The sequence below is a fragment of the Oncorhynchus mykiss genome, chromosome 16 (genome assembly GCF_057628025.1).
Source record: "Oncorhynchus mykiss isolate SJ-2025 chromosome 16, ASM5762802v1, whole genome shotgun sequence".
NCBI lineage: Eukaryota > Metazoa > Chordata > Actinopteri > Salmoniformes > Salmonidae > Oncorhynchus > Oncorhynchus mykiss.
In genome coordinates this window covers 54,378,488-54,622,280 of record NC_143037.1, presented here as the reverse complement: position 1 = coordinate 54,622,280, position 243,793 = coordinate 54,378,488, and the positions used below count along the sequence as shown (strand labels likewise).

General features: G+C 42.1%; 5 protein-coding genes and 1 long non-coding RNA gene across 36 annotated transcripts; 2 read left to right on the top strand and 4 right to left on the bottom strand.

Annotated features, from left to right (window-relative positions):
- Positions 1 to 1,603: 1,603 nt before the first annotated feature.
- Positions 1,604 to 6,349, bottom strand: LOC110492224 (uncharacterized). Of its 2 annotated transcripts, none has more exons than XR_016487368.1 (4): positions 6,184 to 6,349; positions 5,760 to 5,827; positions 4,075 to 4,502; positions 1,604 to 3,627 (listed from the first exon to the last, which is right to left on the bottom strand). It is a non-coding gene; the product is annotated as an uncharacterized LOC110492224 (long non-coding RNA). The 2 variants fall into 2 exon arrangements; XR_016487369.1 differs by having other exon boundaries at positions 4,075 to 4,594; positions 6,184 to 6,347.
- A 199-nt stretch (positions 6,350 to 6,548) lies between these two features.
- On the bottom strand, positions 6,549 to 48,461 carry nadka (NAD kinase a). Of its 16 annotated transcripts, none has more exons than XM_090203268.1 (12): positions 47,472 to 48,461; positions 36,417 to 36,578; positions 29,808 to 29,891; positions 15,353 to 15,482; positions 14,943 to 15,051; positions 14,307 to 14,392; positions 14,036 to 14,138; positions 13,775 to 13,884; positions 13,055 to 13,154; positions 12,398 to 12,555; positions 9,697 to 9,779; positions 6,549 to 9,307 (listed from the first exon to the last, which is right to left on the bottom strand). In XM_090203268.1, exons 2-12 carry the CDS (start codon positions 36,563 to 36,565, stop codon positions 9,160 to 9,162), a joined length of 1,260 nt encoding a protein of 419 aa, XP_090059394.1. In that variant the 5' UTR covers positions 36,566 to 36,578; positions 47,472 to 48,461; the 3' UTR covers positions 6,549 to 9,159. The 16 variants fall into 16 exon arrangements, with proteins under 16 accessions (XP_090059394.1, XP_090059396.1, XP_021422007.1 ...); XM_090203270.1 differs by having other exon boundaries at positions 14,943 to 15,048; XM_021566332.3 differs by having other exon boundaries at positions 47,041 to 48,411.
- Positions 48,462 to 60,245: 11,784 nt separating this feature from the next.
- Positions 60,246 to 120,029, bottom strand: LOC110492222 (guanine nucleotide-binding protein G(I)/G(S)/G(T) subunit beta-1). 13 transcript variants are annotated; one of them, XM_090203260.1, is made up of 12 exons: positions 118,795 to 119,190; positions 112,184 to 112,477; positions 87,679 to 87,785; positions 82,449 to 82,487; positions 81,873 to 81,979; positions 77,853 to 77,916; positions 76,888 to 77,050; positions 73,613 to 73,679; positions 73,214 to 73,415; positions 72,516 to 72,732; positions 71,092 to 71,207; positions 60,246 to 62,121 (listed from the first exon to the last, which is right to left on the bottom strand). In XM_090203260.1, exons 3-11 carry the CDS (start codon positions 87,733 to 87,735, stop codon positions 71,101 to 71,103), a joined length of 1,023 nt encoding a protein of 340 aa, XP_090059386.1. In that variant the 5' UTR covers positions 87,736 to 87,785; positions 112,184 to 112,477; positions 118,795 to 119,190; the 3' UTR covers positions 60,246 to 62,121; positions 71,092 to 71,100. The 13 variants fall into 13 exon arrangements, with proteins under 13 accessions (XP_090059386.1, XP_036803081.1, XP_090059390.1 ...); XM_036947186.2 differs by lacking the exons at positions 112,184 to 112,477; positions 118,795 to 119,190 and adding exons at positions 88,652 to 88,966; positions 89,771 to 89,830; XM_090203264.1 differs by lacking the exons at positions 112,184 to 112,477; positions 118,795 to 119,190 and adding exons at positions 88,652 to 88,966; positions 89,771 to 89,821 and having other exon boundaries at positions 60,246 to 62,706.
- Positions 120,030 to 135,309: 15,280 nt separating this feature from the next.
- On the bottom strand, positions 135,310 to 184,604 carry cfap74 (cilia and flagella associated protein 74). Of its 2 annotated transcripts, none has more exons than XM_036947181.2 (39): positions 184,468 to 184,604; positions 184,147 to 184,254; positions 183,754 to 183,844; positions 183,306 to 183,455; positions 182,787 to 182,885; positions 182,341 to 182,445; positions 181,690 to 181,863; positions 180,985 to 181,095; positions 180,665 to 180,767; positions 179,980 to 180,137; positions 179,626 to 179,848; positions 179,183 to 179,332; positions 177,881 to 178,045; positions 177,640 to 177,758; positions 172,147 to 172,213; positions 171,961 to 172,050; positions 171,515 to 171,712; positions 169,193 to 169,328; positions 168,777 to 168,931; positions 166,311 to 166,433; positions 165,615 to 165,736; positions 158,078 to 158,206; positions 152,985 to 153,072; positions 149,186 to 149,359; positions 148,630 to 148,763; positions 148,247 to 148,523; positions 147,851 to 148,012; positions 147,380 to 147,540; positions 146,262 to 146,396; positions 145,960 to 146,069; positions 145,605 to 145,660; positions 144,597 to 144,716; positions 144,356 to 144,511; positions 143,989 to 144,130; positions 143,634 to 143,788; positions 142,349 to 142,481; positions 137,374 to 137,504; positions 136,678 to 136,812; positions 135,310 to 135,761 (listed from the first exon to the last, which is right to left on the bottom strand). In XM_036947181.2, exons 2-39 carry the CDS (start codon positions 184,247 to 184,249, stop codon positions 135,639 to 135,641), a joined length of 5,163 nt encoding a protein of 1,720 aa, XP_036803076.1. In that variant the 5' UTR covers positions 184,250 to 184,254; positions 184,468 to 184,604; the 3' UTR covers positions 135,310 to 135,638. The 2 variants fall into 2 exon arrangements, with proteins under 2 accessions (XP_036803076.1, XP_090059381.1); XM_090203255.1 differs by having other exon boundaries at positions 179,183 to 179,329; positions 184,468 to 184,581.
- Positions 184,605 to 186,844: 2,240 nt separating this feature from the next.
- Positions 186,845 to 200,422, top strand: LOC110492221 (gamma-aminobutyric acid receptor subunit delta). 2 transcript variants are annotated; one of them, XM_021566323.3, is made up of 9 exons: positions 186,845 to 187,242; positions 192,568 to 192,683; positions 194,107 to 194,174; positions 194,694 to 194,914; positions 195,251 to 195,333; positions 197,081 to 197,218; positions 197,710 to 197,865; positions 198,750 to 198,961; positions 199,261 to 200,422. In XM_021566323.3, exons 1-9 carry the CDS (start codon positions 187,175 to 187,177, stop codon positions 199,585 to 199,587), a joined length of 1,389 nt encoding a protein of 462 aa, XP_021421998.2. In that variant the 5' UTR covers positions 186,845 to 187,174; the 3' UTR covers positions 199,588 to 200,422. The 2 variants fall into 2 exon arrangements, with proteins under 2 accessions (XP_021421998.2, XP_090059382.1); XM_090203256.1 differs by lacking the exon at positions 192,568 to 192,683 and having other exon boundaries at positions 186,878 to 187,242.
- A 4,201-nt stretch (positions 200,423 to 204,623) lies between these two features.
- LOC110491091 (transmembrane protein 26) lies at positions 204,624 to 231,538 on the top strand. The gene is made up of 5 exons (XM_090201612.1): positions 204,624 to 204,817; positions 206,346 to 206,493; positions 206,965 to 207,301; positions 207,350 to 207,633; positions 231,467 to 231,538. Exons 1-5 carry the CDS (start codon positions 204,624 to 204,626, stop codon positions 231,536 to 231,538), a joined length of 1,035 nt encoding a protein of 344 aa, XP_090057738.1.
- Positions 231,539 to 243,793: the final 12,255 nt, after the last annotated feature.

Sequence of the window (243,793 nt, the reverse complement as noted above, 5' to 3'; positions counted from 1 at the left end):
ATAGCTGTGCAACAACACTCCCCATCCAACCTGACAGAGCTTGAGGCTCTGCAGAGAAGAATGTGAATGTGATATCAATACATTTGCTAATATTTCTAAACCTGTTTTTGCTTTGTCATTATGGGTTATAGTGTGTAGATTGAGAAGCAACAACAATTTAATCAATTGTAGAATAAGGCGGTAACGTAACAGAATGTGGAAAAAGTCAAGTGGTCTGAATACTTTCTGAATGCACTGTATATTTTCAATTTGTATGATGTGGGTATTTTTTAAAATTTGTATGACATGTTATTAATTCCAATTCGTAGAGTATGTTACAAGTTCAATTGTCTTTAAGTGGTTGTGCTAAAAAAAATGTTTTATTGTACTGTCGGCCGACCCCCATTTTGTAGGTCCATTGATCCATGTAAGAAGGGGTGTGTTATGATGAGCATCTGTTGGCTGTCATGGACAAAGTTGAGTTTTTATTGAGAGTTAGAATAGAAGAATACACAATATGTAATTTCAACATTTGGTTGTGCTTCAGCAGTTTTTTTTTCTTGTCAGTCACTTAGTCACACAATTAGTCCATGTCAGCTAACATTTTTTAGATTGTAAATTAATCTTGTAGCCAGCTATCTAAACTTGCTGTAATCATGGTCGAGTTACCAACCAGGATGCCCTCATTGATTTTGTTAGTCACTCTCAGTCAGATATCATAATAAAAACTGCAAACCTTTCTTTCCACCCTATGACAAAATATGTAGAATTGCAGGAAATTTACTGTAAAATTGAACATTTTTCTCTCTGCACCATGGCAAAATTCGTAGAACTGCATGAAATTAGTTATAACATTGCTGCATTTTTCTCTGCCTCATGGCAAAATATATGTTTGGGTATAGTTGTGGGTATGCAGACCTGCGAACCAATGCAGCCTCCATGATGAGTTCAAATGTTGTTGTGGTCCCCACCCATAGCCAAGGGTGCTGAGGGTGCTGCAGCACCCCCCAAAAAATGTATTTTTATTCAGAAGAAAATGTGGGCCTGAGTGCTTGCAGACATAGAAACATCAAGAACAAGACAAGATTTTCTAGCTGCTGTTTCACTTAAAAATGGACGAGATACTCATCTTATCAACATAAAACTAAATTGTGTCCAGCGTCCTCAAGTCACAACATCGTTTTTTTTTACACCTCCATACAGGACTGCAGTCATGTGCACACAGGTGTGCTATATTTACAAGGTGCGTACCCCTATGTAAACTGCGGAGTTAGCCTTGATCATCGGAGGTACATTCATTTCCAAAGGACCGCTGCGTTTGCCTTGCAGCATTGCGTTGCAGAGACAGTTGTTGCGCGCTCTGTGTGGGGCATATGTTGGATTTATCGAACCTATGCGTCAAACTGTATGCGTAGACGGCTTGACATAAATGGTGGAAGAAGGTGAATGTTGAACTTTTGTTGCACAAATATCCAGATGATGCTGAGTACTATTTTGCACAAACACACTAACGGTGTAATTAAGGCGTTGAAGGTGTATTCCGCAACACATTATGCTCTAGGGGTGCTAATTAGTAAAATTACCCAAAATTGGGCAAATCAGTGCACATTTCTCCAAACCAGAATAAAAGCATACAGTCATATGTTTATTTAAGTAATATCGTGGTTCAATTAGCATATTTTTATACATCAGCTATACAATACACATATGGACTTGTTACCATCTTGTACTGTAACTAATATCCACATACTGTATATTCCTATTTCAGTCCATTGTTTAGCAATGGGAGGGCTCAGATCTTCCATCCCCAAACCTGAGACCAAGGCACCAGGAACTGATCCCTCCACTTTGTTGCCTGGTCAGTATACGTTCCAACTGTTCTCCTTATACATGGAGTAGAGAGACCTTTTTGTCACATTTAACCATTTATTCATTTCAACATTCTTCCTGAACTGCAAGAAAAGCTTTGGATAAGTTCTTTAGTGCCACATTTTTATATTATCACATGAATCAGAATGCAACGTACATTTTCACAGCACAAGAAGAATGACTGTCTTACTCAGGAATTTTCCCAGTTTTGATTGAGTAGGGCCTAAGTGTCACCGATGTGAAATGGCTAGCTAGTTAGGGGTGGTGCGCGCTAATAGTGTTTCAATCGGTGACTTCACTCACTCTGAGACCTTGAAGTAGTTGTTCCCCTTGCTCTGCAAGGGCCACAGATTTTGTGGAGCGATGGGTAACGATGCTTCGTGGGTGTCAATTGTCTATGTTTGCAGAGGGTCCCTGGTTCGAGCCCGGGTAGGGGCGAGGGGACCAAAGCCAATATGCTTTGCTTTCTCTTGACCCTAGAGATAAAGCCTTGGTCAGAGCTCTCATGCTTGAAGTTTTACTTCTGCTTCCTCATCGCCTCTTTGATGGCACTCCGGCCCTCACACTGACAAACATCTACAGGCAAAGTACAGCTATGAGGACGACTTCACTGTATCCCTCATCCAACTGGTTGGAATTTGTAAGTGGCGTGACTTACATTAGTGGCAATAACAACAGATTGGAAACTTATGACCTAATCAACAGCCACCTACGCCCCTCCTGAAAGCAGAAGTGTGCAGACATGAACACATGATGAAAAGTCCAGAGAAAATAAATGCAACCTCCGACTCAGATCATCCCCCATGTCAACATTGTGTGCTATGGTGAAATCCTGATTATGCCACCAACACCAAAGACTGTGTAATACGTCACAAGGGGCATCCTGTAGGAGAACAGGCAGTAGCTGATAGTGTTTGTCCTCAGTGTGTTGATGGTCATGATGCGCACTGTGGTCAACTTCATGGTGCTTCCAGTCCAGGATAGAAATAACTTGCTTGTGGTATGTTGCATATGGACGTACAAAATTAAACCAACCTCTTTTTAAAGGGTCATGTTCAGTACGGTACACCATAGCAAAACGTTTTGCAACGGAAAATAACAATCTGAGCTCTCATTGGACAAGTTCAGGTAGTAACTTCTTGTTTCAAAACGTTTCTCCCTACTGAACATGGCTCAATTATGACCAGATATATGACTGTGGTGTCTTTATGCCACAGATACTGTTTTGGTAGCGACAGTTGTGACTCGATGGCCTCTCATCTCCTTCTGAAAACCCATTGGATGAGAAAGCCAGAGGTACCGCCCCTCTTACCTTCTCCTCCAATAGGTTTTGAGGAGACGAGGAGTGATGACTCAAGGAGTATGCAATTAAGAAAAGGCCTGTGTGTGCGCTTTTGTGGAAGGTGCGGTTTGTATGCATCTTGTGTGTGGTCGTGGTGGCCCATGTCCTGTGCGCCACGCTGCTCCTCCAGAGGCCCAACATGATGGTCTGCCGGGTGGGCGGAGCTCTGGAGACCATCCAGGAGCAGTACTTCCTGCTCAATCTGTGCTCCTCCATGGTTACATTTGAACTACTGCCGCATTCCACATGAATCATAACACATCTGGCACCCGATAGCCATTGTCTTCCAACAGATGGTGTCATTCTAACGCGGTGTGGACTTGATCTGTGGTGCAGATGTATATGATTGACTTCAGGGTACCTGGGTATTTGGGATGGAGGTGTACTGGATAGGTAGTTGGTTTAACCTTGGGCTGGTTTTGAGATTTGTCTGTCAGCTGTGAGTAACAAGTATCAAGAGAATAAAAAATAAAAACAATGAATCATTGGTGTGCGTGCACTGAACATAATATTATGAGCAGCTACAAGTGCATAAACAGTGAGTATGTAAAGAACAGTACAGAAATAACTCACAATACAAGATTACACAATACTATGCATAAAGCATGTGAACTCAATAGAAGGTAGGGTGGTGGAAAGAATGTTAACCTTTAAAGATTCCAAGTATATACACAGTAAAGTACACCCACTAAAGACTTAAAAAAAAACAACATTTTGAGCAAAAGTGTTTAGGCAACTTCAAGGAGTAGGGCATTCAAGGAGTTGGTCTGATGGGAATCCATGATGTTATCGGCCTCCCCCCTTGCTTGAGGAACAATAGAAGCACTATAGAGAACAAAAGAGGAAAGCCCCACCCCCCACACTTGTGCAATGTCATGACTTACCTGGACCACCTATTAAGATGTGCCTTTTGTTAAGTAAATCAGGTGTTAAGAGGTGAAAAGGAGACTGGAGTTTCACTTATGAGGCGCATACTTCATGTAAAACAGGTTTGGCGCAATAACAGGTTTATCCATCCTTTGTTCCAGGTTTTAGAATGTGCCAGAGGTAGCCTACTTCCTGTACCTGATGTACATGGTGAGTAAAGCCAATGGTTGACCTGATCCCGAATCAGGTCTTTGGAGGAAATGTGGTTGGTTCAGAGATCCACTTCAAATGACCAGTCTTCTGACTTCAGATCAGTACACATTGGGGGCAGGACAAGGCGTACACACTGGAGACCGCTGCTGTGACAGGAGCAGTGATCTCAGTGCTGATCAAGGGCGTGCTCTTCTGGGCTCTCTTCTGATTGGCGCGCAGCTCTGGCCAGGGCCTGGACAGGAGTGAGTAGAGTATAGCTTATTTTTCCTTCACCTGTTCCATTGCTTGTTTACGAGGAGTCACTGGAAGTCCAGGATATTCAGGCTAGACAAGAACAAGGCTCATAGATGACACACAAACATGACTTCAAACAATATTTTGACACATTTAAGGATCATTTGTAGAAACACATTTTTGTTATGGGCACAGTAAAACAGTCATTCCGAGAACCTCTGACTGAAATCGAAAAATAGACCAACTACTTGTTTTTGTTGGAAGGTTTCCATCTAATTTGCGACATAATTTTTTGGTTTATTTCCATCAAACTGACTTGTTGCGGATAAAAGGCTGTGCATGATGACATAGTGCACATAAACACTTCTGGCTTAGAGCGACTGCCCCTAAAAAGCAACTTCCTTTTGAAAACGGTCTATATGGCATCAATTTGAGTCATTAACATTTAATAATGTGAAAATTGACCACAAAGTGTAAATAAGATCATTTGGATCATAAAGTCAGTCTTGTTCAAAACAGAGCTAGGAAAAACAATGGTCACGGAATGAAGGGTAAAGTAAGTTTTCCTTGGGTTGAGTTTCTTTCAGCCCCTTTCCACATGTCCACAGCACCCAAGTAATAATCAAATCGGCGTGCAGCTGCAAGCAATGCGATTGTAATGCCCATGGTCAATTTGGTTTGACATTCGATATCCCTTTGGGACAAGTTACCATCAGTAAATTACACAATGTTCATGGGACAACAAATTCTGTCAACATTTAGAAAATTGTACCGACACTTCCTGTTTCCTTCACAGCGGTGGTGATTGTTTTTATTTGGGGTATGAAAACTGTATTGAAAAATAGTTTGTGTGACTAACTAATCAGGGTACTTATGTTTCTCTCTCTCGTGTTAACAGACAAGCAGTAAATTGCTTTTGTGAGAAGGAAATGGCTACGGTTACACAGGACGGATTAGCTGTTTGTAACAATTTCCCAATCATTTTGTAACAACTCTGGTTCTAACTAATGTTTGAAGTTAGGAACTGGAGAGAAATGCACTCAAATGGCCATCTGACTGGTCTGTTTTTACTGGAGGCTTCCACTGCCTGTGTCAGACATAAGAATGTCATGCAAAACATTGTAAACTGATTATTTTATAATAGCTGTTGAGCATCACCACCGGTTATAATTTATTACACGAGTCTAGTGTACTAAACAGGGTTACTTTTTCACCACATTTTGCCTACTTCTGGAGTATTGTGGCCGATGCTTACCCTTCAGTGTGCCTACAACACATAGTGAGATGCTTGGCCACAGCATGCACAATCCAACTTTTTGATCACTGAAAGAATTACAGAAATACTAAATCAATGCAGTTATTCAGCACAATTATTTTATTTTCAGGGTCTGCTGCTTTTACCATAAACCTTTTAGCAAATGATCACTTACCGTGGTAATGCTTGTAGTAATATAAATAACAAGTATTCAGTGGTATTGTAATACAGCCCCATCTATGTAATTGACTGATACGTTTTATACTGGCAACTTTTTATTAGCATTTGAGATGTATCCTTTGTAAATAAGACCTATTCTTTTATATACATTAATGTATTAACTATTTGACATTTCAATTTTCTACGCACTTAAAGGAAATATCTTGAAGTTGATTAATCCTTATATCAATTAAAAGTTGCTCACATTGTTGATAGCCCGTTGACGTGATCTAGGTTTTTTGCTGCACTATGATAATAATTTGGTTGACCACCCATTGTGTTTTTGTAAGCTACAGGTTCTAAAAATTACAAAACAAAATCGTTGCAGTAAACTCCTTTGTTGCTTCATTTTGAAAAGAAATACAGGAAGAGGAGTGCACTGTTGGGAAAGAGATTACTTCCTCAAATATTCAATGGGTAATAAATCATAGGTTGTGTTCTCTATTTCCTTGTTCCTGGACACCTACAAAAGGGTTCAAATTCATCAGATGAAACCAACATGCAGTAAATTAATGTCTCAACAAGGCACACCAATAATACCAAACAAATAAATTCACACTTGCCCGACAATTCATTGGCTCTCTGTTTATTAAAGTGCTCTGGAAAAATAGCAGAATTCATTTCAGAAACAATATTTACAAAACGTACCATTACAAAAGAGTTATAGGACCACAGAGATGTAGAAGTCTACAAAACAAAGTGAGAAGCACTTGAAGATTAGACTTGACATAGAAAGCATCATAGGAATAAGGTCCTTCATCCAAAAGGAACCATAAAGGTATCACATTGGGGAAGCTTAAATGATTTCAGTGTAAAAATCTTGGTTCTTTCGTTATCTATCGGCTGGTTTGTAAGGCAAAGTCCACGACTGCCATTACTTCAGTAGAGGATACACTGTACTAACTGAAAAACGAGAAGTATAGTAGCAAATAAAGACAAACACATTTCTTTCAAATGTTTGCTCTTATAAAACGATATCCCCTAACAACTGAAGGGACTGTCATTCAATCTTGATGAACAGACTCCACTCCAAACTCAATTGTTAGAGGAAATTAATATTTTTCTACTTTAAGAGAATAGATTGTGAAACTAACCTGCACTGAAGCCTTAAGACGATATCAATATAGAAAAAGTACCAAAGAGATTTATATTTCAGCAATGATACAGTGCAAACTGGTTAATAAACATATAGGCTATATAAAAAAACATCTTATTGAAGCATCATAAATGAGAAAATAAAGGAATGATTGATTGACTAGTTAAGAGTGAGCTGGTCCTCTTGCAGAGTGTGGTGCACTGGTATCCAGAGCTTAAACCACTTTTTCCATTGGGGAAAACGTCACTTGCCCATCGAACAAGTACATTTAACACGCAAATTCATAATGTATTAAATTCATATAAACTATAATTAGTTGTCTCTAAAATGAACATCTATCTGATAGTTAAATATTATATTATAACTCCTTGATAAAAATGTTATATGAAAAACATGTCAATTGTATCACATCGTATCTTTTACCACCCCCCGAAAAGCCAATTAGGAAAGAAGAAAAACCCTCAAACCATCATATCATATTTTATTATATTATCAAGTCGATATTTCAGAGCTGGTCCGTCAGAGGGGGTGAGAATTATTCTCATTTGGTACGGTAGGCCAACACCTACAACTGGTATAGGAATGCCTTCAATCTCTCATCATACTGCAATAAGTCTGACACCATAGGTCAGGGGCGGACAACCCTGGTCCTGGAGTGCCACAGGCACAGCAGGGTTTAGGTCCATCCAGGCACCACACCAGACTCATCACCTCGCCAACTGAGCCAATTATTCAATATCATTGATGGGCTAAATTCCATCTACCTGTCCTCTCAAGTCTAAAGCAAATATAAATACGTAAACTATAAAAACCTGAGGTATCCACGGCACTCCGGGACCAGGGTTGCCCTACCCCTGTCTTGGGTGGTAAAACCCTGTAGAATCACAACTCCCTTCGTTGTGAACAACGGAATTACCTTGAAATGAATGACATAGTAGATCTATGGCTTTACAGTGAAAGGCAATGAATACAATCAAGTTGTGGTCTCATCTCACCTGGAATGGACTTTAGTTCTTAACGTTTGTTCCATACTGTTCTGGCATTTTACATGGTCAGACACTACAACGTTGTTGTAGACAGAGTAGTTAACGTAAGATGAACATGTACTGAAGCTTCTCAAATGGCTTGCACTGCAGACAAACTGCAGAGAGAGGAATACTGAAGATATGATTATGCTACACTTGCACTAAGCTGTAAATACGATTAAGAAAATTAAAGTTATGTAAACCTTAATAAGCAATTATCTATGTAATAGTTATGAGTTGAAGGCACAATCTACACATTTAGTTCATTATTGCAGAGTAGACGCAATTATTCTGCTTTTCCTGAAGTAGTAATAATAATAATAATAATACCTAATTTTCTGTTAGGGATTGTATAAAAAACAAATACATTTAATTCCTTATCTCCATTATCTCCAAGAACATTGGTTCTTGATGAACAACCCCACTGACAATAGTCACGACATCTGTTTTCTATGTTGAGGATCTTGGCAGCCCCTTAGCATTCACGTCGCTCAAGCTAAACAAAACAACGTTCATGGTTTAAGAGGAGCCGAGGTTTGTCCCTGATAGCCTGTAAGACGCCACGAAACAATAGACAAAGTGCTAAAACAGACCACATTATATCTCATGGGCCAACTTTAACAATCATTATCAGGAGGATTGATATCATGGTTTTGATCCCTAGCTCAGTATTACTTTGTCTGACTGAAAACAATCCAGGTTTAAGTTAACCCGTGAGACTATCTGTTGGCATAAAAAGGCAATTTCGACAATCTTTTTCAAAGGGCGTGAAATTCTTAACAGTAAGGGATGATTCATTCTAGAACCAAAACAAAATAATGCAAACCATCTCTGGAGGATATTAGTTGCAAATTTACCCGATGGAATCCAACTGAAGTCAATGGGTGCATTCCAGATATAGGATATCAAAATATCATGTTGACGTCGTATCCTAGTATGTTAAAACACTTGTCCAGGTATTATAAAGATCGGATTTCATCAGTGAACTGTGCAGAATCTGTATATCTGGAACGCACCCAAAGGGTCAACATAGCGTCACCAGGAGGCGAGTTTGTTGGCCTCAGAATTCTTCCTCCTCTGAGCTGAGGTAGTTCTGCTTCTTCCTCACATTCCAGTGTAAACATTGGCTCAGGCTCTCAAACCAGTCGTTCACGGGGTCCCGGAAACAGATGGAGGGAACAGGGAAGCAGGAAGTAGTGATGGTAATGCTGGAGATGAGACAATAGGGAGATAAAGAGCAAAGACCGTCAAGTCTTGAGTGGGAGGCATGCCAGGTATTCACAATCATCCAAAAAATTACTTGAAAATGACAGACTGACGCTGTTACTAGTAAATCAATGAAATTGGCTGCGAGCATTTTAGCAACAAGGAATAATTCTCTCTGCCTACATAAAGGAAAACCTGTACTGAACATCGTGTGACATGACCTTCTTGGCTTGAGTCCATGAAACGGGTCAATATAATTACATAACTGTGTGTATTCAGGCGACTTGCGGAAGTGTGTCAGGCTATCTTCCATGTTCATCAGCATTTGATGTTCGGTGGTAATTTAATTAAGGGGAGGTTGCAGTGATTGAGGTGTCAAAAGGTTGCCCACCTGTCTCCATGGCAGATCTCTTGTCTCTTCCTCCCGTCAAATGACACCCAGGCCGTATTTCTGGCGTCACGTGACAGCATGATCTGAGCGTGACAAACGGAGCAGAAGAACGACCAGTCAAAGACAACAAAAAGTCTTCAGCAGAAAATGCTCTGTTAAAGTGTGTGTGTGTGTGTGTGTGTGTGCGTGTATTACAAGCAATTCCCATCACCTGTGACAACTGAAGGGTACGCATTGTGCTAGCTGTGTGTCAGACTGATCATTTCTTACCGGTCATTGCCTGTGTTGTCTTACGCAAATGTGTTCTGGAGAGGAGTAGTAAATGCTAAAGGATTGTGGAGAGGAGCGGTAAATAGATCATGTCTATGTTGAATGTGTCTGTGTATGAATTTGCGTGAATGTACAGTACCAGTCAAAAGTTTGGACACCTACTCATTCAAGGGTTTTTATTTTTACCATTTTCTACATTGTAGAATAATAGTGAAGACATCATAACTATCCTCGACGATGTCATCTACAAAATAGCTTCCAACAAACTGGATGCAGTCTATCACAGTGCCATCCGTTTTGTTACCAAATCACCTTATACCACACACCACTGCGACCTGTATGCTCTAGTCGGCTGGCCCTCGCTACATATTCGTCGCCAGACCCACTGGCTCCAGGTCATCTATAAGTCTATGCTAGGTAAAGCTCCGCCTTATCTCAGTTCACGATAACAACACCAACCCGTAGCACACGTTCCAGCAGGTATATCTCACTGATCATCCCCAAAGCCAACACCTCATTTGGCTGCCTTTCCAGTTCTCTGCTGCCAGTGACTGGAACGAATTGCAAAAAAACAAAAAAAACAAAAAAAGACTAAAAAAAAAAATCGCTAAAGTTGGAGACTTATTTCCCTCACCAACTTTAAACATCAACTATCTGAGCAGCTAACCGATCGCTGCAGCTGTACATAGTCCATCTGTAAATAGCCCACCCAATCTACCTTCCTCATCCCCATACTGTTTTTATTTGATTTACTTTTCTGCTCTTTTGCACACCATCATCTGCTCATTTATCACTCCAGTGTTAATCTGCTAAATTGTAATTATTCGCTCCTATGGCCTATTTATTGCCTACCTCCTCATGCCTTTTGCACACACTGTATATAGACTTTCTTTTTTCTACTGTGTCATTGATTTGTTTGTGTTATTGGCTTGTTTATTGTTTACTCCATGTGTAACTCTGTTGTTGTCTGTGTCACACTGCTTTGCTTTATCTTGGCCAGGTCGCAGTTGCAAATGAGAACTTGTTCTCAACTAGCCTACCTGGTTAAATAAAGGTGAAATAAAAAAATAAGATAAAATATGGAATTATGTAGTAATCAAAAAAGTATTAAACAAATGCTAATATATTTTATATTTGAGATTCTTCAAAGTAGCCACCCTTTGCCTTGATGACAGCGTCGCACACTTGGCATTCTCTCAACCAGCTTCATGAGCTAGTCACCTGGAATGCATTTCAATTAACGGGTGTGGCTTGTTAAAGTTCATTTGTGGAATTTCTTTCCTTCTGATTGGCTCAAATGCATTAAGTTGTGTTGTGACAAGGTAGGGGTTGTATACAGAAGATAGTCTTTTACCAAATAGGGCTAAGTTCATATTATGGCAAGAACAGCTCAAATAAGCAAAGAAAAACAACAGTCCAATGCTTTAAGACATGAAGGTCAGTCAATCCAGAAAATGTCAAGAACTTTAAAAGTTTAATCAAGTGCGGTCACAAAAAACATCAAGCGCCATGATGAAAACGGCTCTCATGAGGACCTCCACAGGAAAGGAAGCCCCAGAGTTACCTCTGCAGAGGATACGTTCATTGGAGTTATCAGCCTCAGAAATTGCAGGCCAAATAAATGCTTCAGAGTTCAAATAACAGACACATCTCAACATCCACTGCTCAGAAGAGACTGCATGAATCAGGCCTTCATGGTCGAATTGCTGCAAAGAAACCACTACTAAATGACACCAATAAGAAGGAGACTTGTTTCTTGGCCCAAGCACGAGCAACAGACATTAGACCGGTGGAAATCTGTCCTTTGGTCTGATGAGTCCAAATTTGAGATTTTTGGTTCTAAACGTGGTGTCTTTGTGAGACGCAGAGTAGGTGAACGGATGATCTCTGCATGTGTGGTTACCACTGTGAAGCATTGTGGTGGTGGTGTGATGATGCTTTGCTGGTGACAGTCTGATTTATTTAAAATTCAAGGCACACTTATCCAGCACGGCTACCACAGCATTCTGTAGCAATACGCCATGCCGACTATCATTTATTTTCAACAGGACAATGACCCAACACACCTCCAGGCTGTGTAAGGTCTATTTGATCAAGAAGGACAGTGATGAGTGCTGCATCAGATGACGTGGCCTCCAAAATCCCCCGACCTCAACCCAATTGAGATGGTTTGGGATGAGTTGGACCACAGAGTGAGGGAAAAGCAGCCAACAAATGCTCAGCATGTGGGAACTCCTTCAAGACTGTTGGAAAAGCATTCCAGGTGAAGCTGGTTGAGAGAATGCCAAGCGTGTGCAAAGCTGTCATCAAGACACTTGGTCACTACATGATTTCATAAGTGTTATTTAATAGTTGATGTCTTCACAATTATTTTACAATAAAGAAAACAGTAAAAATAAACTTTTGACTGGTTCTGTATGTGTGTGTTTACCTTGAGTTCCACCCCAGCAGGCACTACGATGGGTCTGAAGGACAATGAGTGGGGGCAGATGGGGGTGATCATGATGGCCGGCACGTTGGGGTGGATCATGGAGGCTCCGGCCGCCACCGCGTACGCCGTGCTGCCCGTGGGAGTGGACACTATCACACCTGAGACAACACAGACACTACTTTAAGCACAACCGCAAAAACACTCAAGTGACACACGCCTACAAACACCAACAAGCTGAAAGCATTTCCAAAACTCAGTAAACCATTACCGAAGACAAGGGAAATACATCAGACCCTGAGAGGCTTCCAGAGAGGGAATTACTAGGCAGTAGTGAAGGACAGATGGGATAGTTTGGTCTATGCTCTACTAACAAGGCGAGCTGCAGTCCAACAGTCTGCAGCACAAATAGACCATCAGTACCACTGGTGCTTGTTTGCACTCTTGGCTTGTACACAGGCAGTAAGCAGTAGCACAAACAGTATGACGACCAGTTACAGCATCTAAACTCTAATACAACTTAAAATCAGAGCTGCATTAACAATAAAAGTGTATTATATTAGTGAAACATCTAAGTGGGAAATAAAAGTGAAGCAGCCAAAACAGATGGGGTGTAATCCTTTAAACCAGTAGCAGCAGGTTGAGGAGTTTACTACTCACCGTCTCCCTGTACCGTGGTGATGAGGTGTCCGTCTAGGAAGAGGTCCACGTTGGAAAGGTAGGACGATGGGCCTCTGTCCACCACCACCTCATTTAGCACCTGTTGGACCAAAACACCCAGAGCCACGTTAACCAGAGATACTGCACTAGCCAAGTTGTTAGTCACTTTGGGAACCCTTTTTGAACACAGCCATATGTTATGACTTGTCAAAGTCCACTCAGTAGGAAGTATGATGACACAACTCAAACATCCCACGCAGCTCACGTACATCAACTCCATGATGTGATAGGCCAAAATGGAAGCAAATAGCGTGGATTGTTAGAACCTTCAGAAAAACAGGGAAACCACACCTTGTGAAGGATTACATCAAACAAATAAGGAAGAATTGAAACAAGACCTGAAGGATTGCTGCCACCCTACACACCCCAGAAAAGGTGGTACATTTCAAACTTCCTGGTGTTTTATCACCCCACTGGGATCTGTGGTCAGGCCTGTGGCAGTGGGAATATTACCAGAGGAAACGCCTCATGTCCGCTACATGCACCCGATGACTGCATGTTTGTTCAACACGTCGCAACAATAGGTGAACACCCAGTGACCACACAGTAAAGACAATAAGCATGAGATGTGCCAAGTCATCATGATGCTAGGAACCTATTGTGGTATGAACCATAATACTAGGATTACATAACCAGCCAGGTGTATGGTGTAGAGCTCACCTGGTACTGCATGGATTTGCGGCTGCCCTCACTGTCACCGTTCGTCATGATGATGCCCTTCTTCACCACTCTCACCCGCAGGCGACTGCGCAGGATGATGGCGGTGTTACCTGCTCAACAGAAACACACACCCCAAAAGAGAAACACACACACGTTAAACCAAAAGGAGCACAAAGAGGTTAACCTAGCTGCTAGAAATGAGAGCACGGCTCCTGTTATTGAAATTAGATAAGGCAGAGGCTAAAGGAAAACACAACGTACCCTCAATGATTTGGGTGACCTGAGACTGGTATGTGTCAAATTTGAAAGGTGTGAGGAAGCCCAGAGAACCCAGGTGGAAGGCCATAACAGGTGGAACGCTCTCCTGAAAACACAGGAGCATACGCACGCTATGGAATAAGCTAAATTGATACAAATCCATACACAACCAAGTTGCGGAATTATTTTAGTACAATTCACACAGAGTACACTCAAAAATGTATAAATGAATGTGTTTACTATACCACAAGATGTTAATATTGTAAATGTATACCTGGAAGAGTGACGATGCGTAAAGTAAGGTCCCATCTCCACCAAGACAGATGATGAAATCCACTCGATTGGAAATGTCATCGAGATCTGAACAGTGCATGCAAACACATTAGGATCATGTCCGTAAGAGAAAGCAATACTACTTAGAGTTCCATAGACAATCCTGACACTACATCACTAGCTAGAGAGTCGCGCAGATCAATCTATCATCAATAAGGATTGTATTCACTAGGCACCAAATGGAAGAAAACAAACTAAAATAGGGAGGAACTAGGGAAAGGGCATACCTAGTCAGTTGCACAGCTGAATGCATTCAACCGAAATGTGTCTTCCGCATTTAACCCAACCCCTCTGAATCAGAGGTGCGGTGGGGGGCTGCCTTAAATCAACATCCATGTCTTTGGCACCCAGGGAACAGTTGTTGGGGGTTAACAGCCTTGCAGATTTTTCCACCTTGCCAGCTCAGGGATTCGAACCATCAACCTTTTGGTTACTGGCCCACTCTTAACCGCTAGGCTACTTGTCGCCCCTAAACCTCTCCCATAAGATAATGCATACTCGTTTTCTGATGTAAAAAGTGCTACGGTGTGCACTAATCAATACAACCCAGTCCTCTGATGGCTAGTGGTCTCCTCACCTTCTCTGAAGGTACAGAACTTCTGGATGACGGCCCCAAAGCTCTCATCGCCCGCAATGGCTGTGTCCGCCAGAACCTTGCTCTCCACATAAACAATCATGTTTTTCTGCTAGAACAACGCACAAGTATAAACATATGCATTAGCAACATGCACATGTAATCACCCTTTAGAAGACGAACGGGTCGACAGGATATTCCGACTCTACAGTTTACAAGCAGCTTTCCTTTCTAATGAGGTAAAAAAATAAAAAAAAAAAGTGTACAAATTCTCAGTCGCTAAAACCTGTTTTCAGGGACTTCATTGCAGACTTTAATATACCTAATATAATATACCACACAGGCCGCTAAGGTGCAGGAAGCTATAATATGAGACTAGATGGACTCAGCAAAAAAAGGTGCAAATGTCCTACCTCTGTGAGAAAAACACACAGCTCTTTGAAAGGCTGCAGTAGACTGGCATCCTGGATCTTCTTGACGACAAGGACACTTTTGGGAGGCTTGTTCCACGTCAGCCTCTGACTGGCTGGGTCCTGAATGTGCCTGGATGGCAAGAACGACCAGATTTAAATCAATACCTTTTCAAAATGGTCATATTTGACTGGACAATTTGATCACTCATCGTTTGATCAAAGGGATTGCAGCAATAAAGAGAATCATTGAAATGTTGTTCCTTAATATAGAGACATGCATGACTCATTGACCCAATCGGGCTTTCCAAAATTATACCATTTTGGTGGAGCACCATTTGTAAACATACAGCTAAGAGCAATAGTTGACAAGTCATTGCTCACCTTGACATCTTGGAGGTACAGTATGTAAATAAATAGTTTACACATTTGTAATTATATCATGGTTGCTCACTACTGTAACCTGTAAGCTTTGTGGCTGTGGAACATTTCTGGCTTGGGCACGGTGAGCTCTCAATAGCCATGTTTTGAGCTCTTGTTGGCTCAGTGTTACTTCATACGGTTTGTGTTTGCCCAGTTGGATAAGAGGCAAGGCTGCTTAACACCTATCCTATTATTGGCCAGGGCTTAGTCTAGCAACATCAGAGTTCAAAAGGGTCAGGGGCCCAGTACATTTACATACTCATCACAGGGACCTCGCGTTCCAACCAAGGTGGAGGAATAACACCCTGATTAAGGGTACAGATTGTAAATGCTTTGGTGTCATAATTCTAGGGCTGTGAATTGCCAGGGCCCTCACGATACAATATTATCACAATACTAAGGTGCTGACACAATATATATTGCTATACGATGGTCCAAAACATATTGCGCACCATATGTCTGCTGCAGAGAAACAAGAGAGCCATGAAAACGAGTTTTGATCAGTCATGGAAATAAGTGCTGAAAACAAATTGGCTCCCTATTTAAAAATAAAATGGAGAACAAGCTATGAAGGAAAAATACTGGAGTTTGAGCAGGTACAGAGAACAAGCTAAAAAATAATATTGTGATAGTCAAAATGATTCCCCCATCACTACATAAAGGAAGTATTTTTCTTGTCAACTTCCACTGTTGTATTTGTTTCATATTTCCAACGTCATGTACATTTTTGAAGGTTTACAGATACACTTAAATACTTTATCAATTGTTACGCGGTAGAACTTGCACTTGCCATTTATTCAAAGTAAGGCTACTTGTAATTTATCATTACACTTGCCTGTGATTGGCTTTATCAGTCATTGTAGACCTTATGAGCTGGTTAGACATTACCTTAAGTGAAAACTCAAATGGCCAATTTAAACAAAAACCCAAACTAATCCACAAGTAGCCTAATTTAGGGAAAACCATAGTTAGGCCAAAGATGTTTTTATAACTAAGCCAAGATAGACCACAGCCTGTCGTTTCCAATGGGAACAAATTAGTCAGTGTGCAGAACAAACAAGGAGGTGGACGAGCTAGCGAGATCCTATTGGCCCGTTCTAGCATGCAATGGCATATTTCTGTTAGGGACTGACTACTCTGATGTACGTATGTGATACAACTCAATTCACCTTTGCACTCCTAAAGAACACCATTTTAATTTTTTTTTGGCAAAGGGTAAAGTCTACAAAAACTTAGTCCACTCTGCTCATAACAGATTCTAGCTTTGGGAACAGAAAACTGTATTAAGATAAAATGTTTAAGTTGATGAGAAAACGTGCAGAATGTCAGTCAAAATTCATCTCCTTCCATCTTCAACCACTGGGCTTCCTCTCACTACCATATTTGGTAGTGAGTGAAAACACCAAGCGGATGCTTCACATTTACACAGCCAGTGAAATATCATTTTTCTGTGGTTAGGCGGTCTGCTGACCTTGTGCAAGATCAAAGTGTTCTTTTGAGATAAATGTTTCACATAGAAAATGTGTTAAAACTTACTGCCAACAATAGAAGACAATACAGGTTAAAAATTCAGTCAAACATTACTGGCACCACCATGTTCCTGTTGAGAAACGCTGTCAGCAGACCGAGAGACAGAGAGGAACGAGAATATTCTTACCATTTCCACACTTTGTTGTTGCTGTTCTCCAGAGCTTGCTGTTGCACACACTGGTTGAATTTCATGTCTGCTTGCATGTGATGAGGCTTCTTCTAGCAGAGATGAGTGGAAGGCACTAACTGCCAGGTTTTGCCTTGCTACCTGCTCTTCAGTCTACCGATTCCACAATCTAAAGCAAAACAATTCATTCTGCTCTGTAGTCTTCCCATGAGCTGTCTTCAATCTCTCCCCCTCATCAAAACACCAGGAAAGCCAAACTAGTCACTAATTCTTGAATTGCTGTCCACACAACAACGTCTAAAAGTTAAATCTCTATTCTGCCAGTCATCCAAACCGCTCACTCATCTTAAGACTGACCTGAAAGATGACATCACCACAAGTAACACCCACAACCACTACAGACCTGCCCCTTTAAGGGAAGACTACCCTCTCATTGGCTAGCTGTGTTATGATATAGAACAATGTTCAAGTGGATTTTCCCCAGGTAGGTCAACCTAAATACAGTAAGAGCTAAATACCTTCAACTACCACATACTGCTATGTTGAAAAAAATAAAAATAAAATGTAAGCATTGTATTCAAATACACATTTTAGAAGAGTTAAATTGTAAACAAATATTTTGTTAAATAAAATAAAAAAAGAGCCATCCTACAACAAGTGCCTGTCAAAGACTGCTCTTTGTCATACCAGATATATTAAGGGTGTGGATTCTCTCTATAGTCCATCACTACACAGTCCCTAGTGTCTCTGTCGGTCTCTCTTACACACACAAAGAAAAATGCCCTTCCTATTAGGGTTGGGTAGTTTAAATGGACACACCCACCCAGACAAGGAAATGGCTTACCAGGGAAAAGTTATAAAGGTGTTATTGCTTATAGCATTGAGTCATGAACAGACTAATTCATCCTAGACCCACCAACGTCTTCTGAACTTCATGCCATTTTAAAAATGTAATTTCTCTGCCATTTTTTAAGTCATATCTCCCCCCAGTCCTGGACTTTTCCTAAATAAGTCTATTTAACACACTGACATTGTAAGAATTTCGATAACAAACAGAATGTGTTAGGCATTTTTAGGAGGACGTCAGTTGCCTGCCCAGCTGATAATGGCCCATCGAAACTAAACCTAAACAAATTTCACACATTTAATAACAGATGTTATCTATAGACAAGATTACCTTAATAATAGTCTGAGGGGTGACAATCAATTGTCAAATAGTGAATGAAGAGACCACACACACACACACACACACACGTGTTCACCTCTCCAAGAGAAATCCCCTCTTCATTCCCAGTCATGGCTAAAGAACCAATTAACACTAGAATAGCCAGGCCTAAACAAGTTCAATAGCCACACCCTTGGAGCATCTTATGATTCAATTTAAATATAGGCCTACACCATCATAAAGTAAGAAACATTATTATGCTAATAAAATGTATTTCAAAATAACAGAATAGCATATTTTGAGTTTAATCAACATGTAGAATCGCTGGGAAATGAATAGAAAATGCAGGCCGATGTTCTGTGGTCAGAGGAGAAAGGATGACCACCCGCGCACGGTTGATGTTCATGTTTGTATGTCTTCCCTCTAAAGCACACTATCAACCTACACTGCTACTCAGTTATGTATTTATCAAGGAGTACTGGTAGGCAGTGGTGTAAAGTACTTAAGTAAAACTACTACTTAAGTAGTTTTTTGGGGGGGGGTATCTGTACTTCATTTATATTTTTTACTACATTCCTAAAGAAAATATTGTACTTTTTACTCCATACATTCCCCATGACAACTCAAAGTACTAGTTACATCTTGAATGCTTAGCAAGACAAGAAACTGAAATTGATGCACTTATCAAGAGAACACGTGGTCATCCCTACTGCCTATGGTCTGGCGGACAAACTAAACACAAATGCATCTTTTGTAAATAATGGTCTGAGTGTTGGTGTGCCCCTGGCTATAAGTAAAAATAAGAAAATGATGAAGTCTGGTTCGCTTAATATATGGAATTTGAAATGTATACTTTTACTTTTGATACTTAAATGTAAAACCAAATCCTTTTAGACTTTTACTCAAGTAGTATTTTACTTGGTGACTCATCTTTTTAATAGAAAGTTACTCAAGTCAAATTATACTTTTACTCAAGTATGACAATTGAGTACTTTTCCCAACACTGCTGATAGGCAGGCTGTATCAGTTTTATAGGCTCTCTCTGCTACTTATAGCCAGCCCAGAGGCTTTGCACCTGAGGATGCTGATCCAATCTAATTCTATTTGTCACATGCGACAAATACAACAGGTGTAGACTATCTTGAAACGCTTACTTACGAGCCTTCTCCCAACAATGCAGTTAAGAACATTTAGACAAATTTGCTACAAAATAAGTAAATAGTAACAATAAAATAACAATAATGAGACAAAATACAAAGAGTACCGGTACCTAGTCAGGTAGTTGAGGTAATATGTAGATGTAGGTAGGGGTAAAAGTGACTAGGCAATCAGGATAGATAAACAGTGCAGCAGCATGGTACGTAAAGAGTGTGAAAGTGTATATATGTAAGTGTGTCAATATGCATATGTGTGTGAACGTACGTAGTCACCATTCATCCATTATTGCTGCTTAAAGCAGACAGTATAATAACCAAGTTACATGATGGCCCGAGTCAAGGGCCAAGGAAAGCTCTGGCCAATCTAAGGGGCAGCCAAACTGCTTTGGTAAGAGTCTTTCATGAGCTGTACGTAGACTATCCCATAATGTGTGATCTTGGCCTGTATCCACAAAGCACCTGAGAGTTGAAAACCAGCCGTAAGTGCTGAGAATAGAGATATTTTAATTATACTCTTATGGGTAAAAATAAAAACTAAGCCTGAAGCCTATTCGGCAGATATTGAGGAGCCCTCATGAGCTGTCCATTAAGAGTTACCAGCAGAATTTTTGAGGCAGTAAGTGAGCGTTTCACGCACCAAACAGGCAATTGATTTGGAATAATATCTGTATATTTCTGTATGATCAACCCATAAAAGGAAATATCTATGTGACCCCAAACTTTGTAACGGTAGTGTACATGCAACATAATATCCCGCACTTTTGACAATGATTTGAAGGCATATTTCACATGATATACCGTCACGTCACACTTGTGTTTCGATTTAATTAAACTACACCATGTATCACTATTCCATGTTGTCCCTTTGGAACGCAAAATCACAAAATCTACAGCCGGCGATGCCTCCTTGCGATTGTTGCAAATTATGGGGAATAACCAATGGCAGAGCGTAATAACATTTTCCACAATCTCAAATTGTCTTGTTCACCAGCTGAGAAACTTTAACGAATAGATTTTTACTCTGAGTGTCTGACCTGTGTCTTAAAGGCCCAGTGTAGTCAAAAAAGTAATTGTCCTGTTTTACACTACATGACCAAAAGTAAGTGGACACTTGCTCGTCAAACATCTCATTCCAAAATCACACACATTAATATGGAGTTGCACCCCCCTTTGTTGCTATAACAGCCTCCACTCTTCTGATAAGGCTTTCCCACTAGATGTTGGAATGGAGGCAAGTCCCCACAGCAGCCACAAGCGCATTAGTGAGGTCGGGGGCGATTCGGCCTGGCTTGCAGTCGACTTTCCAGTTCATCCCAAAGGTGTTCGATGTAGTTGAGGTCAGGGCTCTGTGCAGGCTAGTCAAGATCTTCTACACCGATCTTGACAAAATATTTCTGTATGAACCTTGCATGGAACTTGGTAGTGAGTGTTGCAACCGAGGACAAACTATTTTTAGCACTGCTTCAGCACAGTGGTCCCATTCTTCGAGCCTGTGTGGCCTACCACGTTGCAGCAGAGATGTCTAGGTGTAACAACATTTCCAATTCACAATAACAGCACTTACAGTTGAACAGGGAAGCTCTAAAAGGGCAGAAATTTGACGAACTGACTTGTTGGAAAGGTATAGGATGCCACGTTGAAAGTCACTGAACTCTTCAGTAAGGCCATTCTACTGCCAAAATGTTTGTCTATGGGGATTGTATGGCTGGGTGCTTAATTTTAGACATCGATCAGCAACGGGTGTGGCTGAAATAGCTGAATCCACTAATTTGAAGGGTTGTCCACATACTTCGGTATACAGTGCCTTCGGAAAAGTATTCCGACCCCTTGATTTTCCACATTGCTACGTTACAGCTTTATTCTAATATGAATTAAATAAAAAAAAATCCTCAGCAATCTACACACAACACCCAATAATGACAAAGCAAAAACATGTTTAGAAATCTTTGCAAATGTAAAAAAAAAAAAAAAATCTGACCCTGTGCTATGAGACTCGAAATTAAGCTCAAGTGCATCCTGTATCCATTGATCATACTTGAGATGTTATTACAACTTGATAGGAGTCCACTTGTGGTAAATTCAACTGATTGGACATAATTTGGAAAGGCACACTTGTTTATATAAGATCAGTTGACAGTGCATGTCAGAGCAAAAACCAAGCCATGAGGTCGAAGGAACTGTCCGTAGAGAGCCGAGACAGGATTGTGTCAAGGCATAGATCTAGGGAAGAGTATTCAAAACATTTCCGCAGCATTGAAGGTCCCCAAGAACACAGTGGCTTCCATCATTCTTAAATGGAATACGTTTAGAACCACCAAGACTCTTCCTAGAGCTGGCCGCCCGGCCAAACTGAGCAATAGGGGGAGAAAGTCCTTGGTCAGGGGGAGGTGACAAAGAACCCGATGGTCACACCGACACAGGTCCTCTGTGGAGATGGGTGAACCTTCCAGAATGACAGCCATCTCTGTAGCACTCCACCAATCAGGCCTTTATGGCAGTGGCTAGACGGAAGCCACTCCTCAGTAAAAAGGCACATGACAGCCAGCTTACAGTTTGACAAAAGGCATCTAAAGACTGACCATGAGAAACAAGATTCTCTGGTCTGATGAAACCAAGATTTAACTCTTTGGCCTGAATGCCACACGTCACATCTGGAGGGAACCTAGCACCATCCTTACGGTGAAGCATGGTGGTGGCAGAATCATGCGGTGGGGATGTTTTTCAGCGGCAGGGACTGGTAGACTAGTCAGGATCAAGGCAAAGATGAATGGAACAAAGTACAGAAAGATCCTTGTTGAAAACCTACTACAGAGCTCTCAGGACCTCAGACTGGGGCGAAGGTTCACCTTCCAACAAGACAACAACCCTAAGCACACAGCCAAGACAACGCAGGAGTGGCTTCGGGACAAGTCTCTGAATATCCTTGAGTGACCCAGCCAGGGGAGGGACTTGAACCCGATCGAACATCTTAGAGACCTGAAAATAGCTGAATAGCAACGCTCCCCATCCAACCTGATAGAGCTTGAGAGGATCTGCAGTGAAGAACGGGAGAAACTCCCCAAATACAGGAGTGCCAAGCTTGTGGTGTTATAACCAGGAAGAGTCGAGGGTGTAATCACTGCCAAAGGTGCTTCAACAAATTACTGAGTAAGGGGTCTGAATACCTATGTAAACGTAATTTCAGTTTACTATTTTGTATTACATTTGTAATTTTTTTTAAAAACATTGTTGCTTTGTCATTATGGGGTATTGTGTGTCGCTTGAGGGAAAAACAAGAAAAAGTCAAGGGGTCTGAATACTTTACGAAGGCACTGTGTGTGTGTGTGTGTGTGTGTGTGTGTGTGTGTGTGTGTGTGAGATATATATATATATATATATATATATATATATACACATACATAAATAAAAGTTGAAGTCAGAAGTTTACATACACCTTAGCCAAACACATTTAAACTCCGTTTCGCAATTCCTCACATTTAATCCTAGTAAAAATGTCATGTCTCAAGTCAGTTAGGATCACAACTTTATTTTAAGAACATGAAATGTTAGAATAATAGTAGAGAAAATTATTTATTTCAGCTTTTAATTATTTCATCACATTCCCAGTGGGTCAGAAGTTTACATACACTCAATTAGTATTTGGTAGCAATGCCTTTAAATTGTTTAACTTGGGTCAAATGTTTTGGGTAGCCTTCCACAAGCTTCCCACAATAAGTTGGGTGAATTTTGGCCCATTCCTCCTGACAGAGCTGGTGTAACTGAGTCAGGTTTGTAGGCCTCCTTGCTCAAACACGCTTTTTCAGTTCTGCCCACTTCTATAGGATTGAGGTCAGGGCTTTGTGATGGCCACTCCAATACCTTGACTCTGTTGTCCTTAAGCCTTTTTGCCACAACTTTGGAAGTATGCTTGGGGTCATTGTCCATTTGGAAGACCCATTTGCGACCAAGCTTTAACGTCCCCCTATTTCCTCCAAACAGAACGACGGTCATTATGGCCAAACAATTCTATTTTTGCTTCATCAGACGATTGTGCAAAAAGTACGATCTTTGTCCCCATGTGCAGTTTCAAACCGTAGACTGGCTTTATGGCGTTTTTTGAGCAGTGGCTTCTTCCTTGCTGAGCAGCCTTTCAGGTTGTCGATATATGACTTGTTTTACTGTGGATATAGATACTTTTGTACCCGTTTCCTCCAGCATCATCCCAAGGTCCTTTGCTGTTGTTCTGGGATTGATTTGCACTTTTCGCACCAGGAGACAGAACGCCTCTACTTCCTGAGCGGTATGACGGCTGCGTGGTCCCATGGTGTTTTACTTGCGTACTATTGTTTGTACAGATTAACGTGGTACCTTCAGGTGTTTGGAAATTTCTCCCAAGGATGAACCAGACTTGTGGAGGTCTCCAAAAAAACATTCTGACGTCTTGGCTGATTTTTGAATTTCCAATGATGTCAAGCAAAGAGGCACTGGGTTTGAAGGTAGGCCTTGAAATACATACACAGGTACACATCCACAGGTACACCTCCAATTGACTCAAATGATGTAAATTAGCCAATCAGAAGCTTCTAAATCCATAACATAATTTGCTGGAATTTTCCAAGCTGTTTAAAGGCTCAGTCAACTTAGTGTATGTGAACTTCTGACCGAATGGAATTGTGAAATAATCTGTCTGTAAACAATTGTTGGAAAAATTACTTGTGTCGTGCACAAAGTAGATGTCCTAACCGACTGGCCAAAACTACAGTTATTTAACAAGAATTTTGTGGAGTGGTTGAAAAATTAGTTTTAATGACTCCAACCTAAGTGTATGTAAACATCTGACTTCAACTGTACAAACACACCAAAAATAAACAGTTTAAAAGATTTTACAGAGTTAAAGTTCTTAACAGGAAATTAGTCAATTTAAATAAATTCATTGGGCCCTGATCTATGGATTTCACATGACTTGGAACAAACACATAAGTAACGTTTGGTCACAGATAACTAAATATAAAAAAAGGGTATCAGGTAGAGGTCGACCGATTAATCGGAATGGCTGACTAATTAAGGCAGATTTCAAGTTTTCATAACAATTGGAAATTGGTAACTTTGGATGCCGATTTTGCCTATATTTTTTTTTTTTACACCTTTATTTAATCTTTATTTAACTAGGCAAGTCAGTTAAGAACACATTCTTATTTTCAATGACGGCCTAGGAACGGTTGGTTAACTGCCTTGTTCAGGGGCAGAACGACAGATTTTTACCTTGTCAGCTCAGGGATTCAATCTTGCAACCTTACGGTTAACTAGTCCAACGCTCTAACCACATGCCTCACGCGAATGTAGTAAGAAGCCGAGGTAAGTTGCTAGCTAGCATTAAACTTAATCAATCATAATCACTAGTTATAACTACACATGGTTGATGATATTACTAGTTTATCTTGCGTTGCATATAATCGATGCAGTGCGCATTCGCAAAAAAGGACTGTCGTTGCTCCAACGTGTACCTAACCATAAAACACCAATGCCTTTCTTAAAATCAATACACAGAAGTATATTTTTAAACCTGCATATTTAGCTAAAAGAAATCCAGGTTAGCAGGCAATATTAACCAGGTGAAATTGTCACTTCTCTTGCGTTCATTGCACGCAGTCAGGGTATATGCAACAGTTTTGGCCGCCTGGCTCATTGCGATCTAATTTGCCAGAATTTTACGTAATTATGACATAACATTGAAGGTTGTGCAATGTCACAGGAATATTTCGATGGATGGATGGCCCCCGTTAGAGAAAATACCTAACGGTTCCGTATTTCACTGAAAGAATAAACGTCTCGTTTTCGAGATGATAGTTTCCGGATTCGACCATATTAATGACCGAAGGCTCGCATTTCTGTGTGTTATAATTAAGTCTATGATTTGATAGAGCAGTCTGACAGAGATGGTAGGCACCAGCAGGCTCATAAGCATTCATTTAAACAGCACTTTTGTGCGTTTTGCCAGCAGCTCTGCTGTTTATGACTTCAAGCCTATCAACTCCCGAGATTAGGCTCGTGTAACCGATGTGAAAGGGCTAGCTAGTTAGCGCTAATAGCGTTTTAAACGTCACTCGCTCTGAGAGTTGGAGTAGTTGTTCTCCTTGCTCTGCATGGGTAACGCTGCTTCAAGGGGTGGCTGTTGTCGTTGTGTTCCTGGTTGGAGCGAGGAGAGGTACGGAAGCTATACTGTTACACTGGCAATACTAAAGCGCCTATAAGAACATCCAATAGTCAAAGGTATATGAAATACAAAATGGTATAGAGAGAAATAGTCCTGTAATTCATATAATAACTACAACCTAAAACTTCTTACCTGGGAATATTGAAGACACGTGTTAAAAGGAACCACCAGCTTTCATATGTTCTCATGTTCTGAGCAAGGAACTAAAACGTTAGCTTTCTTACATGGCACATATTGCACTTTTACTTTCTTCTCCAACACTTTGTTTTTGCATTATTTAAACCAAATTGAACATGTTTCATTATTTACTTGAGGCTAAATTGATTTTATTGATGTATTAAATTAAGTTAAAATAAGTGCTCATTCAGTATTGTTGTAATTATTACAAATACATTTTAAAAATCGTCCAATTAATCGGCATCAGCTTTTTTTGTCCTTCAATAATCGGTATCGGCGTTGAAAAATCATAATTGGTCGACCTCTGGTATCAGGACCTCGTCACAGTATCTCTGTGGATTCAAATTGCCATCGATAAAATGCAATTGTGTCCGTAGCTTATGCCTGCCCATAACCCGACCGCCACCATGGGGCACTCTGTTCACAATGTTGACATGAGCAAACCATTGGCTCAGACGACACCATACACGTGGTCTGTGTTTGAGGCCTGTTGAAAATACTGCCAAATTCTTTAAAACATTGGTGGCAGCTAATGGTAGAGAAATTAACAATCAATCCGGCAACGATTCTGGTGGACAAACCAACAGTCAGTGCTCCCTCAAAGCTTGAGACATCTGTGGCATTGTGTTGTGTGAAAAAAAGTACATTTTAGTGGATATGTATTTTCCCCTGCGCAAGGTAAACCTGTGTAATGATCATGCTGTTTAATCAGCTTATTGATAAGCCACACCTGTCAGGTGGATGGAATCTCTTGGCAAAGGAGGAAAGATCACTAACAGGGATGTAAACAAATTTCTGCACAGAATTGTAGAGAAATAAGCTTTTTGTGCGCATGGAACATTTCTGGGATGTTTTATTTCAGATCATGAACCATGGGACCAACACTTTACATGTTGTGTTTATATTTTTTGTTCAGTGTATATTTCCACACTATGAGGTTGAAATAATACTGTGAAATTGTGAAAACAATAATAAATGCCCTTTGTTTAACTTCTTTGCGCTACCCAACCCGTTAGCGGGATCATTTGTCAGCAACCGCTGAATAGCATCGCGCAACAGTCAAATAATACTACTAAAAAAATATTCATATTCATGAAATCACAAGTGCAATATTGCAAAACGCAGCTTAGCCTTTTGTTAATCCACCTGTCGTCTCAGATTTTGAAATTATGCTTTACAGCGAAAGCAATCCAAGCGTTTGTGTAAGTTTATCGATAGCATAGCATCATGTACACTTAGCATCAGGAAGCTTGGTCAAGAAAATCAGAAAAGCAATCAAATTAATCGTTTACCTTTGATGATCTTCGGATGTTTTCACTCACGAGACTCCCAGTTACACAACAAATGTTCCTTTTGTTCCATAAAGATGATTTTTATAACCAAAATACCGACTTTTGTTTGTCGCGTTAAGAAATCCACAGGAAAGAGCAGTCACGACAACGCAGACGTATATTCCAAGTAATATCCATAATGTCCACAGAAACATGTCAAACGTTTTTTTATAATCAAGCCTCATGTTGTTTTTAAAATATATATTCGATAATATATCAACCGAGTGTGTAGGTTTTTCAATAACAGCGGGAGGAACAATGGCGGCTTTACTCGGTTGCGCAAAAACTCACTCTGAGAGCCCCCACCTATTTTAGCCAAAAACGAAAACACTGCCCCCTACACGCAAAAGGTTAAGAGCTGTTTGAATATACATCTGTCCCTTCTTTGGACACTGTTAACTAACCTCCAAACGAGCTTCAATGCCATACAACACTCCTTCTGTGGCCTCCAACTGCTCTTAAACGCTAGTAAAACCAAATGCATGCTTTTCAACCGTTCGCTGCCGGCACCCGACCGCCCGCACGACTAGCATCACTACCCTGGACGGTTCTGACCTAGAATATGTGGACAACCACAAATACCTAGGTGTTTGGCTAGACTGTAAACACTCCTTCCAGACTCATATTAAACATCACCAATCCAAAATGAAATCTAGAATCGGCTTTCTATTTCGCAACAAAGCCTCCTTCACTCACGCCGCCAAACTTAGTCAGTTTTACTAGGGTATCTTACCGATCCTCGACTTCGGCGATGTCATCTACAAAATAGCTTCCAATACTCTACTCAGCAAACTAGATGCAGTCTATCACAGTACCACAGTACTGTATGCTCTAGTCAGCTGGCCCTTGCTACATATTCGTCGCCAGACCCACTGGCTCCAGGTCATCTATAAGCTTTTTCTAGGTAAAGCTCCGCCTCATCTCAGCTCACAGATCACGATAACAACACACACACGTAGCACGCGCTCCAGCAGGTATATCTCACTGGTTATCCCCAAAGCCAACATCTCCTTTTGCCACCTTTCCTTTCAGTTCTCTGCTGCCAGTGACTGGAACAAATTGCAAAAATCGCTGGAGCTGGAGACTTATATTTAACTCACTAACTTTAAACATCAGCTATCTGAGCAGCTAACCGATCGCTGCAGCTGTACATAGTCCATCTGTAAATAGCCCACCCAATCTACCTACCACATCCCCATATTGTTTTTATTTACTTTTCTGCTCTTTTGCACACCAGTATTTCTACTTGCACATCATCTGCTCATTTATCACTCCAGTGTTAATCTGCTAAAATGTAATTAGTTCGCAACTATGGCCTATTTATTGCCTACCTCACGCCATTTGCACACACTGTATACAGTGAGAGCATACAGGTCGTGGTGGTTAATATATGGGGCTTTGGTCACAGAACGGATGGCACCGTGATAGACTGCATCCAATTTGCCGAGTGGAGTGTTGGAGGCAATTTTGTAAATGACATCGCCAAAGTCAAGGATCGGTAGGATAGTCTGTTTTACATGGGTATGTTTGGCAGCATGAGTGAAGGAGGCTTTGATGCGAAATAGGAAGCCGATTCTAGATTTAATTTTGGATTGGAGATGCTTAATGTGAGTCTGGAAGGAGAGTTTACAGTCTAGCCAGACACCTAGGTATTTATAGTTGTCCACATATTTTAAGTCAGAACCAGAGTAGTGATGCTAGTCGGGCAGGCAGGTGCGGGCAGCGATCGTTTGAAGAGCATGCATTTCATCCCAATGGAATGGAGAAGACTTTACTTATTGGATGCAGGTGAACAGTCCATGTTGTCTGACTGGTTCAGTGTAATTACAAATGAAAAAGGTTTCCACTCGAGTCCAAATACCATTTAGGAGTCATTCCCGACAATGGGGAGATTCAAACTATTTTGGCCCTCAGTGAAAGTGATCCAAGTTTCTTACATCAGGCAATTTATATTGAGTTATGGTTTGGATTCAATTATGTTATACATCATAAATCTTAAGCACAGGAACTTGCGCTAATCAATAGCAGCAGACAAAAGCATGGCATGGTTCTGACTTCCTTCTAAGGAGACGTTAACAAAATGAGTTTTTCAATAACTATTTAGCTGGAAGAGATTTTATCCAGAATATATAAAATATTGTTAATGAAATATCAAGTCAGGGTAGAGTGTAGTCAATTTTAGATTTTTATGGCTAATAATTGATTTAACTACTGCTTGAAAAAGCATGCACAAAACAATTACTCAATACATTCTAATTAACTGTGTGGAAAATAAGTGACTCTTCCCTCCCCAAAAGTTGGTAAGAATCACAAGCAGCATGTGTAATTTAAAAACAACCATTGTTAGGGACTTACATGACTGCGTGTGGATTCTGCAGCATACATGCTTTCGGTCCAAAAGTGGTCACAGGACTTGGTCCATGTAGAGACTGATTTCTCCTGAAACATTTGAATGACAAAGAGAAACAGGTGATTATTTTTATACTGATAACAACCTAAATGAAAATAATTCCAGTAGTCTGGTCTTTCTCAATTCAAACCCTTCTGGTTCCTCCCCTGTGTTTAGGTGAAAATAGCTACTTAAAAAAAAAGGTCAGAAAGTAATAGCTATACACTACCAGTCAAAAGTTTTAAAATACCTACTCATTCAAGGGTTTCTTTATTTTTGACATTGTAGAATAGTGAAGACATCGAAACTATGAATTAGCACATATGGAATCATGTAGTACCCAAAAAAGTGCTAAACAAAAAGAGATTCTTCAAAGTAGCCCCCCTTTGCCTTGACAGCTTTGCACACTCGTGGCATTCTCTAAACCAGCTTCACCTGGAATGCTTTTCCAACAGTCTTGGGAGTTTAAATTTTATATATTGATTATCCGAAACATACAATATACTTGCAGTGAAGCCGCTCAACAACTACAGCATACCAGTCATCCAACAGATTCCCATTCAGAGTGACACACAGAAGCATCCAGGGTCAATGCCCTGCTCAAGGGCACGTTGACAGATCTCCCACCAGGCCAAAAAACTTTAGCCCTAACCCCCCACAGTTCCCCAATAGTTGTCCCTCAACCATTCAAGACCCCTCCCCCCTCCCCCAAGAAGAAAAAATAAGAATATCCATTCCCCACCCCCAAATGCACCAACAACCAAGAGAATGAACTACAGAGAAAAAAGGAAAGCAAAGAAAATGTATATATAAAACATTTAAAACAAAGGACATCAAGGACAACTAAAATCATAATAGCAATGCCAACTGTATATGTTTGTGTGCATGTCTGGCACTATTACATGCATTGTGTTCTAATATGCGTTTATTTGAATGAGAGTGTGTGTATTTGCATGTGTACAAACACCTGCGCAGCATCAGCCTCCGGCAAACCGGCATTAGCTGTAAAAACACTGCCCCTCAGTGTCATTCAAACATATATATTTTTTTTTTGACGTAATTTTTTACTTTAAATATTTGATCATTCCATCTCCCGCACTGCAACTCCACTCCCACTTGTCTCCAAATCCACATCCCAACCCACCACTCTCTGCTGGCCACCTTAAGATTTATACGCAACACATAACTTTCAACTATGCTATGATGTTTAACGTACAATTCCAATCTAATCGAATCCACAGATTGCAAGTTGAAGATAAATACTTTTACTAAGAATATTTGCAATTGACTGACCCGATCTCTCCAGATCTCCTAACAGTACAATTTCTAGGGTCAATTTTTTTTAACCTGAGCCCAGAAACAGGCTACCTGAGGGCAATACCAAAATAAATGGTCTATTGATTCTGTATCCTCACAACAAAATCTGTATCCTCACAACAAAATCTGTAGAGCTTCGATGATTTTATGCCCCAAATATTCAACATTTTGTTGGCGGCAAGAATTCTATGTAATAATTTTAGCTGAAAAGCAAAGTCTTGAATCTTGCTTTGTTTAATATATCAACTCATACACCCTGTATCATGGACTACGTACATCAAATCTCTTCCCAACTATTTTGCAATCTGTATGGCACAGTTGTCAACCAGCACATTTGAGTTGAGCCATAATAAACTCGGCAAAAAAAGGAATGTCCTCTCACTGTCAACTGCGTTTATTTTCAACAAACTTAACATGTGTAAATATTTGTATGAATATAACAAGATTCAACACCTGAGACACAAACTGAACAAGTTCCACAGACATGTGACTAACAGAAATTGAATAATGTGTCCCTGAACAAAGGGGAGGGGGGGGGTCAAAATCAAGTCAGTCAGTATCTGGTGTGGCCACCAGCTGCATTAAGTACTGCAGTGCATCTCCTCCTCATGGACTGCACCTGATTTGCCATTTCTTGCTGTGAGATGTTACCCCACTCTTCTATCAAGGCACCTGCAAGTTCCCGGACATTTCTGGGGGGAATGGCCCTAGCCCTCACCCGCCGATCGAACAGGTCCCCGAGGTGCTCAATGGGATTGAGATCCAGGGTCTTCGCTGGCCATGGCAGAACACTGACATTCCTGTCTTGCAGGAAATCACACACATAATAAGCAGTATGGCTGGTGGCATTGTCATGCTGGAGGGTCATGTCAGGATGAGCCTGCAGGAAGGGTATCACGAGGGAGGAGGATGTTTTCCCTGTAACGCACAACGTTGAGATTGCCTGCAATGACAATAAGCTCAGTCCGACAGTCCGACAATTGCTGAGTTTTTGTTCTCTTTTCAGGGGGATGAAATTGAAAATTGGAGCCAGGTCTGCAAAGCTTGTTTGAAAAATATACTTTTTTCAAAGTATATTTATTTTCAATTAATCGAAAATGAGACATGGCAATCTGTACAAAGGCAAAATGGCAATTATTAAACAATGGATGAGCTTTTCTTAGTAATCTACTTGAGAACCATTTAGGGTTCAAGTAAAACGTTTGAATAAGTGAAGCTTTTATATTTCAACATTCTTGAAGGAGTTCCCACGTATGCTGAGCACTTCTTGGCTGCTTTTCCTTCACTCTGTGGTCCAACTCATCCCAGAACATCTCAATTGGGTTGAGGTCTGGTGATTGTGGAGGCCAGGTCCTCTGATGCAGCACTCCATCACTCTCCTTCTTGGTCAAATAGCCCTTACACAGCCTGGAGGTGTGTTGGGTAATTGTCCTGTTGAAAATAAATGATAGTCCCATTAAGCGCAAACCAGATGGGATGGCGTATTGCTGCAGAATGCTGTGGTAGCCATGCTGGTTATGTGTGCCTTGAATTCTAAATAAATCACAGATAAATCAGTGTCACCAGCAAAGCACCCCCACAACATAACAATTCGACCATGAAGGCCTGATTCATGCAGTCTCCTCTGAACAGTTGATGTTGAGATGTGTCCGTTACTTGAACTCTGAAGCCTTTATTTGGGCTGCAATTTCTGAGGTTGGTAACTAACTTATCCTCTGCAGCAGAGTTAATTCTGGGTCTTCCTTTCCTATGGGGGTCCTCATGATATCCAGTTTCATCCAGTGTCAAAGTTCTTGAAATGTTCTGTATAACTGACCTTCATCTCTTAAAGTAATGATGGGCGGTCGTTTCTCTTTGCTTATTTGAGCTGTTCTTGCCACAATATGGACTTGGTCTTTTACCAAATAGGGCTCTCCCTGTATAACCCCCCCCCCCCCTCCACCCTGTCACAACAACTGACTGGATCAAACGCATTAAGGCATTCCACAAATTAACTTAACAAGGCACACATATCAATTGAAATGCATTCCAGGTGACTACCCCATGAAGCTGGTTGGGAGAATTCCAAGAGTGAGCAAAGCTGTCATTTAGACAAAGGGTGGCTATTTTTTATTTCATCTTTATTTAACCAGGTAGGCAAGTTGAGAACAAGTTCTCATTTACAACTGCTACCTGGCCAAGATAAAGCAAAGCAGTTCGACACATAACAGAGTTACACATGGAGTGAAACAAACATACATACAGTCAATAATACAGTAGAAAAATAAGTCTATATACAATGTGAGCAAATGAGGTGAGATAAGGGAGGTAAAGGCAATAAATAGGCCATGGTGGTGAAGTAAATACAATATAGCAATTCAGACACGAATGGTAGATTTGAGTGTGCAAAGTAGAAATACTGGAGTGCAAAGGAGCAAAATAAATAAATACTGTGGGGGAAGAGGTAGTTGTTTGGGCTATGTACAGGTGCAGTGTATTTGAAGAACCTCAAATATTTTGATTTGTTGAACACTTTTTTGGTTACTACATGATTCCGTGTTACTTCATAGTTTTGATGTCCTCACTATTATTCTGCAATGTAGAAAAGAAAAACTCTTGAATAAGTAGGTGAGTATGTGTTAACTTTCGCACGGTAGTATAAATGTGTTGAGACACCTCAGGATGCCTTTTCAAAATAATTTATGAAACCTCAAACCATGAGAAGAATGAATACTAAGCCCTGGGTCTGTTAGTTTGTTATGAAACAATAAAGTACCCATCCTGCATAGGCTAGGCCTACATTTTCAACATCCCCTCATTTACAATTAGAGGTTGCAAAATAATTGCCGCTCTAATTATTATATTTTGACAATTCTACTGCAATTTTCAGGAGACGTTGGAAGCTATTAACATGTCTTCAGATATAGGTATGATTCATTTCTAGGGCTGGTAACACAAATTATTTTGCAAGGAAGTCAAATTAAATATGATATTATGCAACACCCTCATCACCCATCTGACATTTCTAAGCTTAACGAATTGAGAAATACTATTCATCTCAAACACTGATTAAAATTGAATGTCCAACCTCAGCTTTGGAAATACTGCAACAGCAAATAATGAAATAGGAACATAATAAATTAGGCTGCAACCAAAGAAACATTCAGTTTCACACACGTGAGTGACCTGTTACCTTCAAAGTTCTCAAATACAGATAGAAAGCCAGCTTCAAGAGTGCAGCAGTGTAAAAATCCTGAACTAATTTTCTATACTTCATTAAAATATCAGTACTTGTTTTAGAACTTAGATTGTATTAGGGGTGGAAGGCCATTTCCAATTGGGCTAAATGAGTTCACCTGCTCTGATGGCGCTGGATAAGAGGACTGCCTCTCCTCCCCTCTCAGAAGGCCCTCTGGTCAGTCAGGTCACGTGACTCAGGTTAGCAAATCCTATTAGCGGTCTGGTTCTAAAAGTTCACTATCTGTTACTACACTACAGGCTGCAGACAAACACAATGTGTTTGTGTGTGTGATGCTTAAGACGATGATAATTTATGGAGGGCTCAGCTGGTAGTTGCCATCACATACACTCCCTCCACTTCCTGCATCATCCACCGTGGGGAAACACACTTGATGTGTCATTTCCTGCTCTGGTTGTCTGAGGGACTGTACAGTATTTCACATTTGAGATGGTGGAATTTCAAACCACGGACATGTCGTAATGGGCTGCGTATATATACTCTCTGTCAACCTCAAACCACACTGCAACGGAGAGGCTAGCACATTTAGGCCTACCAAAACTGAATAAATTAAGTGTGAAAGTGGCAATTATGGGTCTGTGTGTTATCTGAAAAGCATTGCTCACCAGGAAATCTCTTATGTTCATTCAACTGTCATACTCTAACATACGACAGATGCCTCATTCTCAGTTGCTAAAACACAGTACCCTTTTGCCAACACCAGATTAGAGGTTGACCGATTAATCGGAATGGCCGATTAATTAGGGCAAATTTCAAGTTTTCATAACAATCGGAAATCGGCATTTTCACCTTATCAGCTCGGGGGATCCAATCTTGCAACCTTACAGTTAACTAGTCCAACGCAATAACGACCTGCCCCTCTCGTTGCACTCCACAAGGAGATTGCCTGTTACGTGAATGTAGTAAGCCAAGGTAAGTAGCTAGCTAGCATTAAACTTCTTATAAAAAACAATCAATCATAATCACTAGTTAACTACACATGGTTGATGATATTAATAGATATTATCTAGCGTGCCCTGCGTTGCATATAATCTGACTGAGCATACAAGTATCTAAGTATCTGACTGAGCGGTGGTAGGCAGAAGCAGGCGCATAAACATTCAGTCAAACAGCACTTTTGTGCGTTTTGCCGGCAGCTGGGCATAGGCCCACCCACTAGGGAGCCAGGACCAGCCATTCCGAATGAGTTTTTCCCCCACAAAAGGGCTTTACAACAGACAGAAACACTCCTTAGTTTCGTCAGCTGTCCGAGTGGCTGGTCTCAGACGATCCCGCATGTGAAGCAGCCGGATGTGGAGGTCCTGGGGTGGCGTAGTCTGCAGTTGTGAGGCCGGTTGGACGTACTGTCAAATTCTTTAAAACAATGTTGGAGGCAGCTTATGGTAGAGAAAGTAACATTCTCTGGCAACAGCTCTGGTGGACATTCCTGCTGTCAGAATGCCAATTACACGCTCCCTCAACTTGAGATATCTGTGGCATCGTGTTTTGTCACATAACTGCACATTTTAGAGTGGCCTTTTATTGTCCCCAGCACAAGGTGCACCTGTGTAATGAACATGCTGTTTAATCAGCTTCTTCACATGCCACACCTGTCAGGTGGAAGGATTACCTTGGCAAAGGAAACATTTTCACTAACAGGGATGTAAACAAAATAGGAGAGAAACAAACTGCAAATGGAACACTTCTGGGGTCATTAATTTCATCACATTAAACACGGGACCAACAATTTACATGTTGTGTTTTAATATATATATATATATTTATTTTTTTAATCACATAGTGGCGCAGCCAATCCACAGGGTGGTGCAGTGCCACAGTTACATTCTCTGGGGAGAAACCTGGTACTCCCAGAAGTGTGCATATACAATTTGCGCATACACATTGAAAATGAAAAAGTTAATGTGAATAACAAAAAAAAATAGGGTAGTGAGAAAATCAAGAGTGACTTTAAATTTGATTGTTCCATCGTTTATTTTAGTATTCCACACGGTGAAGTGAAAACGGGGTGATAATACGGTACCTGTAGTCGCAGGCAGTGGCAGATGAGGTGCTCAGACTGCGGGTCTTTCTGGTGCGGATGGCCAGGCCACGGGCGGGGGTCTCCCCACTATCAAAGTCAGAACAGCAGTAGGGGACAGCCTCCACTCCAACCTGCTCTCCAGTTTCCATCTCAGCTCACAGTCTGATAGGAAACACAGGCCACGAGGGGACAAAAATGGAGGCGTCAGGTCTACACAGTCAACAAGGCAGGGTAACAGGTTGCCTTCAAAAGTGTGTCTCTTTTACGGTTTACATAGCCCAGAGTTTAACCTTATATGATATGAGTCTATAAGCTTCAGCTTTGGGCTACTGTTGACAAACGCCAAATGATACAGCGGCTAGCTTAGAACGCAAGGTCAGCGTACCTAGTAAGATAAACTTAAGCATGTTGTCTTTTGGGTAACGTTATAGCATGTATGTGCAACATTTAGCATACAAAGTATCTAGCTAGTCAGTGGCATATGACAAACTTTGAAAAGACCTTGAACTTGTATCTGTATGTATGTATGCATGCATAGGAACACCGACTGTGCAAATTACATTACCCATGAAGTATTACTAGCTACATATCATATTGCGTTGATCATTCTTTCAGGATTACGTTAGCTAGATAGCTAGCTAGTTACATATAAAGACAAGTGTGATTGCAAGCCAGTCAATAACTACCTTGCTAGCTATCTGTTACAGCTAAGTTAGCTAGGTCACTTTTCCAAAATAGTCTAACCACTGCTGGTATGACAAGTAACTTGGCTAGTACTTCTCTTGTCATGGAGCCTACTACGGCAAGGTTATTAAACCCCGCTCGAATGGCAATTCATCTAGATGATTGATCACTGTCGACGGAGGAGCTGGTTTTTACATAGTGTATATTTATTTATTCTGAAAACATTTCTGTTGGTTGGCAATGTCAATTCTTCCAAATTTTTCCTAAATGTAGGTACATTTTATGTTAGCTAGCTGGACAGACAAACACTGCAGATTACTACACTGTAAACCAATCACAACACCTGTACTATCCATGGTACTATTGTTGCTAATCACGTCTGCCAATGACATGATCCATACCAAAGGCAGTAGACAGTTGGTGACAGCTCGAGAGATCTCCGTCCGACAAACTGCTCTATCAGGTAAAGTATTTTATTTAGTTGTAGTTACAGAATCATTATAACATCAATGCAAGCTGTAAAATGACTCCAAACAACCTTAGTAAAGTAGCTAACTTGCTAGTTAGCTAGCTAATTACAACAAGTAGATATGTTGCTAGCTAGCAGGAGAAGATAGCTTTATCACTAGCTAGCATGCCATTCCAGGACAAGGAGCATTTTAGCTATCAGTTTATTCCAAGTAATAATTTAAGACTACAAAAATCTATAGGACAAGTATTGTAAAGCTAATACAGTCATCAAGGCAGGACCTACTAATTAAATACATAATCATATACAACGTCTTGCTGTGTCCCGTGTATATATATATTTACATCTTTCTTCGCATATCTTTTAGATATTTTCTTTTCCAAAAACTCAACTTCAAAACACTCTCCTGCAACCCACCTCACCAATTAAAAAAAAAAGTATTATTTACCTCAAATCTGAAATCCACAATAGAAGCTAGCCAGAAGCTCAGAAGCTAGCCAGCTTACTGGCTAACGTTAGTATTCAGCTAACCACGGTTGATGGTCATCAGATATCCTTTAGCTCAAAAAGCGATCGGCAGTTTTATACAACATGACCAGAACATACGGGACCTATTTTTCTCTCCATATCCCCGGATTTCAACCGCAAGCTCTGGACATTTACACCTGGATCTCGCAGCTAGCTAGCTGCTATCCGTGTGACTATTGGCTTACGCCGATCCCGGAGCAAACATCAATTATTCCGGAGCTAGCCAGCTGAAGAGATCCATCAGCCACTCCTGGGCTACAATCACCTATTGTAGGTGGATTGATCCCACCTACAATAGGTGTATTGGATTGTATTGGATTGATCCCCCTTGATCTCCTCTACCACACGGAACCCCACTAATCTACCGACGGAAACGCACGAGGTGGCCAAAAACAGACCTCCATCCTATGCTAGCTTGCTACCAATGGCCCAACTAGCTGTCTGAATCACCGTTACCCCAACCAAACTCACTACTAACTGGACCCTTATGATCACTCGACTAAGCATGCCTCTCCTTAATGGCAATATGCCTTGTCCATTGCTTTTCTGGTTAGTGTTTATTGGCTTATTTCACTGTTGAGCCTCTAGCCCTGCTCATTATACCTTATCCAACCTCTCAGTTCCACCACCCACACATGCGATGACATCACCTGGTTTCAATGTTTCCAGAAACAATATCTCTCTCATCATCACTCAATACCTAGGTTTACCTCCACTGTATTCACATCCTATAATACCTATGTTGTACATTATATCTTGAAGCTATTTTATCGCCCCCAGAAACCTCCTTTTACTCTCTGTTCCAGACGTTCTAGACGACCAATCTCATTGCTTTTAGCCGTACCTTTATCCTACTCCTCCTCTGGTGATGTAGAGGTGAATCCAGGCCCTGCAGTGCCTAGCTCCACTCCTATTCCTCAGGCGCTCTCTTTTGTTGACTTCTGTAACCGTAATAGCCTTGGTTTCATGCATGTTAACATTAGAAGCCTCCTCCCCAAGTTTGTTTTATGCACTGCTTTAGCACACTCTGCCAACCCGGATGTCCTAGCCGTGTCTGAATCCTGGCTTAAGACCACCAAAAACTCTGAAATCTCCATCCCAAACTACAACATTTTCAGACAAGATAGAACAGCCAAAGGGGGCAGAGTTGCAATCTACTGCAGAGGTAGCCTGCAGAGTTCTGTCCTACTATCCAGGTCTGCACCCAAACAATTTGAACTTCTACTTTAAAAAATCCACCTCTCTAAAAAACTCTAAAAAGTCTCTCACCGTTGCCACCTGCTAAAGACCACCCTCTGCCCCCAGCTGTGCTCTGGACACCATATGTGAACTGATTGCCCCCCAACTAACTTCAGAGCTCGTGCTGCTAGGCGACTTAAACTGGAACATGCTTAACACCCCAGCCATCCTACAATCTAAACTTGATTCCCTCAATCTCACAGAAATTATCAATGAACCTACCAGGTACCACCCCAAAGCCGTAAACACGGGCACCCTCATAGGATATCATCCTAACCAACTTGCCCTCTAAATACACCTCTGCTGTTTTCAACCAAGATCTCAGCGATCACTGCCTCATTGCCTGCATCCGTAATGGGTCAGCGGGCAAACAACCTCAGCTCATCATTGTCAAAAGCTCCCTGAGACAATTCAGTGAGTAGGCCTTTCTAATCGACCTGGCCGGGGTATCCTGGAAGGATATTGACCTCATCCCGTCAGTAGAGGATGCCTGGTTATTTTTTTTAAATGCCTTCCTCACCATCTTAAAATAAGCATGCCCCATTCAAGAAATTTAGAACGAGGAACAGATATAGCCCTTGGTTCTCTCCAGACCCGACTGCCCTTAACCAACACAAAAACATCCTATGGCGTTCTGCATTAGCATCGAACAGCCCCCGTGATATGCAACTTTTCAGGGAAGCTAGAAACCAAGGGCTATATCTAACTACACAGGCAGCTAGAAAAGCTAGCTTTTTTTTACCCCCCTTTTCGTGGTATCCAATTGCTAGTAGCTACTATCTTGTCTCATCGCTACAACTCCCGTACGGGCTCGGGAGAGATGAAGGTTGAAAGTCATGCGTCCTCCGATACACAACCCAACCAAGCTGCACTGCTTCTTAACACAGCGCGCATCCAACCCGGAAGCCAGCTGCACCAATGTGTTGGAGGAAACCCCGTGCACCTGGCAACCTTGGTTAGCGTGCACTGCGCCCGGCCCGCCACAGGAGTCGCTGGTGCGCGATGAGATAAGGATATCCCTACCGGCCAAACCTTCCCTAACTCGGACGACGTTATGCCAATTGTGCGTCGCCCCACGGACCTCCCGGTCACGGCCGGTTACAACAGAGCCTGGGCGCGAACCCAGAGTCTCTGGTGCACAGCTGGCGCTGCAGTACAAAGGCTAGCTGTTTCAAGCAGAAATTTGCTTCCTGCAACACATACTCAAAAAAGTTCCGGGACGCTGTAAAGTCCATGGAGAATAAGAACACCTCCCAGCTGCCCACTGCACTGAGGATAGGAAACACTGTCACCGCTGATAAATCCACTATAATTAAGAATTTCAATAAGCATTTTTCTACGGCTGGCCATGCTTTCCACCTGGCTACCCCTTCCCCGGTCAACAGCATTGCACCCCTGTTGATGGAATTTATATGTTTAAATTAATGATTAGAATATTCCACCCTGAAACCATATAAAAGGCCAGTGAAATGTATCAGAATTGTAAAATTATAATAAATGATGTGTGTAGTTTTAGTCATGATGTGTGTAGTTTTAGTCAGAATTAGGGTAAAACAATAACTGTACAATATGTCTCCATGGTATCTTGAACACAGACTGTCCCTGGCTAGGGGCCTATGAAAGATTGAGGAAAGGACGGGAGGTACTTCCCACGGTCTCCCTATCTTGAGGGAGGACGGGGAGTGATTCTCACAGCCTCCCCTAATCTTCGTCGGCTGGGTGGTGGTACAGTATGTGCGTAGGATACCTAATGTTTGTGTGTGTAAGTATGTGCGTAAGGAATTGGTGTGGGAAAGTATGTGCGTAAGGAGTCTGTGTATGAAAGTATTTACGTAAGAAGCCAGTATAAAATGAATGGTCTTGTAAAACTAACCAGCGCTCTCGTCAATAAACCTTTGACTATTTCAGCTTCGTCTGTTTCATTCGACCAGTATCTTACAAATTCTGAGTTGCAGACTGAGCAGTATAATTGAATTGGGTTATGAACCTTTAGAACTTAATTCTCGTGACAACCCCCACAGCAACTTGCCCAAGCCTTCCCCATTTCTTCTTCTCCCAAATCCAGTCAGCTGATGTTCTGAAAGAGCTGCAAAATCTGGACCCCTACAAATCAGCTGGGATAGACAATCTGGACCCTCGCTTTCTAAAATGATCCGCTACAATTGTTGCAACCCCTATTACTAGCCTGTTCAACCTCTCGTGTCGTCTGAGACTCCCAAAGATTGGAAAGCAGCTGCGGTCATCCCCCTCTTCAAAGGGGGGGGGGGACACACTCTTGACCCAAACTGCTACAGACCTATATCTATCCTACCCTGCCTTTCTAAGGTCTTCGAAAGCCAAGTCAACAAACAGATTACCGACCATTTCAAATCCCACTATACCTTCTCCGCTATGCAATCTGGTTTCAGAGCTGGTCATGCGAGCACCTCAGCCACGCTCAAGGTCCTAAACGATATCTTAACCACCATCGATAAGAAACAATACTGTGCAGACGTATTCATTGACCTGGCCAAGGCTTTCGACTCTGTCAATCACCACATCCTCATCGGCAGACTCGATAGCCTTGGTTTCTCAAATGATTGCCTCGCCTGGTTCACCAACTACTTCTCAGACAGAGTTCATTGTGTCAAATCGGAGGGCCTGTTGTCCAGGTCTCTGGCAGTCTATGGGGGTGCCTCTGGGTTCAATTCTTGGACCGACTCTTCTCTGTATACATCAATGATGTCTCTCTTGCTGCTGGTGAGTCTCTGATCCACCTCTACGCAGACGACACCATTCTGTGTACTTCTAGCCCTTCTTTGGACACATAACAACCCTCCAGACGAGCTTCAATGCCACACAACTCTCCTTCCGTGGCCTCCAATTGCTCTTACATAAAAGTAAAACTAAATGCATGCTCTTCAAACGATCGCTGCCCGCACCTGCCCGCCCGTCCAACATCACTACTCTGGACGGTTCTGACTTAGAATATGTGGACAACTACAAATACCTAGGTGTCTGGTTAGACTATAATCTCTCCTTCCAGACTCACATCAAACATCTCCAATCCAAAGTTAAATCTAGAACTGGCTTCCTATTTCGCAACAAAGCATCCTTCACTCATGCTGCCAAACATACCCTCGTAAAACTGACCATCCTACCGATCCTCGACTTCGGCGATGTCATTTACAAAATAGCCTCCAATACCCTACTCAATAAATTGGATGCAGTCTATCACAGTGCCATCCGTTTTGTCACCAAAGCCCCATATACTACCCACCACTGCGACCTGTACACACTCGTTGGCTGGCCCTTGCTTCATACTCGTCGCCAAACCCACTGGCTCTAGGTCATCTACAAGACCCTGCTAGGTAAAGTCCCCCCTTATCTCAGCTCGCTGGTCACCCCCAAAACCAATTATTCCGTTGACCGCCTCTCCTTCCAGTTCTCTGCTGCCAATGACTGGAACGAACTATAAAAATCTCTGAAACACTTACCTCCCTCACTAGCTTTAAGCACCAGCGGTCAGAGCAGCTCACAGATTACTGCACCTGTACATAGCTCATCTATAATTTAGACCAAACAACTACCTCTCCCCCTACTGTATTTATTTTGCTCCTTTGCACCCCATTATTTCTATTTTGCACATTATTCCACTGCAAATCTACCTTTGCAGTGTTTTACTTGCTATATTGTATTTACTTTGCCACCATGGCCTTTTTTTTTGCCTTTACCTCCCGTATCTCACCTCATTTGCTCACATTGTATATAGACTTATTTTTCTACTGTATTATTTATTGACTGTATGTTTGTTTTACTTCATGTGTTACTCTGTTGTTGTATGTGTTGAACTGCTTTGCTTTATCTTGGCCAGGTCACAATTGTAAATGAGAACTTGTTCTCAACTTGCCTACCTGGTTAAATAAAGATTAAATAAAAATCCCAGTCAATAGATGGAGGATGATTGCAGAGCACCCTGCCTCAGACTGTCAGGATGTACATTTTCAAGCTCATGAACTACATTCCTTTGCTGTGGTGATTTATTTTAATTATTCTTATCTCACAACCAAGTGAGATCAAGTTCTATTCACCAAGCATGGGCTGATTCATTCCCCTGTGAGGAGAACCATCTTACTGCAGTTTGAACTAGCTCTGCCCTCCCTATTTAGCCATTGGGACCACATATGCATTTCCCCGTTGTCTTTCTTTATGGGTTTTCTCTTACACAGCATAGTGCACTTTAAAGCTGAAGAACACCAACTACAGATACACAAGCTTGTTTTTGAGCACCTTAAATTCAATATAGATTCAGTCTGACAAGTGACAAACATATTCTACTATTGTTACATGCAGTGGTGAGAATTCTAATGTCCCTCCAGGCTTTTGCCATAGATAGTAGACTTGTCGTCTTTGGACCATACAAGCTTTAGATTGCATTCTGCTAAGGCACTTGTCACTCTCTACATCGGTTACCAGGGTGGGATCATTTCGATATGCCTATGGGGCCTGGGTACACAAATTATCCTATTGAGAATTGGGAAATACTGAGGCACGAGTTGATGACAGTTCTACAGCCTCCAAAGACCCAGGCTTTTGACATAGATGGTAATGCTCTCATTTCTGGACTGCAACACTAAGATTGTGCCCTCCACCGCACTTGATATATATTGATTGGTATATTACACTATATTTAGATATTTCAAAATGCTGCCTGAGACACCTTTGATATTTGTATAAATATTAAATAAATGGTGAAACACTATTTGTGATTGTGTTCTTTGTTGGAATGTATATGCATAAAACGTACATTATGAAAAACAAGTATGTCAGGAGGAATGGGCCACAATTCACCCAACTTATTGTGGGAAGCTCGTGGAAGGCTACCTGAAACGCTTGACCCAAGTTAAGCAATGTAAAGGCAACGCTACCAAATACTAATTGAGTGTATGTAAACTTCTGATCCACTGGGAATGTGATGAAAGAAAACCTGAAATAAATCACTATTATTCTGACATTTCACATTCTTAAAATAAAGTGGTGATCCTAACTGACCTAAGACAGGGAATTTTTAGTAGGATTAAATGTCAGGAATTGTGAAAAACTGAGTAAATTAAATGTATTTGGCTAAGGTGTATGTAAACTTCCAACTTCAACTGTAAGTATCTTGATAACCTCAGGAAAAAAGAAAGACTATTTTCAGGACCCTGTCTTTCAAAGATATTTCGTAAAAATCCAAATAACTTCACAGATCTTTCTTGTAAAGGGTTTAAATACTTCTTCCCATGCTTGGTCAATGAACCATAAACAATTAATGAACATGCACCCTTGGAACGGTCGTTAAGACACTAACAGCCTTCAGACGGTAGGCAATTAAGGTTACAGTTATGAAAACTTAGGACACTAAAGAGGCCTTTCTACCGACTCTGAAAAACACCAAAAGAAAGATGCCCAGGGTCCCTGATTATCTGCGTGAATGTGCCTTAGGCATGCTGCTAGGAGGCATGAGGACTGCAGATGTGGCCAGGGCAATAAATTGCCATGTCCGTACTGTGAGACGCCTAAGACAGTGCTACAGGGAGACATGACGGACAGCTGATCGCAGTGGCAGACCACGTGTACCATCCCCTGCACAGGAACGGTACATCCAAATATCACACCAGCAGGACAGGTACAGGATGGCAACAACAACTGCCCGAGTTACACCAGGAAAGCACAATCCCTCCACCAGTGCTCAGACTGTCCGCAATAGGCTGAGAGAGGCTGGACTGAGGGCTTGTAGGCCTGTTGTAAGACAGGTCCTCATACATCACTGGCTACAACGTTGCCTATGGGCACAAACCCACCATCGCTGGACCAGACAGGACTGGCAAAAAGTGCTCTTCACTGACGAGTCACGGTTTTGTCTCACCAGGTGATGGTCGGATTTGCACTTATCGTTGAAGGAATGAGCATTACACAGAGGCCTGTACTCTAGAGCGGGATCAATTTGGAAGTGGAGGGTCCATCAAGGTTTGGAGCGGTGCGTCACAGCATAATCGGACTGAGCTTGTTGTTATTGCAGGCAATCTCAACGCTGTGTGTTACAGGGGAGACATCCTCCTCACTCACGTGCTACCTTTCCTGCAGGCTCATCCTGACATGACCCTCCAGCATGACAATGCCACCAGCCATACTGCTCGTTCTGTGCATGATTTCCTGCAAGACAGGAATGTCAGTGTTCTGCCATGGCCAACGACAAGCCCGGATCTCAATCCCATTGAGCATGTCTGGGACCTGTTTGATCGGAGGGTGAGGGCTAGGGCCATTCCCAACAGAAATGTCCAGGAACTTGCAGGTGCCTTGGTAGAAGATTGGGATAACATCTCACAGCAAGAACTGGCAAATCAGGTGCAGTCCGTCCACGAGGAGGAGATGCACTGCAGTACTTAATGCAGCTGGTGGCCACACCAGATTCTGACTTACTTTTGACCCCCGCTCCCCTTTGTTCAGGGACACATTATTCCATTTCTGTTAGTCACATGTCTGTGGAACTTGTTCAGTTTGTGTCTCAGTTGTTGAATCATGTTCATACAAATATTTACATGTTAAGCTTGCTGAAAATAAACACAGTTGACAGTGAGAGGACGTTTTTTTCTTTTTTTGCCGAGTTTATATCATGAGCTTCCTGGAAATTCCCAGCCCTAGTATTGGGCAGTTACTATGACAAATAATCTGGTTTAGAAATCAAACTCTGGTCATTTAATTGCAGAGCGCATTGTACAACTGTTTTTAGAGAAGTTCGCATTGCAAGGTACACTTATGTTATGCCATATGTATTGGCTAATATACATATGCAGCTGTCGTTTTTAAACCTCCATTCTAGCATACATGCCATCTTTCTATCTACATTATTTTGTTTGGACTAATTATATGATTGAATGTTTAAGCTTGCAACTAGTTAATTGAAATTAAACAATCATGCCAAAACATGATTCAAAATTGAATTCACTGAGAAATAGCTCATGAAACACTAGCTTCCTAAGCAGGCACATCAAGACCATTCGTATAGGATGCTGCATATTTCAAGTGCACTCAAAGTAATATTTATCTTACGTCATTCAGTCTTTGGGAGCTAAAGTTAGTTAGTCCCTCTGATTTAACACACAGACCGCAGACATTCGGATCACTATTTCATGTGAGGCTGTATTTACATTTTTGCTAGGTAGAAGCAGATCATTGGCTGCGTTCATCATGAGAGGTACGTACAGGAGTACTGATTGGTTCCAAGTTTAGACGTTTTTGCCTGAGCAGACAGTGTTGAAACAGTTACTTTTTCTGAGAAAATGTGCAAGAATTTAAGGTGCCAACAAATTCAACAGTAACCATAAGAATATTTCATTGTCGATGACAAAACAATACTCTCCTTCCTCGACGTAGGTCGAGCAACCAATGTTTTCGGCGTCGGCTTTCAACCTACTGTATTTACCTAAACGTTAGTTCAATTAACAGCAACACAACAGGTACCTAGCTAAGCATGCTACCTAACTAGTTATCAAGATAACTATCTAGTGAGCTATCTGATAGCAAATCTGTCAGGCTAAAAATGTAGCTAACTAACCAGCTTCAACAGAGAAACCCGGACTAGCTGTCCAAGCTAACTTTTAAGCGCTAGCTAGCGTGTCTGATGGCTAGCAAGCAAAATAGCCTAGCTAGCTACTTTACATCAACGCCTTCAAGGTAGCTCACCGTTTGAGGTAACACGTCGTTATGATTTGCCACGAAAATTGGGGCCGCACTACCGAAAAGGCTCTCTTAACCTGCTATGAAAATCACTTCGTATCGAAGTGGCGTGAAAAACGTTGGATCAAAGCTTCTCCATTACTGTTCCTCGAACATCTTCTTCACTTATACGGTCTATGACTTGCCTGGCAAAAATACGGTCTTCGGCGTTCAATAGTATCTAGCTGTATCCCCGCAGCAGCCTGTGACTTCTTCTTCGGGATAGTGTTGGCTGATCGCATCAAATTTAAGTTGCTTACACCGCCACCTACTGTACTGGAGTGTGAGGCCATTCACGGCCTACCTATATTTAACCTGGCAAGTCAGTTTAAGAACAAATTCTTATTTACAATGAAGGCCTAGGAACAGTGTTCAGGGGCAGAACGACATATTTTTACCTTGTCAGCTCGGGGATTCGATCTAGCAACCTTTCGGGTACTGGCCAAATGCTCGAACCATGAGGCTACCTGCTGTTAAGACCTTACATCAAACCTCAACACGACAGACAATGTCTTCTCCGTTTACCCACGCTCTTCACCGGATCAAACGGCGAGAGTCACAGACACCGGAAATCTTCACTTTCAGCTGATCTTCCTTAACATTTAATGCCACCCCAGTTATCACTCCTTTCAATGGTGCCCTGCTCTGGAGAGCAAAGCAAGTCACATTTATTGTCCCAAATCGTGTGATCCGGAGTGCCCACTCCCTCTGGACTGAAAAAACACAATAAATCGTCCCAATCCTCTTCTCCACTCAACCTACCACCACTTATGGATCAGCCAAAATGCAAGGGTCCATTCTCTCCACAAATCTTACTCCCACTGGGCCAGAATCATCCTTTACATCCTCGGACCGAGGCCCGAACTCAGCGGTCCTCACTGCAGGAACTTCATCCACACTCGTCAGGTTCCATAGCTGAGCTACTGGAACACGTATACCTCTTTTTGCACTAGACACCAACCTTCCTCACCATATTGCTTCCCTCTACACTTAACTTCTTCTCAACAGTCATCACTGCATCTGCCACCACATCTAATTCATCCTCACTCTCGTCACTCAATTTCCTCAAGTTCTTTCCAAGAGTTCTGTGAAATCCATCATTCCAAATTCCCTCATAACCATTTCCAATGTCCTCCTTTTTTCTTGTCCAGCATCTTCTCCTTCACCAGATCTTTCAGAAGGCCTGTGTAATCCGACACTCCATGATTACTCATAATATGCTCCACTTTCTTTCCTTATTTCCTTTTCCGCCACCTTCTCCAATCACTCATGTTCTCCAAACATTTCTCCCTATGCAACCTCTCCAACGCCATCTTTACAACAGCTGTCTGTTCTCCCAGCCTGTGACGAAAACTACCCTGTCATTAACAACAATCCTTTCGCCATCTACTGGCCGTAGTTCTTCTTCTTTGGGATTGGATTGGCAGATCGCATCCAACTTTTAAGGTGCATACACCGCCACCTACTGTACTGGAGTGTGAGGCCAGTCACGGCCAACCAACATGAAAATATTTTCATTAGTCCTGTTCCTCTAAGTGAGAGTCTAAGACACCACTTCCATTCCCCCACTACACCACCCAAACCAGCCTCTATAACCCTTTCTACATCATACAGTTCACAAAATATCAACACATACTCCACGGTTTCTTCCACCAACCACTCATCACACAGACATGTTTCATGTCTCATCATTCACAACGTGCCATTCAAACCTGTGTGCCCAACCCATAGTCTACTCCACACAACTTCCTCTCTCCTACATCCCAAACTCCTTATCTCTTCCTTTACTGACCTGTGCACCTGATAAAATTGCCTCCCCTCACAACTAACTTCCTAGTCTGTTTGTCAACGATCGAGCGCTTCTGCCTAGATCAAGGACTTGACTTCCATGCGGCCCAGCGGGACCTGAATATCTACCCTCTCTCTCCTCACAGCACTCTTATCCACCACATCAGCCTTCTCATTACCTCCACACCCACATGGGCGGGAACCCAACAAAAACTTCTCACCACTACCATCCTCTCCAGTCACATTAACAGCACCATCATCTCCACAAACAGTCTCCCCTATCGGACCTGCCCGTCTTCACACAACTCAACACTGCAGCCGAATCAGAGAACATCACCACTGAGTGGTTTCACCTCCTCCACCCAAGTCAGACCTATAATCACAACCAACAACTCAGCCGCATACACTGACATATAATCTAACATTGAAATCTGGGATATACACCCCTGCCTAATCAAAAGAGAACGATCGCGCTCTCCAAGAACCTTGGCTAGTACGTAAAACATGCAAATTCAGAGAAACAAAAAGGCGTACTGGGTTCGCACTCAAAAAGATGTCACAAAGCTTACTTCATTATTCAATGTTTGTAATTATTTTCACTGCATCGGGGATAGCATACACAGACGTTTCGGCTTTACAGCCTTCTTCAGTGTAGGTACAATTTTATTTGAATTCAAAACAGTATTTGTAGAGAACAGATGACCAGCAGGTGCTTTTAATCCATGTTGCCACTCATCTGCCAATCAGGGATGTGGCTTTTCTGGTCAACCTGTAGACAAATTAGTAACAACGAAATAAATAATTATAGGGTATGGGAGCGGGCACCAAGGGCAACTCACAAATCAACCGTCCCAGTTGTTCGCTCACCCAAATATATAATACCAATTGATGAGGTAGCCTACCACAAAGGACGTTAGGCACAACCGTTCATAGATATGTGGGGCCAACTCATAAACGATATGCAAAATCTGATATGGACAGTGTTCTTGTCTAACAGTCTAAATTTGGCTTATTGGAACGTGAAATATTCTCATTAATTTTAAACCATGTGGAGATACAGAATTACATTTGTATATCCACTTCTCTTTGGAGTAATCTTTTGTCATAGTCAACCCTACGTGGTGGATGAACTTTTTAAATTCTGATGCAACGCAATTCATTAATAGAAAGATTTTGTGTGTCTCGCAACTTGCGAGGTGGATTTATGTTCTCCAAGGTGTACTTTCAAGGCACGGGATGTTTTTCCAATATAAATATTATTACAAGAACACTAACATATAAATAACTCATTTCATAGTGAAATTTACACATTACTTTATCTCATAGGTCCTAGAAGTCTTGAGTGCATACCAAGTTAGAACATTTCCTTATGGTGCTACAAAAGGTACAAGATCTACAGGGGAAGCATCCTTTTCTGAATGCCTCTTTTCTCTCTCTGACCACATTGGATTTAACCAATATATTTGATAGATTTCTAGATACTTTATAAGTAAAGGTGGATTCTGGAAGGCAGAATTTAAAGAGGAGTCTGTTGATAATATGTGCCAATGTTTATTGATAATAGATAATGCCATGACGGCGATCATTGAAAGTAAGTATACAGTTTATAGAGAAAGGTGTATGTTTTTGTTGGGATTTATTAAGTAACTGGCTTCTGTTCACGCTTAAGTTGTTTTTGAGCTTTATCAAGCCAGGTATCAGGTATCCTCTCAAGCCAAAACGCTCAAGGAGAGAATTTGATTGTCTATCATATTCTTCCTCTGTGTCACAAATGCGACGCAGTCTATGAAATTGGTTTACTAGTAAACCTATTTTTAGGGGAGAGGGTGATAACTATCAGCTGTCAATATAGTATTTTTCATCTGTAGGTTTTCTGTAAACTCTAGTACTTAGATATTGTCCCTTTGTAACAAATCTAAGAAATGTATAGTTATTTTCCATAGTTAAGAAAATTGATTGTACTCTAGAGTTAATGTAATTAAGAAATTCATTTAATTTAGGAACCCGTCCAGATCATAAAGCAATCGTCTATATAGTGGGTCCAATATTCAACATGATCTTTAACATCGAATAATGAAGTAAGCTTTATGTGACATCTTTTTGAGTGTGAACCCATTACACCTTTTTGTTTGTGTATATACTTCCCTGCCCCCACCTTATCACCGCATGGATCCTTTGAACCATCTGTACATAAAAACAAATAAAACCGATTATCTATGCACAGTACCACTCGAAAGTTTGGACACACCTCATTCAAGGGTTTTCTTTATTTGATTATTTTCTACATTGTAGAATAATAGTGAAAACATCAAAACTATGAAATAACACATGGAATCATGTAGTAACCAAACAAGCATTAAACAAATCTAAATATATTTTAATGTTTCAAAGTAGCCACCCTTTGCCTTGATGACTGCTTTGCACACTCTTGCAATTCTCTCAACCAGCTTCATGAGCTAATCACCTGGAATGCATTTAAATTAACAGGTGCCTTGTTAAAAGTTCATTTGTGAAATCTCTATACTTCTTAATGCGTTTGAGCCAATCAGTTGTGTTGTGACAAGGTAGGGGTGGTATAGAGAAGATAGCCCTATTTGGCAAAAGACCAAGTCCATATTATGGCAAGAACAGCTCAAATAAGCAGAGAAACAACAGTCCATCATTACTTTAAGACATGAAGGTCAGTCATACGGAACATTTCAAGAACTTTGAAAGTTTCTTCAAGTGCAGTCGCAAAAACCATCAAGCACCAAAATTAAACTGGATCTCATGAGGACCACCACAGGAAAGGAAGACCCAGAGTTACCTCTGCTGCAGAGAATAAGTTCATTAGAGTTAAGAGCCTCAGAAATTGCAGTCCAAATAAATGCTTCACAGAGTTCAAGTAACAAACACATCTCAACATCAACTGTTTAGGGGAGACGTGAATAGCGTGAATCAGGACATCATGGTCGAATTGCTGCAAAGAAGCCACTACTAAAGGACACCAATAAGAAGAAACTTGCTTGGGCCAAGAAACATGAGCAGTGAACATTAGACCGGTGGAAATCTGTCCTTTGGTCTGATGTGTACAAATTTGAGATTTTTGGTTCCAACCGCCATGTCTTTGTGAGACGCAGAGTAAGTGAACGGATGATCTCCACATGTGTGGTTCCCACTGTGAAGCACGGAGGAGGTGGTGTGATGGTGCTTTGCTGGTGACATTGTCAGTGATTTATTTAGAATTCAAGAAACACTGAACAAGCATGGCTACCACAGCATTTTGCAGCGATACGCCATCCCATCTGTTTTGCGCTTAGTGAGACTAGAATTTGTTTTTCAATAGGACAATGACCCAACACACCTCTCGGCTGTGTAAGGGCTATTTGACCAAGAAGGAAAGTGATGGAGTGCTACATCAGATTACGTGGCCTCCACAATCACCCAATCTCAACCCAATTGAGATGGTTTGGGATGAGTTGGACCACAGAGTGAAGGAAAAGCAGCCAACAAGTGCTCAGCATATGTGGGAACTCCTTCAAGACTGTTGGAAAAGCATTCCAGGTGAAGCTGGTTGAGAGAATGCCAAGAGTGTGCAAAGGTTGACTACTTTGAAGAATCTAAAATATATTTAGATTTGTTTAACACTTGTTTGGTTACTAGATGATTCCATGTGTTATTTCATAGTTTTGATGTCTTAGTAATATTGTACATCATACCATACTGTGCTATGGTGTGGTGAAGAGTGCCGTCTATGGCTCACATAGCCTACCTCGTAATCTTGTAGCCTACATTTTCCACTCAGCTAAACATATCAGGAATTATCTTCATTGAACCGTTGCAATCGGTTTATCATAATACAATATAGCACAATAACACACTTACAGAATCCCATCACTACTGACATGGTGGCTTCCAATACGCCCATTCACATGAATGGCATTCGGGACAGGTACTACAAAGCCAGCCCGATTGCCGATAGTTCAAATCCTTATTTCAGCATACCCGGAATCTACAAAGACAGAGGAACAGATACAAACAAACAGCTCGCTCATCCATAACATTGATAAGTACAATAAACGGCACTTAAATTAAAAATTAAAGCTTGTCTGATTATTCCTTATACTATTCCAAAGTGTTACTGAAGGGAGGTAAGAATAATGTGTGTAATGTATGAACTAAGATCGCTAAGTTAACTTGTGTGTCGACCCACATTGCTAATGTAGCTGAAAACGGAGCAAGGACGGGGAGATGAGTGTGTGTGGCTGTGTTAGCTTACCAAATGCTGCTTTTCGTCACATTACCTTCCTCCACTCGCGAAGCGGCCAAGTTCGGGAGCCGGGATAGATAGTCCACCTTGACATTTTATTTTCCTCCCTTATGATGGACACAGCACTGGAAGGGACAGAGCTCCAGATACGACCTGGTCACGCGAGAATTCCGGTCCTTCATGGTCTGGATCCAGGTCAGAGCTCTGTGGTCCATGTGCAGGTAAACTGTTATCCCAAGAAGGTAGTACCGGAGGCTATCTGGTGCCCACTTTATAGCCAGGCACTCCTTCTTGATTTTCGAATACCTGGTTTGCCCACTGACACTTCAGGAGGTTAAGCTTGAGGCCCGCATCATGGATATTCTCCAGGAGTCTGCTAAGATGCTGTATGTGCCCCTCCCAGGAATGGCTGTAGATCACCACGTTGTCCAAGTGGCCAGCACAGCAATCGTCACAGTCCTGGAGGACCTTGTCCATCAGCCTCTGGAAAGTTGCAGGGGCCCCATGAAGGCCAAACGACATAACCTTAAACTGGAACAGGCCCATCGGCATCCGGAAGGCAGTGTTCGTCCAGGGGCACCTGCCAGTACCCTTTTCAGAGTTCCAAATGTGGTGATGTAATGAGCTCTACCTATTCTCTCCAGTAAGTTGTCAATGCGGGGCATGGGGTAGGCATCAAACTGGGAGATGGCATTCACCTTCCTGAAGTCCACGCAGAGCCATCCTTCTTTGAGACAATGACAATGGGGCTGCTCCATTCACTTGACGATGGCTCGACAACATCCATTTCTATCATGGTGTGGACCTATTCCTTGAGGGCTACCACCAGCCTCTCGGGCACAGGGTAAGGATGCTGGTGCACAGGGTTCTGGTCAGGCTTCAAACGGATGACGTGTTCCACGACCTTTGTTCTTCTTGGCCTCTAACTGAAGAGGGCCAGATACTTGCCAAACAGCTCCTTCAGCACATCTAGCTTTAAAGTGTATGATCTCTACTCGTCCCTTCCATGCCCCTGGGACCCCGTCCGACACGTCCTCTTCTTCTACTCTGTGGACCAGGAAGTACACCCCCTTGGACAGTTCCTCTCTCTCCTCCCAGGCCTTGAAGAGGTTCATATGGTAGGTTTGCTTCTCCTTACCCTTGTCCGGGTGCAGCACCTCGTCGGTCACCGGGCCCATCTTCCTCCCGATTAGGTTCGGCCCTTGCCACTGCGCGAGGAGCTTGCTGGTAGACGAGGGAATAAGATGATGAGTGAGCTCAAAGTCATGAGGGATCAGGCTACTTCCGCTGCTGCTAAGTAGAGCAGACCATCATCAGTAGTCAAGACTCCAGGCCACCCTCAAAGAGTGGCTACACCTTTGCCGTGTCCCAGAGAGTCAAGCTACCACCCAGATGTGGACTATAGCCAACCGCCTCATCAGGCCAGTACTGCACCCTCACAGCGTTACGTCGGTACAGTGACCCTTTTCCTCCAAGGGCTCACCCTCATGCAGCAGCCTATGAGCCATGAAGCGATGCCAGCCAAAGGCAACCAGAGCACCCACCAGGTCACTGAACAGGTCAAGTTCCATGGATACCTGGGCCATAACCTCAACTCCATCCGCAGCCCTCTAAAGGCTCCACTGCCGCAGCAGCAGTGCAGACCTACAGAGGGCCTAGGGCAACCAACTAACTTCAACAGCCGAGACCCAAGTCAGATCCTGCCAGCTGACGGGAACAAGCTCTTCACGTATCAGATCCTAGTGGATCACCTAAAGCTAGAAGAAGCCTGCCTAGTGGTAGATTCATATCTCAACTCCCCCATGCCTTACTCAAGACACCATGGCAGCCGTGAACGAGAAGTTTGGACAGCCACACCATGTCACTCTGAAGAAGATAGCCAGTGTCGTGGACTCTCCCGATGTATGCCTTGGAGATACAGCTGCCTTCAAGAAGTTTGAACTACAGGTCTAATCCTCAGTGGGCATGCTCCGGACACTGGGTCCAGATGGCGACATAGAGCTGATGTGTGAGTCTCATGTGGCATGCCTACTCAGCAAGCTACCATCCGAGATGAGGTCAGACTTCCACTGTCACATGTTTCATCAGCCAGGTACTACATACACCTTACTTGAGTTCTCAGAGTGGTTACAGTATGTCCTGGTGTCAAGAATATGATGGCCAGTCATCAAGAAAAGTGCATAAGGACAGACTTGGGCAGAAGTCAGAAGGGCGAAACGTGCAACATCCATCCTTCACGGAGCTAAAGACAACCCGGAGAATGGATCCGCTGCCTCAGCATTCAATAGTTTGGCTGCAATAAGAAATATACTGTCCTTATTGCAACAACCCTGAGCACTATCTCAACCAGTGCTCAGCCATCCAGACGCTCATCAAGTAGCAAGTAACAGAGTGGATGATCAAGACCAACAACAAGTGCTGGCATTGTGGAAGGGGCCATCAGGCGTCCTAGTGCACCCACAACAAGCCCTGTGGTCTCTGCAAGGAAACACATCTACAAGTCTTTCACAAGGTCACTGCCAGAACCCCCAAAGAGGCACCAAAAGAGGAGAGCTGCCTGGTAAGCACAGTCACAGAGGTGCTCTACTTGGACAGACCAGCTGATTGTAATCACGTCCTACTGAAGGTGATCGGGGTGCTCCACCATTCGCCTGGACATCCAAACCCTCTGTGGTGCATCAGTGACCCTTCGAAACTCTCCTGCCTCACAATCCAAGACCAGTTTCCAAATCAAAGGGCCTTCACTGCAACCCGCCTTGGACTAGCAGACCATTCCTATCCAGTGATCAAACTTCAGAAGAGGTACAAGCACTTGGTTGGTCTCCCCCTACAGTTGTTCATCAAAGCCAACCCTCTAGTCCTCATTGGTGCAGATCATCATCATTTGATCTTCCCATCAAACCAGTGAGGTTGGATCCTCCTGGTGTACACCACCTGAGCCAAAGTGTTGGTCCAGCACCTCTGGCATAAACATCGGGACTGGGATGACCCTCTTCTCATTCAAGATCTTCTCCAGGCTTGGAACAATTGGGAAGGAGAGCTACAGATCCTGCCACGCATCACTCTGCCTAGGTGCTAGATGTCTACCAGTCGAGTGTCACCAGAGAGGTCCATGTGTTCTGTGACATTTCAGAGAAAGCCTACAGGTTTGTTGCGTAACTGAGGACAGATGAGAGTCACAACAAGACCTACCTGTCATTCCTAATGGCCAGGTCCAGAGTTTCTCCTTAGCGACTACATTCCATGCCAAGACTGGAGCTCTGTGCAGCCGTCACTGGAACCCAGCTTACCAAGCTGCTAGAGAAAGAGCTTACCTTGAAGATAGACCAGACCACGCTGTGGACATATTCCACAACATTGCTGATGTGGTTGCAGTGGAAACTATACTTCAGTATTCCATAGTAACAGCTGACAAAAATATTGAATGACAGTGAAGCAACAAACTTTGTGGAAATTAATATTTGTGTCATTCTCAAAACTTTCGCTTTAACCTCCCTGCAGTCCACATTTCGGAGTAGTTTTGGAGAGAGATTGGCTCCCTTACCACTGCCCTCATAACTACAGTGGGTGCCTAGTCAGTGACCGAAGAAGTGCTCAGAACTGTCCTCATTGAAGTGAAGTGTATCCTGAATTCGAAGCCCTTGGGCTACGTGTACTGCAGTATCGCAGACCTGGACCCGTGACTCTTAACCTCCTGTTGATGGGGCAGCCAGACGAATCCCTACCGTAAGTGGTGTACCCGGAGACTGAGCTCCTCAGCAGACGTCAATGGAGACACTGCCAGATCCTGATGGATAACTTCTGGGCCAGCTACATCAGGTACTACCTAACCAGCCTGCAAGCCCGCCAGAAGTGGCATGCCATACCTGCCGACCTCAAAAGGGATGTGGTGGTTATGTTGTTGGACCCCCCTGGCCTATCGGACGGATCATTAAAGTTCACCCAAGCGCAGATGGTCATGTGAGTACTGCCGAGGTCAAGATCAAGGACAGAACATACACCCGTCCTGTTGTCCGGTTGGTAGACCTCCCAGCTCTCCCGGACAGAAAGGACGATGACAGTACGCCTGTAGTCTCAAAAGCCATTAGCCTTTCTCAGGAGCAAATTGACGTCGCAATTTGGGGGCGGCTGTACGAAAGACTATTGAGAGTAAATATTAGTTAAATCATAGGAGAGCTGTAGCTCCGCCCACCGGTAATGTGGAGTAGAGCATGCTGGGCGATCTCTAACTGAGAAAAGGAAGTAACTTGAGAAAGTACACAAGCCATGATAAGATCTAGCCATCTCTCCTGTGATTACCTTTAGTTAGCATTCGTTGTTTCTGTCAACTCATTTCAGATGTTTAGCATTTCAGTGTCTATTCTTATATTCCCTATGGTTATATGGGTGTATACTGTATAGATTATGTGGGTATTTGTTTTTAGCAATGAGCCTTGTGAATGCCTTATACATTCAAGTTCATGCAGTTGTGTGAGGATGATGGTGCTGCTCAGTAGTGCTGTGTAGTTGCACTCCTCTGATCATTCGTGAAGTCAAAGCCATGTTGTTAGGTTGTGTTGCCCTGTGCAGCAGATAAGCTATAAATAATATGGCTACAATAGGTTATGTAATTTGAGTTTGTATTAAGCCTATACCTGCCATTTACTATTGTATTTAATTTCCCCCTTTTCAAAACCACACCCCATTGGTTAACAAAATTGTCAAGCCATACACTGTGCTGCTCTATGTGAATCAGCATCATTAAACCACCTCAACTGGAATCCTACCGGTCTGTCATCTGTGCTCTGACAAGCACCTGGGAGAGAACACATAGTGCCAAGTAAGACGTAACCCAAATGAATATACAGTCCACCAAGTCCTCAACTACTCTAGTGGTTAAACAGGAATATGGTTCAAATAGTTTTTCCCATATGGGATTTTAGAAAAACTTTAAATCAGGGCTGTTTCGTGTAGGCTTACCCTGGCGTGACGTTTTGATAGGCATGTAAATCTCTCTCGGACATGGTGATTTTTATCAATATATTCTGCGCTTTTTAGTTAATTTGCCTTGTTAAAGGTTAAATAAAAAGTATATATATATTTTTAAATGTACTCTGACTGGAAAATGCTTAGCATCAAAGTAGACATCATGCAAAACTACAAAATCCCTGCACGCCATCTCTAGCTGACGCCTTTGCTAACATGTATTGTGTCAATTTAAAACTTGCACAAGACAGTTCACAGAATTGTCTACTAAAGAAATGTTGCCAATTTATTCAATACTACATTTAGCTAACATTAGATAGTTCATCCAGAGATTCTTAACTTTGCCTTGATTTGGCACGCTCGTCCAGATCATCATGGCATTTGTAGTTCTTTATGATAGCCACATTAGCAGGAAATCAGCATTTCATTTTTGGGAGGTGAATATACTGATAAAACTCACCTTGTCCTAGAGAAATTTACATGGTTATCAAAATATCACACCAGGGTAAGTATACATGAAACACAGCCCTTATTTTAATAGTTTTCAAAATCCCCTATGGGGAATGGTGGAAAAACAATTGGAACATTTCCGTTTGACCGCTAGGTTTTTAGTTATTACGACTCATACTGCGGCGCTGTCATAATTTGTATATACACTGACTAGACTGACAGGGGGACTGCTTTTTGGGGGGAGTGCCAAAATGGCCGACTAGTGGCTTCAAAGCGTTTCATTGGCCAATACATAAAGTCAGCAATCCAGGGTTTATATTCTTTGGTTAATCCTTACCACATACATGAATAGAGGGGTTGGTTGTTTAGCAGCAAAACACAGGGTTGGCATAGAGCACTTTTCTCTCAAATACATTGATACAGTTGTTGGTTAGCTAGCTAGTGAATTTTAGCCATATTGACATGAAATCAGTAAAAACACCTCAAAACAAGGCATGGTATCATGAACAAGATGAAATGGGCCACTTATGATAGCAACAATGACAAGAAGCTGTCATGTGGGTTATCTGGCCATCCAGAATCACAATACATATAAACTTACTTTGTTTTCATGACATTGTCAGCTAACCCATCTGCACGAAGGACTGCTTCTTCAGGGGAGTGCCAATATGTCTGGCTGGTTGTCTCAAAGCATCTCAGTAGCCCATACATAGCATCATCAAGTCAGGGTTTATATACATACATAGTGACTTCAGACCCCTAGACTTTTTCTACGTTGTTTTGTTACAGCCGGAATTTAAAATTGATTCATTTGCAATTGTGTCACTGATCTACACACAATATTCGATAATGTCTAAGTGGAGTTAATTTATAGGCATTTCTAAAAACAGAATAAAAAATGAATATTAATATTCACCGCGTTTGTTATGGCAAGCCTAAGTTAGTTATGAATAAAAATGTGCTTAAAGTCACAAATTGCATGGACTCACTGTGTACAATAAGTGTTTAACAATTCTGAAATGGCTACCTCATCACTACACCCCACACGGTCGAGCAGTGAATTTCAAGCACAGATTTAACCACAAAGACTAGAGACGCTTTCCATGGTTCACAAAGGGCACCTGTATTGGTAGATGGGTAAACAAAAGTTGATATTGAATTTACCTTTGAGCATGGTGTAGTTATGAATTACACTTTGGATGGTGTATTAATGCAGCCAGCCACAACAAGGATAGAGGCACCCTTCTGAAATCAGTTGCCATGTTCTAATATGTGAAATGCGCATCTCCTGAGTTAGGATCGTAGGTGGTTCAACAAATGTGTCCTTAGTTTAATGCACTTACTATAAATTATTCTGCATGTGTTTGCTATAGTAAATACATATTTTTAAATATGTTTTATTGCCACATACACCGGATAGGGTGCAGTGAAATGTGTTGTTTTACTGGGTCAGCCATAGTTGGATGCCACCACTTCAGCAAATTAGGGTTAAGTGCCTTGCACAAGGGCACAGAGAACAGATTTTTCACCTTGTCTGCTCAGGTATTCGAATCAGCAACCTTTCGGTTACTGGCCCAATGCTCTAACTGCTATGCCTCAATAACTATAATGACAGTGTATTTTAAAAGTAGAAATTACAAGACTTCAATGTAATTACAATAACTAACATTTTTACTTGCATAATCACACATTTGCAGAATTAAACTCAGAACACAACAGATCATCTCAAACTGCTTTTTATTTCATCTTAAATAACAGTACATTTTAATATAGTTTCTATCTTGCAGCCAGCTTTCGGTTGTACACTGACTGACTTTAAATTTAAATACAAAAGGTGAGAAGGGAACAGCTGGGTGCAGAGATCTACAGTTATTTCATGGCAAGAAAAGGAAAAGGAATTTTATTTAATATTTCTGTATTGATTTTCTTTGTTGCCAACTCCAGGCCTAACGCACAAATACAGCACATTTTTGTACAGAATTTTGCAAAGAAAAAACAGAATGGGGGGAAAAAAATGCCACTACTGCTAAAGAAAGTGTTTACACAAGGAGGGGAACAGAAAATTCTGTCATTCAAATGCTGCAAGTTTTTTATTTTTTATTATTAAAGGACAGAAAAAAACCTGTTACAAAATGTTTATTTTCTTTGTCACTGGAATTTGTTTGCTACAGAAGGAATGAAAATGTATTTGTTCCATTTGTGTGTGCATATGTTTTAAATGTTTACATTACTTTTATCAAGGAATCCATCCCAAGAATGAATATTGTAAGACCAGGTAACCATTTGTTATGCTGTGGTGTTTGCTTCTCTCAAGTGCATAGGATTGACATTTTAATTGAATTATGTATGCACAGTAGCCAAAAACAAGATAAATACCATTGTAATGATATATTTAACAGGTTATTTTCTTAAAGAAAAACATCAAAAGGACTTAGTTCTATATGCACCTCTTTTTAAGCAATTCTACAGCATGCGATTCTAAGAGTTAACCCACCCATGGCAGAAAGCCAAAATATTTTTTATTTTATTTTTTAACTTAAAAAGCTTCATTATCATTATTTTCAAACATTGATTTATACAACATGTCATTCACAGAGTAGTTACTGCATTTCCAAGCACGGAATGGGCACCTCTGTTGAATGAAACCGGGGTAATAAGTAGAGGCCTCCCTACCCAACGAAATCACTTCTCCGGTCGCAACCACGGTCATCAAAAGGGTAACAAAACAGAAATAAAACGAAGAAAGTGAACCAATGGGTTAATCTTCATTTAATTATTCTACATTGTCGCCCAACAAAAGGTGAAGAGAATGGTTAAAATGTTGTTTGTTTTCATTTTGAAAATGAGCATTCATTATCATAAACAGAATATGCTTGGTTAGTTAACTTTTCTTGAAACATTATTCTATACATGCAAAGTTTAAATTTGTGCAAACAAACATGTGACTAAACAGAAAAAAATAAACAAATAGTGAAGTATCTTGGGACTAAATATACAGAATGGCCAGATCCTCCTGTTGGTGGCTCATGGACTCGACTCCCTGCTGAAGCTCAATTCTCTTGCCTTTTTTTCTGATGTGATTAAGATGACGATAATTTGTCATTTTTATTTCCAACCTACAAAACTTGACTCTAAACTATATCAAGACTGATAAAACAAAGCTCTCAATCCTCATTTTACCAACAGGTCACTGATCTAGTTCCCTGAACCAAAAATAAAGGTGGGGGAAAAAATAAACATGACCAAAAAGCTATCAAGAGTTAAATCACCGTTGTGTAGATTACCTTCACTCAAACCTGTGTATTGAAGATGGATTACACATTTGCATGGGGGTGAATGTATTTTCTTATGACACAATATCAGAAAATGGTCCCAGGAGGAATGCACAATTCTCTCCCCCATTCTATTCCACTGAAATTCCTCATCTTTTTAGCTGAGTGAAACAATTGTGCTCTTCTTTTAAATAAGGAGAGAATTTTTCCCTTGGTAGTTTTTGGGGGTTGGAGTCAGTTTCATGGTTTTGAGAAGATTGGATATGCAATAAAATTGAACATTTTGGAATAGTCTTCCACTGAACTTCGGAGTCCAGATGCCATCTGAAAAAAGGCGGGACACAAAGAAGAAAATGTGCATTATTGTTATTTGCAACAAAAGTACCTCCTAAAAGTGCATAGTAATTGTAGACAATTAACCTCTTAAATTTCCAAACTTAGTCATCAATGGTGAGCTACAATTCATTGTTGGCCAACTCCCATGTTCACCTCCAGGATGCAGCAGACACATTCAGACTACAGTCATGGACAAAAGTTTTGGGAATTACACAAATATTAATTTTCACAAAGTCTGTAGCCTCAGGTTGTATGATGGCAATTTACATACTCCAGAATGTTATGAAGAGTGATCAGATGAATTGCAATTAATTGCAAAGTCCCGCTTTGCCATGCAAATTAACTGAATTCCCCCCCCCCCCCCCCAAAAAAAAAATCCACCGCATTTCAGCCCTGCCACAAAAAGACCAGCTGACATGTCAGTGATTCTCTCGTTAACACAGGGGTGAGTGTTGATGAGGACAAGGCTGGAGATCACTCTGTCATGCTGATTGAGTTTGAATATCAGACTGGAAGCTTCAAAAGGAGGATGGTGCTTGGAATCATTGTTCTTCCTCTGCCAACCATGGTTACCTGCAAAGAAACATGTGCCGTCATCATTGCTTTGCACAAAAAGGGCTTCACAGGCAAGGATATTGCTGCCAGTAAGATTGAACCTAAATCAACCATTTATTGGATCATTAAGAATTTCAAGGAGAGCGGTTCAATTGTTGTGAAGGCGGCTTCAGGGCGACCAAGAAAGTCCAGCAAGCGCCAGGACACTCTCCTAAAGTTGATTCAGCTGCTGGATCGGGGCACTACCAGTATAGAGCTTGCTCAGGAATGGCAGCAGGCAGATGTGAGTGCATCTGCACACACAGTGAGGAAAATACTTTTGGAGGATGGCCTGGTGTCAAGAAGGGCAGCAAAGAAGCCACTTCTCTCCAGGAAAAACATCAGGGACACTGATATTCTGCAAAGGTACAGGGATTGGACTGCTGAGGACTGGGGTAAAGTCATTTTCTCTGATGAATCCCTTTTCCGATTGTTTGGGGCATCCGGAAAAAAGCTTGTCCGGAGAAGACAAGGTGAACGCTACCATCAGTCCTGTGTCATGCCAACAGTAAAGCATCCTGAGACCATTCATGTGTGGGGTTGCTTCTCAGCCAAGGGAGTGGGCTCACTCACAATTTTGCCTAAGAACAGCCATGAATAAAGAATGGTATCAACACATCTTCTGAGAGCAACTTCCCCCAACCATCTAGGAACAGTTTGGTGGAGCCCCTTGCCATAAGGCAATAGTGATAACTAAGTGGCTCAGGGAACAAAACATTGATATTTTGGGTCCAGGGCCAGGAAACTCCCCAGACCTTAATCCCATTGAAAACTTGTGGTCAATCCACAAAAGGCAGGTGGACAAACAAAACCCCACAAATTCGGACAAACTCCAAGCATTGATTATGCAAGAATGGGCTGCCATCAGTCAGGATGTGGCCCAGAAGTTAATTGACAGAATGCCAGGGCGGATTGCAGAGGTCTTGAAAAAGAAGGGTCAACACTGCAAATATCGACTCTTTGCATCAACTTCATGTAATTGTCAATAAAAGCCTTTGACACTTATGAAATGCTTGTAATTATACTTCAGTATTCCATAGTAACATCTGACAAAAATATCTAAAGACACTGAAGCAGCCAACTTTGTGGAAATTAATATTTGTGTCATTCTCAAAACCTTTGGCCACGACTGTAGAGAACATAATATCCAGTACTACTAAATATATACACTCCACTCGGAAATACATTTGATCAATCTATATCCTAGCTGAGAAACGATCAACTCCGCTTCTTGTATCGAGGCGGAGTTGAGTTTTGATAACTGGTCGAGGGATTTGCTAGCAATAACATTGAGTCACCATCAGTCGATTCCTGTAAAAAAATGTCAATTCTGGAAACAGTGCCTTCAGAAAGTATACAACCTAAATTCAAAATGGATATCGATTTTTTTCCCTCTCACCCATCTACACACAATACCTTGACAGTGAAAATGTGTTTAGATATTTTAGCAAATGTACTAAAAATGTAATAAAGAAATCTCATTTATATAAGTATTCACACCCCTTTGCTATGACAGTCCAAATTGAGCACAGGTGCATCCAATTTCCTTTGATCATCCTTGAGATATTGCTACAACTTGGGAGTCCACCTGGGGCTAGGGCTGTTGCGGTGACCGTATTACTGCCACAACGGTGGTCACGAGTCATGAAGGCAGTCACGGTAATTAAGCTTCTCCAAGCTCTGGTGTTGCTCATGGTCATTAGTAATCTATTAATATATTATCACTGACATGAATGCAAAAGTATTTGGAAATCTAACATTTCAATAGGCTTTGCAATTGCATGAGAAAACAGAATGATGGCCTCTACTAAAAATAGGATCAGCTTTCTATAGGCTAGGCCTACCATATCTCATATTTTTTAAATTTAAATTAAGCACATTGCTTATTGCTCATTGCTGTCATGAAAATAAACTACGCGAAAAGCGTCCATTTGCTATTTAAGTGCACAGATGACATGTATTTTGTCCCTCTGTCCCTGTTTTGATACAGGTGCATGATAATGGTCAATTCTAAATTAAAACAAATTTCACACATTATTTAGTATATGTAAAGACAATACATTTAAAAAAATTGTCTGATGGGTGACAATATAAGCTTATCACTTGTGAATGATGACCAGCATAAGAAACAATGCCTTTTTTTGCAACTTTGGGTCCTAGTCGAAAAAATATGGAACTACCAAGACTCTGGCCATCTGACCAAACTGAGCAACCGGGCAAGAAGGACTTTGGTTAGGGATGTAGCCAAGAACCCAAGATGGGAGAGCGGCCAGACAGAAGCCACCCAGGAGAAAAAGGCAAATGACAGCACACCTGGAGTTTACAAAAAGGCCTGTGAAAGACTCATAAGCACAACGCAAAATATTATGTGGGTTGATAACAAAAAATAAAACTGTCCTTTTTGCAAAGCACTATGTCTAGAAAAAGAAATGGCACAGCGCATCACCCGTCTAACACCATCCCTACCGCATGGTGGCAGCATCATGCTATGGGGAAGCTTTTCAGCAGCAGGGACTGGGAGACTGGTAAGAACTGAGAGAACAATGAATGGAGACAAATATAGGCAAATCCTTGATGAGAACCTGCCTCAGAGTGCAACGGACCTTAGACTGAGGCAAAGATTTACATTCCAACAGGACATGCATACAGCCAAAGCAACGCGGAATGGCTTCAGAACAAAAATGTTGAAGTCCTTGACTTGAATCCCATTGAAGACTGCTTTTCACCGCCGCTCCCCATCTAACTTAAGAGTTTGATCAAATCAGCAAGGAAGAATGGGAGAAAATCCCCACATCCAGATGTGCAAAGCTGATACACTCAAAAAAAAAAAACTGTAATCACCAAAGGTGCTCTTACAAAGTCTTGAACACTTATGTAAATGAGATGTTTGTGTTTAATTTTCAAAATATTAGCAAACATTTATAAAAACATGTTTTCACTTTGTTATTATGGGGTATTATGTGTGTATGATCTTTTAATGGCGTCAGACCGAGGCTCTGCATCTGTCCTCGTGCTCCTGGACCTTAGTGCTGCTTTTGATACCATCGACCACCACATTCTTTTGGAGAGATTGGAAACCCAAATTGGTCTACACGGACAAGTTCTGGCCTGGTTTAGATCTTATCTGTCGGAAAGATATAAATTTGTCTCTGTGGATGGTTTGTCCTCTGACAAATCAACTGTACATTTCGGTGTTCCTCACGGTTCCGTTTTAGGACCACTACTGTTTTCACTATATATTGTACCTCTTGGTGATGTCAGTCGGAAACATAATGTTATCTTTCACTGCTAATGTTATCTGACACAGCTGTACATTGATGAAACACGGTGAAGGCCCAGAATTGCCCTCCCTGGAAGCCTGTGTTTCAGACATAAGGAAGTGGGTGGTGACAAATATTATACTTTTAAAGTCAGACAAAACAGAGATGCTTGTTCTAGGTGCCAAGAAACAAAGAGATATTCTGTTGAATCTGACAATTAATCTTGATTGGTGTGCAGTCTCAAATAAAACTATGAAGGACCTCGGCGTTACTCTGGACCCTGATCTCTCTTTTCAAACATATCAAGACTGTTTGAAGGACAGCTTTTTTCCAACTATGTAAAATTGCAAAAATCAGAAACTTTGTCCAAAAATGATGCAGAAAAATTAAGCCATGCTTTTGTCACTTCTAGGTTAGACTACTGCAATGCTCTACTTTCCGGCTAGCCGGATAAAGCACTAAATACACTTCAGTTAGTGCTAAACATGGCTGCTAGAATCTTGACTAGAACCAAAAAATGTATTATGTATGTATAAATGTATAGAACCAAAAAAATATTACTCCAGTGCTAGCCTCTCTACACTGGCTTTCTGTTTAGGCAAGGGCTGGTAAGGTTTTACTGCTAACCTACAAAGAATTACACGGGCTTGCTCCTACCCATCTTTACGATTTGGTCCTGCCGTACATTTGTACGCTACGGTCACAAGACGCAGGCCTCCTTACTGTCCCTAGAATTTCTAAGCAAACAGCTGGAGGCAGGGCTTTCTCCTATAGAGCTCCATTTTTATGGAATGGTCTGCCTACCCATGTGAGAGACGCAGACTCGGTCGCAACCTTTAAGTCTTTATTTACGACTCATCTCTTCAGTAGGTCATATGATTGAGTGTAGTCTGACCCAGGAGTGTGAAGGTGAACGGAAAGGCACTGGAGCAACGAACCGCCCTTGCTGTCTCTGCCTGGCCTGTTTCCCTCTCCACTGGGATTCTCTGCCTCTAACCCTATTACAGAGGCTAAGTCACTGGCTTACTGGTGCTCTTCCATGCTGTCCCTAGGAGGGGTGCGTCACTTGAGTGGGTTGAGTCACGTGATCTTCCTGTCCGGTTTGGCGCTGTGCCGTGGCAGAGATCTTTGTGGGCAATACTCTGCCTTGTCTCAGGATGGTAAGTTGGTGGTTGAAGATATCCCTCTAGCGGTGTGGGGGCTGTGCTTTGGCAAAGTAGGTGGGGTTATATCCTGCCTGTTTGGCCCTGTCCGGGGGTATTGTCGGGCTTGGCCACAGTGTCTCCCGACCCCTCCTTTCTCAGCCTCCAGTATATATGCTGCAGTAGTTTATGTGTCATGGGGCTAGGGTCAGTCTTATATCTGGAGTATTTATCCTGTCTTATCCGGTGTCCTGTGTGAATTTAAGTATGCTCTCTCTCTCTCTGAGGACCTGAACCCTAGGACCATGCCTCAGGACTACCTGGCATGATGACTCCTTGCTGTCCCCAGTCCACCTGGCCATGTTGCTGCTCCAGTTTCAACTGTTCTTCCTGCGGCTATGGAACCCTGACCTGTTCACCGGACGTGCTACCTGTCCCAGACCTGCTGTTTTCAATTATCTAGAGACAGCAGGAGCGGTAGAGATACTCTGAATGATAGGTGATGAAAAGCCAACTGACATTTACTTCTGGCCTTTCTAGGAAGTTTTTCCTAGCCATTGTGCTTCTACACCTGCACTGCTTGCTGTTTTAGGCTGGGTTTCTGTACAGCACGTTGTGACATCAGCTGATGTAAGAAGGGCTTTATAAATAAATTTGATTTGTATATGTGTAAAATACAAATCTATCCCATTTGAATTCAGATTGTAACAAAATTTGGAATAAGTCAATGGGTATGAATACTTTCTGAAAGCACTGTACCTATGTTTGTCCGGTACAACTGCTGCTCCTGTGTGGGTGCTGAAATCTATACTTATATATATTTTTTTATTGAATACAACCACCAACTCATCTCAGGGCAAATGTGCAGACTTAAATCGGTCCGTTCTATCTGGGGTCCTTGGGATGTCCCTACTAGAAGAGGTCGACCGATTAAATTAGCACGGCCAATTAATTAGGGCCAATTTCAAGTTCATATAACAAATCGGTAATCAGCCTTTTTGGACGCTGATTATGGACTATTTCGTTGCAATCCACGGGGAGACTGCGTGGCAGGCTGACCACCCATTAAGCGAGTGCAGCATCAAAAGGACCTTGTGTATGCAAGGAGCCATGGTAAGTTGCTAGCTAACAAACTTCTTATAAAAAAAAACGATCAATCTTCACATAATCACTAGTTAACTACACATGGTTGATGATATTACTAGGTTAACTAGCTTGTTTTGCGTTGTATATAATCAATCAATTATTTAAACCAAATTGAACATGTTTCATTAATTATTTGAGACTAAATTGATATGTTAAAATAAGTGTTCATTGTTCATTCAGTATTGCTGTAATTGTTGTTACAAAAATATATATAAAAAATTATTCAATCTTCCGATTAATCGGTATTGGCTTTTTTTGGTCCTCCAATAATCGGTATAGGCGTTGAAAAATCATAATTTGTCGGCCTCTAGTCCCTACCCTAAACCTTAACCCTTACCTTGACAACTTTAAATTTAAATTGAGTTGGGACGTCCCAAGGATCCGGGATGGCACGGACCCAATTGAATCTCAGCATACGTAGTACAAGCAACCCAAATGAGGAAGACGTTGGTGGATGTATTGGGCTCCCGAGTGGCTCAGCAGTCTAAGGCACTGCATCTCAGTGCTAGAGGCGTCACTACAGACCATGGTTCGATTCCAGGCTGTATCACAACCGGAGAATATCTTAACAGACTTGCCTGGTTAAATATATATCACACACACATACATACATTCACTAAAAGCTTTTATTAAAAGTATGAAGGACCACAGTTGTACAGGACAAACATAGGTACAGTAAGCGGTTATAGAATTGACATTTTTACAAGAGTCAACTGATTGTGACTCAATGTTGTTGCTAGCAAATCCCATGACCAGTTATCAAAACTCAACTTCGCCTCGATATAACAGAGCTGACATTTCCTCAGCTATCTTCATCCAAGTTAAACTGGTACATGGTTCCCTATAGAGAAACCCATTTTATCCATCAACTGACAGACTGCATTCTCAGACTGCATTCCCACTTTATGAAGTGCAACTACATGGCATCTTTACTTGTTGGTGTTACATGTGAATACACAGTAACTCATTTGAAACCACAGGCTACTTGTCCAGTTTACATTCAGTATAATTATAGTTTCATATAGCGTATCTGCATAGTGTTCAGCGAGTAATTATCTCATTCTGGTTACTGACATAGCTGTACAGGAACTAGATGGCATTTATAGAGGAACTATAGGACATAATGAAACAAATCAGGAGAAACAGAGCAAGTACAAATACATTAGTATTCAACTCAACCATGCATTCATGCCTTACTTTACGGTGTCTATGTTACTGTAAATCATATTGAGATGTTTATATGCACTGAAGTTAAAGTCCCCCTCCAGATATTTTGCAACCTTTCCAGTTGAAAAATTATATCCAGAGTAGAACCACAGCAATATACACATATTACATTTAAAGGGATACTTGGCAATGAAGCCCTTTATTTACTTCACCTGAGTCAGATTAACTTGTGGATACAGTTATGTCTTTGCATGCAGTTTGAAGGAAGTTCCTAACTAGCACCAGCTCAATTGTTAACGTTAGCGCAGACTGGAAGTCTATGGATATCTGCTAGCATGCTAGCATATACCCATTAACTTCCAGTCATTGAGCTAATGCTAGGTAGCATTGGCTAGCGAAACTACCTCTAACTTCCTTCATACTGGACACCGAGACATACACTACATTACCAAATGTATGTGGACACCTTCGAGGAGTTGATCCCCCCTTTGCTGCTATAACAGCCTCCACTCTTCTGGGAAGGGTTTCCACTAGATGTTGGAACATTGCTGCGGGGACTTGTATCTATTCAGCCACTAGAGCATTAGTGAGGCCGGGCACTGATTTTGGGCGATTAGGCCTGGCTCGCAGTCAGTGTTCCAATTCATCCCAAAGGTGTTCGATGGGGTTAAAGTCAGGGCTCTGTGCAGGCCAGTCAAGTTCTTCCACACCAAACTTGACAAATAATTTCTGTATGGACCTCACTTTGTGCACAGGGGGCATTGTCATGCTGAAACAAGAAAGGGTCTTCCCACAAAGTTGGAAGCACAGAAATTTCATAGAATGTCATTGTATGCTGTAGTGTTGATTTCTAGTCACTGGAACATAAGGGCCTAGCCCGAACCATAAAAAACAGCCCGAGAACATTATTCCTCCTCCACCACACTTTACAGTTGGCACTAGGCAGATGGTGACACGTGATTAATCACTCCAGAGAACGTGATGTCACTTCTCCAGAGTCCAATGGCGGTGAGCTTTACACCACTCCAGCCGACGCTTGGCATTGCGCATGGTGATCTTAGGCTTGTGGTGCGGCTGCTTGGCCATGGAAACCCATTTCATGAAGCTCCCGACAAACAGTTACAGTGCTGACGTTGCTTCCAGAGGCAGTTTGGAACTCGGTGGTGTGTTGCAACGGAGGACAGACGTTCTGTTAGCTTGTGTGGCCTACCACTTCGCGGCTGAGCCCTTGTTACTCCTAGTCATTTCCACTTCACAATAACAGCACCTACAGTTGACCAGGGAAGCTCTAGCAGGGCAGAAATTTGACATGCTGACTTGATGGAAAGGTGGCATCCTACAAAGATGCCACATTGAAAGTCACTGAGCTCTTCAGTATGGGCCATTCTGCCAATGTTTGTCTATGGAGATTGCATGGCTGTGTGCTTGATTTTATATACCTGTCAGCAATGGGTGTGGCTGAAAGAGCAAATTCCACTAATTTGAAGGGGTGTCCACATACTTTCGTATATAGAGTGTACATAAAAAAATACCGAAGTATCCCTTTAAGCATCAATAAATAAATGTGGAGCAAATCAGCAATATATCTTAGAGTGCCATGGCATGTCGGGCACACTTGTGGTGGAAGGGCGGCTACGCTGTGCAGTTACCTTCAGACTCTAGTTCCAGATCTTGAGGAAGCTGTCCCAGGACCCTGTTGACACGGCCATGCCGTCATCAGTTACACCCAAGCAGCTGACACGGTTGTCATGTCCAGCCAGCACACCTAGGGACAGAGCAGGGTCAGCGGTTAGAAGTCAGGCCATGATATATCACAACACACTTAGCCAACGCCACTCTATAAAAGATTCCATTAAAGACGTGGCTGTGTACCAGTTCTATTCTGTTGTATATCGGTAAACTCAGTTACTAGAAAATGTTGCTAGTACAAGTGTGTGTGTGTGTGTGTGTGTGTGTGTGTGTGTGTGTGTGGCAGACCCATCCCATCTCTTATCCAGACCACATATGTAATCAATAGAACTGAGCAATTCATGCCTCTGTGGGACCAGATCAACTGCTGGAGCAAGCAAAACAGCAGGGGCTTCATCCACAAACCCTGCTGCTGTACAAACTAGCCTTCACTTGTACAATGGCTGTCATGGATTTAACAATGAAAACTCCCTCTAGCCAATGCTTACATCAGTCCTATGCTTTTGAATCGATGACAGGAAGTCTAAGTGCTCAATTCTGGAAAAGGGTGGATAATTGGGAATTCTCCTGTTCAATCTGCTTTATATATTGTCTAGTAATGCTGCATGTATGAAGTATCCCTGCTGTGCTTGAGGAACTAGCCTGGCTACAAAACTGATCAATTGCGTGGCTGCAGACAGTACCACCGATGTGCTCAACTAAAGTAACCCTGCTGTCATCTGATACCTATTGAACCCCAGTAATTTCTGTACCACAGAGACCACTAGGTGCTCTAAATCAATGTCCCTCAGGGACTCCCCACATCTAGTCCATTTCAACCCACCCCCCCTCCACCAGCCCTGGCTCCACTAGCTACATTCCACCCTGTTCCACTACAGGGAGCTGTACGGGCCTACAGCATTTTGGCTGATGACGTCAAATATATGTGTACAGCCTTCGCAATAACATCAGGAACCTAGCTTGACCACTGTACTGTACTCCACTGTACTGTCGTCATCATGGTGGCCTCAAAGTATGATTTAACATTTTTTTAATAAAATGTATTTTACCTTTATTTAACTTGGCAAGTCAGTTAAGAACAAATTCTTATTTTCAATGACGGCCTAGGAACTGCCTTGTTCAGGGGCAGAACGACAGATTTGTACCTTGTCAGCTCGGGGATTTGAACTTGCAACCTTTCGGTTACTAGTCCAACGCTCTGTCCAACGCTCTAACCACTAGGCTTACGCTGCCGCCCCAATGATGAGGTGGCCCATAGATTTAGGGTCGGTTATTAAACATCCCCCCCCCCCCCCCCCATTAAGGTTTGGGAGTACTGTGCACTGATCCAAGATCTGTGATTTGGGTGTTTTTTAAAAACCCCTCACACCCGCCCGCTGGTCACCTGCACGGTCAGCCTTGAGGCTATCCCACACGTTGCAGTTGAAGTCGTCGTAGCCGGCAAGCAGCAGGCGGCCGCTCTTGGAGAACGCCACTGAGGTGATGCCACAGATGATGTTGTCATGGGAGTAGACCATCAGCTCCTGGTCGGCGCGCAGATCAAAGAGCCTGCAGGTTGCGTCGTCTGAGCCCGTGGCAAAGGCGTTACCATTGGGGAAGAACTGGAAGGGACGGGAAAGAGAGGGGGAGATGGTATGAGGTTAGGTCTGATATCTTCCTCATCGCTCTACGTACGGTGTATGTGTCTGTGTAATGAGCTAGTGCATAATGGTTGCCATGGCATTATCAAGGTGGGTGCTACACATTGGTATTGACTTCACCCTTTCATAATGTAAAGTGCTTGGTATTGACCAAGTGACCATCCATACAAAATACACAAGGGACAATAGATACAGATGCAGCATGTCCACATTCACGCTTCTACACGTATCAGAATCCACCCTTAAGCATGCTAGTGTATATACAATGTCCGTATTGAAGTCTATGTCTGAATGCAAAAGAAAACCCCTGACGTGGTAGGCCTTCTGACGGAAAGCTAGTGACAAAAGATACTGACGCCGTAGGTTAGAGTGTGCGGCTCCATTTTGAATGGAAGTGTAGCTACACAGGTTGACCGGTGGTCGGATCGTGTGATTGGCTTACGCAGATGGCATTAATGTCCGACTCGTGCCCGGTGAAGGTTTGTCGGCACATTCCTTCTCTGATGTCCCAGAGCTTGGCGGAAGCGTCACACGCCCCGGACACAAACAGCCGCGTGTCGGGCGCAAGCGACAGGCTCATGACATCGCCAGTGTGGCCGGCGAACGTGGTCGTCTGCATGCCCGTCTCAATGTCCCAGAGAGCACTGAGGGAAGGAGAGGCAGGGAGAAAAATAAAAAGTTTGAGGCGTTTGGAGTGACTGTTTTTCCACCATACTCTTGGGATGCATTCAGATATTCGCCGTTGCGTTTAACCTCAATTTTAACAAACAGTGTAGAGCTGGCATATCCACTCAATGAACATGGGAAGGGGGAGGCAGGCAGGCACAGTTCCCACACTCACCATGAGGTATCTCCAGAGCTGGTGACGATCTTGGTGTCATCCACGAAGCGACAGCAGGACAAGTAACCTGGAGGCCACAGCAGAATTAAGTCAGTCATCAGACATGATTTGATTTGAGACAGTCAGCACTGAGAAGCAGTCACAAAACAGGGGAAATGGTTTAAAGATACAAGGAGGAACTACATTACAGGCCTTGACCCAGTATGTACGTTATATAGGCCTTACCACCAAAAGGGTACAATATAAATGAAGACTATAGGAAATGAACGTGCGCAAGTACAACAGAACCCACTCAATAACACAAACATAACTTTTCACAGTGAGCTGACAGACATGGGTCCTGTCATGTGAGACTAAAATCACAGTGGTATTGAAAGCATTCAAGACTTCCAAGGCACTGGTTAATAAATAAAACATATTGTGCATAAACAATACCAGTCTTGTAAAGTGGTGGTTAACCATGGTCTATCATGTGTCACAGGTGAGCTAGCTGTGTGTGTTTGCATGTACAGCGCCTTTAGAAAATACTCGCACCCCTCGACTTTTACCACATTGTGTTGTTACAGCCCGAATTTAAAATGGATTATATTTAGATATGGGGTAGGCCAGGGACAACAAATAATGTCAAAGTGGAAAAGTGGAAGTTTGTCAACATTTTTACAAATCAATTAAAAATGAAAACACTGAAATGTTTTGAGTCAATAAGTATTCAACCCCGTTATCATGGCAAGTCTAAATACAGTGTATTCGGAAAGCATTCAGACCCCTTCACCTTTTCCACATTTTGTTACTTTACAGCCTTATTCTAAAATGGATTACATAAATGTTTTATGATAAACACACAACACCCGATAATGACAAAGCGAAAACAGGTTAAGAAAAAACCCTGAAATACCTTATTTACATAAGTATTCAGACCCTTTGCTATGAGACTCGAAATTGAGCTCCGGTGCAACCTGTTTCCATTGATCAACCTTGAGACGTTTAAACAACTTGGAGTCCACCTGTGGTAAATTCAATTGATTGGACATAATCTAGAAAGGCACACGTGTCTATTTAAGGCCCCACAGTTGACAGTGCACGTCAGAGGAAAAACCAAGCCATGAGGTCGAAGGAATTGTCCGTAGAGCTCCGAGACAGGATATTGTCGAGGCACAGATCTGAGGGAGGGTAGCAAAACATTTATGCAGTATTTAAGGTCCAAGAAAACAGTGGAATCGATCATTCTTAAATGGAAGAAGTTTGGAACAACCATGACTCTTCCTAGAGCTGCCTGCCCAGCAAAACTGGGCAATAGGGGGAGAAGGGCATTGGTCACAGAGGGGATCAAGAACCCAATGGTCACTCCGACAGAGCTCCAGAGTTCCTCTGTGGAGATGGGAGAACCTTCCAGAAGGACAACCATCCCCGCAGCACTTCACCAATCAGGCCATTATGGTAGAGTGGCAAGACAGAAGCCACTCCTCAGTAAAAAGGCAGGACAGCACGCTTGGAGTTTCCCAAAACGCACCTAAATACTCTGACAATGAGAAATAAGATTCTCAGGTCTGATGAAACCAAGCTTGAACCCTTTGGCCTGAATGCAAATCATCACATCTGGAGGAAATCTGGCACAATCCCTACGGCGAAGCATGGTGGTGGCAGCATCATGCTGTTGGAATGTTTTTCAGCAGCAGGGACTGCGAGACTAGTCAGGATCGAGGGAATGCGTAACGTAGCAAAGTACAGAGATCCTTGAAGTCCTGAGCTCTTTGGAGCAGGACCTCAGACTGGGGCGAAGGTTCACCTTCCAACAGGACAACAACCCTAAGCACACAGCCAAGACAAGGCAAGAGTGGCTTAGGGACATGTCTCTGAATGTCCTCGAATGGCCCAGCCAGAACCCGGACTTGAACTTGATCGAACATCTCTGGAGAGACCTAAAAATAGCTGTGCAGCGATTCTCCCCATCCAACCTGACAGAGCTTGAGAGGATCTGCAGAGAAGAATGGGAGAAACTCCCAAAATACAGGTGTGTCAAGTTCGAAGCATCATACCCAAGAGAACTCGAGGTTTTAATCACTGCCAAAAGTGCTTCAACAAAGTACTGAGTAAAGGGTCTGAATACTTATGTAAATCAGTTTTAGATTTTTTTTAATACATTTGCAAAAATGTCTAAAATAGTTGTTTGACTGGTCATTATGGGGTATTGTGTGTAGATTGATGAGGGAAAAAACTATTTAATCCGTTTTAGAATAAGGCTGTAACGTAACCAAATTGGGAAAAGGGGACTGAATACTTTCCAAATGCACTAAGTTTAGGAGTAAAAATGTGCTTAACAAGTCACATAAGTTTCATGGACTCACTGTGTGCAATAAGTGTTTAACATGATTTTTTAATGACTACCTCATGTCTGTACCTCACATATACAATTGTCTGTAAGGCCCCGCAGTCGAGCAGTGAATTTAAAACAGATTCACCAAAGACCAGGGAGGTTCTCCAATGCCTCGCAAAGGACATCTATTGGAAGATAGGTTAAATATATATATTTTTTAAAGCAGACATTGAATTTCCCTTTGAGCATTGTGTATCAATACACCCAGTCAAAGGCGTACTTCCTAACTCAGTTGCCAGAGAGGAAGGAACACCGCTCAGGGATTTCAACAAGAGGCCAATTGCAGTGCAATTGTGTCCGATTACAATTTTGACTTAAATCTACTTGAAATCCTATGGCAAGACCTGAAAATGATCAATGATCAACAACCAATTTAACAGATCTTGTAGAATTTTGAACATAATAATAGGCAAATACTGCACAATCCAGGTGTGGAAAAGGCAACGACTTACCCAGAAAGACTAACAGCTGTAAACATTGCCAAAAGGTGCTTCTACAAAAAGTGTGAATACTTTTGTAAAGTAGATTTTTTTTCATTTTTTTTTTCTTCAATAAATTAGAACATTTCTGTAAAAATATGTTTTCACTTTGTCACTATGGGTTATTGCGTGTAGATGGGTGAGGGAAAAATATATATACATTTGAACCATTTTGAACACAGGCTGTATCAACAATGTGGACTAAATCAAGGGGTATGAATACTTTGTAGGCTGTGTGTGTGTGTGTGTGTGTGTGTGTGTGTGTGTGTGTGTGTGTGTGTGTGTGTGTGTGTGTGTGTGTGTGTGTGTGTGTGTGTGTGTATATACATACACACACATTCACACATATACACACACATATTCACACATATACACACACCACACACAGGTAGCCTTGTGGAAACTAGGCGTGACTATCGTACCTGTGTGTCCGGCCAGCTCACGGCTGACACGCACGTTCCCCTCGCGGGTCTTGAGGTTGTAGATGGAGCAGACGTTGTCCAGGCCTCCGCAGGCCACGTAGTTCCCAGAGGGGGCGTAAGCGCAAGTCATCACCCAGGAGGAGCGCAGCGGGATGGCGTGGACCTGAGGGAGACCAGGCGGGCAGAGAGTTAGAGGGAGCATGGCTCTGGGACTGATTGACTCCTGCAAGGACCACATTTACTAGGTAGCCAAGCTTATATCATACACTACATGACCCAAAGTATGTGGACACCTGCTCGAACATCTCAATCCAAAATCATTGGCATTAATATGGAGCTGGTCCCCCCCTTTGCTGCTATAACAGCCTCCACTCTTCTGGGAAGGCTTTCCACTAGATGTTGGAACATTGCTGCGAGGACTTTATAGTGAGGTCAGGCACTGATGTTGAGCGATTAGGCCTGGCTCGCAGTGGGCGTTCTAATTGACCCCAAAGTTGTTTGATGGGATTGAGGTCAGGGTTCTATGCAGGCCAGTCAGGTTCTTCCACACCGATCACGACAAGCCATTTCTGTACGGACCTCACTTTGTACACGGGGGCATTGTCATACTGAATAACTAACATGTTGGAAACATGGCACCCTGGCAGCACTGAAAGTCACAGAGCTCTTCAGTAAGGCCATTCTACTGCCAATGTTTTTCTATGACGTTTGCATGGCTGTGCGCTCAATTTTTATACACCAGTCAGCAACGGGTGTAGCTGAAATAGCCGAATCCACTAATTTGGAGGTGTGTCCGCAAACTCTTGTGTATATATAGAGTATGTCACATATACTGGATATCATCCTATGTCACAGTCATGAAACAAATGGTGGAAAACTTACATTTTTTTGTCTTTAGGTTAAAAAGAAAATGCATTCAAATGTGATAGATTCCTTTTAATTCTTCAAGATGTGGCCAGCCTTACCTTGTTTGTGGTGTAGCTATCCCAAATAATGAGTTTACCATCCTGGGAGGCACTGACTAAAAGCCTATGGGGAAAAAGGAGAGCAATGATTAAACCAGTGAACATAGGGTGGAACCATGTGTTGCATTTTAGGGGCGGTGTGGTTTCCAGGCGCTTTCATGGCCGGGGAGCATCTTGCTGCTATCTGGGCGAATCAAAAACAGAGTCGCCACGGAAGCCAGCACCCGATGCAGAGGTTGGGGCACATTGGCTCCCTTTGGACCTGCTCAGCTTATGCAAATCCTACCTACCTGAGGCGCACAGTAATAAACACATGCTAACACACACACACACACACACTAACACACCCACCACTGTACTCTACAACATCCCCATCATCATAATAGGACATGGCAACTTTGTAAACAATTCATTTTGACCCGGCACTTATTTGAAACTGGAATTTATTTGCTGAAATCTGGGATGTTGCCTGGGTATTAAAAAAAGGGACCGGCGGCTATTTGAGAGAGTGCATTTAATTGAAGTTATACGGTGTAAGAATGTATTAACGCCTATATTATGGATGTGGTGGGTGTCAAAATGCAAGAGGGTTAAAAAAGAGAAAGCTGCTAGCTTTAGCTCTGGCAGTAATTAGAGTCATACACTTCCTGTCTATGTGGTTAGAAATCATGTGCTGTTAGTGGAGGCCGATGAAATCCATCTTACAGCTTATGTAACAGTGACAACACAGCCTTCGTGAACCTCCGGTACACTTGCCTTACAACTCTTGCACATTAAACTGTTGACTGTTGCTTGTCGAAGTAGCGCGTTTGGGGGGAGATTATGTTAATGTCTAAAATAATTAAGCTCGTGTGGATTTATTTTTTTGCTTTTGGGAGGGTTGTGAAAGAATGTTGACTTTGAACCAAGTTGTGTGTGTCAGTGTCCACTCTGTTTCTCCAGAGAGTGAGTAAAATGCTTAATGGAGATTGCAGCGCATTATCTAACCTTTTAAACACACCTGCAATAAAAGCAGGAGTGGAAAACATTAACTAGCTCTCTTCTGCTAGCTTAGCCCCGGTCCGTTCACTTGTATTTACTTATTACACATTGGCATTTGGATTACTTCTGCTTTTCCATTAGGCTACCGCATCTCGACGCAGATGGAGGCATTCCAAGTGACTGTTGAGGCTTTGTTGTGAATGAAAAACAAACAAATGGAATCAGAGATGTACCTTGTTGACGGCGTTTGACAAATACTAAATATTGTCTGCTGCGTTGCACAACCTGAAAGGCAGCAGTTAAAACTCACTGTCCAAGATAATCCTGGTAGTAGGTAACTGGACATGAGATGGTTTGGTGATTGACAGACTGTCTCGTTGAGGGTCATCATTGAGGGGGTTGGGTGAGAGACTGGGACTCTCGCTTTAGAAGGCGTTCCTCTTCACTAAGTCTATGGTTTATAAATCCATGGTGTAAACCTGAAGGAGTCCTGGGCTCATATTCATAAACCCTCACAGAGTAGGAGTGCTGACTTATGGTCAGGTTGGCCTTTTCAGACCAATGAAACGTACAATGAAAACAATAACGGACATGTTGACCTGATCCTAGATCAGCACTCCCACTCTGACAAACACATTGGGCACAATTCAGACTTAGGAAATGTACGCCTTTGCTACGTACTTCTCAGTAGTTCGTATTCAGACTTACCTTATACAGGTGTGTAACAGGTTTTACAGGCGTGGTTCCCTTGTGTGTGCTGAATAAATGTAATTAAAACTCTGAAAACCCTCCCACTTGCTGGCCAACAGATTTTCTCTTGGAGTTTGCATTAAATAGGGTTTTCAGTACATTTATCTTAAAGGAAAACTATATTTTGGTATTTGTTTCATTAGTCCGCTGTTGACATAAGCAAAACATTTTGGGACTGTCAGCACTCAAGTTTAAAGATACTATATGTAACTTTCAAAATACAGAAATCATCCCTGTATGATGCGTTTTGAAATCATCCCTATACGATTTCTGTATTTTGAAAGTTACACATTACTTCTGACTAGTAATACATTTCTTTTAGAAACATTACAAGGCTTGTGCATCTGTTTTTTCTGTGTTTTGTTGGTGTAATTTTAGAGGGGGATAAATATTTGGTCTGGTAAAAAAACATCCGAGTGGCTGGTAGATTTAAAAAAAACTACCTGACAAAGGGGAAAGTGTACAAAAAAAAAAAGTTATGCCCTGTCTAATATGATCCACTATTGTTAGCGACCCTCAGGAACAACTACACGGACATCACAGAGGAAAGGTAAAGACTATAAATTAAAGGAAACTAACACTAAAATGACAGTTATAAATGTATTGCTGACGGTGGCTTCGGATAGGCCTACATGTCATGTTACGATTTTCAGTTTGATTCCATATGACACATTCATCCATAGGGATCATAAAGGTAAAATCTAAAAGAATTGCTGTGTATATTTACAATTCCGTTCTAACAGAACTGAGTCAATTAAATGAGAGCCACAGGGCACGGGGCTATAAATAGCAGTGGGAGGAACACAGACCATGTGTATGAATAGCACCCAACTCCGGGTCAATACTTCTTTTCATTATGCCTTCTCTTTGGACAGTTGCACTTCGCTACAGGTAGACTAATTAGATTATTTAACCCACCAAAGTAAAGACAAACATTAGGGCTGGCACAATTACCGTATAACTGACGGTCATGAAAAATGTGTGTGTGGAACGAACAGCCAACTGGGCATTTGTAAGGTTGAGTCCGTTTCTGCCATAACATGGACTCTTAAACAACGTGAAACTTTCCCTTGTTACTCCTTGCTGAAATAAGCAAATTAGTCTTCTGTTGCCTGGGCAATGCCCCCGACAACGCAGCAGCAGCAGCAGCACAGAACGAGAATGAATAGAAGAACAGGTCTGGGTACCTCTAACCCTGGCAATTTCACTGGTAAACTCATGGGTACACTCGCAATGGCTGCCTGGTATTGTGATGCAATACTTTTCATGGTAATGTTGAATGTTAATTTCAATGATGTGAATCATGCAATGGATTATTATTATTTTTTTGCAATGTCAGTTGAGTCAACAAATCACAGCACATATTTTACTTTCTGCTTTGCTCCTATGGGTACACTTGCAATGACCACCAGTCCACCCATTATGCCATCATTGACTTGAATGAGAATCCCGTTCTACTCATTATATTTCTATGGCAGCACATGCAGGAGGAGAAACTGTGCGTACATTTGTATTTTTTGCTATTCTGTTATTACGCTGAATTACCATCATCCAAAATTACATGACAGTCACAGCCATAATACACATTAATATGAAATGGAGGGATGACTGTTGGGGACTAATTATTTTAATAATTTTTCTGTTGTATCATTGTGAGCTCACCGGTTAAGAATGGTCTATTCTTTTAATTAGGGTGGGGCGATAAAAATGAATCGGAGCAACAAAGCGAGATGACAAAGCAGTTTGGTGTGTGTGGGGTGTGGCATCTCTGCGGAGCGAAGCGGCACACCTGCGGTATTGTAATTAGTTGGCTGGTTACTGAGGTGAGGGGAAAGCTGTAGAACTGGGCTGGGGGCTCCTAGGACGCCCCCCTATGCTCAGGAACACGGGAGTCACCAGCACTGACTGGCACTCAGGGAAGAGTAGCCAGCAACACCACGTACAAAGGACGACTCCATTTTGAATGTTTTCCCTACCCACATATCCCACCCCTTACACACACAATGATACCGGCACAAACATGCGACACAAACATAGAAGCGCACACAAAAACACACCTGTGACCATATTCAGAGGTGACTGTAGAGTACGCACACAAAAACACATGTAAGTTAACTTTTTCCCACAAAAACACACCATTACAGATGGGTTTTTTTTGGGGGGGGGAGCCATCTTGGAATAGTTTTATACAGGAAAACTACACAAGACAACCTTTTATGGTCACTTCCTGGATTTGGGGGGGGGGGGGGGGTATTTAGTTAATGACAGAAAGTGGCTAAATAAGATTACCTCGAGTCAGTGCCCCAGTGCATGGCATAGATTTTTGCCAGATGCCCCCTCAGTGTCCGTCTAGTGCGCATCTGAATTCGGCCAATTGGGTCGATGTTTGCTGTGATCTGAAGGGAAAGGGGGGGGGGGGGAACAATCAATGACCATGACACAATAGGCTGTGTATCTCCATGGGAAATGGGGATGCCCTTTACTAGGTTCTCTACTGTGAAACCATTGCCTTTCCTTATCAGCTCCCATGATGTTGCATTTACAGAAATATAGAGTGGGTGCTGCTGCTTCCAGGATTTGTTGGCTGGATGACACATACGGAGCCAAGCGAGAGCAGTCTCTATTCTTGTGAGCTATCTCTGCTGCTAGTTACGCTCAGCCTTTGAGCTGTGGACTCATTGAACCCCAGTGCATCTCGCCTATCGCAATTTAACCATTACTCAGCTTTGACAAAACGTGTAACATGACACGTTACCTGTATCCTGAATAATGAAGTTGACTTCAGTGGTTCCCCATCCCCGTGTCTGAACTGCACTCTAAGGGATCTGTTTGTTTCAGAGTGGTGAAGGTGGAAATGGATCTTACCTGAGACAGGGTAGCATCCGCACACGCTTTCCTGGCATCCTGGAGGTTAAGAAAAAAAGTCACATTTAATTTTCAAAAAACGAAATAGCCAGGTCTTAATTTTATCCCATAAATGCTTTTGATACTGTAACAATATCTATAAAAAAATCTGCCTCAATAATCAAAGTGGTGAGCCAATAATTTCAGTGATCACGGAGACAATTACCATTCCCACTGACCGGATAAACATTACCACTTACTAACACTACACAACCAAAAGTATGTGGCCACCTGCTCGATGAACATCTCAATCCAAAATCATGTGGAGTTGGTCCCCCCCTTGACGGAATAACATTCTCCACTCTAATGGGAAGGCTTTCCACTAGATGTGGAAACATTGCTGCGAGGACAAGCTTCCATTCAGCCACAAGAGCATTAGTGAGGTCAGGCACTGATGTTGAGTGATTAGGCCTGGTTCGCATTGGGCGTTCTAATTCACCCCAAAGTTGTTTGATGGGTTGAGGTCAGGGCTCTGTGCAGGCCAGTCAGGTTCTTCCACACTGATCGACAAACCATTTCCGTATGCACCTCGCTTGGTGCACGGGGGCAATATCATGCTGAAACAGGAAAGGGCCTTCCCTAAACTGTTGCCACAAAGTTGGAAGCACAGAATCATCTAGAATGTAATTTTATGCTATAGTGTTAAGACTTCCGTTCACTGAAACTAAGGGGCCTAGCCCAAACCATGAAAAACAGCCCCAGACCATTATTCCTCCTCCATCAAACTTTACAGTTGGCATTATGCAGTCGGGCAGGTAGCGTTCTCCTGGCAGTTGCCAAACCCTGATGTGTCCGTTGGACTGCCAGATGGTGAAGTGTGATTCATCACGGCAGAAAACGTGTTTCCCCTGCTCAGAGTCCAATGGCAGCGAGCTTTATACCACTTCAGCCGACGCTTGGCATTGCGCATGGTGATCTCAGGATGGTGTGTGGCTGCTAAGCCATGAAAACTAATTTAATGAGACGCCCGACAAACAGTTATTGTGCTGACGTTGCTTCCAGAGGCAGTTTGGAACACCTGTAGTGAGTGTTCCAACCGAGGGAAGATTATTTTTTAGGTGCTACATGCTTCAGCACTCAACGGTCCCGTTCCGTGAGCTTGTGTGGACTACCACTTTGCGGCTGAGATGTTGCTCCTTGAGACTTTTCCACTTCACAATAACAGCACTTACAGTTGCCCGGGGAAGCTCTAGCAGGGCAGACATTTGACAAACTGACTTGTTGGAAAAGTGGAACCCTATGACGGTATCGCATTGAAAGTCACTGAGCTCTTCAGTAAGGCCATTCTACTGCCAATGTTTGTCTACGGAGATTGCATGGCTGTGTGCTCAAATTTATACACCTGTCAGCAACGGGTATGTCCACATACCTTTGAATATACAGTGTCTTCGGAAAGTACTCAGACTCCGACTTTTCCCACATTTAGGTTACCTCCTTATTCTTACATGGATTAAATATTTTTTTCCCAGTAATCTACACAGTACCACATAATAACAGAGAAAAAACAGGATTAGATTATTGAAACAAATATAAACTGTTTACTTAACTATTCAGACCCTTTGCTATGAGACTAGGTGCATCCTTTTTCCCACTGATCATCCTGGAGATTTTTCTACAACTTGGAAGTCCACCAGTGGTAAATTCAATTGATGGAACATGATTTGGAAAGGCACACACCTGTCTATAGAAGGTCCCACAGCTGACAGTGCATGTCAGAGAAAAACCCAAACCATGAGGTCGAAGAAACCTGGAACCATCCCTACAGTGAAGCATGGTGGTGGCAGCATCATGCTGTGGGGATGTTTCCAGCAGCAGGGACTGGGAGACTGGTCAGGATTGAGGCAAAGATGACCGTAGCAAAGTACAGAGAACTCCTTTATGAAAACCTGCTCCAAAGAGCTCAGGACCTCAGACTGGGGCGAAGGTTCACCTTCCAACAGGACAACAACCCTAAGCACACAGCCAAGACAATGCAGGAGTGGCTTTTGGACAAGCCTCTGAATGTCCTTGAGGGGCCCAGCCAGAGCCTTGAACCCGATCAAACATCTCTGGAGAGACCTGAAAATAGCTGCGCAGCGACGTTCCCCATCCAACCTGACAGAGCTTGAGAGGATCTGCAGAGAAGAATGGGAGACACTCCCCAAATACACATGTGCCAAGCTTGTAGCATCATACCAAAGAAGACTCGATGCTGTAATCACTGCCAAAGGTACTTCAACAAAGTACTGAGTAAAGGGTCTGAAAACTGATGTAAATGTGAAGTTTAATATAAATTTGCACAAATTTGTAAAAACCTGTTTATTTTTTGTCATTACGGGGTATTGTGTGTAAATTGATGAGGGGGAAAAAACTATTGAATCAATTTTAGAATAAGGTTGTCATCTAAAGAAAAAAGTGGAACAATGGGTCTGTAGTGTACCTCCAACTCCACCTACTTAGGTTCAGTTTTGACTAATCCCATTTAATATATATAATAATATATATAATATTAATATATATACCCGTATCAAACAAATCTAATCTGTTCCCTAAACCATTTCCTTTCAAGTCAAGATAAATGTGAATGGTCAGATTATTGTGCCAATGGATGTGCTAGTTGCTCAATCCATAGGACACAAAATTCGCACGCTAAACCTATATAGACAAACTGTTTTTTAATCATTGCAGTAGCACACTGACACTAAACAATCAAGCTATAGACATTGTACAAAACATTGAGATCACCATCCTAATATTGAGTTGCATGCATCCTTCCCCCTTCTGCCCTCCGAACAGCCTCAATCTGTCGGGGTATGGACTATACAAGGTGTCGAAAGCGTTCGTTCCACAGGGATGCTGGCCCATGTTGACTCCAAAGTTGTCCTTCTTGATACACACAAGAAATTGCTGAGTGTGCAAAACGCAGCAGCGTTGCAGTTCGACACAAGCCGGTGTGCCTGGCACCTACTACCATACCCCTTCAAAGGCACTTCAATCTTTTGTCTTGCCCATTCCCCCTCTGAATGGCACACAGACACAATCCATGTATCAATTGTATCCAGGCTTAAAAATCCTTCCATAACCTGTCTCCTCCCCTTTATCTACACAGACTTAAGTGGATTTAACAAGTGACATCAATAAGGGATCATAGCTTCCACCTGGATTCTCCTGGTCATTCTGTGTCATGGAAAGAGCAGGTGCTCATGTTTTGTACACTTAGTGTACAAAAGAACACTAGCTAGCTAAAGGCTACATATTTCAAGCTATTGTATGATTCACGAGACACACAAAACAGAAAAGCACCTCAAGGATACAAACATGCAACACTTGAACAGACCACGCTCAGCAAACATTTACATAAATCTCAGGAACATACTATACATTAGAGGTCGAACGATTAATCGGTATGGCCGATTAATTAGGGCCGATTTCAAGTTTTCATAACAATCAGAAATCGGCATTTTTGGGCGCCGATTTGCCGATTTGTAAAAAAAAAACACATTCTTATTTTCAATGACGGCCTAGTGGGTTAACTGCCTCGTTCAGGGGCAGAAAGACAGATTTTCACCTTGTCAGCTCGGGGGATCCAATCTTACAACCTTACAGTTAACTAGTCCAATGCAATAACGACATGCCTCTCTCTCGTTGCACTCCACAAGGAGACTGCCTGTTACGCAAATGCAGTAAGCCAAGGTAAGTTGCTAGCTAGCTTAAACTTATCTTATAAAAAAATATCAATCACTAGTTAACTACACATGGTTGATGATATTACTAGATATTATCTAGCGTGTCCTGCGTTGCATATAATCTGACTGAGCATACAAGTATCTGACTGAGCGGTGGTAGGCAGAAGCAGGCGCGTAAACATTCATTCAAACAGCACTTTCGTGCGTTTTGCCAGCAGTTCTTCGTTGTGCGTCAAGCATTGCGCTGTTTATGACTTCAAACCTATCAACTCCCGAGATGAGGCTGGGTTCTCAAGAAAGGGTTGCGATTCTGTGATTCACAGTGAGTTTGTGTCACACCAGCCTCATCTCGAGAGTTGATAGGTTTGAATAATGACAATTACAACAATACTGAATTAACACTTAGAGATCATACTACAATATATACACATATATATTTTAAATAAATCGGCCGATTAATCGGTACCGGCTTTTTTGGACCTCCAATAATCGGTATCGGCATTGAAAAATCATAATCGGTCGACCTCTACTATACATTCCTCCAACTTGTTCACAAACTCACTGTTAAATCTACCCACAGCACACTACCCAAATCTAGATATATACACACACACACACTGAATCTGTGTTTGCATTGTTGTATCTTTGAATCCTAGTGGGATAAGGAAAAAGGCAGGGAGGTTAGAGCTAAGCCAAACATACTACAGCCTCAAACACAGCTCTAACTAAATTAGTATTCTAATTCCTTATTCTTTGATCAAACATGCATAGTGCTGTCATCACTCAGTATGGAAGGTGGGGCCAATCGCATGAGAAAAGCAAGGAAGGTGGGGCACAAGGCCCTGTGAGTTTAACTTTATGTTTATTCGGCTGAATTAGGATACACTATGAAAACAATGTGAGTTTGACACGGTTTGACAATATTGCAATACTATTTTTGCACTAGTTGACTGTTCCTGCACCAAAACTCCAGACCTCTTCCTTCATAGGTTGTTCACCATCTGCATTTTAAATAGGAAGCCAATTTGTTTACGGCACTTTTATTTTCCATGAATGATCAATACGTATTTCCTCAAGGCTCTATTGCCCCTTTGCAGCAGACATAGTGAGCATTGGACCATGGAACTGCAATAAAACCACAGTACTGAATCGCAAAAATACATGTAGAATTGTAAGAGTCGCAATAGATATATATATCAAAACTGACAACTAATCACAAATTAAACCGTTCTCACTTTTGCCATCCAGCTTGCTACTAGTATCTTGCAGAGAGATTTCACAGCAGCTAGCGAGTTATGAGAGAATTGGCTGTGACTAAAATGGGTGCAGGAGTAGTTATAGTTTGAAGCATTTTAAAGTGCAGAAATTTTAAATCTTATTGTTCAACTGAGAACAATGTTTTTGTTAGACTTTCGGGACAGCTAGTGAATTGTAGTTCCCTCTAGTGCCATGTAAAATCACTGCACAGACATTCCCAATGCATTTATGAGAAGAAAGCAGGGAGAGGACGATTGTGGAGGACATACTCTGATCTGGTTCTTGAGCTGCTCGGCCTCCTGGCGTAGCTGGTCCAGTTCGCTCATTTTCCTCTGCTAATGGTGTGCCTCGCTCCGCCGCCGGGACTCCTGCTGATCTGAGGGGCAAGAAAGAGGGACAAACTCAACACCTTGGTCACACACCGTTTCTCCTATTAGCAATTAGATGTACTCACCAGACCAGGGTTCAAACTGTATTTGAAATCTGATAAAGTCCTAAAAAGTACAAACCCAGCCCAACTCCAGGCAAGCTCATGCTCTCTGAACCCAGGTCTGGTACACACAGGTAGCTCAATGAACAGCTGTTACAGGGGCCCTAACAAGGCCATCAGCTCAAAGTGACGGTCCAAATCCCTGAGACAGGCTCAATATGCTTGAGACGCAATTCCTGAAACAGCAAGGACAAGCTCAGAGAAAGTAGGGTTGAATGTTCCAGAGACAATGTTATGGTAAGCTGCTATTTCTAAATAGTAGCCTTTAGATGTTCAAGCTAATACCTTAGTGCTGTGAAAGATAGGAGAAACTGAAGCGGTGTTCATGTAACATCCAAGAAAATAACTGCAGAGAAGAAATTGTTCACCATTTGGACTCAGCAAACACGAGCTTCAGTAAAATACACAGCAAAGCATATTCCTGCTCAGAATCACACAACATCCCTCTGAAAGATCCATAAGGCACACACAAAGTCACTGTGAATCACAGAATCGCAACCCTTTCTAGAGAACCCAATATGTGTCCTTGCCAGCCTGAAACAGTTACCTAGCAACAGGATTCTGCAGCTAGTTTGTGCTAAAGATCACTTTTTTTTTTAAATTATGCAAAATCTCTCCCCCTCTCTATACACTGGCCAACCCAAGGCAAACATCTGGCACTTGGCGGCCGGTAGCCATTCCTGGACAACTGAGGCTAAATTAAAATCCATTGGCGGAAATCCATTCAGTCTGCGAAACCCTTGAGAACATACCCCTCCTTTGCCTTGCCGAACGGAGAGAGTGCTGGAGCGTGAAACGAGAGAAGCAGAGTGGGTTCTGTGAGTTAGTTCTAGCCCAGAGGTGCTCAGGTGAGAAGGGCAGGCACTAGTGCAGCGCTCAGATGCTCTGGCCCTGGTCAGTGGGCTCAGAACTCTCCTTCCAATGTCATCCCTGTAATCCTGGGACACAGTTGATTCAGCTCCTCCAGCTAAATCCGGTTAAGACAAAACCTGCTGATGATCCTAAAAGCAGTGGCTATCCCGCTGACCCCAATCCTTTGGTCAACGGGCTTATCCCTGACACATTCTCTGGAGAAAGAACAGGAAATACAAAAACAAACGTATAGGCTAATTAGTGTAGGTATAAATGCTGCAAGTTGAAAGTTCTGCATATTGACTGTCTGGGTTGAAGATCATTATTGGCTGATGGAGACTGCTAAGCACTAATGCTACCACGAGCACTATGCAACAATGCTCATCTTACATTTCTACCAAACGGTTCACAAAAATAAGAGCTCATTGTCAATATCAACCAGTTGCCATTGATTTTTACAAGACAAATTGTGGTCTTTTGTGTTCGTACATTGACAGGCTTCCTTCCGGCTTTACGAGTCACAGGTTTGACTTCGATATGGGTAAATGAATTCAGCCAATGGAGGAAATTGCTGACAATCTCCAATGTTCGTAGGTAATAGATATAAAGTAGAGCATTTCTTTAAACTTTTGTGCCAACCATTACAGCCACCTTTGTCATTAACAACTCACAGTTGAAGAAACACTTGGCTAAACACTACTAATATCCACATTTCTGAATTGTATGTAGACCACCGGTACTCAAATTCTAATTCAGAAGGTCCGGTCACACAAAAACTTCCTAGGTGGCAAAAGTCTGGATAGATATTATAATTCATCGGCATTGTAACAAACTCCCACCACGCGACCCAAGCAACACCAACCCCAATGTATTTATTTTTTTGGTGGGGGGGGGCGGCCCAGCCCGTATTGGCCCAATTCTAGGTTCTGATCTGGACTGCGGTCCACCTATTGAGTATTGCTGGTGTAGACTATCACAGTTGTACAAAACATTTACCATCCTGTCTGGATTTTCCTTACCTCCCTTTCGCTCTGTCTTTTCCGTACAGGTCGTGGGTCCTAAGAGCTTGGAGACCTTCTGAATGACAAGACCTTTTCCTTTAAACACCTGACATCTCATCAGCTACCTGCCACCTGATTGGCCCGTGGGGCTAACTACGTCTGATTCTAAGCAATGCGACTTAGCCCCCTAATCTTCTTGATAAAAATGTGTCATGGTAATATCTCTAATTCTTCTAGTCTTTTCCTTGACGAGAGCCTTGGTGTCAGAGCCAGTTAGCAGGACCTGCGTGTGGCCTATTCACAGAACCAATGCTATACAGACAAGGACCTTCCAACTCTACATAAAAACCTGTCTCTATTTGAACTAAATACACTTACAAGAAACAGTGGAGTGTGTAGTAGGGCCTACTGTGAGTATTCTAAACTACATGATGCCTTGAATAGGCTTAGGGATATCTAGGCTGTAGTAATTGGACCATATTGGATGCTGGTGGGCAAAATACATTTGTAAATCCTCTTACAATAGTCCAATAAATGCAAACAAAGTGCTGTTAATATTCAAATTGAGATGGAATAAGTACCAGCAAAATTAGTCAAACTGACAGCAATTAACCCAACCATGGTGGCAGAAATATGAGTGGGGCTCTATAAATGTCGGCAGAAGTGGAATTTGTTTGGCGCACCAAACAATTAAGGCAACAGGGATCTTGATCCAGAAGGGGATTGAATGTATCTGCTGTAACCAAGAATCTTATCCACTTAGCTAGCAAACCAAATGCATAGCTGGAGCCCTGAGCTAGATTTGACACATCTTAGATTTCTTATAGTTATACTTAACTTCTAGTTAGTTGTAAGCATAGCACATACCACCGCAGCCCCAGCAAGGCAGGGGTGCCACCAACCCCAAAATAATACATTATTTTTGGTATTGAAAAACTACGTAGGTATTTCAAAATACCCCGGTATATCGCCCAAGCCCAATTCAGGAGGGGATTTTTCTGTTCCGGTGGTGGGAGTGTGTTGAAACATCTGGCAGCCCCACTGATAGTGTGTCTCTACACTGCTGCCTTCACTCTCAGCCGGCTATTTTTAGAGAGGTGGAGGACGAGGGAAGCAGACTTCACATTTTCCAGCCAGTCCTATCAGTTCCATCATCTCAAGCACACGCAGTGACAAGGGGAGAGGGAAGTGAAATTAGACTCTGCACCAGAGCTTTAAAGACATTTCTTCCTATAAAGCAAAACAACATTTAGTTCTGTATCAAGCCCTGACTTCACATTGTACGGCCATTTGACATAGGGAAGCCTAAAAACATTAAACCGCTGAGGAATGCCTTCATTTTCAAAAGCATCTAGTAGCAATTGATTACTTCCATAGTATAACAGCTATAGATTTGATCAGAGTAAAAGTGAATAACAGACATTATTAGGCCTCCTTTTCAATCACATTATTGGCTTAGAGACAAAGCAGTCAAATGAATTGATCTTTCAGAACCCAATTCCTCCTACCCCCGATATGTATGTTAACGTTATTCATATTAACAATACCATTAAAACAGACCTGATTTATTCTAAATGGAAAAATGAATCAAAACCCATACACATGAAAAGGTGGCAGGAATTTGTGGGGCCAGTAACCAAAAGGCCGCTGGTTAGAATCCCGAGCGGACGAGGTGGGGGGAAAATCTGCCGGTGTGCCCCTGAGCAAGGCACTTAAACCGAAATGCCATTGTAAGTCGCTCTGGATAAGAGTGTCTGCTAAAATAACGTAAATGTAAAAACAAGGCTCGACTCAACATGAATTGATGTGGGAGGTTGGTGGGCTATTGTGGTGTAAACCGCAGAGGGGCGGGTAGAAGGGGGAAGCTCTTCCCCATGGCATGAGGTAGAGGACTGAGGCAGGCCAGGCGGGTAGGCAGGGAGATGTTCTAGTGCAACGGAAGATACAGGGAAGGGAGGTGAAGGACAGAGACAGATTAACCTAATGAGAGTGAACAAGCAGAGGACGATAGGGAGGAGAGCAGCTAATTAACCCCTTGGTGAAGGGGAACAGGGTGTGGTAACCTTCAAGGCATTAAGAGCCCGGTGGAGCAGACGCACACAGCCAGTCACCTTGCTGCTGCTGGGAGCCTCTTAAGTTCGCAGCCTAAGAGATCGGTGCTACTACAGATGAGCCACACACTGCGGCCATTCACTTAACCCAAAACCAACCATGACATAACTCCATTTGCCTCGCAGTCATTGACTCCAAAGTTTATCTTGGCATACATCGTTTATTACAGACTATAAACAGAGATTCAACCAAATGCTCATAAATAAGTTACGCGGACATAGCCAATGATTTCTATGGGCTTATTCTCAACTAGCCTACCTGGTTAAATAAAGGTGAAATAACATTTCAGTGAATTTCAATTTCAGGGTTTGAAAGCTTTGCGCTCACCTGATATGGATCAATTCAAGACATGGCTGTCCAAAAATATTTTCTCTTGTTGAGTTAATCGCATCGTTCTAAATAATTTCTATTAATTGCAATTCCATAAAAAATATTATACATTGGTTGTAGTCAATGTATTTTGATTGTAGGGGAACAAAAACTGTATTCTAAGAAAATAACAAAATTAGCTAGGTCTGATAAAATATCATAGCCACAACTATTAGATCTAGCCTACGCTACTTCTTATCCATGTTCTTCAACAAACTAGAATTGGTTCTGTTCTGGTTAAAATCACTGTAGGAAATGTTTGCTAAATCTAGACTGAAAGGTTGCAAGTTCAAATCCCCAAGCTGACAAGGTACATATCTGTAGTTCTGCCCCTGAACAGGCAGTTAACCCACTGTTCCTAGGCCATCATTGAAAATAAGAATTTGTTCTTAACTGACTTGCCTGGTTAAATAAAGGTTAATTAAAAAAAAAAAAGTATATATATTTTTTTATTCAGCCATGGCACTCTAAACATTTTTGTTTGGTTAGCTAGCCAACATTAGCTTACCCGGCTAGCTACTTCAGCGCAAATTGTATTACTGTTACCTAAAGAAAAGCATGAGCAAGTGTTTGTTTGAACTTTCTATAAGTTTCCCTTCAAAGTTGTTGCTCGTAACTGTGCGCATAGTGGATGATTTCAACACCAATAGAGACAGACTGCTCTACAGCTGGTGAGACCACAGAGAGTGCCCGGTGTTGCGCTCAAAAGGAAGGGTGTGGATGCACAGACACTTGGGTGAAAAGAATGTAAGTTGAAAAAATGAACTGTGTAAAAAAGGTAACTATAATCAACACTTTAACCTTTTTTATTTAACTATGCAAGTCAGTTAAGAACAAATTATTATTTACAATGACGACCTACACCGGCCAAACCCGGATCACGTCCGGTTGTGATAAAGCCTGGATTCGAACCAGGGTGCCTGTAGTGACACCTCTAAACACTGAGATAGATGCAGTGCCTTACGACTGCTGTGCCACTCAGGAGCCCCCAATTCCAGGGTAACACTGTGTTACCCAGATAATAAAACTAAGGTGTGTTCTCTAAATACAGGAAATGTCTCTGAAAACAGACAGAGCCTGCGCATGTTTCAGCACAAGTACGCCTGATACCATGGACACTTCGCATGAGGCTCTGACAACCAACCATTGATTTTTTCACATGCCTATTTCAGCCATGAGGACATTATAATGACTTCGCTGCCTCTGGGGTTAAAAAAAATAATAATCTCATGACTGAAAATCAATCTCAGAAGGATTATCTCAGGCCAAGTTAACCTCCCCTTTCATGTAAGAAAGTCATGACCATCATGCTTTTAGGGAAAGATGATAATTTTGTATTAAACTGAGTTTGACCAATTCCAGTCCCGTTTCTTTGGGAGTTCGGGGTCCTCCCCAGTATAATTTTTATGTAGAAGGACTGAGAAGCTCAGGTGTGGTGACTTTTAAAAGGACATTCTACAAAAAAATAAAATGCTGACACCATCTAAAACAATTTCCACCTCCGGAAATAAGCCCAATAACGTGGTGGTAAAAGTTTTAGAAATTATTTTTAAAATTTTAATGTATATTCTCCGTTTCCACAATCTGGTTTCCGAGCTGTCATGGGTGCACCTCAGCCACGCTAAAGGTCCTAAATGATGTCATAACCACCATCGATAAAAGACAATACTGTGCAGCTGTATTCATCGACCTGGCCAGGCTTTCGACTCTGTCAATCACCACATTCTTATCGGCAGACTCAACAGCCTTGGTTTCTCAAATGACTGCCTTGCCTGGTTCACCAACTACTTCTCAGACAGAGTTCAGTGTGTCAAATCGGAGGGCCTGTTGTCCGGACCTCTGGCAGTCTATGGGGGTGCCAAAGGGTTCAATTCTCTGGCCTACTCTATTCTCTCTGTGTGTGTGTGTGTGTGTGTGTGTGTGTGTGTGTGTGTGTGTACACACACACACACACACACAGAATGATGTCGCTCTTGCTGCTGGGGATTCTCTGATCCACCTCTACGCAGACAATATTCTGTATACTTCTGTCCCTTTGGGCACTGTTAACTAACCTCCAAATGAGCTTCAATGTCATACAACTCTCCTTCTGTGGCCTCCAACTGCTTTTAAATGCTAGTAAAATGAAATGCTTGCTCTTCAACTGATTGCTGCTAGCACCCGCCCGCCTAGCATCACTACTCTGGACGGTTCTGACTTAGAATATGTGGACAACTACAAATACCTAGGTGTCTGGTTAGACTGTAAACTCTCCTTCCAGACTCACATTAAGCATCCCCAATCCAAAATTAAATCTAGAATCGGCTTCCTATCTCACTACAAAGCATCCTTCACTCATGCTGCTAAACATACCTCCAACACTCTACTCAGCAAATTGGATGTAGTCCATCACGGTGCCATCCGTTTTGTCACCAAAGCCCCATATACTACCCACCACTGCGACCAGTATGCTCTCGTTGGCTGGCCCTCGCTTCATATTCGTCACCAAACACACTGGCTCCAGGTCATCTATAAAGTCTTTGCTAGGTAAAGCCCAGCCTCATCTCAGCTCACTGGTCACCATAGCAGCATTCACCCGTAGCACACACTCCATCAGGTATATTTCACTGGTCACCCCAAAGCCAATACCTCCTTTGGCCGCTTTTCCTTCCAGTTCTCTGCTGCCAATGACTGGGACAAATTGCAAAAATCACTGAAGCTGGAGACTCATATCTCCCTCACTAACTTTAAGCATCAGTTGTCAGAGCAGCTCACAGATCACTGCACCTGTACATAGCCCATCCGTAAATAGCCCATCCAACAACCTCATCCCCAAACTGTTATTTATTTATTTTTGCTCCTTTGCACCCCAGTATCTCTACTTGCACATTCATCTTCTGCACATCTATCACTCCAGTGTTTAGTTGCTAAACTGTAATTATTTTGACACTATGGCCTATTTATTGCCTTACCTCCCTTATCTTACCTAATTTGCACACACAATATACAGTCGATAACACAATAGAAAAAGTATGTTTGTTTATTCCATGTGTAACTCTGTTGTTTGTGTCGCATGCTTTGCATTATATTGGCCAGGTCGCAGTTGTAAATGAGAACTTGTTTCCAACTAGCCTACCTGGTTAAATAAAAGGTGAATAAAAATAAATAAAAATAATAATAATATTGGACCATGCAAGGCTGTAGACTAAGTTAATCCACTGGAGGCACAAACATCTTCAGTTGATGGCCCCAGCACATGATTTGGTCGCACCAATGTTTCGCTTCTGCCCGGCAATAATGACTTGACCCGTGTCCCATAATGTACTTGCATTCCATACAGAACCAAGCTAATAATGATTAGCCATCTTTTAAATGAGCATGCTCTTGCAGGGCTTGGCATTCAGGTAAATTTGGCAGTGGCATACGAATGAAAAGAATACTGGCCAGGGAAAGCAGATGGTGGGGGATTATTTAAATGTTCTTTTAATTTGTGGGCTGAGCAAATAGCCTTTAGACTATAATGGAGCTGGGCAATATGACAAATATCGTATCACAGCATTTAATTATTATTATTATTTTTATTTAAAAATTGGATGGTATGATGGTATTTTATGTTTTGAAATACAAAAGATCAAAAATGTGCTTTAGGAGTAGTGCGTGAACCTAGGGTGGCAACAAATTCTAAGTGATTTCAATGGGTCTTTGACTGTTTTATACTGTTCAATTAAAGCAAAAATACTTTTCACACGTTTATCAATTTCTGCAATCATTTGAGAATTTCCACGAATTTTTGCACGATATAGGAAAACAATCTAGGTTCATTTTTAACCAAAAGTTTAGAGCAAAACCCTCAGGTGAACTGTTGGAATCATGGAAACATGAGAGAGAGATGACTCAAGTAGTGAACTATAAAAATTGATGTTACACATGGCGTATCACATTTAACAAACCAAACATTCAAATACTGTTATAGAAGGTAAAGTAAAAACCGGTCCGTGTATCAATACCTGTCTATCATACATTACGGCATACCGCCCAGCACCACCCTATAATGACCTCTATACACAAATAATAATTACATTTTAACTTGACAATATCATATATGAATTGTTTAGAGGGGGGGAAACACACTACTTTAATGGAAACCCTACAAAAACATGATATACTAAGCCCACAACAATACTTAAACTACATCAGGAGACCACTTTTCAGGTCAGAGAATAAATAAATAATAATTTGGAGGGGGTAGTTGCTCTTTAAATTGTGCACCAAGCAATAGACGTGTTTGGCTAGCTGTGTTTTTTTAGGCTTTGGCGGTATACAGGGTTATATGGATAAAGCCACAGGATGGTTTTTCAATACCGTTGAACCTATTTATTTGAAGTCTAATACATTTGAATATTTGTAGACACTTGAAGCAAATACCTGAAGTCAACTTGTGCAATACGTTAGGAGATAAAAGAACATTGCGTTCTTCATTTCACCAGTCACAATATGTATCTTACGGTTGTCCCCAGTCACGCTGTGTTTGTTTACAAGCACACAACCACGAGAGACCATAGGCGTGTGAGTCACTCACTGTCGAGCAGCATGCACCAGGTTATCTAATTACAGTATGGAATTCACAACTAAATGTTTGCCAGCTAGTTATCTTATAACTACTAAGTTCACTGTCTAAAATGTGCTAAAAGCTCCACAGTTTGGTTTGCTAAATAAGTAGCTAGTTAGCTATCTAGCTAAGTGGTTAGCTTCTAACAAAATCAAGCATTTGCTTGGTAACAGCAGAAGATCACCCCCTGGATCAAGAGCTTTGCTGGCGAATATTCATGTGTGCCTGCAGCAAACTGAGTAGAATGAGTTACTTGTATAGTTTAGGTCAGAAACTGTACAAAATGTTCCCAATGCGCTCGTTAGCATTTCATTAGTATTCTGATGATTCATTAGAACTAGTTTGTTACATTCTGTTAAGTGACATTTTTGGGGCTTTGAATATTAGTACTTTGTAAATAAACACATGCATTAAATTTGTGCACTAGGCAATAAAGCAGATTGCGTCCATCATTTCACCCAGTAGACGTTTACCCAACCGTGGGATGGACTCTTCCCACACTCGGGACTCTGACTTTATTGGTTACACGGACTCTTGGCCTCCCTATCTAACCACCTTTCGCCGGCTTTGTATTCATGTTACCTGATGAAATTGCTCTATATGATCTTGCTGCCATCTAATGCACATTCAAATGTCATAAATCAACACTGCAGAGCTCTCCCTGTCCTATGCCGTGCATGAATTGTATTACGTTTGATGATATCTGGAAAAGTGCATGTACACCCTGGCCCATCTACTGTTGCTAGCCCCAATTCTGATTTGTGCTCTGATATTTGCTCTCATAAAAGCCTGGGTTTTCTGCACGTTAACTTCTTGGTGACAGGGGGCATTATTTTCACGTCCGGATGAAATGCATGCCCAAATTCAACTGCCTGCTACTCATCCCCAGAAGATATGCATAGTATTAGATTTGGATAGAAAACACTCTGAAGTTTCTAAAACGGTTTAGTATAACAGAACGTCTGAGTATAACAGAACTTATTTAGCAGGCGAAGAACAGAGGACAAACCATTGAGATTTGTATTTTTTTAGGTCACTATTTACAATGGGGTTTCATTGGGAATCCAGATTTCTAAGGGACCTTCTTGCAGTTCCTATCGCTTCCACAGGATGTCAGTCTTTCGAAATTGGCTGAGGTTTTTCCTTTGAGTAATGAAGTACGGCCATCTTGAACGAGGGTAACTTGAAGTGTACTGTAGAGGCGCGTGACCAGAAAGCATGCTACAGTTTGTTTTCCTCCTGTATTGAACACAGATCATCCAGTCTTCAATTTTTTTGATTATTTACATTTAAAAAAATGCCTAAAGTTGTATTACAAAAGTAGTTTGAAATGTTTTGGCAAAGTTTACAGGTAACTTTTGAGATATTTTGTAGTCACATTGCACAAGTTGGAACCAGTGTTTTTCTGGATCAAACACGCTAAATAAAATGGACATTTTGGATATATAATTGACGGAATTAATCGAACAAAAGAACAATTTGTGAAGTTTATAGGACATATTGGAGTGCCAACAAAAGAAGCTCAAAGGCATGAATTATATTTTTATTTCTGCGTTCTGTAGCCTGCAGGGTTGAAATATGCTTCTCTCTTTGTTTACTATGGTGCTATCCTCAGATAATATCATCGTTTGCTTTCGCCGAAAAGCCTTTTTAAAATCTGACATGTTGGCTGGATTCACAACAAGTGTAGCTTTAAATTTGCTATCTTGCATGTGTGATTTCATGAAAGTTTGATTTTTATAGTGATTTATTTGAATGTGGCGCTCTGCATTTTCTCTGGCTTTTGGCCAGGTGGGACGCTACCATTCCACATATCCCAGAGAGGTTTTTACACTAGAAGTTTATTACCTAAATGGATCAATTGAAAGTGTGGGTTCACAGCTCCAATCCAGATGTGTCGGTCATTACTGAGACGTGGTTAAGAAAGAGTGTTTTGAATACCGTTCTGGTTATAACCTTTTTCGGCAAGACAGATCTTCAAAAGGTGGGGGAGTGGCAATCTTTACCAAGGACCACCTTCAGTGCTTAGTTGTCTCCACCAAGTCTGTCCCCAAACAATTTGATTTGCTTGTTTTAAGCATTAAACTCTCAAACGGCTTTTTGTTGTTGACTGTTGCTGGGTGTTACCATCCTCCATCAGCACCGGCCTGTACCCTACCTGCCCTAAGCTCTCTCCTGGTCCCTGACACTAAGTCTGGATTCGTCCTGCTAGGTGACAAACTGGGACATGCTTAAATCACCCGACCAAGCCCTAAAGCAATACATTTTTCTCAGATTATTACCAATACCACAAGGTTTGACTCCAAACACCTAGAAAAGGCTAACTCCTCGATGTTATCCTCACAAATAATTCTGAAAGGTCTCAGTCTGGTGTTTTCTGTAATGACCTTAGTGATCACTGTTTTACAGCCTGTGTTTGTAATGGCTGCTCAGTGAAATGACCTGTCCTGATTTGTCAGACGCTTGCTAAAAAACTTTAATGAGAAAGCCTTCCTTCATGACCTGGCCTCTGTAAATTGGTATAGAATCAGCTTGATCCCCTCTGTCAAAGACGCTTGGACCTTATTTTTTAAAATGTTCGGTCATATTGTTAACAAACACACCCTGAAAGAAAACAAACAGGTTTAACCCCTGGTTTGACCGTGATCTTGCAGAGTTACTCCAGCTCAAGAGTTGCATTTGGCGAAAGGCTCGGCACACACCCAGGCTGACTGCCTCTAGTTCAGGCAAATGAGAAATAAGTGTACTCCGGCAATCCGGAAGGCCAAAGTTAGTTACTTTAAGGAGCAGTTCACTCTGTGGGTCTAACCCCAAGATTTTCTAGAAAACGGTTAAAGACGAGGAGAACAAACCCTCCTCACAGCTGCCCATGTCCCTTAATTTTGATGTGGTTGTTACTCATAAGCACATGGCTGCGCTTTATAAAATCACCACTTCATTAAGTCAGGATTCCTATTTGACTCAGCCATGCCTCCTAACCTGTCCAACATTTCCTTATCTCCCACCCCTTCTAATGCGACAAGCCCCAATGCTCCTCCCTCTTTTTACCCTGCCCCGCTACAAAGTTCCTCCCTGCAAGCGGTCACTGAGTCCAAGGTGCTATAGAAGCTCCTTTAATTTGACCAGAGTACCTTCTTCCATACGTTTGGGGAATCTTCCACATGCCTTTTGGCAAACACCAAACGTGTTTGCTTATTTTTTTCTTTAAGCAACGGCTTTTTTCCTGGCCACTCTTCCGTTAAGCCCAGCTCCGTGGAGTGTACGGCTTAAAGTGGTCCTATGGACAGATACTCCAATCTCCGCTGTGGAGCTTTGCACCTTCAGGATTATCTTTGGTCTTTTTGTTGCCTCTCCGATTAATGCCCTCCTTGCCTGGTGAGTTTTGGTAGGCGGCCCGCCCTCTCTTTGGCAGGTTTGTTGTGGTGCCATCTCTTTTCAATATTTTTAATAGTGGATTTTAAAATGGTGCTCCATTTGTTCAAATGTTCAAAGATTTTGATATTTATAACCCAACCCTGAGCTGTACTTCTCCACAACTTTGTCCCTGACCTGTTTGGAGAGCTCCTTGGTCTTCATGGTGCCGCTTGCTTGGTGGTGCCCCTTGCTTAGTGGTGTTGCAGACTCTGGGGACGTTCAGAACAGGTGTACAGCTGTGGCCAAAAGTTGAGAATGACACAAATATTATTTTTACTCCAGAATGTTATGAAGAGTGGAATTAATTGCATTTAATCTAATCAAAGTCCCTCTTTGCCATGCAAATGAACTGAATCGCCAAAAACATTTCCACTGCATTTCAGCCCTGCCACAAAAGGACCAGCTGACATGTCAGTGATTCTCTCGTTAACACAGGTGTGAGTGTTGACGAGGACAAGGCTGGAGATCACTGTCATGCTGATTGAGTTTGAATAACAAAATGGAAGCTTTAAAAGGAGGGTGGTGTTTGGAATCATTTTTCTTCCTCTCAACCATGGTTACCTGCAAAGAAACATGTGCCGTCATCATTGCTTTGCACAAAAAGGGGCTTCACAGGCAAGGATATTGTTGCCAGTAAGATTGCACCTAAATCAACCATTTATCAGATCATCAAGAACTTCAAGGAGAGCGGTTCAATTGTTGTGAAGAAGCCTTCAGGGCGACCAAGAAAGCCCAGCAAGCTCCAGGACCGTCTCCTAAAGTTGATTCAGCTGCGGGATCGGGGCACCACCAGTACAGAGCTTGCTCAGGAATGGCAGCAGGCAGGTGTGAGTGCATCTGCACGCACAGGGAGGCAAAGAATTTTGAAGGATGGCCTGGTGTCAAGAAGGACAGCAAAGAAGCCACTTCTCTCAGGTAGAGGCTAATATTTTGCAAAAGGTACAGGGATTAGACTGCTGAGGACTGGGGTAAAGTCATTTTCTCTGATGAATCCCTTTTCCCATTGTTTGGGGCATCCGGAAAAAAGCTTGTCCGGAGAAGACAAGGTGAGCGCTACCATCAGTCCTGTGTCATGCTAACAGTAAAGCATCCTGAGACCATTCATGTGTGGGGTTGCTTCTCAGCCAAGGGAGTGGGCTCACTCACAATTTTGCCTAACACAGCCATGAATAAAGAATGGCACCAACACATCCTCCGAGATAAATTTCTCCCAATCATCCAGGAACAGTTTGGTGATGAACAATGCCTTTTCCAGCATGATGTAGCACCTTGCCATAAGTGGCCCGGAGAACAAATCATCAATATTTTGGGTCCATGGCCAGGAAACTCCCCAGACAATCCCATTGAGAACTTGTTCAATCCTAAAGAGGCGGGTGGACAAACAAAAACCCACAAATGCTGACAAACACCAAGCATTGATTATGCAGCCACTGATTTGTTGCATGTCAGCACACTGCCTCTACCCCAGGAAGTGCAGTGTTGAGTTTCTAAAACAGGCGTTTCCTCTCAAAGGGTGTTTACTTTGCTGCACTTGGCTCTCCTTGTCGAAACATCCAGCGGAAGAGGCGACAGCGCATCCTCCCAAAAGAGTCTCACAGGTGACTAGATTACTATCTGACCAGTCTGAAAGCAAAACTCCAGTGTTTGACCATGGCTGGCTTGTGCAGGATGATCGGTCGCTGTTCTCTGTTATTTGGTGTTTTTCCAGAGTCAGTAGAAAGACTTCTTTAGTGTCCTAAGTTTTCATAACTGTGACCTTAATTGCCTACCGTCTGTAAGCTGTTAGTGTCTTAACCTGTTAGAGCTCTAGGGGCGCTATTTCATTTTTGGATAAAAAACGTTCCCGTTTTAAGCGCGATATTTTGTCACGAAAAGATGCTCGACTATGCATATTCTTGACAGTTTTGGAAAGAAAACACTCTGAAGTTTCAGAATCTGCAAAGATTTTGTCTGTAAGTGCCCCAGAACTCATTCTACAGGCGAAACCAAGATGATGCATCACCCAGGAATTAGCAGAATTTCTGAAGCTCTGTTTTCCATTCTCTCCTTATATGGCTGTGATTGCGCAACGAATGAGCCTACACTTTCTGTCGTTCGCCCAAGGTCTTAGCAGCATTGTGACGTATTTGTAGGCATATCATTGGAAGATTGACCATAAGAGACTACATTTTCCAAGTGTCCGCCTGGTGTCCTGCGTCGAATTCGGTGCGCAATTGCCAGCTGCTTCTACTTTACCATTTGATTCAGGGGAGAAAGCATGTGTCCAAGAACGATGTATCAATGAAGAGATATGTGAAAAACACCTTGATGATTGATTCTAAACAACGTTTGCCATGTTTTCAGTCGATATTATGGAGTTAATTTGGAAAAAAGTTCACGTTTTGAGGACTGAATTTTCGGATTTTTTTTGGTAGCCAAATGTGATGTATAAAACAGAGCTATTTCTAATACACAAGGAATCTTTTTGGAAAAACTGAGCATCTGCTATCTAACTGAGAGTATCCTCATTGAAAACATCAGAAGTTCTTCAAAGGTAAATGATTTTATTTGAAGGCTTTTATGTTTTTGTTAATGTTGCGTGCTGGATGCCAACGCTAATGCTAACGCTAAATGCTAACGCGAAATGCTAACGCTAGCTAGCTACTTTTACACAAATGATTGTTTTCCTATGGTTGAGAAGCATATTTTGAAAATCTGAGATGACAGTGTTGTTTACAAAAGGCTAAGCTTGAGAGATGGCATATTTATTTCATTTCATTTGCGATTTTCATAAATAGTTAACGTTGTGTTATGCTAATGAGCTTGCTGATAGATTTACACAATCCTGGATACAGGGTTTTTTTCATAGCTAAACGTGACGCAGAAAACGGAGCGATTTGTCCTAAACAAATAATCTTTCAGGAAAAACTGAACATTTGCTATCTGAGAGTCTCCTCATTGAAAACATCTGAAGTTCTTCAAAGGTAAATGATTTTATTTGAATGCTTTTCTGTTTTTTTGTGTAAATGTTGCCAGCTGAATGCTAATGCTAAATGCTACGTTAGCCATCAATACTGTTACACAAATGCTTGTTTTGCAATGGTTGAGAAGCATATTTTGAAAATCTGAGATGACAGTGTTGTTAACAAAAGGCTAAGCTTGAGAGCTAGCATATTTATTTCATTTCATTTGCGATTTTCATGAATAGTTAACGTTGCGTTATGGTAATGAGCTTGAGTCTGTATTCACGATCCCGGATCCGGGATGGGGAGATCAGAAAGGTTAACGACCGTTCCACAGGTGCATGTTCATTCATTGTTTATGGTTCATTGAACAAGCATGGGAAACATTGTTTAAACCCTTTACAATGAAGATCTGTGAAGTTATTTGGATTTTCACAAATTATCTTTGAAAGACAGGGTCCTGAAAAGGGATGTTTCTATTTTTGCTGAGTTTACTTAATTGTTTGAAACTTGAATGTTTTACTACATATTATGAGGCATGTCTTGGGCTACCTACATTCTAAGTACCCTAGCCAAAATCAAACAAACGTACAGGAAATTATTTTATAAAGACTTCCATATGCAATTGAAACCAGCAGCCTCTTTCTCTCATGTTCTATTTTTTTCCAAATCAACTTTCTTTCATTGGCTACCAGGTAAAGGCAATATCTTAGGCATAATCAATTGAAAAATGTGTTGCCGATTATTTTTTATCTTGGTCACATGAAACCGCTCAAGGGTGTTTTCCCGCTAATTGCATTATGGGTGAACATTTGGGTGTAGCCTACTGCCTTGTACGCATACAATGTGAAGAAATAATAGGTTATCAACATTTTATGCTAAACGTTCTGATGTATTGCATGAGCCTCATTGCTTTAGCCTTGGCCTACTGGTTGTATGAATTTGGGATTGATCATCCCTCAACTGTCCAACAGTCTGTTTGGAATAGGCTATTTCTCTCTCGCACAGAACGACAAGCTGACCAATAGAATAGGTCAACTTTTCTACTATGTGGGATAGTAGATTGACAGGCTAGTGATTTAGCTCTTCGTTACTTGGCTGAGGAAAAGTTAATGTGGGTATTTATTCTAACATAGGCGGCGTGTGGGTTTCAGGTTTGGGAAGCAAATTTTCCATGCACCCTCACATTTGCAAACCTATGCAAGATGGCCTACTATTCCAAATGCGATTATTGGATAGTCAATTTAGGCTAATATTAAATCACCCACTGTTAGCAAAAAACACTGGTTAGGCTATAGAGGCTACATTTCTTCTTTCTTTGCACAGGAAAATGTTGTCCTTTTTATAAACGCATTGCAATTCTACTACATGCTATGACTGGAGACATTAGCAGAAACTGACATGCATGATTGTTGCTGAAACTCACTCGGAAGACAGCACACACACACACACTACAGCCTGGACCTAAACTACATATAGTCATTGGCATGCTTACATGTGAGGCAACACATTTCACATATGGGACTGGGCTGGGAAGAAAACAATTAACTACAACATGTCAGAGGAAAGGGTGAACTCCAGATTCTATAGGAAAGAAATCACTATACTGAAATGAGTAGCCACTAAGTTTTCATAACAATTATTGATCCTTTATTTAACTAGGCAAGACAGTTAACACATTCTTATTTTCAATGACTGCCTAGGAACGGTGGGTTAACTGCCTTGTTCAGGGGCAGAATGACAGAATTTTACCTTGTCAGCTCCGGGATTCAATCTTGCAACCTTATAGTTAACTAGTCCAACGCTCTAACCACCTGATTACATTGCACTCCACGAGGAGACTGCCTGTTACGCAAATGCAGTAAGAAGCCAAGGTAAGTTGCTAGCTAGCATTAAACGTATCTTATAAAAAAAAATCATAATCACTAGTTAACTACACATGGTTGATGATATTACTAGTTTATCGAGCGTGTCCTGCGTTGCATATAAATCGATGTGGTGCGTATTCGCGAAAAATGACTGTCTTGCTCCAATGTGTACCTAACCATAAACATCAATGCCTTTCTTAAAATCAATACACAAGTATATATTTTTAAACCTGCATTTTTAGTTAAAATTGCCTGCGAACTCTGAAGACTATTTCTTCCTAACAAAGACAGCCAACTTCGCCAAATGGGGGATGATTTAACAAAAGCGCATTTGCGAAAAAGCACAATCTTTGCACGACTGTACTGGACCCAAGGTCTTAGCAGCATTGTGACGTATTTGTAGGCATATCATTGGAAGATTGACCATAAGAGACTACATTTTCCAAGTGTCCGCCTGGTGTCCTGCGTCGAATTCGGTGCGCAATTGCCAGCTGCTTCTACTTTACCATTTGATTCAGGGGAGAAAGCATGTGTCCAAGAACGATGTATCAATGAAGAGATATGTGAAAAACACCTTGATGATTGATTCTAAACAACGTTTGCCATGTTTTCAGTCGATATTATGGAGTTAATTTGGAAAAAAGTTCACGTTTTGAGGACTGAATTTTCGGATTTTTTTTGGTAGCCAAATGTGATGTATAAAACAGAGCTATTTCTAATACACAAGGAATCTTTTTGGAAAAACTGAGCATCTGCTATCTAACTGAGAGTATCCTCATTGAAAACATCAGAAGTTCTTCAAAGGTAAATGATTTTATTTGAAGGCTTTTATGTTTTTGTTAATGTTGCGTGCTGGATGCCAACGCTAATGCTAACGCTAAATGCTAACGCGAAATGCTAACGCTAGCTAGCTACTTTTACACAAATGATTGTTTTCCTATGGTTGAGAAGCATATTTTGAAAATCTGAGATGACAGTGTTGTTTACAAAAGGCTAAGCTTGAGAGATGGCATATTTATTTCATTTCATTTGCGATTTTCATAAATAGTTAACGTTGTGTTATGCTAATGAGCTTGCTGATAGATTTACACAATCCTGGATACAGGGTTTTTTTCATAGCTAAACGTGACGCAGAAAACGGAGCGATTTGTCCTAAACAAATAATCTTTCAGGAAAAACTGAACATTTGCTATCTGAGAGTCTCCTCATTGAAAACATCTGAAGTTCTTCAAAGGTAAATGATTTTATTTGAATGCTTTTCTGTTTTTTTGTGTAAATGTTGCCAGCTGAATGCTAATGCTAAATGCTACGTTAGCCATCAATACTGTTACACAAATGCTTGTTTTGCAATGGTTGAGAAGCATATTTTGAAAATCTGAGATGACAGTGTTGTTAACAAAAGGCTAAGCTTGAGAGCTAGCATATTTATTTCATTTCATTTGCGATTTTCATGAATAGTTAACGTTGCGTTATGGTAATGAGCTTGAGTCTGTATTCACGATCCCGGATCCGGGATGGGGAGATCAGAAAGGTTAACGACCGTTCCACAGGTGCATGTTCATTCATTGTTTATGGTTCATTGAACAAGCATGGGAAACATTGTTTAAACCCTTTACAATGAAGATCTGTGAAGTTATTTGGATTTTCACAAATTATCTTTGAAAGACAGGGTCCTGAAAAGGGATGTTTCTATTTTTGCTGAGTTTACTTAATTGTTTGAAACTTGAATGTTTTACTACATATTATGAGGCATGTCTTGGGCTACCTACATTCTAAGTACCCTAGCCAAAATCAAACAAACGTACAGGAAATTATTTTATAAAGACTTCCATATGCAATTGAAACCAGCAGCCTCTTTCTCTCATGTTCTATTTTTTTCCAAATCAACTTTCTTTCATTGGCTACCAGGTAAAGGCAATATCTTAGGCATAATCAATTGAAAAATGTGTTGCCGATTATTTTTTATCTTGGTCACATGAAACCGCTCAAGGGTGTTTTCCCGCTAATTGCATTATGGGTGAACATTTGGGTGTAGCCTACTGCCTTGTACGCATACAATGTGAAGAAATAATAGGTTATCAACATTTTATGCTAAACGTTCTGATGTATTGCATGAGCCTCATTGCTTTAGCCTTGGCCTACTGGTTGTATGAATTTGGGATTGATCATCCCTCAACTGTCCAACAGTCTGTTTGGAATAGGCTATTTCTCTCTCGCACAGAACGACAAGCTGACCAATAGAATAGGTCAACTTTTCTACTATGTGGGATAGTAGATTGACAGGCTAGTGATTTAGCTCTTCGTTACTTGGCTGAGGAAAAGTTAATGTGGGTATTTATTCTAACATAGGCGGCGTGTGGGTTTCAGGTTTGGGAAGCAAATTTTCCATGCACCCTCACATTTGCAAACCTATGCAAGATGGCCTACTATTCCAAATGCGATTATTGGATAGTCAATTTAGGCTAATATTAAATCACCCACTGTTAGCAAAAAACACTGGTTAGGCTATAGAGGCTACATTTCTTCTTTCTTTGCACAGGAAAATGTTGTCCTTTTTATAAACGCATTGCAATTCTACTACATGCTATGACTGGAGACATTAGCAGAAACTGACATGCATGATTGTTGCTGAAACTCACTCGGAAGACAGCACACACACACACACTACAGCCTGGACCTAAACTACATATAGTCATTGGCATGCTTACATGTGAGGCAACACATTTCACATATGGGACTGGGCTGGGAAGAAAACAATTAACTACAACATGTCAGAGGAAAGGGTGAACTCCAGATTCTATAGGAAATAAATCACTATACTGAAATGAGTAGCCACTAAGTTTTCATAACAATTATTGATCCTTTATTTAACTAGGCAAGACAGTTAACACATTCTTATTTTCAATGACTGCCTAGGAACGGTGGGTTAACTGCCTTGTTCAGGGGCAGAATGACAGAATTTTACCTTGTCAGCTCCGGGATTCAATCTTGCAACCTTATAGTTAACTAGTCCAACGCTCTAACCACCTGATTACATTGCACTCCACGAGGAGACTGCCTGTTACGCAAATGCAGTAAGAAGCCAAGGTAAGTTGCTAGCTAGCATTAAACGTATCTTATAAAAAAAAATCATAATCACTAGTTAACTACACATGGTTGATGATATTACTAGTTTATCGAGCGTGTCCTGCGTTGCATATAAATCGATGTGGTGCGTATTCGCGAAAAATGACTGTCTTGCTCCAATGTGTACCTAACCATAAACATCAATGCCTTTCTTAAAATCAATACACAAGTATATATTTTTAAACCTGCATTTTTAGTTAAAATTGCCTGCGAACTCTGAAGACTATTTCTTCCTAACAAAGACAGCCAACTTCGCCAAATGGGGGATGATTTAACAAAAGCGCATTTGCGAAAAAGCACAATCTTTGCACGACTGTACTTAACCATAAACATCAATGCCTTTCTTAAAATCAATACACAGAAGTATATATTTTTAAACCTGCATATTTTGCTAAAAGAAATCCAGGTTAGCAGGCAATATTAAACAGGTGAAATTGTGTTACTTCTCTTGCGTTCATTGCACTCAGAGTCATGGTATATGCAACAGTTTGGGCCGCCTAATTTGCCAGAATTTTACGTAATTATGACATAACATTGTAGGTTGTTCAATGTAACAGAAATATTTAGTCTTATGGATACCACCCGTTAGATTATACGGAACCGTTCCGTATTTCACTGAAAGAATAAACATCTCGTTTGAGATGGTTTCCAGATTCTACCATATTAATGACCTAAGGCTCATATTTCTGTGTGTTATGTTATAATTAAGTCTATGATTTGATAGAGCAGTGTGACTGAGCGGTGGTAGGCACCAGCAGGCTTGTAAGCATTCATTCAAACAGCACTTTCGTGCGTTTTGCCAGCAGCTCGTCGCTGTGCTTCAAGCATTGAGCTGTTTATGACTTCAAGTCTATCAACTCCCGAGATTAGGATGGTGTAACTGATGTGAAATGGCTAGCTAGTTAGCGGGGTGCGCGCTAATAGAACTCATATGGCAGGCAAAATCCTGAGGAGAAATCAAAACAGGAAGTGAGAAATCTGGACTTTGTATGTATTCACCAGTCCCCAATGAAATCCCCTTGAGATATTAATGTTGCACTGCCTAGGGGTTCCACTAGATGTCAACCATCGATAGAAATTTGAATGAGACTTCTATGGTGTTGTGGGAGTGAATGAGTGCAGAATCTGTCAGGTGTCTGGCAGTCAGCCATTTTCTGATCGCGCTTATTCCTCATGGTATCCACTTGCGTTCCATTGCTCATGAAGACACAAAGGAATACTCCGGTTGGAACTTTATTGAAGCTATATGTTAAAAACATCCTAATGATTGATTCTGTACTTAGTTTGAAATATTTATTCTGTAATATAACTTTTTAAAGTTTTTGTCCGATGTAACGCTGACCAGAATGAGCGTTTGGATATGTAATATTTGGACATAACAGACATTATCAAACAAATCAAACATTTGTGGGCCTGGGATTCCTGGAGTGCTTTCTGATGTAGATCAAAGGGAATATTTATCATGTAATTTCTTGTTTATGTTGACGCAATCATTGCGGCTAGTGATTTTTACTTCTGAGCGCCGTCTTAGATTATTGCATGCGTTTCTTTTTCCCTAAAGTTTATTTTAAATCTGACAGAGCGGTTGCATTAAGGAGAGGTATATCTATAATTCCATGTGTATTATCATCTACATTTATGATGAGTATTTCTGTTGAATGATGTGGCTATGCAAAATCACTGGATGTTTTTGGAACTAGTGAATGTAATGCACCAATGTAAACTCATATTTTGATAAATATGAACTTTATCAAACAAAACATACATGTATGTCCTATGAGTGTCATCTGATGAAGATGATCAAAGGTTAGTGATTCATTGTATCTCTATTTGTGGTTGAGACTGGTTGGAAAATCTTTGGCTGGAAAAATGGCTGTGTTTTTCTGTGGCTATGTGGTGACCTAACAATCGTTTGTGGTGCTTTTGCTGTAAAGCATATTTTTAAAAAATCGGACACTGTGGTGGGATTAACAAGATGAACTTTAAAATGGTATGAGATACATGTATGTTTGAGGAATTTTAATTATGAGATTTGATGTTTTGAAATTGGCGCCCTGCACTTTCACTGGCTGTTGTCATATCCTCCCGTTAACGGGATTGCAGTCATAAGTTAATTGATATGCATTCCAGGTGACTACCCCATGAAGCTTGTTGAGAGAATGCCAAGAGAGTGCAAAGCTGTCAAGGCAAAGGGTTGCTACATTGATTGCTACACTGGTTACTACATGATTCCATGTGTTATTTCATAGTGAAGACAAACTATTATTCTACAATGTATAAAATAGTAAAAATAAAGAAAAAACCCTTAAATGAGTAGGTGTCCAAACTTGTGACTAGTACATTTTTTTAACCAATACTTTGACTCAAAATATCGATATAGCATCCAAAATAATACAGCTGTATCTAAATGTATACATTTTTGTGACAGGGTTCCTCTTTTTTGGATGTTGATTGTATAAATCTATATATTCAGAGTTGCAGTGTGTTAGTGTTAATCAGTCTTGCGGCCTGCCTCTGCAATATATACTAGGCCTAGACTACAGTATCAGCACTTCTACCAATGCTGGTAGCCTCACTAATGGTGATTGAGTTTTGTTACTGTTTGCACCAAATATAACTTCTCATTCACTTAATAATTAATTGACTGAGAGTCTTGGTACAATTGAGAGCATAACATTAAAGATGGTCACACAATGCTTTTACTTGTGTACACGTTGATACAAGGGCCCAGAACAAGTATCCTTTCAACATATAATAATAATACATGTGAAATGAGTCCCATTGAAGTCAGTAAGTCAGGACCTCAGGGGTGATTGACTGATGGGGATAGAGGGGATGGGTTGGCCATCATATAAGGTCCCATTCACAGGGGACACTAGCATCAGGACTCCATACAGTCTACACAAAAGCATTTCCACCTCAGCAGCTACACGTGTACAGCAACTCATGCCCTTGCAAATTCCCTGACAACTGGGTCGAAGAACCCCACTACGGTTAGAATTGTGGCTTCGATAAACAAGCATCCTCTGCTGTTGAACCGTGGGGCTGACTTCAGAACAGATCTGGGGAGGATAACGCAATTCAATTGAAGCAATTCAATTAAAGCATTAGGAGGTCCAACATATGACAGCACACATACTGTATACTTAGGCACATGTTTGTTATATGATGCACGTGCATAGAAAAGCTGTCCATCCTCACTCAGTTAACAAGAAGGTTGGCATTATTTTCATTAGGCCTAAAAATACTAATGGCTTTTGAAATCGCCTAAATGCAGAAAAGCAATGGTATACAATTATGTTTTTAGCTATCAATGCAAACCTCTGCTTTCTGTGGAAAACGCCTAAAGGTATACACCACATTGATGGGAGTGTCAGTAAAGTTTAATTGATTGATTCGTGAAACATACCATGATGCCACAAGTTTCTAGGAAGGGAGGCTGGGGCAGGTGGAAATGGTAGGTGTGCTTTTGCCATTCAAGCAGGCAGATACAGTGCCTTGCAAAAGTACTCATCCCCCTTGCCGTTTTTCCTATTTTGTTGCATTACAATCTGTAACTTTCGGCTGAGCCGTTGTGGCTAGACATTTCCACTTCACAATAAAAGCACTTCCAGTTGACCGGGGCAGCTCTAGCAGTGCAGAAATTTGACAAACATACTTGTTGGAAAGGTGGAATCCTATGACGATGCCACGTTGAAAGTTACTGAGCTCTTCAGTAAGGCCATTCTACTGCCAATGTTTGTCAATGGAGATTGCATGGCGGTGTGCTCAATTTTCTACACCTGTCCTCAACGGATGTGGCTGAAATAGCCAAACCCACTATTTGAAGGGTTGTCCACATACTTTTGTATATACAGTGAACATCTAGTATGACAAGTTTCACACCGGTTGTATTTCTGCCTGCTTGAACAGCAAATAGTTAAAATACAAAATAATACATTAAATAACCCTGGGAATCAATATAACAACGCTCAGAGAAGCAAAGAAAAAAAAAACATACAAAATAAGTTACCTCTTCCTTTGCGAGAAATGGAGCTGTTGGGAGTGTACGTAATCCTTCACCTGCCATCTAGCACCTAAATTCTCAGGCACCCCTCACCTCTGCAGCCTGGCAGGCCCATCCTTGGCCTCCCGGCCCTCCCCCCACCTTGCAGCATCGTCCCTGAGCATGAGGCTGGAGTCAAACAGGTTCCACAGGATAGCGCCCGTGCTGGCAGACATACTCCAAATGCCACGGCGTGAAGGCAGTCATTAAGGGAGGATTAGGGGAAAACAGTCAAATGCTCATGGTAACAGCCAGACCGGTCTGATAAAGAAAAAAAAACACAACTCAACCACTTTTTACATCCAAACATACATAAACAAAAAGGTGTAGTTTGTGCTTGTGACATATGCCCAACTTGCTTTTCCATATCAGAAAAACAAAAAATCAGGTCAAGCTTGCCCAAAGCCAAAAGCATGACTGTTTAAAAAGAAAACTACACTCCTTTGATTGCATGAATACATTTACCCCTCCTCCCGCTCTCTCTCCCAGATTCTCCCCAAAAAGAGAGGAACAAGTGTATGTGTGAAGTGTCACATGACAGCCAGCCAGTCCTTTTTATTCCAGCGACTTACTGTGTCTCTTTGTCATATAAAAACTCACTCCCTGCCTTCCTATCAAAGGCTCAGAATTCTGGTTTGGTGACATTTCCCCCCGGCAGTCAAATCTATGGGGCTGAATGTAAATAGAAGGCAGGAGGCCTTTATTCAAAGAAGCAGAGTTCCCCATGCAAAGTGCTGTTTCAGGTTGACAGGACTCTATAGCAGTGGAACGACCAACGACATAGGAGTAGAGGGGTCAATAACAGTCCTGTCGCCACTCACTTTGACTATTCAAAACATAGTGGCCCTCAGCCGTGCAGTCATCCCTGATAAGCCAGGGCCATACAGCGTGGACCTTCAACCAAACTAGCTTGTGAGCGGAACAGTTACCACAACAGTTCTACTGGTGTACGGCTAACCGAAACTGCGTGGCTTGGATTTGCTAGAGGTTATCAGACACATTGGGAGCACTAGCAATACAAATAGAAGAGGAAACATATTGACAAAGGACATTTTTCTCCTCAGGTAAAACATAGGACAGAATTGCAGATTATGTTGCTGAGAGCTAAAATGATATAACACAAGGTAGTTGTCACACTAGTCAATCTAGTAAATCTGTCTGTTTTCAGTCACTGGACATTCCATAAATCAGCTGTAACAACAAGACACCTGGGTTGCCCAGAATAACCAGGGTGTCCTTTTCTCTGGGCACACCCCACAGAACCGGCCACGTCATACAGCAGAGAGAGGAGAGGCAGGAGAGAGAAAGAAAAGAGGAGAGCGAGAGCTTGGTTGAAGAGTACCTCCCGACAGTTTTTTCCCCTCTAGTCAGGAACAGGAAGAGAAATTAACTCTGCTCAGGCGTTTCTTTTACGCCTGCTACGTTAGGTTGGCCGTGTTGTGACCCTTCGGGGAAAGGAGGGAGTAGATGGATTTAGGGAGTGAGTGCAAAAGACTGGGTGGAACTTGAGATATTCGACTGCATAGAATCTCAGAATCATTAGCACCGGTGTAAATGGATCAGATTTGGTCAAACAGGACAAGGCAGCTCACCTTTGAACCCTAAAGTAAAGACGGGCTGTCAACCTGCACTGCAGGTGGGGTTGAGGAGGGGGTAAGGCCACAAGCAAGGAAAATGATTTGTCTGGGAAATCTATTGGAATTACATGGTTCTGGCAGTTTGGCCGCTGAAGTAAGTGAGCCCAATATTAGCAGTCAAACAGCTGCTGCCTGTCCTGGGTGATCTTGTTCGACTGTGCTAAAATGATGGAGTGAGGAACATGGAAGACAGAAAGACACAGCAGGAGAGAATAGTCTAGTCTGACAGGAAATCTCTGCTCATGAGCGGTGTCCCGCCTACCGAGGGATGTTAATGTCTGTTGGAGTTTCTCAACCCCAAGTACTGGGCTGCTAAGTTAAAGGTCCAATGGAGTCTTTATCTTAATATAAAATCAGTTCTGGGTAACAATTAAGTACTTTAATGTGATAGTTTTCAATTAAAATTGTGAAAAATAAACAAAAATAGCTTCTTAGCAAAGATACATTTCTCAAGCTAATTTTTGCTAGGACAGTGTGGGGGTGATCTGGGGAAAACAGAAAACTGGCTGTTATTGACAGAGGGGTTTGGAACTTTCTTATTGGTCTATTAACTAAATTACTGCCTGGTAATTTTTCCAACCTCAGTGTAGAAATATATATTTAAACACAGGAAGAAAAAAGGTACTGCACTGGGCCCTTAAATATTTCTCAGTAAGAACATATTCTTAAAGGTAGACTCAGCTAAATAACATTGCCATGAACAGCACCGCAGATATTGAGACGAGCGAGACGAGACTTCACTCTCACAAAGTCACACACAGTATCTGCGCATGTGCACGGGTTCGCTTCACGCCGTTACAGCGTGGCAACCACGGGACCAAAACAGTGGAGAAGTTGAGCCTTGCGCTTCAAAGCTTTTAGTTGTTGCGGAAATTGACCCACTATGCTGTTTACTTTCTGCATTAAAGTACGTCATATCGCCGAGTCTACCTTTAATGTAAACAAATCATACCAAGACTTGTATGTTTATCTTTTAATGTAATGATTGTCATCATTGTTATAAAGCACAAAGAACACAAATGCTATGACAACTCACAATATAGCTATGCAAAGCAGATATCCTAAATCAACAACTGTATGGTCAAATGAAGGGTGTAAGTAAGTAAGAAACCAACATTTCACCGAGAGATGATCCCAACTAGTCTGGCCGTGGCAGCCCCAGTCATAACATGGAAGGCATGTCATTGTAATAGTAAGAAATTCCATATGGCTAAAAGCAGGATCATAGGAAAAGAGGAAAATCAGCACTATCACTGACCAAGCCCCATAATCCCAAAAGCTGAAATCCAAAAACTAAGATTTTAATCCCATTCATACCATGCGCTCACAGAAATCCAGGGGGATGAAAATCTGTATAAAACAAAACTAAATATCCCTCCTGCTTCACAAAGGACAGATAATTCAGCTCATCCCCTGATAGTGATGATTCTAGTGTCATCTCTCAGGTGAACAAGTTTGGCCAGGGGGCCAAATGCCACATTCTGATTTTGCTTCTGGAACCTGATTGTAAAGGCGAATGTTAGTGAGTATGACCGTCATCTGAAGTGTCAACTCCGCTAGTCTGGGAGACACTGACTGAAGTCTCCATGAATGGCACTATATGTATAGACATACTCCCTGTTCACCCTCCTGGACATTGTGAGATGTCATGTGTTACAGAGTGGCCCAGTTCCTGCCAGATGTCAACACGAGGCAGTGGATCATATAAGGTTACAGCAGGGTCGCAGTCAAAATGAAATGTGCACATTGACACGAGCGAAAATATTTTTGGTAACAGCTTACTTGAGACTGACACTGAATAGGGGGCAGTAGTGTGTGGATGTGTGCAAAGCATCTTATGTTCTACTGCCGGTGTGTTGTGTGTAGTGTGGTGTTCTGACCTGTAAGCAAGTAATGGGATGAGAGCTATGCGATGAGAGAGCCTGCAGGCCTGAATACTGTAGTCACTGATTAGACTCAATCACACTTGCATGATGAGAGAAACCACAGTGGAGCTCAGATTCCTGTGAGTAAGACTGAGAAATTAGGTGACGACTATTCCAGGACTACAGTTAAATCACTTAATCTCCTGGCACAGCCATACAAGTGAATACATCCTTCAATCTGCTGGATGGCCAGTACTGTGTAAAGGTGTAGACATGTAGGGAGGATTCACGATTATATGTTCAAGTGCACCAAAACAAATGAAAAACGCATCCACGTTCAGCAAATAATATCCTACAACTTTGAGAGATAGGCACTCAGAACTGCTAAAAAAATGGTTAGTTATGGAGTGGGCAATTGGGCCAATCCCTCTATTGAAAGTAATATGATATTTTATAATCAGTGTCCACAAATCCTTACAATGCCCTTTTCATCCACGGCGAGTGCCAACAGCTTGTTTTGCTCCAAGTCACATTAAGGTCTTTAAGTAAAAAAGATACATGATGTAAGGTAGCCTATACTCAAAATGTGACAATGGTAAAGGACCAGCCCCAGTACACTGACTAAATAAAATAAAAAATACAAGATACAAAAAGGTTATTGAACTACAAGCTCGCTGATCAGTACAACATACATTAATCTTTATATCTTAAATTGTTACCTTGATACATACACTTGAATATAAGCTGCCATATACTCGTACTACCTTAATACTTAACATAAAAATGAAACGTACATTTGTATTGGAATAATATTGATTTAAAAATAATGTCCAACCTTGAAATAAATCTCACTTATATGAACAGCTAAAGCGCAAGTGCTTTTGTGTACCAAGCAAAATAAGATTTTAATACATATTTGTAGATTCCTGAATTTAGCTGCTCACTGGCTAATATTCGAGATGTACTAACCTTACAACCGTCCACCTAAATGTTGTCCCACATCCCACAGTTGAAAAACACCTCTCTTTTATATAATTTATACATGATTCAGAAACTAGTATATTTACTCAAATGTATGTTTATTAACTACAATTATCGATATATATTATGGTACCCCTGAATCCAGCGGAAGCTGGGCTGATGTCTTTCAGTCAGAAAAAAGCGGTGTGTAAATGGGCTTTGAACGCCATCTTGTACGTTGCAGCTGCTTGGGCCCTGAATACAGGAACCCATTCATTCAAGGAGGGAAGCGAACTAGCCAGATTAATTCATCTTTGTGAACCAGAAATTACAAATATCCCTTTTGAAAAACGGAAAATGTTTAACGTGACAAAGATATTATGGAACATCAAATAACTATATTGGAAAACTGAACCTGCTGGCGTCCTATATTGTCTCATAATGTAAGAAAAATGCGAGTTCTTTCAACCAGCGATTGACAATGGCAACATTGTTATTACTCGTTTTCAACATGACGACAATTTCTGGTTCGACAAAACTAAAAGCCCGGTTTAGAATGTTTGCCGCTTGTAATGTTGACATAAAAAAAATCCCCTCCCTACACTTTCTTTTCAGTTCTAGAAAGTAACAGGATTAGCTGCTTCCTCGTTACCCATTTCCTCTAGTCTACTCCATGAAAGACCATTCACACTGGAGCGGACAGAGGTATGGCTATTAGGTGTAACCACTTGTACAGTAAAACCTATGGCCAGGTTGAACAGATTGTAGAAATCCAATTAACGTTAATTTACTTCCTCTGTATATCAAATTAAGGCCAATCAAATGCTGCCAGCCCGTACACTAATAAAGTAGCAAGCTGGCTAAACATACTGCTTACTAGTTAGCAATATAACGTTAGGTGGCTGATTTATGCAATAGCTAGCTCGTCATACATTAATAGACAAGCTTGTTGCTGATTTTAGGTGTATTAAGGCCATAATCTTGTACCACCATAGTTATCACGCCAGATATGATAGCTAACTGTAACGCAAGATAATTTGGTGGCTGGCTGACATAATGGCTGTTCAGCGAATGACAACGTAAACAGAGAGCTAGCAAACTAGGCGATAGGTGTCGAATGTGTCCAGCCTAAACCCAACAGCAGCAGTTCCATCTTGGTTGGCTACTGTTGCAGGCTCACACGCACAATCGGAAACATGTCAAGTTTCTTGCTAATTGCAAACGTAGGCAGTAGTATGGCTTTCTATACCGTCTCCGTCTGTGTTATGGACTACGAAAAAGTGTGTGTGGGGGTGCACTGATAGCTAACTAGCTAGCTTTCGGCTCCAGTGATGTTGAAATAGCCATTTTTTGTCTCCTATTACCACCTAACGTTACTTGCTACAGTTGTATTATAACGCACAAATCCTCTATGCATTATATGACCCTTTAATCATTGGTAAAATGTCAGATGCATTAAAACATTATGCATCACCATCTATGACATTTGGTATAACTTAGTTAACTAAATTAGTATTTAAGATGGTTGGATATAGCTCATTTGCTAGCAAGCTCGTTATCTAGGAATGTCAGCAAACGTCTAACACAATAATCTTGATTTACAAAAGCCAATTAGACTGAATATTAGTTAACTAGCTACGTTTGCCATTTTGTTAGATGCGTGAAAAACAGTGCAACTCAAATTCAGACGTTGACAGTTTTGTTAACTAGCTTTAGCTAGTGATCTTACGAAAGAAGCTAAGTTCCACTAGCTTTGAGGGTTACATTTAGCTGCCAGCTAGCTAGCCCACTCATTGGTATTGCAAAACCTAAGCCATGGCAAATAGCTAAGCCACACCATAATAAAAAGTTTGCATAAAGTTAGTTATATTGTGACTACCTACAACCACAACTCAAATAAGTACAACATCGAATAATTTAAAGTGTGTTTTGTGCTTTTCCAACTACCTACCTACCCACACCCCGTTAGCTTCAACCAGCGAGTCACTCAACTCAATTTAACCCCTTCCGCCTAGCTTCCTAGCTAGGCACCCCAGACAATGTTAGCTACAGAAGTTAGCTACGTCTTTTGAAAAATAAGTTGCCATTAATGCGTCCCAACTCATAACTTACTTACCCGTTTTCAGTCGAGGGTATCCGTGGTTTATATCGCATTGATTGGAAACAGCGAAGATCTACTCCTCTCCACCTAGCTAATACACAGACTAGATCTAGCAAGCTATCGAGGAGTGGCACTCCCCGAACAGAGGTTTCGATCCGCCAAGAGGAGACACACCGGCACAAAGATGAGGAAATGTTCACCCTACTAAACCAACGCTTTGTGGAAAAACACTGCGTTTGAGAGTCTATGGGTGGTCTTGTATTTCACAACAGTCTCGTTCCAATCTTCTAACTATCCTTCTGGTCTTTCCCACCGTAGTTCCCCGTTCTCTCTTCACACCACCAGTATCTCAAACGCTTCCCCCGGCCATCAAACAGCAGAGATGGGCGCGGTAACCCTGCTCTCAGCTCTAGGAAACCCCACGTTACGGCTACGTCATAGCGCACGACAAAGGGTCGTCGTCGATTCAAAAATCTGATAATTTGGTACAAAATTGATGTAGTTTAATACTAGAAAACTATCCCGCTTCAAAATATTGTATTTTCATATTTTAGTTTGTACTCCCTTGAAATTCCATTCATGAACCTTTTTGTGATAAAACAAACAAGATAGACTACTACTTGACAACCACCAGTCTACTCTAACTAAAGTAACACGGTTCAGCTGGGCAATTTAGGGAAGTAGTCAATAAAGGCTCTGGCTGGTCAGGCAGGCTGGACAACAAATTGTGTTTTCTTGATTTGGTGGTATTCTAAATGTTCTAGTATTCTGATTTCAGCGATATAGTTGTGCATACAGAGCTTTCCATTTGGCAAATCTGCCCATAACTATCCTCCTGATTCCTGTTTACCCACAAAAAACTAAAACAGGAAGTACCAGTGGCAAGCTCAATAAGGAAGTGGTCTGATGAAGCGGATGCTAAAATACAGGACTGTTTCGCTAGCACAGACTGGAATATGTTCCGAGATTCATCTGATGGAATTGAGGAATTTACCACATCAGTCACAAGCTTCATTACCAAGTGCATCAACAACATCATCCCCACAGTGACCATATGTTTATATCCCAACCAGAAGCCATGGATTACAGGCAACATCCGCACTGAGCTGACGCTTTCAATGAGCGGGACACTAATCCAGACACTTATAAGAAATCCTGCTACGCCGCCCGACGAACCATCAAACAGGCAACGGGTCAATACAGGACCAAGATCGAATCCTACTGCACCAGCTCTGGTGCTTGTCCGATGTGGCACGTCTTGCAAACTATCATGGATTACAAAGGGAAATCCGGCCGTGAGCTGTCCAGTGATGTAAGCCTACCAGACAAGCTAAATACCTTCTATGCTCGCTTTGATGAACCATGCACGAGAGCACCAGCTGTTCCGGATGACTGTGGGATCTCGCTCTCCATAGCCGATGTGAGTATGACCTTTAAACAGGTTAACATTCACAAGGCTGCAGGGTCAGACGGATTATCAGGATGCGTAATCCGAGCATGCGCTGACGAGTGGGCAAGTCTCTTCACTGATATTTTCACTCTCTCCCCGACCCAGTCTGTATTACCTACATGTTTCAGGAAGACCACCATAGTCCCTTTTCCCAAGAATGCCAAGGTAACCTGTCTAAATGACTATCGCCCCATAGCACTCACATCTGTAGCCATGAAATGCTTGGAAAGGCTGGTCATGGCTCACATCAACACCATCATCCCAGACCCACCCCAATTCGCATAATGCCGCAACAGATTCACAGATGACGCAATCTCTGTCACACTGCAATTTCCCGCCTGGACAAAAGGAACACCTACGTGAGAATGCTGTTCATTGACTACAGGTCAGCTTTCAACACCGCCACATTGAATGAGAAAGTTAGAGGCATAAATATCATACCCCCTAAAAAATGCCAACCTCGCCTGTTATTGTAATGGTGAGAGGCTAGCATGTCTTGGGGGTATGATATTTCTGCTTGTGTAACTTTCTCACTCATCATTTACAATTCATTCAGGATTATCTGTAAAAATTGTAGCTTTCACATTAATGTAGAAGTGTTTAGAAACATTCTTATTTACAATAAAAGTGACTCCAAAATGACAATACATTATTTACCACTCATTTCTAGTGGACACAAAATAATCTGAAACACAACCAAAACAAACAGCAAATGCATCCCAAAAATGTTTAAATCACAAAAAAATCATCAATCTACACACAATAAATACCCCATAATAACAAAGCAAAACAGGGTTAGGCATTTTTGCAAATTTACAAAAATAAAAAAGGTGTACCTTATTTTTATAAGTATTCAAACCTTTTGCTATGAGACTCGAAATTAAGCTCAGGTTCTTCCTGTTATCCTTGGGATGTTAATACAACTTGAGTCCACCTGTGGTAAATGCAATTGATTGGACATGATTTGGAAAGGCACACACCTGTCTATAGAAGGTCCCACAGTTGACAGTGCATGTCAGAGCAAAAACCAAGCCATGAGGTCGAAGGAATTGTCCGTAGAGCTCCGAGACAGGATTCTGTTGAGGCACAGATCTGGGGAAGGGTACCAAAACATTTCTGCAGCATTGAAGGTCCCCAAGAACACAGTGGCCTAAATCATTCTTAAAAGGAAGAAGTTTGGAACCACCAAGACTCTTCCTAGAGCTGGTCGCCCGGCCAAACTTATCAATCGGGGGAGAAGGGCCTTGGTCAGCGAGGTGACCAAGAACCCGATGGTCAATCTGACAGAACTCCTCTGTGGAGATCGGAGAACGTTCCAGAAGGACAACCATCTCTGCAGAACTACACCTTCCAACAGGAAACAGACCCTAAGCACACAGCCAAGACAATGCAGGAGTGGCTTCGGGACAGGTTTCTGAATGTCCTTGAGAGGCCCAGCCAGAGTCCGGACATGAACTTGATCGAACATCTCTGTAGAGACCTGAAAATAGCTGTCTAGCGACGCTCCCCATCCAACCTGACAGAGCTTGAGAGGATCTGTAGAGAAGAATGGGAGAAACTCCCCAGATACAGGTGTGCCAAGCTTGAAGCGTCATACCCAATAATACTCAAGACTGTAATCGCTGCCAAAGGTCCTTCAACAAAGTACTGAGTAAAGGGTCTGAATACTTATGTAAAATGTGATATTTCAGTTAAAAAATATATATAAATTAGCAAAGAATTTGCTCTTTTTCATTATGTGTAGATAGATTAAAACGTTGTTTTCCTCATCACTTTCAGAATAAGGCTGTAACGTAACAAAATGTGGAAAAAGTCAAGGGGTCTGAATTCCAACCAAATGCACTGTAAGTGAATTTGTCCCAATGCTTTTGGTCCCCTAAAATGGGGAGACAATGTACATAAAGTGCTGTAATTTCTTAACAGTTCACCCGATATCGATGGAAATACCCTAAAATGAAAGCTGACAGTCTGCACTTTAACCACATAGTCATTGTATCATCCAAAGTGCTGTAGTACAGAGCCAAAACATCAAAGCATTTGTCACTGTCCAAATACGTTTGGAGCTCATTGTATTGCCTCAACCACCTCGTACCCCTGCACATTGACTCTGTACTAGTACTCCTTGTATATAGCATCATCATTGTTATTTTAATGTGTTACTATTTCATTTAGTTTTTTTCTTATTTGCTTATTTTCTCACTTTTTAACTCTACATTGTTGGGAAAGGGCTCGTAAGTTAGCATTTCACAGTAGAGTCTACACGTGGCGCATGTGACAAATAACATTTGATTTGTGTTGGGTTGGACTCGGATAGCTGTTATCTGATAGGGCCTAGATTAGTGGAGGCTCACCACCTCCACATTTGTTATCCAAAGTAGCTCTACAGGTGTTGGTCATCATGACCTAGGCAAATTCATATGTTCACGGTTCACGATAAACCCACAAAAGTCCTCTAAATTTACCTTGTGACCTTTAATAGAGAAAACAGAAGTACCAGTGAAAACAAAAATTGTCAGGGGACCTAGCTATCCCAGCTCTGTCTGTAGGGGAAAATATCCATCTACTCATTATCACCAGCAGGCAGAAGCTTGTGTGTGTGATAGCGCTCAGAGGAAGGGCTGATGCTCAGTGGGTTAAGACGTTACTTAGAGACCTGGAACACAATATCCCCTCGTCCATTACCCAGGGGAGAAAGAGAGAGAGCCTCTGCCCTCCCACAGTGTGACCCTCCGGCGGGGAGACAGGAGCATCAACATATCCCTCTCCAGGAGCTGAAGTTCATTAAGATCAACAATAATTCTGTATAACCAGGCATTGTCTACTACCCTACCCGGTCTCTGGGGTATGTCTGCTGTGCATTGCAGACAGGAGAATTTCATTTGCAAATGCTTCATTCTAGTAAATTCTAAAATAATTTTTTTGCTAGTAGCTCGAGACAGAGCAATTATAATCATGTAAAGCTATACTAACTCTGAGAATTTAAAATGTCATCCTACCCATGCATCAGAATTCTCTAGAGTCCTGTTACAGGTGAGGATTGTGTGTGTGTGTTACATTGGCAAGCACAGCCCTTCTACCAGGTCAAATCAAATGTTATTTGTCACATGCGCCGAATAAAACCGGTGTAGACTTTACCGTTAAATGCTTACTTATGAGCCCTTTCCCAACAATTCAGAGCTAAAAAGTAAAATAAATTTGAACAAAATAAAAAAAGTAAATAGTAACACAAAATAACGAGAATATACAGTATACAAGGAGTACCGGTACCGAGTCAATGTGCAGGGGTACGAGGTAATGTAGGTAATAGCCGCAGGCAGAACAGTTGAAGGAGCAAGGAACCCTGACCTGTTCACCGGACGTGCTACCTGTCCCAGACCTGCTGTTTTCAACTCTCTAGGGACAGCAGGAGCGGTAGAGATACTCTCAATGATCGGCTATGAAAAGCCAACTGACATTTACTCCTGAGGTACTAACTTGTTGCACCCTCAACAACTACTGTGATTATTATTATTTGACCATGCTGGTCATTTATGAACATTTGAACATCTTGGCCATCTTCTGTTATAATCTCCACCCGGCACAGCCAGAAGAGGCCACCCTGCTTCTACACCTGCATTTCTTGCTGTTTGGGTTTTTAGGCTGGGTTTCTGTACAGCACTTTGATATACAGTGCCTTGCGAAAGTATTCGGCCCCCTTGAACTTTGCAACCTTTTGCCACATTTCAGGCTTCAAACATAAAGATATAAAACTGTATTTTTTTGTGAAGAATCAACAACAAGTGGGACACAATCATGAAGTGGAACGACATTTATTGGATATTTCAAACTTTTTTAACAAATCAAAAACTGAAAAATTGGGCGTGCAAAATTATTCAGCCCCTTTACTTTCAGTGCAGCAAACTCTCTCCAGAAGTTCAGTGAGGATCTCTGAATGATCCAATGTTGACCTAAATGACTAATGATGATAAATACAATCCACCTGTGTGTAATCAAGTCTCCGTATAAATGCACCTGCACTGTCATAGTCTCAGAGGTCCGTTAAAAGCGCAGAGAGCATCATGAAGAACAAGGAACTCACCAGGCAGGTCCGAGATACTGTTGTGAAGAAGTTTAAAGCCGGATTTGGATACAAAAAGATTTCCCAAGCTTTAAACATCCCAAGGAGCACTGTGCAAGCGATAATATTGAAATGGAAGGAGTATCAGACCACTGCAAATCTACCAAGACCTGGCCGTCCCTCTAAACTTTCAGCTCATACAAGGAGAAGACTGATCAGAGATGCAGCCAAGAGGCCCATGATCACTCTGGATGAACTGCAGAGATCTACAGCTGAGGTGGGAGACTCTGTCCATAGGACAACAATCAGTCGTATATTGCACAAATCTGGCCTTTATGGAAGAGTGGCAAGAAGAAAGCCATTTCTTAAAGATATCCATAAAAAGTGTTGTTTAAAGTTTGCCACAAGCCACCTGGGAGACACACCAAACATGTGGAAGAAGGTGCTCTGGTCAGATGAAACCAAAATTGAACTTTTTGGCAACAATGCAAAACGTTATGTTTGGCGTAAAAGCAACACAGCTGAACACACCATCCCCACTGTCAAACATGGTGGTGGCAGCATCATGGTTTGGGCCTGCTTTTCTTCAGCAGGGACAGGGAAGATGGTTAAAATTGATGGGAAGATGGATGGAGCCAAATACAGGACCATTCTGGAAGAAAACCTGATGGAGTCTGCAAAAGACCTGAGACTGGGACGGAGATTTGTCTTCCAACAAGACAATGATCCAAAACATAAAGCAAAATCTACAATGGAATGGTTCAAAAATAAACATATCCAGGTGTTAGAATGGCCAAGTCAAAGTCCAGACCTGAATCCAATCGAGAATCTGTGGAAAGAACTGAAAACTGCTGTTCACAAATGCTCTCCATCCAACCTCACTGAGCTCGAGCTGTTTTGCAAGGAGGAATGGGAAAAAATTTCAGTCTCTCGATGTGCAAAACTGATAGAGACATACCACAAGCGACTTACAGCTGTAATCGCAGCAAAAGGTGGCGCTACAAAGTATTAACTTAAGGGGGCTGAATAATTTTGCACGCCCAATTTTTCAATTTTTGATTTGTTAAAAAAGTTTGAAATATCCAATAAATGTCGTTCCACTTCATGATTGTGTCCCACTTGTTGTTGATTCTTCACAAAAAAAGACAGTTTTATATCTTTATGTTTGAAGCCTGAAATGTGGCAAAAGGTCGCAAAGCTCAAGGGGGCCGAATACTTTCGCAAGGCACTGTACCTGCTGATGTAAGAATACATTTGATTGATTGATTTGATGACACCGAGGAAGCTCACAAACCCGCTCCACTACAGCCCTGTCGATGTGAATGGGGGCCTGCTCGACCCTCCATTTTCTTTAGTCCACGATCAGCTCCTTTATCTTGCTGATGTTGAGGGAGGGGTTGTTGTCCTGGCACCACACTGCCAGGTCTCTGACCTCCTCCCTATAGGCTGTCTCATCTTCGTCAGTGATCAGGCTTACCCCCTTCTTGTCTTCTGCAAACTTAATGAAGGTGTTGGAGTCATGTGCAGCCACACAGTCGTGGGTGATCAGGGAGTACAGGAGGGGACTAAGCACGCACCCCTGAAGGGCCCCTGTGCTGAGGGTCAGCGTGGCAGATGTGTTGTTGCCTACCCTCACCATATGGGGGCTGCCCGTCAGGAAGTCCAGGATCCAGTTGCAGAGGGAGGTGTTCAGTCCCAGGCTCCTTAGCTTAAGTATGAGCTTGGAGGGCACTATGGTGTTGAACGCTGAGCTGTAGTCAATGAACAACATTCTCATGTAGGTGTTCCTTATGTCCAGTTGGGGCAGTGTGGGTTGCATAATTTGTGGATCTGTTGGGGTGGTATGAGAATTGGAGGGGGTCCAGGGTGTCTGGGTTGATGTGAGCCATGACCATTCTTTCAAAGCATTTCATGGATACAGATGTGAGTGCTAAGGGGATAGTCATTTAGATAGGTTACATTGGTGTTCTTTGGCACAGGGACCATGCTGGTCTGCTTGAAACATGTAGGTATTACAGACTGGGTCAGGGAGAGATTGAAAATGTCAGTGAAGACACTTTCCAACTGGTCAGCGCATGCTCTGAGTATGCATCTGAGTAATCAGTCTGAATGTTAAACTGTTTAAAGATCTTACTCACATCGGCTATGGAGAGAGTGATTACACAGCTGTCCAGAACAGCTAGTAATCTCATGCATGGTTCTGTTTTGCGAGCCTCAAAACGAGAATAGAAGGCATTTACCTCATCTGGTAGGCTTGGGTCACTGGGTAGCTCGTGGCTGGGTTTCTGGTTCTAATCCGGGATAGTTTGTAAGCCCTGCCACATCTAACAAGGGTCAGAGCCTGTGTAGTAAGATTCGATCTTATTCCTGTATTGACGCTTTGCCTGTTTGATGGTTCGTCAGAGGGCATAGCGGGATTTCTTATAAGCGTCCAGATTAGTTTCCCGCTCCTTGAAAGTGGCAGCTCTAGCCTTTATCTTAGTGAGGATGTTGCCTGTAATCCATGGCTTCTAGAGGTTTTTAGTTGCATAGGTGACCTACTGGTAGAAATTAGGTAAAACGGATTTCAGTTCTGCTGCATTAAAATCACTGCCACTAGGAGTGCCGACTCTTTGTGAATATTTTCTTGTTTGCTTCTGGCCCTATACAGCTTTTTGAGTGTGGTCTTAGTGCCAGCATTGTTTTGTGGTGGTAAATAGACAGCTCCGAAAAATATAGATGAAAACTCTCTTGGTAAATAATATGGTCTACAGCTTATCATGAGGTATTCTAACACAGGCGAGCAAAGCCTTGAAACTTCGCACATCAGCTGTTGCTCTGATGTTCAGAACCTCTTTTCGGTGATATGAAGAAGAAAAAACACAAAATAGCACAATGACACCTGCACACTGACCTCTCTACTATCACAGGGGCCACTAATGGTATTTACGGACATATTCAATCTCTCAATCAGTATATTGTCCCCACTTGCTTCAAAATATCCACAATTGTTCCTGTACCCAAGAAAGCAAAGATATCTGAACTAAATGACTATCTACCCATAGCACACTCTTCTTTCATCATGAAGTGCTTTGAGAGGCTAGTTAAGGATCATATCACCTCCACCTGACCCAACACCCTAGATCCACTACAATTCGCATACCGCCCCAACAGATCCACAGATGACGCAACACCAGTGCCCTCCAAACTCATCACTAAGCTCAGGGCCCTGTGTCTGAACCCCTCCCTGTGCAACTGGGTCCTAGACTTCCTGACGGGCTGACCCCAAGTGATGAAGGTAGGCAACAACATCTCCGCCACGCTGATCCTCCACAGAGGTGCGTGCTCAGTCTCCTACTGTACTCCCTGTTCACCCATGACTACGTGGCCACGCACGTCTCCAACTCAATCAGTGGTAGGCCTGATTCCTAACAACGACGAGACCGCCTACAGGGAGAAGGTGAGAGCCCTGGCGGAGTGGTGCCAGGAAAATAACCTCTCTCTCAATGTCAACAAAACTAAGGAGCTGATCATGGCCTATAGGAGACAGCAAAGAGAGCATGCCCCCATCCACATTGACAGGGATGCAGTGGAGAGAGTCAAAAGATTAAAGTTCGTCAGGGTGTACATCACTGAGGAGGACCTGAAATGGTCCCATTGCACTGACAGCGTGGTGAAGCGCCTCTTCAACCTCAGGAGGCTGAAATTCGGATTGGCTCCTGGATCTATGGCCTGTTCCCCCCACTACCATCTACAAGGTAGAGACAGTACCGGTGCATCAAAGCTGGGACTGTGAGACTGAATAGCATCTATCTACAGGCCATCAGACTGTTAGACAGTCACGACTAGCCGGTCTCCGCCCAGTCCCCTGCCCTAAAGTTCAGACACTGTCAATAGCCGTCCACCATCCGGTACTCTACCATGCACCTTAGCGTCTGCTGCCATATGTACATAGAGCCATTGAACATGGGTCGCTTTTATAATGTTTACATACTGTTTTATCCACTTTATACTGTATTCTAGTCATGGCTTATCCTATATAACTACTGCTATACACACCTTTTCTATTCACATACTGTCTATACACACCATTCACAAATACAGTACTAGTCAAAAGTTTAGACACACCTACTCAGGGTTTTTCAGGGTTTTCCTTCATTTGTACTATTTTCTACATTGTAGAATAATAGTGAGACATCAAAACTATGAAATAACACATATGGAATCATGTAGTAACCAAAAAAGTGTTAGACAAATCACAATATATTTTATTTTTGAGATTCTTCAGAGTAGCCACTCTTTGCCTTGATGACAGATTTGCACACTCTTGGCATTCTATCAACCAGCTTCATGAAGAATGCTTTTCCAACAGTCTTGAAGGAGTTCCCACATATGCTGAGCACCTTTGGCTGCTTTTCCTTCACTCTGCTGTCAAACTCATCCCAAACCATCTCAATTGGGTTGAGGTCAGGTGATTTTGGAAGACAGGTCATCTGATGCAACACTCCATCACTCTCCTTCTTGGTCAAGTAGCCCTTACACAGCCTGGAGGTGTGTTTTGGGGGATTGTCCTGTTGAAAAAAAAATGATAGTCCCCCTAAGTGCAAATCGGATGGGATGGCATATTGCTGCAGAATGCTGCGGTAGCCATGCTGGATAAGTGTGCCTTGGATTTTAAATAAATCCCAGACAGTGTAACCAGCAAAGCACCATCACACATCCTCCTCCATGCTTCATGGTGGGAACCACACATGTGGAGATCATCCGTTCACATACTCTGTTTTACAAAGACACAGCAGTTGGAACCAAAAATCTCAAATTTGGACTCAATCAGACCAAAAAACAGATTTCCACCGGTCTAATGTCCATTGCTCATGTTTCTTGGCTCTTCTTTTTATTGGTGTCCTTTAGTAGTGGTTTCTTTGCAGAAATTCAACCATGAAGGCCTGATTCATGCAGTCTCCTCTGAACAGTTGATGTTGAGATGTGTCTGTTACTTGAACTCTGTGAAGCATTTATTAGGGCTGCAGTCTGAGGTGCAGTTAACTCTAATGAACTTATCCTCTTATCTTGGTCTTCCTTTCCTGTGGCAGTCCTCATGAGAGCCAGTTTCATTATAGTGCTTGATGGTTTTTGCAACTGCACTTGAAGAAACTTTCAAAGTTCTTGAAATGTTCCGTATGACTGACCTTCATGTCTTAAAGTAATGACGGACTGTCGTTTCTCTGTGCTTATTTGAGGTCTTGCCATAATATGGACTTGGTCTTTTACCAAATACGGCTATCTTCTGTATACCACCCCTTCCTTGCCACAACACAACTGATGGCTCAAAAAAATTAAGGAAAGAAATTCCACAAATGAACTTTTAAGGCATTCCTGTTAATTGAAATGCATTTCAGGTGACTACCTCATGAAGCTGGTTGAGAGAATGCCAAAAGTGTGCAAAGCTGTCATCAAGGCAAAGGGTGGCTACTTTGAAGAATCTCAAATATAAATATATTTTGATTTGTTTAACACTTTTTTGGTTACTACATGATTCCATATGTGTTATTTCATAGTTTCGATGTCTTCACTATTATTCTACAATGTAAAAAATAGTAAAAATAAAGAAAAACTCTGGAATGAGTAGGCGTCAACTTTTGACGGGTACTGTATATTTATATTCCGGACTCTGGTCCGCAAGCAACTGTCCTGCAATTCTATCCATTTTGCCATGGGGTTTTGTACTGTGTATTTATACTGAATTTTTGACATTGCTCACTGTAATATACTGCTGTACATATCATTCTTAGTATATCTTGTGTAAATTCAACTGGTGTATATACGTGTAGATTGCATTTGGGTTACTGTTACAGTGCTATGTGTTGTTAATTGGATTCGTTCCAACATTTGTTGATTATTTGTCTTTTTTTGGGGGGGGGGGGGGTACTGGTTTGACATTATACTACATTGTTAGGAACAAGTAACATAAGGTGGGTGCAAAAAAGTGCTTAACAAGGCTCTCCAACCCTGTACCTGGAGAGCTACCTTCCTGTAGGTTTTCCCTCCAACCCTAATCTAGCACACCTGATACTAGTAATTAGTTGGTTGATAAACTGAACCAGGTTAGTTACAACTGGGGGTTGGAGTGAAAACCTACAGGAGGGTAGCTCTCTAGGAACAGGGTTGGAGAGCCCTGTGCTATAACATCTGCAAAACTGTGTATGTGACCTATGAACTTTTGGTAATGATACAAAATATCACTCAATGAGCTGCATTCCTCATGCTTGAAAAACTACAATATGTGCATTTTGCAATGATAGATGGGCAACAATAATGCCTCTATGATATACACATACTATTGTATTAGTCATTAATCTTTGGATTTATAAAAATCTATATGCGCGCATGTGTATGTATTGTGGCGAAATCTGTAAATACCGCTATAGTATTGCAGACATTTGAATGGATACTTCTGTAAAAAAAAATACACCTTGTGGAGTGTGTGTAGAGCAGGGGTAGGCAACCCTGTTCCTGAAGTCCTGTACTGCAGGATTTTGTTCCAACTAGTCACCCACCACACCGACCAACTGAGCTAATTGATCAGTTCAGTGATTGCCTAAATTTTACACACCTGGTCTTCCAGGTCGGTTAAATCAAAAACATTAAGTGCCTGTGGCACTCCAGGAACAGGGTTGCCTACCTCTGGTGTAAAGACTGCTATCTATAAAGCCAACACCTCTGAGTTAAGTTGGTGGCTGGTTTCATAGGGACCCATCTGCACAGCCCAGCCCCATTTCAGCTAGACCTGAGCGCTGGTGAGATTTAGTTGTCTTGGATACACTATGTCTGCATTCATGTGTTGTGAAGCTAATGCCATGTGCCCCAGGGAACCTTTTCCAAGATTGTCAAAGGCAGGCGCAAGTCAGACAATAGGCTGTAAGAGAAAGCCCCAGTGTACTATCTATCCATTGTTTAGGAAAACACCAGTCTCAACATCAACAGTGAAGAGGCGACTCCAGGATGCTGTCCTTCTAGGCAGAGTTGCAAAGAAAAAGCGACATTTCAGGCTAATAAAAGATTAAGATGGGCAAAAGAACACAGACATTGGACTGAGGAACTCTGCCTAGAAGGCCAGCATCCCGGAGTCGCCTCTTCACTGTTGACTTTGAGACTGGTGTTTTGCGGGTACTATTTAATGAAGCTGCCAGTTGAGGAATTGTGAGGCGTCTGTTTCTCAAACTAGACACTCTAATGTACTTGTCCTCTTGCTCAGTTGTGCACCGGGGCCTCTCACTCTTTCTATTCTGGTTAGCGCGGTTCTGTGAAGGAAGTAGTATAGTGTTGTATGAGCTCTTCAGTTTCTTGGCAATTTATTGCATGGAATAGCCTTAATTTCTAAGAACAAGAATAGACTGACGAGTTTCAGAAGAAAGTTCTTTGTTTCTGGCCCTTTTGAGCCTGTAATTGAACCCACAAATGCTGATGCTCCAGATACTCAACTAGTCTAAAGGCCAGTTTTATTGCTTCTTTAAATCAGCACGTTTCAGAAAAATGGAGGCCAATTCCCTCTCTCACACACACAGTCTTGCACAGCTAACCTTGTGGGGACATACAATTCAGTCCCATTCAAATTCCTATTTTCCCTAACCCGTACTCTTAACCTAACCCTAGCTCCTAAACCCCCTAGAAATAGCATTTGACCTTGTCGGGACTAACAAAATGTCCCCAGTTGGTTTGTTTACTATTCTTGTGGGGACTTCTGTTCCCCACAATAATAATTCAACATGTCCACACCAACAAACCACCACCACCACACAAATACACTAACTCTCACAACTCCACTGATCATAGAAAACAAGTAGTAGCAGTATCATATGGTATTAGTGGAGATCAGACAACAAATCAGATTAGAAAAACGCAAAATGGCAATGCAAATATGATCTCATACATTTAATAAAACGGGTGACATTACATTAAACTAAGCTCATAATGACCTTGCTTTTTATAGCCAGGTTGGGATGCACTAATCCGATCTAGTGTAATCTGTTTCAATCTCTGATAAATGCTTACCACATGCATCTCTCTGAACGGATGGTTCCTATTGGCCCATCCATAGCATCTGCTATTCCTATAAAGAGCTTCACCACATGATTAAACTGAGCACTTCGTTCTCATTCTCCTTGTTTTGTTTTGTAGCTGCGCAGTCCAGGATGTAACGACAGAATGCATGTTAAATTGTAAATTCACAAATAGGAATATATCCTGATCATTACATTTTCAAAGCCTTGTTATAAGTAACTTAGCACATTTTTAAAATTCTTATATTACAATTGACATGGAATTATTATCAGAGATACACTGAGTATACAAAACATTAAGAACACATGCTCTTTCCATGACATAGACTGACCAGGTGAAAGCTATGATCCCTTATTGATGTCACTTGTTAAATCCACTTAAATCTGTGTAGGTGAAGGGGAGGAGACAGGTTAAAGAAGGATTTTTAAGCCTTGAGACAATTGAGACATGGATTGTGTATGTGTGCCATTCAGAGGGTGAATGGACAAGGCAAAATATTGAAATGCCTTTGAACGGGGTATGGTAGTAGGTGCCAGGCGCAACATTGCTGGGTTTTTCACACTCAACAGTTTCCCGTGTGTATCAAGAATGGTCCACCACCCGAAGGACATCCAGCCAACTTGACAACTGTGGGAAGCATTGTAGTGAACATGGGCCAGCATCCCTATGGAATGCTTTCGACACCTTGTATAGTCCATTGAGGCTGTTCTGAGGGCAAAAGGGGGGGGGGGGGCAACTCAATATTAGGAAGGTGTTCCTAATGTTTGGTATACTCAGTGTATACACTATAGTAGATATACTGGATCTTGTAACAGTGATGGAACTGATCAGAGAGTAGGCATACATTGACAACAATACAGTATGTGACAGGCAGGGAGGGACGTGAACTTGCAGTGGTCTGGACTTATTCTCCAAATAAATTATACACCATGCACTTTTTGACACTTACAGTTGAAGTCGGAAGTTTACATACACCTTAGCCAAGTACATTTAAACTCACTTTTTCACAATTCCTGACATTTAATCCTAGTAAAAACTCCCTGTCTTAGGTCAGTTAGGATCACCACTTTATTTTAAGAATGTGAAATGTTAGAATAATAGTAGAGAAAATGATTTATTTCAGCTTTTATTTCTTTCATCACATTCCCAGTGGGTCAGAAGTTTACATACACTCAATTAGTATTTGGTAGCATTGCCTTTACATTGTTTAACTTGGGTCAAGCGTTTCAGGTTGCCTTCCACAAGCTTCCCACAATAAGTTGGGTAAATTTTGGCCCATTCCTCCTGACAGAGCTGGTGTAACTGAGTCAGGTTTGTAGGCCTCCTTGCCCACACATGCTTTTTCAGTTCTGCCCACAAATTTGTATTGGATTGAGGTCAGGGCTTTGTGATGGCCACTCCAATACCTTGACTCTGTTGTCCTTAAGCCTTTTTGCCACAACTTTGGAAGTATGCTTAGGGTCATTGTCCATTTGGAAGACCCATTTGTGACCAAGCTTTAACTTCCTGACTGATGTCTTGAGATGTTGCTTCAATATATCCACGTAATTTCCCCTTCTCATGATTCCATCTATTTTGTGAAGTGCACCAGTCCCTCCTGCAGCAAAGCACCCCCACAACATGATGCTGCCACCCCAGTGCTTCGCGGTTCTTCGGCTTGCAAGCCTCCCCCTTTTTCCTCCAAACATAACAATGGTCATTACGGCCAAACAGTTATATTTTTGTTTCATCAGACCAGAGGACATTTCTCCAAAAAGTACGATCTTTGTCCCCATGTGCAGTTGCAAACCGTAGTCTGACTTTTTTATGGCGGTTTTGGAGCAGTGGCTTCTTCCTTGCTGAGATGCCTTTCAGGTTATGTCTATATAGGACTTGTTTTACTGTGGATATCTTTTTACAAAGATACCTTTGTACCTGTTTCCTCCAGCATCTTCATAAGGTCCTTTGCTGTTGTTCTGGGATTGATTTGCACTTTTCGCACCAAAGTACGTTCATCTCTAGGAGACAAAGCGTCTTCCTAATGAGCATTATGACAGCTGCGTGGTCCCATGGTGTTTATACTTGCAAACTATTGTTTGTACAGATGAATGTGGTACCTTCAGGCATTTGGAAATTTTCCCAAGGATGAACCAGACTGAGGTCTTGGCTGATTTCTTTTGATTTTCCCATGATGTCAAGCAAAGAGGCACTGAGTTTGAAGGTAGACCTTGAAATACATCCACAGGTAGACCTCCAATTGACTCAAATTATTATTATTTTTTATTTAAAAAAAAATGTTACCCCTTTTTCTCCCCAATTTCATGGTATCCAATTGTTTTAGTAGCTACTATCTTGTCTCATTGCTACAACTCCCGTACGGGCTCGGGAGAGACAAAGGTTGAAAGTCATGCGTCCTCCGATACACAACCCAACCAAGCCGCACTGCTTCTTAACACAGCGCGCATCCAACCCGGAAGCCAGCCGCACCAATGTGTCAGAGGAAACACTGTGTACCTGGCAACCTTGGTTAGCACGCACTGCGCCCGGCCCGCCACAGGCGTCGCTGGTGCGCGATGAGACAAGCACATCCCTACCGGCCAAGCCCTCCCTAACCCGGACGATGCTAGGCCAATTGTGCGTCGCCCCACGGACCTCACGGACTCAAATTATGTCAACCTATCAGAAGCTTCTAAAGCCATGACATAATTTTCTGGAATTTTCCAAGCTGTTTAAAGGCACAGTCAACTTAGTGTATGTAAACTTCTGACCCAATGGAATTGCGATACAGTGAATTTTTAAGTGAAATAATCTGTCTGTAAACAATTGTTGGAAAATGTACCTGTGTCATGCACAAGGTAGATGTCCTAACCGACTTCCCAAACTATAGTTTGTTAATTAACAACATTGGTGTATTCTGCCCCCTGGTGGTGAAACCAGCCTAGAACAGGGGCTATCTCTAATTTGAGTTTGAGATAGTCCCCCAATAATGATCAAAGGCTGATTATGTGATTATGCCCATAGGTATTTATTGAAATGCATTGTTGTCAATGTTTTTAAATATTCTTTCCACAGTATTTTTGCTTATAAAATAACCCATATCCATATAACTTGTCCACAAAGTGCCTTAAAAATTATGCTTTAAAACATTTCATATTATTTCCAATAAGTACCATGACAAGGGACATTTTGTCCACACTCGTATATTACACTAAAGTATTTAAACAATATTTAAACATATAACAATGAGTTAATTTTCCTCCAGTCCCATCTGAAGTGTTCTGTGTCTTTGGATATTGGTTACTGTGTGAAGTGTTCTATATGTTTGCATATTGGTTAGTTTGTGTGTGAAGGGTCTTGACTAGCCCTGGAAGCCAAGGCCAGCAGGGTGACACTGTATACCTCTGTCTCGTCTCCTCTCAGGGTGAGGGGCGCACACACCTGCACCACCTCATTCGGCTAAAATCACACATACAGACACACGCACGCACGCACCGACACAGACACACACAATCAGAATTAAATCAACAATCAGTGGAGGATGTACAGTACATGTGCAAATACAATAAGAGGAAAATATATTTTTTGTAATGTAGAAAGCCACATGAAGGAACAGGAAGTGTAGTTGGTACGTTCTCTTCACACTGAGACTTTGTAATACATACAGACTCTTTTTTTGTATGCAGTTATGGTTTCACTTGATTTGCACATTTTCTTTGATAACTGAAATATGTCAAAACAAAAACGACCATCCTATGCAGATCTAAGGGAGTGAAATAACTAAAACTATATTATACAGTTTTCCCTTCACGTGGAAGCACCTGGGACGAATAACTTGACAGCTTGCTGTGTCTAGTACAGGGCTCTCCACCCTGGACGTGGAGCACTACTGTACTGCATGTTTTCACTCCACCCCTAACCAAACACACCTGATTCTAATAATTAGCTTGTAACTACCCTGATTGAACATTTATCTGAATAGGAGGTGAATGTTACACCATAGTGCACAACAGAGCAGTGTTTCTCGGGGGACCACTAGAGTGTGCACATTTCTGTTATAACCCAGAGCTAACACACCTGATTCAACTAATCAAGGGCTTGGTGATGTGTTCATAAATTGAGTCTGATGTGGTATTGCTGCTGGGCTAGAACAAAAATGTGGCCACCTTGAGAAACACTGTGTTAAAGTACAGGTCATGGTATGGTTATACACCATTCTAGATCTGTCCATTCAGGAGAAGTGAATGGCAATTAAATTCATGAACTAAAAAACTTTCAGCCACGTTTTCCTCGTGAGATTATTTTCAATAGATGAATTGAACTGAATTGACCCCAAAGCCCAATTCATGTTGAGGCTTTTAGACGGCAGTCTCACCTTAAGGCCACAAGGAGGAGTCCAGATCACAGTGATGGTGCGTCTGTGGCCGGCGTCCACCGTGCCCCTGGTCGGCTCCACGGTGAAGCCCCTCTGTTGCAGTGCCTGAAGCCCCTCCCAGCTGAACTCCACGTTCTGCACATGGACAGGAGAGGGCAAAGTTCACAACATAGGTAAGGTCAACACAGGAGGAGAGGGAGGGGGAAGTCATGTGTTGTGGTCAAGTGGTCCGATTGTCTACTCTTCTCCCCTAACTGTGCAGTTGCTCACTCCATCTCATGGAATAAACAGCATGGGATCTTTTCAGAAATGTGGTGGAAACTAACTCCCTAGCCTATGCTTTCACTAATTCACTGATTTTGAATCCATGAGAGAGAGTAAATAAGGGGGAGTGGTACACTGCAGCCAATGTTAGGATCTCCAAATGAATCTGAACTCATACTAATGACGTTATTTAAGCTAGATTTCAAGCTGTTTTTAATTATGTTATTTCAACCTGTTTTGTAATGACGGTATTTCAACCTGTTTGTAAGGCTGCTGCTGCTGGAACCAGTGAGCTAGCAGTGACCCTGGTCGTGGTCATGTGCGTGTTTACTTTATTTAAAGATAGGGTGTTGTAACCAAAAGTCTCCAGAAGAAGTCTAACCCCTTGTTTTTTAATTGTAATCAACAACAATAGTATAAGTATTAGCCTACCTTTTTGGCCATAGGCTGTGTGGAGCAGATGCAGCCCACCTCCAGCTCTCTGACCGCTGGGCTCATGGCCCCCTCTCTGTAGACCCCTCTAAGGGTGAGCAGCACAGGGAGAGGGGGCTTCTCACAGTCTACTACACAAGGAGAAGAGAACAAGCAAAACAGGCTTACAGTCACAAATCAAAAATTGAAAACATTTGTATTTGTCACATGTTTCGTAAACAACAGACTGTAGACTGACAGTGAAATGCTTACTTACGGGTTCCTTTCCAACAAATCAGAGTTAAATATTAGTGACACGAGGAATAAATACCAGTGAATAACAAATAACAAGTAAAAATAACATGGCTATATACAAGGAGTACCAGTACCAAGTCGATGTGCAGGTACTTGAGGTAGTTATGTACATATAGGTAGGGGTAAAGTGACTAGGCAACAGGATATATAATAGACAGGTAGCAGCAGCATATGTGGCGAGTGTGAAAGTGTGTGTGTCAGTATGTGAGTGAGTGAGTGAGTAGAGTCCATTATGTGTGCATAGAATCAGTGCAAGAGAGTTAGTGCAAAAAAGGGTCAATGCAGGTAGTCTGGGTAGCCATTTGATGAACTATTTATCAGTCTTGTTTAGCAGTCTTATGGCTTGGGGGTAGAAGATGTTCAGGGTCCTGTTCGTTCCAGACCGTGTGGTAGCATTTCATGGCTATTGGTGAATGCTACGTGGAGATAGTAATTTAGATCAAATCAAATCAAATTTGTCATATACACATGGTTAGCAGATGTTAATGCGAGTGTAGCGAAATGCTTGTGCTTCTAGTTCCGACAATGCAGTAATAACCAACAAGTAATCTAACTAACAATTCCAAAACTACTGTCTTGTACACAGTGTGAGGGGATAAAGAATATGTACATAAGGATATATGAATGAGTGATGGTACAGAGCAGCATAGGCAAGATACAGTAGATGGTATCGAGTACAGTATATACATATGAGATGAGTATGTAAACAAAGTGGCATAGTTAAAGTGGCTAGTGATACATGTATTACATAAGGATACAGTCGATGATATAGAGTACAGTATATACGTATGCATATGAGATGAATAATGTAGGGTAAGTAACATTATATAAGGTAGCATTGTTTAAAGTGGCTAGTGATATATTTACATCATTTTCCATCAATTCCCATTATTAAAGTGGCTGGAGTTGAGTCAGTGTCAGTGTGTTGGCAGCAGCCACTCAATGTTAGTGGTGGCTGTTTAACAGTCTGATGGCCTTGAGATAGAAGCTGTTTTTCAGTCTCTCGGTCCCAGCTTTGATGCACCTGTACTGACCTCGCCTTCTGGATGATAGCGGGGTGAACAGGCAGTGGCTCGGGTGGTTAATGTCCTTGATGATCTTTATGGCCTTCCTGTGACATCGGGTGGTGTAGGTGTCCTGGAGGGCAGGTAGTTTGCCCCCGGTGATGCGTTGTGCAGACCTCACCACCCTCTGGAGAGCCTTACGGTTGAGGACGGAGCAGTTGCCGTACCAGGCGGTGATACAGCCCGCCAGGATGCTCTCGATTGTGCATCTGTAGAAGTTTGTGAGTGCTTTTGGTGACAAGCCGAATTTCTTCAGCCTCCTGAGGTTGAAGAGGCGCTGCTGCGCCTTCTTCACAATGCTGTCTGTGTGAGTGGACCAATTCAGTTTGTCTGTGATGTGTATGCCGAGGAACTTAAAACTTGCTACCCTCTCCACTACTGTTCCATCGATGTGGATAGGGGGGTGTTCCCTCTGCTGTTTCCTGAAGTCCACAATCATCTCCTTAGTTTTGTTGACGTTGAGTGTGAGGTTATTTTCCTGACACCACACTCCGAGGGCCCTCACCTCCTCCCTGTAGGCCGTCTCGTCGTTGTTGGTAATCAAGCCTACCACTGTTGTGTCGTCCGCAAACTTGATGATTGAGTTGGAGGCGTGCATGGCCACGCAGTCGTGAACAGGGAGTGAACAGGGAGGGTGAACAGTCGTGAACAGGGAGGGTGAACAGGGAGTACAGGAGAGGGCTCAGAACGCACCCTTGTGGGGCCCCAGTGTTGAGGATCAGCGGGGAGGAGATGTTGTTGCCTACCCTCACCACCTGGGGGCGGCCCGTCAGGAAGTCCAGTACCCAGTTGCACAGGGCGGGGTCGAGACCCAGGGTCTCGAGCTTGATGACGAGCTTGGAGGGTACTATGGTGTTGAATGCCGAGCTGTAGTCAATGAACAGCATTCTCACATAGGTCTCTTGTCCAGATGGGTTAGGGCGGTGTGCAGTGTGGTTGAGATTGCATCGTCTGTGGACCTATTTGGGCGGTAAGCAAATTGGAGTGGGTCTAGAGTGTCAGGTAGGGTGGAGGTGATATGGTCCTTGACTAGTCTCTCAAAGCACTTCATGATGACGGAAGTGAGTGCTACGGGGCGGTAGTCGTTTAGCTCAGTTACCTTAGCTTTCTTGGGAACAGGAACAATGGTGGCCCTCTTGAAGCATGTGGGAACAGCAGACTGGTATAGGGATTGATTGAATATGTCCGTAAACACACCGGCCAGCTGGTCTGCGCATGCTCTGAGGTCGCGGCTGGGGATGCCGTCTGGGCCTGCAGCCTTGCGAGGGTTAACACGTTTAAATGTCTTACTCACCTCGGCTGCAGTGAAGGAGAGACCGCATGTTTTCGTTGCAGGCCGTGTCAGTGGCACTGTATTGTCCTCAAAGCGGGCAAAAAAGTTATTTAGTCTGCCTGGGAGCAGGACATCCTGGTCCGTGACTGGGCTGGATTTCTTCCTGTAGTCCGTGATTGACTGTAGACCCTTCCACATGCCTCTTGTGTCTGAGCCGTTGAATTGAGATTCTACTTTGTCTCTGTACTGACGCTTAGCTTGTTTGATAGCCTTGCGGAGGGAATAGCTGCACTGTTTGTATTCGGTCATGTTACCAGACACCTTGCCCTGATTAAAAGCAGTGGTTCGCGCTTTCAGTTTCACGCGAATGCTGCCATCAATCCACGGTTTCTGGTTAGGGAATGTTTTAATCGTTGCTATGGGAACGACATCTTCAACGCACGTTCTAATGAACTCACACACCGAATCAGCGTATTCGTCAATGTTGTTGTCTGACGCAATACGAAACATGTCCCAGTCCACGTGGTGGAAGCAGTCTTGGAGTGTGGAGTCAGCTTGGTCGGACCAGCGTTGGACAGACCTCAGCGTGGGAGCCTCTTGTTTTAGTTTCTGTCTGTAGGCAGGGATCAACAAAATGGAGTCGTGGTCAGCTTTTCCGAAAGGGGGGCGGGGCAGGGCCTTATATGCGTCGCGGAAGTTAGAGTAACAATGATCCAAGGTCTTTCCACCCCTGGTTGCGCAATCGATATGCTGATAAAATTTAGGGAGTCTTGTTTTCAGATTAGCCTTGTTAAAATCCCCAGCTACAATGAATGCAGCCTCCGGATGAATGGTTTCCAGTTTGCAAAGAGTTAAATAAAGTTCGTTCAGAGCCATCGATGTGTCTGCATGTGGGGGGATATATACGGCTGTGATTATAATCGAAGAGAATTCTCTTGGTAGATAATGCGGTCTACATTTGATTGTGAGGAATTCTAAATCAGGTGAACAGAAGGATTTGAGTTCCTGTACGTTTCTTTCATCACACCATGTCGCGTTAGTCATAAGGCATACGCCCCCGCCCCTCTTCTTACCAGAAAGATGTTTGTTTCTGTCTGCGCGATGCGTGGAGAAACCCGTTGGCTGCACCGCTTCGGATAGAGTCTCTCCAGTGAGCCACGTTTCCGTGAAGCAAAGAACGTTACAGTCTCTGATGTCCCTCTGGAATGCTACCCTTGCTCGGATTTCATCAACCTTGTTGTCAAGAGACTGGACATTGGCAAGAAGAATGCTAGGGAGTGGTGCACGGTGTGCCCGTCTCCGGAGTCTGACCAGAAGACCGCCTCGTTTCCCTCTTTTTCAGAGTTGTTTTTTTTTTGGGTCGCTGCATGGAATCCACTCCGTTGTCCTGTTTGTAAGGCAGAACACAGGATCCGCGTCGCGAAAAACATATTCTTGGTAGTACTGATGGTGAGTTGATGCTGATCTTATATTCAGTAGTTCTTCTCGACTGTATGTAATGAAACCTAAGATGACCTGGGGTACTAATGTAAGAAATAACACGTAAAAAAACAAAAAACTGCATAGTTTCCTAGGAACGCGAAGCGAGGCGGCCATCTCTGTCGGCGCCGGAAGTTAAGACAGGTTACCTTGGCGTTCTTGGGCACGGGGACTATAGTAGTCTGCTTGAAACAAGTTGGTATTACAGACCGGGTCAGGGATAGGTTGAAAATGTCAGTGATAACACTGGCCAGCTGGTCAGCGCATGCACCAAGTATGCATCCTTGTATTCCGTCTGGCCCCGCGGCCTTGTGAATGTTAACCTGTTTAAAGGTCTTACACACATTGGCTACGAAGAGCAGGATCACCCAGTAGTCTGGAACAGCTGGTGTTCTCATGCATGGTTTAGTGTTGCTTACCTAGAAGCAAGGATAGAAGGCATTTAGCTCGTCTAGTAGGCTTGCATTGCTGGGCAGCCCATGGCTGGGTTTCTCTTTGCAATTTGTGATAGCTTGCAGGCCCTGCCACATCCGTCGAGCGCCAGAGCCGGCATAGTAGGATTCGATCTTAGTCCTGTATTGACGCTTTGTCTATTTGATGGCTCGTCGGAGGGCATAGTAGGATTCCTTATAGTAGGATCCTTATATGCGTCTGGATTATTGTCCCGCTCCTTGAAAGCTACAGCTCTAGCCTTTAGTTCAGTGCGGATGTTGCCTGTAATCCATGGCTTCTGGTTGGGGTATGTCCATACGGTCACTGTGGGGACGATGTCATTGATGCACTTATTAATGAAGCCGGTGACTGGTGTAGTAAGGAGAAAGAGAGAGAGCACCAGAGAGAGAAAGAGAGCGCGAGAGAGGGATACCTGTGTGCTCAGAGTCCCCGGAGGCTGGCAGAGGGTGAACGGCATCAGTGGGCACTGCCAGTGGGTCTCCTCCACACAAGTACATGATGTGAGAGCGAGCTGCACCCTTCAGCACCATGACACACACTGTGCTCTAAGGGAAGGAGCGGCAGGGTGTTAGAGCAGCTTATGTCCTCTACATACAATCCAAAATGACACAAGTGTCAGTTTATCTTTAAAAACACTTTACAGTCTGAGACGGTGATTAAAATCGGAAACATCCTGTGTCAATAAATCTATCTAGTTCCACTGAACTCCTGCATTAGATACCTTCTCACTCAGTGCCAACCTAATATAACAGCCTTTATCAGGAAACTGGTTCATACATTGCTCTATATTCAGCTGTGTGTGTACATGTGTGTGTGTACACGTGTGTGTGTGTGTGTGTGTGTGTGATGAGTGGCTTAGTAAAGTTTAATTTATTTTTTTCTCACATTGACACTGACTGCATCATCTCTTAGTAATACCACTGGGTGGTGGTGGTGAGGTTTCATTTGAACAACGCTAAATAAACATAAAAAAATAGGCAGAGGCTGCGGATCCGAAAGTGACTACTCCATCCCGCCCCCCTGGAAGCCTCTTCCCCAGAGCTGAAGTTCTGAATCACGCATGCCTTTCTTTACCTCTACTTTATGCAAAAAATGTTGTAGTCACCCTGCCTTCACATTTCTCACTGTCATTCGTGAATGATAACTATTCAAGTTGTACAGGTGAAACGTCCATGCAGCATCTGCATAACAACCATTTGATCTCAATCAGTTTAATGAGAATATGCATTTAGGATCTTCTTGAGTTATAAAGTGTTGTTTCGAGGTAGACTAAAGTGTTGTTTTGAATTATGTACAGTGAATTTCATTTTAGAACAGATGGTGTTAAACTGTAGCATACCTTTGTTTTGTTTCATCCAAAGCACATATTTTGCCTAGTGGTGCGCGCTGTTGAGTTTATGCAGCATGAGAGAAAAATATGACCATTCGCATAATCACCCTAAAATCTCATAAGAAATTAGTTGGTGTGTTTTGTTTCATTAAAAGGAGCACCATTTATTCATCAATGAAATTCGCCAGAGTAGCCAGTTGTCTGGGCAGTCGAACGAGTAGAGAAGAGATAGCGTTAAGTAGAGAATCATGTGCATTAGCTATAGTGCACCACTTTTGTAATAGCACTATGTATGGAATATAGAGGCAGAAGGGTGCCATTTCAGATGCAGCCACTATGTCAGGCGAGCTGGATGATTCTGTGGTACCTTGTTCATGAGCTCCACCTTCAGTATGTCCGAGTAGTGGAGGCTCTCGTGGTCTGGCAGGAAGGTCACGGTGATGTCCTGGCTCTTTCCTGGGGCGATGGTGCCCTCTATGGGCGTCACATTGAACACACTCTGACCACTGTAGTTCTGGGTCCCTGGCCACGGGGAGGTAGAAGAAACCAATATTATTAATTCATTTAACAACAATGTTAGCTTCAGAAACAATTTAACATAATTCGATTTAATATAATGCTGCACCAGAAAACGCTAGATTTTTTAATCCAACAAATGATAGCTAACACTAACTACAGAGAATGCAACAGCTGTGGACATAGGTCGGATGGACTGGTCTTACCCACAGTGGAGTGTGTCTGTTCCTCTGGGCCTGGGCTGAGGAGGGCAGGGAAAGAGTCTGCTCCACTCTGGGCTTTACACCCCAGCGACAGGCTGTGCAGCAGCACAGAGAAGCGCACCGCCAGAGATGACGTGTTCTGCAGCTGAAGACAGAGGACACAGCTTTCAATATCACAACTTCATTGACATGGTATTGGGCGCAGTACAGGATAAGTAGCCTGCTGCTGTAGAAGTACACAAAGTAAGCTTAGTTCGAACCAGAATGACCCATAGGAAAAGATCCTCTCTCCTGTTTCTGTAGCTTGAGGCAGCTTGACCTACAAGTACACCCCCCTGGACAAGATACTAGTTGATGCTGGCTAACTGACCTTAAAGACCTGGGAGGCTCTCTCCTTCTCCAACATGTAGCCAAAGTCCATGAGGCCACCCTGGTGGGAGGAGGTGAGAAGAGGATCCACTCCCACCCCGCATAGCGTGATCTCCAGGGTCATGTTTGGGCTGTGGATCTCCACAGTCTCGCGGTACTGTGAAAGGAGCCACAGCATCAGCTATAAGGGAGACGGCAACATGTGTGTTTGTTTTCAGGTCCATTAAGTGCGATTGACCCACCCTTTTTCCCAATGCGGGTGTGAAGGCCAGTAACAATGTGTGTGTGGCTCCAGGACCCAGCCGTCTCAGAGCATTTAGGAGGGAGAACGGACCACTCAGGTCCAGCACTGAGGACCTCAGCTTGGCAAGGGTTAAGGAAGAGTAGTCAGGTAACAGCAATATTTTAATCCTACCTTCAAAGGGACCTGTTCAGGAGGGTGCAATGGGTGAAAGATACGCTTGTGTGGGTCCATTGTTCTGCAAGTGTTTTCTCAGATCAAGTGTAAAACTAAATTTTTTGCATCATCCCCAAAGCCAATTTTAAAAAGTAATAGCTACCTTAAGATGAATGCACTAACTGTAAATCCCGCTGGATAAGAGCATCGGCTAAATTAATCAAATGTACATGTTCAAGTCACTATTGTCTTGCAAAGTTAGAAGACAATCAAACTTGCAATTATGCTATTTTTCAACCAGTGGATCTGTGGAACAAATACGATTGTCAGCATGTAGACCAGGGAATCATGTCAGTTCTATTCATAACTTTTTTATCTGTTTCACCTCACTGAATAACCTCTGGTTTCTAGGTCTGATGTGTCTAGATTAGCCTTAAAGCTATACAATACTAGCTATATATAATGTGTGTATCAATGACACAAATAGGCCATGCGATGTTATATATTTTTTTAAATATAGGCTACATCAGCACCTTTCAACCAGCACATAGAGAAAGACTGAGGCTTCTTTTTTATTTAAATTAATCAACCACTTTATGTTGAAAACCAATTAAATAATGAATCAAGTGGATTGATGCATGCATCATACTCAGAATGTCAACATGTTATTAGAACTGAAATAGTTTTTCATTCTGACCACCAGAATTTTTTTGTCTTAGAAAAACAGGTGGTAGAAATTCTGCAGAGGTAAAGATTCATGAATAAACCCCACTGACTTTTCTCACATAACCACAGATCATCACACTCTGGCGATCTAGGTCGTTTGTGCATGTTGTGACCCAGAAAAGGATACCTCCAAGGCTTCCTGAGAAATATTCTGAACAGTGAGTTTTTTGACCACTTTCTGTCCTAAGTGAACAAAAGAAACACAGAATTGACACAAGTAGCAATATATTCACAGGCAAGGGAAAATAGGGAAAAACTTCCAATGTCAGAATCAGACCTGGGTTCAAATACTATTTGAAATACTTTATCTGTCCTTGATTGAAATCAAAATATTAATGAACCAATAAAATTGTCCCAAAACCACAAACTCGGTCCATTTGGCACTCTGTCCACTCGCTTAAGCAAACACTCAAAGTTTCAAAAGATTTCAAATAGTATTTGATTGCAGCTCTGGTCAGAAGAATACATTTGAATGGACTGACCCACAGCCACCTGGTGGTAGTTGATGGTGGTCTGGCCATTACTGGATGCGACCACCAGGGGGGGCCTAACGGCTGGGCAATGCAGCTCCAGGTACAGCGTGTTGAGGGGGCTGCTGGGACAGAGTTACAACAACAGAGGCAGTGGGAGAAACACTTCAACCTGTTCTCTCCACATTATCCCCACTAAATGAATGTGTGTAATTGATTCATGTAAATGAAAATGGGGGGCACAGACAAATTAATATAAGGTTGGTATTGTAAATAGGATCTACATGGGAGTTGTAGTGTGTATAGTATACTACCTGCAGGATGGCTGGGCCTGGGGGTCACTCTGGGGTGGCTCTCCGTCGGACACGAAGCAAGGGATGACGTATCGACTGTAGTGCTCAGGGAAGGAGTGCAGGAGGGAGGCCCTGCCTACAGCGTACTCCTCTGATCTGCGAACCAAACAACACAAACATCACTAACTATTGACCCAATCCTAAACCTATCTTGATTGCCTCCCGAGTGGCGCAGTGGTCTATGCCACTAGAGATTCTGGGTTCAAGTCCAGGCTCTGTCGCAGCCGGGCCGCGACTGGGAGACCCATGGGGCGGTGCACAATTGGCCCAGCGTTGTCCGGGTTAGGGGAAGGTTTGGCCGACAGGGATGTCCTTGTCCCATCGTGCACTAGCGACTCCTGTGGTGGGCCGGGCGCAGTGCACGCTGACACGGTCACCAGGTGTATGGTGTTTGCTCCGACACATTGGTGCGGCTGGCTTCCGGGTTAAGTGGGCATTGTGTCAAGAAGCAGTGTGGCTTGGTTGGGTTGTGTTTCGGAGGATGCACGGCTCTCGACCTTGGCATCTCCCGAGTCCGTACAGGAGTTGCAGCGATGAGACAAGACTAACTACCAACGATACCACGAAAACTGTGGAGAAAAAAGGAGGGTTAAATCCCATTGACATAAATGCATAATTTGTGCAAAAATAAGTTGTCTTCGAATGTGCGTAGTTTAGGATTCTGCCCAATGCCTTTAACAGTCATTATTTCATAGAGAAGACAAAATATTACTCACTAAACGCTAAAAAGTAAACGCACTAAACACAGTGCAAGGTCTGAAGCAGATGGTTAAATGTAATGATGTCAGCTTGCAATTAACCTCTGCCTAAGTTACTTACGTTTTAACATAGAAAAGCTTTTAGGATGAAGTTTACATCAGAATTAAGAAAAACATTTAAGGTACATTTTTGATTTGTCACTGAAATATGTAAGGGATTATCAACGAGGGGCTATGCGTTCTATGGAAAATAATACATGTACGCTCTAGAATGCCCTTCAAGCCAATCAGAAAAAAGTATTCAACAATGATGCCATGGTATAAAAATGTATGTATGCATGGTATCTAAGTGATAGTTGTGGTGGTATAGATGAGCCTTACCCTGACTGTATGTCGGCTGGGTTGGGGGCTCTGAAGGGGCTGTCTGTTTTGGGGCTGATGGACACTTTGCTGATCTTCTCCTTCAGGGTCTGCTTCACCTGGGGCCGGGCGGGGGGCGGCTTCTTGCCTTTCTGGGGGGCCGTAGGGGCCTCCCTTTTACACTGAGTTAGCATACACATACAGTACACATGAACAATAATGTGCACATGCGTACACACACACATGGTCAAAGTCAAGTACATTGTATGGCATCAAGACAACATTAAAAGGATAGTTTGGGATTTTTTACTTTTTACAATTTTTATGTTTTTGTGTGCAGTTTTAAGGAAGTTGCTATCTAACGTTAGCGCAATTGCTAACTAGCATTAGCGCAATGACTTCCAGTCTTTGTGCTAAGCAGACAATATTGACCATGCAGACTCATTCAACTTTTATTAGGAGGATGGAGTGACTCCAAGAACTGAAGCTTACCAGCCCCTCCTGCTCCCCTCCCTTCCTGTTCCCCTCGGCCTTGGTAACCCTCTCTAGCTCGTGGAGGCGCAGCTCTTCGGAGCGACACAGCAGCCGCACCGCTTCTTCCCTTATGGCCTGGTCACACAACCTGGGACTGAATGTCACCTGCACCAGGCACCTCTGGGAACACAGTAACGAACCAGTCAATGACCTAATGACGTGACCAGTCAGGTTGTTATTGCAAAATAAAACGTGTTCTCAATGGTTAAATAAAAGGTAACATAAATAAACAATGCAGTCATCAGAACAGAGTATACACTGGAATGGAGTAGAATAGAGAAACTACATAATATGCTAGGCCTCATCACAAAGTGTTCAAGTAAAGTGGAAGCACACTGCTTGTTGGTAGAGTACCTGTCCAGGTAAGACCTTGCCTGTCCTGGGGGTGAGGCTAATCTCTGAGTTTTCGGGGGGAGTGAAGGCGAACAGCCGGGGGCCCACCGGGGCAACAGGGTCCCGGCCAATGCGGGGAACGGGGTGTGTGAACTCGTTGAGGCTGGTGTGTGCGTTGACCACGTGCAGCACGGCTGTGGAACAGTCACCAACCGCCGTGGCTCCGAACTGGACCAGAGAGTGAGACAGCTCTAGCGGAGGGTGCACCCCGACTGCACGACATGCCAGGGGGAAGTCTCTATAGCAACCATTGGGGAAAACACAAAAGTAATGCAGTGAAATATACTTGATAGCACTCTATTTTGTGACACGACCTGGTGTAGGAAGGAACAAAACCTTGATACCTGTTAATTCCGGATTTGCAGTTGAGCTGAAAGCTGTACTCTCCTGCCTTCTTGGCGCTAAAGATCAAATCCACCTCCAAGGTTTCCAATGGGAGGAGAGTGCCGAAGCCGTCGTTGGGCTGAACCTGCACAAACTAGGAGGAGAAAAACACTGCTCAACTGCTCAGTGCTCAGGCCATCCAAACACGGTTTTGTCCTGAAAGCAGAAAATCTCCATAGGGCCGGATTAGCTATTCAGGACAGGTTTAGGTGAGATCATGAAGGTCTAAAGCCACAGATAACAGCAGACACAGAGTCAAATACATAGAAATATAATTCATTCTAATTCAATTGTCAGATATCTCCTGCTGGAGAGTATAGCAAGGCCAAATTGGCATATCAGAGTAAAACCAGTAGAGTCCAAATTAATAAACAGAAGTGTTTCCTACTGATGTTTTATGATGATGACTTGATTTAGCCAAGGTGGAATAGTGGATTATAGAGATGCAAACAGCAGGAAATTAGGTCAAAGGTCAGTCCATAGGGATGCAGTCCGTCAGGCAGATGGAGGCCGTACCTGAGGTATGCTCAGAAAGCCAAAGTCCTGGGGCAGGAGGGTTAGGTTTGTGAGGCGCACGCTGGTCTTCACTGATTCGTAGATGGAGCAGTAGCCAAAGTCCACCTCTGTCCGGTCAAAGCACAGGTCAGAGGAGGTGATGACTGCATGGACCGTGAATGGAACAGGCCGGACCTGAAAGCCCAGTGAAAGAGAGTATTTCTGCCTTATTTCTGTTCTGTTTTGTAATATCCTATGCGGTCAATGTCTTTTATTTGCAAAACAACTCTTGATGTACGCAAAAATTGTGCATAACTCATATTTGGAACTTCAACTTCTATCTAGAGGTTCTTTACGATGCTTATTCATTTAAGCAGTCATGGGACCTATAAATAGAATTACATGGGTATATATGTACAATACCAGTCAAAAGTTTTGACTCCTACTCATTCAAGGTTTTTTTTACATTGTAGAATAATAGTGACGACATCAAAACTATGAAATAACACGTATGGAATCATCTAGTAACCAAAAAAGTGTAAAACAAATCAAAATATATTTTAGATTATTCAAAGTAGCCACCCTTTGCACACTTTTGGCATTTTCTCAACCAGCTTCATGAGGTAGTCACCTGGAATGCATTTCAATGAACACGTGTGCCTTGTTAAGTTAATTTGTGGAATGTCTTTCCTTCTTAATGCGTTTGAGCCAATCAGTTGTGTTGTGACAAGGTAGGGGTGGTATACAGAAGATAGCCCTATTTGGTAAAAGAACAAGTCCATATTATGGCAAGAACAGTTCAAATAAGCAAAGAGAAATGACAGCCCATCATTACTTTAAGACATGAAAGTCACTCAATCCAGAAAATGTCAAGAACTTTGAAAGTTTCTTCAAGTGCAGTCGCAAAAACCATCAAGCGCTATGATGAAACTGGTTCTCATGAGGACCATCACAGGAAAGGAAGACCCAGAGTTACCTCTGCTGCAGAGAATAAGTTCAAAAGAGTTACCAGCCTCAGAAATTGCAGCCCAAATAAATGCTTCAGAGTTCAACAGACACATCTCAACATCAACTGTTCAGAGGAGACTGAGTGAATCAGGCCTTCATGGTCAAATTGCTGCAAAGAAACAACTACTAAAGGACACCAATAAAAAGAAACATGAGTAATAGACATTAGACCGGTGGAAATCTGTGCTTTGGTCTGATGAGTCCAAATTTGAGATTTTTGGTTCCAACCACCGTGTCTTTATGAGAAGCAGAGTAGGTGGTGCTTTGCTGGTGACAATGTCAGTGATTTATTATTCTACGATGTAGAAAATAGTAAAAATAAAGAAAAACCCAGGAATGAGTAGGCGTGTCCAAACTTTTGACAAGTACTGTATATGTTTCAATCCCAACTTGATTTAGCTAGCCTGGCATGATTAAAACAACAAAATAGTCCGAAAAGTGAAAACCCTGCCCACAAAGCCCACGGGGAAAGCTAAATCAAGTGCACCTAAAGTAATAGAATGAAAAAAATAAACATTTTTGACCCAGGTGGAACAATCTGTTGTCAAGAAAAAGGAGATGAGTGTGGACTACAGGAAAAGGAGGACCGAGCACGCCCCCATTCTTGTCGACAGGGCTGTAGTGGAGCAGGTTGAGAGCTTCAAGTTCCTTGGTGTCCACATCACCAACAAACTATCGTGGTCCAAACACACCAAGACAGTCGTGAAGAAGGCACGACAAAGCCTATTCCTCCCCCTCAGGAGACTGAAAAGATTTGGCATGGGTCCTCAGATCCTCAAAAAGTTCTACAGCTGCACCATCGAGAGCTGGTTGCATCACAGCCTGGTATGGCAACTGCTCGGCCTCCGACCGCAAGGCACTACAGATGGTAGTGCGTACGGCCCAGTACATCACTGGGGCCAAGCTTCCTGCCATCCAGGACCTCTATACCAGGCGGTGTCAGAGGAAGGCCCTAAAAATTGTCAGACTCTAGCCACCCTAGTCAGACTGTTCTCTCTGCTACCGCACGGCAAGCGTTACCGGAACGCCAAGTCTAGGTCCAAAAGGCTTCTTAACAGCTTCTACTCCCAAGCCATAAGATTCCTGAACAGCTAACCAAAGGGCTACCCAGACTATTTTCATTGTCGTCGTCTCCTGTCCCCTTTTACACTGCTGCTACTCTCTGTTTATTATCTATGCATAGTCACTTTAACTCTACATACATGTACATATTATCTCAATTACCTCGACTAACCGGTGCCCCCGCATATTAACTCTGTACAGATACGTAGCCTCGCTACTGTTATTTTACTGCTGCTCTTTAATTATTATATTTTATTTTTTTACTTATCTATTTTTTACTTAACACTTATGTTTCTTAAAACTGCATTTTTGGTTAAGGACTTGTAAATAAGCATTTTATTGTAAGGTCTTCTACACTTGTTGTATTCGGCGCATGTGACAAATACAATTTGATGTCTTGAGAGCAGCGTTCCTACCTATGTATTAATGTCCTCCTCAGCCGTATCTGGGTGCGGCAGCTTTCCTTGTTTACCCGTTCACGCTTTCAGCACCGGACAGAGAGGGCCTGGTGGCCAGAGAGGGAGGCCTGGAAGGGAGCCAGGGTTAAGGGTTCAAGAATGGGGGCACAGCTTTGGGTCTCTGCAGGAACATCCTGCTGGCCTGCTTTTGGCTCCGTGAAAACATACTGCCTCCAAATCCTCTATGCTCCTCCCAAGTATAGGGGTGTGGGTTTAGGAGGTGGGCGAAGGGGCATGGGGGGGCAGGGAGGGTAAGGTGATGATTTGGCTGAAGGAGTGTGACTGCTGGCCAGTTTGGGGGATTTGATGACTGGGTAACACAGCACAAATGCGGCACGAGTGTTGGGTTGGAGCCTGTTTTGTGTGTTGGATTTGAGTCTGCTGTTGAGTCTCTGTGTGTGTGTGTGTGTGTGTGTCTGTGTGTGCACGTGCATGTCAAAAGGAATTTAACAATCCCTGATGTACTTACTTAATACTTCACTTGGATAACTATACATTGATAAAAAACTTTTGACATAAATCAATAGGTGGTGGGATATCCAGAATAATCCCTGGAGCATCACGAATCAGTGCCTGAAAATGGAAGATAATCCCTTTATGATTTCCAGTTGTATTACACGATCAGCAGTTTACGTGCCAAACACCCTGAATGTAACAGTTTCAGAACTGAAAGCTGAATAGAAATAATATTCTGTGAGATAAAATCTTTTTAATCTATTTTTAATCTATTTAAAAGAGCTCAAATGGAGTGGAAACAACACGAAAAACAAATAATCCAAATGATATTATGGAGACCTTTAAAACAACGTGGAATAACCTTTATGCTTGGCTCATTAGCACTCATGGAACAGTGCAGGCCTTGGGGTGGTGGATCATTTTTTAGCTTGCTACCATTAAAATGGGTTAATTTACAACCTTCAGTGCTTCTGCCCTTCATGGGGACCTGCAGAAGGTTTGCTACTTATGAATAAGTACTCAACGCTTCCCTGTGGATTGAGAGGGGCTGTTGTATTGTATGATACTTCATACTGTAGACTGCGTCCAGAATTCAATCATCACATATTGACACTTTCCACAATGGTATCTCTCGAAGGCTGTTTGTGCAGTATTTGAGGAAAACTCATCTCCCAAATTGCTTCCTTCTGCATCCCTAGCAGTGTCCCTTTTGTGGACATTTTCAACTGATAGTATCAGTGTTAGTTGACTGATACAGATTGTTTACTTTTTGTGCACTTTGAAATAACACAATTGAATTCTTGCCTGTAAGTTTAGAGCTTAACAGTGCAACAAACCTGATCAGCCACTTGCACTGTCAAGGGGACTTCCAGCACTCCTGTTTCACTGTCAAAAAACGTTTTTGCATCCTCGAACAAGGAACGTCTAGGGGGGGGAAAAACAGGGTAGTGGGTATAAGAATACAGGAAATCATTATACTGTACATTAACTCAGCAATATGACACCATCATGCACAGCGTGGCAACTTCCTGCTCATGAACAACCACAATCTGTCAAGGCTGCTACTATTGGGAAGAGCCAATGCTAGCAGTCTTGTTAGATTAGAATTTTGTTGTTGACTTCTGTAAGTCGCCCCACTGTGTATGTCATATTTCAGAGTTTACCTTCAAACATTACATCAGCAAATATGTCCCAGCCCTCAACAACTGGGAAAATTCTCAGTGCGAGGGATAGAGAGAGCCCATGGAGGAAAACCTTCAGCGTTTCACTGTAAACCAACACGACTATCCCCCGTTTAGATCTGTAGAACCACCAGGGAAGGCAAGAGAGCACGCCTCCACACTACTGTGGGCTGTAGCCATGGTGATGTTCGGCATAAGTACACATCAAAGAGGGCTTGCAGTCATACACAGAGCTTATGTAAAGCACTAGCTCAATCAATACCCTAGGTGGAGAGCTGCTCTCGTGAGAACTGCCACCTCTCTACTACTACGCAGCCAATACTTGATTAGCATGAAAACAACAGTGAGATGCCAATCCACAGTGGATCCACAGTGAGCAGCACAAACCCAGCCCACTCCCTACTCCTCTCTCTCCCTGTTTGGTAATGCTGGCTCTATGAAGGCATGAGAGCTAATGCTTCCAGTGTTAGAGGGTTTAAAGCAATTTAAGAGGGATTTCCAGATGTCAGAGGTTTTCCAAATGAATACAAAGCTCTGGAAGTGACGCCCAATGCTTCCAACAAATCTGTCAGAGCCTAGGGAAAAGGCGTGTTTCATAGTTACGATCTTACAGCAAATCAGTGTTGTATTTCAACCAGCTCGGATGTACAGATGTTGGATCTTATATTTACCAGTTTCTCACAGCAGGAAAATAATCCTGCAGCAACAGGAAATGTGAATTATTGTGTGAATTCTAATTAATGTACACTTTTTTACGGGTTAAAACACATTTTTTGGTTCGGGGAAATTAAGTCTGACATATTAAAGTGGAAATGAAACTTTAGAAGACTTTTTAAACCTTGAATACACTACACCTCTGCATTTCCTGCAACAAAAGGGTGATCAAATTAAGATTCTTCATCTGTACTATATGACATTTACAACAAAACAGAGAAGCGAACATGTCTCAATTGTCTCAATTGTATCTCAATCCCTCAATGACAGAAGGGGGAATTATTTTGGGGAGTTGTTTGGAAGCCCTTGTGTTCTCTGCTAATAGAATCTCTGCTGGAGAGTCACTCTTGAACTAGCTTGGCAGGGTAGAGTAAAAAAGCCTGGCGGGATGTCGCCAGACCCATATGCTGCTGAGGGGAAATGTGCGGTTGGATGAGGTTTTCAAGTTTTTGGCATCCCGCAATTTTACCTCATGCTGCACTCGGCAACCAGTTTATCCACCATTTCTCTCCTCCAAATCTTACCCAAATAACACTATGCACATGTAGTCTTCAACAAGATAATGAATTATAAGAGAACTTAAAAGGTAACTTCTAAAATAAAGGAAACACCAACATAAAGTGTCTTAAAAGCGCGTTGGGCCACCGCGAGCCACCAGGACAGTTTCAATGCACCTCGGCATAAATTCTACAAGTGTCTGGAACGCTACTGGAAGGATGCGACGCATTCTTCCACCAGAATATCCATTATTTGGTGTTCTGTTGATGGTGGTGGAAAACGCAGTCTCAGGCACCACTCCAGAATCTCCCATAAAGTGTTCAATTGGGTTGAGATCTGGTGACACACACACACACACACACACACACACACACCCTTAAAACCCCTATGCTCCTTTGAGACCCCTCTTTCAAAGTCACTGAGATCTCTTCTTCTAGCCGTGGTAGGCAAAATAATGGGCAACTGGGCATTTTTAAACATGACCCTAAGCATGATGGGATGTTAATTGCTTAATTAACTCAGGAACCACATCTGTGTGGAAGCACCTGCTTTCAATATACATTGTATCCCTCATTTACTCAAATGTTTCCTTTATTTTGGCAGTTACCTGTAGACCTACACTGAATAGTTGTACCTGTGGTGCTTAGAAAGCAATGCTTGTGTATAAACCAATGACATTATTCATTATATTATCCTCACATAAGCAGTCAAAGACCAAGGTGGCATTTCAGCGAACATTTCATTGGCATCTGCCTGAGTCACAACACAAGTGGCAGAAAGATCCTGTTGGAGTCATTTTGTGTCACTGCTTAAAACTTGGAAAGTCTAAAACGCAATAAGCTGTGGACCACCTATAATCCTGACAGTGGAAGGCTCAGCAGACTGACAGAGAGTGAGAGTGTGAGCGAGAGTCAGAGATCCATCAGTCTCTGTCAGCGGAATACTGTCTAACTTTGGGACAACGTTCGTGCTATACAGTGGTTTAAACTTTAGGCTACCTGAGAAAAGGCAGCAGAGTATGTTTAAAAAAATATATCCCTATTCAAAATGGGCTCCTGCTTGGCTTTCACTTTCACATTAAACAGTGATTATGAACAAGGATTACAAAATGGATTAAAGAAGATTAGGGAATTTCTCATCATCACATTTAGGAAAAGGAGGAAAAACACCCTTGACAACTGACATCCCCCCTCATAAAATATTATTGAAAATATATATTTTTCCTTCCCTGTAACTCATGTACAGTAACATTTATGTATGTTAGTGATGTAGACCAGTAAATTATGCACCGCTTGGTGAAAGCAGCAGCTCTGTAAAATGTAATCTGAGTCAATCTGGGTAAATCAAGAGTAATCTCCCTTTTACCAGACTGAGCTGACTAGTTGACCGGACGAGCTGGGCAACATCTCCCACAGATTAGACCTAAACCATTTATGATCCAGAACAGGTCCCTGTTCAATCAAATCCACTGACCATGGCCCGTATTCACAAAGCTCCTCACAGTAGTTGTGCTGATGTAGGATCAGATCTCCCCCTGTTAATATGATCATTTTCATTATCTAGCTAAAAGGAAAAAACGATCATAGTATATTGAGTACATAAAAAAACTGGATTTAGCTATCAATATCTGCCCTAATACTATATAAAAAAAGGATATTTATCCCCACAATAAACTGCTATAAGAGTTGATCTACTGCTATGTATATTTTGGTCTGGATATGTACTGTAAAGACAAAGAGAGATGATAGAGAGACAAAGAAATAGAGAGAGAGCGAGACAGACAGAAAGCAAGAAAGAGACATTTCTAGGACTGTGGACGATTCCGAACTCTCTGTAGCCTGAGGGCGATCCATCTGTGGTTCAGGAGTGTACACTACATTTACACTTGCAGTCAGAATCTATTGGAGAAGAGGCAGAGGCAGAGATAAACGGCCGTCTGAAGAATATGTAACAAATGACTTATCTAGCAGTAAGATGAAACAGCCCTGCCTGCCTTCCTGCCTTTGTGTGTGATGAGGCCAACCTACGGAAGCTTCTCACACGGAACTTACTGCTACGGTTCTAGCAGTGCCAGAGCTGCCAGTTTGGATGTCACATAGTCACGAACGGCTTAAGACAAAAGAAATACACACACAGACACATAGAATCTAGAAATAATGCATCATACTGATGCATCATACAACCCCCGCCCACCAGTTGCAGACCGTTGCTGTGCTAGTCGTGACAGCCTAGCTAGAGTATGTGCTTGAGAGAAGGTATGTTTTTGTTAACACCAGAGTGTGATATTTTCCAAACTTTTTGTATCTGGCTGGATTTCCTGTCTGCTGAGGCTCTCTTTAGGAGTTTAGAGCATGTTAAGGATTACAGTGTTCTCCAAGAGACCTCAGAATGGGGCTTTGTGCGTCGGCCCAGACCGTTATGTAACTAAGCCCTGTACTGGATACGCAATCAGGTCTTCTACTGCTGGATGGGTGGATGGAGGAATAAGGTCAGAGAGAGAAAGTGAGAGAGAAAAACAGAGAAAGTAGGGGGGAGAGTGAGTGATCAGAGAGAAAAAGAGAGAGATGTTGAGAGACAGAAGGAGAGGAGGGGCATGCCTCCCGCCACAGCATGGCAGCAGTAATGCTCTCTCCCCTTAATCCTGGTTTAAAACCTCTCTCTGATTCACTAAGGCAGATTATTGTCATTTCCCACTTCCCCTCCAGCCCTCCGGAGTCGAGGCATCCGATATGCCATTAACTTTTGTCAGGTAAAACCTCCCTCATCTTCCACTGCCATCAGTAGACCTGAAATCTTCTTAGCTATGAATATGCCAAAAAAACAAGGTAGGCGTGAACGGGAACTCTCGCCCCCTCTCCGCAGCGTTCTCTACTCCTCTCATCCATGTACTGAAGGTCGTCTTCCCTGTTCCCCTGGTGCTCAAACTGCAGCTCAACTCAGCCTCACCGTCCTAAAAATAGCCCACCCATCCTTCCAGAAATTACCATGTCCTTCAAAGTCATTAAAAAACATTATCAGAAGCCTTCACGGCACTCCATTGCTGTGTTGGGAGCGATTTGCACTTCGCAGTGCGCTGTTTAATTGGTGAAGATGATGGAGGACATGTTTCATAATTGTAACTGCTGGCAGTGACAAGATTTTTTGGTCATTAGTGTTTCCATTAAACTGAAGTTCAATTCCATTACTTAAAGAAACCGGTCCACCACTTAAAATTACCAGGTAAACTGCCTCCAGTTTCATAATAAGAGAAACAGTAAAACAAAGATAAGGCAGGCTAAATTGAATCTGGTCTGAAATATTCACACCATGATTTTAGAGTACGGTAAAGCATTCTGAACATACATATATAAACCCTTCACATACAGTATAACACACTTTCAGCATGCTGTATGACAATCCAATCCATTATCATTGTAATAACTAGGCACCAAACGGAAGAAAACGAAATGCTTGTTTCTGTTTTTCTTTGCAAAGCATTTTGCTAGATTTTGCTACTGTGTGTACTATGATTCTGGTGTTAGTATCTGTGTGGTTACCTGGGCAGGAACTTAAGCTTAGCGTTGAAGCTGGACCTGGCCTGGATGTAGCCGGTCTTAGGCAGGATCTCCATGTGGTTCCTCAGCTCCGGACACACCTTGAATGTCAGCCGAAGAGCTGTGCTCGCTCTGCAATACAACAGACAACAGCGCTGTTTGGTTAGGCCCTGTACTAGTTAGTTAGGGCTGCTAACTCAACGGAGAGCCTATTTAACAAGTTCGGGCGGTGTTATGTCTATTACACAACAGGTTTCACCAAGCTACTGCTCAAGATGGCATCCATCAGTTTATGTGATTTGTTGTATACATTTGACATGCTTCGACACTAAATTAAGAGGACCCTCACGAAGCAAATTTAAAGGTGAGTGTACTTTACACAACAGACTCCCAGGATGTCCCCTTGTTACAATGTAGATATTTGACGAGGAAGTCGGAGAGGGGATCATGAGTGTGTGAGGGACATGAACACAAATTGTCTGGTAGGTACTGCTGCAATGTACTCATGTCCTCGTCTCCCAGCCGATAATTTAGGTGACCCAATTTCAGGGGGATCCAACAGATGGTTGTGTCGGTGGTGAGAAGCCTCCCTCTGTAGCTGTGGTGATATAAATGGATCACTACCCAGGGAATTCTCCACGCACGGCCAACGACACACACACACACACACACACGAGCTCCCCTCTCAACAGCTACACTTAATGACTCACGATCGGTGGAAGAGCTGTGCAGTCAGTTTTTTCCATCACATCCAGTATACAGAAGTGAGACCACTGAATGGTGGAAGTGTTAAACCCCCAAAGAAATTGATTCAATAGAGGTGCCGAATGGGTGCGCTCATTCCTTTTTCCGACGCCTAAATGAAGTGATCCACTTTGAATAGGGGGTCAAACAGATGGCTCTTCTCCCGGAGGCAAGGACACTCAGGGGTGTCGGAGTGGCCGTCTTTACCTGAGCAAAACGACAACCTTTAAACTGCTGTCCCAGGAATTCAGAGACATGTAATCAATTAAGGCCATTTGTTGGATATTAATTGGATAGGGCAGTCTAGTGAACTCATCATTTGCGGGTAAAAGCAGAGACATATGAAGAGATCTCTACAGTGCCTTCAGAAAGTATTCACACCCCTTGACTTTTTCCACGTTGTGTTAGAGCCTGAATTAATTTTCATACCAACACAAATCTTTAAAATCTACACAAATGATCAACATAAATCCACAAGATAGAGGATTAGCTGATAGGCTGCAGAGAAGCCAGGTGTGTCATTGTGCATGAAAGAACACTGAAGACACGCAGCTCAAAAAGCTCCCCTATTGATTTTGTTTAGGGACAATAAAATGATCCTACAGAAAGTATTCACACCCCTTGACCTTTTCCTCATTTTGTTGTGTTACAGCCTGAATTTAAAATGTATTACATTTAGATGTTTTGTTCAGTGGCCTAGAATAAAATACCCCATAATGTTAAAGTGGAATTATGTTTTTTGAATAGTTTTACAAATTAATTAAAAATCAAAAGCTAAAATGTCTTGAGTCAATAAGTATTCAACCCCTTTGTTATGGCATGCCTAAATAAGTTCAGGAGTAAACATGTGCTTAACAAGTCACATAATAACTTTCATGGACTCACTCTGTGTGCAATAATAGTGTTTAACATGATTTGTATGACTACCTCATCTCGTTACCCCACACATACAATTATCAATCTGTAAGCTCCCTCAGTCGAGCAGTGAATTTCAAACACAGATTTAACCACAAAGACCAGGGAGGTTTTCCAATGCCTTGCAAAGAAGGGCACCTATTGGTGGAACAAAAAAAGCAGACATTGAATATGCCCTTGTGCATGGTTAAGTTATTAATTACACTTTAGGTGGTGTATTAATACATCCAGTCACTACAAAGATACAGGTGTCATTTCTAACTCAGTTGCCGGAGAGGAAGGAAACCGCTCATGGATTTCACCACGAGGCCAAAGGTGACTTTAAAACAGTTACAGAGTTTAATGGCTGTGATAGGAGAAAACTGGGGATGGATCAACAACATTGTAGTTACTCTACAATACTAACCTAAATGACAGAGTGAAAAGAAGGAAGCCTGTACAGAATAAAAATATTCCAAAACATGCATCCTGTTTGCAAAAAGGCATTAAAGTAGAACTGCAAGAAAATGTGGCAAAGATGTCCTGAATACAAAGTGTTATGTTTGCGTTAAATCCAAAACAACACATAACTGAGTACCACTCTAATATTTGAAGCATGGTGGTGGCTGCATCATGTTATTGGTATGCTTGACATCGGGATGGGCTAAGGAGTTTTTTTTTAGGATAAAAATAAACAGAATAGAGCTAAGCAGAGGAAAAATCCTAAAGGAAAACCTGGTTCAGTCTGCTTTCAAACAGACACTGGGAGACTAATTAACTTTACAGCAGGACAACAACCTACAACACAAGGCCAAATATACACTGGAGTTGCTTAACAACACGACACTGAATGTTCCTGAGTGGCCTAGTTACAGTTTTGACTGAAATCGGCTTGAAAATCTATGGCAAGACTTGAAAATGGCTGTCTAGCAATGATCAACAACCGACTTGACAGAGCTTGAGGAATTAAAAAAGAATAATGTGCAAATATTGTACAATCCAGGTATGCAAAGCTCTTAGAGACCCAGAAAGAATCACAGCTGTAATCACTGCCAAAGGTGCTTCTACAAAGTATTGACTCAGGGGTGTGAGTACTTATGTAAATGAGATATTTCTGAAATTGTTGCAATACATTTGCAACAATTTCTAAAATCACTTTATGGGATATTGTGTGTAGATTATTATTATTATATTACCACACAATGTGGTATTGTGTGTAGATGGATGAGAGAAAAAAAATATTGAATTCAGGCTCTAACACAACAAAATGTGTAATTAATACTTTCTGAAGGCACTGCATGTACAGTGCATCCGGAAAGTGTTCAGACCCCTTCAATTTTTCCACATTTTGCTTATTATTATTTATTAAATTAATTGTTTTCCTCATCAATCGACACACAATACCCCGTAATGACAAAGCGAAAACAGGTTTTTAGATTTTTTGGCAAATTTGGCAAAAAAAAACTTAAGTATTCAGACCCTTTGCTATGAGACTCAAAATTGAGCGCTGGTGAATCCTGTTTCCATTGACCATCCTTGAGATGTTTCTACAACTTGATTGGAGTCCACCTGTGATATATTCAATTGATTGGACATGATTTGGAAAGGCACACATCTGTCTATATAAGATCCCACAGTTGACAGTCACAGCAAAAACCAAGCCATGAGGTCGAAGTAATTGTCCGTAGAGCTCCGAGACAGGATTGTGTCGAGGCACAGATCTGGGGAAAGGTACCAAAGAATTTCTGCAGTATTAAAGGTCCCCAAGAACACAGTGGCCTCCATTATTCTTAAATGGAAGAAGTTTGGAACCACCAAGACACTGACTAGAGCTGGCCGCCCAGACAAACTAAGCAATCGAGGGAGAAGGGCCTTGGTCAGGGAGGTGACCCAAGAGACCTGAAAATACAGGTGTGCCAAGCTCGTAGTTTCATATCCAAGAAGACTCAAGGTTGTAATCGCTGCCAAAGGTGCTTCAACAAAGTACAGGGTCTGAGAGAGTAAAGGGTCTGAATACTTATGTAAATATGATTTTTCACTGTCTAAAAACCTGTTTTGATTTGTCATTATGTGTAGATTGATGAGGGGGAAAAAACACAATGCATTTTAGAATAAGGCTGTAATGTAACAAAATGTGAAGTGAAGGGGTCTGAATACTTTCCGAATGCACTGTATACTGAACAAAAATATAAAACGCAACATGCAACAACTTCAATGATTTAACTGCGTTACAGTTCGTATAAGGAAATCAGTCAATTGAAATACATAGATTAGGGCCTAAATGATGTATTTCACATGACTGGGCAGGGGTGCAGCCATGTGTGGGTCTGGGAGGGCATCCACTGGGGAGCCAGGCCACAAAAGGACTTTATTACAGACAGAAATTTTCCTCAACTTCATCAGTTGTCCGGGTGGCTGGTCTAAAGATGATCCTGCAGGTTAAGGAGCCAGATGTGGAGGTCCTGGGCTGGCGTGGATACACGTGTGAGGCCGGTTGGACGTACTGCCAAATTATCTAAAACAATGTTGAAGGTGGCTTATGTTAGAGAAATGAACATTCAATTCTCTGGCAACATTCCTGCAGTCAGTATGCCAATTGCAAGCTCCCTCAAAATGTGTCACACAATGCCACAGATGTTCCAAAACTGCACATTTTAGAGTGGCCTTTTATCGTCCCTAGCACAAGGTGCACCTGTGTAATGATCATGCTGTTTAATCAACTTCTTGATATGCCACACCTGTCAGGTGGATGGATTATCCTGGCAAAAGGAAACATTTTCACTAACAGGGATTTAAACAAATTTGAGCACAAAATTTGAGAGAAATATGCTTTTGTGCGTATGGAAGAATTCTGGGATATTTTATTTCAGCTCATGAAACATGGGAGCAACACGTTACATGTTGCGTTTATATTTTTGTTCAGTACTATGACTCTGGGTAAAAATATGACTGGTTACTTACCATGTGTTCTCTAATCATGACGAAAGACTCCCCATAGAACTAGCATTGTAGCTCTCTAACGTTCATTCTATGAGTCATACTTCATGTTCTCCTGCAGTGCCAATGCTTTCCACCGGTTATGGTTTTGAACTGACACCCATCGTTCATCACTGGATAAGAGCGTGATCTAATGATTATCAAAAGGGTATTACACGGGTATTATATTCTAATACGCTTGACCAGATAGGGTTTAGTGATAAGGCCTATGGCTGGTGGAGGTTTAATGCTTTCAGTTGTACTAGTTAAAATCCTAAGGCCCATATATCCAGGAGGCTTCTAGCTGTGGAGCTGATAGACTTCCTTACACTGTCATCTGGTCATCTGACTAGTCATCTGACTGACTAGTGCGCTCACAACCATTGCATGCTAGTGCCCTTGACGGGGGAAGGTTTAGTCAAAGACAGTACAGTTAGAAGATGGGATAAAACTGCTTCTCCAATAGAAATCCCTGATCAAACCTGTAGGCGTTGGCTAGCTAAGCACATTTGCAGAACAAGTTATTGATCTAAATGTCATCTCGCGCCAAATTGTCCATGTGCAGGCCATCAAATGAAACCACTCCATTGATATAAAGTAGTTTTTGACAAAAATGACAACATCTCAGTTTGTTATTTTCACGAGGTTGGAGTAATTGCATTTTCAACTACTTAAGACTACTTCGATTTTGATCAAATTAACAACTAAGGAAGAATTTTTCCCTTCTCTCATTGACTCCTCAAACCCCAAACCGCGGCTTGGTCTGTTTCGCAAGTGTTCCTGGAAGTCTTGCAATGTTACGCCTCTGGGTTTAGAAACTGTGGTTTAGTGCTAGAGTTGCTCATGGATAGACTGGGTATCAGTCTGGTTGTGCCATTATGCCACTCCTTGTCATGCCAAACATATAGCCTGGGACAAGGCTAGCCCATAACAATAATAATTCTTAACATTCATGACTTGTTAGGCTAAGGCCTCTACTAACATACGTCACTAGTCAAGGTGCCCATGGCTATACTGTAGCGGTGCCACTTTCCATCCCCTGCACGTCCAGATGGCACACTTGGTAAAAACCCACGTGGCCCAAGGCCTGATGGGATACTCAACACCTCAGAGGGAGTCTGAGTAATTACCCCACCACCACCAACACCACAGCGATGTCTCCCCTCTCCTGGCAACGTCAAAAGATAAACCCCAAATCAACCAACTCAGGAGACTACTGGAGAAATGCCTAGGCACCCGTTCCTTTCTGCTCTATTTTTAGGAATCTTCCATTCAAAAGCGAGGCAACGGAGAGAACAACTATTGTTTCTGTAGGAAGAGGAGCGGCGTCAGAAACAAAAGACATTCATCAACTCAGCCTCATTCCTCGGGGTGAGAGGAGGACGGTTGTGCATACAGGAGGTATTGTTATAAATAAGTGAGGGAAGAAAGAGGGCAGGAGGTGGTTTTAGGAAAAGCAGATTGTCGTCTGCTTTGTCATCTTCTTTTGACTCCCCAGCAGGTGTCAGTGGAAATGGTTTTAAATGTTTGGCTTCGATTTGACTGGGTGTAGGCGATGAAACTTGCCGTCACATGAAATATGCTATAAGTGGATAAATCATTGACTCAAAAGCCAAGTTGACATTTTGTGTGATGCTGGTTGGTGTTGCTCCCACTGTTTCCCCCAGATATGTCAACTGCTTTATACAACAATAACTATAAAGTAGTTCTATGTACAACACAGTATATTGTTTTATACCATTGGTAAAAGAGCAAACATAACATATTGTATGACGCTAGTTGGTGTCTATTTTTGGGAGCTGGCGTTCTCGGCGTCACTGTCACGGTCATTGTCACATGCATTTGTGTGCTCCAGCTTCCAGATGGCAGCTGCCACAAATCCCTTCTCACACTGTGACGTGTGACAAAAAGCCGTACGTGTGGAGTGACATGCCTGTAAACGTTATGGCCTGCAGCACTTTCTTAACTCCTCGGCATAATGTATAACATTCATAATCAAAAATGATTTGCTATTGCTCAATCCCACCTAAAGAAGAGGGGATTGAGACCTTAAATGGCACCTTATCCGGGGTCCTTGGACCCCATCCGATACAGTAGTCCCAGGGTTTGGTGAGTGTAAGTGAAGTCTAAGACATTTCCCTGCTTTTGGTCATGTTATTAAATATTATGAACGGTATATTCAAAATGGTCCCCATTTGCTGAGTTATATCTCAGAAAAGCTTGAGTAAGCTGTCCATGTGATTGCAAGGCATTTTCTTGAGCAGTTTTTCTGTAAAAACTGAATTTAGCACATGCTAAATGGGACGGTGTTAGACTAGCACTCAGAATATGCAACAGCAGCTAGAAACAAGTTATATAAATGTGTCAAGTATAAACGGCAAGAAAAGTGCTTTTACACTGCATTTGTTTTTTAAGAATGTGTTGTCTTCTAGAGAGGGATGTATGTATGGAGGGAGACAGGCATGGAGGGACACAGAGAGGAAGTGTCACGAACGTTGTTGTAATGATGGTCGGACCAAAGTGCAGCGTGGTATGGTTCCATCATCTTTTATTAAAAGTGAAACACACAGAAAACAAGAAAGCGCAAAATGAAACGTGAAGCTAATATAGTGCTCGCAGGCAACTATACATAGACACGATCCCACAAAGCACAATGGGGAAACAATAAAACAACAATAAACAGCTGCCTCTGATTGGGAACCATACCAGGCCAACATAGAACTAGACAACCTAGATAGGAACACCCCGACCAAACCAAAATAGAGAGTAAAAAAGGCTCTCTATGGTCAGAGCGTGACAGGAAGGGTAGAGGTGGGATTTGTAACCCAGTTGGCAGCACTACCACTAGATCAGACTCCTGCCCAGGCCAAGGTCTACTGTACATAACGTAAATTAATGACCGTCTCTACCCAATTGACAGACTCACCTGCTTTGGACCACGATACTGTCTTGATAGAGGCGATCGAACATGCAGATCTTCAGGACAATGCTTGGCTGGGCCACCCACACAGGCACGCACACAGCCGTCCCTCGGACCCCAATGGATATCTGTGAATAGACAAGGCCCCTGTCAATCAAAACTAGTGCTTGGATGATTCCGGGATATGCCAGAAGGACATTCATCTCATTAGCCTTCACACATTATATATTATTATAAACTGGGTGGTTCGAGCCCTGAATGGGCCTGATTGGCTGAAAGTTGTGATATATCAGACCGTATACCATGGGTATGACAAAACGTATATTTTTACAGCTCTAATTACGTTGGCTTCCAGTTTACAATAGAAATAAGGCGCCTCGGGGATGGGTGATATATGGCAAACATACAAAGGCAAGGGCTGTGTCTGAGCACTCCTCGTTGCGCATAACAGCCCTTAGCCGTGGTATATTGGCCATATACCACACCCTCTCGGGCCTCATTGCTTAATTATATAATATATTGTAAATATTGAGTAAATATAATTTTATTGACTACATCACTCCTATCACACATTCTCATGAGAGGAAAGCTGTTTTTGTCATACATAAGTTAACGCCTGGCTATTGGCTTTGGCTGAATAGACTTTTGCTGTAGTTTTAGTTCACTCAGGTAATGATGATGACATCATGAGTAAAATCTTACTGGTTCACAGGTTGGGTCGGAGAACTTGATGTGGAAGTCCAACTTAGCCTCCCCTGGTACAGTGGGTGTGAATATAATCTCCAACTTGACACTTTCAAACGGGCCCACCTCCCCCTCTCTGACCTAGGCATGGGAGGAAGTCTTGAGGGAATATGTCACAACAAGTCACATCATCAAGGGCAGGATCAGCGGTATTCATTAGTGCACAGCGTAGCAAAACATTCTGCAACGGAAAACATTTTGCAATGAAAACTAGTTTCATATTGGACAAATTCAGGTAGGTCCCACCCCATTTTGGCCCATTTGCTTCTGTTTGGTTCCTAGTGAATACACTCCAGGTGAAATCTTTTTAGGGCTGGTTTTAATATAGTACCCTACATCTCATGCTAGTGATACAGATGTGAAACTTCAAAGTCATATAAAATCTAACTACAGTCAATGTTGGGTGTCATCCTCTGCACCATAACACAGGGATTTCAATAATAAGTTGTGGAAAGAAGAACACTTCAGTGTGGCACCTCACTCCAGGAAAGTTTCAATTCTCTGGGAGCACAATGTGTGTAAATGGTGGAAACACACACACACACACACACACACACACACACACACACACAAGGAAGCGGGAGAAGCAATGCACCATTACCCCCAAGACAGGAGTAATGAGCCCAGAATGAGCCAACAACTAGACAGGTAGAGACCGCAGGGCACATGACATTAGTGCACAAACCCACCATGGAGAGAGACAGAGAGAGATGACAGACTATCACTACAGAACTAGTGTGGATGTGTGTGTGCTGTAATTTTTTATGCATTTGTTCATATCTGATAATTCACAATTTTACGGATTCACACACAAAGACCAAGGCAGACATCTATCAATACAGAACTATACAGAGAAGTGGGGATGAAGAAAAGTTGTATCATAATAACAACAAAGGGTCCGATTTACATAGCACCTCTTATTTTCAGTTACTTACGTTCTTAACATACAGTTGAAGTTGGAAGTTTACATACACCTTAGCCAAATACATTTAAACTCTTTTTCACAATTCCTGACATTTATTCCTAGTAAAAATTCCCTGTCTTAGGTCAGTTAGGATCACCACTTTATTTTAAGATTGTTAAATGTCAGAATAATAGTAGAAAGCTTTCATTTCTTTCATCACATTCCCAGTGGGTCAGAAGTTTACATACACTCAGTTAGTATTTGGTAGCATTGTCTTTACATAGTTTAACTTGGGTCAAACGTTTCAGGTAGCCTTCCACAAGCTTCCCACAATAAGTTGGGTGAATTTTGGCCCATTCCTCCTGACAGAGCTGGTGTAACTGAGTCAGGTGTGTAGGCCTCTTTGCTCGCACATGCTTTTTCAGTTCTGCCCACAAATATTCTATGGGATTGAGGTCAGGGCTTTGTGATGGCCACTCCAATACCGTGACATTGTTGTCCTTAAGCCATTTTGCCACTTAGGAAGTATGCTTGGGGTCATTGCCCATTTGGAAGACCCATTTGCGACCAAGCTTTAACTTCCTGGGTTAGGGTTAGGGTTAGAGATGTTGCTTCAATATATCCACATAATTTTCCCTTCTCATGATGCCATCTATTTTGTGAAGTGCACCAGTCCCTCCTGCAGCAAAAGCACCCCCACAACATGATGCTGCCACCCCATTGCTTCATGGTTGGGATGGTGTTCTTCAGCTTGCAAGCCTCCCCCTTTTTCCTCCAAACATAACGATGGTCATTATGGCCAAACAGTTCTGTTTTTGTTTCATCAGACCAGAGGATATTTCTCCAAAAAGTACGATCTTTGTCCCCATGTGCAGTTGCAAACTGTAGTCTAGCTTTGGAGCAGTGGTTTCTTCCTTGCTGAGCGGCCTTTCAGGTCATGTCGATATAGGCCTGAACGTGTCTCCTTCCTGAGCGGTATGACGGCTGCGTGGTCCCATGGTGTTTATACTTGCGTACTATTGTTTGTACAGATGAATGTGGCACCTTCAGGCATTTGGAAATTGCTCCCAAAAATGAACCAGACTTGTGGAGGTCTACAATTATGAGGTCTTGGCTGATTTCTTTTGACTTTCCCATGATGTCAAGCAAAGAGGCACTAAGTTTGAAGGTAGGCCTTGAAATACATCCAAGGGTACACCTCCAATTGACTCAAATGATGTAAATTAGCCTATCAGAAGCTTTTAGAGCCATGACATCATTTTCTGGAATTGTCCAAGCTGTTTAAAGGCACAGTCAACTTAGTTATGTAAACTGTGAGTGGTTGAAAAATGAGTTTTAATGACTCCAACCTAAGTGTATGTAAACTTCCAACTTCAACTGTATGGACTAAAAATTGGACTAAACTTTTGTTCTTCATTCAACATTCCAGTCTCTTCTACAAAGAACTGGTGTTGTACCGTAGTAATTATTTTCCAGTGTTGATATAGCAACACTATAGCAGTTACTCAAAGGTGCTGTACCTCTCCGATGGTGATGTCACTGCTGCTGTCTGAGGGCTCTTCTGTGCTGGCCTTGAGGGCCGGGCCTCCCTCCTGCTGCTCTGAGGCCAGGCTGCGTCTTCTTGAGGCAGCCTCCACACCCCCCAGGGTCTCTGACACAGCAGGTGTCTGGGCCCCTAATACCACACACACACACAGAGACACGTACATACAAGCATGCATCCACACACACCCACTCTCCAATATTTACCATTGAAACCTTCCTTCCTCCTTTCCCAGAGGTGATCACTGATCTGACAAACTTTACTGACGACTGATAACATGAGCTTTGATATAATTATCAAAGCATCTATTAATCAGATTTTAAAAAAACATGCTGAGTAGAGTGTAACTGTTTCATTTTTTACACATCAAAGACGCATGTGTGCATCAATTACCTGACTGTTTGGAGTCTGAGACTAGCAAGGGTTCCTGACTCTTCCTCTCTGATTTGAGTTCTCCTGAGTCCCGTGATGCAGGGCTCTCCTGGCTGTCAGAGGCTGCTGCTATTGAAGTGCTCCTTTCCTGTGAAAGCTACACACACAAGCACTTATCAAATCAAATCAAATTTTTTGTCACATACACATGGTTAGCAGATGTTAATGCGAGTGTAGCGAAATGCTTGTGCTTCTAGTTCCGACAATGCAGTAATAACCAACAAGTAATCTAACTAACAATTCCAAAACTACTGTCTTGTACACAGTGTGAGGGGATAAAGAATATGTACATAAGGATATATGAATGAGTGATGGTACAGAGCAGCATAGGCAAGATACAGTAGATGGTATCGAGTACAGTATATACATATGAGATGAGTATGTAAACAAAGTGGCATAGTTCAAGTGGCTAGTGATACATGTATTACATAAGGATACAGTTGATGATATAGAGTACAGTATATACGTATGCATATGAGATGAATAATGTAGGGTAAGTAACATTATATAAGGTAGCATTGTTTAAAGTGGCTAGTGATATATTTACATCATTTCCCATTAATAAAGTGGCTGGAGTTGAGTCAGTGTCAGTGTGTTGGCGACAGCAACTCAATGTTAGTGGTGGCTGTTTAACAGTCTGATGGCCTTGAGATAGAAGCTGTTTTTCAGTCTCTCGGTCCCAGCTTTGATGCACCTGTACTGACCTCGCCTTCTGGATGATAGCGGGGTGAAAAGGCAGTGGCTCGGGTGGTTGATGTCCTTGATGATCTTTATGGCCTTCCTGTGACATCGGGTGGTGTAGGTGTCCTGGAGGGCAGGTAGTTTGCCCCCGGTGATGCGTTGTGCAGACCTCACTACCCTCTGGAGAGCCTTACGGTTGAGGGCGGAGCAGTTGCCGTACCAGGCGGTGATACAGCCCGCCAGGATGCTCTCGATTGTGCATCTGTAGAAGTTTGTGAGTGCTTTTGGTGACAAGCCAAATTTCTTCAGCCTCCTGAGGTTGAAGAGGCGCTGCTGCGCCTTCTTCACAATGCTGTCTGTGTTAGTGGACCAATTCAGTTTGTCTGTGATGTGTATGCCGAGGAACTTAAAACTTGCTACCCTCTCCACTACTGTTCCATCGATGTGGATAGGGGGGTGTTCCCTCTGCTGTTTCCTGAAGTCCACGATCATCTCCTTAGTTTTGTTGACGTTGAGTGTGAGGTTATTTTCCTGACACCACACTCCGAAGGCCCTCACCTCCTCCCTGTAGGCCGTCTCGTCGTTGTTGGTAATCAAGCCTACCACTGTTGTGTCGTCCGCAAACTTGATGATTGAGTTGGAGGCGTGCGTGGCCACGCAGTCGTGGGTGAACAGGGAATACAGGAGAGGGCTCAGAACGCACCCTTGTGGGGCCCCAGTGTTGAGGATCAGCGGGGAGGAGATGTTGTTGCCTACCCTCACCACCTGGGGGCGGCCCGTCAGGAAGTCCAGTACCCAGTTGCACAGGGCGGGGTCGAGACCCAGGGTCTCGAGCTTGATGACGAGCTTGGAGGGTACTATGGTGTTGAATGCCGAGCTGTAGTCAATGAACAGCATTCTCACATAGGTATTCCTCTTGTCCAGATGGGTTAGGGCAGTGTGCAGTGTGGTTGAGATTGCATCGTCTGTGGACCTATTTGGGCGGTAAGCAAATTGGAGTGGGTCTAGGGTGTCAGGTAGGGTGGAGGTGATATGGTCCTTGACTAGTCTCTCAAAGCACTTCATGATGACGGAAGTGAGTGCTACGGGGCGGTAGTCGTTTAGCTCAGTTACCTTAGCTTTCTTGGGAACAGGAACAATGGTGGCCCTCTTGAAGCATGTGGGAACAGCAGACTGGTATAGGGATTGATTGAATATGTCCGTAAACACACCAGCCAGCTGGTCTGCGCATGCTCTGAGGGCGCGGCTGGGGATGCCGTCTGGGCCTGCAGCCTTGCGAGGGTTAACACGTTTAAATGTCTTACTCACCTCGGCTGCAGTGAAGGAGAGACCGCAAGTTTTCGTTGCAGGCCGTGTCAGTGACACTGTATTGTCCTCAAAGCGGGCAAAAAAAAACTTACAAAACCCCTATACCACTGTCCAACACTGGTCAGAGCAGTGTCTATTGGATATATTCAAATTACAGTGCACGCCACTAACAAGAAAGCCGGACACAGGAATCAATTGCTCATGGTAAAAAAGTTTATATTACTGTAATGTTTCTATAAACCTGATATGGCACAGGGACATGCATGTGACTGGGATCATGGGTCAGGGTCTCACCTCGGTGCTGGCGGAAGAGGCCTCAGACAAGGCATGAGCCTGGGCTTGGAGCTGGGACTGCGCTAGGCTAGGGCAGGGGGAGGAGACCACGGTGAAGCATGTCCCCAGGGCCCCCCTGTTGGTCAGGGTGATAGCCCGGGAAATGGTCTGGCCCACCACGTGGGTACCAAAGACAATGAGGTCGATGTCCACAGACAGCTAGGAGTCATGAGACACAATGAAAAGGTGCATAAGTACTAAGAAAGCACATGGATGAGGTACACAGTATTTGAGAGGGTACATTTGTAGAGATGAATATCCCAAGATTCTAAATGCAATACTATACATAAGGAATATAAGAATTGAGGGCTGTGTGCAGCCATTTTAGGAAATATGCAGATGACAGCAGGTAGTAGGATACTAAGATAAATGGGCACTCCTCAGACGAGGTCCTTCTTAGTACTTACATCACATTTCTTAATGGTACATCTGATGGGCACAGAGAAGGGGCCAGCTGCTGACACAAACTGGACCTCTCCCTTCAAATCCTTATTCATCTAGAAGGACAGCAATGGTGATCATTTGATAGGAAGGTAAATAACTATTGGAGACAGATGGGTATGCTTGTCTGTCTGTTTGTCTGACTGACTCACCATTGGTTGAAAAATGACCTGCATGTCACAGGCCATCCCAGCTGATATTGGACCAGGAGGCTCAAAGCTGAAACGGAAGATTCAACCTAATTCAAACAAATGCATCTCACACACAGTGGGATATACAGTGCATTCGGAAAGTATTCAGACTCCTTGGCTTTTTCCACATTTTGTTTCGTTACAGACTTATTTCTAAAATGATTATATTGTTTTTTCCCCCTCATCAATCTACACATAATACCCCATAATGACAAATCAAAAACAGGTTTTTAGACAGTGAAACATCACGTTTACATAAGTATTCAGACCCTTTACTAAGTACTTTGTTGAAGCACCTTTGGCAGTGATTACAGCCTCAAGTTTTCTTGGGTATGATGCTACAAGCTTGGCACACCTGAATTTGGGAGAGTTTCTCCCATTCTTCTCCTCAGATACTCTCTAACTCTGTCAGGTTGGATGGGGAATGTCGCTGCACAGCTATTTTCAGGTCTCTCCAGATATGTTTGATCAGGTTCAGGTCCGGGCTCTGGCTGGGCCACTCAAGGACATTCAGAGACTTGTCCCGAAGCCACTCCTGTGTTGTCTTTGCTGTGTGCTTAGGGTCGTTGTCCTGTTGGAAGGTGAACCTTCAACCCAGTCTGAGGTCCTTAGAACTCTGGAGCAGGTTTCCATCAAGGATCTCTCTGTACTTTGCTCTGTTCATCTTTCCCTCGGTCCTGACTAGTCTCCCAGTCCCTGGCGCTGAAAAACATCCCCACAGCATGATGCTGCCACCACCATGCTTCACCGTAGGGATGGTGCCAGGTTTCCTCCAGACGTGACGCTTGGCATTCTGGCCAAATAGTTCAATCTTGGTTTCATCAGACCAGAGAATCTTGTTTCTCATGGTCTGGGAGTCCTTTAGGTGCCTTTTGTAAACTCCAAGCGGGCTGCCATGTGCCTTTTACTGAGTAAATGGCTTCCATCTGGCCACTCTACCATAAAGGCCTGTTTGGTGGAGTGTTGCGAGATGGTAGTCCTTTTGGAAGGTTCTCCCATCTCCACGGAGTAACTTTGGAGCTCTGTCAGAGTGACCATCGGGTTCTTGGTCACCTCCCCTTCTCCCCCGATTGCTCAGTTTGGTTGGGCGGCCAGCTCTAGGAAGAGTCTTGGTGGTTCCAAACTTCTTCCATTTAAGAATGATGGAGGCCACGGTGTTCATGGGGACCTTCAATGCTGCAGACATTTTTTGGTACCCTTCCCCAGAAGGGCGGCAGGTAGCCTAGTGTTTAGAGTGTTGGGCCCGTAACCGAAAGGTTGCTAAGATCGAATTCCGGAGCTGACAAGGTAAAAATCTGTCATTCAGCCCCTGAACAAGGCCGTCATTGTAAATAAGAATTTGTTCTTAACTGACTTGCCTAGTTAAATAAAAATCTGTGTCTCAACACAATCCTGTCTCGGAGCTCTACGGACAATTCCTTCGACCTCATGACTTGGTTTTTGCCCTGATGTGCACTGTCAACAGTGGGACCTTATATAGACAGTTGTGTGCCTTTCCAAATCATGTCCAATCAATTTAATTTACCAATCAAGTTGTAGAAACACCTTAAGGATGATCAATGGAAACAGGATGCACCTGATCTCAATTTCGAGTCTCATAGCAAAGGGTCTCAATACTTCAGTTTTTTATTTGTAATATATTTGCTAACATTTTTAAAACCTGTTTTCACTTTATCTTTATGGGGCATTGTGTGAAAATTGATGAGGAAAAAAAATATTTAAATGAATTTAGAATAAGGCTGTAATGTAATAAAATGTGGAAAAAGTCAAGGGGTCTGAATACTTTCCAAATGCACTGTAAAATAACAGTTTACATGAAAACATTTTATGATCTGCACCAGCCATTCATACTGCAGACAGACATTTCAAAGCCATTGAGACAACACAGCATGATATTCTCCATACTCAGTGGAATTATATTGCAGATCCATTTACACAACGATTGTGAAAATTTGGCCAGATCATATTAAACATTATGGATGCATTTGAGGCAGATTGAAATGGCAACATAGTGTGTGTGTGTGTGTGTGTGTGCGCGTGCGCTAATTGCTAAGTTCCACGTGCTAAGTTCCACGTGCTAAGTTCTGTGTAAAAAGCAAACAAGTAAGACAAGTTCAAAATGAAAAACAGCAACATTCTACAAAAAAAGCATCCAGAACTATTTCAATACTAAAGGATGTTGTGTCTGCCGGGAAAGAAAAGGAATATAATTGAAAACAGGGGGGTCAAAAGTTGACATTAAGCTGTTATTCAGATATATGATCAGCACAACATAACAGGTGCAAAGGTTAGCATTCAATTCTTAAAGCTACTGATGTAAGAAACAGTATTCAGAAATTCCTAATCAATTAGGAAACATATGTCTGATATTGTATAGCCTACTAGCGCATACTGATGACCACGTTTAAAAAAATGATCGAGGCAAAAGCCAGTATCCCAAATATTCAATTGCAACATGGGTATCTGTTGACACATGCCAGACATAGCCAAGAGATTGCCCTGGAGCACTCCAAATGTTCCAGCCTCCAAAATATATAAAAGGCTACCCAATCGATACGGTGGAGCAAAAAGGCCGCAGGAGAATTTCTCAAAATTCAATAGATAAACAATGAGTTGGAAAAAACAACCATAAGCACAACAGTAAAGAAGACTGTAGAGCACAAGCTGGGAATCAGTATCAAACTGTTGTGTGATTATGGCTTAATGATTCCAATTATTATACAGTATATTGCTCTCATGTCACATAGACTTGAGCTGAAACCCATTTTGAGTCTGACACAACCAGGCTCAACCAATTTGACTAGACTAGTTTTGGAGTGACCTCTTTTTCCAATGACAAGGGAGTGTTTTTGATCTGGACAGTCCTCTGGCAGAGAGCCTAGGAGAGGTGGGCTGAAATGCTCCCTGGATCCCATTCCTCACCCCTCTCCAAATAGGACATACTGTAGATCAAGGTTCCCCAATACGTGGTCCTCTGGGGATTTTATTTGGTTTTCTAAGAAATATATTTGTATTATTATTATTTATGTTGTTGTTGGACATAAAAGACTAACATCACCAGGAAATCAACTCAAAATTATATTAATTTTCGATTCGAATTTGTTCTGATTTTGGGCCTGTCAATCACACCTATACATACCCTATATTATGTCTTAATTTACATACTTACATCAAAATCCATTAAAATACTAGTGAGAGAAATCACATGTCATATCATGCTATTTCAAATAGATAGAAATCAGATTGACTTTCAGTAGTTCCAAAGACAGTCGACAGTAGCCTGCTGTGCCCTGGAAATTAATGAAAGAGGCCAAAATGGGCACGCTCACAGGCAGGATCACAGAACACAACCAACATCTGTTGTCTCAATAAGAGGAGTCACACTTTAACAAAGTATGTACTATCTACTGTATCTACCTATACCAAGGTTCCCCAATAGGAGGCCCGCGGGCCAAATTCCGCCGGGAGTGATTTTATTTTTGGGGATATACATTTATTTTTTTGATGTTGGACATAAAATACTGTAAAATCACTAGGAAATCAGCTCAAAGTGATAATTTAGGAAATCTGTTCCCAAGTATTCCCACGTGTAAATAGAGAGGCATATGTGATCGTATCCCAATGTAATCAAGGTTTGTCAAATACTAAATCTGTTTGGGATTATTGCAGTCAATTTGCAGTGTGCAAATTATTTATAACTATGTTCTGCCCCCGACCATTCACTCAAGGAAAATTCTATCCCACGGCTGAATGTAATTGGGGACCCCTGACCTACAATATCTGACAGTCTGCTTTCTAAATGCCATATGAAGGCATGGAGGGAGGCAGTCTTTCTAGGTTCAAAATAATAACATATAACAATAATAATGTTTTCAAAGAAAAAAGAGAACAGTTCACTAGGGATTGAGTGTTGAGTGAGACCATGTTGAAGACGTGTGGTGAACAGTACAGCAAATCAGCCCATATTTACAGTTAGACTAAAAATATATGGCAGGAGCCCATAGGTGCAGTATGACTGCCTGGCATATACATTATCAAACCCTCCTGGGTGACACGGATCCTATAACAAATCAATTAGCACTAGGTAGTTCCTCAACATTGTTAACACCAAAACATGCCTGATGGCTACATATGGTGCTGTGCCAAAACATGAGTCCTGTCACATTAACCAGAGGAGAGGAGCCATATGACAGATTCTGAGTCAGGTGTCCATTTTGGAACACTCTCTGGCTTAGTCTTAGGCATTAAAAGCACTGAAGGATGTAAGTAAGCCAAATTGTTTATTTAAAAAAATGTTTAAGCTGTAAAAGTGCTGCATTTTAATGTGTATAACGCCTTAGTAACGTTTGGCAGAGCCTGGGCAGTCCACCTAGCAGAGTCCCAGCAGTAAGGCTAAAACATGGCAGAGAGAATCAGCCCTGGCACACACACAGCTATGCTGGGGGGGAAGAGAGTTGGGGAGCCATTTTTAGAATTTCAGGGGGCGTCGAAAGAACGATGGACGGGCGTGTAAAAATCATGTTCTTGGTTAACGTTTGTCTACCGCTGAGCAAATGTTGATTTCAGATACTTAACCCCTGAACATAATGGTCATTTAAGGCCTTTTAAATAACATTTTAAAAGAATAGTCCTCCAAAACAAAATACTAAATTCCACATTACATAACAGTCCCCAATTTATTTTTATCAATCACAACAACCATATTGCTTGCATTATAGTACATTATAGCAATTCATCCCCATTTTCACCATTCCATTAAGGCATTCAAATCTACCTTTTCAAAAGTGATACTACAGCGTACTATATACCCAATGAAGGATCCTCCTCCTCTGGGTCACAGTACTGGTGGATGATAGGCTGTGGCACTGGCACCTCAGAGTAATGGGCGAGCTGAGCTGAACGGCTCACTGAGAAGTAGAGTGTGTGTGTGGAGTCGATGTGTGCAGACAGGTCCTGCCAAGGCTCCAACCAACCCAACCACGAGACACTGACTGGGCTCTGAGCAAGCAGCAGCCTGGGAGGACGAGGTCTTAGTTCACTCACCGAGGCAGAAAGAGCAGAGGCCCTCGTAACTGCATAAAGTCAGAGTTATCTCACTATCTCTCTGGAAAGGGATAGTGAGTGGTGTGGGACCCACGTGTAACACTCATCCCTCCTTTGTTTTGTGGGTGGGAGGGATGGAGGCTCAGGACAAAGAAACACATTACCAAAACTGAGCTAGTGTGTAGGCTTTGCGAGGGGGTGGATGCTCGAGGAGAAGTTGTGCAGACCCAACCAAACATCTAGGATCAAATTACCCAACCTTAAATTGTTCATTTGAAGGATTGTAAAACAATTTGACCCTAGACCCATACATTAACTGTTCCCTGTTTTTCTGAGCGTACGAGAAATGAGTAACAGGTTTTGAATCTGTTCCAATTCAACCTACGATGGAACTGAGGCTATAACGCTCACCTTATAGAAATGAAATCCATCAGATCCATGGTGACACCAAGTAACTTGCAATAATTGGTTGTGTAGCTGACATTAGTCAAGGTGACCTTCTTCTTGTACACCTGTCCCACATCAAAATCCTGCAACAGTATTTGGATTTGTGAAATACCTGCATGTCATTTTGTCTGAAATGACTGTACAGTATGAAATAACTGCATGTTCCGCAATACAATAAATAGTTACACAATGCAGAACAATGTACCTTGAAGAGGATGACTTCTGGCTTGCTGATGAAAGGTGAGCCTTTAAATTCCTTCCCCTGTATAACTCTTTTACCAGCCACTGGAGGTTTCCCCACCGGCAGCAAAGACATATCTCGTCTCTCTGCTCGCGACTGTAATGATTTAGCATCTTCATTTGGAGTGCTCTGGACAATCAGGGGGAAATGAACACCAATTCAGGTCATATTTCAAAGTTGAAAAATATATATATATTGATATACTACAGCTTGAATTTTAAACAAACAGATATAACATTTAGGCATATTTTTCTTTCAAAGCCATATTGGCACAAGAGGGCATGGCCAATGCAACCAACACCATGCCATGGAACAAATGAAATAAACAATATGTTAACAATTATTTAGAGGCAGCAGCTCTAAATTCACAAGTACAAGACAGTAGATAAACTCTACAAACAAAACATTAATAGTGTATGATTGTATTTAGTAGTTGCATAATATGTAGTGTACTGTAGAGACTGGCCTGTAGTTATTGTCTACCAGTGGAGACCATTCTGAATTCTCATAGACAGGCCATTCATGTCCTGCTCAGTTAATCAAGGCAGGCAAGGCAGCATCCAGACACAAACAAGACAAGACATCAGCCTTTGAGGGAAAGCACAAATGTGATATGCATTTAGGAAAATTGCAGTGATTTCAGTCTCACCCTCAAGAGTTAAGGAGCTGAGTAATTTTGGCCTATGGTCCTTTTCTCATTACAACTCAGCTCCCAATCCAAACCCAACCCAATGTGTCGTGATGTTATGAGGACATCATTTGCAGAAGTGCATGTGAAAAGTAAAAACCTTTCCGCATGACTTCTCGCACACAGGACTATCTGGCCTGAATGACTGTCATGTTCCGTTGGAGGCTTCCAAGGCACCAGCAAATGAGAAGTGATGTCTGTCGCCATGGATCTCAAGAGTGGGATAGAGGCAGTAGAGGCAACCCACTGCTGCTGGCTGGGGAGTATTAGAGCAGTTCTAAAGCCGTCCGTTCTCCTGTTCTATAGAATGTGACCGAGAGGTACCAGTCCCAGTTTAACATTTATTTCTCACTTACTATTTCATAGTTCTCAATGGTCATTTGTATTTCCAGATTTACCACAAGCCTATAAGGCTTGATTGACTACACTATAAAACAAATTACTTATGTTTACTATACTTATGGATATACATTTATTTTGAGATGGAACACAAAAGGGAAATAGAGTTGAGCATCATGTCTAATCTCAAAATGATTGTATTTGTGAGTTGATGATGATGTGTGTCATTAAAATGGTACCTGGTGAACTTGACGTATCTGGTCCCAGAGGCCAGTGAACTCAGGCTGCGCCAGGCTGTCAGTGAGGCCCTGCTCCTCCTCCAGGTCCCTGCTCTCCTCCTGGTCAGACAGCTCTGATGAAGAGCTGCTGTCACTAAACACTGTGTCCTGCTGGGAAGGACATGAGGGGATGTGTGGATGCTCATGGTCAAAAACAGACACATCAAGCTGTCACAACGTGCCTTTAGAGTGAGATGTGCAAAACTCTCTGCCCACATACATACATACATACGCACATGCACACGCATACACACACGACAAGAGGGTATTATATACCCTACTACTGCTGTGAAAAATAGGCAACTATTTATGGAGTTTTCATGTCATGTGTACCAATTTGTTTTATTAGACTCTTGTTTCAGCAGTCTGAATTCTTCATCTTCAACTGTGATATTTCCACTCACTCGTTTTCTTTCCTCTTCCTTTGTTTCTGCCGGCTGTTGATCAAGGCTCTGAAGGAGCTTCTCTGGAGATCTCTCGTGCCCTGCCAACCTCTCCACACGGCTGACTTGGGTGGGAGGGATCAGCAGAGCATGGTGCCTCTTACGTCTCTCTAACAACTCCTCTTCCAGCAGTAACTTGGAGACAATTTCCACCCGTTTGGATTTCTGCTTCTCCTGAAATTCTCTGAAAAATGACCACAACGACAAGCCATTGTGAGCAAAATAGGATCATATTTCTCCTTGGCACGTTATTGTGAGAAGAAAACACCCACTCGTTGAGTGGGAGAGAGAAGTAGATTGATCAGAAGAACACACTCTTTCTTTCGGTGGAATTCCTGGAGCTTTTTCTGTTGGTACATGTACTTGGTGCTGTTGATACCCTGTGTCTGTAGGGACTCTCTCAGCTGTCTCTCCTCCTCCTCTTGTCTCCAAGCCTGGGCTCTGGCCTTCGTCTGTTGGGCTCGCAGGCTCTCCTGGAAACAACACAAATGTAGAGTGAACAAGGTCAAGGAGGGATGACACTTTCCCTTCGTTCCTGAGGACAAAACACAAACTAGGCTTTCAGTAAGAATAATACTGACGCTTCTTTAAGCAGGGAATATAATGTGTGATTTGAGAACAATGATGCAATGATTGTAGTAATCAATTAGAAATTAAATTCTGCAGTGAGGGCTTCATCACACTGTGTTCACTCCACTAATACAGTAGCAATTGGTCAAGATTATTACACTACTAAATCGTACAAAGAGGTCCAAAATGTATTCCAGCTTAATACAGTAAATCAGAACAAATGTCCGTCCATTGGAAGGCAGAAGTAATTGTGTCACCTTGTGTTCATGACAATGTGACGATGCCCATTGCTATTTTCCATTATGCTGGACCCTCAGAAACACGAGCTAGGAGCTGAGGACCAGCGCTCTTATCTTAACTCTACTCAATGCTTAAACAATATCCTTGGGCCGTTTCATGTTCACCCTGAAAAAAAGTGTCCACTGCTTACTTGGGTGCATGCAATGTTGGCCTTCAATGACAGGACTGCCTGCATCCTTTTCTGCCTCAGCCCTCGACTCTGCTGCTCGTTCTCTGCCTCTTCCCGATGCATCCTGGACACAAAAGGGACATAGCGATCACTCAAGAGCGAAGGAGGGTGCATACATTAATTTGATGTTAATTCTAAACTTCTACGGGATATCTGGTTATCAACTCTCTTACGAGTTCATAGCTAAGTTCAATACATTCTATATGCTAATTTTATAGGTGTAACCTGTTGATAGGTTGAACACAGTTGTTACCTGTTGATAGGTTGAACACAGTTGTTACCTGTTGATAGTCTCTTTTAGATACAGCGCTGCTTTCTGGCGGCTAGCCTGCGACAGCTCTGTGGTCCTCTGATAGTCAGTCTCCTCTTCCTTCTGTGTGGCCGCCTGCCTCCTGTTAACAGACAGACAACATCACGTTCAAACGGAAGGAATCTTTACGAATGACAAACAAATTATCTCAGGAACATTAGACTAGGCTACTGTGTAGCATTTTTTTGTATGTCTATACAGTTAGATTAACCTGGGTCATGACAATATTATGGAACATTTTATCATAACTACCATGCATGGCACTCTGTATGTAGTCTTTCGTGACAGACATAATGATTAAAATGTAAACGTGATAACTTGTATTGGTATTTATTATGGATCCCCATCAGCAGCTACTCTTACTGGTGTCCAGCAAAAATTAAGGCAGTAATATACATTATAATAAAGAAAATGTATGCATTAAAATACATTTTACAACATTTTCACAATACATTAACTGTGTGCCCTCTGGCCACTACTCTAGTACAACACACAATCCAGGTGTACGTGTGTGTATGTTATGTATGTTTGTATGTGTGTGTTTGTACCTGTGTGTACAAAGTTTCTGGGTGTCGAGATGACTTTGTATGTGACATTAGTATTGTCTAGTTTGTGTGCAATAAAGTTATGTTGCTCACAAAAAAACGAACAAATCAAAAGGAGTGAGCTGCTTTACGCTTTGAGGCACTGTGTCCGGAGCTGCAGGCTCTGGGTGGAGGTGTACTCCTTCTGCAGCCTGGCCTCCCCTCTCTGGGCCTGCAGCGCCTGGTAGGCCTGCTCCTCCTCCTGCACCTCCACACGGAGGAGGGAGAAATGACCCATTTCCACCTCCACCTGACACATTTCCAGTCTGTAGAGAAAGGGGGAGCGGTTGGATGGAGAGGGGGGGATGGAGAGGAGGGGAGGGGAGAAAGGAGAGAGAGAAAGGGTGAATGGGGAGGGAGCAGAGCAGAGAGCGAGAAAGGGGGGGGGGGGGGGGCAGGGATGGTCAAGGATGAGAGTGGTGCTAAAGCTAGTAGTCAATGTGCAGCACTATGAAATTCCAGCTGGGAACTGAAGAACTCAAGTCTGCAAGGAAAATGGTTTGTTCTAATGGGAGCTTGTGGCATTTGAATCAAATTGCTCTTGAAAAAGCATCTTGGATGCAACAATAAACATCTGTTTGAAGAAAGAATTATAATTGCAAGTAGCAGAAGTATTGTAGAAATTTGCCCAGCTGGAATAGCACTCAAAGGGTGAATATCTCTTTAGGATAGATAAACTTGGCAGTCACTTTGAAGCCTTGTAATGGGGCCTAAATCATGCTGCTGCAGTAGTGCAGACTCACTCATGATCCCTCAGAGTGGTGGCCACATGTGACTCCAGCTCCTCCTCTTGCTGTAACTCCTGGCACAGGCGCTTGTGCTGGGCTCGGAGGCGAAACACGGCCGCACTGCATGAAAACAAATGGGTGCTAAGAGACATTGTATTTGTTACCTAAGTGTTGTATAAAAGAAGATCATTATCATCTAATTGTTTTATTTGGATCAAGTCAAAAACAATCCCATTAACATGGGGATAAAGAGGTCATCAGCTGGGGCCATAAATATCAAGCGTCTCAGAGTAGAAGTGCTGACTTAGGACCAGTTTTGCATTTTAGATCACAATTAATAAGATAACATGGACAGGGGGAGGGGATCTGATCCGAGATCATCACTCCTACTCTTAGTCACTTGATACAGTACATACGCCCTCTGACCTGGCTATATCTGGGTTTGCTTTGTTTGTGCCTACCTGTTGTCGTCCTCTTTCTGTTGCTCTATCTCCTCTTCCACTCGAGCTCTCTGCCTCTCCAGCTCAGAAATATGCAGACGGCAAACTTTGAGCTCCTCTCTGGAAACCAAGAAGTAAAGGCAAAACACTGCACTAAATCTACAACAAACTACAATGTGAAAAGCTCTCATTATGACAGTCACAAGAACATTCAGAGACTGTTAGCAAGCTCATTGGGTGCTTAATGGCTTTCTGTAACACAAAACAACAACAAATGTAGACACATTATCGGAAATGCTTCCTCTTTGGCTGAAATTATTTTAATTTTAATAGTCAAATCAATGAATTACAGAGATGGTCCCTTGGTTTAAGGCAGGACTAAAAAGAGGGCATTGGAATGTCTTTGGGCAGAACAAATCTTTGATTTGTGTTAAGGTGGCATACAAAGGTCTGATCCTTGCCAAACACAGGCCATGTCCCAAATTAAACTCTATTTCCTTTATAGTGCACTACAAAAGTATTTTGGATGCAAACACAGACCTGGCTTTCAGCACGTTGTGCTCCTTCTGTCGGTGGAAGCAGTCCAGCTGGTCCAGGTTTCTTCTCAGCTTGAACATCCGTGCTGTCTCAGCATAACTCTTCTTTCCACTACGTCCGCCATCCTCCCCAAGGTCGTCATCATTATCCGCACTTTGCAGATTAAAGAGACATTGGCTAAGGTTTGGTGAATGGTCAAGAATGGATCATTTTTAATAACATGGAGTAATCTAACAATATAAAGCACACCACTATTAATGTAAAATAATTTCTTGATAATCCTTCATCTCATTCCCAGACACTTGCGCAATAGTCTTGGAATGAGGTTAGATAATCCTAGACAAAATATTATTATAAGTAAAAAGTTCATCATAAGCCAAAAGCGGTATGTTGTATAATAAAGTGGAATATTTATCAAATCATCTGTCCTCAAAGCAGCAGAGACACCCACCAGTTAGTAGCATCTAACTCTAAAGACAACTCTGCTGCATCCGTTGGTTGTGCTGGATCCTCTCTGAAGGTCTCCGCTCTTGTGCCTTCATCTGAATTTGTGGGAATACAACTTTATAATGGCTAACTAGCTAGGCTACCGTATGTTTGCATTTGCATGCATTTGTGATTAAGGCCCTACAAGACACATACAGAACAACAAATGTTAGACCCTGATGAAGACAGCTTGTCTGTCGAAACGTTGGATATTGGGTTATTCAATTATTGCATCTGAGCTCCTAGAGTGTGCGGCTCTCCTTAAATGTAAGTGTTCTACTCCGCTAGCCAGCACCATGCCTAACAGGTGTGCGTTTATTTCGCCTCCAAAACAAATGTTAGACCTAGAGTTAGCTACCTCCTGTTTCCTCATCTTTCCAAGTGTCGACTGGAGGATATTCAGAATGAAAAGATGAGATGGAGACTTCCTCTGAAGGACTATCCCTGGCAGGTACGTCCATAAGACCTAAATTGAACAACATTGGTCAACAGAAATAACTTGAAATGACAAAGAGCTCACAGACCTATGAAACATGTTCAGGTAGATAGGCGTTTGCAACAGCCAACCCGGCTAACTAGCATTGTACAAACGAACTTGCTAGCGAGCTAACCTGAGTTGAACAAGTAGTGTGCATGTGGCTACTTTAAAATGTTATCTTATCTTGATTGACTGTGTTACCTGGAGATCTTTCTGCAACTTCGAAGTCGCTAAATGTGTAACTTGCAGGCTAGCTACTGTCTTCTCTTGTTTGAACCGTCAAGCCACTGAACAGCCAGCTGCTAAACATGTGTGTTAGTAGTGTTTCCATGGACACCAGAGAGGGGCGGAATATATACCGTGAGATGTGTGTGTGGGTTCTTCTCCCCATTTCCCTTTTTTCAAGCCCATATGATGCAATATTAATTTGCTTTCATCAGAGGAAAGGTACAGTAGCTAGTGTGTTAGACTGTCCATATCCTCTATCTGGTATTATCTCCCTCTCCCTCTTCTCCCCTCATCTTCCCTCGGGAGAGTGGGAGAGCAACACTACAGTAGATCGGTGGGTGAGTGACAGAGACATCCAGAAGAAAAGCTTCTGAGTCATTAAACATTGCCATTTTTTCTGTAAATCAGCAGATCCATTAGTTATAAATACAGGTGATAATATTTAACAATATTTATTCCATTTGCTACTGTACCCTTTAAAGGTAGACTCAGCTAATTGACTTTGCAACGAGCAGCGAGATATTGAGATGAGCGAGTATCTACACATGTGCATGGGTTTGCTTCACACTGTTCACAGCATGGTAGCCAGAGTACCACAACAGCAGAGAAGTTGAGCCTCGCGCTTCAATGATCTTAGTTGTTGTGGAAATTAACCCACTATGCTGTTTATTTTCTGCATCTACGTCATATGGCTGAGTCTACCTTTCAATAAATATCCTAATTCCAAGTTACCTGCCCGCTGCGGAGAGGTGCATTACTAGGATTTTGAATTTTCTTTGTGTATCTTTGTTAAAAAAATGAATAATGAAATTCATGTCATTGAAACATATGATGTTTATGTTACCATTGTAATAATACAACTGTATAATTTAAGTAGGCTGTACTTGGGACTTGTATTGAAATAAGTAGGCGAACATACAAGTATAATAGCTAGGATGCTTATGAGCATATTATGTGAGTGTATTGTCAACAATTTCATGAGTGTCTTGACATTGACATCCAAATGCCTGCCTATAAAAATGTACTACACCCCGCAGTTAAGCGTTAACTTGAGGGAGAGTATAGCCTGAGTCATAAAATCAACTTATATCATTTTGACCTACATACAATCCACCTCAATCATGACTTCTTTGGGCAGCTCTGAGCGGCTTATGCAAGATCATTATTTGAATTTCATCTTTAGGTTTAATGGACTGTGAATCATTGGTGTGAGACTCTTCGCCCATTTTGTTTTTAAATGCATTGATTATCTAAATTTAACTGACTAAACGTGTTAGTTAGAAGATTGCCTTCTGTGTCATAGGACCTTGACAAAAACAAAAAGGGAGGCTGAGGCGTTAAATTCTGATGTACATGTTCACTCACTGAAGAATTTATTATGTTACTTTTGAAAGATTATAATGAACATCTTACATGTATTTTTTCTGGACTGATAAAAATCAACACCAGCTCAGCAGAATTTTTGTTCAGGGTTTGAAGTGCAAGCTGGAAGAAAAAGAAAGATAACATCTTGGGGTTTATGTAAATTTGGTAGCCTATGCAGGAAGCCATTTTTAGTCCGTATAGGCATACAAACAATTTCTAAAATGCAATTACTCCTGATTTTGATCCTAATCTATGTCACTATGCACAAAGGCCCAAAAGAAACAGATTTGCTGACACATGAGGAAAAAGGCAAGGCATGTGACCTTAGAAGGGCAAAGCAGATAACCACCCTTTACAAGAGTAGATTATGCCACCAGGAGAGGAGCGAGAGAGAATATCCATCCAATCTACTGTATTGTGTAGCATACTGTAGGCCTATAGCTTAATATTAAGTGTTGCAACAATCCATGTTGAAAATCCTCAGGGAAGCAAACAGTGTTTTTATTTCTGAATCACTTCCTGCTTCCCTTGGGTGGAGCAAATGAAACCAGGGCAGGTGCATTGTTATGAAAATACTTTGGTCACAAAATGGGGGAAATGTGATATCTGAAAATGTAATTGTTTATTTACCACATAAATTATTTACTACATAAAAATGTTAGCATAAAAATACATACTTTTTTTGCCTACATCATAAAGGTCTATTTTGAATAGACTGGAGTGAACTTGTATGTATACCTGGTTCTTACCACATAGTAAAAACAGATTTATAAAGGCATGTTCTAGGCCAAAATAGGGGTACAGTGACTTGTTGGATGCGTAATATTAATTAATCTATTGTTAGTTTTGATTGAACAAAACGAATAGGCTTGTGCAGATCACAATAATACTGAAAGTTTATAAAATCGATTATATCTGTTGTATTTTTTCTTGCCTCGAGTTTACAGTGGAGACGCGTTTTCATGCGTGGATGATTTAATCTGACGTTGCTCAGCGAGCAGGCAACGCAGTGAGAGACAGTTTAGTGTGGTCCTCTCTCTCGAGCAAGTGCTGCGAAAGGGGAGCGCAAGAGTACGCTCCAGTTAACTAGACTGCTGTTCTCGTCTGAGCAAAGAGTTGACTCCGTGCGTTCTGTACGCTGGGCTGGGACAGGGACAAGAAGAGGCGCGCGTGTGTGAGCAGATCATGAGTCATCACAACAGTTTACTTAATCATGATCTTCCTCCACATTATGGGACCGTAGGAACACAGTTTGTGCGATCCCCTTCGGTTATTTGATCGTTTCTTGTTGTGGGAACTTTGGCCAGCTGTTGAAATGGACATGATAACTTTCATGTTGGCGAGCCTTGCCCTCCTGAATATCAGGGACAACATTTTCACCAGGTAAGATAACCCTATTATAGGCTACGGCTCTTTTGACTAGGGTTACGGAGGAGACTTTCCCAGAAGCTTCACTAAGGATTTAATAGAATTTTGTTATTTTGGAATAGCCTATATTATTAAATTAGGGACCATTTTTTGTAATAATAGCCTACTTTGCCCTTATTTTGTAGGTCAGCTGTTGCTATGTTCTGATTTATCCTAACATATATAGCCTACTGACCGTTTAGATGACTCTCAAAGCTTTTAGTCAATTTCTGCAAGTGTTTTCAGATTTTGAATTATATTTACAACACAATAAGCACATTGAGGCTATAACATATGTTTCTGATGTAGCCTAGATAATGTTTTGATGGAAACTAATTCCTAACCTACCTTTTTTTTATTTGTCCAATTTGCGTGAAATGAGCTGATTACAAATGAATTCTAAAACCTGATGACTTCTCTGCAATAGCAGAGGAATAGCCTACTCAATGCCCACGTACTGTATGTAGCATTTGAGCAGTTAGTTACAGCTTAAGTGCTGTGGGGCCCATCATCAACATAGACACCCGTGTTGATCATACGTTCATAGTAAAGATAACAAGATAGAGGCAATCGGAAGTGGATATGTGGTAAATAATGTTACATTCTATCATGTGTGACATATTTGTGTACAACGTCACACCATAACTTAAAATTAGTTGTTACTAGTAATGAGATGATTATAACAACAGCATGTTTTTATAGCATTGTAATGAAATTGAGTGGTCTTTGTTATAACACAAGTGGAATGAGGAACAGTTTCTATATACACTCTTATACTTATAAAAAACAGTCTACCCCATAATAACTATGCAGTGACAATGCAAATACTTTGCGATTACTACCTCCACAAGGTTATTGTAATAGTCCGTATACATCCATTTTTGCAAGTTGCCTCTTGACATCAGAATGACACACATCCATCCTGGTCGTGTCATTGCAACAGTCTCTAAACTGTAAACTGTTGAGGTGTGTTCAGTTACACAAGTGTTGCAAACTGTCCCAGTTCAAAAGGTTGTACAAGGTTGTGAATCCTGGTAGCGTCCTGCCACTCCTGACAACACATACCAGCAGAGGGTGTAATTGTTATTAGAATGTGATCTTTCGCAGGTTTTTCTGAGATGTGTGTGTCAAATTGAAGATATATTATCCTCGCTTCGTGAACTTGATGCATTAGCATTTTTATTTGCCACTATACGATCCCCCACATTTTAATTTGTGAGTGTTTTGGAGTAGCAGTCTGACAGTGCCTCATCTCTCATTTCCAAACCTTTTAGAAACAAAATTAAAAACATTTTCTTGAACATGGCTACTTGACGATGTGTTTAAAAAATAATAAAATGTAAAGTCAGAATCGGGTCTGGCAAAATATTTCACCTTTGGTGTCAGTCACAGCTGTCCTTAAATGGATTCAGGTGACATGCACCATACCCTTGGTTGTGATAATCCTTAGAAGTTACCCCTCTTCTGGATAAATTCTCTTCAATGTAAGGCTGCATATACACGTCGTTGAAAATAAGAATTTGTTCTTAACTGACTTGCCTTGTTAAAATAAAGGTAAACATTTATAAAAAGATTCGAATAGGCTACCTGTGTTAACACAGCCTATTGAGGGCAAATGTTTAAATAGCAGACAGTTTTCACTGCAATGTGATCTCATTTTTTTTTGTCACATTTTTGTCATTTTAAAATATTTAACATTTAGGATTAATGTTTCATATAGTGTGTCCTGTAGTGGAGTTTATTTTACTCACACAAGTCCTAGGCCTAGTAAAATGTAAGCCTTTTATTTCTATTTTTTTTTTAACCTTTATTTAAATAGGCAAGTCAGTTAAGAACAACTTCTTATTTACAGTGACGGCCTAGGAACAGTTGGTTAACTGCCTTGTTCAGGGGCAGACCGACAGATCTTTACCTTGTCAGCTCGGGGAGTCGATCAAGCAACCTTTCAGTTTCTGGCCCAATGCTCTAACCACTAGGCTACCTGCCGCCCCATTATTAAATATCTGCATTTAAAGGAAAACTGGTGGTTGTTGCAGTACTACTGGAAGTAGTCCAGAAATGCAAAGTTGAAAGAGGTTCAAGGAAAAACATCACAAATATTCAAATGTGAGAATGAATTCATTCTTGTTGGTTTACTGGGGTAGCAGTGGCATAGTTAGTGACCTTTTGCCTTGTCTTGGCATTCTCTTATGCCCTACTGGAAGACATGGTGGCATCATAGGCTACATACCCTTAGTATGTCCTTAATGGATGCTCCATATGTGCAAATCAGGCAGATGCTATCGCTGAGGGGTCCAGATATGCTCTAGCCAAATGGCTGCGGGATCAGCAGTGGAACAAAGCACAGTTACACTACATTGGGTTCGTGGTGGAAAGGCCACAGTACGTAGAGAGAGCTTTCAGCTTAGAGAAGCTATAGAATGAATTTGGCTAATCAAGGTTGGAAATGACAGAGCTTGAATGTGCCATATCTATGCAATGCCACCATTTCATGTCTGTACAGTTTCTCTACTGATTGGCATTCAAAAGGCTGCAGATTTAATTAGCCAGCTTTACATGCTGTCAACATTCAGGATTTACAACATAAACAAAAAATGCAAGGATGACTAGTGCAAATCTCCCTCTCTGTTCTCAGGTACAAATTGATGTCATTGTATGAAGCAAATTAAGCTTGTTACTGCTGGGGCTACATTACAAGGCTTTTATATTTCAATCCAAGGCAAGAAAGTCTGTTTCTTTTGTGTTTAGTCTTCTTCACCTCAGCTCTCAGTGGCTGTATCTGAAATGGCACCCTATTCTCTTTCTTGTGCACTAACAATGTCAAAAAGTAGTGCACTATATTATAGGGAATAGGCTGCCATTTCGGACATACCCAGTTTGTTATAGCTGGTAAACAGATGGTTAGCGAAGCAGGGCCTCGGGAGATCCTGCTAATGAACTGAAATTAAAGACTAAGAGGAACAACATCGACGGGAAATTGACTTTGAACTGTTTGAACAGAGAGTGGAGGGGTGAGAGAGCGGGCCTTGCACGTTTACAGAAACCCCCTCGAGACTAATCAAATGCTCAGTTCCATTAGCATTTCATGACATCACATTTCCTTTGCTGAGGGCATAATGTGTAGCCTGTGGTGTGGTGCTATACACTGCACTGAAGTTACTATAGGTAGACCTACAAGAGGAAGTCAGTATGTAGCCATTAGCCGAGACAGCACCACTTTAAACAGGTCCCATCACTTTATCAGTTAGGTTATTAAGTTAGAACACCTAGTTGTCAAAGAGGAAGGCCACAAATGGAGGCACCTATGGGATATTCCAATATCAATAGCATACCAGTTAGAATGAAGAAATGTATTGGGCATGCACTCTAAATAAGTGGTATGCTACTGTGGATATTGGAACTTAGTCAGGCTGTTTTTATTTTTGCTCATTTGCCTATATCTTTACAGGACCAACAAAACCAAAATCCGGAGTATTGTAACAAACTTTGTTAAACTCTTTGGATTTTGTTTAGGTGGCATATGTTCTGCACAGTCACATTTCTATTTGACCTCACAGGTTCAGCACATTGGGAGTTTCTGAAGATATGATTTCAATCACTTTCTAACTGCACCCCTTTTTGATTTGAACCAAACCTTCCGTACATGTTTGCCCATGGTAGAAGTGGTCAGAAAGGGACTTTTTGGACCTGAATGCCAAAACATTCAGGAGATAGAAATGCTCAAAGTTGACCCATTTTTGCATACCCCACTCTACCATGAGACATACATGTGTTCATCACTGAAAAAGATAAACGGTTGAGTTTGATATAATTTGAAAGCTTACAAACAGGGTTGTCAAAAAAATTGTCCTTTTTTTTTAGGTTTTAATGTAAATTATTCAAGAGTATGCTGTGTCTCAACTGTGTCACAACCAATGACGGGCACAACACAAACACCTCAGAGGATGTAAAATAGCTACAGCATTTATGAAAAATTGCACAAAAGAATTTGCAAAAAAAAATATGCAAAATTAGTGAACTTTGAGCACCTCTATCTGAACGTTTTGGCATTCAGGTCCAAAAAGTTACTTTCTGACCACTTCCATCATTGGCAAATATGTATGGAAGGTTTTGTTGAAATCAAAAGGGGTGCTGTCAGAAAGTGATTGAAATCATATGGAACGACCCAACAGCTACCTCTGAATATAGAAGCTGCTAATTAGGCTAGTGATAGACTACAGCTGTCGATCACATGGAGACAGTTCATTTGATGTATTCATTCAGTCAATGTTCTCATCTATTTATGTCATAGGATGTGATTAAAACTTCAGAATACAAGCGCAAAAAAAACATTTCATGGTTTTAAAAGACAAAATAAAAAAAATGTCTGGTACATTTTAGGAGTATGTTTTAGCTACTATGTAACGACTATGAACAAAGGGGTAACACGTCAAAAGGGCTTTATTCGTTCGAATATTGTCCGGGGAAACACCTCTGCATGTCCTGAGTGCTGTCTGTCCTCTTACAATACTCTCTCTTGTCCCTTTTGAAACCAGTGGTCTGTTCAGGAGGGTGCAATGTTACTAAACTTTATTCAACTAGACATGCATTTAGAACATATCACTATGATTGTCAGTCAGGTAGAATAAGGAATTTCTATCTGCAGCGGTTTGAACATTTTACATCACTAAATACAACACATAGTAAGTTAGATCAGAGTCCGAGTAAGACAATTGGCCCTTTGTCTCATCCAAGAGTCCACAGAGTGAGCCCTCATAGTAACTAACACTGCCTTCTGGTGGTCAGTTTCTGTGTGCACTGTGTCCAGTCAGAAGCAGCACATATAAGATTGGGGTCAGGAGTGCTGATCTATTATCAGTTTAGCCTTTATATTATAATTAATAATATTTCATAGACAAGACGAGATTACATAGATAGGGAATGATCCCAGATCTGCACTACTACTCTGAGACGCTTAATGAGTATGTGTCTTGAAGCTGAGAACACAAGTCAAGGGTTTATGAACTGCAACTTAGCCCAGACATGTGTGGAATATGAAGCTCTCAAGTGAGATAGTTTTGTCCATTATTCCAAAATCCCTAATGGATAATAGGCACTTTGTAATAATGTATTATTGTAATAAGTTTGCTCTTTTCTTTCATATCCTCCAAGGATAATTGCATGCCCACCGATCTTGATCGCAAATCTATGTTCAACATGAAAATGCTAATACTGTCTTTGCCTCTCTAGCTTTCTTCCTTCAGGGATTCTCTAGTGCTGTGGACGCAGAGTGCTCAAGTGTGCTGTGTTTGTTCCCTATAGGGCCATGCTGAGTGACATTGGGGACTATATAGGTTCAGACATACAAATTTCCTGGTTGCCTAATCTGGATGAGTTAATGAAGGGCTATGCGCGAAATTTTCGCCCTGGGATAGGAGGTGAGTATGAGATCTACTGCTCGTGGCATTGGGTTGCATTTCACCCCCTCACATTTACAGTCATTCTTAGCATAGCAAGAACCAGGTATATAGGACCTAAGCGTTTTGAAAATCACACTCAAATGATTTTGACTCCTCTCAAAATCAATCGTACTAAATTCTCCTGCCCCCATTTTGTCATTTTTAGATCCTATTTGAAATAAATATATACCCCTATGTAAATAAGAGGTTTGAATCTATTAAAATCATTTGTGTTTGAACGTGACGCAAAAGATTACAAACAAAAGCAATTAAGCGTTGGAATGAGTTTGCAGAAGGGATTATTTAAATTATGCTTTGGAAATGGAAGACGTGCGTAGTGTTGCGAGAGAAAAGAAAGGAGCGTTGCTGGAGAATGCCTGCCAAATGTGAAACATCCAATGTCCACAGCATTAGATTTCTCAACCTCACAGCTTAACTCAGCTAAGCAGAGGTGAAAAAGCTTTGTCGATATAAGAACCACCACAATGTCAGGCCTAGTGAACCAGCAACAAGGCCACTACAAGGCCACTACACACCTGTAGCTCAACATTATGCTCAACAATGATCAATAGTCCCACTCCCTCCTTACTTCCTCTCATAAATAAGATGAGATAACATCTCCCTCATATATTATTTAAGTGCTAAGACAGCTACCATAAAGCCCTACTGATGGGCTATCTAAGGCCATTGAAGAATCATGCACATCAGTTGGTGTGGTCTTACTCTGTGTATTCAAATCACATCCCTTCACCATTTCAAATTAGAAGGAAAGTGGTGCTATGATAGGTGTCTAGAATCTAAACAAAGAAGTGTAACACTGAGCCTCTCCCAAAGGGTCACTAGTCAAAATGAGCTAGGTTTTAGTGACAGGCTAAGGGATTATGGATTGCAATTAGTTTTAAAATTCTCCAAAATGAGTTTCATTGACTTTGACTGTCCTCCCACTTGTCAATGCTGATGACTGCTATCTCTATGGTGGGTAGGATAATGGCTATAGAATACAATTTGACGTAAATGGTTATGGGATAAGTGCTGAATGGTGGAGAATGGTAATGTATGATTCCTTAATGTTTGGAAGAAATAGCCTTTCAGTTCCGCTTCGGTGATCCTGATCTCCCTCCCTTTAGATTTCCTTCAAGTGTCCACGATCTCAGCAGCACAAATCATGCTTATCATCGAGCAAACTACAAAAGAATGCTAGCTATGTATGCACTTCTAAATACCACACCATTGCACAAGCCCATGAGACCCCCAATGTCATGTGTATGAATGTACATAGTGCTTTGTCACTTCCAGTAGAGAAATGTTAAGTGGGGTGGCCATTGATCCTTATCTAGGGGTATCTTTGGGGTGGAGGGAGGGAGGGAGCGATTGTTTTCTTTTCTCACTTCTTTTCCCACAGGCCCACCTGTGAATGTTGCCATGGCTATTGAAGTAGCCAGTATTGACCACATCTCTGAAGCCAACATGGTAATGTATAAATTCACCTGCAGGCCTTTATACAAAATGGTTGCCATATTTCACTGCTACTGTTCTGTTGCAGTAAAACTAAATGTGAAACTACCACTTATGTATCATCCACATCAGCCAATAGGGATTCAGACAGAGCATGCATGTTATGAAAGGTATCCTTCCTTCCTCCCTTGAGGTATTCAACAGATTCAACCAGGTTGGATTGGTGAAAAGCAATAGTCTTGTAACCTATATTTCTCTTAACTAATAGCGTTCAGATCAGTGATTACCCTAGGGAAACTATTAAAGGAGACATTTGAAAAGTATTGAAACAGACCTTTATCCATCTCCTATTCTCCTAGCTACAGTACTGCCCTAAGTCTCAACGTAATCCACCACTCAGTCTCGTACCAGAGTTGGCAATGCCCTTGGCTCAGCTTTGTCCCTGTGTGTGTCTGTCTGTCTGTCTGTGTGTGCATGTGTCTGCGCGTATGTATATGCCTACTCTTGTTGTTACCGTGTGTGACTGCTTGGCAGGAGTACACCATGACAATTTTCCTGCGTCAGAGCTGGCGGGACGACCGCCTGTCCTACAACCACACCAACAAGACCCTGGGGCTGGATAGCCGCTTCGTGGATAAACTCTGGCTGCCCGACACATTCATTGTCAACGCCAAGTCCGCCTGGTTCCATGACGTCACCGTGGAGAACAAGCTGATTCGCCTGCAGCCTGATGGGGTCATCCTTTACAGCAGCCGGTGAGGAGTGGGAGAGTGGGGAGGGGAGAGGAATGAGGGGAATGGGGAGGAGAGAGGTGGATATAATGTGTGAGGAGTAGGAGCATAGATCGAGTAGGAAAGAAGGAGGAGAAGGAGGAAAGGGGTAGGAGAGATGGACGGCATGGGAGGAGGGAGAGAAGAAAAGGGTGTGGGCTGGAGAGGCCCTTTAACGATTGATTTGCCGTGGCCTGAAGTTAAGGCTATATAATGCCTAATGATAATGTCAAAGTGAGAATGACTAGGGCCTACCGTTACGGGTCAAGTTACTATTGTGGTTGAAGTGGGTGTTTACTAAATGACTTGTTCTCCTCTTAGGATCACCTCGACTGTGGCGTGTGACATGGACCTGACCAAATACCCCATGGATGAGCAGGAGTGTATGCTGGACCTAGAAAGCTGTGGGTTGACTTATATTACTTACATAGACTTGTATCTCTTTATATGATCTCAATACCGGTAGTCTGTCATGTTCCCTACCACTCTTAATTGACCATTACGATCACATATTTGTGATCATTGTTGAGTGGTCCCTGCAGCGTACCATCGCAAATATGTGATTGGAACAGTAGCAACAGAACGTATGATGCAACAAATGCGTCTAAACAGCATTGTTGTCTGAAAAGCATCTAAACAATGTGTTGTACTGATGGGTAATAAAGGTCTACACAACTTTATTCCTCCTGTAAAAGATAAATGCAAACTTCCTCATCCAAACATCACACGGAACACATCCATAGCCAAACTCTTTCCATAACAGCTATACTTGTTTACGATGTACCACATCTCTGGTGAGCACAAGGGATAAATGTAATATTGTTTAGAAAAGAGATGCGTGTCTGCTAAGCTAACAGCAGCTAAATTCATTATAATGGCAGCCATGTATGTTTATGTTAACTCCTTAATCCTAGAATGCCATTCACTATAGAACGCAAATGAACAAAGTCAAAGATGGCTGAGCCCATTGCCTGAAAAATATTAACTTAGTTTGGCCACTTTTAAGCATATTACAAATATTTGATGTACTTGTTACAGTGTATACAATAACCGGAGCACATGATTTGACAAGTTGTTTACCGTTTTTGACAGATCACAAAGCAAATCAAATGTTATCACCCCAAATACAAGCCTACTGTCTAGCGTCATGATTTGGCCTCGTATTTTTACGTGTTCCCTGTTGTCTTAAAAGTTGTTAGAAAATAAAACTTGTTAGAAAATAATTTGAAATTGACAAGTTGAAACATAGCCTATAGATAATTAGCAGGCAGCATGCCTTGGTTTGAGGGCAGCGTGGGTTAACTGTCCTGTGAGTGTATTCTGACATCACAGCATAAAAAAACTCAGGCTGTGGTGACCTTTAGAGATATTTGGAACTCACAAGTGAAAAGGTTAATGGATGGCTCTCAATAGTCTACAGCATGGGTGTCAAACATACAAATCATCCCGCTAGGGGGTCTAATCCAGGCCGTGGGTGGTTGGAGTTTTTACCTTTTTTAGAATTGTTTGTTAGAACAGTTTTATTTTGGGCGGGGGGTGGGAGACTCAAATCGAAACGGTGTAGATAGGATAATGGACCTACATTCATACAGTTTCTTGACTGTCCATCTTGCTAATAATCACCAAAATAAAGCTATACCCAAAACGATGGATAGAGGATCACCGAGGCAATATAACCAATTTTCAGTACGGCCCTCCAGAAGGTCGATTGCAGCCCCCGGATCAAAGTGAGTTCCCCTGCTTTACAACATGATTATTGATTTCCCAATTCGAAGTAAATATGGTTTTATTTTCTTCCTGGTACAGTAGTTCATTGATCAATTCATCTCATTGATTGGACAGATAAATCCCACACCTGAAACAGTCTCTTATTAAACTTAAGGGATCAACCTGCCGGCTCTGGCTCTACTGAGAATACAGAAGAGGACAGGAAAACACTTTAGACTACTCCCAGTGTCTGTAGAGCTGCATGTAGGCCATAATATAAAGGGAAATTGTGTACCACAAGTACCAGAAGGAAGGCTAGGGTCAATGCCTTACACATACATTTAATATTCCAATGATGCTCCATTGTTGTTGGGACGAATATTGGTTGACTGCTTGTTTGTTGACTGTTTGTTTGTTGACTGCTTGTTTGTTTGACTGTTCCAGATGGCTACTCCTCAGAGGACATTGTGTACCACTGGTCTGAGAGTCAGATACACATCCATGGACTGGACAAACTGGAGCTGTCCCAGTTCACCATCATCGACTACAAATTTGTCACGGAGACGCTGAACTTCAAATCCGGTGAGCTTCCCCCACGTATCCTCGTTTTGCTATCACCATGGTTACGCTACTTAACAGCCAGTGGGATGTTCATGAAATTTCTCTTCATTTCTATACAGAGCACTTCTTTCACTTCTTTCACCTCTTTCACTGTACACAACTCTCCATTTTGAGTCATGCTTTTGAACGTTGTCTTACCATGCCTCTTGTGTAAGAGCGACCCTAGGTCTTTTTAACTAATATGTTTTGAACTCAGACACCTCTGTGGGTATGTTCTATGCACAGACAGAATGGCTCATGTTATTCAGAGAGGATGTGCCCCCTCCTCTGAGTCGGGTTCCTCTAAAGATGTATTCCTTCTTGGGACATTTTCCTTGTAATTTGCTCTTTGGGGTCTTGGTCGGGTTACTGTAGGACTTTGTGACAATTGTTAATATAAAAAGCGCTTTATAAATAATTTTGATTGATTGACTGATTGAAAAGCTAATGCTGGTCTACTTTTTCATGTCAAGCCGGACGTTTCCCGCGGCTCAGCCTTCGCTTCCAGCTGAGACGTAACCGAGGCGTCTACATCATTCAGTCCTACATGCCCTCCATCCTATTGGTTGCCATGTCCTGGGTGTCCTTCTGGATCAGCCAAACAGCAGTCCCGGCTCGGGTATCCCTGGGTTAGTATCATGTTAAGAGTATTCTGTTAGTGATATTGGGGGCGTAGTCTGCAATCTAGTCGGCCTGGAATACGGCTATAAGCTTGCTGTGAGTATGTTAGTAGAGAAATGACAGGGAAAACACAGATTCAATGAGACAGCAAGAATTCAAAGTGAACTGAATGTGTCTACTTGTACATTGACCTAGAATTTAGAAGTGCATTATCATTGAGAAGTATATTCATAGTTATGTGATATGCATGATGACAAATTATATTTGATTAATGAAAAAGGTGAAACCCTCATCACAGTTCAAGTTGTAGATTCTTATCTTAGGTTGTTTGTGTTGTGTAAACCAAAAACAATCCTCAATAAATATAAAATAGAGGAAGAAAATGTTTTCCATCTTAAAGGTGCAATCAGCAGTTGCTACATCAGTTTTTGGACTTATAAATTAATAATATGTACCAATTGAATATTGAATAATATAACTAAGCCTCATGAGCTTAGTTCAACTGTCGTACCCCATCAGAACCCAAAATAAAAAGTTTGTTTCACGCCAATGTTTGTGAACAATGTAAATGTAAACAAACACTCTATGGCCTCCAAAACATGGTTAAAACTATACTTTTGATATCATAGATGGTCAGTCCTTGCATCCATAGCACTGTCTATGTCATTTTTCCAGGCCTGTCCCTCAGCTTTTTATTGAAGTAGGGAGGGGATTACAATGATTATTTCTACTGCTGATTGCTGCTTTAAACAAGATATCATTTTTATTATTTATTTCACTTTCATCACTTTCACTTTTTTATTTAACTTTATTTCACATCAACGATTGAGTGTGGACCTTCCTCTTTTCTATTCAAAACAAATATGTAATTTCCATATTTATTTTGGTAAAGGGATCACCACTGTGCTCACCATGACGACTCTGATGGTGAGCGCCCGCTCATCTCTCCCTCGAGCCTCGGCCATCAAAGCGCTGGATGTCTACTTCTGGATCTGCTATGTGTTTGTGTTCGCCGCGCTCATAGAGTATGCCTTCGCTCACTACAACGCCGACTACAGGCTCAAAGAGAAGGCCAAGAGCAAGGCCAACAAGATGAGCTCCGAGGTAAGAAGGGGGGACAACACTTGCCCAACTGTGGTGTTCCCCAAGGTTTAGTGGTAGGCCCGTTCCTCATTTGACCCATTTATACCACAACATTCATTCAATGTTCACATAGTGTTCAAGGGACATTATTGGGTTGACACAATAGGTGCAAACAATGTGAGTAGGAACCTACAAGCACTTGCATTTTGAACATGCACAATTTCCTTTGGCTTCCTTCGGTGTGAGGTAAAGATACTTCACAAAGGAATTGACTGTTGTAGCCTTTCTCTATTGACATATCTCTCTCTCTGCTTCTCCAGTCAGTCGTAAAGAATGGGAAACAGGCCATGGTGCTCTTCTCCCTGTCCGTGGCTGGAATGAACCAGGGCCTGATGGTGTCCAGCCGCCGTCCGCAGCGCTCCGGCGCCGAGACCGCAGAGGAGGAGGACGTGGAGCCCAGGAGGGTGCGGGGGACCACAGCGTCAGAGGAGAGAGAAGAGGATAAGAAGTGCTGTAGTTGTTGTTCCAAGTGCTGTTGTGCTTGCAAGCCCCTCCAAGCTGACACCATAGATGTCTACGCCAGGGCTGTGTTCCCCGCCACCTTCGCCATCGTCAATGTGATCTACTGGGTGGCGTACACCATGTGAGTTGGGAGGACTAAGGATGGACAGGCTGGCACCACCAAGGACGGGAGTACTGTACATAGAGGAAAATCATGCCGCTTTGAATCCTGGGACTTATATAGGGGCACCGATGTAAACAAGGCTTCCTTAAGAAGAACTGGATTTACGTATAATATGGTGAAGTAGGGACCTGGTAAATAGCAGATAAAGTACAGTGAATGGACGAACAAAATCAGATCAGGTATATGGATATGTTCTGAAGTACAAGTTATGTACAAGGGAGCCTTGAGGGGTAGTCGATGTCTTATCCTCAGTGAGGCTCACTGTATGATAGCCCAGCTGCTGACTTTTATCTCCAAAAACCTTCACTAGCCACCCAAACTCTACTGCTGCAATCCCCTTAGATACTGATTGCTGCCCACTAAGCCATAGCAATAGACTGACGTTCAGCTATGTCCTTTTACTGTACATGTATGAACTCTGCTCACACCAGCAACATACACAGCACACTAATGTGTCATTGCTGAAAACTAATGTGCACAACAATTGTTGTTCGCTTAACTCACAAACACATCTCATGTGATGGACTAACTGTTGAAAACAAAAACATGTCCAGACTTCATGATGATAAGATGCGGTGTAGTCTATTTGGCTGCAGGGCTTATTCTCCCCACCGCCCCTCTTCCCCTCTACCATCCCACTGCCTTCCCCCACTCCTCTTTTTTCTCCTATAATTCCTCCACCCGTTTTTCCTTTCCAGTTTGATTTGGGCTTCAGAGCATCTTATCTCCTCCTGCCAGGTCTTCCTGTTTCCTGTTTCCTGATTATTATTATTATTATTAAAGGACTTCCTCCACTACCTGTGTATTTCCACACTGGAAATGTTCACTTTGTAGTTTTAATGCCTCGGCTTAAAGTTTTGGAACAGTTGTTTCTCATGATTGTCTCTAGAATATCTGCCTTTTTCTCGATAATCCAAATGTCCAAATAGCCTCATTGCAGGTGTTATGGATTCACTAAGAGCATCAAGAAGCTTCCACGTCTATTTTTTTAGCTACAATACATTTCATATTCAGTGATCCCCTTTATGAAATCAACTCAAGTTTGAGGAATAGACTAATTTGAGGCATGGTGAATAATTTAATCTGAAATCCAGATTATGCACTTTGAAATATGTGCAGTATTTATAATTCAGATGATCTCAGGCAGCATGTCCCTTTGTGTATGTAACAGTAGGACTGGAACCTCATGGGGGTATAACATGCTGGTTATAAAATAATGAACACTGTGGTCCCCTAGAAGTCATTGCAGAATCAGGTGTGCATGATGTACACGTATATACATGATGAAGTAAATACTAAGTTGCATCACTAACCAGGAATAAGATAGTGGTTTATTTGCAGTACGGTTATTACTGCTTATTACCTGTTATTACTGCTTACTAGTACTTCTACTGGTTGTTGTCTGTATGGTTAGGAAGTACCATACAAACTATTGTAACCTCCTAGCTATATTCCCTTAGTGATCAAATCAAATTAGATTTATTTATAAAGCCCTTTTTACATCAGCAGATGTCATAAAGTGCTTATACAGAAACCCAGCCTATAAACCTAAACCACAAGCAATGCTGATGTAGAAGCATGGTGGCTAGGAAAAACTCCCTAGAAAGGCAGGAGCCTAGGAAGAAACCTAGAGACGAACCAGGCTCTGATATCTCGGGAGTCTGTTTTTGGTCCACGTTTTCTCTGTGTGGAGCCTGGCTGGGGGGCGTGAGTAAGGCTGTTATCAGGCCCAGCAGTGCTGAACCGACCAGGGGCCACCCCTGGGTGGGAAAGGGCAGGGCTGGGTGCCCATGGCAGTCTGTCTCCTCCAGTGTAGATAACTTTGTTCTGGGCTCAGAGAGATGACATCATGAAGGATGGCGATGAAGAGGTCGGTGCAGAGATGGGAAGTGTTATCTGCTGCCCTTCACTAACAATGCCATCTAGTGGGGACACACACACACACACACACACACACACACACACACACACACACACACACACTAGGCCTTACATAATATTTACGATTGGTGCTCCAGGCCAGAACTCATGGTGAACTGCAGATCCACTTTCTCCCAGATGTTGTCAATTAAAAGTTATTCCATAAGACAATTCCAAGAGCTGTTTACCCAGTGGCATTCTGCCAAATTAAGATATCTAATAATATTGGATGAATGATACTGCAACACTCATGAAGGTGTTATGACTGGTTTTATAAGATGTTAGGAATGCCCCTTTGAAATCAAATGTTACCCAGAGATTTAGTGATCTCTTATCTCCTGTGCCAACTCATCCAGTGATTTAGTGATCTCATATCTCCTGTGCCGACTCATCCAGTGATTTAGTGATCTCATATCTCCTGTGCCGACTCATCCAGTGATTTAGTGATCTCATATCTCCTGTGCCGACTCATCCAGAGATTTAGTGATCTCATATCTCCTGTGCCGACTCATCCAGAGATTTAGTGATCTCATATCTCCTGTGCTGACTCATCCAGAGATTTAGTGATCTCATATCTCCTGTGCTGACTCATCCAGAGATTTAGTGATCTCATATCTCCTGTGCCTTCTCATCCAGAGATTTAGTGATCTCTTATCTCCTGTGCCGACTCATCCAGAGATTTAGTGATCTCATATCTCCTGTGCCGACTCATCCAGAGATTTAGTGATCTCTTATCTCCTGTGCCGACTCATCTAGTGAGGCTACCTCTGTCAGACATGGTCTGTGTTGGGAGCCAGGGGGGGTGGTGGTGGTGTGTGTATTTAGGGTGGGAGGTGTTTAAAAAGCAGACACAGTGGCACAACTTAGCCATGTCATATAGAAGTGAGGGACTGCACACTATAGGCGTGTATCTACTCACGAAAACAAAAGCCTCTTAGACTTGAAGAAATATTGGAGCTACATTTAAACCACTCTCAAGAAAGATTTAATTTAATCTGGACTTTTCACTCTGTAAGTATGACCATATAGTGTATACATGTATATTGTATGAAGAAAATGGACTGACAACACATTTTGATCATCACAATAATAGTTTTGTACTTTTTGTACAAAAGTTAGAAGTTTAGTTAGTTAGCTACTTATAGTTTAGTTAGTTAGTTATTTAAGTATTCTAAGTATTATAGTTGCTTTAGTACTCAAAAGATGCAACTCACAGTATATAATTACATATTTCTAATTGACTTGCATTGATATTCAGTGACGAGCACATTTTCAGTTTGAATTTAACTAGTTGAACTGACAGCCGTTTTGCACTGTTTCGCTATGATTTTACTCATCAATCTAGCAAGAGGGCAATATTTTATTAATGTAGTAGTGTTCCCTCCCCCTTTAGAAAGCTTTGACCTTTGGCTTTCACCTGGAATTGTTTTATTTATGTCTGAGAAAAAAAAATACTTGTCAACCCATATGATTTACTACACAATAAAAGTATAATAAAACATATACAAATATGATGGTATGAATGAATAAGCCTTTTCATACTTTATAATATACTGTACATATATAGTTATAATCAGTTTTAGGAACATATTTCACCTTCTTTATTACTTTACCAAACATATCATGACATTAGTAATAGTCAAAATGATTTGTGAATGTTTAATCAACATTTGGGCCATATAAACAGTGTGCGTCTCTCCTATAGACAAGGGGAGAAGGACTATGTAAAGGCTCGATTGTGTAGTTCTTAGCACATGCAATGTATCTGCCTCTGATGTAAAACAAATGTTTGACTTTCACACAAAATTACTTTACTTCTTTTAGGTTTAAAGAAGTGTGTAGATCACATTTTTTATCGTAGCGCTATGAAAGTTATGTATTTAGATCCGCCTGCTTGAGATAAATTCAGCGATTGTTTTGCCATGCCTGTGCCATGAAGCAGTCGAGCTGGATAAATGTTTTTCTAAGGACCGCCCCTTTGAGATAAAGTTGCTGTGAAGTGATATAAATGGATGTAATGATGCAGCCGGCCACCATAGGGAGGCAAATACATGTTTATTCGACAGAGGATGTTGACATGGTCCTAGGAAGGTCTGAATGGCTGTCTTCTGACTAATAAAACGGTGGGAAATCAATAAAATAAGTTATGTAAACATATGCATATTTTTTTAAAAGTAATTTTAGTGCCCGATTTCAGGGACTGTCAGCTTAAGAGGTTTTAACCAGCTGAAATTGTAACCAACAGTAGATGTGACAAACATGGACAGTGCATTGGCCAGGGACCACTCCTAGTCATCACGATCATACAGTAGATGATCCTAAATGATCCAATATAAAATGATTCACCTTAAAAACATGATTTTTCTTTTTGTGTCTCCGTACAGTCCTTTGAAGTTGACTGGCGGAGATCAGTTGACAGTTTTGTAATACACACTCACTTATCACTCTCAAAGTCACACTTTGGCTCCTCGCACAGTTCTTAATCAGTGTTGGCTTGTTTCATCCTACAGACTAGTATCTGGCTGACCTAGATCAGTTATGGAGGCTACTCATTGTCTAATGCCAATTCAACTGTTTGGTTTGGTCACAGATGGGCTAATACTGAATGTATGGGTTGATAAAGCTATTAGCCATACATTATGGTATGGTAACCTAATTCATCAAGAGTCAGTCCGAGCTGACTTGGTTAAAGTGCGATGATGACTCGAAAATAAGAGGCTTTTAGAGTCAGTTCTTTGCAAAAATGTGTTAAATATTCTTACTATTATATCACTGACACTCACTAACCTCCTGGGTGATACCACACATACTGTAGTAGGTTCCAGATAGAACAGCTCTAGGATGAGCTTACCTCCTTCATTGTCTGGCTCCATCTGTTTATGTTTTAGCCAACTCCTCTGACTATTCATGTATGACATAACAATGATAATCTAAGGAGTTGACTGAAGCAGATCTGGGACCGGACACCTCATTTGATCCTAACCTTAACCATTAGGGCCAAACTGACCTTAGGTAAGTGTCTTAACGGACACTTCATCCTCCTCAACTGGGGCTTGTGGGACTCCTCTCTCAGACAGGATGTGTCGCATCATCAACTTCCTGCTGGCTCTGCTGAGCCGTTTCCTGTTTGCTGTGCATGGGGTGGTGACCGTGTGGCGTGTGGTCGCCGTCAAAGGGGAGCCCCTCTATTGGCTGCTGCTGATGGGCGTGGCTCTGCTGGGGGTGGAGATGGCAGTCACCATCAAGTGTACCCGCAATGCAGAGTGGAAATGGTAACGTCTATATAACATCTATCGCCTTACAGTGCCTTCTACAGCAATGACACAAAGCTAATAATGATAATCATTACCTATCATACACAATTAAGTCTTATAATGACTGCATTAAAATGCATTATTCCTGTTGGCAAAGAAAAGTATTAGCCAAACTGTTTCTGGTACCAATGTTATGTAAGAATGAACACATATGAATTTGCCAGTGCTTCCTCCTTTTGCCCTGTATAAAGCCACAAGGCAGTAACTTGTCCCTCTAACATCAGCCACTCATACTACACTTACTTCCAATTCATATACACACTCACATCATCAACTCATTTAGAAGCCCCCTGCTCCATTATAGTGCATGATCTCGATAAAGCGTCCTCCTCAATCTATTCTCCATAATTTTCACAGTGCACACACTCACACCCACATGCACACGCACACCCACACACCCACACGCACACCCACACACACACGCACACAATACACAATGTAAGACTTACAGTGGCACATCCATTTTTGCACAATCTTTATTATCTATTCCTGTCTCGGGAGTCGTAGCCCAAGTGGAAAACCTAATGAAAAACAATCAAACAGCCCCAGGGTTACACAGCAATTGTAATAATGATTAACCACACAAATGAACTCATTAATTTCATGCAAGGAAAAAAGAAAATCCTCTCCTGTTCATGTTGCGATAAATGGAAATGTTAGATAGAAAGACATTAGCAAATAAACCCGTTGGCCTGGCTGTCTTCACAGTCTACACAGTTCTGCCTGTTTTTTTTTTACAAGGGTGGAATTGGGATTGAAGGGTTGTAGTTGTCTCCACATTAACCTTTTTCTATTGGGATATTGACCTCACCACTGTACTGGTGGAACTCTTTTACGAGGTGGTGAGCTGCAGCTATAGTGAGCCACTTATTGTATGCATCCAAAATATCTTTCCTCTCTCTCTCTCCATGTATAGCTCTCCATCTCTATGTATACAGTATATCTCCCTAAAAATATGATATGTCCTTCAACAACACTCTGACTATCTCGCTTGCTGGATTAACTGTCATTTTCCATGAAAAGCCAGTCTATTTATGCAACTCTTACTCCTTTTCAAACCGTCGTCTCTTGCATGGCTCAGGGCCCTGAACTGAATGAACATAAACACTGGATGACCTCTGCTCCACACCCTTCAAAGGGATGACAGGAAATTATGCCATTGCCGATTCTAAAGCAACAGGGGAATGATTCCTCCATCGATCCTAATGATACTGCAGAAGCCAGCCTTCATATTTCCTCCATGTGCGGAGGGGCATGCTGAGACGGTAACTTACTCCAGGCCCCGCTCTCCCTCTCACTTTGAAGTTCTTTCCTCATGGAGAAGGCTTTGCACTGTCAAGTGGGATTTGCATATATGATGAGAATAATTGGCCGTCTGAAATGGGACACTTCTGTAAGGCTTAATTCTTATACTGACTGGCCAAAAAAACGTGTGTGTGTTGCTAAAAATAGCTTCCCCCTTCCCTCCTCGTCGCTTTGCTTTTAGGTTCTCCCCCATGGTTTTCCTCTACCTCAGTACCGTCATCCCCTCCATTTGGTTCCTGGAGCTCAGCCTGCTGCAGTACAAGCTCCCTGTCAACATCTCCTCTGGCCCCGAGCTAGAAGAGCTGCTGGCTCACATCCCCATCTCAGCGGTAGGTATCACACTACAACCCCCTCCCCACAGCAACAATTAACTGATACCTGATCACAGATAAGATGTGAATCTCTAGGGATTAATACATTATAAGGGAGGACGAGGGAAATTAAGAAATTAAGTAATTGACACATTGATTGAGATGTGATTGATTGAGAAGTCTGGATTAGACTCACTTGAAGATACTCTCAGATATTTCTGTGATGATCATTTTGGGGCTATTTCTGTCTTATGGAATTTTTTTTGTGGAATTTTTTGCCTCATGGCTACTTTGAAGTTTGGGGACAGAATTTATTTGAATCTTGGAGCACAAGATAATGACAATTGAGTCAGGATAAATTCCCTCTTCAAGGCTCTAATGTGTACATTTTATCTTCTGGTTAAGGAGCATTTTTTAAGATACATAGTAACTTTCTTAGAAGACAAAAGTATCATCTAATTTAATTGTGTGTTGTGTTGACTGACGCAGGACATCTTGCAGCTGGACCCAGAGAACTGGGCGGCAGGGCTGGAGCAGACCATGCTCATCGTACTGGTGCTGGGCCGCTGGCTTATGCCCAAAGGAGACATGTCCCGCGACCAGCTCTCCCAGCTCCTCATGGTCTACGTGGGCCTGGGCGCTGACATCCTGGACATCTTTGACACCTTCAAGGAGCCCGAGGTCAAGACCAACAGGGCCGTTATCATTATGGGCCTTGCCCTCTTTTCCTGGGCCCTCATGCAGTTCCCCTTGGTTCTGACCCAGACCAGTCCCCCCAAGGCCCATCTCCAGCCCTGTTTGTCCCAGCCCGGCTTCCTCCAGCGGGGCCTCTCTCAGGAGGGAAGCGTGGCTGTAGTGGAGGGACTGCCTGGAGCTCCCCCCTCCTGCTATACACCGTGCTGCTCCAGTGAAGTGTGGAGTCTGCTGTTGACTGTGGGGCTCCAGGACGGGCCGTTCCTCATCTACCGCCTCTACCTCATGATCAGGGAGAACGTTCTCAACCAGTTAATGATCTTCTTCACCTGTAAAAACATCCTTGTCGTCCTGCTGGAGTTCTACAGGATCTTTGTGGTGCAGTGTGAGCAGCAGGGGGAGGGCTGCCTAGGGGGGCTGGAGATGTGTGCAATGCCCTGGTGCCAACAAGCCCAGGAGGAGGAGGTGGAGGGAAGACGACAGGATAGTGGAGAACAGAACTGCCAGAGAGAGGAGGGGAGGGAGGTGGTGGAGGGGGACGAGGAGAGGGAGGGGGAGGGGAAGCGGGAGGGTAGCGGGGAAGGGGAGGAGGATGAGGGAGGAAAGGAAAGTGGAGAACAGAGCTGCCAGACAGAGGTGGAGGTGGAGGGGGAGAGACAAAGAATCAGATCAGAGGGATTGCCAGGTGTAGAGCCTACGATGCCATGATACATGACTCGACCCTTAGGCAGAATCTCCTTCACACACCAAGAGCCTGCCAACTCTATAACCTCCAGTTAAAAAGTATATTATGAAGAGACTCTGGTCTCTGGAGGCCAAGGAGTAGGGTAGTAGACACTGAGCAAGTGGAGTCCCTGAAAATGTTATCATATATATTATGTAATTCCCATGATAAATCTATGATAAAAGAGGGAGAGAGATGTACTTTCCATGAACACTATCACGCGACATACAACCAAGATGACTACAACCCAAGTCACATCTGTGAATCTCTCTGTGACTCTCTTTATATAGTACAAAATGCGATGTGTATTATAGGGAACTAACTAATGCAGCGTTTCCCAAACTCGTTCCTGAGGTCCCCGCTGGCTGCATATTTAGTTTTCTGCCCTAGCACTACACAGCTGATTCAAATAATCAACGCTTGATTATGAGTTGATTATTTGAATCAGCTGTGTAGTGTTAGGGCAGAAAACAAAATGTGCACCCAGGGGGACCCCAGGACCGAGTTTGGGAAACCCTAAAGTAAGTGCATTACTTAGCTAACACCAGATCAGTCAGTAGCAATGTATTATTGTGCCTTTGATTTTATGTATTCTTAGGAAACATCTGATTTTGTATGTCTTATTTGGAAATGTTATCATTTTGTAACATTATACATTGAGACATGATCTTTTGGTTTGGATCGTAATGAGGATTATGATGATGATTGTGGTGACGGTAATGATTTGAGAGATCTGTGTCTGTTTTGAAAATCGACATTGTTTCAGAAAATGCTTTTAAGCTTTCTGTATTGAAAAATACATGAAAAAAAGCTCTTGGTTGGTTGTCCTTTCCTTTTCTACCATGTGATGGCAGTGTTACCAAGTCAAATAAACCACAGCTCAGCTGTTTATCAAATTAAAAGATACATACCAATGAGACAGAGCATTCCAAGCACAACGTTCCCTTCAAAGTAACACGATTCACAATATTAACAATATTCACAGTGGTGGTGTACTTGACCATTTCCATTATTTGACATGCTCTCCCTTCCACAGATCTTATGATGAGATTGGACTGTGTCATTAAGCAATTCAAATGTTAATGCCGTTAATAGTTTGCTTGACCCCCCCCTCTCTCTCTGATATATTGGATTTGGTGATGTGCCTATTATATTGTTACTTTTACAGTAGGATCAACTTGGGGCCATTGTCAGACATTACAGCTTTTGGATTCATCTGCGGAAATGTGTAGTTTATGACACAGTTTCGGGAAGAGAGCTTTAAGTTTCAGAGGACACATTTAATCCACAGCATGAACTCCATATATGGACACTGTCTTCCGTATTGGAATGCAGCCTTAGAGCAGGAACTCTATATATGGTCCCAGACACCTATATTGGAATGTGACTTATTAGCAAGGAACTCCATATGGACATAGAGCTGTGACCATGCCAATCTGTTCACCCGCATCCAATCTTCATTAGCCACAAACCTTCTTCACTCACCTGAATACCCTTACTTAATCAATCACCCTCATAGTATTTAAACGGCATCCATCTTCACTCCTTTGTACAGCGTCGGGATAGGAAAGAGGAAGGAAGATGGTGGACACACAAGAAGAGGAATATTGGGACAGGTACACAGAAACATGGATTTCTGAGGAGGAATGGAAGTGTAAGAAGAGGTCGAAGTGAATGATGAGACCAGAGGGTGGAGTTGAATTTGAGGAAGATGGCGAAAAAAATTGAGATAGTGTAAAAGAAGATTGATGTCAAGTGCAAACAGAGTGAGCCGTGCACCAGACGGAGTTCTGGAGGTGAAATGGAATTGAACGGGGGCAAGTTAAGTGAGGTGGAAGGTGTGGTGAAGAGTTCCGAGCCTGACATCGATGGACATGATAAAGAAGAGGCTGGTCCAGTAGGAGTGACATTTTTGGGGAAAGTGGATTCTTTCCTTTTGGCGAATCCATTTGTGGTTTCAGGGTGGGTGAGAAAGCAGTTGTGTGCTGTTGAATCAGTGAAAGTAACCTGTAGTGGACTTATGATATTTGTTTGTGTTTCTTCTGCCCAGAGGGAGTGGGCGCTCCATGTCATGCAACTTGGGTCAAGATCTGTTTCTTGCTTTGCTCTTAGGAATAGGGCACGATTGTAAGGAGTAATTTCTGGGGTAGTGTTAAGTGTGGAGGTGGAGCAATTGAAGATGAAAGTCCTGGTGTTTGAGACGCCCGCTGTTTGGTTCGACGTAGACCCAGTGGTGAGTGTGGTGAAACAGAGGAGTCACTGTCAGTCCTTTTGAGTTTTTACCTGGCAAAATCTTGGTAGGATATGTCAGTTATCCTGTTAGAGCTTTTGTACCGAATCCACTGTGCTGTTTCAGGTGCAACGTTTATGGTCATGTTGCAACAGTATGGAGGAGGGAGATTGCAATATGTGGGAAGTGTGCAGGAGGGCATGGGACAGAGGATTGTGTAGTTCCAGTAGATAAAATCATGTGTTAACTGTAGGGGTGCCCATGTTGCTCTGAAGACAGGTTGAGGTGGCCAGAGTCAGGGTACTGCAGAGGGTGTTGTACAGTATGTTGAGGCAGTGAAGAAAGTAGAGGAGGATGTGTCAAAGGTGAGTGATCTGGAGAGGATCCCTGTGAGTAGTAGATCTGAACCAGCACAGAGTGACTGGCCAACGAGTGATATATCCTTCAGCAAGGTTTGATTCTTAGTGTTCATACTTAGCAATGGTTAACAACTGTACTGCAGAAATGGAACGTAATCACATAAAATAGATGTTGTGGTGGCAGCTGCAGAGAAGTATTTGGGCATATGAGTTTTGACATCAGAAGAGTTACAGGGCGTGTTGAGTCGGGGTGTCCCTTCCTAATAGGTCGTTGGGATGGTACAGGAGCAGAGGGTCAAAGTAGTGGAATGGGGTAGTGTGTTTTTAATGTGTAGGGTTAGTTGGAAGTTTTTTTAAATTAATATTATTCAATTATTTTTTTTTTGTATCATAAATGTAACGTGATTGACGACACGCTACAGCGCAGTAGGTGGCGGCATGCACAAACAAAATGTGCTTAACAGGCCGTACTGCAAGTTTGTTCACAACTGTGGGCTCACCCTGCCGGGAGGCCAGTCACCATCTCCGATGCCGAACTCGTGAAAGTGATATTATTATAACAATTATTTTGATTTACACGTATAAAGCTAAATGCTGAATTGTTGTGTACATAGACTGAAATAATCCAACAACAGTACTCAAAGGAAAACAACCAAATATTTGGGATGTGGCTATTCCTGGGGCTTGGGTGAGGATCTTGCAGGTGGCAGCCCACTTCGCTCTGCTGGGCTCAATTCACAGTCTCAACTGTCAACTGTCTCTCTGCTCTCAAGGAATGATGAATCGTTCTCATAAAAGGAAACAAAATGAAACACAGAAAAAACGATGTAAAACAACTTGTATGGCAATCCTTGAAACTCCTAAATGTCTTTCTCATTCTATGAGAACCAAGCCTTTGCATTGACACCAAATCTAACTCCTTATCAACCTAGCCTCAGGGCAATTTGTACGATTTAGGATGTACATTTCTTTCCCTCCGTCTAGGATAATATGTAATGTTACGTTACAAATGGAATTGCATTTGTACAATATCATATGAATTGGAGGACGTATAGTAGCAGAACACCATAGCAGTGGCGGTCAGTGCCATTTAAGATGAGGGAGGACGTTTATGTTTTAATGAGCATGGCCTTATTTCTATTACAGCATATTGGATGACTGTCATTCATTTTTTACATTCACACAGTTCACTGTAACAGAGATAGGTTTAGGCTACTACATGATACTCAAATTTTCCCTATACCCATCATGAGTTTGCTACAACCTAACCTATGAATGAAAGTTTACAACGTAGGTGCACACAGGTGGAGAGGAACATTTTGAGGTGACAGACAGTGACACATGTACAGACATTGACACATTCAACACTGTCTTGCACACTCTTGCCAACATTTGCAAAGGAGAGTTTCTATGGGACAAATTCAGGCATGTCTATCCCCGTTTCGTTCCATTTGCTTCTGTTTAAGAAACATTTTTCAACAGAATCGACAGAATGAATACACCAATGATCACGCGTAAACACAGTTCACTTTCATAGCAGCCACATTGTATTCCTTCTTGCATCTATGCGCTCTGCTCCTCTCACCTTTTCCATTCGCTTGTGGACTTCAATGCACAACACATCAGCTGTATGTGAACAGGCAAAAAAAAAAGCCAAACCATATCATAAGTGCTACACACAGCCAACATCGTTGTTACTATATTAGCTAAAGTAACTCCATAGTCAACATAACTAATATAACTAACGCGTATGCATTAGTAAACCCACTACAATCATGCAGTAACGTTACAGTGTACAGTCAGTAAGCAGTTTAGCACTAACACTGGCGGCTCCTGGTGGCAATACATTTGTAAAACCAAAATCTTACCTTGACTTGGAAGAGTTCCAGTGTTATGTTGGACAGTCATAGCCAGCTAGCTAACATAGCCTCCCTCTGTTTTTTGCAGGGTGTTTGAGTAGGCTAAACTAGCTAGCTGCATTTGCTAGCTAAGTAAGTGAAACTGAAAGTGAAAAAAATGGACTCTCCATCTCTCTCTTGCTTGTCCTTCATTTAGAAAGAAATACATTTGTTCAAAACTGTTCAACTATTGTCTTTCTCTCTCTTTGAGTCAACTACTCAACTACATTTTATGAATTGCAGTGCTAGCTAGCTGTAACTTAAGCTTTCAGTACTAGATTCATGAGATTGTGAGATTGGGTGAGATTGTATTGTATTGAAGTCAATGTACAGTGCCTTCCGAAAGTATTCAGACCCCTTGACTTTTTCCACACTTTGTTATCTTCAGCCTTATTCTACAAAGTGAAAACAGGTTTTTAGAAATGTTTGCAAATAAAAAACAAATATACCTTATTTACACAAGGTTTGACTATTTGAAAATGTGGTTACCATGATGACATAATCTTGTGGTTGAAATTTTAGCCTCACAACAACAGATTACTTTTTTCCCACGTAGATTCCACGTCACAATACGTTGATAAATTCTGTTGAAACAACATTAATTTAACCAGTTTGTGCCTCTGTCTGTCCATCTCTCGGTCTCCCTCTCCTTACCCCTCTCCCTGTCTGTCTCTCTCTCTATCTTGTTATCTTTCCACCGATTCAGGCAGCTTACTGGAACCTAAACACTGCCTTCTAGTGCAGGCAGCGGCTGTTGCTCTCCTCCGCTGTACTTGACGGCCAACAGACACAGAGGGCTGTAATATGAGTGAATTTAACTCAAATCCCTTGTCGAGAACACCTGCTGCTCATCTCCTGCCACTGTTTTACAGCACTTTAAGATTTAAACATGAGAAAGGGCTTTAAGGGGCTACATATATTTGGTCACCAATTTAAACCGTGTCAGTATAAGCGACCTGACCACATTTAACAGACATAGGCTTTGGGAAGTATTACATTTAGATTTATTTTGTCACTTGCCTACACACAATACCGTCAAAGTGGAATTATGTTTTTTTTTAAACATTTTTACAAATTAATAAAAAATGAAAAGCTGAAATGTCTTGAGTCAATAAGAATTCAACCCCTTTGTTATGGCATACCTAAAGTGAAAACATGAAAACATCTCTAGGAAGTCTTGGTGGTTCCAAACTTCTTCCATTTAAGAATGAAGGAGACCACTGTGTTCTTGGGGACCTTCAATACTGCAGACATTTTTTGGTACCCTTTCCTAGATCTGTGCCTCGACACAATCCTGTCTCGGAGCTCCATGGACAATTCCTTTGACCTCATGGCTTGGTTTTTGCTCTGACATGCACTGTCAACAGTGGGACCTTATATAGACAGGTGTGTGCCTTTCCAAATCATGTCCAATCAATTGAATTTACCACAGGTGGATTCCAATCAAGTTGTAGAAACATCTCAAAGATGATCAATGGAAACAGGATGCACCTGAGCTTAATTTCGAGTCTCATAGCAAAGGGTCTGAATACTTATGTAAAACATGTTGGTCAGATCTTCAATGTTATAGCCACTATCAGAGAAAAACAACAACAAACATTTCTGATGTTGTATTGCCACATTCACCAGCTATGATATTTGTCACTGAATGATTGTTGTGAGATCTCCACTTAAACATGAAATACATTCACTGTACCTATTGAAGTCATTCCAAAGGTTAGGTTTAACAGAGCAAATTAAATATGACCATACTTTACCACTCATATATCATCAATGATGCTACTTTATTTAGGCTGATATAGCATTTGCAAAGTCATCAAGAGCTATAAACACTTATCTCCCTCACTAGCTTTAAGCACCAGCTGTCAGAGCAGCTCACAGATTACTGCACCTGTACATAACCCACCTATAATTTAGCCCAAACAACTACCTCTTTCCCTACTGTATTTATTTATTTTATTTATTTATTTTATTTTGCTCCTTTGCACCCCATTATTTTTATTTCTACTTTGCACATTCTCCCATTGCAAATCTACCATTCCAGTGTTTTACTTGCTATATTGTATTTACTTTGCCACCATGGCCTTTTTTGCCTTTACCTCCCTTATCTCACCTCATTTGCTCACATCGTATATATACTTGTTTCTACTGTATTATTGACTGTATGTTTGTTTTACTCCATGTGTAACTCTGTGTCGTTGTATGTGTCGAACTGCTATGCTTTATCTTGGCCAGGTCTCAGTTGTAAATGAGAAGTTGTTCTCAACTTGCCTACCTGGTTAAATAAAGGTGAAATAAAATAAAAAATACAAATATTGTTTCAATATACCCCAGAATTCAACTAAACCTAGATAATACAATAGGCCAAGGGATTTAAGCTCTGGTTGAATTCATATGTAAGGATATTTATTAACATTGAATTGTGTTTGGTAGTCAACGCAACCAAACACAATTCCAGTTTGTCTACAAATTAATAATTGATATCTAGGATTCACGTCTTCACCTCAACCAAAAATCTATGTTAAAGTGCATTTCAAGTTTTATTTTATGATCTATTTAACTTAGATTTTGGGCTGAGATGGAGATCCAACATATACATGTCCATAGTCCATCTGTAAATAGCCCACCCAATTTACCTACCTCATCCCCATACTGTTTTTATTGATTTACTTTTCTGCTCTTTTGCACACCAGTATCTCTACTTGCACATGATCAACTGATCATTTATCACTCCAGTGTTAATCTGCTAAATTGTAATTATTTGCCTACCTCCTCATGCCTTTTGCACACAATGTATATAGACTCTCTTTTTTCTTTTTTTTTCTACTGTGTTATTGACTTGTTTATTGTTTACTCCATGTGTAACTCTGTGTTGCTGTCTGTTCACACTGCTATGCTTTATCTTGGCCAGGTCGCAGTTGTAAATGAGAACTTGTTCTCAACTAGCCTACCTGGTTAAATAAAGGTGAAATAAAAAATAAAATATGAATTATTAATTTGTAGACAAAATGGAATTAAAGCCAGACTAAGTCAGTGGAACTATCCTAGCAGATGGAACTATCCAAGCAGAAGATAAATCTCTTTCAAATGTTGATACTTGGATGCGTTGTCAACCAAACACAACTCAATATTAATTCACAGTAAATAGCCTAAAGTTAACTAATGTAACATTCAACCTTAAAATTAGTAACACATCCATGGCCACATTTTGAGGTTACTGAAACTATACATTTCTTCTTATGTAATCATAAAAAGCGTGCATGTTCAAGATACCATACATAGGTCATCGCAGGTCTGTGGAGATCTTCACAATTGCTCTACGGAATTGCTCATTTGCACCTTGCACTTTTAATGTATTAATGTAACTTCCTTCCAGGCCATTTGGTTCTGCTATTAGATGAAGCACAGTGATAAAACAAATAATATCCGACAACATTTCTGACATTGTGTTCCATTAGAATTTGCTTATGCTTTTAGATGGTTGAAAGAATAGTGATAACATATTGGAAATTCAACAAACTTTTGTCTGTCTTTTTGAGTGGGTAAATATAGGTTGTAATCTCATTGATCGACGCTTGATCAACCCAATTATCCACATTGAAATGATGTGGTGTGCCCAGTGGGAGGAGGGAGAGATGGAGTGGAAACCAGATAGCCTCTAGAGGAACAGTTAGAGAGCTGTATTCTCTGTGTTTCTACTTTATGTCACATTGGTTTCAATTATCCATGGAGGACCAACTTTCACTTGAGAGATACAGATACTGTATCTTAATTTGAGCCAATTTCACACAGCAGGAAAATAATCCTGCAGCAACAGGAAATGTGAATGTCTATGATGGATTACAACTAATGGACATTTATTATAGGGGTTGATACATTTTTCATTAGTGCAAATCAAGTCTGACATTTTTAAGTGTAAATTACAAACTTAAGATGCCTTTTTAAACCTTGAATACACTACAAGGTTGCATTTCTTGCCGTGCAGGGAAATTCCTGCAACAACTGGATGATCAAATTAAGATACGTCTGTACAAATAAAGAACAAAACGTACAGAGAAGTCAGCTCTGCTCCAAATGCAGCTCTCACTTAAATGTCAGATACAGATTGGCCAATATGTCAACCCACTCTCCTGACTGTCAAAGGAATCAGGTGACAAGCTAATGTGCGATGAACTTCTTTAAGTCTAACTGGCTTCTTCTTATGCACCTATATGTATTTGTATGAGAGGGAGCGTGATCAAGGCAGACAATGGCATGATGAAAGACCTGCTTGCCTGAGAAGAGTCCATTTCCTCCACAGATTAGCTGCATGCTTTAACAAGATTGTGTGGGCACATGGGAGGATGGGACTGCCAGCTGATCGCTGTTCGTTAAACCATGGGCTGCCCTAGATAGATAGAGAGAGAGAGAGAGTGAGGAGAAAAGAGACAACTGCAAGCCAGTGTGCATGGGAAAATGAAATCAGCCCTCTACCTCTCAAACCAAGGGCTTTTTCTTCACATGAACAACCACAGACAGACAGAGACAGACGGAGATTCGCACGCACGCACGCACACACGCACACGCACACGCACACACACACACACACACACACACACACACACACACACACACACACACACACACATACTCCCTCAAACAAAACAGGTGCTAAAACATCACTTGCTGAGATTTCCTCTCTCGTCTCAAAGAATCATGAAGGGGCAAACATGCAACCGTGTGCATAATAATCAGTTGGAAACGCTATAGCTAAACATTCCATCTCCAGGAAAGAGAGGAGAGAACGATGGCAAACTTCAAATGAACTTGAGAACTTCTGCCTACTGGCATACTTTTACTACAGCATCATCCACTCGAGTTGGCAGGATAATTAGCTACATTTTATTGGTAGTCGATTGAGGATGTCAGCTTGTCCTCCAGCATGCTGGTTACCTACCTCGGCAAGGAAAATTATGTTGAAGAGAACAAGAGAGGACTGTGAAGGTTCCGGGGTGAAGTTTCCTGAAGGTACAGATCTAGGATCAGCTTCCCCTCCTCTAATCCTAACCTTAACCATTAGTGGGGAAAATACAAAATTGGCCCAAAATCAGCGTCTAGTGGCAACTTCACCCAACACCCAGTGCAGGGCTGTACATAGACATTGAGGTTGGAACTGGGAAGGTCAAATTTACCCCCTCAACCATTTTACAATTTTAACATGCAAAACAAATACAGTATAAAGCTCAATCATTTGCGATGAACCTATGACATTTTCTGCTTTGACGGTAGCTCTCGTGAGACCTTGTCCTGCGCCCACTTCTGGACTTTTGCCCGACCCACCTGAACTGTGCCCTGTGCTTCCTTGTTGTCGAATGGTCATTTAAATCAATATGCATATTTATTTGTGAAAAATATAACTTAGAATTGTCTTATAGTTGTGAAATAAGAGGTAGAAAGCACAGCTTTTTAATAGAAAAATAAATTGGGTTGGCGGCACTCTAGGGCACCGCTGACACCTCCCTGTGTACACGTGCCCAAGGCTGAGTCATAGCGGTTGTGTGTTCTACATGCGTGGGCCCAAAGGATTATCAACGTTATTAAGATGAATAACATGGGTCAAAATCCAGACATTTGTTATGAACTATGTAATTCTCCTTTATGCAGTCACTGAGCATTGGCTATAGACAGGCTTCAGAATAGATTAATACATACATTCATTATATTGTATACATAATAATGGGTTCACTATGGCTAACAAAAGGAGTAATGACATCTAACATATTCATGTTTTACTAATAAGGATTCTCATAATTTAGTGATAATGGTTATATAGTAATTAAACCTCATTAACATAAATTGTACAGTAATAATTGCTATGAGCTACCAACTCTACCATATACTACCTCACATGTAATTCAATGATTCAGTTGTCCATGGCATTTACTATCGTACCCACAGACTAGACCAGAGCATGCACTGACTTAATAAGTCAAGTCTTATTCAACTCTTGTAGCACTAACACTCTGATTCACTGTATTACCTCTTATACAATGTCATTGTTGAATACTCGTTTCTGATTGGCTTGAAGGGCATTCTAGAGTGTGCATTATTTCCCTATAATGCACAGTATATCAGCACGCTAGAATTCATCAGATTTAGATAAGATTTAAATAAGTTCAGGAGTAAAAATTAGCTTTCCCATAATAAGTTTAATGGACTCACTCTGTGTGCAATAATAGTGTTTAACACGATTTTTGAATGACCACCTCATCTCTGTACCCCACACGTAAAATGATTTGTAAGGTCCCTCAGTCGAGCAGTGAATTTCAAACACAGATTCAACCACAAAGACCAAAGAAGGGTAGCTATTGGTAGATGGGTAAAAATAATGTAATATCCCTTTGAGCATGGTGACGTTATTAATTATATTTTGGATGGTGTATCGATACACCCAGTCACTACAAAGATACAGGTGTCTGTCCTAACTCAGTTGCCGGAGAAGAAGGAAACCGCTCATGGATTTCACCATGAGGCCAATGGTAACTTTAAAATGGTTACAAAGTTTAATGGCTGTGATTGGAGAAAACTGAGGATGGATCAACAATATTGTAGTTACTCCACAATACTAAGCTAATTGACAGAGTGAAAAGAAGGAAGCCTGTACAGAATACAAATATTCCAAAATGAACATCCCTTTATGCAACAAAGCACTAAATAATACTGCAAAAAATGTGGCAAAGCAATTCACCTTTTGTTCTGAATACAAAGTATTTAGTTTGAGGCAAATCCAATACAACACATTACTGAGTATCACTCTACATATTTTCGAGCATAATGGTGGCTGCATCATGTCATGGGTATGCTTGTAATCATTTTCAGGATAACAAAGAAACGGAATGGCGCTAAGCACAGGCAAAATCCCAGAGGAAAACCTTGTTCAGTCTGCTTTCCAAAAGACACTGGGAGATGAATATACCTTTCAGTGGGAAAATTACCTAAAACTCAAGGACAAATCTACATTGGAGTTGCTTACCAAGAAGACAGTGAATGTTTCTGAGTGACCGAGTTACAGATTTGACTTAAATCTACGTGACAGTCTATGGCAAGAACTGAAAATGGTTGTCTAGCAATGATCAACAACCAATTTGACAGAGCTTGAAGAATTCTTGAAAAGAATAATGAACAAATGTTGCAAAATACCAATGTGGAAAGCTCTTAGAGATTTACTCAGAAAGAATCACAGCTGTACTTTCTGCCAAAGGTGCTTCTACAAAGTATTCACAGGGGTGTGAATACTTTTATAAATGAGATATTTCTGTATTTCATTTTCAATACATTTGCAAAGAATTCTAAAAACATGTTTCACTTTGTCATTATGGGGTATTCTGTGTAGATGGGTGAAAAAAAATAATATTTAATCCATTTTGAATTCAGGCTGTAACACAAAATAAATTGAAAGAAGTCATGTGGTATGAATATTTTCTGAACGCACTGTAGACTAGCCTACAACACCATAATCAAATTAATAATTGCATTATTGTTTTCAAGTGAGTACAATTGAGTATAATTATACTCTAGGCTGTAAAGTGCAGTGAAAATGTCATTTGAATAATGGCGCAAAAGCCTTGTGTGGTGGAAATTCTAACCAAGTGAGAGAGACTTTGTTATTTCTTCCAACAATCAATCTTTATTATCGATTAAGAACTGCAATAATGAAGCTGGTGATCGCTGAGAGCCCAATGAGCAGGTTTGGGTTACAGCTCTTTTTTGCAAAGTATATCCTCCTGAATGTTCATGACAAACAACAGATGTGTGGAATTATACAAAGGTACATTGTGCTATCAAGCAACAGACAGCAATATTTACATTGCGTCAGGTTTCTCCAGGTCATTTACTGCTTGTTTATGCAGGGCTATCTTCTCAGTTTCGCACTCCTTAACACACAGATACTAATGCAACAAGTCCAGTGTTCATCTGCATGTGAGAGAGAAACTGGAGGGAGGGTTCACCTGGCCATGGCAGAGAGGCCAGCATTTCAGACACAAATCATTCAATGGAATGCTGTAGGTTCTGTAGGTTCTATCACCAACCCATCATATATCAATTGCTAGCGCCAAACCCCAGAGCCCCAACTCAGTCTCACAGACACAGATGAGAGAGTACTGAGACCTTATTCGATGCATAAACAGTTTTATAACATAATCTTGTAGTTTTTTTGACCATTCCTGTTATTTGAATGTTTCATTCCATTTGGATCAGTTGTGGGTCTACCGTTGACAGATTATAGAAGGGCACAGTAGCAGGCCAGTCTGGCTGTATTTTTACTTCTGATACTGATGCGCTGTCTTTTGCCGATCATCATTCTCTTAAGTTGTCCTATGGCCACATAGGCCTATGCTCCCAGCAGGCCCAGTTATTCAGGAAAGTTTAACACGTGTTCTGCCTCCTTTCCGATCTGAGCAGCTATTCCTCGACCAAGAACGTATCGCTTCAATATAGCCTAAATATTTATAATTTCACTTTTAAAATAAATAAACTTTTGTGTGGAATAAACATGGATGCTGATTGCCAACAAAGCCTCATGACAGAAATATGATGGAATGTTTTCAAACTACCGGTAGTTTCTTTGAGAAGATATATAAAGCGATGTGTGCATTTGAACAACAGCATAAACACCTATTTCACCTTTGAATGTCAAAAACCAAATGACCACTGCTGCACATGCCGCCACTGTTTAGAACAGATTAGATTATACTATTTAGAACGAGCAGCCAGCTCACGAACAAACAAGTGCACCAGGGACAACACAACAAGCACGCAGATGCAATAAGTGAAAACACATGATCTATCAGGAGATAGCTAGCTAGAATAATGACACAAAGCCTGATGCGCTAGCCAGTTACTGTTCATTCTGAAATATCTTCATATTTCAGAGTTAGTTAGATATGAGTTTATAAATTGTTTCTGTTCTTCGACTCTTGTTGGATGTAGTTGACCGGTTTATCAGGTCCCAGGCTCCTATGACTGTTATGATTGTTTATTTACAAGTTATTTACAATTAGCTTTTTGTTTTAGTGCTATCTGTACCCGACAAAGCAGATCTAGCCATGTGCTGTCTGGCGTGAGCGACTCATTGGGAGGAGGAGACTAGAGCAGACCTAGAAGTTCTGTGACTGAACAGATGCACATTTGAGTGCCCCAGGACGGTTCATTTACTTTGTGCTGTTACAATTTATTATATGAAATCTTGCCGCCCCTTATGCCCTAATGGGCAAGACTCTGCTGGATTAGGCTAGTTCAAAAGTCTCCTGTAGGCTACCTGTGCATGTTCGTCCACTCCACTCTAATATAATTCCAGCATCCAAATGGCGCAATGGCCAAAGGTTTAATGACATTCGGAGATTGTCAAACCAAATCATAATCAAATCAAATCAAATTTGATTTGTCACATGCGCCGAATACAACAGGTGTAGTAGACCTTACAGTGAAATTACATACAAGCCCTTAACCAACAACGCAGTTTTAAGAAAAAAATGTTAAGAAAGTATTTACTAAAAGCTGAAGTAAAAAATAAAATAAAAAATAAAAAGGTTTTCGAGATTGTCATAGTTCACTTGATCGTGGTGTTGAAAATGCAAACCATGATGATAAGTGCTCAAAGTCAGTATTCGGTATGCAGTTATACGTAGCTTATTGGTTGTCTGTTGTGCATTGGCATAGAATTGTGTTGGTGGAAAATCTGTTGCATATATTTTATACAATTATAAATATAGCATCAAAATGTTGAAAATTTGATTTCCCCCTAGCTGATCATTGTCTCCAGTCGGCTCTGATAGTAGTGTAATGAGACAGGCAGGGAGAGTGAGCTCGTGAGTGAGTGGTCGGCGAACCCTCAACCTTCTGGCCAATTAGCCCTGTGTGTGGCAATGACTGTGCAACAAAACCATGCTGAAGTGGTAAAGTCGATATCCACGCTTATAAACACAGGTTTGCTACAGTTATTGTTATTGACGGTGGTAAAAAAGATTTTTGAGTAAATTATATGAGGGGGGTGTACATAAATGTTTACAGTACATGTAGCACCGCTTCCAATCCAAATGCCAATGCCATTTATCAAACTCCAGGCGGTGCTATGGTCAGATGACATAAAAATAGAGCTCTTTGGCCACACACACCAGTTTTGCGTCGAAAAACGGAAGCATATGCAGAAAAGTAACTCATATCTATGGTAAAATATGGTGGTGCATATTTGATGTTATGGGGCTATTTTGCTTCCACTGGTCCTTTGGCGCTTGATAAGGTCAATGGCATCACAAACATCACCAAGTACCAGGACATTTAAGCCAAAAACCTGGTTGTCTCTGCCAGGGGGCTGACAGTTGGCCGCAATTGGATCTTCCAACAAGACATTAACCCCAATCACTCATCAAAATCCACAAAGAAATTGTAAATTGACCGCAAAATCAGTCTCCGGACTTGAACCCCATTTTAAACGTGGTTTAATTTGAAGAGGGTAGTCATTAAGAGCAGACAAAGGATATCAATGATCTGGAAACATTCTGTACAGAATCCAATCTCATAAAACTATTTAGAAACAGACTCAGTGTCATTATTCTTGCAATCGGAAGGTGCAGGGGTGCCAATACTGTAATCTTTTTTTGTAATCTTTACTTGTTAAACAAAATCCCTTTCTCTGAGCAATTATATTAGTATTAAATATTATAATTTCCTTTTAAGCATACAACATAGATCAGCATTTGTATTGTTTATTTTATAGTTTTTTTTGCTCTTTATCAAGGGTGCCAATAATTATGGACCTGACTGTAGGTGTGTTAGTACCTTTTGGCTCTCCAGAACCAGAATGGAAAAACACTGCCCAGCTAACACATGTTGCTTCCCAGAACGTTCTGGGAAAGTTATAATGTCAAATGACCAAAGAATAACAAATCAGGAACGTTATTACAAACATCTGTGTTACCTGGGTGAACTAGACTAGAGCATCAATTTCCCATGACTTGGTCACTGGAACTTGTTTGTTTCAACTATGTCTTCTTTGCATATTCTAATTTGTCAATGAAAGGTATTTCTCAAACAAGGCTAGTAACAGAGCTTGCCAGGTCTTGTGTAAAACAAACATCACACACACGTCACACAAACCAATCAAAGCAAATTTCATCCTGTCGAGGTTTGTATGGTAGCGAGAGACTGATTTTCTCCCATGTCAATACGGCTTTATTACGGAAAGAGTACCTGTGATAACGGATCAGCAACCATTACGCCCAAATACACTGCTCAAAAAAATTAAGGGAACACTAAAATAACACATCCTAGATCTGAATGAATGAAATATTCTTATTAAATACTTTTTTCTTTACATAGTTGAATGTGCTGACAGCAAAATTATCAATGGAAATCAAATTTATCAACCCATGGAGGTCTGGATTTGGAGTCACACTCAAAATTAAAGTGGAAAACCACACTAAAGGCTGATCCAACTTTGATGTAATGTCCTTAAAACAAGTCAAAATGAGGCTCAGTAGTGTGTGTGGCCTCCACGTGCCTGTATGACCTCCATACAACGCATGCTCCTGATGAGGTGGCGGATGGTCTCCTGAGGGATCTCCTCCCAGACCTGGACTAAAGCATCCGCCAACTCCTGGACAGTCTGTGGTGCAACGTGGCGTTGGTGGATGGAGCGAGACATGATGTCCCAGATGTGCTCAATTGGATTCAGGTCTGGGGAACGGGCGGGCCAGTCCATAGCATCAATGCCTTCCTCTTGCAGGAACTGCTGACACACTCCAGCCACATGAGGTCTAGCATTGTCTTGCATTAGGAGGAACCCAGGGCCAACCGCACCAGCATATGGTCTCACAAGGGGTCTGAGGATCTCATCTCGGTAGCTAATGGCAGTCAGGCTACCTCTGGCGAGCACATGGAGGGCTGTGCGCCCCCCCAAAGAAATGCCACTCCACACTATGACTAACCCACCACCAAACCGGTCATGCTGGAGGATGTTGCAGGCAGCAGAACGTCACGTCTGTCACATGTGCTCAGTGTGAACCTGCTTTCATCTGTGAAGAGCACAAGGCGCCAGTGGCGAATTTGCCAATCTTGGTGTTCTCTGGCAAATGCCAAACGTCCTGCACGATGTTGGGCTGTAAGCCCAACCCCCACCTGTGGACGTCGGGCCCTCATACCACCCTCATGGAGTCTGTTTCTGACCGTTTGAGCAGACACATGCACATTTGTGGCCTGCTGGAGGTAATTTTGCAGGGCTCTGGAAGTGCTCCTCCTGCTCCTCCTTGCACAAAAGCGGAGGTAGCGGTCCTGCTGCTGGGTTGTTGCCCTCCTACGGCCTCCTCCACGTCTCCTGGTAGCGCCTCCATGCTCTAGACACTACGCTGACAGACACAGCAAACCTTTTTGCCACAGCTCGCATTGATGTGCCATCCTGGATGAGCTGCACTACCTGAGCCACTTGTGTGGGTTGTAGACTCCGTCTCATGCTACCACTAGAGTGAAAGCACCGCCAGCATTCAAAAGTGACCAAAACATCAGCCAGGAAGCATAGGAACTGAGAAGTGGTCTGTGGTTATCACCTGCAGAACCACTCCTTTATTGGGGGTGTCTTGCTAATTGCCTATAATTTCCACCTGTTGTCTATTCCATTTGCACAACAGCATGTGACATTTATTGTCAATCAGTGTTGCTTCCTAAGTGGACAGTTTGATTTCACAAAAGTGTGATTGACTTGGAGTTACATTGTGTTGTTTAAGTGTTCCCTTTATTTTTTTGAGCAGTGTATGATGTCACAGCTCTGGTGTCATTCGATCGCTCAAATATAACTACATAAACTAATATTTCAGGCTCTACTCGGAGTAGAGTGCAGGGTTGGAAACATAAAAGTGATTAAAAAAATATCCTTTAGATATGCCACAATTAATAATTAAAAACCTCAGCTTCACTCATCAGAAAGGGTGATGCTTGAAATTCTTTGAACAAGCTGTGGAGGAAGTGAATAAATACATAAATTGTGTGTTTGTGCACCATGCGAGCAAGAAACCCACCAAATTGAAATTACACAGAGAGGATGAAAGGGGGAAGTAATTTGAACACAAACCATGAACTCTCAGAAAGCTTTTTAACTCTTAAATAGTAAAAAAAACACACTGTAGCACTTCTCAAATCACTGATCGCATGAACCAGCTTTAGAAACAGAACCACCTCAGGCACCAACTAACCTGTAAAGCAAATAGCATGTTTGCACTTCACAGGCCTATAGACAGTTTATCTGCTGGCTGTTGGTATTTAGAAGTTGCCTATATGAAGCCACATTGTGCTTATCACTTCAATGGAATACATTCCGAGTGCCACTGCATGTTGTGCCACTGTTTGCATTCAGCTTCGGCACATACCGTTTTAACATTTTTCAACTTTTCTTTTACAGTTCTGCATCCATTCCACTCTACTTCACTAAAAAACATAATGGAACAGTGCAATGCTTGAAAGGGACTCTCTAACCCTCTTGATGACAAATTGAGCATGCTTCAGCGCTCAAAGGATGAAACATGCCTGGAAAAGACTTCAATTGAACGTCACACCAATGAAAGTCATCAGTGGAGGTGTCAGGTGTTTACCACACTGTAGGTAATGCAGTTTCACTGAGAGACTATAGCTGCATCCCAGATGGCACCCTATTTCCCATAGGGCTCTGGTCAAAAGTAGTGCACTATATTAGGAATAGGGTACCATTTGGGACGCAACAAATTGTTTACATTTGAGTCATTTAGCAGACGTTCTTATCCAGAGTGAATTACAGGAGCAATTAGGGTTAAGTGCCTTGCTCTAGGGCACATCAACAGATGTTTAATCTAGTCAGCTCGTGGGTTACTGGCCCATTGCTCTTAAACTCTAGGCTACCAAATATTATGGGAGTGACTTCGGATTGTAGTCTAATGTAAAGGGATGAATCACGATTATGGGAGAAGTTGTGAACTTGCTGAGTTAACATCTATTCTGATGAATGTGACTTCTGACAAAGGAACATGTAATAAGAGCTCTGTATTGTGCTCTCGGGCAGAGAGAGAGAGGGAGAGAAAGAGAGACAGATATATACATATACATTTCTTTCCACAGGGCCGTGGGGGTGAGACAGGGATGCAGTTTAAGCCCCACCCTCCTCAACATATATATCAACGAATTGGCGAGGGCAATAGAACAGTCTGCAGCACCCGGCCTCATCCTACTAGAATCTGAAGTCAAATGTCTACTGTATGCTGATGATCTGGTTCTCCTGTCCCCAACTAAGGAGGACCTACAGCAGCACCTAGATCTTCTGCATAGATTATGTCAGTTCTGGACGCTGACAGTCAACCTCAGTAAGCCAAATATTATCGTTTTCCAAAAAAGGTTTAGTTGTCAGGACCACGAATACAAATTACATCTAGTCACTGTTGCCCTAGAGCACACAAAAAACTATACATTCCTCTGACAAAACATCAGCGCTATAGGTAACTTCCACAAAGCAGTAAACGATCTGAGAGACAAGGCAAGAAGGGCCTTCTATGCTATCAAAAGGAACATAACATTTGATATACCAATTAGGATCTGGCTAAAAATACTGGAATCAGTTATAGAACCCATTGCCCTTTATGGTTGTGAGGCCTGGGGTCCGCTCACCACCCGAGAATTCACTAAATGGGATAAACACCAAATTGAGACTATGCATGCAGAATTATTCAAAAATATCCTCAATGTACAACGTAAAAGACCAAGAGCAGAATTAGGCTGATACCCGCTAATAATAAAAATCCAGAAAATTGCTGATAAATTCTACAACCACCTAAAAGGAAGCGATTCCTTAAACCTTCCATAACAAACACATCACCTACAGAGAAATTAACCTGGAGAAGAGCCACCCAAGCAAGCTGGTTGTCACAACTCCTACCGAAGGTGGTCCCCTTCCTGTTCGGGTGGCGCTCGGCGGTCGTCGTCACCGGCCTACTAGCTGCCACTGATCCCTTTTCCCCTTTCTGTTTATTGGTTTCACCTGTTTTGTGTGTAGGCTGATTAGTCGGGCTATGTTAGCCAGTAGGCCCGTCTGCTCTTTGTGCGGGATTGTTTTGTGTTGCTACTGTGCACCTTTGAGGTTGACGTGTTTTCGTTCGTGGGCTTTTCTCCGGACTGTATGTGTCCCCGTGTTTCAGGCATTTGTTTTGTGTGCACCCTGTGTTTCGTGGGGTGGCTTATGTTCGCCGTGTGTGCAATTAAAAGCACTATCCTGTACTCTCTGCTTCCTGCGCCTGACTTCGCACAGAGCGTTACACTGGTCCTTGGGGCTCTGTTCACAAACCCAAACAGACCCCACAGAGCCCCAAGACAGCAACACAATTAGACCCAAACAAATCATGAGAAAACAAAAAGATAATTACTTGACACATTGGAAATCATTTTTAAAAACCCAGAGAAAACTAGAATGCTATTTGGCCTCATAACAGAGAGTACACAGTGGCAGAATACCTGACCACTGTGATTGACCCAAAATTAAAGAAATGTTTGACTATGTACAGACTCAGGAAGCATAGCCTTGCTATTGAGAAAGTAGGCAGACCTGGCTTTCAAGAGAAGACAGGCTATGTGCACACTGCCCACAAAATGAGGTGGAGACTGAGCTGCACTTCCTAACCTCCTGCAAAATGTATGACCATAGAGACACATATTTCCCTCAGATTACACAGACCAACAAAGAAATCGAAAACAAATCCAATTTTGATAAACTCCCATAAACTCCCTGTTCATTTTAACATGACGCCGGAGGGGAGGGTTGCCTTTTTATCCGCTCTCAACCAACCATGCTATTTTGTTTGTTTTGTCGCGTTGTTCGTAACTTGTTTTGTACATGATGTTGCTGCTACCGTACCTTATGACCAAAAAGAGCTTCTGGACATCAGAACTGAGATTACTCACCTCAAATTGGACGAAGAGTTCTTCTTCAATGAGTCGGACGGGAGGGATATACTACTACAGACACAAATCTGCCCTTGCCTTCCATCCTGCTTGCTAACGTTCAATCGCTGGAAAATAAATGGGACAAACTGAAAGCACGTATATCCTACCAACAGGACATTAAAAGCTGTAATATCTAATATTTCACAGGGTAGTGGCTGAACGACGACATTAAGAACATACAACTGGCGGGCTATACACTATCGGCAGGACAGAACAGCAGCCTCTTGTAAGACACGGGGCGGGGGCCGATTCATATTTCTAAACAATAGCTGGTGCACGATATCTAAGGAAGTCTCAAGGTTTTGCCTGCTTGAGGTAGAGTATCTCATGATAAGCTGTAGACCACACTATCTACCTAGAGAGTTTTCATCTGTATTTTTCATAGCTGTCTACATACCACCACAGACAGAGGCTGGCACTCAAAGAGATGTATTCCACTATGAGCAAACAGGAAAACGTTCATCCAGAGGTGGAGCTCCTAGTGGTCTGGGACTTTAATACAGATAAACTTAAATCAGTTTGACCTAATTTCGAATTACTAGCACGTTAAATGTGCAACTAGAGGAAAAAACATTCTATACCACATTTAATCCACACACAGAGATGCGTACAAAGCTCTCCCTCACCCTCCATTTGGCAAGTCTGATCATAACTCCATCCTCCTGATTCCTGCTTACAAGCAAAAATTAAAGGAGGAAGCACTAGTGACTAGATGAAGCAGATGCTAAACTACAGAAGGCCAGCATCCCGGAGTCGCCTCTTCATTGTTGACGTTGCGACTGGTGTTTTGCAGGTACTATTTAATGAAGCTGCCAGTTGAGGACTGTTTCTCAAACTAGACTCTCTAATGTACTTGTCCTGTTGCTCAGTTGTGCACCGGGGCCTCCCACTCCTCTTTCTATTCTGGTTAGATCCAGTTTGTGCTGTTCTGTGAAGGGAGTAGTACACAGCGTTGTACAAGATCTTCAGTTTCTTGGCAATTTCTCGCATGGAATAACCTTCTTTTCTTAGAACAAAAATAGACTGACAAGTTTAATAAGAAAGTTGTGGCCATTTTTAACCTGTAATTGAACCCAAAAATGCTGACGCTCCAGATACTCCAGATAGTCTAAAGAAGTTTTATTGCTTCTTTAATCAGAACAACAGTTTTCAGCTGTGCTAACATAATTGCAAAAGGGTTTTCCAATGATCCATTGGTATCTTAAAATGGTAAACTTGGATTAGCTAACACAACGTGCCATTGAAACACAGGAGTGATGGTTGCTGATAATGGGCCTCTGTACGCCTATGTAGATATTCCATAAAAAATCTGCCGTTTCCAGCTACAGTAGTCATTTACAACATTAACAATGTCGACACTGTATTTCTGATCAATTTGATGTTATTTTAATGGACAAAAAAGGAGCATTTCTAAGTGACCCCAAACCTTTGAACGGTAGTGTATGTGAGAATGCTATTCATTGACTACAGCTCAGCGTTCAACACCATGGTGTTCAACACCACCCTCAAAGCTCATCACTAAGCTTAGGACCCTGTGACTAAACACCTCCCTCTGCAACTGGATCCTGAACTAGCTGACAGGCCATCCGCCACGCTGATTCTCAATTTCTCAAACTTCAGGGTTGCGTACTCAGTCCCCTCCTGTATTCCCTGTTCACTCATGACTGCATGGCCAGATACGACTCCAACACCATTATTAAGTTAGTTGATGACACAACAGTGGTAGGTCTGATCACCAACAACGATGAGACAGCCTATAGGGAGGAGGTCAGAGAACAGACCGTGTGGTGCAAGGACAACAACCTCTCCCTCAATGGAGATGATTGTGGACTACAGGAAAAGGAGGACCGAGCATGCCCCCATTCTCATCGACGGGGCTGTAGTAGAGCAGGTTGAGAGCCTCAAGTTCCTTGGTGTCCACAACACCAACAAACTAACATGGTCCAAGCACGCCAAGACAGTCGTGAAGAGGGCACGACAAAACCTATTCCCCTTCGGGATTTGGCATGGGTCCTCAGATCCTCAAAATGTTTTAAAGCTGCACCATCGAGAGCCTTCTGATGGGTTGCATCACTGCCTGGTATGGCAACTGCTCGGCCTCGGACAGCAAGGCATTACAGAGGATGGTGCGTACGGCCCAGTACATCAACGGGCCAAGCTTCCTGTCATCCAGGACCTCTATACCAGGCGTTGTCAAAGCCCTAAAAATTATCAAAGTCTCCAACCAGCGGTACCGGAGCGCCAAGTCTAGGTCATAGAGGCTTCTAAACAGCTTCTACCCCGAAGCCATAAGACTCCTGAACAGCTAATCAAATGGCTACCCAGACTATTTGCACTGCCCCACTTCTATCCTGCTGCTACTCTAGGTTATTATCTATGCATAGTTACTTTAATAACTCTAACTACATGTACATATTACTTCAATTACCTCGACACCGGTACCCCCTGTATATAGCCCCGCTATTGTTATTTACTGCTGCTCTTTAATTATGTTTTATTCTTATCTCTTATCTTTTTTGGGGGTATTTTCTTAGAACTGCATTGTTGGTTAAGGGCTTGTAAGTAAGCATTTTACTGTAAGATCTACACCTGTAGTATTCTGCTCCATCAGGAATCAAGGTAAGACCCAGATGCAGACTGTCAAAGTAACAATATTTATTGTAGCAACAGGGGCAGGCAAAGACAGGTCAAGGCAGGCAGGGGTCGATAATCCAGGGTAAGGCAACAGTACAGGACTGCAGGCAGACTCAGGGTCAGGGACAGGCAGAGTACAGTAATCCTGAGGTGGAGCAAAGGTACAGGATGGCAAGCAGGCTCAGGGACAGGCAGAGAGGTCAGGTGGGTGGGTACAGGGTCAGGACAGGCAAAGGTCAAAAACAAGGAGGACGAGAACGAAAGGAAAAGGATAGGAGCTGACAGCAAAAACGCTGGTAAGCTTGAACAAACAAGACGAACTGGCAATAAACAGACAGAGAAAACAGGTATAAATACACAGGGGATCATTTGGAAGATGGGTGAAACCTGGAGGGGGTTGGAGAAAAGCACAAGGGCAGAAGAAACAGATCAGGGTGTGACAGTACCCCCCCACCCCCTCTAGGGACCCCACCTGGCATTCCACCTGGACGGATACCTGGGAGACTGGGATGCAGATGGTGAAAGTCGGCGATGAGGGCCAGGTCCAAGATGTCTTTAGCGGGAACCCAGCACCTCTCCTCTGTCCCATAACCCTCCCAGTCAACCAGATACTGGAAACCCCTGCCCTGTGGTTGAACCCTCAGGAGGTCTCACTTTGTACGCTGGCTGGCCATCGATGACACGGGGGAGGGATGGGCCTAGAAACAGAAGACAAGGGGCAGTCAGACATGGTTTTGACTAATGGTAGGAAAAATACAGAGGGTACGGGGCAACAGAGGATGAACAGCAGAGGGGCTAATGATCTTGGAGCGGGGGGGACAGGTCTCGGCTTCCGGGGGTGTAGCCGCAGCCCTATAGCTACGTGCCAGCGCCTCAGGCTTAACCTTCTTGGATGCCGGTCGGTGCTGCGGAAGCGAAGTGACCCAGGCCTTACTGAACCCCTCCCGGAGGTCCTGGTACTCTGTGGAGCTGGCGGAGAGGTCAGGGGCAATTTCCAAGCCCAGGAAGATGTCCCAGGGCAGGCAGAGCTGACTTCAGGCAATGAGTGTGGCAGGACAGGCTCCAGCCCACGATGGCACCAGTAGCCCAGACAATGGAGGGATTGTGACGCTGGAGCCAAGAGAATCCCAATACCGCGGGAACCTGCAGAGACTCAACCAGCAGGAATTGGATAGTTTCACTGTGGTTCCCCAACACTCACTGTGGTTCCCCAACACACCGGCCTATAGAGCGCCCGTCCAGCGCTCTAACACCCATGGGAATGGAGAGGGGTGGAGTGGGGATGCCCAGCTCGGACGCCAGGTTAATGTCCATGAGACTTACATCGGCCCCTGAGTCGATGAGTACCTGGAGAGACTTGGACTGGTCGCCCCACAGCATGGTGGCATGGAGAGGGGGGCGAGTAAGGAGAGAAGAACAATTATCTTTCAGACCCACCAGTGCACTCACTCCAACAACTGAGCTAGCTCTCTTGAAGGGACAGGTAGACACAAAATGACCGGCAGTACTGTAATACAGACAACTCAAGTCTGCATACATGTTCGGCTAGACATTCTAGCCCTGCCGAGCTGCATCGGCTCGGGAAGAGGTGAATCGGCAGTCTCCGGAGGCTCTTGAAGGGACTTGGGTAAGCTTGGATCCTCTCGGGGACGTAGACGCCGGGGACTGCAAGGTGGGATCCCTGAGTGAGTGATTGGGACTGCAGTCGGACCTCTTCTCCCTCCTATGAGAGAGCAAGAGAGAGAGAGAGAGAGAGCGTGTGTGTGTGTGTGTGTGTGTGTGGATGTATCATAGCAGCTGTTTAGCTCTACAGCGGGTAGTTCTACAGCAGTGTGTGCGTCAAGTTGGGTGAAAAAAAGACTAAATGCTCTTACGTTGATTACTTCATCACATAGATATTTTGGGTTGAAATGACATGGAAACAAAGTTGATTGAACTAGTCTTTGCCCAGTGATAAGTTTCTCTCTAATTGGTAACAGTTACTTGGTGGTAGGAGACAGTCTGTGTGCTTCATCTCCGGGTTGAGTTTTCCAATATAATGGCAATATTGAGACTTCCCATTTTCATCCACAAAGGAACTACGTTACTATAAGCCTCCCATGTCATTTCACTACATCCTCTCTCTTTTCTCAGGCATGTTGTACTGTATTTGTTTGTATTCGTGTTTTTAACTTTTTGTAGTCTTTCTTTATTACTTGTTTTGAAAGTCACTCTTCTGAAGGGTGACTTTCTCTCCATACTATTAGCCAACATATTAATTAATGTTTGTGACTGGTGTGGATGTGATTTGTTTTGTAAATCAAATCAGGCTCTCTTTACTTAGCATGGATTCTCCCAGGTGTGCATGTGGTTTGGTTTTCCTGATTAAAATGGTCTGGCTGATTGGACAATGTGATAAGTGCATTCTCTTGAGACAATGATTTGCAAAGTAATCATGCAAAAATGTTAGTGAAGTGTTGTTGCTATAGGGTTGGTGGAATCCATCATACATCAATATTAACCTGTTGGTTTTGTGTATCAAATCAGTCATTGGACATGCATATAATTGGCTCTAACTGACTGGGAGTGATAAAATGTGCCACAGAGCCTTATCATAATTGTAACTGGGCCGTGAAGTACATTTCACTCTAGATAGCAAGCGTTTTAACATTTTGACTACCCTGCCTTTGCAAACTTGACGTCCCAATAAATTTGCTTAATTTAGCCCACTATTTGACCCAGTTTAAAGAAGCTTAGCACCCACAACAAAAGAAGGGCAGAGCGAATTTTTTGAATAAGGAACTCCGTCCAACTAGAACGCAGCGGTAACTTTTGATTGACTTAATTCCCCTTCATTTCAAGATCATCTCTGGGCGGTTCACAAAGCTGGGGGACTGGCAGCCTCTAACAACACTGCAGAGTGAGGAATGAGGCAGCCATGTCACATTGGATCCATATCAGAGCGGCTCTCGCTCCCTGTTCCCCACGAGCCACCTCCCCTTAATAGGCAGAATAAATGAGGTGTCAGTCAGGACGATGGTAGTCAGAGCTCCAGTCGCAGACACATCCCTCTGTCTCCTATCTCGGTGTGTCTTGTGAGAGAAGAGCTGTCTTGTCGTGGTTGTGGGATTCACTTCACTCTTTGCATTGTAGGAGCAACAACAGATCCACTTTGGGTTGTCCCACGCGGGATGTCTCTGGTTCTGCTCCAACAGAGAAAGAAACAGAGAGAGAAACAGAGAGGGAAAAAGAAGAAGACAGAATGAGATAGTGAGAGAGAGACAAAAAGAAAGAAAGAGAGAGGAAGAGAAAAGTGTTATCTGTGTGCTGCACTCTCAGGCCTGTCAGAGCCATTGCCATTGAACTCTGGTCTTTACGCTCTTTCCCCCTCCCCCTCTTCCTCCAGGGCTGTCTGCATGGAGACACAGCTATCTCTTCCAGGGTCTGTGGAACGTACAACTCCTCTGGGAAAAGGGTTCCAGGAAAGAGATGTCCACGAGAGTGTAAGGACTTACAGGAAACTCCCTGAGGATGAATGTTTTTCCTAGTAGTCTAACATGCTGACCAGACCGCATGCACATGTGAGTCTGCGTGCACTATCACCCCCCACACCAGACATGATCAGGACACGCAGGTCGAAAAGCATTAAGCATTTATGGCAATTAGCTAGATAGCTTGCTGTTGCTAGCTAATTTATCCTGGGATCTTAACATTGGGTTGTTATTTTACCTGAAAGGTCCTCTACTCCTACAATTAATCCACAGATAAAACGTTAAACCGAATTTGTTTCTAGTCATCCCTCCTCCTTCCATCAGGCTTCTTCTTCTTCTTTGGACTGTATATGACTTTAATATACTTTTAGGTATATAACCACAGTGTGGACCTCAGTTCATCTTTCAATCACCCACGTGGGTATATGCTCCTAAAACCTATGAGGAGATGGAAGAGGAAGGACTTGCAGGCGTCGTGTGTCACAAGTCCACAAGTTCTATTTTAGCGCCTGGCTAAGCAGACGCTAGCTGACACGCGCGAGCAGTGTGGGTCCAATGATTGAATAACATGTATGTGTACATTTATTTTGCAACACGACGCACACGCGACAGCATGTAAGATTACTTCCTTAACTTCCCTTTCCTTCATTAGCACTGATCTTTTGAGGATTTTAAATCGAGGAAAGGATGATATACAATATTGTGACAACAAATCACTTCCATTCACATCAGTGGAGATGAAGGAAAATAGACGAGGAAAGGAAGTCATTCAATAGAATGGGGACATGCCCGTGGCCTCGTCTCAAATGAACGCATTGACAAGAGGAACCACCAGCTCCTCCTAAAAGTGGGCAGAGAAGAGTATACTTCGACAGGAGGAAAGGACAATGATGAATGTGGTTATAAAACCAGTGGCCGACTTCCACACTTTCAGTGGATCGGATACCAAGGGAGCAGACGAGCTCACTGGAGCGACGAGAAACTAGGTGATGTGAAAAGCATGTTGGAAACAAATCTCTCATCAAACATTGATGTCTCTCCTCGCTCAACAAATCCTGCCTCTCCAAATCAGGCCTCAAAAGCTGGCCTACACGTGGCAATCACCTCTAAATGTATGATGTTTCTGAAGTGGTGTTCATCGCTTCATTATATGACATTTCCTCAGTGACAGTAGAGGTCTAGGATGCCTTTTAATTTTAAAGGTGTAACATGAATAATGCACAGCATTACATCCCACTGGGAAAATCTGGCTGAATCAACATTGTTACCATGTCATTTCCACAATAACAATTCATGTGATGGCGTTGAATCAACGTGGAAAACAGATTGGATTTGCAAAAAGTCATCAATGTAAGGGAATTTTGTATTCTTTTCATCCAATGTTTAACCTAAATCCAATGACATGGTGAATTTTTCGTTGTTGATTTCACATTGAATTAAAGTTATTTGACAACTCAATCAAATGTAAATCAAAACTAGACTTTGAAATGACGTCTGTGCCCAGTGGGATAATAATACATTGTATAATCAACCGTAACTAACCCAGTTTCCTGCACGGCACCTTGTGTGGCTCTTATTTTTTTTATGTCGCTACATCTTACGGTGTATCTGTATGGCACCATAATGCTGTCTTGAAACCCACCAAAACTCTTGGTCCAATCACTCACTTTGTCATGGAATTTACCTGTAACATCATGTTCGTGTCTGAAGTCTGATGCCTTTACATCAAATGAATGACAAAACTCCCTGTGTGCAGACTTATGCACTGTGTACACACTGCAAAATACTCTATACATTAAATTCTATAGCTGCTTGTTACTGATAGTTCAGCGGTGGGTTTTACTATTCTCTTCTGTTAAAAACAGATTCAATTAACTGGACTGCTACTGTTAATCTTGATGAACTCCTTTTTCCTTTCCTTCCATGGTGACTATTGATTGAACATCTGAGTGAGCCAAAACAAACACCACCAATGATATTGATTTATCTGTTTGTTCTGCATTTGTATTAATGTTTCCCTCCTTTTCCATCTTCTCTTCTCCCTCTATCCCTAAGGCGTGAGCGGAAAAAAAACATGATTTGTTCAAAACAAAAGCTCAGCAAAAATGATCCTGTTATTGATCAAGCAATATGTCAGTTATGCTCATGGACAAATATGTTACCACCTCCTACAAGGAAATATGTGCATGTGTAGTCAAACACAAGTATTCCATTAGATCATAGCCCTGCTATACAACTATATTCTAATCTAAATATCCCTATGAATATGTGCATGTACACTTATAAACTGTACTAAAATGTGTGGACAGAAATGTACAACAAACGGGGCCATGATGCAACTCAAAGTGCTTGAACAAAGTGCATTGACTGTCCCTGGGGTTAGTGTCCATATTGGATTCCCCTGGGCCAGTGCTGACAGTGACAGATGGAAGCTGAACCAGGATCAGCTGAGGGCTGAAGAGGGGATGGACCCTTCTGCATGGCATACTGCATACATATTGCTCAACGTCAACAAAACGAAGGAGCTGATCGTGGACTTCAGGAGGGTGCAGAGGGAGCACGCCCCCATCCACATAGATGAGACTGCAGTGGAGAAGATGAAAAGCTTCAAGTTCCTCTGCGTACATATCACTGACGATCTGAAATGGTCCACCCACACAGACAGTGTGCTGAAGAAGGCGCATCAGCGCCTCTTCAACCTCAGGAGGCTGAAGAAATTTGGCTTGCCCCATAAGACCTTAACAAACTTTTACAGATGCACCATTGAGAGCATCCTATCGGGCTGTATCACCGCCTGGTATGGCAACTGCACTGCTCACAACCGCAGGGCCCCCTGGAATGTGCCCAACGCATCACTGGGGGCACACTGCCTGCTCTTCAGAACACCAACAGCACCCGATGTCACAGGAAGGCCAAAAATATCATCAAGGACATCAACCACTCGAGCCACAGCCTGTTCACCCCGGTGAAGGCGAGGTCAGTACAGGTGCATCAAAGCTAGGACCGAGAGACTGATAAACAGCTTCTATCTCAAGGCCATCAGACTGTTAAATAACCATCATTAGATGGCCTCCACCCAGTACCCTGCCCTGAACTTAGTCATTGTCACTAGACAGCTACCATCCGGTTTCTCAACCCTGTACCTTAGAGGCTGCTGCCCTGTGTACATAGACATGGGAATCACTTGTCACTTTAATAATGTTTACATACTGTTTTATTAATTTCCTATGTACAGTGCCGTCGAAAAGTATTCAGACCCCTTGAGTTTTCCACGTTTTATTAGGTTACAGCCTTATTATATTTTTGCACGCCCAATTTTTCAGTTTTTGATTTGTTAAAAAAGTTTGAAATATCCAATAAATGTCGTTCCACTTCATGATTATGTCCCACTTGTTGTTGATTCTTCACAAAAAAATACAGTTTTATATCTTTATGTTTGAAGCCTGAAATGTGGCAAAAGGTCGCAAAGTTCAAGGGGGACGAATACTTTCGCAAGGCACTGTATACCTGCTGGAGCTCATGCTACAGGTGGGTGTTGCTATGGTGACCAGTGAGCTGAGATAAGGGGGGACTTTACCTAGCAGAGTCTTGTAGATGACCTGGAGCCAGTGGGTTTGGCGACGAGTATGAAGCGAGGGCCAGCCAACGAGAGTGTACAGGTCGGAGTGGTGGGTAGTATATGGGGCTTTGGTGACAAAACTGACGGCACAGTGATAGACTGCATCCAATTTATTGAGTAGGGTATTGGAGGTTATTTTGTAAATGACATTGTCGAAGTCGAGGATCGGTAGGATGGTCCGTTTTACGAGGGTATGTTTGGCAGCATGAGTGAAGGATGCTTTGTTGCGAAATAGGAAGCCAATTCTAGATTTAATTTTGTATTGGAGATGTTTAATGTGAGTCTGGAAGGAGAGTTTACAGTCTAACCAGACACCAGACACTTGATGAAAACCTGCTCCAGAGCGCTCAGGACATCAGACTGGGGTGACCTTCCAACAGGACAGCGACCCTAAGCACACAGCCAAGACAATGCAGGAGTGGCTTTGGGACATGTCTCTGAATGTCCTTGAGTGGCCCAGCTAGAGCCCGGACTTGAACCCGATGGAACATCTCTGGAGAGACCTGAAAAAAGCTGTCCAGCAACGCTCTGCATCCAACCTGACAGAACTTGAGAGGATTTGCAGAGAAGAATGGGAGAAACTCCCCAAATACAGGTGTGCCAAGCTTGTAGCGTCATACCCAAGAATACTCGAGGCTGTAATCACTTCCAAAGGTGCTTCAGCAAAGTACTGAGTAAAGGGTCTGAAAACGTATGTAAATGTGATATTTCCAATTTTAGAATAAGGCTGTAACCTAACAAAAATGTGGAAAAGATAAAGAGGTCTGAATACTTTCCTATGGGACTGTATATACTGTATTCTACTCCGACATTGCTTGTCCTAATATTTATATATTTCCTAATTCCATTATTTTACTTTGAGATTTGTGTGTATTGTTGTGAATTGTTAGATACTACTGCACTGTTGGAGCTAGGAACACAAACATTTCGCTACAGCCTCAATCACATCAGCTAGATACAGTGGGGCAAAAAAGTATTTAGTCAGCCACCAATTGTGCAAGTTCTTCCACTTAAAAAGATGAGAGTGGCCTGTAATTTTCATCATAGGTACACTTCAACTATTACAGACAAAATTAGAAAAAAAATCTAGAAAATCACATTGTAGGATTTTTTATGAATTTATTTGCAAATTATGGTGGAAAATAAGTATAAGTAAATACTTTTTTGCCACACTCTATGTGTATGTGAACAATACAATTTGATTTTATTTAAATACTGCACAATTTAAATCCTTGCCCCCCAATAAACCCTTCCCAAAAATACATGTAAATATTGGACTGTAAATTGTGCCTTCCTCTATTATACTTACAGTATGCTAAAATGTTTATTCTTTTCTACTGAGCCATTTACTTTATGTTCCTGTTCTTATCTTTTATTATTTCTTATTGTTGTTGCATTGTCGAGAAGGAACCTGCAAGTAAGCATTTAGTTGAAAGGTGCATACCATGTGTATCCTCTATCTAGCTGTACGTCTTGGACAACTTGGAACTACTTTATCAGTACCTCTCACAGTTCCTTCATTTTTCTGACTTCCATTTTTGGCAAGCTCACACAGGAGGAATGTTGGAGAATCTGCCTTCAAAGGATTTTTTTGCCACATACCTGTGCCAAGGTACTTCAAAGTGAATCTATCAATTATAATTTGGGAGCATATACTAATTTTACTTAACCAGTGCAGCAGTACAGTAGTACCTCAACTGGTTAAAAGTAAACCGTATTTAACCACTTTCATGTCATGCTAAGAAATCGGTACAAATAGGACTTGAGTCTGCACAACCATTAGCGTGTCATTTTGGTTTATTTGAGATTTTCTTTTATCTGCCAATAGAAATGGAAATCAGCTCCTACAGTAAATCCATGCATGGAAGTGCTTTGAGAGGTGTGTAGAAGTAGGTTGCATTCAATCCAAAGCAGTATCTAGGTTTCAGGGACAATTCCAAAATAATATTCTTGCACCAGAGCGAGAAAGCATGGTTAAATATCAATATGCAGCGCAGTTTGTTTCAGACTGTAAGACTGTTTCAGACTGTTTTGATAAGTATATTCCAACCTTTCTTGCAGCACTATTGAGACTGGTGTTAATGGCTTTGATGGTTGCTGGGTTTGGTTAAGCAAATTAGCTTGAAGTTTAATTTTTTTTTTGTACTTTAGAATTGCTCATTGATGTTGAATCTTTGTGCAAAACAGCTATTGATATCCCAAGATCAGAGTCAGAACTGGACATTTTTTACAAATTGGACTGAGTACCTAGGAAAAACACAATTGTAACCTTTTGGGCAAAAAAAACTGCCACAAGCAACAGAAGTTTCCCTGCACCCTTTCCTTATATAGAAAGATACGCATACACTATGCATTCGTATTATTACAATGAGACATTTCTGTGAAGTGGAAAGGCCCTTTATGTTGTTGTACTGTATGCCTCACAGTAGGGATGCTCCAGCAATCTACTAAACAGAGACTCTGGGGGCATCATGGCGAAATAACCAACATCCTAATGTGTAAAAAATGTGTTTATTATCTGAATCAAGCCTCTTCCCCTCACCATTAACCCACTTCTTTAAATAGATCTGCTCCATTCACTCTCTCAAGTGTTCCAAAGAGAAAAATTGCTTCTGGCTGCCTGTGTCCTACATAATGTAATTATGTAAACCAAAAGCTAAAAAATTCCTGCACACCACATACAATTGATAGTTGACAATTGAGATTGAAACTAATTGCAAATGCAGATCTGAGAACAGCTGAAGTGTATGGCGAGGATGCTGTTGGTGTTATTTGCTGTGGAAATGTAAGGATTCAGTGGTAATACTTTGTGTCTTATTCTTGAAAGGAAATAATTTTTCTGAAATGTAGGGATGTAAAAGTGACTGGAGATGCAAGTTTTGTTTCAAAAATATTTCTTAGGGGCAAATGTGCTTGGTGAAATTTGATTGTATCTGATTAATTGATAATGTTCCTTCACTTCCTGAACATAATGTTTTTCTCTTATCTTATCAAAACAGAAAAATACATGTTTCATCACCGATAGCAAAACCAATTTGACAACTCAATATTTATAATATCTCAAACAGCCCAATGTTCTATCGTGACATTACATGAGTTTGTCACGATCGCCGTATGAGTGAGACCAATTCGCAGCGGGGTATGCATACATTCTCCTTTTAATGAATGAAACACTTAACAAAACAACAAAACCAACGCACGAAACGTGAAGCTATACAAATTAGTGCAGACAGGCAACTAAACATAGTCAAGATCCCACAACACAAATGAGGAAAATGGCAACCTGAATATGATCCCCAATCAGAGAGAACGATAAACAGCTGTCTCTGATTGGGAACAATATCAGGCCAACATAGACATACAAAAACCCCTAGACATACAAAAGCCCTAGACATACAAAAACTAGAGTACCCACCCTAGTCACACCCTGACCTAACCAAAATATATAGAAAAACAGAGAAATCTAAGGTCAGGGCGTGACAGAGTTGCTCAGTAGTCATTTTCTTTTCCAAGAAAGTAAAATGAAGCAAGGACTGTCCTTATTTAAAGGGATACTTCGGGACTATGGGAATGAGGCCCTTTATCTTATTCCCCAGAGTCAGATGAACTTATTTGATACCATTTTTAGCACAATGACTATGGGTATCTAATAGCAGTCATTGTGCTAACACTTGTTAGCATTGGCTTGCAAAACTACCTCTAACTTCCTTTAAACTAGACACAGAGACATATAAATAGTATCCACAAGATCCTCTGACTTTGGAGTAGTAGATAAAGGGCCTTATTGCCAAAATCTCTAACAATTCCTTTAAGACAAAACAGAGAAACTGGCACATTTTGTTTGACATTTTACTTTAATTCATCAGCATATTGAAAATTATTCTTTCCTTCGTAAACACTTTTATACCACATTCATATAGATGTCAGACAGCTCACTAGTTTTAACGCTTCCTATCAAGTGCCATTACTAGGTTGGAGTCAGCTGACTGAAATCCAGAATAATAGCCCAGTTTAACAACCCGTCCTCCTATTCATTGTGTAGTATGCATACGTCAATAATGAGTATGGACTATGTCTTCCTCCACTGGGATGCTTGTATCGGTCACTTTTCTACTACTTGTGTCATTGTCTGGCCAGCTCAGTTAATCAAAACTGATTACAGTGTGCCCATCCGATATACTATACTCAGACACGTTTACCTTGAGGTACGCCACCCCTCTATACATTACTCAGTCTTTACTTCACAACCAGTGTCAATAAATCGATGAGCATTTTGCTCAGCTAAGCCTGTCAGTTCAATTAAGTCACTATTGACCACTCACTCTCACACACCAGCCATATACAGTGCATTCGGAAAGCATTCAGACCCCTTCCCCTTTTCCACATTTTGTTACGTTACGGTCTTATTCTAAAATGGATTAAATAAAAAGAAAAAATCCTGGGTCTGAATACTTATTTAAATAAGGTATTTCTAATAATCGGTTTTCGCTTTGTCATTGTGGGGTATTGTGTGTGGGTACATTTTGAAAAAGTAAAGGGGTCTGAATACTTTCCAAATGCACTTTAACTCAGTATTTTATATTATATATTTTATACAGTATTTTTTGCTCATATTTATCAAGGGTGCCACTAATTATGGGCCTTACCGTATATGCAATATATACATAACCCAAACAAAGTACATTGCTGTGCATCGTAAATAACTACTCATTATTAGTTGTAGATCAATCAGTAAGTGAGCACAATTGATGCTCTAGAACCCGGCCATAGACTCTCTGACCAGAGGCTCACAATAGGTAACGGAAGTGTGGCTGCTTTCCCCAGCTGGATAAATGCATCTTCTCTAGGAAACCAAAATGTAACTGTGGTAGTGGTTAGTTCCAAATGTTCAATTTGTGCTAAAATTTGCAGTGCACTGTTTATATCACCATATAAACTGATTTTACAAGGAGGTGTTTTACTTGGGGAGCAAAGTTAAATTCATTTTGTTCTCAGTAAAGGCCCAGAAACAACAATTGTCTCAGACAGCTGAAAAGGATAAATAGGGTCAATTCTGAGTCAGCTTTACACCTGCATTTGTTTGAGTTAGTTTTTTTTCACTGCTTTGTGACCTTGAATGATAGATTATCAATATTCCCATCATCTGTTTGTACGGACATTGATCTATTGAAATTCATTTGTAATTTGTTACAGTATCTTATCTATTCTCTCTGCTTCACTAGGGAATTCATAGTATGAAAATGGCTTATCAGAGAAGCGTATTTGCCACAAACAAGTTATGACATGGTATTATATGCACTAGGCTTAACTATGATTTACTATGACTTAATCCCCTCTCAGCCATATATTATAATTCTGACCAATCAGTTTACTAATATGTGAGTTTCTTTGCAAATCCTTGAAATTGTGCATACCGCAAACATGTTTAGTAGTATATTGTTACTATGCAGTACTTGTAATTACAGTATTTTAACACATGAATACACCGGTTTAGGGGCAGCTTTAGCTATTGGAAAGTGGGAATTGTATCCAATTTCTCAAGTCATTGTAGCTTACCCTTGGGTCCGTTAGGAACCAGTCTTAGATCACATTCACAGACAGAAACTTCAGCTGTAAAAAAGTAAATTTGCTATGAATTGAAAGCTGTAATTAAATATGGGTACATTAGAGCTACTTTTATATTACTTTGTTCTTTATACTG

Excerpts from the sequence above, each read along its gene's own strand:
- nadka (XM_090203268.1), bottom strand. The coding sequence starts at position 36,565 with ATGGAAACTGGAGAGCAGGTTGGAGTGGAGGCTGTCCCCTACTGCTGT. Across the intron at positions 13,885-14,035 it reads GGTCACCCAAATCATTGAGG|GTAACACCGCCATCATCCTG; the intron begins GTACGTTGTGTT and ends TCTGTTGAGCAG. Across the intron at positions 9,780-12,397 it reads CTGCTGGGGTGGAACTCAAG|ATCATGCTGTCACGTGACGC; the intron begins GTAAACACACAC and ends TGTCACGCTCAG.
- LOC110492222 (XM_036947184.2), bottom strand. The coding sequence starts at position 87,735 with ATGAGCGAACTGGACCAGCTACGCCAGGAGGCCGAGCAGCTCAAGAAC. Across the intron at positions 81,980-82,448 it reads CGGATGCTACCCTGTCTCAG|ATCACAGCAAACATCGACCC; the intron begins GTAAGATCCATT and ends CTTTCCCTTCAG. Across the intron at positions 73,680-76,887 it reads TGAGCTGGCCGGACACACAG|GTTACTTGTCCTGCTGTCGC; the intron begins GTACGATAGTCA and ends TGTGGCCTCCAG.
- cfap74 (XM_036947181.2), bottom strand. The coding sequence starts at position 184,249 with ATGGACGTACCTGCCAGGGATAGTCCTTCAGAGGAAGTCTCCATCTCA. Across the intron at positions 169,329-171,514 it reads CCTCTTCCGCCAGCACCGAG|CTTTCACAGGAAAGGAGCAC; the intron begins GTGAGACCCTGA and ends TTGTGTGTGTAG. Across the intron at positions 147,541-147,850 it reads GAGGGGAGCAGGAGGGGCTG|TGTAAAAGGGAGGCCCCTAC; the intron begins GTAAGCTTCAGT and ends ATGCTAACTCAG.
- LOC110492221 (XM_021566323.3), top strand. The coding sequence starts at position 187,175 with ATGGACATGATAACTTTCATGTTGGCGAGCCTTGCCCTCCTGAATATC. Across the intron at positions 195,334-197,080 it reads TATGCTGGACCTAGAAAGCT|ATGGCTACTCCTCAGAGGAC; the intron begins GTGGGTTGACTT and ends TGACTGTTCCAG. Across the intron at positions 197,219-197,709 it reads GACGCTGAACTTCAAATCCG|CCGGACGTTTCCCGCGGCTC; the intron begins GTGAGCTTCCCC and ends TTTCATGTCAAG.
- LOC110491091 (XM_090201612.1), top strand. The coding sequence starts at position 204,624 with ATGTGTCGCATCATCAACTTCCTGCTGGCTCTGCTGAGCCGTTTCCTG. Across the intron at positions 204,818-206,345 it reads CGCAATGCAGAGTGGAAATG|GTTCTCCCCCATGGTTTTCC; the intron begins GTAACGTCTATA and ends CTTTGCTTTTAG. Across the intron at positions 207,634-231,466 it reads AACAAGCCCAGGAGGAGGAG|GGACCCCACCTGGCATTCCA; the intron begins GTGGAGGGAAGA and ends CACCCCCTCTAG.